Source organism: Colletotrichum gloeosporioides (assembly GCF_011800055.1).
Source record: "Colletotrichum gloeosporioides strain Lc1 chromosome Unknown consensus_54, whole genome shotgun sequence".
Classification (NCBI taxonomy): Eukaryota; Fungi; Ascomycota; class Sordariomycetes; order Glomerellales; family Glomerellaceae; genus Colletotrichum; species Colletotrichum gloeosporioides.
This window is the reverse complement of record NW_025544699.1, coordinates 731962-984370: the sequence shown is the minus strand read 5'-3', so window position 1 is coordinate 984370 and position 252409 is coordinate 731962. Positions and strand designations below refer to the sequence as shown.

The following is a 252409-nucleotide window of genomic DNA, read 5'->3' as shown; positions in this document are numbered from 1 at the left end:
CACTGAAGAGAGCCGCCGCCGCTAGGGCGAGTGGGCGCCGCGTGCTCCAGAACAGCGTGACCCGCGGCGGCGGGAGGGCTGCCATTGGGCGGCTGCCCGCCCGCCCCTGGCATGGTCCGTGTTTCAAAACGGGCGAGTCCAGAGTCTTTGACTTGTCCACCAACCCGGCACTGACATTCAAACGTCTTGCCATCCAACTCTCGTTGTTCTCCCTTCATGTCCCTAACAATCGCCCATTCGATTGGCCACGAGCTCTGGTTGCGTTTGTTTGGTACTCGCGCAGTGGAGGTCTCCGGTTTTCTTTTCTGCTCTTCTCCTTTTTTCCCTTCTGCTTTTTCGTCCCAACTGCAGTGACTCCCCCCCACTATGGGCAGGGTCCTTGAAGATCCCCTCCCGTCGCCGGATGTTGTGTGCCTATCCGCAGTGTACCTACATGCCTTTTTGTTTCTTCGCCCAGACTGCCATGCCAGACCGCAAAAAAGCACGCACAAACCCACTCAAAACATGTCGACAACCGGCAACATGGACCTCTTGGATCTCGTCTCGGGACCAAAAGACTCGCGTTGTGCAACCATACCGCCTCTCGGCACCCGGCCACCGAGGCGAATTTGAAGCCCCATGAGCCCCTATCATCCCGTCTTCGCTCCGTCGTCGTTCGGGGTTCCCCTTGTAAAGAAGTTGGCAAGCCTTGGCGGGTAAACAGATTGAAACGGGCCTGTCGTTCGTCGACTGCTCAACAACACCACCCCGTCCTATCCACCACACACCCCTCCCCGCATATGCGCACACATGTCTGCATCCCAAGATCAAGGCTCACAGGAGTTGGGCCGAGAAAAGGAGCAGGGGGGGAAAAGGCAAACGAGCGTTTACTTGCAGTAGAAAAAAAAAGTCTCACCATGGTTCCCAGATATGGCCCATGTCTTTGTGCGTCTACGTCCCCCCCGGTATAGGTCAGATACAACGGACGAGATTGGTCCCTCGGTCTCTGTCCCTCTGTCCCATGTTCTGGGCGCCTTGTCAAGCCAAGTCACAGTCACACTTCCTCAAGGCAACGCAAAGAATGTTCCCCAAGACTTGTCCGAAGGGGCCTGGCCTGGTCTTGGGCCTGGCGCTCCTCGTCCTCGCCTCGTCCCCACCTGCTCAAAGAGGACTGTATTTAGCTGGCTGCATTCCCCCATGTGGTTGAGGCTCATGATCTCCTCGTGTGCATCGGTTGCTTAGTATCCACGACGACGCAAAGGCCCCTCCTCAGCCTTCCTTCTTTTTTTTTCCATCTCTTCCTTCTCTCACACCCTTGGTGGTGCTTCACTTCTTCTTCTCTCAATCTTACCAAAGCCCAGCCCCCAGCAGGCACAGCCGTTTCAATCTCTCCGGCTGAAGTTATCGTCATCGACGGTCCCACTCCTTCTTTACACACCACAGCCCGTCCCATCTCGGACATCTCGCCAAGCCGGTCCAGGTCCTATTGAGTAGGCCAAACAGCAAACAGCTGACACATTTGCTCCTCCATCTCACCATCGCTCGCGAGTCGACGTAAGAGTTGAGAAGAGCCAAGCAACTATACCATAGCCTCCCAGCCTTTTTGTGCGTGCGTGTCGCTTTGGTGTTCCATTCTTTCGACATCAAGACAGAAGCAGAAACGAGAAGGAGGGCCTAGCTCTTGTTCGTGTGAACCAACCTCGAATCGCCAAGTACTCTCCCTTTTGGGACCCAGCAGGATCCAGAACAGGACGACGTAGCTGGCTCACGAGAACGTCGTCACCCAAGTGCCGCCAACCACCTCGTCATAGTCGGCTCACTTGAACCCCGAAAACATTCAAACATTCTCTTTCCTCGCTTTTCCATGACCTCTTTGACTCTCACTTCTCCCCTTTGATTCAAACCTTTCAGACACAATCGTTCTTCTCAACCTTTCCACACCCTTCATCCCAGTCGAAACCCGGCGAAAACCACGCAAGTCTCTTATTACCTAAGACTCTTTCCCTCTCTCCCTCTTCGACATAACACAGATCGCGATGCCTTCGCAAAAGATCAAGTGTGTCTTGGGCGCCGCCGCCCTACTCTGCTCCGGGCTGGCCCAGGCGCAGAAGTACGTCCTCCACGACAACTTCGACCAGACCAACTTCTTCCACGAGTTCAGCTTCTTCGACCAGGCCGACCCGACCAAGGGCTCGCAGACGTACACCAGCGCGCAGACGGCCAACGACAAGGGCCTCGCCGGCTTCGCGCAGAACGGCATCTACCTCGGCGTCGACGCCAAGACTACCGGTCAGGGCCGCCAGTCGGTGCGCGTCACGTCCAACAAGGCGTACGACTCTGGCCTGTTTGTTGCCGACATTGCGCACATGCCCACGAGCAGCTGCGGCGTCTGGCCTGCGTTCTGGATGTTTGGTCCCAACTGGTGAGTAACGACAGTCAGCAAACAGTGAGAATGGAAAGCTAACCGTGGCAGGCCCAATTCTGGCGAGATTGACATCATCGAGGGCGTCAACACCCAAGAGTCCAACGCCGTGACGCTGCACACCGGCCCCGGCTGTACCATCACCAACGACGGCACCGTCTCCTCGACGACCCTCAAGGAGAAGGACTGCAACGCGGGCAACGCCGGCACGGGGTGCGGGCAGTCGACCTCGAGCAACCAGAACTACGGCGACGGCTTCAACGCCATCGGCGGCGGCGTGTACGCGGTCGACTTCAACTCGCAGGCCATCTCCGTCTGGTTCTTCCCGCGCAGCGCCATCCCGGCCGACGTGACCTCGGGCAACCCGACGCCGTCGTCGTGGGGCCAGCCGCTCGCCAAGTTCAACGGCGGCCAGGGCTGCGACATCCCCTCGCACTTCAAGCAGCAGAACCTCGTCTTCAACACCGCGCTGTGCGGCGACTGGGCCGGCAAGGTGTGGTCGCAGAACGCCGAGTGCGCGGCCCTCGCGTCGACGTGCTCCGACTACGTCGCCGCCAACCCGCAGGCCTTCACCCAGGCGTACTGGCTCATCAACTCGGTCAAGGTCTACCAGAGCCAGTAAGCAGATGCTCTCCACTTGGTGGGCGGGTGCGTCTTTTTTTCTCCTTTTAGACACGACGACTGCAAAGACCTGGCATCGGTATGATAGACGACGATCCGGAACGGAGTTGGAGGCTGGTTTTCTTTCTTCACGGGTTCGGCTTTTCTTGACGACATTTACGACATTTGGCTTTGACTCTTCTTTTTAGAGATTCTCTTCGACGACCCCGGGATATCTACTGGTAGATACCATTTTTTTGTGAACCTTTTGGGACATGACATGACGGAAAGATGGCGTTACGGGAACGAAAGAAAGAGGTCTCCTTTGATGATTACCTAGACTAGGTTATGCTTTTTGGCTTGTGGGTATGTTAGCTCCAGATACCCTGAATTGGACTATTACCTCGTAAACTTGGAATATGACACAGCCCCTGGTCTTACGTGAGTCCAAAAGAAATAAACAGAGATCGTTTCGCCGAGCTGAGCACATAGAGCAGGCATCGTTTCGCCAAGTAAAGTATGAGGGAGATCAAACTTGAATGCTGGTCTGAGTCAGCACGCAGAGCTGTCAGGCGTCCTTGAGAGGTTTGTTTCGGCAAGAAGGACCGCTGAAGACTTGCTCTTCGTCATTCAAGCTCATGACACGTGCGGTGCTGCGGTGCTGGGAGAGACATCTCCGGTGCGCTGATTTCCACGACTCGAGTCGGCCGGCGAACATGTGTGCATCCTGTCACCCGGATCAAGATTCAGTTGACGTCCCGAGATGAGATGTCGTCCAACTTTGAGGGCTCAACAGCCACTAAGAACGAGTCTTCCTGCTATGCCGTCAGGGAACCGGGCTGTCGGGCGAGGGCTGCCGAAACTGAATTAGATTTCACCGGGAGGATGTGCGTCCGATCTCTAGTGCGGGTTGCATGAAGTGGTTCAAGTGGCAGAGCCAATGCAGGGCCAAGACTCGAAACACGCTCATCTTTTGCCGTCTAGATGGGCGGGCGCGACTTCACTACAGCTTTGTGAATCCAATAGGAGATAGGAGTGGGGCATTAGGATTGACGATCGCTGGACCTGAGTCGAACAGTCTGTTGATTATTCTGGAGATGAGGGTAACCATGATCGGTCGCATTCGGTCATCCCCGTTACCACTCGCGGATCTCGTCATCCGAAAGAATTTAAGAGTGGGGAAAGGAGTTGGAGATGATGGTGAGAAACGGGCTCAGGGGACAGGAGTTGGCCAAGACGGGAATGACTCCGGGATAGAGGCTGGGCGATGAGATGCAGGAGAGGAAAGAAGACGTGATGTGAAGCGCCAGGGCTCTCCCTCGACCCCGTGCTGCTGCTGCCCTGCCGTTAGTGCTCAGTTTTTAGTGCCCCTTCTCCCACGCGCAAACCTGCAGTGACAGCAAGGGGCCCCACACGCTTAAGACATGCAGCTAACAGGTCCCACCTGATCGGGCTTAGCTGCCAGGGGTATGAGGCAGATCCACCGTGATCTTCGACAGACTTCAAACTCGCAACAGGCACACAACCAAAACCTCCAGCTTTGCCCGGCCTCTGGAAATGGAGCAGCCGACGGGCGGCCCCCGAGCTCGTCAAGGTCGTAGAGACCTACCAAGACCTCTGATTGGACCCTGACCCGCTCAATGGAACAATTTACGCTCCTCGTAGATCGTGCGCTTGGCAAAGAAGCTTGTCTGCTCGTACCGAGTTGACCAGGGGACGACCCCGGCGTCGATGGCCCTTGGCACTTGTGATGCACCTGAACCAGTCCACATGTTGCATCAGGGCCTCGGATGAGACGCCGATGGGCAGTATTACTGCTGTTACCGCTCGTTCTCGTTCGGACGACTCAGGCCCATGGCCGCATACGGGGTGGTGTTTGTCGCGGAATCTGAGATGAGCCTTCTGTCAGACGGTCTACTGGCCCGATGAAGCAATGATGGGATGGGGCGAAGAGGGAAGCCGCGGGGTCCAGGGCGACAACCAGATGGAGCAACAGTACGGTTTGGCTATAGGAACTTGTGGTATAAGATCCTCCCGCTCGCCCCGACCATCATCTGTTTTGCCTCTTCTCATCATCAGCTTCATCTCATCCAATCTTCAATAATATCCATTCCCTTCATTACACAGCAGCGCTGTCCCATTCACTCTTTGCCGGTCAATAACCTTAAAACTGTAAATATTATACAATTCGTCAACACCTTTCGTCAACACACCGACATCAATCACCAACGACAAAATGTACTTCACCAAGGTCGCCGTTCTCTTCTCCCTTGCCGCCACCGGCTTCTCCGCCCCCGTCGAGAACCGCCAGGCCAAGCTCCTGTCCGTCCAGGACTACTCCCAGTTCCAGGTCTCTGACGGTGTTGGCGGAAATGCCCTCGCTGAGGTCGCCCAGAAGTTCCCCGTAAGTCACTTTCAACAGCCACACATCACCATCACCATCCACTAACATCAAACAGATCGACCAGATCAAGGCCAACCTCGCGGGCGTCAGCAAGGACGATCTCGCCATCCTCCAGGCTGCCCGTGTTGCCGCCGAGGGCGCCGAGACCGACGCCGGTGGCTTCAACGACGCCATCGCCAAGGCCTCTGGCGCTGACAAGGATGCCCTCTCGGTCGGCAAGATCAAGAACAAGGTTCTCAAGCTCCAGCTCGAGGTCCTCGCCCTGCAGGTCCAGCAGGCCCAGGGTGCCAGCAACCAGGCCAAGATCGACGCCGAGCAGAAGAAGCTCGACAACAACGTCAAGACCGACACCGCCTCCAAGGGCAAGACCAGCCAGGCCGTCAACTTCAAGGCCACCTCAACCCCCAAGGGCAAGAAGAACTAAGAAAGTTTCACCCTGGGATATCGCGGCCGTTGCCGTGAAAGGCATCTCGCGCGTGGGTTTTGGTGCAGGAGAGCAAAAGAGAAATGGCGTTAATCTCCTCTTGGCTATGCGTGGTGGGGGAAACTTGGGTCATGAAACATTGGCGAAGGGAGTTTACGCTCTGGGGAGCCTGAATTCCTGGTTTAATTCGTGGACATGATAATTCGGCTGAAGTTGGGGGAAATTTAGTAAAATACAATTGAGTTTTACTACTCGGACGCTCCCGATCGGTGAAGGTGTGACAGCGAAGAGATCCTTGAAACCCGTCTTCTGGTCGAAGTATCCGCATTGTTCTAGATGTCGTCGGTCATTATTGCTGGGTACGTACTCTCCACTGGCGCGGTCGCTTCTCGTCTGTTCCATTCTGACCAAGTCATGTGTATGTCTCGTAGTATTGACGTTCATCGTCTTGAACCTATCCTTCCGAAAGCTTCTCACCTTGACATTATTGCACCGAGTTTATACGATGGAGAACAACGGTTGCGCGACTTACACATTTAAGTTGGGAAGGATCCTGGGTCGCACTTGCCTTGTTCCGGCCGCCAATGCGCTGCACTGTACTAGGCGCTGCATCAGGTGCGGCAGACTGTGTGAGCGGTCGCCTCATTCACTGTGACTAGGCTTCCACTCGGAACCTTCACCTCACCTTCACACTTTCTTCCTCTTACACTGAAACGTCAGCGACGTACCTATTTTTTTGGCAGATCTATCCTCACCATCGACATTGGCCATACATATCAAATCAAATCGAGGCTATCACAACTTCGCAGCGGTAATTACGTGGCCTCCGGCGCATGACTTGCACCGCCTAATACCTCAGCGAACCGGGCGCCCCCCGGTGGCAACTCCCTTGCCCAATGTCGACGCCATTGAATTACCTCCCCATGGGATGCTTGGTCATCACCAGGGAGAATTCCGGTATTCAAAGCGATGCCTGGAAGCGATTGCGAGGCCGGTACAGAAACTGGGCGGACATTAGTCCAGCAGATCCGGTCCCCGACATCAGCACTACCCAGCTGGCGAACTTTGACGACATGGATGAGGCTCTTTTGAGGTCAAAACCCGTCACGGGGTTCAGGAATCTTGCGGCCGCCAGATGGATTCTGTTCCAAGTCTTGGTCTCTCAGGATGATGTTGCCATCATCAGAGTCTACACGCTGCCCGATGACGTTGACAGGCGCCTCGTCGATCGTGAGCGGAATAAGCTGAAGCACTCCCGTGGCCTGCTATTCGCAGCCCTCGACTTTTCACCAAAAACTTGGTCAGGCCGGCCTGCCGATGCACCCGTCACACTCAGTAATCACTTGAAGGAGGAGTTCGACGACGAAGATGAGTCTCGCACGCTTTTGGAGATGTTCAACAGCATGCCCTCGCCAGACCCCAATCCCAACGTCATCACCAACCACGGGGATCGTGAGGCGGCGTATGCAGTTCTGGAGAGCGACGTTCCTGGCCTTACCACGACACTCTACGACTATCAGCGACGATCAGCTGCTCTGATGATTGAGCGAGAAAGCGAGCCTGGCCAGGTCCTCGACCCCCGCCTTCTCAAGAGCGTTGACCAGAATGGCGCTACGTTCTACTTCGACCCCAGCCAGAGCGTGCTTCTCAAGGAGCCACGGTTTTATGATGGAGTCAGGGGTGGCATCCTTGCCGAACAGATGGGGGCAGGCAAGACGCTCATCTGCCTGTCTGTGATTCTAGCGACCAAGCACTCGGCTACCCAAACGCCAGAGATTTACCGTGGAAACGACGTTCCCGTGAGAAAGCGGGTAGCATCTCTCGCAGATATGGCGGCTTCATGCATCACTCGAAACGCGGCTCCCTGGAAGACGTACTTTAACACATACGGCACCGTGGAGGATCTGGAGTTCCCAAAATGCATTGCTGCTATTGACCGGAATCCTGGCTTTTACCATGTTCCACCTGCTCCGCCTAAGCGAAGCAGTCGATACCAGTCAACGGCCGAGCCGCCGCCGACAAAGATATTGCACAGTCACGCATCGTTGGTGGTTGTCCCAAACAACCTCATGAAACAATGGGAACAAGAGATTGCGAAGCACACCGCTCGCCAGGATCGAGCTGGTCTCAAGGTCCTCACCCTGGCCAGTCAGGTGGGAGAAATACCCGACGCCCCTTCGTTGGCAAAGTACGACATCGTCCTCATTTCTCAGTCCCGCCTCGGCAGGATATACAAGCAGACCATGCTACATGGGTGTCCCCTGACGGAAGTTCACTTCAAGCGCTGCATTGTTGACGAAGGCCACAAGCTTGGATATTCCAGGATTTCGAGCAAGAGCGACCTGCTGCTAGCTCTGGACTTGATGCAGATTACTTCTCGATGGATCGTCACCGGAACACCAACTCCAGGATTGTACGGCGTAGACGGCAAGAGCAAGGTAGCCAGTGCTGGAGACAAGATGGCTTCGGCGGACACGGAGAAGCAGGATCTTGAGAAGGTAGGAGCGATAGCATCGCTGTACCTGAACGCCCGGCCTTGGTCAAACACCTACCATGAAGCGGAAGATACACCTGCAGACTGGGCCGTCTATGTGATGCAGCCGCGGCACAGCTCGAGGAGTAGCGGACGCAAGGGGATTCTCAGGGCAACGTTGAACACGCTGCTCATCAGGCACCAGCTGTCTGAACTCAACAAGCTGCTTCCTGCCGTCGATGAGAATATTGTTGTTCTTGAAGGTTCCTACCAAGACAAACTATCGCTCAATATCTTCTCGATGATGGTTATTTTCAACGCAGTACAGTCACAACGGCAGGATGTAGACTACTTTTTCCATCCTCGACAGAAGAAGTCACTCCTCCAGCTACTGCACAACTTGAAGCAGGCTAGCTTCTTCGGTGGTTCCTTCTATGCGCCCGAAGACTTACAGAAGTCGCTCGATACCGCCGAAGAGTTTTTGAAGGAAAAGAAGGTACCGATCAGCCCGAGTGATAAGATTTTGCTCGAAAAGGCCATGACAGTGGCTCGCATTGCCCTCGGCAATCCGTTGAAACAGCTCAGCAACCAGTTCAATGAGATTCCCATCTTTGTTCAGGACTTTCTTCCGAATGGTGCTAGTAGAGCCTGGTCTATGGACGATCAGGACACCAACCCAACCTGTACCGATGCAGGTATGGTGATGGGTGTTCAGAAGGTCATCCGCTCTTCGCTGGGAGATGCAACCAAGTTGAACAGTCTGATGAATGGCCAGCTTAAGGAGGAAGGCTATAAGATGATGGCAGACGGCAGCATCACCAGTGCCCGATCCACTAAGGCGGAACGACGAGCAACCAAGCTTCCGGACACACTCGCAGGAAACACAAAGCTTGGAGGGGAAAGGACGCCTCGGCATCTGCGCGCCAACGCATTCCACGCCCCCGAAGAGGCTTTCTCTCAACAGGATCTGCCGGAGGACCTTTTGAAGGCAGAGCTAGTTTCGACGGTGTCAGCCAAGCTTTCGTACTTGCTCGATAGCATTGTGGAACATCAAGCGACGGAGAAGATCATTGTCTTCTATGAAAATGAGAATGTGGCATGGTACTTGGCCAGCATGCTCGACGTGGTAAGTAGGCACCTGCAGTCTATGCAACGAGAAGCTGACTTGACGAACACAGATTTCAGTGTCACACCTAATTTACGCCAAATCACTGGCATACGATCGAAAAATGCAGTATATTAATACATTCAACCATGAAGATAAGTTTCGGTCAGTATGCTACCTACCTGCTTCATCGAGTAGTCTCTTACACGCATAACAGCGTAATTCTCATGGACCTGTCCCAAGCAGCTGTTGGTCTGGATATGCGCGCGGCTTCGAGAATCTACTTTATCAACCCGGTCTTGAACCCCCAGATACAGGCACAAGCTGTCGGACGAGCTCGGCGTATCAGTCAGCAGAAGCCCGTTACAGTAGAGACGTTGATTCTCCGTGGCAGTATCGAGGAAGTGATTGTTGAGCGGAAGAAGAGCATGTCCCAGATTGAGCACTGGAAGTGCAAGACAATGTTGGACGACCGTCCGATCTACAACTGGATCCTGAACGCCGCCATTATACCGCTGCCCGAGGGCGAAATGGAGAAACTGGCTCAGGCAGTTCCGCTGAAACATCCCCAACCGGTATTCGGCAGCGGTTTCGGAAGAGAACACCACCCTGACCAGGACCTCATCATGGGTGACATTGGTCCCAGCTCACCCATCAAGAATCGACAACCGGCGAACGTCAACGGAAGAAAACGTTCTCGCAGTCCAGAACCAAGGAGTGCGCCTGCCCGCCCTGCGCGCAGAGCGCGATTTGCCGAAGACGATGCTGTCTCATCCGTCAACATCGCGATGAACGGCGAGTCGAGCACTGCAGAGACCCCGGTCAATGACCATCAGGAGAGCGTTCCACCTCAGGACTCGCACGAACTAGACACTAAGCCAGCTCGCCGAGTACAGTTTTCAGTGGCTTGATGACATGCCGACATATGGGTATCGTGTTTTGATCACGTTTTATAAATGATTGACTTGTATATAACATGAGAAAGGGTGCGGGCCCTCCTCAAGCGGCGGAGTGCCATGGTATGGTTTACCCACGGGTGGCAAGAACTGCCACCCGAGTCTGTATATAACGTTCATGATAGCAGCTTCATGGAGGCAGCCAGCTATACATACCTAATGACCAAAGATTTCGGACTTCACCCTTCTTCTCTCTTATGCAGACTGCGACGCCATCGGAGACGCATATGCAGAGCATGCGCGCATCGGGGATCCGATCTGAAGATGCAATGCAAGCCGTCGGTTGCCACAGGGATATCTGAGATCGCAGGACGAACTGCGTTGTTGTCTGTCCCTACACGCAGAGCCAAGCATGCGATGGCGTCCGAGGACCAGAGAGTCCTGAGCTATTCATAGTTGGATTTGGTGAGGTGTGAAGTCTGACCTCACGGACCATGTTGTTTTTCAGTCCTTGCGATGCTTGTTCCTGACCACGAGGCCTCGTTTATGAAGGGGACTAAGTTCGATGACAGCGGAACCCGGTTCACGGCAAGCACGTGTGGACGAACTGGGTCGTCCAAGGAACTGGGCCAAAAGAACGGACCGCCGGTGCATTTCTTTTGGCGAGATGGAGTTTGGACGTTTTTTTGCGCCCACGAACCTCACCTTAAATCCCGCGCGAGGGGCAGTGCGCGGCCCTCCGTCCGTTTTGGCGAAACCTCTGTGCACGAAGAAGCCCCTGCGAGCTGGGCATTGCTGAGATTTGTTTTTTCTTCTTCTGGGCAGAGAGATGATGGGATTATGGGTCTATTGGAAGAAGTGAACAAGGGTTTGCGGGCATTGGAAATAGTTTGATCATGGTGATTGGGGTTCTTGGACTTTTGTGCCGAGACGGCGGCGGCACGCCGTTGTGTTGTAGCTAGGAATATCACACGCGGGTGGGGAGGAACAAGCACCCACTCTCAAACCGAGATATCCGTTCAACGGGGGTGGTTCAGCCGGCAAGAAAGGCGATGATGCAATGCGGAGATGTCGGCAAGCCGCCGCGGCCCCCATTGCCCCGGAAAGAGAGGCTGGGAGTCAGGTCGTGTAGGTTTGCGGTGACAGGAAGATCCCCACTCTGGCTTCCGGTGACTGTCCGTCCCAGTTTCCGGGGGGCGGCGACTGAAGAGGAAGAAGAAGAAACGGAGGCGCATCATGACGCCTGTCTCGTTCAATCTGTGACTGTCAAGTCTCTGGGCTGTAGGGCGGGAGGCGTCTGGTCCACACCATCCACATCCAATCCTTCCAAGTTTCATGGATCCTTTCTCAAAAGTCGGCTGTTGAGAAAGCCTGGCCGGTGGCGCCCTTGCAGCAGCAGCAGCATCATTATCGCGCACTTTGACGCGCAAGCGGCGGCGCCGCCAGGAACAGACGCGGGTGCATTAGGCCGGCGCTCGCTACGAAGTATCTCGTCTGCGACACAGTTTAAGAATGACAGATGCATAGACAGAGCCATTGTCGTCGATAACATTCCTCGCCCTCAAAGGGCAGGAGGAAAAGTCCAGAGGTTGGGGCGTTTGCGCTAAGAGTTGGGCCTAGGGCAGGAAACAGCAGGGACGCCCGTTGAAACGAGTTTCTCACCAGGGCAACGATTTAGCCCAAACTAGTTACCTTGCTCCGATCTCTCGGGACTATCCCCTCCAGCATGTCTATTTGCATTCCACCTAAAAGTCCCATCACCTTCTCTCGGCTCGGCTTGGGACGAAGGGCAAGCAAGAGAAGATGGGATGGCCCGGGCGGGAGGGCTGCATACCATATCGACGGCACCGCTCTCGGGCTGTTATTGAGATGAGTCGTGAGATCGAAATTGCAATGATTACGATAACAGCCCTGGGCAAGATGGGTTGCTACGAGTGCGCGGGAAGTCAGCGGGAGGCGGATGCGAGTAAGCGCCTTTCAAGATTGACGAGGCGTCGTTGATGCGACCTCAGCACGCGCTACGGCGTCCAGGGTGCAAGCCGGGCCTCTCAGCTCTCAGCTGGGGAGGGGAAAAGGGAGCCCGGTGGGATTTGCCATGTCGTCCGTTGGAGTTCCCACTCCAAGCAGCATCGACGGCATCCTGTTCCTGGTGTGCTGGAGAGAGAGAGTGTGGTTTAGCCAATCCGCCAAGGCAGGAAAGCAGCGGCGTACCCGATGCTGCAGCCCTCGAGGTTCCAGCCCCGTCTGTGCCATGGATCGAAAGCTCGAAACACTCCAGACCGACAATCCCGTCATGGCCAGCTGCAGCAACAGCCCCAGTACGTACGTCCTATCCAATCTTGGTGGGCGAAGGTGTGTGTGTGTTTGACGCTGCAGGGCGGAACGGGATCTCCCCAACCTCTCGCCGATATGCTTCCCGGGTCACCTCATTCGTTGGTCTGAAGGTCCGGACGACGAGCCCTGGGCGAAAGTGAAAAAAGATGAGACCAGACGACGAGAGGGAGCGAGCTTAGGGCCGTTCCAGGGACTGGGCTCTATTTGCCCGAGACGACTACCAACGCACAATCACATCACCATTGCCTGTCCATGTCTCTGTTTCTCTGTCTCGCGTTCTCTGCCTAGGTGCTTCACATGAAAGGACCACGGAAGACGACGGCAACGTGCGCAGCTCTGTATGGGCTGTGTGCATGGCCTGCATTATCCAGAGGAGCCTATTGCTGGACGTCGATGGCGGTTCATCGCAACCCCGCGAAACGGGGGGGACAGGGAATCATGGCATGTGCCTTGGCCACCTCCAGACAGCCCATTGGCCGCGAGCAAACCCGGGAGTCGTCGTCGTCCGTCCCAGCCGCCTCCGCCACGCAAGGAATCGCCCGGCGGTCCAGAAACCTCGTGCAAACCCACTCTGTTAACCTTGATTTCTTACTTTGCACACACAAATGTCGTCTTGCGCTGAAATGGAATTGTGGGGAGACGTGGATGGATACAGCCTGCGACACATCGTCGATTTGATGGAAGAGGCGCGGGACTGGGCTAGACGAAGGGGGGGGGCACCGTGGAAGGTAGAGGGGTTAGATTGCCCACATTCCAATCATTCATGCCGACTAAAGCATGTCCCAGCCGCTGTGTTGCAGAAATGCTGCCTCCATATTGCGTTGCTTTGCGTAGAGATGCGGTAAAGGGCACAAGAAAAAAAAAAGTTCTCTGGACCAGGCCTGGTCCTTGTGTGTTCTGGGTCTTGCTGCTTCCTGGTCTGAGGGGGCGAGCGCCGACACATGGACATGTCTTACCGTGCCCACGACATGACGGATATTTCGAGCGTGCGTGGGTTGGGGGTGTTGGGTGAGGCGTGTGTGTGGTCGTCCTCGAGAGAGAGTGGGAGGAGCCTGATATAATGCGGTCAGCGCATGAGATTCCGCAATCTCGTCCTTTTGCCCTCGCTGCTCATTTCTCTGTGTGTTTCGAGTGCGCGCAACCGCCCCCCTTTCTCAGCATTGGTATATATTTGTCTCGACTCGTTCCTTGATTTTTTATTTTGGTTCTTCGAAATTGCTTGGGTATATGGGTCCCGGCCGGATTATCTGAGCTTGGCTTCCACTGTTTCCGACCCCTATCCTTTCAGCTCAGCTCGCTTCAGTCCCTGCTTGGTGATGACTTCAACTTGGTAACGGGCGGGTCGGCTACTGAATCGAGAACCCACACACGACAAGGCAACGACGGCAACTAGCCAAGCTCCCCACGTTGGAATATATTAAAAACACACACAAAATTACGGCACATCGACCTCATGAGGACCAAGGTTGCGGGCACCCTTTGGCGACAATAAAAAGGGCAGTCTCCCCCTCAGACGGCCCCGGCGAGCGGTGCGGCTGAAGTTTGAGTGAGAAAGAGAAGAGAATTGTGAGGAGCGAAAAAGAGTCGGTCAGCGCCCCAGCACGACGGAATCTTACCGAAGGCCAAGACGAGGAGGCAACGAGCCATTGAGACTCGGAAAACCCGAAATACACGGCGAAATGATTAGCGGACGGCAGTACTACGAGATCCCACCCGCTGGCGGCGGCGGGAGCGGCGGCGTCGTCATCGGCGGCGGCGGTGGTACCCGTGGTGGTGCGGGCAACCACGCGATGAACGGCCACGGCAGCATTCATCGATTCGACCCGACATACGTTCCCGGCTACGGCCACGGCGTGCATGGTTACAGTCGGGGCCACAGTCACGGTGGTGGTGGCTACTACGATCGCAACCGCGGGACGCGACTCCAGCAGTACGGCGACGACGACGACGATAGCAGCAATATGAGCATCAACCACGGCTTCAAGCCTGCCCCCGCGGCCAGGCAATCCCTCTCGGCGCTGGACGAGAAGCGTGCCAACGAGATCCGCCGGGGCGTCTACGCCCACGTCTTTCTCGATGTCAAAAATAGCAGCAAATCAGAAGTCTCGTAAGTCCCTCTTTCGTCCTACTCTTTGGTTTTCGCGCCTCCGTCTTTCATTGGCTGCCCCCGTCTCTTGGGTTCATCATCCACCTTTGTTTTCCATCGCAATTTGTTTCTCGTTTTCGCGCGCGCGCGCCAAAAAAGCCGTCCGTCAGGCTGTCAGTCTGTTTTCTGTCCTTCGCGCATGCACACTTCACTTTGCATGAGAATGCGTTCGTGTTCGTCTCTGCAGTCGGATTTACTAGTCATTGCCCGGATCTGCTAGTCATTTTGTACCCGCGTGCCTCATGCTGCAGCACTTTTTCTGCTGCTGCTGCGCCCTCTTCGACGCCTGTCCTGACTTTGAGGATGGTTTCATCCATTTGCGAGTTGGGACGGGGTTGTTTGGGCTTCAGGTTCATCCGATTATCCCGTTTTGTCAAAGTCAATCCCTGGTACCCACGTTGTTTGCGCATGCGCATGTTCATCCTGCGTTTTTCTGTTTTCCCACCGTTTCTTGCCCACATTTTAGAAAAAAATCTGGAAATCTGGACGACGACTTTGGATACAAGTCCGACTGTTGTCGCGTCGTTCGATCTCCCGAAAGAGTTTAATGGGGCGCTGCTCCACGCCTCATTTCATCGGCGCCCGATGTTTCCAAGCGGGACGTGGAGCTGAGCCGACGGGGTGCCTGCTTAGTGTTGGTTATTGGAAATGCTCTCTCCATTTGCACTTGCACTTGCTTTTCGGGGAGGCTTGGAAAGACAAGACACATGCAGCAGCAGCATGCGGGAAAAATCCCACAGACCAGCAAGCCGCTTCCTTCAATGCCGCAGCCGTTCCTCGAACCTGCTTGTTCTGAAATTGCGTCCCCACGAGATCTTCCGCCCAGCCTCGGCGCGGGCGGAGACGAGAGTCGCTCATCGCGAGCTGTCACTTCTGATGATGGGAACGCATCGTCATCCCCCCAACATGGATGGAGCTTTGGTTCCCCCGAGTTCGACTTCTGCTCCATGTCTCCCCCTTGCCCGAAAAGACACACAGCGCAACATACGACCCCCTTGCTCTTTCATCTCCAATCTCCAATCTGCAGCTCAAAGTTGGGCAGACCCATGATTTGAATCATCCTTCATCCTTGCCAGCAGCCGCAAATCACCCACCCTTCCGACCTGGAGCGGACGCTCTCAATCACTTGGTGCCAGGGAGCACGAGAACGGAGACTGCAGACGTTTTCTCGGAAGGAAACGATAAGCCCAACAGGAACCAGGGGACCAAAGGAGCTTCCTAATTTCCACCAGGAACAGTGGCGCGCGTCTCTGTCCAGTGGCCGGCTAGGACAAGACTCGCGCCGCTACCCGCCAAGCGGCACGATACGGCTCCAAGGCTGGCTGCTGCCAGAGACCAACAAGATTTTTTTCCTTCTCTTCCTCTTCTCGTCCCTTTTCGCGCCGCACATAGCGTAAGCCCTAGCGCAAGTGCTAGAGTAGGGAGTCGTCGTCGTTCGCCGCGCCCACGTTGCCGGGTTGCGCGACTCGACTACGGCGTTGCTTAGCCCGGCCGCCTTGCAACGCCTTCCCAAGACTCGACACGACACCCGCGACAACCCACGGCTGAGGTTCGCCGGTCCCAGGTGGCAGGGACCCCCTTCAAGCTCCAAGTGCGCCCCCAAGGGGGTTGTGGGAGGGGTGGGAGGGCCCTTGGTTCCACGGCCCATGGCAACCCCCCCCCCCCCCCCCCCCCCCCCCCCCCCGCNGGCCCCCCCCCCCCCCCCCCCCCCGCCGGTGGATGGTCGATGGGCGGGCACCCATCAGTGCCATCACGCTCCATTGGGATAGGATGATCAGAGCCATTGTCTGAGCACTGCCGATGCACCTGTCTGTCGTTGCGTTTTGTGTGTGTCTTCCACGAATGTGTTGGTGTCCGTAGTTACGGTACATAGTACCTTACCTTACGCAGCCTGCCTCCGCTGAAAGCCTAGGGTCCAGGCTACAGCCTCCCCGCCGGTGCCAGCGCTGGTGCGAGTGCCGGCCTCTGCGCTGTTTTCCTCCCGTCTTTTCGTATTAAACATGACTGAACCCCCCCTTCGTCACGTCATACTGGCGCTTGTTTAATCTTCTCTTTTTTCTCGCTTTCACTGTTTGCCGATTGCTTGTACTTTCTTGGCTTGGAGACTGGAACTGGGGCCGTTGCCGATTTCCGATTTCCGATTGCTCTTGTTGGATTTCACCTATTAACAAATCTTCTCCCACCACAGTAGCAACAACCCGAGAGTCCAACAACACAAGAGACGAGCCTCCGCCTCACCTGCTGCTTCCACTTACGTCGTACACGATGGTAACCGCCTGAGAGTCCCTGGCCGTTTCTCTTCACGTCCATCAGTCGCTACCGCAGTCACCCTGACCCCCGTCATGGCCGCCAGCCACGGACCGGCCCCAGCATACTTTGGAGCCCCTACGGAACTATACTCCAAGCGTGATTCCTCGATGAATGCGATGAATTCGATGGCACCCGCACGATCGAGCCCGCGGATAGCCCGCGTACCGTACGCCCTGCAAACAACACCCGCCGAATCCAAGGGTGTCGTCGAGGCCATGCCCGTCACCCCACTCAACAGACCGCGGAAGCTCTCGCAGGCTTCCACTGTCACCGTAACCAGCGTCAACAGCCCGAGGGACAGCTTCGACTCCAGGTCGAGGAGCTCGTCATGGAGCAGCAACAGGTCCAGTTTCGAATCGAGGGACTCGTGGAGACCTGACTACCTGTATCAGCGACCCAGCCAGCCAGTCGTCTTCAGGAAGAAGGCCCAGCCTGGGGAGATCTTTGCAAAGCTGCCTGGAGAGGTGCTGGAGCTCATTCTGGGCGAGCTTAAGAAACTACATCTTGACAAGGGTAGTGAAAGCTGTGCGACATGTTGGATGAGGGATTTGTGCTCCATCAGCCTGACTGCTCGAAAATGGTGCAAATACGCACGAGTGGCATTGTAAGGTGGTCTTCCCTACGACACCGTTCTGTTTGCTGACGACTTTAAGATACGAGGATATCCAACTGGTGGGACCAGACTCGACCGCGCAGAAGAAGAAGTACAAGCTCGCACTCGGCTCCCGAATGATGCTTCTTCGACGGACTCTGAGATCGAACGCGTACCTCGCCGCCATGGTTCACACCGTGAAGGTTCCCAGCCCGCCCGTCGGTGTCGCGCTGGAGGATTATCACAACCAGGTGGCCGCCCTCATCATGGCTTGTCCCAACTTTGAGCGCCTCATCGGCCTTCACCCTCAGTACAGCCACTCTTTCAGCAAGCTGTACCACGCCCTCTCGACCCGCAAGCGTCTTAAGCACATGGACTGGGTCGTCCAGCCCTCGCCGTTCCAGCGACAACACCGATTGGGCCGTTCGAACTCTTCTGATAATGTCCCAACATTAACCCAACGCCAGCGCGAGATGGTGACGCCTGGCGATCTGCAACCGCACCAGAGCGCGACTTTCCTCGAATACCACGTCGACTGGGCTCACCTCAGCACTCTGACGATTCACTGCCTCCCGGGCGCGACGCTTACCCCCGATAACCTCGTCAGCTCGGCGTTGATGCACCTGACGTCCTTGCAGCACCTATACCTGTCTCACATGCCGGTGACCGCCTTCAACGACAACGCCCTCCTTTCGCTCCCTCCCTTGCGCACACTATCTCTTTCCCACGTCCCCGGTGTCACTTGTGCCGGAATCTCGGCCTTGGCGACTTTGCCTACTAGCCAGGCGATTCAGAAACTGACTCTGCGCCACATCAACCTCGAATCCCTGCCCGCCCTGGCTCGCATCTTCTCCAACTTCACCTACCTCGAAGCTTTCACCCTCGTCCAGAGCTTCGCCCCTACTCTCCCCGAGGACACTTTCATCTGGCTCATGCCCTACCTCGCGTCTGGTTCCCTGCGCAAACTCCACTGGGACATCACAAGCAACACCACCCACGCAAACGCAGCGGATTCGATCCTCGCCCGTAGCATCGCAGCCTCCGGCTTTCCCTCCCTCCGCAGCCTCCGCACCCCCAACGATCCCGAGGGTATCTTCCAAGCCCTCTGCCGCCCCTATGAACGCGTCGACCTCGCCAGCGACCGATTCCGCCAGCCTGTTGCCCGGAGCGCCTCTTTCCCCGCCGCGGCGCCCGGTTCACCTACCAAGTCCAAATTCCCGACCAAGGCCGCCACATTGCCGCCCACCGAGACATTCCTGGAGTGCACCGATCTCCACCAGGCCCGTCTGGCAGCGCAGGCCCGCCTCGAGGCCGCGCGGCCGTTCCCGCGGTTCTTTGTCAATGTCATTGATGAAGACGGCACACTGTTGGAGAAGTACGGACTGGCAGGCTTCATGGGTACCATTGAGAGCCGCATCTCATACAACCTTCGTCCGGACTCTGGCGCGAAAGACGAGCGTGGCGGAATAGTAGAGATGTCAGACTTGATGGCCGGCAGCAACGGCGAGGACATCCCCAATGGCAAGGAAGGATGCACCGGCCGCTGGAACGTGTCCTCGTCGGCGGCGGAGAAGAAGGATAAGGAACGGTGGTGGCACACGGAAAGAGGCCGGTGGCACCAGCCCGAACTTGCGTGATGATGAAACGTAATCATGGAGGCAATACCCCTTGTGCTCTGGCTTTTTCTTTTTCTTTTTCTCTCTTGTTTCTCCATGACGACCTACTCATGATATCCAAATTGTCTTGGACGCGGAGATAGATACCAAACGAAATCTGGGATGGCGGAAACGGATGTGTATAGATGTACTTAATGTTTTATAACGGTATTTAAAGGGCCCAACGACAGACGGCGAGAGATACAAGATGAAGCCAAAAAGAAGTAGATAGGCCAGGAAAGAAATCAACAGCACCTCTTTGACAGGGGTTTCTTCACTATTGATTGATTCATACTTCTGCTATGTTGGCTGTCCTGTTTGTGGGGGTCTGTGAAACCTTGTCAGGAGACTTTCCAGAAAAAGGAAGTGTTTTGTCCTCCAAGTCCAGTTGCCATGGTGTTTCGTTTTGCGTGGAATTCTCTGGAAGACGGTCCGTCCGGCTTGTGCTTCAGATCATCCGTGGACGGTGACATGCATCTAGGTATCCAAAGAGCTTACATCAGCGCCCCCAGACGAGAGCAGGTCGCAAGCCGTGACACAGTGGGACCAGGAGATGAAGCAGGCACTGCCTCTCTGCTGTTGCCTGTGCTCACAGTCATTGTCAGTCATCGCGTGCTGAGGTGCCTGGCTGCCTTTTGAGCATCAGGTATGAAGTACCATACATAGGTATGTTCGGCTGGCTATTCGTACTTGGACATGACTGGCAGTGAGGGTGGGCGGGGGACCCCGGTGCGCTGCAGTAGCCTTAAAACCCGCCCAGGGGACTCCCCATCACAGGCGGTTCCCTTCCTCGCCATCCCTCCCCCCCTTCCACTGGACCCGTCCCCGCCCCCACCGTAGGTAGGTTCCCTGTCCGTCAATCCCGTGCGCGCAGTGACCACCCGACCGCTGCTGCCTCCCCACCTGACCTCAGTCACCTCCGTCAGCCTCAACGACCTCCGACATCTACAGTATCTCGACTTGCACCTCTCACGTACCAGCCGTTCATCTCAAGATAGATTTGAATATCCTTCACCGCCTGAATATCCTCTTGTGTCGTACCTCCGACGCTAACAGCCTTGCTTCATTTGCACCATCACCCGCCCTCGATTGCATCATTCAACCGGGTACCTCGCCACAAGCCTGGAAGTACATCGGCAGCAGCCTGGAGACAGCCTCCTGGGGACCACATTTCCGTCCGGAACAGACCGACAGACGACGAACAGGACGGGAGCCAGGAAAAGAAAAACTGCACATAAGCCACGGGAAGCGGTAAACCAAAATGGCCAAGGAGAAGACGCTCCGCATCTTTTGCTTCGGCGACTCGCTGACGGCCGGGTTCTCGGCGTACGGCTCAGTCTACCACCCGTACTCCATCGCTCTCACGCAGAAGCTATCCAAGGACTTGTCAAACACGCAAGTCATCGCCACCGACAACGGCATGCCGGGAGATGTCGTCACCCAGGGTGCTTTTGCACAGCGGTTCGCGAGCGAAGGTCCGTTGCCGCCGTCCACTTTCATCTCACACGATATCTCACTTCACGTCTCACTCATAGCTTCCCATGTATGATGCTGATTGAAGAAATGTAGTGAACTCGGTATCATTCGATCCGGCCGCCGGTAAATCGGTTCCAACGGTGTACGACTGGGTTATTATCCTGGGCGGCACAAAGTAAGTTCGAGCTCATTCATTGTGGCCGCGTCTCAAATAAGTGCTCATGTTCTGCAGTGACTTGGCATATAGCGTGCCTCCAGAGAAGATTTTCCAGTCTCTCTTAGCAGTTTATAACACAGCCCTTGAGAAGGGAAGCAAGGTTCTTGCGTTAACAGTACCCGAGACGGCCATTAAGCATACGAAGGTAGACGCCGCGCGGAGTCAACTCAACTCTGCCATACTCTCACATGAAGCGCCAAATTAGTACGTCAAGTCTACTTCTTCACAACCCAAGTCGTCACGCGAAAAGGAGAGAAACACTGACTGCAGCTAAGTTACGCCTTTGATCTCAACGCCAGAATCCCCTACCACGCCCTCCCAGACAGAGAGCGTAAGAAGTACTGGGACGACGGAGTGCACTTGACCCCGGCAGGCTACGACTGGATGGGCGGCCACATCGCCGAGGCGCTGGGCAACTTTATCGAACTAGAGCGCGACCCCAGCTCGCGCAGGTCACGACGCACGAAGCGGTACAAGGAAGAGGACATCTCCTTTGACGAGGAGTCGGGCGACCCACGATCACTAAGTGAGGGATACGTGGTCGTGCGGATGAGAGACTTGGATTAGATACCTTTTATGATGCACCCTTCTTCTTTTGCTGACATCTCTCTATTGTCGGCTGCCTGCCTTTTCGGCTGCCGAGGTGCCCTCTCTGATGGGTGGTCTTATGTGCTATGCTTGTTTTGTGTGATTCCCCTGAACGCCGGTGATCCCCCTTTACAACGCCAGATATGTTCATCATCCAGTCGTAGCCGTCATTTCATACAACCAAGTTGGCCTCCACGAATTCCTGAGTCGGACGATGATTAGCCGCGTTTGCACAGAGTATGTCGAAGAAACGGGTGGTACTCACGGGGAACTGCTTCTGTAAAGCGTTGGTCACGTTCTCGACCTCCTCGGCCATGCTCTGCACGTTGGCATCCCACTGCCTCATCTCCTTGCCGACGGTCACCTCCGCCCGCCCGCTGCCCTTCTGGCCCGAGGCCTCGCCGCCCTCGAACCAAATCACCTCCTCGAGCTGGTCGATCCGGCCGAGCAGCCGGCCCTGCTCAATCATGCGCGCCGTCGTCTCCTCCGCCTTCTCCCCGTCCAGGCCGAGCAGCGAGCCGAGCGCCTCGAAGCCGATGTTGCGGTACAGGCGCGAGGCACCTAGCAGATTGTGCTCCACGACGGCCTTGGCCAGGACGGTGGACCCGTCGGCCGTCGTCGCGAGCTGGTGCGGCTGCAGGCCCTGCGCGAACTTTTCCACCTCCGCGGGCGCGAGCAGCCTGTCAAAGAACATCTTCTCCAGCATGCCGAACTCGTCCAGCCCGGCGGACCGCTCGTCCTTGTACAGCTTGCCGAGCGCGCGGCTGCGCATCGGGCCGGCAGGGGCGAGGATGGCGCACTTGACGGCCATGCTGAGGGTGTGCAGGCGCTCCTCCTCGGCGATGGCCGGGCTCAGGCTGATCTCGTGGTAGCGGTTACTGGCGCCCAGAAAGTCACGCTTGGAATCCAGGATGCGGGCCTGGGAGAGCTTGAAGTGCAGGTCGAGGTCGCGGTCCTGGACGGTGTGCATGATATTCTTGAGCTTGTTGACGTACGTCTCGGCGGCGGTGGTATCGTCGACCTCGAGGTAGTTGCGGGCGATGCGGACCCAGACGCGGGCCTTGTCGTCGTTTGTGACTTTCCGCTGGGAGCCGTCGAGTGGGATCTCGGCGAGGGACTTTGCGGCGTCGAGGAAGTCCTCGTTGTTCTCGTGGGCCTCGGCGACGAGCTCGCGGACGGCGGCGGCCTGGTCGAGGAAGGAGGACGGCTGGGCGCTCAGCTGGGAGAGGGTATGCGTGCCGACGGCGATCCAGAGATCGTCGTTCTTGAGGTCGCGGAGGACCTTGACGAAGGTCGTGAGGACGGCGCGGGTGGACACAATGCCAAGCGAGGCGGCGAAAAAGGCATCGAGCACGGCGTTCAGGTCGGAGGTGATTGTCGGCGGGGAGGAGAGGTTCTTGATGTCGGTGATGATGGCCTCGTAGGCCGCTGCCTTGTCGCCTGCGGACTCCGCTTGGGCGAGCCGCTCGGCGACCTTTTGCGAGGGCGCCATCGTTCTTTGCTTTTTCGTCGTGTGTATGTTCTCTTCGTGGGATTGAGTGGTAGTAGTGAGGTTCTTGTCTTTGGCGTTATGGTGTTGAAGTCGTGGAGCTGGAGCTGAGCTGTCCGTTGGTCGTCATTGGTAAGGTTAGGCAGGCAAGGTGGAATGGTGTGGGGTAATAGCTTCGGAGAGGTTGTAGGGGTGCAAGGGCCCACCGTCAAAAGGCAAAGGCATTTATTTGTACGACGGGGGCTTGTACAACGAACGGAGCTCAACATTAGAACGATTTCATGTGCGATTCAGTGAGGCACTAGGATTAAGTGACCTACATTATCGGGGATTTTATAGAAAAATCGCTTCCATCGCTCATCACCAACTGTTTCATACTCTTATACTTCAGTCAGTAAACAACTTCATATACACAACAAACGATTTCGCCTTGAGCTAGAACGACTTCGAGATTCTGCGCTACTAGATTGAGTGCTCACAATTGGAGGAGCTGCTCTAATAAGGCACTGCCCAAGTATCTAAATAGACCGACCGCCTAATATGAGTACCCGACTACTCGTATAAGGACGAGAGTGACGACAACGACGATAGTATCAAGGACAATAATAGTAAAGCAGAGCAAGGTATATAACTACAGGAAAATACATCGCTTTAGCACAGGAAGAATAGACTCTTTTCAATTTACGAAGGCCAGTCTCATAGCTGTTGTGAGGATAGCAGTGTACGTCACTAGTTCCCAGTCGGGCCGGACCCGCACTGGCATCACAGGTAGCTGGAAGGGAAGCTCACAAACGGGGCAAGTTGCTCAAAACCGACTTGTTGATTCAGCCTCAAAATTTACCCCGTCGGTGAACAGTCGGAATCAAGGAGGCTGGTTTTGTCAACATTCGCTGTACTATTTTAAAGCGGTCGCGTGTCTGGGCTATCGGGATTTTTTGCCAAACACGACTCGCTCTCACCCCGTCAATTTTGACCACCCACGATCGCGCGGGACAGGGATCAGCCGGAATGCATGGGAGTTGTGAATGCATTAAATTATGAACGGTGCGCGGGTATCTTTCCACACATCGGCCCACCATCAGCCGATGATGACGAACGAACCCTTCCAGCTTAGATATACACTTTTTCTTTCCTCGGTGTCTTTTTCTCTACAAAACACCATGAAAATGGTTCGCTTCACCTCGTTTACCCTCGAGAGCTAGTGTTGCAAGACAATCGGCTTCCCCGCCTCCCAGTTGTGCAGGCTCTCCTGGATATTGACCCAGTACCGCAGCTTCACCGCCTCCCTCTTGGCCGTATCGATATCGTCGTGCCGGAACGCCTCCTCCAGCACCTCCTCGCTCTCGCGTATCCGGCCCTCGTTCGCCGCCCGCTGGCCCTCGAGCTCGCTCTCCGCCGCCGCCTCCTCAATCTCCTCGCGCGCCTCCAGCACCACCATCAGCAGCTCCGGGTCCTCGACCTTAAGCGTCTCGTCGTTGGCCACGTCCACGCCCCGCAGCTGGAGCAGGTACTGCGCCCGCAGCAGCGGGTTCGACAGCGTCTTGTACGCCTCGTTGATCCGCGCTGACGTCGCCTCCGCCCGGTTCTTGAGCTCCGCCGGGTGCATGTCCGGGTGCGCCTTGGCCTGCAGCCGGAGGAACTCGCGCCGGAGAGCGCGCTGGTCGATGGGGAAGTGGCCCTTGGGCGGCGGCCCGTCCGGGAGCGTGATGGGGAAGAAGTCATAGTGTGTTGCCGGCGGCTTGCTGCCGCTCTCCTGCGCGGAGGAGGCCGTCTGCTCGCTCGACGCCGCTGTCGCCGGTCGGGAGAGGGACGCCGTCGCTGACATCCACCTTGTCTGAGTGAGGCAGTTAGAGGGCTTCGGGCCCCATTGTGTTGTGCTTCTCGCGGCCAGCGGCGTGCTGGTCATTGCCCCCGTCCCGGCTACCCGGGATATGGTCGCTTGTCGCCGGCACCTCGCACAGAGGCGGGATACGTCGCGTGCGCTCGTCGTGATTGAAGTACGCATTCTGCAAGACTGGTACGATTGAACTCAAAAGCTTCTCCTTTTCGCAGCGCAAAATCGGTAAGTTGTTGGCAGCAATCGTGGGGAGTGTCTATGCGATTGGAAACGAAACACAGTGAATGGTCTCTGGTGTTGCTCATCCGCAAAAGTACGAAATTTGCGACGGCTGAAGGGCGAATGGATGACGTCCCCCCCTTCCAGTTAATTGCCCACACTGCCGCGCCAAAGCGAAGCGAAGCGGGTTGAGGTGGTCCTAGCGCCGAGAGCCGCGCCGACATGTCCGAAGTCGGCCGGGGGGCAAAGTCGGTGTTTTCGCGGGCTCGCGGCATTCTTTCCACGGGCGGGTCCTGCTCGACATTGCTCCCCATTCTAAAGGAGCCACAGCTTTTGACTAAAAAGTGCGGTGTGATTCGATGGTTGTCCGGTCACGAAGTGTTGTGCTGGAGCTGTCTGCATCCACACCCTTCCGAAGTCTGGGGTCGATTAACTGCATATTGATGATGCCAGCAGCCAGAGATGAACTTGGTGCCATCACAGGTTTGCGTCACTGAGTAAAACGTGCAAAAAGTGAAGCATCAAGATGCACTCTCGGACTTGGACCGGAAATACTTCCCGGTCGCTCCTTGTGAAGTTCAACCCCGTGTAAGGTCTTAGCAGAAAGATGTTCAATTCAAAAGACCAATCAGGGGATTCTTATTAATGCATGTGCACCTGTTTGGGCAGCTTTCTCCTACGCCTACCGTATACGTATCCAGAATTGTGTAAGCACCCGTATCAGGCTTGCTTTCACGGACGTGCTCCCCCAACCCCAGATCAAACCCCACGGGACTGGTTCCTAGGCCATACGTACGGGGTAATTACCGCCGAATGGCAGGCGACTTATTACGACGATGGTGCCCGCTTCGCTCGTCTCGTCGAGGTTCGTCCCAGTTTTTGTGTTGAAAGTCGAGACCGCCAACAGCTAAAACATCATGTCCAAGGTATTCACTGCTGAAGAAGGTCAGTCCATGATGGCTCTCTGCCCCAATTCCTCCTTGCTGACCCCGAAAACCATCAGTGCGAAAGCACAACACCCCAGACAGCTGCTGGGTCGTGCTCTACGGCAAGGTGTACGACGTGACCGAATTCCTCCCTTCCCACCCCGGCGGCTCCAAGATCATCGTGAAGCTGTCCGGCAAAGATGCGACCGACGAGTACGACCCTATCCACCCCCCAGGTATCCTCGAGGAGAACCTGAAGCCCGAAAACTGCCTCGGCACGATAGATCCTGAGTCGCTGGCTCTGCTGCAGCCCGCGCCGACCAAGGCAGCAGACGCGAAGCCCAAGGAGGGGCCGCCTCGCCTGGAGACGCTGCTCAACCTTGATGAGATTGAAGAGGCTGCTACGAAGCTGGTCCCCAAGAAGGCATGGGCATACTACTATTCCGCTGCGGATGACCTGTGGACGAAGAGCAACAACGGCCGCGCATACAGGCAGATTCTACTCAGGCCGCGCGTGTTTGTTGACTGTACTCAAGTTGATACCTCTACATCAATTCTGGGCCACAATGTTGGGCTCCCGCTGTTTGTGTCACCAGCTGCCATGGCCAGACTCGCCCATCCTGACGGCGAGCGTGGCATTGCAAAGGCGGCTGCAAAGTTCAGTGCGATGCAGTGCGTGTCGAACAACGCCTCAATGACCCCAGAACAAATCATTGAAGGTGCCGAGCCAGGCCAGGTCTTTGGATGGCAACTCTACGTTCAAAACGACAGGGCCAAGAGTGAGGCCATGCTGAAGCGCATCAATGCCATGAGAGATCACTACAAGTATGTCTGCTTGACGCTGGACGCCCCCTGGCCCGGCAAGCGTGAGCTCGACGAGAAGCAGCAGTTTGAGGGTGCCTTCGAGGTCGAGTCAGAGTCAAACTCCAAGACTGAGGAGGCTAAGCGGCCAGGTGGTGGTGGTGTCGGTCAGCAGCTGTTCTTTGGAACGGCAGCCGACTTGACATGGAAGACAACCCTTCCCTGGCTTGCGAAGCACACCGATCTGCCCATCGTGCTCAAGGGACTGCAGACGCATGAGGATGCCTACCTGGCTGCCATGTATGCGCCTCAAGTGAAGGCCATCATCTTGTCGAACCATGGAGGCCGTGCTCTCGACACGGCCCCGCCTGCGGTTCACACTTTGCTGGAGATCCGCAAGTACTGCCCCGAAGTGTTTGACAAGATCGAGGTCTGGGTCGACGGCGGCATCAAGCGTGGAACAGACGTTGTCAAGGCTCTGTGCCTGGGTGCGAAGGCTGTCGGAGTTGGTCGCGCCGCCCTCTTCGGTCTGGGTGCTGGTGGCCAGGCTGGTGTGGAGAGGACGTTCGAGAGTGAGTCTTGAGTGTGCAAAGACATGTCGTCGTTGACGAGTCGCTAACTTTTTTGTCTAGTCTTGAAGGCCGAGACGGAGACATGCATGAGGCTACTTGGTGCGAAGAACATCAGCGAGCTGGGCCCCAAGTTTGTAAGTGACACCACTACGATTCAAACGCAAGACCCTGATGAGACGTCGGTTGCTAATGTATGCGGCAGATCAACACTCGCCAAGTTGAGAGGGATATATACGACGGCGAGTCTGGGCTCGAGAACAGGGTTAGCCTGTGGGTGAAGTCGAAGCTGTAGATTGGCAGCGCCATGCTTGTGGACTAGCTGAAAAGAGGAGGCTCTTACAACGTTTGCAAAAGAAGGGGGCAAATTACTGGCATCGCGGGGTAGACGGTGGCATTTTGCCCGCGAAGCTGCGGTTGCATTATCCCTGACCTCACAAATGTCGGATGCGCCTCAGCTCAGTTCAGGGTCAGCCTGGACATCGTGAGCTGAGATGAAGGGTTGATAAGGAAGAGATGGTGGGTGATGGCGGAATGGGTTCTGAAACCAAGGCATACGACAGCGTCACAATTCCGCTGGCTCGCTCAGCCGTGTAGAGTCATTTATGAACGCAGAAGGACGCAGAGAGTTCTGGATTTTGAATAACAGGGTTAGGCTTCGGATGCCAATCATTGGCAACTATTGTCATCCTATCAGTGGTCGGTCCGACGTTTTGAAACGGAACCCTCAGTGATGTCTTTCGAATTTATTTCCGATCCGACGGCTTCGCTGTCATTGTTAGATCCGAGCGTTGCCCACCAAGGCAGCCGACGACAGAAATGTCCCGGCGTGGTGGGTTGGGTTCCACGATTCTCGGTCAGTTAACGTCAGGCGGTGCGGCGACTTGAGACGGAATTACGTCTGTTGGGAGGTTGAAAGGCCGGGAACCGTTGTCGGCGGCGACGGGATCGTGAAAGACGTCGCGTGAGGAGACCGAACCTTGGGCCAGGTTGTGAGAGGTACATTGCGCAGCATGATGGATGGATGTAGGATCCATACGTCTCTAACACGGTTAGTGATGCTATTGTGGCTCTGTGAGTAACCACGGATGATGGGATCGCGAAGGATGGTGAGTTTTTGGCAGAGTTTTGGACGAGGTTACTGCGTAATGTATTTGGAAAGGAAGAAGACGATGTCCCCTCGTGAAAACGTCTACTGCGCAGTAACGTATGTGCCTTCGTCCCTAACGTAGCACTCGGCCGATTGAATCGAGTCGAGTCGGTCCAAGTCGAGTCAGCCCCAGCCCACTCGGGCAGGAAGCTTGTGCAGGGGTGGTTGACGGCATCCCGCGTGGCACACGGTGAGGTCGGTGACGACGGGGAGAAAAGAAGAGACCGACAACGAGGACAACCCAAACAATTGCAAATGCTGTAGTACAGACGAGAAAGACTTCAAATGTCGAAGTGGGTGTGACACGGAGTGACAGCCTTCCCCGAGAGCTTCCCATGTTGAGAGACGAGAGAGGCGGCAACACTGTGAAGAGGGTGGACGCACAGAGCATCGAGCAGCTTCAGCTCCACTGGTCATCAGCGACGAGACGCATGTCGTTGGCCGCTCAGTTGCTGTTGTTGGTGTGTGATTTCCGGTGGAGATGCGCTAGGTAAGGCACCTGGTGCTTCTGGGTTGTGATTCTCCACTGCCCGGTGCCTTCCCCCCTCCTTTGCGCGCCCAGGTTCCCCGTCCAAAAAGAAAGTGCAGCAGCGGCCTCCGCTCCCCCGCCAGCACCCGTCGTGCCCAGGCCGGGGTATGCAGGGGTTGGAGTGGTTGAGGTGGGCACGCGATGGACAACTTCAATGTCGGCTGCCCTTCGCCGTCCTGCAGTCTGCAGGTGCCTCGTCCCAGAGTGAGAGCACCTTCTTCGTTTTCAGTTCTTTTAGTGGGCGCGCTGGCAAAAGGCCCCCTCCACTTCCCAATATTTTTTTCACTTTTTTGCCTTCGACTAGCTGGGCAGGGCAGGTACTTTGGGTGTCTCGTTCTCTCGTACTCGAAGCAAATCATTGGCTTCCTGCGTCAAATCTCCGAGGCTATTTCGTCGTGTCCAGCCAATCCGAACCCTTCTTCACCCCATTTTGGTCTGCTGCCGCTCCCTCTGTGCTGTCATTTCGACGCCGTTCTTTTCTCTGCATACGTACTTTGCTTGTATCCACGAACTGGTGCCCTTCCCCCGCCCATCTGTGCACGCCAGCAATCCCTCCCATCCGTGGTTCACTAGCACTTTGCCTGGTGCTTATTTGTCAGCTCTTTCCTGCAAAATCCGTCGTTTGATGCCTCTCGACGCCATGCGTTCATCGTGGCTTGGGCAGCCAAGATTCGGCGCGATCCAGAAGGCAGCCCTGGGGTTTTCGGGGCCAGAATGCTCATTGGCCCTTGGGCAGAGTCCGACGACTTCACCAGTGGCGCACGGCAACTTCGCGGGCACGACGAACAGCCGTCAGCCTCAGGGCCGTGATACTTTGATTGGACAGGCGAGGATTCCCTCTCCAGCGCTAGAAGCCAGCCGGACCTGCCTAGTGGCCATTGGGCCGCTGCTTGGAAAAGCTCAACGTCCACTGGATTCCTTGCCTCCACGATGAAGCTTGTCTCATCTCCAAAAAAAATGCAAACCGTCGCCCCCCAGCCGTTTATTCTTTTCACGCCGCACCCATCTTAGTTCTCAGACTTCTCCGGCTCTTCAAGCCAACCGACGACCCGAACGGCCTATCATGGGCTGGCAATTCAAAAAGACGGCATCATGGTCTCGAAATGCAATGGCCAACCCGCGTTCTCGCCTTGCTCCCCTGCCTCTTTTGGCGGCCAAGCCACCAGAGCCCGTATATTGCGCCGCAGACGCAAATCAGTGCTACCACACACGAGATCACTTTCATATGCTTGACCCAAGACCTCAATTCTCTTCACAAGATGCCGAGGGACCGCCAGCCGGTCGCCCAGCAGGATTGCAACTCTGCGTGTTACTAGGCACCGCGCAAGGGACCACCCCGGCTCTGCTCGACACACAATGCGGGGCGACCGCTTCGAGATGGTGTCGACCTTGTTCTCGGCATGCCACCCAATCTGGACGCTGCCCCGGCCTGCCCTTGCAAGTCTACCGCCGCCAGCCCATCCGTACCATCCATCCTGAACCCTCCCAAGCGCAGATTCGGACGTCAAATCTTGGTGACCTGACAGCTTTTTCATCTGCATCCAGTCACGCCGCGCCATCTGACTGGTCGATCCCGACTCCTTGTTACGCAGTCGGGCTAAGTATCCGTTGGATAGATAGCCCACGCACACAACGTACGGATACTATGGATGGTACACGCCCACTTCGTTTTCCCATGAACAGAGGTCAAAATGTACGCCGGGCACATATGTACTCAATATCGACTCACGCCCAGCCCAGGTATTTACCTGCGCCGCGACCCAACTTTAGACTACCCCGTTTACCTACCGAGTCGGGGCGTCTTAGTCGAATGGGTCGAGGCGAGCGAGAGGGTTACATGCTTGAACCATTGTGGACATGAAGATCTCGAGCTATCGCTACCGTGTGATGCTTTAAGGGTGCCCATTATTCCCCGGCATCCCCAGCCCTTACCCCAGAAAGCATCTCTCGATCTCTGTACTTAAACACCTTCGGTCCCACTCGACTGCTTGGTTCCTCGATACCCTGCCCGCCATCGTTCAGCTGTCATCGAGACATCCAAGCGGACTGTTTGCTCCTTCGCCTCCTTCGAGAGAAACATCGGCCTGTTACGGAAGCGAGCAACAACTCTACGACTATTGCATCCCACAACGCATAACACACACATAAGACGCACAGCACGACTCGGTCAAGATGAGGGACAAGCAAGATATCAACCATTCCGAAAACGCCTTGAACGGTGTCAATTCTGGAGGAAGCGGCAAGAACAAGTCCTGCATGAGGCATTGCAAGAAGCTGTGGTGGGCGTATCTACTCCTGCTGGTGGTCATCATCGCCATTGTCGTCCCAGTCATGTAAGTACACGCGATCAGACCCTTACTAACTACCGGGACGCTCCTCCAAGCATGATACTGACCTTTCCTACAGCATTTTAGTTGCCGTTCCAAAGATTGCCCAGCATAAGCTCGACGAGGCCGAGCTTGTTGTCGATGGAATTACCCTCTCCAACACAAAGTCCAACTCATACACCATGGCCATCAACTCGACTTTGAAATCGGACGGCAAGGTCAAGGCCACGATTGAGGGCTTTGAGGGAGTCATGTACCTCGAGGACTTGGAGCCGCACACCCCCTTTGTGACTATCAACTTCCCCGAGACCAAGTCCGTCAAGGAGCAGACCGTCAACATCAGCCAGCCTATCCAGATCCAGAACATGGCGGCCTTCACAACATTCAACACCTGGTTCCAAGCAAACGAATCCCTCAGAGTCACAGTCTACGGCGAGACCCACGTCAAGGTCTCTGGACTCCCCAAGAGATACCCCGTGACCTTCAAGAATACGGTCACCCTGCAGGGTACGATCTGAGTTCAGCCCCCAAGTTATCGCATGATAAGCTAACAAAACCTAGCCCTCAACGATTTCAAGGGACTCAATGTCACAGAGAGCGAGATCAGCCTGACCCCCGACGCCAATGGCGACAACTTCAAGGGCAAAGTGACGATCCCCAACCACTCCGTCATCACTCTCGAAATCGTAAGTTCATGCGGGTCAGCCAGGTTGCTGCTGTGACTGACACGAAGCTTTCCAGGGCAACGCCTCTTTCCGCAACCTCCTCAACAATAACGAAATCGGCACCGTCTACATTGACAACCTTGTTCTGCATCCGGGCGACAACAACGTCAACATGCGCGCCAACATCTCACAGGCCCCCGTCCTCACAGCCATCCAGGCGAAGCCCGCTTGCGAGAACGGCGTTATCCCCTTTGGCCTGAATGGGAAGGACGTCGTTAACGGCGGTCAGAGACTGTCGTACTTTGCTGATGCTCTGGCTGCTGGCACCGTCCTTACTGATATTAACGTCGGCGCCGCCCTCAAGAAGATCGGTCTCAATCTTACCTGCAGCTCTTAAGCAAGCGAGCCTTACGACTAGAGAACATAAACGCATAGGGAAACCGGGATATGGGGAGGCAAGGTGTCTGCTCGCTGGTTCGAAATAATGGTTTACTTCTACGTTCACGGGGGAGGATTTACGTGCTATGTGTGGAAGATTTCGATACCTTGACCTCTGTGAGATGACGATACACAGTGAAGCTGGGCGCTATATGGCTGCAATAGCTAAATTATGACACATGTTCCGCAATCATCGTCCCTTTCGATAGAGATTGGTATGCTCAGCAGGAAGGTTCTAAATGACAACCTCGCGATGCCAGTTGTTCACACAAGATTAAGCCTATTTCCGACGTCATGAAACTCACCCCATCTTCACCCCTACGGCTTCTCAACCTTCTTACTTGACGCACATTCCCGTCACCTGTCGTCCAAAATTCATCTTCGGTCCGTGTCCCAGACTTCTTCTGCTCTGACGACACGGATGACGGTGCACACCCACACATGGGAGACAAGAGGAACACACGGATGCCATCGTCCTAAGGGGGTATCACAATGCCTTTTCCCTCCTTCTCATCTCTCCTCGCTTACAATCAGACGCCGTCAACGCACATAAAAAGCACCGACTTCCCATCGCAAATCCACGTGCTAGAAGACCACTCGTGAAGCGCGCCTCGGCCCAAGACATCCTGAGACGCCTGCAGAAACCTTGCTCCTCTTTTTTTCTGCCTGTCCAACCCCATGCAGCGCGTAATGCAAGGCCATGTAACCCCAAACTGATCTTCGCGAGCGCTGACTATGCCCATATGCCGTATGCACTAAGAGCTGAGGGGGGGCGTGGGATCGACTTTTCACACTACCAGCCGCCGCCCGCCTTTCGCTTCCCCGCGCGGGAGAGGGCCCCCTGCTCGGACGAAGAAGCCGAAGCCGCCGCCGTCGTCGCCTCGTTCCCGGGAGACGCGACTTCGGATGCAGAAGGACCGCCGGCAGCCGCTGGAACGAACTCGACTGGCCCGCCGGCCTTTCTCAACCCAGCACGCTCGGCGCGGACGCGCTCCTGGCTCTGTCGCAGCGCGGTCCTGGTGGCCCACTCGGGGAGGGCTGCTTCAGACGTGGGGTCCCAGATGTCGTGGGGCAGCGTGGTGGCGTAGCCGCCGCGGCCGTCGATGTCGACGAAGTCCATGAGCTTGTCGGTCAGGCTTGGATTGCGTAGGGCGGAGGACTGGGCGAGCTTGGCGTTGAAGTGCACGCCCTTCTTCTTGAGTTCGATGAATTGGGTGAACTTGGCGGTTAGGGCTGGGGGAGGGGAGCCTGGAGGCGAGGGGGGGATGTCGAAGTTCGGGACCGGGGGGAGGGTGAGGTCGCGGAGGAGGGCGCGGGAGGCTGTGTAGGGCGAGTCTGCGCCGTCGGCTGCTTGTGACAACGACCCCTGGGGGAGCTGGGCTTCCATGGATGGTAGGGAAGGTCCTAGAGGAACAGAATGTTGTTGAACGGGGCCGATCGTTATGTTCTCTGACGGTGGTTGCGGCTCCTGAGCCTCTTGTTTTGGTGGCTGTGATGATGGTGGCTTGGCGTCTTCTAAAAGTTTCGTCAATATGAGATTCGCAAGAGCTAGATGAGTGCGCAAATCACGGCAGCTTACTTGAATCGGACTTCTGTGGGGGCGGTGCTGTTGTTTGTGAAGTTTCGGTCTGTGGATGATGAGTTAGTGAATTGCTTGGGAGAAAGGAGTAGTGAGTGAGTGGCGGCACCTTCTCCTGAGGAATAGTCTCTTGGACATCGTCATCCTCGTCACTGCTGTCATATGCGACCAGGCCAGCCATGATTGAAGTAAAATGAAACAAATAAAAGTAAAAAAACTGCCAAGGACTTCAGATGATCGTGAGGGGAAGTCAAGATGATCTCAGCTCTGTAGCGATGGTATTGATCAAGGTGAAGCGCCGGTGCGAGTTCCTTACAGGCTAGCTAAATTCCGGGGAATTAAATTGGAATTTTTCGATTGGTCTACCAGAGTGGGTCCTGGCCGCAAGGTCTGACCTCACGTTTGGGCGGCCTGGAGCAACCTAATTATCACGTCGCGACCTTTTTCCGCCCCTCTCAAACTTCTTCAGCCGCATGTCATCAGCGTCGCCATCCTAGCAGACCGATCTGTTGACGACGCTCCTTCTTCACCCCATCACTTTACCCCACGGAGCTGTCAGAGCTAAGCTCCAACAGTGGTGACACCCAGAGTGACAGAACCCTGCGAGAACAAGAAGCAAAAAAAAGTAGCTCTCACCAAACGTAGTGTCTTGCTGAGAGTTCGAGACCTACAACATGGCTCGGACCAGGGACTCGCGCTCACCATCGCCTGCAGGAAGCCAATACAACGCGAGACGCCACCGCAAAGATGATGACAGGCGCGATCGGGATCGCCGCGATGACGGCAGAGACTACCGTCGTCGCTCGCGGTCCAGGAGCCCTGGCGATGTGAGAAGACACCACCACTATGGGAGACGCGATGGGGAGCATTCTGACAAGTTCAACGAGCAGCGCCGATACCGAGATCGCGACCGTGATCGCGACTCCTACCGCCGCAGGGACCGCTCCATAGACCGACGAGACGATGATTCATATCGAGGAAGCCGACGAGACAACGACCGCCACAGAGACCGGAGGAGGTCGCGTGACCGTTACGCCGACCGAGATCGGTCGCTTGACAGACGGCGACATCGCGATAACGACAGAGATCATCGCCCGCGGCGGGACGATTCTCGGGATAGGTTGCGAGCCAGGCGCGAGGGAACGGCTGATTCCCACCCCCGTAGCAGGCGCGATGATAGCCGCCCGCGCGCCGCGGCGCCTTCAGACAGCACGCCAACTGCCGGTAATGAGGTATGAATATCCCCCATGTATACTTGGTGCGAACATCGCTAACAACGATTATAGGCTGCTAAGCCCAAGCCTACCCCAGCACAGACTGAAGCTGACAAGAAGGCTGAGCGACTCGCCAGACTTGAGGCGTGGAAGAAGAGCAGGGAGAACAAAGCGAGCAAAGAGAATGAGGTTAATCCAAGTCAGACTAGGAATCTCCTCGCTGAGATGGACAAGAAGTCCGTGCCTTCACCGGCCGCTGCTTCGCCCACCGTTGCCTCACCTGCCGTTGCCTCGCCTGCCGTTGCCTCGCCTGCCGTAGCCTCGCCTGCCGTAGCCTCGCCCGCTGTCGCGTCTCCTGGGGCAGCATCGCCAGCTCCGGCACAGGCGACATCTGGAGAAGCATCGCCGGCTGTGCCTTATTCAGGCAAATTTGACCCTAAGGCGATTGCCAAAAAGTCTGCGGCGTCACTCAAGCAATCCAACTCGAACGGTGTTCTGGGCTTGCTTGACGGCCGTCCTGAAAAGAGTACTGCTGCTGTTGCGCAGACCACCAAAGGTACGCCTGTTCTGCGATCTGCTACGCATTCGTTTGCTTACCAAGACATCTCAGCTTCCGCATTGCCCGCCAATCGAGGAAACCTGAGCGCCTTCGGCTTCCACAAGCAGGCCGACAGCGACAAGCTGCCCAGCAAACGCAAGCTGGACCTCGACGAAGAGGAGGGAACGAAGAGGAAACTTACGAAGTTGCCCGCCCTTCCCCTCGAGGCTGATGACACCCCCTATGCTGATCAAGACGAGGACGATGAGTCTGACGGCGGCAACTTTGCCGAGACTGAGGAAGAGGCTATTGCGGCCGCTCGGGCAGCACACGAACGCCGAGAGAAGGAAATGCAAGAAGCAAAAGACGACGAAAAGCCCGACGTCACAATGGATGACGCGGCTCCGGCTCAGACGAACGGCGCTACCGAAGAACCCTCCGCGGACAAGATGGATGTCGAAGAGGAAGATGAGGTTGATCCCTTGGATGCCTTCATGGCCGACTTGGACACCAAGCCCAAACCTGCTGCTCCCAAGGCAAGTACAACATCGAAGAAGGTCCAAGAACCCGAGGCGTACTTCAGTGACGATGACTACGCCTTCAAGGCAGAAGACAAAGACGCGAATGCAATCCTCGCCATGGCAGCCAAGCGCAAGAAGAAGGATATTCCCACCATCGACTACAGCAAGCTCGATCTGCAGCCAATTCGCAAGAACTTCTGGGTTGAACCAGCTGAGCTTGCAGCCTTGACCGAAGCTGAAGCCAATGACCTACGTCTGGAACTTGATGGCATCAAGGTTTCCGGGAAAGACGTCCCCAGGCCTGTCCAGAAATGGGCCCAATGTGGTCTCACACGGCAAACGCTGGATGTCGTCGCCGACTTGGGATACGAAAAGCCTACGTCCATTCAAATGCAGGCGTTGCCCGTCATCATGTCCGGGCGCGATGTGGTCGGCGTAGCCAAGACCGGATCCGGTAAAACGGTTGCTTTCCTCCTGCCCATGTTCCGTCACATTATGGACCAGCCTCCCATCAAGGACACCGATGGTCCCATCGGCCTCATCATGACCCCCACCCGCGAGTTGGCGGTTCAGATTCACCGTGACTGTAAGCCTTTCCTCAAGGCCATGGGTTTACGGGCTGTCTGCGCTTACGGCGGAGCGCCGATCAGAGATCAGATTGCCGAGCTCAAGCGAGGAGCCGAAATCGTTGTCTGTACGCCTGGCCGCATGATTGATCTGCTGGCAGCCAACCAAGGCCGTGTTACCAACCTGCGCCGCGTCTCATACGTCGTCCTTGATGAAGCGGATCGAATGTTTGACATGGGTTTCGAGCCTCAGGTCATGAAGATCTTTGCCAACATGCGACCTGACCGCCAGACCATCTTGTTCTCGGCGACGATGCCTCGCATCATTGACTCCCTTACCAAGAAGGTGCTGAAGTCTCCAGTAGAGATCACCGTCGGTGGCCGCAGCGTCGTAGCGCCAGACATTACGCAAAAGGTCGAGGTCATCCCTGAAGACGCCAAATTTGTTCACCTCCTAGGACTCCTTGGTGAGCTTTACGATGAGGACGAGGACGCCCGTACTCTCATCTTTGTTGAACGTCAAGAGAAGGCAGACGACTTGCTCAAGGAGCTCATGGTCAAGGGTTACCCATGCATGTCCATCCACGGCGGTAAAGACCAGATTGATCGAGACTCTACGATTGCTGATTTCAAGAAGGGCATCGTCCCTATTCTCATTGCTACCTCCGTTGCGGCCAGAGGTCTAGATGTCAAGCAGTTGAAGCTGGTTGTCAATTATGATGCCCCTAACCATCTGGAAGATTATGTCCACCGCGCCGGTCGAACTGGAAGAGCCGGTAACAAGGGTACTGCAGTGACTTTCATCACTGAAGAGCAAGAGAACTGCGCTCCTGGTATTGCCAAAGCATTGGAGCAGAGCGGTCAACCTATACCTGACCGTCTGAACGAGATGCGCAAGGCCCATAAGGACAAGGTTAAGGCTGGCAAAGCCAAGGACACTTCTGGTTTCGGTGGAAAGGGCTTGGATCGTCTCGATGCCGAGCGTGAAGCCGCCCGTCTTCGCGAGCGCAAGACTCACAAGGCCGAGGGCGAGGAAGACGACGTGAAGGAAGAGAAGACAGAGGAAGACAAGGGCAAGGATGCCGCGTCTGCCATCAAGTCAGCCGTCTCCGCAATTGTATCACGCAACGCCAACAAGCCTGAGGGAGAAGCCAAGCCCAAGGACGCGCCGGCGGCCGCGGGTGCCCCTGGTGGCAAGAAGCCTCTGGACGCTGTTAGTGCCGCGATCAGTGCTATCAACGAGCGCCTTGGCAAGGCCGGCCAGCTGCGTTCCGGACAGCCCATTGACAACAAGGGACCTGATGCCGGTGCTTACCACGCCACGCTGGAGATCAACGACTTCCCGCAGAAGGCCAGATGGGCAGTCACAAACAGAACCAACGTGGCCAAGATTCTGGAGGCGACTGGCGTGTCAATCACCACGAAGGGAACCTTCTATCCGGCAGGCAAGGAAGTTCCTCCTGGAGCAGACCCCAAGCTGTACATCCTTGTTGAGGGTGACACTGAGGTAGTGGTGGGGGCTGCTATTACAGAGCTCACTCGTCTCTTGAGCGAAGGTACGGTGGCCGCTGCCACGGCGGACAGCCGCGCGCCCGCCTCCGGACGTTATAACGTCGTCTAGAATCTCTTTGTCTTTCTTTGTCCATAGTAATCTCGTATTTAAGTCGGTTGTCGGAGTGGCGGCGTCTGGAAAGAGGGCGGTTCGCCTCGAAATATACATCAGGGCACACATAACGGAATGGGAGATCCGTCCTTATCGGGCTGTAGTATTAGGGAGAGGTTTCAATAAAAAACATGCTCTTCAGATTGGGTCAGTTCTCGGTGAACGGTGAATGAAACTAGGCAGCCATCGTCGGTCGCATCTTTCAACCTGCTGGTCTTCCTGGGACCGTCCGGCCGGAGAGACCACCAACTTATGCTGAGAAGCGCAGGACCGAAACACAGGAGGGCTAGTTGTCTCCGACAGAGAATAGGTCAATGTAATAAATCTGCTTTCCCATGCGCTAATAATGACAAAACCAAGAGGTATTATGGAAAAGACGCCCGCCAAAATCCCATATTATCTTGTAAAGAACACTGCCTTCTCTTTCTCGACGCCCGGTCTAGTTGTACGTCCTCGCCTCAGCTGCGGCATCAGCATCACGCTGGCGCAGTTGCTGGGTGCTGGCATCCTTCAATAAATCGGTCTGCGTCTGCTTCTTTTGCGCATTCAGTTGCGAGCCCAGCTTCCCCGTCGACTTATTCGCTGCTTTCGCGCGGGCCTGTTGCACTACATGTTAGCGACACTATCTCATAGCGTTCCAAGGGGGGTCCATCGGTCGCCTGGCTTAGGACGGTGAGGGGGCGCCTCTTACCTCTGCTGCCTCGGCGGCCCTGCGTCGCGCGTCGTCCGCGTCGGCGCTGGACCGCTCTCCGGATGCGCCGCCGCCGCCGCTGCCGTTACTGCCTCCCAGTGTCCTCGGAGGCCCTCCTACTCTCGCGGGGATGGGCGCGGTCTTGGGTTGGGGCGGGGGCGCGGTGCCGAGGGGGCGGCCCGGGGAGGAGAAGTTGTCATCGCCCTTCTCCTTGCCGCAGACGGAGCCCATTGTCGCAACAACGGTTCGGGGACGGGGTACGGATGGTCCTTTGTTTGATCGATGCGCGCGCGGCGGTGGCGAGATCGTTTCGGGGACGCGATTCAGGACGGAAGACGGAGCCAACGGTCGGGAGGAATGAGGTTCGGCGGGTTGGGAGTCCGGAGGGAGGAGGTCGGTGCGGATGTACGTAATTACGGTGTGTTCGCGGCGGCGGCCGGGATGCAGGGTCTAGGAAGTGTGGTTATCTGCTTTGTCGGTTGCGATCAGGGTTGCGACGGTCGTTCGGTGGGATATACTGTTGTCGCGGTAGGAACGGATGAATGAGATGAGCCGCTGGAAGAGGTTCGGAGAGGAAAACGTCAACATAAGGATCACTTGGCCCGGGGAAATTCAGGGCCGCGTAAGGTAACCTCGTCTATTGATATGAAGCCAAGACTGCGACGGGAGGTTCGACGACAGCTGCGCCGCCCTGCCACAATGGACGCCGCGCACACGGTACACCCGGCGAAGAGACGCTAACAATCAGCAGGCAAGGGTCCCGTGGTGCTTCGCTGGGTCCGTTTGTCTCTGTACGGGTAAACCGCCTTCCAGGGCTGTGCTACAGCGGGGGCGGGGTTCATTGGCCCGAGACAGGTCGCTCCGACCTCCCCTCCCTCCAGCCAGTGTCTCCAAAAAATGACGCTGCAGCGCCGGACCAATGGCCGAAACTCCAATTCTCATAGTGTTTTCGCAGAACGCTGCAAACTTTGGCGCTTCAGATTCACCAGGTGGGGGGCGGGGATTCACAAGCTGCGCGGCAAACGCGACAATGAATCCTCCGCTGGCTTGACTCAATATCTGTAATCGCCATGTCTGCCGGATAGGAGCGAATGGAGCTCTGGAAGAAGAAAGATCCTCTCTCGTGCTCAGTTTCCCCTCATCGCCGTCCCACTCGAAGGGGCCCCGGGAGGTTGGTTTGCAGTTGAGGTCAATCTTGTCGCATTGCACCAGGAGGGACGAGCATGCGACGTGGGGCAAAGTAACCTGTAAAGTACATCATGTAGCACTAAAACACCCCGCAATCCTGCGGTATCTGCCCCGTACTTTTGCCAACGTTTTATTTTTTTTTCGTAGCTGCCCCTCCCCCTCCTTGATCGGAAGCTGATTTTGCGCGCCTACCTCTCACACCCACAACGCATCATCGCGCAAGGGCAAATTTTTTGCTTTTCCAATCTTGCCGTTCCCCTACTCCTCTTCGTTTCCCAATTATCCTTTACTTTCATCCTTCATTCCCCGACACCAAGCCATTCCGTCGAGTTTTGAAGGCACCGAAGCAAAGATGTCGGGTCAGAAGATTGCCATCCTCTCTGTCTATGACAAGACGGGTCTGCTGGATCTGGCCAAGGGCCTCAACCAGCAGAATGTCCGTATCCTTGCCTCTGGCGGTACTGCCAAGATGATCCGGGAGTCTGGTTTCCCCGTTGAGTAAGTCTACCAATAAGCCATCATTACCTGGGCTTCCGTGACTTGAACATGACTGATTGGGCTGCTCCTCGTACAGGGACGTTTCCGCCATCACCAAGGCCCCTGAGATGCTAGGCGGTCGTGTCAAGACTCTTCACCCCTCCGTTCACGCCGGCATACTTGCGAGAAACCTCGAGTCCGACGAGAAGGACCTGGCCGACCAGAACATCAACAAGGTCGACTATGTCATTTGCAACCTGTACCCCTTCAAGGACACCGTTGCCAAGGTCAATGTCACCGTCCCCGAGGCTGTCGAGGAGATTGACATTGGTGGCGTCACCCTCCTCAGAGCTGCTGCCAAGAACCACAGCCGTGTTACCATCCTCAGCGACCCCAAGGACTACGCTGAGTTCCTCAAGGAGCTTGAGACCGGCGAGATCACCGAGGAGAGCCGCAAGCGCTATGCCCTGAAGGCCTTTGAGCACACTGCCGACTATGACACCGCCATCTCCGAGTTCTTCCGTAAGCAGTATGCTGCCGACGGCAAGCAGTACATGGCTCTCAGATACGGCGCCAACCCCCACCAGAAGCCCGCGGCTGCCTTCGTGCCTTCTGGCGAATTGCCCTACAAGGTTCTCGGAGGCTCCCCCGGTTACATCAACCTCCTGGACGCCCTCAACAGCTGGCCTCTGGTCAAGGAGCTCAAGCAAGCTCTGGGCAAGCCCGCTGCTGCAAGCTTCAAGCACGTCTCCCCTGCCGGTGCCGCCATTGGCACTCCTTTGACCGAGGACGAGCGCAAGGTCTACTTTGTCAACGACATTGAGGGTATTGAATCTTCTCCCCTGGCTCAGGCCTACGCTCGTGCCCGTGGTGCCGACCGCATGAGCAGTTTCGGTGATGTGATTGCTCTCAGTGACGTTGTCGATGTTCCCACTGCCAGCATCATCTCCAAGGAGGTGTCTGACGGTGTCATTGCTCCCGGTTTCGAGCCTGCCGCCCTTGAGATCCTCAAGAAGAAGAAGGGCGGAAAGTACCTGGTTCTGCAGATCGACCCCGACTACGTCCCCTCCAAGACGGAGACTAGGACCGTGTACGGCGTTACTCTGCAGCAGCACCGTAACGATATTGAGATTTCCCCGAAGTCTTTCAACAGAATCATCACGCCCAAGGACTCTGCCCCTCTGTCCGAATCCGCCCTGCGTGACTTGACTGTGGCTACTATTGCCCTGAAGTACACTCAGAGTAACTCTGTGTGCTACGCCTACAACGGACAGGTCATCGGCCTGGGCGCCGGACAGCAGTCCAGAATCCACTGCACTCGTCTCGCTGGCGACAAGGCAGACAACTGGTGGCTCCGCTTCCACCCCCGCGTGCTAGGCATCAAGTGGAAGAAGGGCACCAAGCGCCCCGACAAGAGCAACGCCATTGACCTGCTGGTCAGCGGCGAGCTCCCCAAGTCTGGCGCGGAGCGCGACATGTTCGAGGCGGTCTTCGAGGAGGTTCCTCCCGCCTTCACTGAGGCCGAGAAGGAGGAGTGGCTTGGCAAGCTGACCAACGTCGCCGTGTCAAGTGATGCGTTCGTAAGTTTCAGATGCTCCGATAATGCAAGCCACCTGCTGATCAAGTCTAGTTCCCCTTCGTCGACAATGTTTTCCGCGCATCTCGATCCGGTGTCAAGTATATCGCCGCCCCTGGCGGCAGCCAGAACGATGGAGCCGTGTTTGACACTGCGGAGAAGCTTGGCATCACTTTCGTCGAGCAGAACATCCGCCTCTTCCATCATTAAGATTTCGTGTTTTGACAAAAGCTATGGTGTTATGGGGAACCATTGGGAATGATTGGATCGGCTGGGATCCGGGAAAAATTGAGACTTAGGAGGCGTCCATTCAACTCCGAGAAATACCGGCCTCGGGCTGTGGAGCTCTCAACGATGATATGCATCACAGATTCAGAGCAGCAGCTGTAGCCGTGTGAGTGGGGAGGGGCGCCGGGGAGATACGCCACGTCGGAAGAGCACTGATATTCAACATATATCCGGAGTACTTGGGATTGACTTATTTAGGCAGATAGCGGAACATGCGGTGTGGCTTTTGCTACTTTTATGACCTCAAAGTCACTACGGAGGAAGTTCACTTCCGGTAAGCATTGTTTATCATATAACACTGGCGAACAGTACTCTTTCGCAAAACAAGATTTCACCACAAAAGCTCTACTCCCTTGGGCTAATGGCGTACACCCGCGCGCGATTTTGATTGACTGGACGTATCTCTATCGGATATGTCTGGCGGGAGTTTCTTAAAGCCACATGCAACGATATTTTCTGGTTGGGATGAGGAAGCCTTTTGCGTACTGAGAGTTTCTTCCGGCAGTCGGTGTTAGGCATGGCAGCAATGTGGTAATTAAGCTTTTGAAATTATAAGGCAACTAACTGGGCATCTGACCAGTCCGTTATGACTCACACGGATTCAACTCTGCGAGATCCACCCAGAGATTCGTTTAGTCGAATACGAATATGTTGAAATCGAAAATGCGGAAACATCATGTTCCTGAAAGCATGCATATGCGGTCATCGCGTGATTTGCGCAGCACTGGAGCAGAGGTGGTCTACTTATACTTTGTGGCGTGAACAGTTTGGAACTCAAGTGAAGGGCATGCAGCTGGTGGCTGGCTGCTCGCCTTGTTTTCTCATCCCATTGTTCTTGTGCCTGCGTTTAGATCAGGGAATTGGGTTTGGCAGTAGCCCCAAAGTTCCTATTCGCATGAGATTCATCATGGAGGCAACAAGGCAACCAGCTAGCTGGCCCTAACTCGGAGTTGAACGCCTCAACCGCCGCGGGAGATGTTCGAATGAAGATGAGATGTACAGATTGTGTTTAGGTCCCGTACACAGTGCTCCCTCCCATCTCAGCGAGGAGGCGCACAGGCGCAGGCGAAGACATGCGCACCATAGACGCAGGGTTGCGGTCATTGCTGCTTACATACGCGCAGAGCTGAACGCCCGAGCCAATCAGAGACCTCTTATCTGCTAAGAAAGGGACTGTAGTGGGTCCCAGCGCCAACCACAGGCGACTGATTACCTTCTTGAGATACGTATCCGAACCACTTGCTGAATCCCCCCTGTGACCCGTGTTCTCCACACACGCCCCCACGTTGTCAGCTTGTCAGCCTCTCAGAGGTCCAGCATTCCTGCTCGTGAGAGGCTTGCTTCGGTTCACACATCACGACGGCGGATGATGGCTTGACCAGCGGCGGCGCTCACTGAGCTCTGCCTAGAAAGAGGAAACCTTACGTCTTGTCTTGTCTGCGAGCACCGATAACGTTGTTGTTGGCAGCGCTCAAATTACATTATTTAAGACGGCAGGAACCCTGTGGTCAAGGGGGTTGGTGTGGCCGTCGACAATCAATCCAGAAAAAAACACACACAAGAGAAAGAGAGAGAGAGAGAGACCAAAACCTCGGAGCGCAAGCGCAATATTGCCTCGACTCCTTCAGACCCGAAGGTAAGTACTCATCGTCACAAGTGATCTTTTAGCATGGGTTTTTGACAGAAGCGACAGGGATTCCAGTGTTACGCTGCCCCTCCGTCGCCATACTGAAAGACCGCATTTTCGCGCCGGTGGCCATCAAGGTTCTCAAAGCGCACCGCACCTGGGCATCGTGCCTACTCCAGCAGTGAACACCGCCTTCCCACACCACGCGCAGCAAAAGGACTCCAGTCGCAGGAGCTGCCAGGGTGACGACGAACCACCGGCTCATTTCCCCTCAGTTCGATTCACCTTCCAATTTTTCTTGCCTCCGTCCTTGCCCAGAGCCCCAAACCCAAGCTTAAGCTCAAGCAAGCCATAGCACGAGCTGGCTTGTCAACGGCTGGACCTCCCTCCCTCTTCTTCAAGGTTGTCCCGCTAGGTTCTTTTTCCTCCCAACCCCAAGGGTGCTCCAGCCATACAAAGTCGGCGCCATTCCGTCTGCATCCCAAATTTCCTCCCAAACATAACTGGATCTTTTCCCACCAACCCCCAGACACTACGGCTACACCATCTGCTCTTCATACTTTATCCAGGGTCTTACCGTTGCGGCTCTGCGACCTTCCGAATCATTTCCACCTCGACAGTCTTCTCCTGCCAGCCCTCCTCGTGGCCGAAGTTACCTTGCCCATTGACGATCAACGTGGGGTGACCCAAGCGCGGAAACAACTTCGAAATCAACGTCACATCTCTCTCCATCATGGACGGCCTGGGCAACCATGGCATCCATGAGCATCTTGGCCTCAGAGGAGAAACACAGGAATATTTCCAACTGCAAATGGAGCAACATCAGCACGCCCAGCACTTCCAGGGCCACGCACACAACCACCTTCATGGTCTGGTGAATGATACTTTCCTACCCTCCTACCACGACGACACCTGTTTAGACTTGGCCCCAGGACATACACATACCCACGGTCCCACCAAGAGTCATCAACAAACGATGAATCAAGCCCATCACGGTCGCAGCATGAGCATGGCTGCTATATCAACCAACAATCTCTCTACTCCTCACACACCAGACATTAACGTTTTCGGCCCCTTCGTCTCCAACTTTCCCATGGGCCTGATGTCGGAAAGCAATATGACCTACGATCATCACAATGCAATGTCTGTGGATTGGACGTCGGCCTATCACGAGCAGCAACAGCAGCAGTTGATGGGCTATCAAGAGGAGCAGCAGCAGCAGTCAAGCCCCGCGATGCCTAGCAACCATTCTGATTGCGACGAGTCCGATTCCTGCGCAATGCAATGTCCCGACAGCCGCTGCGAGCAGGGCGTTGCCTGCAACAACAAGGATTGCGCCGAGTCTCCTTGTCTCTCTAGTTTCTCTGATTGCGACGACCCTGAGTGCGAGGGAGACGTCTGTAGCGAACCAGACTGTTTAGCGCTGGACGGGCCTTCACTGAAGGCTGCAGAGTCTCTCATTTCGTTGCCATCGAGGCCGGCGCAGTCTTTGTCCCAGCCGCCTTCTCAGCCCTTCTCAGGCCAAGGCACTCCCCATGGACTGTCGGCTCATTTAACGATGCAGTCAGTGAACCTCGGCGGCCTTTCAGAGACACCCAACTACAATATGGCGCATGGGGACTTCTCCTGTTCATCATCTGCTAGGTACGATATTCCATCCGACGGTCTCCCTATGCCAAATCTCTATGCTTCTCAAGTCTACACGAACGGATCCATCGACTTGAACGACTTGAACGACTTGAACAACAACATGGAAAACTTGAACCAGTTTATCATCCATGCACTGGAACACCACGCCCCTGGCCACCATCCTGATCGTTGTCCGGGACCTTGCTACGACACGGTCAACGGCTTGGTATTTGAAAAGTGCCCCCTCCCAATGGATTCGCACTTCCACCCAGGACAAAGAGGTTTTTGCACAGATATCTCCACGCAAGGGGAATGCAACGCACCTTTGCATTCCGAACCTGGAGCTTTCTTGGATCATATCAGGGAGATGCATCCCATGACTATTGAACAACACATGATGGAAGGAGTCTCGCAACAAACAGTTTGGCCAAGCTCCCGGGGTACTTTCCCAACACAGAAATCGATCTCGAGGCGATCACCTCTTGACATGTCGTCGCCAACACTGTCGTCGGCTTCCGGGACACCCATGTCGGCGGGGACTCCAGTCACGCCTGACACAGACATTGGACAAGCTTGCACTTGCAAATGGAAAGTCAGTGATGACCAGATCTGTGGCCTTAGGCTTCCCAACGACGAAGCTCTCCAGAAACATTGCAAAGAAATGCACCTGAGCGTAATGGCCAAGCAGGCAAAGGGGTTCCCCTGTCTATGGAGCACATGCCCTCGCGATACTACGTTCAACCAGAAGTCCAAGCTGGAACGCCATATGCAAACGCATACAGGATGTAAGAGACCCTATCCCAGTCCCCTTCAGGGAAGATAACTGACTGTACCGCAGACAAACCTGTCAAGTGTGAAGTCTGTCAAGCTGCACTTTCCGCCAAACAGTCGCTGGCACAACACATGCGTATACACACAGGAGAGAAGCCGTGGAAGTGCGATTTCCCGGGCTGCAAGCAAAGTTTCAAACAGCAGAGTGCACTCAGTAAGTTCTTATCGAAGTCTCAACATGATCTAGCTGACCTTCGTAGCCATGCACAAAAGAACCCACACTGGCGAAAAGCCACTCTCTTGCGAAATCTGCGGAAAGAAGTTTGGCGAGTCCAGCAACTTGTCCAAGCATCGCAAGACTCACAACGTTAAAGGTCAGTTCACCTGTGAAGTCTGTGGCAAGGACTTCCATCGACTGGACCAGATGCGAAGACATATGAGGGTCCACGACAACAAGGACAAGGATACGCAACATGGAAACGGCAGCACGGGCCGCGTCATCAGCGGCCGCGTTGAGAAGAACACAAAATGATGTTGCATCTTCTAGGTAGTGGCGTTTTGGTATGCTTTCGGTCTGTTTTTTTTGGTGTTGGTATGAAATTGGGTCTCCTTCTCACTTGGGCACGGCTTACGAAAAAGATACCCTGGGTCATGAACTGGCGTTATCGGTATACCCGGGAATCGGTGTTTGGGTAGCCCCTTTTACAGGAGGGCAAATATCTCAAAGGATGTCTCGTGCCGGCTGAAGGATTAGTTGTTTTCAAGTTTTTCGCGGTGGTGCAGTAGTAGTAGCAGTAGTAGTAACAGTTTGCTCGCCAGAGCCAAAGACAAGTGAACAATTTTTCACTGCCACAAGTCTGACTACCCACTGATTTGCGTTCGTGGCTTGCATGGTGACTTTGAACCTGGCTCATCCGGGTCTCTGTGTTGGTACTTCATCTTTTGGGATACTGAGATCAACCGAGATGTGTTGGGATTGGATGATTGCCGTCACGGTCTTGGTCGGGACGCTGACCTCGAGGTCAGGGAGAGGGTCTGCGAACCATAGCCAGACAGCCAGACTGGCTGCTCTCGAGGCAGAGGATTCACAGACGACTGAGAATTCTATGAAAACTCAGTGTATCGAACGCCCCACAAGAGCCCGAGGGAGACCACATTGAGCCAAACCTGCCTGCAGCATGGCTGTAAGCCGGGGAAAGGCCCGACGCTTCCTTGGGAATAAGATCTGACATCGGTTCCTCATCGTACGATTCTTGACGAGGGAAAGAAGATCCGTTCGCCACTATTGAGAAGAGTGTTTGCGCTGCTTTGGGCTTGGGTCTCGTGTGAGGGCCTTCCTGCCGCGACTGCGGGTGCTGCAACTGCGAAGAAGGTCAGTCTACAGTGCGGCATACTTTCGCCCTCCTTGGGGGTGAGTCATTTGAGGCGTCGGGGGAAGAACTCGGGAAGTCTGCGTCGAAGTTGCTCACCAGCCGACGCTGTTGGTACCCCTGAACAGCTGGGTGATTACGCCGCGGGCGTTGCACTCCACTCTGTCAAGCACATTGCCTAAGGCTCTCGTGGAGTGGCACGAAGATCTGATCTCGGTGGATATTGACGAAAATGGTTTCCATGTGTATCATCATCGCCGTCGTTCACCGAGAGGCTGAAGTTTAAATGCCCCGCAATCTGGCCAATGCAGGATGGAGCAGCGGATCTGACCGAAGACGGGGGAGTGGCGGGACACCAAGAACCCGGGGCGAGTTTAGAACTCGTATAGACACGAAGTTCCGCCAGGGTGGGGTTTGTTGCTGTCTCATGACTTTCGGAACTCGACCCGGGGCCAATCTAGGAAATGAAGGCTTTAGACTTTCAAATGCGACTGTTCTGGGCGTGGTTCGCCCTGGAAAGATCGCCTTGGAAAGAGTTGGGGGCCTTGAATGTGGAAATGAAGCTGTCTGCGGTGGAGTCTTCGTCTTGTGCGGATGACGTCTGTTGAAAGTCCTACAGAAGTAGCACGAAAGTCACCAAGTTGTACAATTGCGTTGAGAATGCCGCTTATCCTTCGTGTGAAGGAGATGGTGCAGATGATGCCTAAATTCTGCGAGTTGACGACGGAGTTTGAGGGAGAGCAAGTGGCTTTTCTCGGAGCAGATGGCGGCATCTGGAAGTTGAGGGGGGGGGATGTCGCGACAGGGTCTAGCAGACTCCCCGCGAGTTTGACCAGGGTTGGTCTTCTCTGTTGCTCTCGGCTTCTATTCGTGTGCTCCTTCTCAGTCCTGCCAAGGCCTGGATTGCATCGCTTCGTTTTCGAGAGAGCAGTCGATGAGACGGGATACGATACGCTGTCGATAATTGTCGTTGAAGAAGTCAACCTAGAGGTTTCCCCTCCCATTTCAGCAAGTCTGTGTTCCTGCCGCTTTTACGAATACTATATCGTTCCTATTGTCGTGGTCTTGTTGCCTGTGTTGTGGATCACATATGCTATCATCGCTCATGTTGCCAGGTTTGCGGCGGACGGAGCGATCACGTATTTTTCGGTCGATTCATATACTTGGACCAGCGAAGGGATACGGCAGTCTCTGGGCATTGGGCTTATCTAAATCGTGTATGCAGCAACGGTGCCTTTGAAATTGCTCGATTCGCTTGGAATCTGTGTCTGTTTGAGGCGAATGATCCTTAGGATACACTGTCTTCTTCGATGTCAGCTTATTCACTGACACAAGAGCATGGCTGCCCACAAGTCAGGAAATATGACGCCGTGATTAAGTGTGTCTGCGGCTATTTATACCCTAGGTAGGATTTGAATAGCTGGCGGTGAGTGGTTGTTTGAGGAATCTCACGATCAAGATAATATCTCAACGAAGTCATTTGACGATGTGCTTTTGTCAGGCAAAGCAGGTCTAATTTGGCCAACGTTTGAAAGTAGCAAATGCGTTTCATTTCGAATCATAGAGAAGAGTAGACGGTAGCTAGATACATGGAAAAGATTGCAGCGTATGGTACAGCTATCGTATCCTCGTTGAAGACTTCATCGGTTGATTTCATGAGTTGGAATCAAGAATTCAACGACCGGTAGCGCTTAATCAAAATACGACAACGCGCTTCTGAGAGATAATGCAATTAGCCAACTCGGGTTTTACGTAGTTGACAACCATACCTTGGTGAACACACCTTGATGAAACCATGACTAGACAAAGATCTAGTACCGAGTATCTGGCAGGGCCTAAATGTTTGTAGGGCATGAATCATTGCTCGAATCGCAAATGAACATGCTGAGGATAAGAGAAAGACCGAGAACATCGCGGGACAAGAAGGCGCAAAGGACGCAGCAAGAATGGATTGCCTGCGATGTCTACATGCACCCACACAAGAGCATGATCTGAAGGGCGGTCGCGGTCGTTGAAAACCTGTGTTACGTCCGACAAGCATCTAAAAGCTAGCCATAAGGGTGATTTTGAAGAACGACATTCGAAATATCACCAAGATGTCAGTGTCGACGATGGCCAGGAAACACATGCAGCTGAACGGGAATACGGACATCTGCGTTGTGACGATGAGCAGAGGAAGCACACTTTGGAAACGGAGGGATTATTTTGAAGTCGGGACATCTTTGGCCCCATTTGACATTTTTGTCGGCAGCTCTATGCTACCAACCACACTCGGAGGGAGCCTCTCATCATAGAGATGTGACAGAAGAGAGGGCAAAAACCTGCGAGCCAAGCTTTTTGGTTTGCCATGACCGGTTGAGAAAATCCATTTGTTTGCAGCACTGGGAAAATAACAAAGCGCAAAACCCTTTAATTTCCCTCCGTGACCATGCAATGCATCATCGAGTAATTCGGGATCCCCGTGTGCCAAAAACGTGTTACGCCTCCGTTTCCATTTTCGTAGTTCCTCATCCCCAACCCTAGATACCCAGGAGCGGTTGGCTAATTTAAGCGGCCTGCATCACAGTCAGTTACGGTGTCCTTCGCGCGGGAGGAACCGAGGGTGAGGTGGGAGAGCGTAGGGGACAACTCGTGGCAAGAGCAGGACGGTCTGTCGGTGACATGATATCCCACTCATCAAAGCACCGTTCCACTGTCCCGTGTCGCTCTCCCGTCCTCATCCTCATGGCTGATATCGAATTCGACTGACCTTCACGGCGAACTTGCGTTGAGGGAAGTGGACGGTGCGCTTCTTGGCCTTCTCGGTGACGAGGGCAGCGTCGGCGGCGGACAACCGGCGGCGGATAGCACGGGTCTGCTTCGCGCGGAGGTCGAGGGGAGCGTACTTCTTGTTCTTGTAGAAGAGGCGGAGCTGAGCGCGTTGCTTGGCGTTGATGACGGTCAGGACGCGGGCGATCGACTTGCGGATGTCGTGGCTGTAAGAAAAATTTCACCGGTCAGCCCTTCTGCCTTCCTTCTTTCGCGGATCCTCCGAGGCCTCCTCCTCCTGTCTGTCTCTCCTCCCAGACTCTGCGCCGGACCTCGATCGGGGATTGGAGTGGTAAACGCACATCTTGTTCAGCTTGGAGCCAGAAGAGGCGATCTTCTGGATGCGGAGCTGACCGAGCTCGGTCTTGAGCTCTCCGAGTTGCTTCGTCAACTCATCCTTGTTCTTGTTCCAGAGCTGGCTGGCCTTGACCTTTCCGGACGACTGCGACAATGAAGACTCTCGTCAGCGAAAGTTCTCTGTGTATGTCCCCTTTGGGAGGGGCGTGATGTATGGTGTTTTTTGCGTTCGTCGGTCGGGGACGCGCGGGGGGTCGTGATTATTTCGGGATAAAAATATCGTGCTGCTCTGGAATCGCGCATTCCATCGTGATCAAGGGGTCAACTCACCATCTTGACTGATATGGGGGGTGGCGCTGGATATCTGGGTTAGTATCAACACGTCGTGAAGCGTCAGGTCAATTCACAGATTGCAAAAATTCGAGGTTCGGGAAAAGAATGCCCTAGGGTTATGGGAAGTGGTGGTGTGCAATCGAAATTTAGCGGGGATCGATTTGATTGGAGGTCGAGCTGGCTTTTCAGTGGGGCACAGAGTCGGCCCTGCGCCACGGTGCCTGTTCAGCCACAGAGACCCTCGGACCCCGGTGATGCGCTCACCGAGCTCACCGAGGATGGCCTGAACGATTCATGCGGCACCATCCGACACTTACATAATCATTCTAGGTGCACGGGCCATGTGACGCCGAGCTCCCTCCATGCATCTGGTCCCTGCCGACAGCGTCCCAGACGCGCGGACATGGCTGAGCCCATCTGAAGACGACTTCTCGAACACAGGCAGCGAAGCGGACGAGCGTACACCCACCACCGCATACAACATCGCAGCGCCATGGCTGCGGCTTCTGGAAACACGGGCTGGGCCCAGCTACGGCAACAAGCGCGAAGTCTCGAGACGCAGGTATGAACTTCCACTGCTCGCAGCAAGCATCCTCTCTCCGCCGGGTTTCCCTGACATCCGAGTCGCCGCGCAGACAGAGACCTTGTTCCACACATACTCCCAGTTCTCGACAGTATCAGATATACCAGCAAAACCGACAGAAGATGAAAGGACAACAGAAGCAAAGCTCCAGGATCTCCTCGAGAGAGTAAGACCGCCGCTTTCGTCCCCGCCAACCTCGGCTCAGCTAACACCACGACCATCAGCGCGAGAGCGTCATCTCCCAACTAGCCCGCCTCCTCGACTCCGAAGCGACCCTCACATCTTCCGCCTTGAAGCAGAACAACCTTGCCCTCCTCCGCGAGAAGCTTGCCGAACACAAGCGCGACCTTGTGCGCATCCGCAACACAATCGCCCAGGCCCGCGACCGCGCCCACCTTCTCTCCAATGTCCGCTCCGACATTGACGAGTACCGAGCCAACAACCCCGAAGCCGCTGAGGCCGAATATATGCTCGCCGAGCGCAACCGCATCGATAACAGTCACAACATGGCCGACAGCGTCCTCTCTCAGGCTTACGCCGTGCAGGACAACTTCAACATCCAGCGCGAGACGCTCGCTAGCATCAACCGTCGCATCACCATGGCCGCCAGCCAGGTCCCAGGGCTAAACAGCCTCATCGGCCGAATTTCCGCGAAGAAACGCCGGGACGGCATAATCATGGGCGTCTTCATCGCCTTCTGCTTCCTCGTCTTCTGGTGGTTCCTATAACGATCCTGCTATTGAAAAGAGAATGTGTGGTTTAACGTCCTCGTTATGTCTGTTTTTGTCACAACAAGCCGTTACGACTGGGTGGGATTACCGGCATAAGGATTGCGACGGCGTTCTGGGATTGCTTGATGTTGTCTTTGTCTGGAATTGAGGGTATCCTGTTGGTGCATATTGTACACTAGAAAAACACGGGGTATCTATAGGCAGCAGGCTATGACCTGACTGCCGTATACTATTGCTTGTGAAGCCCCTGAATAAACCGTTTCATGTTTTGAATCGTCATGTTGACTTATCATCCCCGAAAGCCTTCTGTGCTGTGCTGGCCTCTTTCGTCGCCTGCTCGGCCTTGTTCCACTCGTGGAGGACAAGCTTCATGCTCTTCACCAAGCTATCCCTCTCATCCGGCCGACTGGGACCGCTCGCCGCCCAACGTATCCTGCACAGGTTGTCTACGAGGTACACATAGCCGACCTTGCTATTCAGGTATCCAATCGACTCGCTGATCTCGGTCGTGATGGCGCGGGGAACCAAGAAGTACTTACCCCAGTCGCTCTCCGGCATCTGCTTGCGCAAGTTGCTCTGGAACAGCTTGACGATCCACGCCTTGAACTTATTGTCCTCGATGTTGAGCTGCGCAATCTGCGCCCTGCCATTGATCTTGGACACAAGCTCGTGCAAATCCGGGTTCGCCTCGGGGGAAATGAAGGTCTTGGTCTGGTCCTCGGCCCACTTGCTGCTGTACATGGCCACCACCGTCACCTTATTCAGCAGCGCCCGCGTCGTGTCCCGCGCTTGGCTATCCTTCTTCGCCAGGGTGTCGCCGACGAAGTTGGGGAAGAAGAGGGAGTGTTCGGCCTTGAAAGGCAATGGGGGCGCGAGGAAGGATTTGCCCTCGTGCCATTGCATGTTGCGCCAGTCGCGGAAGTAAGGGCGGGCCATTTTGTCCTTGCTGGAGGGTTACCATTAGCATGCTTTCCCCCATAGAAGAAGGCATTGCGACTTACAGCTCCTTCCTGCGAACGAGATGCTTGTCGTAGTCGACAAAGTCGTCTCTCCTCTGTTGCAACGACCTCCTGTCGACGCCCGAGTTGTCCTCTGGGTGTGGCGGGTACGCCATGCCAACGGGCCGCGGCAGGGGCTGCGGCGTAAAGTTGGTGACCTTCTTGCCGTACGCTCTCGGGGCATGGATAGCGGCCGCGGGGAGGTCGGGCTTTGCCGACTCCGCGGGTGCGACGGCCGATTCCGGGGCCGAGTCCGGGGCGGGCTTTTTTGCGGCGGCGAAGGGACGGGCTGGGGGCTTTGGGGCGCCGGCGAGCCAGGGACGGGTGGTGCTCAGGTGCCGCCTCGACGCGCAGACGGCGCAGGACAAGGCCTTCCTCGAGGGGCCCATGGACAGCGCCATGGTGCGGAACGGGGCGATTGGGGCCATTGCAGCGGTCTAGCTTGGCCGCGGGGGTGTGAGTATTGTGAGATTGTTCGGCTCTCAGCGGGAGAAGAAGTTCCTATGCAAAGCGCAGCAAGACGAGCAGGAGCAGGTCACTGAGGAAAAAAACCGAACAGTCGCGCCACAAGTGTTCCTGATGCCGCGTCGTTCCGTCTAGCTGCCGCCACAGTTCCAGCCACAGCTAGGTGCAAGATAAGAGATTGTGGGACACTGCGGGGAGAACCGACTGAGGGGATGCAGTTGGCCGGTGGGAGTAGACTGGGGTCTCGGGCCACCATGGTGCTTTGCTCCGAGGGGCCCATTGTGTCATGGGGGACTTGGACGGCCGAACACCGCGAATAGCCGAGTTTCTGGGGGAGAGCGCGGTGCCGAGCAGTTCCTCCTACAGCAGTGTGTTCGCACATTCCTAGGTCTGCTTTCGGTTTCCTCCCTCTTGCGTTTTCGAGAGGTGTTGAACGGGCAATTCTTCTCTTGCTTCTCGTCAGGGTCCGTAAACCGCTTCAAAATGTTTTGGCAACGAGGTTCGCACGTCGTGAGGACGCAATGGCACGTCTCCAAGAGCATGGCCCGTCTGGCGACGGCAAGGGCCGTTGGCGTCTACCCCTCGAGACGGTTTCACGACACAGCGCACCTGCGGGTGGTCAAACCTGTGTTGCTGGCGGATATCGGTGAAGGTATGAATGAAATCCCAATATTTCTGCCACGTTCGAAGACGGCATCATCTAACAATGGATCTCGGGGAAACAGGCATCGTGGAGTGCGAAATCATACAGTGGTTCGTCGAGCCCGGCGCCAGAGTCGAGGAGTTCTCTCCGCTGTGCGAGGTCCAGAGCGACAAGGCCTCGGTCGAAATCACCAGCCGCTTCTCGGGCGTCGTCAAGAAGCTGCACTACGACGCCGGCGACATGGCCAAGGTCGGCAAGCCCTTTGTCGACATTGACATACAAGGCGGGGCCAAGCAGGAGGACCTAGATGCGTTGACGGCACCGACTGGGCCTGCAGACACGTCTACACCCAGCGCATCCGAGACTCCAGCAGCAGCACAAAAGGACCAATCACAAAAAGCAAGAGAAAACACACAAGCCGAGGCGGCGCCAGCCCCAGCAGCAGCAGCCGAAGCTCCGAAACAGAAGGGCAAGCACGCGGCGCTGGCAACGCCGGCCGTCCGCCACCTCTCCAAGACATTAAACGTCGACATCGCCGAGATAGACGGCACAGGCAGGGACGGGAGGGTTCTGAAGGAAGACATCCAGAACTTTGTCAAGCGCCGCGAATCCGGGGACCCCGCGGCGACCCAGCAAGCGGCGGCCCCGCCGTCCGGCGCCGAACCCACTGGGCCCGCACCGTCCGCCGGACCCCAGGTCGAGACCCGCGTCCCGCTCACCGTCACCCAGCAGCAAATGTTCAAGTCCATGACACGCTCCCTCAACATCCCGCACTTCCTCTACGCCGACGAGGTGGACTTCTCCAGCCTCGTCCAGCTGCGCACCCGCTTGAACCGCGTCCTCACCTCCGCCCCGGAGCTCGGCGCCGACGGCGTCGCGAAGCTCTCCTACCTCCCCTTCATCATCAAGGCCGTCTCGCTGGCTCTCTATCAGTACCCGATCCTCAACGCTCGCGTAGATCTCGACGCCTCCACCCCGGCCTCCAAGCCCTCCCTCGTAATGCGCAGCCAGCACAACATTGGCGTGGCCATGGACACCCCCTCGGGCCTCCTCGTGCCCGTGATCCGCAACGTCGGCGCCCTCAACATCCTCTCCATCGCCAAGGAGCTCACGCGCCTGCAGAAGGCCGCCTTTGCAGGCAAGCTCACCCCGCAGGACCTCGGCGGCGGCACCATCACCGTGTCCAACATTGGCAACATTGGCGGGACGTACCTGTCGCCCGTGATCGTGGACAAGGAGGTCGCGATCCTCGGCATCGGCCGCATGCGCGCCGTGCCGGCGTTCGAGTCGGATGATTCGGACCGCGTGGTACGGAAGCACGTCACCAACTTCAGCTGGAGCGCGGACCATCGCGTCGTCGACGGCGCGACCATGGCGCGGGCCGCGGAGGTGGTGCGGAGGGTGGTGGAAGAGCCTGATGTCATGGTTATGCACCTCAGATGATGGAGAGAGAGATACGTTGGCGCAGAATGGGGTTGAAGAGGGGGCTGGCTGAGGGCTACGTGTTGCATTCTGGTATACCTGGGCGAATGGTAAGACTGGCACGACGACGGGGGGCGTCAATTGACCGCGTGACTACACCAGAACCGGGGTCCGGGGGATGTAGTATGGTGTGGTGCTGCGGGTTAAATCTGACAATTAGACGTTTAATGATTTGTAGATGGGAGGATGGGGGGGCCTACAGGCCCGCATGTCCTCCGTGAACTTAGCATCGGGACAAAAGGAAAAAAGAAGAAATCAAGGGTTCATCACCAAAAACAAGAGATCACCTGTGAGATGCTTGCTGCCCGACGCATGTCTGACAAGCGCCTTTAATGCCAGTTCATGTATGTATATGCTGTGATGATACCTTGCCCGGAGCCACTTCCCCCTCTCGGTGTGTCGCTGAAGATATGTGACGGCCCAGTGAGGGTGGACGAAACGCTCTCCACAACCTCACCGAGTTGACGACAGCCAATGCTGCAGAGTGCCCGAATGGCCAGTCATTGATGTTCCCTGTCTCCTCCAGGCTGCAGGCAGCTCGATCGGGGGGTTGGTGGCAAGTTGGGGGAACCAGATGCGAACAGGGTTCCCGCCGCATCTGAGGCAGCCAGCACATACATAGTCGCATTCCGTCATGTCATCAGATTCTGTATTTCCAACTAAAGGCTAAGCAAGTGATGAACAACCAAGAAACCTTTGGCCATCTCAACCAGTAGGCATCCACCATTTTAAGCCTTGCATGAAGATGCGTGCGCCAGCTCAACATGCTGTTGTCTCGGCCTCTCAGACGGCCGCGCCCCTTTGAACTTCCCTTCGTCTGGGAATTGCGCTTGTGATACCCAACCACAACTTAGCCGTCCTGAGCAGCGGCGCATCTCCCCCTGACCTTCCATCGCGTATGCAAACCGACTGTATCGCAGTCGGCGGTATTGTAGACCAGACCCCAATGCTAGCGCCGTGTTAAGTTCCCAAATCAAAGTCAACGCTCATTATTCTATGCCCTTTGAACTCCGTAATCCCGTAGGATATGAACCCAGCCAAATATGCGCCTTGCAGTCAGACGGAGGTCTCACTGCTCATCCTCCTTCTCCATCATCGCCTTGACGCGGGCCAGAGCATCGATCTCAACCTCTTCAATGCTGCGGCTGACGTCGACGCTGATGACGTCCGTCTCGTCGGCCATGGGAGGCTCGAGGGACTGGAACTGGCTGCGGACCATGTTGGCGCCCATGTAGTGGTTGGTGGCAGCGCTGCGGGCCGTCACACGCTGGACGAGGACTTCTTCGGGTGCGGAGAGGTAGATGAAGTGGATGAGGATCGTGCGGTCGTAGTATCCGGCTACGCGGATGACGTCTCTGTACTTGCGCTTCAGCGCAGAGCAGGTCAGGACGACTCCGTCAGAGCCCGCGGACAGCTGGTTACGGGACTCCTCGCGGAGGGCAACAAGCCAGTCCCATCGGTCGGCGTCGGTCAGGGGGATTCCGTTGGCCATCTTCTCAATGTTTGCCTTGGGGTGGAACTTTGCGCACGCGAGTCAGACGGTACTATGGGAATACGAGGCAGAGCATTTGCGACTTACGCTGTCTCCCTCAATGTAAGGGAGGTTGAGATTTTGAGCCAAGTACTCGGCCACCGTTGTCTTTCCGCAGCCAGCAGGGCCAGTAACCAGCCAGATGTGGTGATACTTGGTGTTCAGGTTGCCGTTGACGTGGGCGCCGTTGGCAGCAGAGGTCGGAACCCCAGGCACTGAAGGCTGTGTCTTGGACGCGACGGCTTGTTGGATGCCATTGGTGAGGCTCGAGGACTTTTGTCCGTTGAGTTGTCCGTTGACAGGCATCGGGGAGTCGTATGAGAGCATTTTCTTCGAATGTGATTTGTGCGAATGGGGATCGGATGTGAGTATGTGGTGGTAGTCGGAGTATGACGCTATTGCATCGTATAAACCAAGGTCGACAGAGAAGACAAGGACGGAGAGGCAGAAGTGACGACAACACTAATGATGCAATGAAGCTGAGGGTATATAGGATACGGACGGTTCAAGTAGTAAAATAAGAGATTTGGGGTTTTCTATTTTCAGCGCAAGGACATCTCAGGAGCGAGATCGAAGAGGGAATGGGACGACGGCGCAAGGCGTTGTCTTATACTTTGTAAGTGACTCTGGCAGGGACTCTCACTCTGGGGGATCGATGAGGTAAAAAATTCCAACGGGGGAACACAAGGGGTGCTTGACGGCAGCTAAAACGCCTGGAGCGTCCAGCAAGTCCCAGTACTTCGTACCTGACCTTCACCTCAGCGGACTTCTTTCGGGGCCTGGTAGGGACAAGGGGCTTGTCACTGACCCGGGACCCAAAGAGCGGCGTTCCAGTGTCGTGCCGCCCAATGACCAGCCCGCAGCACCCCAGCGGGGAGAAATCCGTACTCCACAGATGACTGGGGGAGGGTGACTTGTCTCATAGCCGTAGGGGGTGCGCTCAAGACCATCGTGTGTGTGTGCGTGCGTCCAATGTTCCTGACTGCAGTTTTCCATAGTCCCAGTACGTACGCTACGTATGTACTGGCTCTCTCCACGGGGCCGGAGATGCTAAGGGGTTGCATCTGGGGACAGACGTAGGATCTGGGATCGTTCAACTGGACTGGACTGGACTGGAAACAACTCGTTCCTTTCGGTCGTGTGCCGTCCGGTATTGAGATCATCTTTGCTTATTCGTGCCGAGTTGAAAACCTTGGACACAGAGCAGACTGCAGACCACACTTGAGCTGAACAACCCTCTCATCAAAACCGACAGTGTGAAGGGCAGATCAAATACCGCAATGGCGGCACAGCAAGGGAGATCAACGGCAGTAGCAGCGTCAAAATCTGGCAAAGTGGTTGCGTCTATTGCCGAGTGCCCTGACCGAAGTCTTATCCTTACTGCGTAGTAGGTACAAAGCAGGTAGCGTAGCGCCGTTCGCCTGCACTGCGCGGCGCGGTGCGTGCGTGTGCAGCGGGATCTCAAGAGTTTGAGGACCCCGCGGGCCTGGTTCAGAGGGTTGGGTTGGTTGTCCCAGGAAAAGTGATTGTCCAGGAGGTCCCCGGGGAGGAGAGGGGTGTGGGAATACAAACATTCAATTTGACAGCGGCGGCGAGGGCGACGATGCCGACAGCAGGTGCGTCGCGGGCCCGGGGAGGACGGAGAACGGGGCTCGGTCAGGGAGAATGGAAGGATTTCGTTGGCCGAAGGGGAGAGGCATGACGATGCTATGGATGAATAGGGTCAAGAAGCCAAATTGGCGGGGAGTCGGTACTCTGAAGTCTGGGTACTCTGTACGCGAGCAGCGGTGCGCGGGCTGGGTGGATGGAAGGGGGGCGTAGGTAGTGTTGATGTTCCATTGCGGTCGTGGAGGAGGCAGCGTGGGGGGACACACTTTTCTAGAACACACACTAGGAGATAATTTCCTGAAGCGGGCAGGGGACTGCGACTGGAGCGAGGTCACTCGACACGCAAGAAAAAACTCGGCCCTCAACCAGGCTGGGAATGCTAGGTGGGGGAAATGTCTCCGATAGCCGGTTGGGAAGCACGGGAACCCAGGGAAACGGGGATTCTGGACGTTGACTGTGCATACCTAGGTAAGGTACGTTATGGCGGAGCAGAAGCCAAACAGCAGTCAGTGCCCGCGGGGAACTGGAGGGCATCACTTGGTGACGGGACACTGCGATGGCACGCAAACAAGCGACCGACTGGCTGGGGATGTTGCGTGGTGGACGGGGTAATAAATGGGGGACGGATGGGGGATGGCGGCATCATCGCGGAGTCAGGACGCGGGACATGATGTCGGGTTCGAAATAGAGACGATGCCCAACAAGAAAGGTCAGCTGGCGGGCAGGGAAAGAATGTGGTTTCGGTCAAGGCCCGAAGAGCTATAATTACATCATAAGGAAGGCACGGAAGGCTGATGGGTCAGGAATCCACGGCAAAAGCAAGCTAACTAGTGCCTGCTTTCTCAAATGTGCATCCCCAAAAAGCAGCAGGCTTTGGTTTGGTCGTACTTCGTATGGACCCTATGAACAACATCCACTCAGTCCTTGTTGCGAGACCGAAACACCTCTCTCAGGTTCTGCTGCATCTCAGTACCAAAGTAATAATAGGTCTTGCTGCAGCTAGGGAAGTTGCTAAATGAACACAAGCACGACTGCGAACGCAATGAACGCTCTTCTCTTAATGCGTAGGGCCTCCGCCTGCTTTTCGGCTCGGCTGGTGTTCCGAGTGGAACCCGACAGTAGCCCGGGACTTGGTGCATCCATCCCATCATTTGGGAAAATTTGTGGTGTTCTTTTTTGCCCACCCCAAGTCCCATCCATCACTGTCATTTCATTCTAGCCATTCGGATTGCGTCCTCAGTCGCAGCACTTCGTCTCTGCTCCAGTGCTTCTCCTCTTATCCACGGGCCACGACTCTCCTCCACTGTACTCGTTTTTGACACAGCGCAAACAAGCCAAACCCTCCGCAAGACTCCGCTAGATCCCAGTCCTTGCCCTGAGGTGCTGCGGGCAACCCACGCGCTGTTTGCTTGTCTTGCCTTGTCTTGCCGCTCCGACTCGTCGCTTTTTGCTCTCCTCCGATCCTTTTTCTTTTCGTCCGCCTTCTTCCCCCCTCCTCCACGCTGACGCTCCTCATCCTGCACCTTCGACCGCCTTCTCCAAGTGGACCAAACAAATCACTCCAGATCACTCCCCGCCAACAAGTACCCAACACTGAACCCAGCCCAACGGTCAAGGGGGACCGACACGCGAGCGGACAAGGATGGGGTCTCTTTTGTCACTCTGCCCTTAGGGGAGTCTTTTTTTTACAAGTACCTCTCAGTACTCGGTACCCTTCTGCCTCGCTTCACTTTGGCTTCGTCGGCCTCTCACCGCTCTCGTGATGAAGCAGCTGACTTGCTTCCTGGTGGGTCGCATTCTAATTGCGAATTGGCCCATTTGATCGGTATTGGACGTCTCCATTAACCGTCGGCTCGGCTTTTGATCGTGACGTTTCGCGACAACCATGTTGCCGCCGTCGCAACACGGGCCATTCACAGCACGCGATCCTCTGTCCGTCCCAGCTTCTGCCGTAATCCGGCCCAAGGTCTGTCAATCTGGCAACTTTGCGATGCTGATGACACGCCAGGTTGGCTTGACATGCTCTCGAGTTCACCAGAACAATACCGGTGCTTCTCGGATGCAGTCGCATGCACATTCAGTGTCAGTCCAAGTCATCGATCGCAATCGTCTGGCGGCCGATGGACACCTGCCTACCCCAGGCCGGTCTATGCGTAAGGCTCTACCAGGGCCAAACACGCTGCACAACATATCGAGCACTTTGCGAACTGCCTGCTCACGAGACACGGATACAAACCTACTGCAGGACGCAAGGTGAAACTACCCTTCGTCCAGACCCAAGCTCCAAATGCACGGCGGATGTTCCCCGGTGGCTTTTGGTCTAAGCAACCCCGGTCACCGAGTTCCTTTTTGAAAACGCTTGACCTGCCGCCCATTTGCCAAGCCAAATGGCCCCGAACAATCGGAAACTCCGGAACCGCAAGTTGCTTCCCCGGCCCAGAACTCGGCGAGATTCGACAGTGCTCGCAGGAGACGTCGGCTTCTCTACCCGGCCGAGTCGACGTCTTCAACGACAGGTCTGTTCACGCCACCATCGTGATACAGCAGTCGTCATTCTGCCGTATGCTCCATGCAAACCAGCACAGTAGGAACGGCCAAACACCTCGCACCGCACGCCTGACAAGTAGACCACACACTGCCACGTCCCAGTCGCCGTGCGGCGCAAACCTGTCCCTATTTGTTCCTTGTGGATGATGCGGGGGTGTTCTTGAAGCACAAGTGCTACCCCGACAAGGCGAGTGCGAGATATTGACCGCCTGTCTAGCTGAATGCGCACCACATAACTTGCCAATGCCTCCAACTCTGCTGCATACCACCATTCAACAAGTCACCAGACCGAGCTACAACCCCTGTGGATGGTCCTCTGCAGTCCGTCAGATTTCACCTGGAGGCTGAGTCTTTTTCTGCCAGTTCCCTCACAGCCAGTCAAGGCCGCCCATGTCATCTTCGCGTTGTCGCTTCTTCTTCGCTTGCCGTGGGGATGATGTTTTCGCGCCAAAGACCAGACGTGTTCGTACTGCTCGGGCGTGCGGCAGGGATAGCGGCGATCCAGGTCATATATCATCAATCTGGACCTGGCTGTGAACTAGCTGCAGGTCGGCCTTCATAGGGCGGTTTGCAGAGGACGTAGCATGGTACTGCATAGTACGGAGGCGAAATATCCCATTGGCTGCCGAACCCTGCATGCAAGGATACCTGACAGGCCCGGTCTGCGGGATGCACGCCGGACCCTCTCGGTGAGCAGACGGCATCGACAACGGGACGATACGTTGCCTTCCCCGGGGCCGGGAGGGGTAGCGGATGCCTGATTGATGGTGCGTCTGGTCAGATTCGGTAAAGCAACGCAGCGAAACATACCTGCCATCTTGGAAGGATTTCATGATGTCTGGGAACAAGACGGGCGACGTGGTGTCCCAGACACGGAAACCATTGAGCCACATCTCTTTCGTTACTTCTGTATCAATCTGGCGTTGTGCGGGGCGTTGGAGCCTCGGTGAGCTCGAGGGGGAAGGAAGCATTGATATGGAGCCGTGAGCCGACTCCTATCTCTTCTCACATATGATATGCATTTTTCCCCCCCAAAATGCTTCCGCTGTCAATGCTGTCAGTAGCTTTCTGCGTTTTCTGATCATAGTATGAACTGACTGCCTCAGAAGCCCTGGTCAAGCTTGGCTAGTTGTCTGTACAAGTTGGCTCACATAGCTAGCTGGCTCTCCTATGTCGAGGCGTGACCAGGCTTCACTCGACACAACGTTGCCGTATTAAGTTCGCTGATTAAGCCCGCCAAGCAGACCGAATTGGGACGAAGGGTGATATGGTACAAGATATCAGCATGGCGGAGGCAGCAATGATGACAGCCGTGAGAGGTTGAAGGACAAGCGCTGTGCAGCTTTCTAGCTACAACTCTAAAGAGACTACATCTCTCAGGAACCCCACCAAGTCCCCACGCAAGAGCGTTACCTAGGTTTGGGGGACAACAGTGTGACTAATTCGTATGGCGTACTGCCCAAGCTATCTTTGGCGTAGAACGTTCTCGCGCGAATATCTTCAGTGGCCTCTTTCCTTTGGTCCCCTCGCTTCACTGGCCCGCCTTCTCGTTCTGAACAAGTCAGGCCCATCCCATTTCCAAAGGTTCCCAAAAGTGCCAGTGCCCCTCACTGTGGTGGCTGAAGCTGTGCTCCCGCCTGCCGGTTTAGGAAGTCGTCTGTGGCTTGTTGCGGGGAACATCAAAGTGAACAGACTTGCGCGTTCGGGCGCCGCCAACTGCCTGCCTCATCCAGCGTGAGCCAATGACCAGCTGCGGCACCATCTCGACTCCTCATGCGGGTTTCATCCATTTCCGCCCTCCAAAGGCTGTCCTCTTTGCGAGCTGCTTCTCCTTCCATTCATACCTCGCTGAGGACTGTCAAACCCAAACCGCATCTTCCCTTTACACTCACACAAGCCTGCCGGCAGAGATTTTCCACAATGAACGCCGAGCAGCTCACTCACTACCTCGCTGATGCGCCACCGAGCGTGGTCAGACTCGAGATCGAGAAGCACTTTGAGCCCCTCACCGACAAACAGAAGCGTTATGCCCATTTCATCAGCAAGTAAGGATACCACCCAAATCTCGTGCGACATGCAACCCATCTGGGCCGATGTGTGCCAAGCTTTTCATGGGGGTCGGGTTCCGGGAAACTAAAGTGACATCCCAGAGCTTCATTCGCCGGCACCCGCATCGTGCTCAGACAGATCTCCCCGGAGTCGGAGCCCATCTACAACTACATCATTGCCCTCCACAAGGCCAGCGGTGGTGACTGGAACTCCCTCGCCAAGAAGGCCGGTGTCGACGAAGCCCAATTGACCCACTTCCTCGAGTATGCCGCTCAGTTCCTCGGAAACAATGGCAACTACAAGAGCTTCGGCGACTCCAAGTTCATCCCCAGAGCTGATGAGAAGACCTTCGCCGCTCTGGCTTCCACGTCTCCCGAGGCGGAGAAGTTCTATAAGGCTACCAACGGTGGCATCTTCAGCGCCGAAAAGCCCGGCCTGATGCATCTCGGCTTCCCGGACAAGGGTCACCTGACAACCTACTACCCCGATTCTCCCGACATCACCCAGGCTGAGATTGAGGCTGTATCTGGCTGGATGGAGAAGAAGGGTCTGCTGCCAGAGAACACCAGACTCCGCAAGACGAAGGAGGGCAACTTCGAGATGCTCATTGCGTCCGCTGTGACCAGCATTCCCGAGGAGGGAGGTGACATTGGAAAGGAGACTGAGTTCCAGATTGAGGATGGCTCTCTCAAGGGCAAGACGATCAAGCTGGTCTACGGCGACTACGCCGAGGAGATGAAGGCTGCTGCCGAGTACATCTCGAAGGCAGGCGAGAACGCCGACAACGAGACCCAGGCCAAGATGCATGCGGCCTACGCCAAGTCCTTCACTACGGGATCTCTGGAGGCCTTCAAGGACAGCCAGAGATATTGGATCAAGGACAAGGGTCCGATGGTCGAGGCCGATCTCGGTTTCGTCGAGACCTACAGAGACCCTGCTGGTATCCGTGGTGAGTGGGAGGGTTTCGCCTCCGTCGTCAACATGGAGCGCACCCGCGCCTTTGGCGGCCTCGTCTCAGCTGCTCCTAAGCTGATTCCTATTCTCCCTTGGGATAAGGAGTTCGAAAAGGACACCTTTTTGGCGCCGGACTTTACTTCTCTGGAGGTTCTTACGTTCGCTGGATCGGGCATTCCCGCTGGAATCAACATTCCCAACTACGACGACATCAGGCAGAACGAAGGATTCAAGAACGTCTCTCTCGGAAACGTCCTCAGCGCCAAGGCACCCAACGAGAAGATTCCTTTCATCTCCGATGCCGATCTGGAGCTGTACCAAAAGTACAGGGATCCTGCCTTCGAGGTGCAGGTCGGCCTCCACGAGCTGACGGGCCACGGCTGTGGTAAGCTGCTTCAGGAGACTTCTCCCGGAACCTACAACTTTGACGAGAAGAACCCGCCCGTCAGCCCTTTGACCAACAAGCCCGTCACTACGTGGTACAAGCCCGGCCAGACCTGGGGCTCAGTGTTCGGTAGTATTGCTGCCTCATATGAGGAGTGCCGTGCCGAACTGGTGGCCATGTATCTGGGATGCGAGTTCCCCGTGCTGCAGATCTTCGGCTTCGGCGATGGCACCACTGACATCAATAACGAGGCCGGCAACGTCCTGTACGCCGCCTACCTGCAAATGGCCCGCGCTGGTCTGGTCTCTCTTGAGATGTGGGATCCCACGAGCCAGAAGTGGGGACAGGCTCACTCTCAGGCCCGTTTCTCGATCCTTCAGGTCAGTATTCTCATCAGCTTTACCTAGGATCATTCACTGATGTTACGCAGTGCTTCTTGCAAGCCGGCGACGACTTCTGCAAGCTTGAGTACAAGAACGATGATCTGTCCGACCTGGAGATCAAGCTTGACCGCTCCAAGATCCTGACGACCGGTCGTGAGGGTAAGTTCACTGCTGCAACTGTCCAAAGACGTGTGTGCTAACAACAGACAGCCGTCGGAAAGTACCTCCAGAAGCTCCACGTCTACAAGTCCACGGCCGACGTCGAGAACGGCATCGCCTTCTACAAGGAGATGACCAACGTCGAGAAGGAATTTTGGGGCACCAAGGTCCGCAACATCGTTCTGAAGAACAAGCAGCCTCGCAAGGTCTTCGTACAGGCGAACACTTACCTCGACGAGGCCACCGGCAAGGTTAGCATCAAGCACTACGAGGCGTCTCCGGCCGGTTTGATCCAGAGCTGGGTCGACCGCGACTTGTGACTCCCCTCTTCATCGAAGCCGAGGACGATGGCGGCAGCAGCAGCGGCAGCCAAGTTGTGAGGGGCGTCTCGGCCAGGCAGACTTCACGACTGGGAAAAGGGGCATGACATCACGATGTAATTTTAAAAAATCAATCAACTTTTAATAACAATGCCTCCGAGCAGGGGGTTTTGAGAACACTGAAACGAGAGCCTAACGAATGGTAAACTTGTCCACCATGTACAGGCATGCACACTTTTGGCCTACAAAAGGAGAAAGAACCGCGGTTAGGCGTCATGTTCCGAACGTGTGTCCATTTGGTCTCTCCGAATCATCATTTGTCTCATAAAATCACAAGCCCATTCTGTTTCTCGCTAAGTGACTTTTTTGCTCTGCGTTTCTTCCGGTTGGGTTTCTTCTCCCCTTCGGTTGTGTGTGTGGACCAAGATTTTTATCTTTCTTTGTGTTGGATTTGAAGAACCTCATTACAGACGCCAAATGTGACCGATGCCGTCGACTTCCAAATGCAATTGGCAAAACCAGCCCAGCCCGTAGCCATAAGTTCTTCGTCGTCTACAACAACACAGTATCAACCCGAATTGATTTTTTCCCCCAACCGAAAAGGCGTAGTTGTTTTGATTTCGCCCCGCCGCCGCGCAGCGCAGAAATACAGAACATCATATCCCCCCGCACGTTGTTTTCCCCGACAAACTCCGGTCATGTAAGGAACCGTTTACCAGGTCATCTCGTGGGGCTTGTCACCCTTGCGCAGGCTGAAGGAGCTCGCCAGGTAGGAAGGCAGGAACTCGACCTTCTTGATGCTGGCGATCAGGGCCTTGTCGACGGCCTTCTGGTCAGCCGCACGGCTGCTGTTGACCTCCTTCTTCTGCAGACACACTCCAGTCAGTTTCTTGCTTTCCTTGGCATCACATACACAATGTGGATTTGCATATGTCGTCCTGAAACGTACCTGGGGCTTCTCTCCCTGCTTGAAGAAAGCCTCCTCACCAGCCTTCTGCTTGGTCTTGTCGGCGGTGAAGTACTTGGGTTGCGCGATCTCCTCAATCTTCTTCTCGTCGAGGCCGGAGACGTCGACCTTGTAGGATGTGGCGATGACGTAGCGGGAGTTGACGCGGCGGAGGGGGACGCCGTTGATCTTGAAGGGGCCGGTGACGAGGAGAACACCCTGCTCGAGGGTCTTCAGGAGGACGACGCGCTTGCCGCGGAAGCGACCGGCGAGGAGGATCAGGACAGTGCCGGGCTGGAGGGTCTTGCGGGGAGTCCAGGGGCGGACGGCCTTGCGGACCTATGGTGACATTCTCGTCAGTAATCATGTTCGCTCGGTGGTGGTTGTGTAATTCATGAATGTGTCATTCCCAGGTCACGAGCGGTTGTTCCTCCTCTTGATGTCTTGCGGTTGTTGCTTTCGTTCATCGAGCTGTGTGCACTCGTCGTTTTGTGTGTGTTGATTGCTTCTTCTCGGTGAGTCGCGGGATATGATGGCTTATTGTTCTGGCGATTTTGAAGATTGTCGATGTGCGCGCTTCCAGATTGTGGATTCCCATTTGTCCCCAAGACCTTTTTTTTGTGTTTTCTCTTGCTCGTGACCCGGTGTGTTCTCGATCCTCCGCACAGCCAACAACCAAGTCGACAACCCGCTCAAAAAAATCGCAAGGACGCTCGCTGTGTGCAGAAACTCACCTTCTTGGCCTCGGGCTCATCGTCGGCGTTGTACCACTTCTGCGCCTTCTGGGATGCGGCGGGGACGACCCGAGTGGACGAGCCGAACTTCTTGGTCGTGGATTCCGTCTTCGCCGACATGATTGCTTTCGGTCCTCGTTGAGGCGGCTGCTGGTGGTTAGCGGGAATAGGGAAACGAAAAAGAAGTTAAAGGTGGTTGTTCGCGTTCGGAGGAAGCGAGGGCTCAGATACGTCGAAATGGAAATGTGTGGTTGTGGGTTTACTCGAAAACCCTCACTGGACTAAGCCTGTTTTGGCTGGCAGAAACTTCGCGCGGAAGCGGTAAGGGCGGTCAGGCAGGGTACCCCACCTCGGTGGACTGCCAGGCGTGTACAGCCACCGGGGGCTGGTGCACGACTGCCAAAAAGACGGAAAAAAAATCATGCCGGGAGAACATCGGGCCTTGCCTTCGGCTGTCCGGGCCTTCAGGGCTGCAGTCACTGGACACCGAGCCCACGCCCGCCACTCAGTGCAGTCAGTCGTTGTTGGCTTCTGCGGCCTGGACCCGTCTGCAAGGCATGGCGGTGGGCCACGTGGTGATAAGATAAAGCTGTGTACTAGCACCCCTGGCCTCGCCGAATCTGCGAGAATGTGCCTGTGAAGTCTGCCTTCTTCGAGAGGTGACATCACGAAAGCATTGGATTTGGAGTATTTAGAGTTGCGTTTTCCTTCTTCCTGCCGGCCTGGGCGGTTTCATGACTTCTTTTCGACTGATTTGCTATTTTCCCGAGGATTTCAGCTACAATGCTTAGAAAACAACTCACCTCATCAGTCAGGCGTCTTGCTGGTTCGGCAACCCCAAGACCAGCAAGGCTGTTCACAAGAGCACTTCCAATTCTCAACGAAAGTGCCCTCAGAAGCACCAGAGTCTTACCAACGGTGGCCATTCGCACATACGCCAATGGCAGACCTCACCCCCCAGGTGGCACCCACACCATGAACATGGGTGGCGAGCCTGAGAAGCCTGCACTTGAGCAATACGGCATCGACCTCACCGCGAAGGCCAAGGAGGGAAAGTTAGACCCCGTTATTGGCCGTGATTCCGAGATCCAAAGAACAATTCAGATCCTGTCACGGAGGACGAAGAACAACCCCGTCGTGATCGGAAAGGCCGGTACCGGAAAGACGGCCATCCTCGAAGGCCTCGCCCTGAGAATTGTGCGAGGTGACGTTCCCGAGAGTATCAAAAACAAGCGTGTTATCGCCCTCGACCTTGGCTCACTCATTGCTGGTGCCAAGTTCAGAGGCGACTTTGAGGAGAGACTGAAGAAGGTCTTGACCGAAGTCCAGCAATCCGAGGGCGAAGTCATTCTCTTCATCGATGAGCTGCACACCCTGCTAGGCCTCGGCAAGGCCGAAGGTTCCATCGATGCGAGCAATCTGCTGAAGCCAGCGCTTGCTCGAGGCGAGCTTCAGTGCTGCGGTGCCACCACACTGGAGGAGTATCGCCTGATCGAGAAGGACGTCGCTCTTGCACGAAGATTCCAACCCATCATCGTCAACGAACCCACCGTCCAAGACACCATTAGTATTCTCCGCGGCATCAAGGACAAGTATGAGGTCCACCATGGTGTGCGCATCACCGACGGTGCCCTCGTCGCCGCCGCCACTTACTCAAACCGCTACATCACCGATCGCTTCCTGCCAGACAAGGCCATTGACCTGATGGACGAAGCTGCCAGTCACTTAAAGCTCCAGCACGAGTCCAAGCCCGAAGACATCATGGCTCTCGACCAAAAGATCATGACCATCCAAATCGAGCTCGAAAGTCTACGGAAAGAAAAGGACGTAGCCAGCCAAGAGCGCCGCGAGAAGCTGCAGGCCGACCTGAAAAAGTACGAAGAGGAAATCGCCGAGCTTACCAAGCGCTGGGATGCCGAGCGTGCCGAGATTGAAGGCGTCAAGAAGACCCAAGAAAACCTCGACAAGGCCAGAATCGAGCTCGACCAGGCCCAGAGAGAGGGCAACTTCGGGCGTGCTTCAGAGCTGAGATACAGCGTGATCCCATCTCTCGAGGCCAAGATCCCCAAGGAGGGCGAGAAGCAGAACGGAACTCTCATCCACGACGCGGTCACAGCCGACGACATTGCCGCGGTCGTGTCGAGGGTTACCGGAATTCCCGTCTCGAAGCTCACCTCTGGCCACATTGAGAAGCTGGTTCACATGGAGGACAGTCTCCGCCAAGCAGTCCGCGGACAGGACGAGGCCATCAAGGCCGTCTCCAACGCTGTTCGCCTCCAGCGCGCTGGCCTCAGCGGAGAGAACAGGCCGACGGCCTCGTTCTTCTTCCTCGGACCGACCGGCGTGGGTAAGACGGAGCTCTGCAAGAAGCTTGCAGGCTTCCTCTTCTCCACCGAGTCTGCCGTCGTCCGCTTCGATATGAGCGAGTTCCAAGAAAAGCATACCATCTCCCGTCTCATCGGCGCGCCTTCTGGATACGTCGGCTACGAGGACGCCGGCCAGCTTACTGAAGCTGTCCGCCGCAAACCCTACGCCGTCCTCCTCTTTGACGAGTTTGAGAAGGCGCATCGCGACATTTCCGCGCTCCTCCTCCAGGTTCTCGACGAGGGTTACCTCACCGACGCCCAGGGCCACAAGGTCGACTTCCGCAACACCATCATCGTTCTCACATCCAACCTCGGCGCAGACATCCTCGTAGGCGCGAACCCGCACCACCCGTACAAGGAGACGGCCGACGGCGAGATCGACCCTGATGTCCGCAAGGCCGTCATGGACGTCGTCGCCGCAAATTACCCGCCCGAGTTCCTCAACCGCATCGACTCCTTCATCGTCTTCAAGCGGCTGGCCCTCAACGCCATCCGCGACATCGTCGACATCCGCCTAAAGGAGCTGCAAGTCCGCCTCGACGATAAGCGCATCGTCCTCGACGTCCCCAACGACGTCCGTGACTGGCTCGCCGAGCGCGGCTACGATCCCAAGTTCGGAGCCCGCCCGCTGAACCGTCTCATCACCAACGAAATCGGCAACGGACTAGCTGACAAGATCATTCGTGGCGAGCTGCGGCATGGCGAGACGGCTGTCGTCTCGGTCAAGCAGGACGGCTCTGGTCTTGAGGTTGCGGCGCAGAACAAGGATTAAGCAAGCATGTATTTCTCACGACTTATGAACTTTTTTTTGTAATCAAGGGGTTTTCCCTCTTCAGGTGTCAGGAGTACCTTTGAGGATTCGGAAAAAAAGGCATGGATGGAATTCCCCTCTCACGATTTGTACCACAAACAGCATCTGCATCACCACTTAGAGCACATATGTCTGTACCTTAGACTGTACTTACACTGTTGAACATGAATAAGGATCAAACACCCGTACACCATCTGATAATGGTCGTGCGCTTATACCCACCTTTAGTGTTTAGACATTTGTCCTCTTCGAACCTTCTGCCATCATCCCTGTGACGTAGAGTACCCACAACACGAATGCGTTTACGGGAGTACATCCAGCGTCGAGAAGGCCCTAGTCGTAATGTATTTACACTTTGGATAGATCTAGATCGGTTCGTGAGCCGCCAAAGAACGTCAATTGGTCGTCACCAGGTAGATAGAATGAATCACGTCGTTCAGGACCGCCTATTTGTAAAGCGAATACAAGTCTATAACGATTTTGTCCCAACTCTGGCGTAAACTACCTAAAACCCTCCAAGCCCAACAACAAACAACAAGACCGGAAGACATATAACAGGCAAAATAACCCCTGAAAGGAGATCGACCAGTCGTGAAGAACCTTGCTAAGCCGTCGTATCGTAAAAACCCCCTTTCTCCCCATACCGAGAATGGCTTGGAGAACCAGTCAACACCGGAAAAGATATAAAAAGCAAACACCGATTTCATGAGATTCGCATCGAAAAAAGGCGAGAAAGCCAGGGTTCATGGTATGGCTTCTCCGTTGCATTTGGTCGGAGAACCCGTATAGAGTTGCTGCGTGTGCGTGTGTGGACTGTACAGATTTCCCAACCCAAGACGCCCCCTTTCTTCCAAAACGAAACTTGTCCTTTTGAGACCAGAATGTGTGTTTGCCGCGTCGAGAGAATGCCATTGTAGCGTGGCTCACGAGATGTCAGGGAGGACTACCACGTAAAAGGGGAAGGGGGGATGGATGGACGGAGGGAGAAAATGCGGTAAATGAGTTATGGACTATTCGATTGCCTTGTGACCGGTAGCTGCTCTGCGAATTACAACCGTACCAGAGGGATGACGTGAGAGAGTAGCAGAAGAGAGGGAGTCCGTCCGGCTTCTCTTCGCGTCTTTTACTGGTGGCCCGCCTTGCGCAGGGTGGTGGCAAGCCACTCAAGACCCTCGTAGAGACCATCACCGGAGGTAGCGCAGGTAGACTGGATGTACTATTGGGGAGGTCAGCGTGGCTGTCGTCGCGACAAGGCGCGGACAGGATACTTACCCAGGCGCGTTGTCTCAAGCTGTGGAGGCCAAGCTTGTCTGTGATCTCGGCAGCGTTCATGGCGTTCTGTAGTAGAGCAGGTCAGCCACATGCCCCAAAGTGAATCGGTTGGGACCAGGGGAAAAAGAACGTACGGGCAAATCCTGCTTGTTGGCGAAGACCAGGAGAATGGCATCGCGCAGCTCATCCTCGTTGAGCATGCGCTGAAGCTCCTCACGGGCCTCGACGATACGGTCACGATCGTTGCTGTCGACGACGAAGATGATACCCTGGGTGTTCTGGAAGTAATGTCTCCAGAGAGGACGGATCTTGTCCTGACCACCGACGTCCCACACGGTGAACTGAATGTTCTTGTACTCGACGGTCTCGACGTTGAAGCCTGGATGGAATTCGCGTCAGCGGGGGTTCTGGGAGATGTTTCCATTGAAGCACTGGGTTGGGGCTAGCGACGGCGGGCGGGGGCGCCACTTTCGTTGATGACACGGGGCAGGGCGACGGGACAATTGGGGGGGCAATTGTTGGGCATGCGTACCGATGGTGGGAATAGTCGTGACAATTTCACCGAGCTTGAGCTTGTAGAGAATCGTAGTCTTTCCGGCGGCGTCAAGACCGACCATCAGAATTCTCATCTCCTTCTTCCCCCAGAGCTTGTCGAAGATCTTGGAAAACGCGAGACCCATGGTTGCGATTCGGACTGTGATGTATGTCTAAGTGTCGGGTTTGAGTTGAGAGGAAGAAGTAATCTAAAGAAGAAGTAAGTGTAAGCGCAATGATCCAGAGCGTCGATAGAGCAAGCAATTAATTAAACAGTGGTGACGTCGAGAAAGGCGAGTGCAGGTGTGGGCGGCATATAAGGGTATGGAAAAAAAGATGTGCCTCCCGAAAGAGGACAGATCTTTTTCGGAGACGGGATCGGGTCACTGACGACAGTGTGCCTGATGGCGCTGCTGACACGGGCAAAAGGCGGATGGGATGGATGGCGAGGTCCAAGTTTCGATGTTGAGGTTCAGGCTGCCGCAATTCGCAAATGGAGGAGATAGCGGGATAGGAAGAAGTGGATGTAGACGACAGGCGACGTGGAGGGAGGGATAGGGATATTGGGTTGGGGGGCCCGTAGGGTGGGCTGCTCTCACTCAAGGCGGCGTAGGCCTAAGGTGGTGTATTCCTGAGGTGTCGTGTCCAGACCAGACCGATGCAGGCACGCAACGCACGCGCGCAAGAGCAACTTTGGCCGAGGGGGGTGGTAAAGGGGATTGGGAAACCGAGAGACGAAGAAACGAGACGATGCCGCCACCAACACTTGCAGAGGCGAAGCTCGCAGCAGACGACCAGGTCCGGTACAGACAACGGGCGCAGATGGATAAAAATTAGGAAATGGAAACCACTCACTCACTTCTTCGCGACGGGCTCCTCGACGACGGCGACGGGATGCTTCTTCGATGGGGGTGCGGTTGTGATTGTCGGTGAAGGGGGGAAACTGTCAAGTGTCGAGAGGTTAAGGTGGAATAGAGGGGTGGCCTTTGGTAACATAAGTTCGGCTCGGCGAGGTTGGTGGTGATTTGGGGGACCAGAAAGGCCATGTTTTTCAAACTCTGAGTCTCCACTCTTGACCACCGCTACGAACGGACGCCACCACTCTCTGGACCGCCAAGGTGTACCTCTGGCAGCTAAGGGGGCGCTGGAGGTACCTGTCACGCCTGCTTACCTCGCCTTCCTTGCGTGCTTGCTTCTGCTGAAGCCCAACCACGGGCCACTCAAAACCACTCAAACATGTCCCCTTTCCATCCCTTCCAGCGCTCGTCGACCACTGGAGACCCTTCTGAAGCACCGAGTATCCGCATCACGTGGGACCAGCGCTAGCCCCTTTTGGGGTCAGCCTCAATCCAACCAAACTTCGCCAAAGTGTCCAGACTCTTGTGACAGGGATAACCTCCAAGAACCGATCTGGAGAACAGCCTGGACACAACCAACGTCGCTCCTTTTTCCCCGTGGCCCTGCTTGCCTGCCTGCCCGCCTCTGCCTCACGACTACGGAATAGCTCGTGACTCTGCTGCCGTTGCAGTCTGACGTCTTTCTGGCCACCGACATCGTTGAGCTTCTCGCACCCCCCTAGCTCCTCCCGCAAAGCTCTCGCCGGCATGATCTTCCCTTCGGTCGCCAAGCTGCTCCTCGCAGCTGGCTTCGTCCACTCGGCTCTCGCCCACAACATCCAGCTGCCCGCCCACGGCCGCGAGTGCTTCCACGAGTCGCTGCACCGCGATGACAAGATGACCGTCACCTTCCAGGTCGGCGACCGTGAGTTTGGCAGCGCTGGCAACCTCGATATTGACTTTTGGGTATGAGCAACCACAACGTCGCATATGGGTCATGGAAACCGCGATTCTACGCGCCCAATGGTTTCATTAGTGGGATTGGGACGTCAAGAGCTAACTCTGTGGCTTGGTAGATCACGAACCCTATGGGCCAGTACGAGACCTTCGACAAGAGTGTCTCCAACGGCGACTTCTCCTTCGACGCGAAGCACGACGGCAAGTACACCTACTGCTTCGGAAACGAGCACTGGGGTGCCCACAGCAAGGAGGTGTCTTTCAACGTCCACGGTATTGTCTACGTCAGCGAGACCGATGTTCCTGCCGATCCTCTTGAGGTCGAAGGTAAGATGAGAAGGCTTTGAACATGCTCCCTGGGCCAATTGGTCTAACAAGATATCCCCCAGTCAAAAAACTCTCCGAACTGCTTGCTCAGGTCAAGGACGAACAATCCTACATTGTCATCCGTGAGCGCACCCACCGAAACACCGCCGAGAGCACCAACAGCAGAGTCAAGTGGTGGAACCTGTTCGTTATTGGCCTCGTTGTGGGAGAGTCCGTCTTCCAGGTGTGGTGGCTGCGTAGATTCTTCGAGGTCAAGAGGGTTGTGTAAGCTTGCGCAAGTTGTTATCGTTTGCGGGATACCCGTGCTGGGACGACTGGTTGGCGTATAAAAGGCGGTCCTCTGCGGGTTACAAGACAACAGGCTTAAAGCTTGGTCTTGGCTCTAGAGACCCAAAATGCATGTACAGTGTATCATAATCACACATGAATGGACGAAAGACGAATGGTTCTGAACATCCCTGTTTTCCAAAGACGTTGATCTCGACTGGGATGGTTGTGCAAAGTCTCGCCTGGGGAATCGCGCGACAAGAACCATGGCAGGCTCGTCGGGTGCGAGAACCACTTGACGGGGAACCAGAAGAAGCCAGAAAAGCCGTGAACGACATACATCGAGGGGTTTCCTCAACCAACCTGGTACGAGAAGACACATTGGACAAATGCGGCAAGAGCATATTGCGGCATTAGCCTTCAACGACATGGTGGAAACTAGTCATCATGTCCATGAAAGGATTCCGGTTTTCGTCAGACGGGATGACTCTTCTCATAGCGTCAGTGCGCCTTCCTAATGCCACCTGTAGTTCAGGACCAGCCGGTTCCTGGAACGGCACTAGACAGCAAGGCTTAGATCGTGTCCGAGCCAAGGAATGTCAAATGTCTTGACGGCCGCCTCTCCCAAGACTTCTGCCACCTGTCAGAACGAAGACTGAATTCCAGCTGCCTAGACATAGCTCCAACGGCGCAGCCCACCGACGTCTTTCAAAGAGGCATCTGATCACAAGACAAGGTAGGTGTCAGTCAGTTTGTCAGCACAAATTTTGCAAAATGCTGCATCGTTTGAAAGCTTGAATTGTAATTTGTTGTTGGTCATCGCTGTGGCCATGTATGACTCCCTCTAACCTGACAGTCATTATGTACATCATCCATCATGTATACGGCCAATGCATTATGCCTTTCCTACAATCGACACCAATTCGTATCGTGTGGCCTTGAAAAGAATCCAACAAGCCAACCCCAAGACGCCATACCATCTAAAAACAACCAAGGTGGCCTTTATAGTAAAATGAAAACAAAAACATCATCCGTCATGTAGCCAAAGAGGGCCCGCTAATTCATGCATTAGGATCAGACTCCGGAACGGCATTCTCCTTGTCTTCCTCGGGTATCGCCTCCACAGGCAACTCAACACCCTTGACGGGGTGGATGAGCATTGGCGGCAGGCACATGCGGCCCTCGCCGCCGCGCATCTGGCCGACGCTCGAGCCATCCTTGGTGGTGTCCTCGGTCTTCTCGAACTCCTCGCCACCGTCGTTGTTAACCCTGAGGCCAAGCCATCTGCGGTACAAGTTCGGGGCGAAACCAGAGTTGTAGAACCAGGACAAACCACGCAAGTTGTGCTCGCGCTGGCCAAACACAGCTGTGCGAGAACCACCACTAGCGCCGTTCTTGCCACCGTTGAGGACCTGGGCCATGTACTCTGTGGGCCACTCCCTGTCGACATACATGGGGTGAGGTGCGAAGACGGCCTTGTATCCGTGGTGGAAGGCAACCGTGGCAGGCCACATCTCGGGGAATGCGAAGTGCTTCTTAAAAGCCGTCTCGCGGTGCATCGTCATCAAGAGGCGACGGGACATGCGCGACGCGGTGATGATGTGCGCTCTTCTCGGAGGCATGCGCTCGTTGCGGTTGTTCTTGTTGTATCCGGTGATGTCTTCCGACAGGAGCCAAGTGGTGCCTTCAGGGTCAAAAATGGGGTTGAAGGAGATCAGATCAGCCTCTTCGCCGACTCCCCATTTGTACTTGTCCTTCTCGTAGCTGGTAGGGGGCTTGGGGTCCTTTTCGATCTCAAACCAATCCTCCTCATTCAGAGGTCGCTCCGGGCCCCAGATAGTCTTCTCTGCGCGAGAAACCTGAGTGGGATCCTTGCCGTCCTTGCTCTTTGCGCCGGGCATGTTCTTCCACATGTTGTCGGCTCCGTCAGTGCCCATCTCAGATTGAACGCGAGCCATCTGTCTAAAGTCCTCCCATGAGCCGTGAACACTCGGGAGGTAGAAACGGGAGTTGCGTTCCCAAAGGCCCTTTCGAGGCTGCTCCTTGGCCCAGTTCTCCATCTTGCTGAAGAGGTCGTAGTAGTGTCCAGTGTAGCGGATGTCCATCTCCCAAGACCAGTAGTAGTCGTATTCGGGGTGCTGGTATGCAAAATACTGCATAGCCATCGAAAGACCGCGATAAACACCATGAACTGGCAGGTCGGGACCACGGGTGAACAGGTCAAAGAGACCCTGGTAGAGGGAGAGCATCTGTGTCTCTGTCCACAGCGTCACAAGACCTCTGAACTCTTCTGGAATACGTTCCCTGATACGGCGCTCGTAAACTTCGTGGTCGGCGAAGACGGGGTGGGCGGCGTCATTCTTGATCTGAACGAGGAGGTGGATGTCGTAGCGTCCGCCAGAGGCCAGGGCCAACTCGGAAATGACGGATCGGACGTTCATAATATCATCCTCGCGCCAGTTGTACTCGTCCCAGACACGGATCACGACCGCAGTGCGAGCGCCCTTCTCTTCGTCCTTCTTTGGCTCTTCGCTGGCAGGCTTGCTCTCGCTCTTCTCCTCGGGCTTGCCATCTTGGACGGGTTTCGCGGTGGGCTCCAAGTTGTCCAGGGGATCGCGGGCAACCAAGGTAGCGTTTTGAATAGGCTCGTCAATGTAGAAACCACGCGCCATTGGGACCTTGGGCGGCATGGCCTTGAATCTTTGCGCATTGGACTGGTAGCATCGTTGCTGAGCATCCGCCCAGTTGACTTTGCGCCAATCCACCTTGGCAGCCTGTTCCCAGACGGCCTCGGAGCCCTCCTTCTCGCCGTGTTCACCGACGCCAAGACCACCGGCGGGGACGGAGTATCCGAAGCCATAAGGACCGTAGCGTCCGAAGCGCTCGTAGCAGATGTTCTCAGGAAGGTTCAGGAGCTCGTAGGATCCCTCGACGTGCTGGGGGAATCCTTGGGGTCGGCCGTCGAAGTAGCGAATCGGCGGCACACGAACCTTGTTCTCCTTGTCGACAAAGCACTCAGTAATCTTCTCGGGCTTGGTGTTGAAAATGGAGTCGGGGTGATCGAGGAACATCTTGCTCTTGGGCACCGATCGCCTCACGGCGTCGTCAATGCCATCTTCGCTGGTAGCAGTCGCCGTTGTGTTGATGTCGAGCTGATCCAGGGGAGTCTCATCCTCGGACCGAGGGTAAGAGGGAATATAGTTCGTGGGGGGAACAACTGATCTGATACCGCCATAGTATCTTTGGAGAAAGCCGAAGGATTCCCATACGGGGGGAGGGTCCGGCTTCTTCTCCACCTTTCCCTCCGAAATCATCTTGTTCTCAACATGACTGGCGCGCGCCAATGACATGATCATGACCAGCATAAAGGTGAGCAGACCAAAGCAGAGATATCTGATGATGCGGTTGGGCAACCTGTACATGTGGGTTCGCGGTCGGCGGGCAGTAGCGAGCGCTCGTTTCGGCAGCATCAAGGCGGCGCTGGAGAGGGAAGACGAGGTATTTCTTGAGCTCCTCGCACTTGGTGAGGATGTCGATGTGGTAGAGTAACCGTCCGTGTCTTCGTCGGAGTAGTAGTCGTCGTCGTCATTGGAGAGACGCTCCTTGGTTCGCAACGGACTCAGCTGCTCGTACTTGGGTAATCTGGCCCCGCGGTTCTCGCGAGACCGCAGAGGGTTTGAGAAGAGACCCATGGTGGCTGGTTACCGATGGGTTCGAGTCTGGAGGCTCTGGTGTTAGCCGCCAGAGAAGAGTAGACGAGCGCAAGCGGTTCTTACGACTGGAAACTTCAGGGCAAGTCCAGTTCGGTTGTCAAGCCCGTCTGTCGGGCAGTTGTCTGATGGTGTTGCTCAGTCGAGTAGAACGGAATCCGGCGTCGATGCGTTCGTTTAGGCGTTCGGTAGAGGAGAGTCGACCCAGGGGGGAGTGTGGGAACTGGACCTGGGGATCGTACGGAGACGGAGACAGACAGCGACTAAAAGGCTGTTTGTAAGTCGAGTCTGTACTGGGTAGGCGTTGGCGAAATAATGTACAGTACTGCAGGCCAAAAAATAATGGAGATGAGGATTGGAGACGCGATGCTAGGGCATCATATGGAAATGAAGCACAGCAGGGGGAAACGAGAGACGGAGGTCAGTTCGGGCCAGCAATGTCCACCTCGACTAATATGGATCTCTGGTCAAGGTCAGGTTGGATGGATATGAACGACCCAGCGACGGCGGGACAACGTGAGAAAAAAAGGCAGGAGAGAAAAATAGTACAAGTACCTACGTCAGGTACGTAACTCCTTTCGTCTGTCGTCTGTCTGTGTGTGGTGGGTGTCGGGTGTGTGTGCTTGCTTGCTTGGTGGTGGTGCCAATTGTGCGCCAGTGGGTGTGCCACTGGTTCGGCAGTCCGATGGGCGGTTGGCATGGCACACAGTGTGTACACTCGAGTGTGCATGTTCGACTTCCCGGTTCGGTGAGGTGGGGCGTGTTTTCCCCTATCCCACGCAATCGCCACTATAAAGACTGGATCTGATTGGGGAATCGGTGGAGAGCTCTGGACGATGACTGGCCAACAGGGGCAAGTTGCTCTGAGCAACCACCAACGACCAGGCTCGGCGGGCTTGAGACCTGGATGCAAGAGCACCATGCAATGGATGTAACTCGATGCATGCCGCAGTGCTAGTTTGCATTCTGCCCAGACTGACCGCTCACCACTCCCAGCCAGCACATGTGCTCGCCAAACGCTCCAGGGAACTTGAGATGTGCGCGCCAATGCGGGACCAGCAACGTCTTGCCAGGCCTTGCAGGCGCAGCAGGGGTCGCCGCCTTGGTCTCGACTGCTCGCTGGAGCCACCGACTGGGGTCTCCCTGACAACCATTTAGCGACCTCCGGGACTGCTTGCCCGCTACGGTTCGGCTCCCTGGTTCGCGCCGTTTCCACTTCCCGTCCTCTGGCAAATTCAGGACCGTCAAGCGCGCCTTTTCCTGGCACTGTCCAGGCCAGCCTGCTGAACCAAGCGATTCCTCCGGTCTCCTTTCCGAAGCAGGACGCTGGACCATGCAGTCCACTTCGTCTTTGGTCAAGACGCCGGCCGGGACCAGCCCAACAGACAAAGCCGCGCCATACGTCCAATACTGCACTGCGTACGGTCCACGTCCAAGTCGTCGAATGGACGCCGTCGAATCGTTTCCTGTCTTGTCACGACTCGTCGAACCGTCAAAGAGACTGGACGAAGCTGCAACATGGTCGGACGCGTTCTTCGGTTTCGTCTCAACATCCTTCTATTCTAATGCTCTTGGCCCTTCCATGAGACAGTCTCTCTTGTTGGCTAGAAATGCTAAGCCTCGCAACTACCGGCCACTGAGATATGTGCTAATCGACCCATCCCCGACACCAATTGCGAGTTCAGTCTGAAATTCCTGATCCATCCATGCACCCCGCAGTCTCCTCCAAAAGTCTCCGTCGCCGACGTCACGGTGCCAAGTTGGAGATTGTGTGGCCGGCGATTCCAACGAACAAGATGCCACCGCGACTCAGAACAGAGATTATCCCAATGAAGGCTCATACCGGAGCGCCAATCCATCAGTCCGGACCGTCAATCACAACTCCCGCATGTCGGCCATTCAGTCTCCAAATTCCAGAGAGAACAAATTTAGAACATGTCCGAGATTTCCCACCCGAATATCGATATGCATATCCATTTTTCATCTCCTCATGCGCGTGGCTGAGGCGGCAGAAATCAGGCCTATTCGCAGTGTCGCCCTCCGATGCAACCCCCCTATGTTCATCCCTGATTAACCCTATCAACATACCTTACCTACCAATCTACCCATCTCATTCTCCCGACCTCCTCGCCACCGCGCTTGACTCTTCCGCATTCTTTTCGGCTGCTTGTTGTCAAAGAGGGCAACGAGAGAGACACCACTAGTAAAAACAGCGCCGATAAGATCACTTTTTACGGGCCTTGACGCGTCCCGTCTCACCAACCACGGCCCGTCTCCGTCAAAAAGCTGCCTCCCGAGCAAAATCTGCTGCAGCCAGCCGAAAGCCACATTCCTCGATGGTCCATGCTGGCCGCCGTGTTGGTCCTTGGGTACACGTCAACACAGTTCGTATTGAGGCACAACAAATCAATAGGTGATTTGGCGCTTCTAGAGTTGGGCAAACTTCGTAAGCCACGGTCCCGGAGCGTTCCCCGGTAAAAATAGTCTTCACTACAGCGGTGCGAGCCCAACTTCAAGTGCGCGCGCTGCGACCGTGACGCAACTCTATCATAAGCTTCTCCTACTAGCGAGGATCGGAGAAAACTGGCACTGTGGCAGCCATGTAACCCCAAAAAAACATAAAATGCGTTCGCCAGACACGCCAGTGCAGTGCGGCTGCAACTCGAGCTCGCTGAGAGCTGTCAAGTCTTTTGAGACACAAACCGCAGCGACATCTGCAAAGGCCCGACTCCAAGTGCACCACACAGCAGCCGCCTGTGCCAATGCCAACCTCCCTCAACCAACAACCAGAAACCCAGCCCACTGTTGACTGAAGATCAAACTTATTTGCTCCTGAACATCCCACAAGACGACATCATGATACGGGGTGCAGCCAGCCTGAAGGGGGAACCCTCCGAAGGAACTTGACCGATCAGCTCCCGTCCAAACACCCAAGTGGCCCCCAAATGCGGGGAGGTAACAGTGTGGTGACTGGCCACCATTGAACCCGTCGTCGTACACAAGATAGTTGGCCCCAACCTCCTGTCTTCCCTTCCTGTCGGAGGATTTCCAGAGCACCCTCCGTCACCGGCCGTCTGGGTAACATTCACCCGATCCGGCGGTGGAACCCCAGCAACCTCAACCCAACGTCATGTAGGAGTTCTCTCCGCTGGGCCCAGCGGCCGTTGACCGTCCTTTCCGGGTGGGGTCTACTGCGCCGGCCGTCTGCTATTTCGCCGGAGCATGTCGCCCGATACCGTCTTCTTCGTGATAGGAGACGTCTCTTCAGCAGAAGGACGTTTGCTCCTACTGTTGCTGCCGCCACTCCGCCTTGGACCCTGAAAGACCGTTGAAAAGGCCAATTGGTGAGGGTGTCCTCCTGACCGGTAGTATCCATTATTAGCCCAAGCCTCCTGGGAATCCGGGGTAATCTGTCACGAGGGCTTCAACAACGAACTTGCATGCTACGGGGTCCCAGGACAAAGGTACTTGCTATGTCCTAGTCTGCTCGCCGAGGCGGGAACTCTGCCCATCTCTCGCCCTCGCACGAGCCCAATAGGTTGCAGGTCGCATGTCCTCAAGGGCTATATGCGGCGCCCAGCTGTGGTTCGAGCTTCCGCCCTCCGGCCCTAGCCACTCACGTTTGACCCTTTTGTCACTTGATCAGCCAGCAGGCCGTCGTCCACCGCCAGACTTCAGTGTTCCCCCCTCAGCTCCCGAACCCCGCATGCTGTAGACCTGCAACGAAAACGCTGCCGGCCCTAGGAAGTTTGAACCTCGTGTGTCTCGTGGCCACTCGTTTCTGGCTGTGTCAGGTCAGCTTTACCTCATACTGCCTCTGACCGATCTTGGCTCCCTTTCCGCCCTGCTCTCTCTCTTCTCTTTGTCCCAAGGTGCCTCCTCCTCCTCGTCTTCCTCCACACCCCGTCTTATAAGAAATCTATCCGTTCCATCTCTTTCCTGGGGAAACCGCTCGCGTGCTTCATTGCCCCTCAGTCTCGAGCCAGGCGTAGGCCGTGCATATTAGTGCCCATGCGTCTCTCGTAACAAGCACAGCAGCCATGTCTGTCTCCATCACGACCACCACGTCCTCACCCACCCGCCTCCACGAGGACCCTCTCGCCACTGCGGACGCCTGCGGCGTGGGCCTGGATCTCAACCAGGTTGCCGTCAACTGCGTCCTCAAGCAGCAGCCCATCTCCGTCACCCTCAATGGGCCCGCAATCTTCACCTTATCTATGAGCCTGGCCCTTATCATCCACTTCCTCGAGCCCAGGATCGCAGAGTTCCTCATCATCCTCGTGCCCATCCTTCTCCTCGTCCGCAATGACTATCAGAACTTCCTCGGCCTCGGGCCCGGAGGTACGCCGGCCACGTTCCAGGGCTACATAAGAATAGCCTGGCTCCGGTTGTGGGCTCTCCGGGATCCCTTCACCGCGCCGGACCCGAAGCCCAACAGCCTCCCCAAGAGGGGCATGCTCATCCAGCAAAACGACGACCAGAGCTTGAGCCGGCTGCCGTACCGCCCCGGGCCGCGTCCGCTCGTCGCCGGGATCGCTCCGCAACGTCAACTGGACCAACACGGAACAACTTCACACTACCACGCACTGAGGCAGACACTTGAGCGCCTCGCAGCCGAGAAGCCGCTCAAATTCGGCACAGCGAGGTCTTGTCTGGAAAAGCACGGCCTCGGCCTATTTGCCCGGCACCCAGTCAACGTGACCTGCAACGGGGAGGTGTGTCATGTTCACGACTCAGATCACTCGTTGCACATGAGCCTGCATCCCGAAGACATCCGAGAGGTTCTCGCCAAGGGATGGGGCCAGCGACATCCGCTTGCGTGGAAAGGAAGACTCGTACAGATGCCTGTGCCGGAGGAGTTCATCATGGTATACGCGCCGAGAGGTGAGTGAAATTATTAAAAGAAAAAGACGCACGAGTTTGGTTGCTTCTTATCGCTGAGAGCAACGAAAAAGTATGCGGTTTTAGCTAACATGATTTTTAGACGACCATGAATTAAAGATTGTATGCCGCATTATCGAGGCAGCTATCTGGTACGTCGTCTCCGAGAAGACTGAGATCAAAATCGAGAAGGCCATCTAAGATGGCTTCTCGTTGAAAACGCTCATATATATATAGCATCGTTTCTTTACACTAAAGGGGATACAACCTGGACGAGAAGGCGTTGGATGAAGCACGTAGATTACAAGTACAAGATAAAAGCTTTGGGAATATTGAGATTGATTTTGCCCCGAGGTCCTGAGCTTTGTGATGCTATGTCAAAAGGTTCTATCACTGAAAGTCCCCGCCCACGCCCACCAGATGCTGGTGTAAAGAAAAGCCCTGTCGTTTCGCCAATAAGAGACGTATCTCAGTCACTGTCGCTTGCCTGATCCTTCTTTGATTGTTTAAATTTCTCCCTGCCCGTCGACACAGACGCCTCAACCACCCGGCCATCGAAACTGCGCCCGTTCATAAGCTGTATGCATGCCTGCGCCGACTCTGGTTTGGAGAACTTGACCGACACCACACCATCCGGCTCCTCGTCGTAAAGCACCACATTAGTCACGGTACCCAGCTTGGAGCACTCGTCGCGAATATCCTCCTTGATCTCCAGCAACGCAGCCGGGTCCTCAGCCAACTCTTCGAGGGTGAACATGTGCTTCAAGATGACCGTTTTATCCCATTTGGAGTTGGTCTCAGTCGGCATCATAGACGGCTCGTCGTCGCTCCAGTCAGCAAGCTTGGCTGCCATCTTCTGCGTCTTGCGAATGATCTTTTGCCTGTCCTTGTCGTTGCGCTCTCTCTTCTGCTGTCCGTTTGACGACCCGCCACTCTCCTTCCCCTCAGCTCCCGCCCCGTCTTCGTATTGTGTCTTCTTGTAACTTGAGTCTGCCGCTTGAACACGCATCCTTGGCTGTCCCGCCGGGCCATCGAAGCGGAAGTCCGTGTCGTCAAGGAGCATGATGGCCATCTCGACGCTCTGCGGCTTGAAGAAGACAACCAGCGCGTCGCCCTTGAAGTTGCCGCTCTCACCCGTGTACATCTTGATTCGCGGGCGACCACTGTCAATCTCTTCGGCGATGACGCCTGCCTTACGCGAGAAGAGCTCGTGGACCTCGTCGGCTGTTGCGTCGGTGGGCAGACCGGTCACGTACACGGCCGTGTTCTGGCGCGGCTGCGGCGGCGCGCGCGCAGGTTTCGACTTCTTTGCCGGGCGGTTGTTGCCGTTGCCTCCATTTCCACCTCTGTCGTCCATCCCGCTCGGGGAATCTTTGCGTTTCCTGGAGTTCGCGTTTGGTGCTTCGCTACCTCCTGGGCCGACGCTGGCACTGGCGCTTCTCGAGAGATCTGCGAGCTGTGCGGTGTGGTCGTCGTCGAGAGGCTCGAGAGGTTCGTCTGCTGCCTCAGCCCATGTCGCGGTCGCGGGGTCGAACTCGAGCTCGGTGCCGTCGTCGAGTACAGCTAGGTACTTGTTGTCCAGCTTGGAGAAGGAGATGCGCTCGTCATTGCCGAAGTCGCCAATGGACGTCGGCAACGGATCCTTCAATTGATCTGCCATGCTGTTATGTAGTCGTAGTGTTGATGGGAGGTGTTCGGCTCACAAAGGTATCGAAATTAGCCAACGAATGGGCGAAGACTTTGGGTAACGGTTGTTGCCTATGTTTAAGCTTGGGTCTGGAATGCAAAGCGCATTCTTGGTGACGTTAGTGGAGCAACGGCAGTGAGCTGCAGGGAACATCAGTGCAGGACTTGGGGTCGTGTGGGGTCATCGGATCTAACGCGAGCTTACCGCGAGGATAAGCTGCGAGCTATCATGTCAACCATCCAATGCATTGCGCCAGTGAAATCCTCACATTGTTGCAATGCATGTATGTTCAAACAACTGATAGGTCTCTAACAAAACCTATCTCGTTGGGACGAATCATCTTGCGTTCTCCAGCGATGTGCATCACCCCTAAAAACAAAACGTTCGGCAGAGTGCATTTCTTCGTTATTCTTCAGTGTGCTCGAGAGTTCTCTATATTCATCCCCGTCTATCGTAGGATCGCCCCGCCCTTGCATGCCTTCAACCCGTTTCCACTTAGCCCTGCTTCTTCTCCTTGACCGTTGATTTGACTCCCTCCACGAACGCCTCCACAGCTTCACCGCCACCTAGAGGCATGGCACCGCCCCTCATGTAGCCACCGTTGGGGACCTTGACCTTCAGGGCCTCCGCAACAGTCGGAAGGCCACCATCACGAAGAGCCATCGTCAGGCTGCCCAGGGCCTGGTGGAACTGAGGACTTCTCAGGACTCTCTCCAGCAAACTCTTCTTCTCCGCCAGGCTCAAGGTGGCCATGGCGGCGGCTGCAGCATCTGCTGAAGGCTCCGAGTCACCCAGGTCGTCATTCTCCGTGGCCAGAACCACAATTGCTGGCGGCAAGAAGCCAAGCAGCGTGTCTATGTACTCCTCTGGGGCTGAGCGGAGCATGGGAATGGTAGTCTCGTTGGGGAGCAGGTGGTGCAAGTATGGAAACGGTTTGTCAGCTTGCTCTTGGCCGCGCTGTTGAGATCCCGCCAGGGAAGAATTGCCCTGTAATGAGGCCAAAAAATTGCGAACAGCAGCGTCCGCGTCGGTGTTACCAGAGCTACCCCCTGCGCTATCAATCAATTAGCCTGGGTTCATATCAACAGATCAAGCCGTGGGCACCACGAAACAATGGCAAACTCCGAACCCTCGTCTCTTTTGAAAGGCTCTAAAAGTACAGGTGGCGCCGTTTCGCGGGCCTCACGTCTTTCCCTGACCGTGCCAAAGCAGTCCGTATGATTCTAATGACCCTGGACTCCGACCGCAAGAGACATGCATTGGAAGGAAACCTACGCTCGAGCTCCATCGCTGCCACCCTCTCTAGCATTCTCGCCCTCTTCACGAACGTCGCCGCCTGTTGCGCCGGCACCAGCGCCGCCGCTGGCCGGGTGGTCTCCTTGGCCCTCGGCATCTTCCATTGTCTCGTCGTCGTCGTCGTCCCGTCTGTCGTCAGTGTTGCGGACCTGCGCCAGCTCTCTGTTGACGTTCACATCCTCGCCTTGAAGGAGTGCGTTGACGACCTCCCCAATCTTCTTGTCACGGGGGCTGAACCAGCTGGGGTCACCGGTGCGGGACTGAGGCTTCGACTGGAGCCAGAAGAAGTGTCGCTGGGAGGAGGAGCCAAACTTAAGCACAAAGACGCGGCCGTTGGTCTTTGCTGTGGGCTGGTCGGAAGGAGTATGGGGGAGGAATTCGCCGTCCATCGGAACCATGACGAGGTCGAGATCGGGAGAGTCCATGGCGGCGCTGCGCTCGCGCCAGCAGAAGTGGATCAGATCTGCCGCTGGTTAGATGCTGTCTATGGACTAATCCCTTGCAATTGACGTACCATCTTCGGAGTAGAGGTAGATGTAGCCGGGCGTAGCCTGGGGCTTGACCTTGTAAGGCTTGCTGGAGGTCTATGGTTAAGTCAGCGAACCGGGGTCTGGAGCGTAGAAGCCGAGTAGGTCACTGACGTCTGCCTCGCAGATACCGGCCTTGAAAGTAATTATAGGCACGATCGACATGTTGTGCCTTCGACCTTGTGGTATCTGAGAAAAAGAAGTGAGGTTGAGGAAGTCGAGGTTGAGATGGGTAGATGGCCGTTTGAGGTGCAGGTGTGGTTGGCGTCACGTTGAGCTCGTTTGGATTGGAGCTCTCTCGAATGCAATTGCGTAGGAGCTCCCTGCCTGCGTGCACCTCTGCCTGCCTCAGGTGGGCTGGCCGCCAATCCCACATGCGCCAGTGGCCACCCCTCCACCTCAGCCTGCAGGGCTCCCTGCGGGCCGTCCTTAGTCCGGCGAGGGGATGGATGGACCTTGAGAGCGGCGCTGGGCAACCAGAAAGTGGGGTCCGTGCAAACCCAGAAGCGCAGAAGCAGAGAGCACCGCACCGCAATCAAAGGGAACAGTCAAAAATTTCCCAAACCCCACCTCGACCTATTTGAACCTGAACCTCTACACTTCCTCACCATCTCCTGCTTCTTCCCTTCCAGATACCCCTTTTCTTCTCTCCAAACCTCTTCAAAACGCAAAAATGGGCTTCGCCGACCTTCTCACTGATGCTGGTGCTGCCAGTAAGTTTCTGCAGCGTTGAATTCTTTCTTTCTTTCATCGACTGACAGTGAGTCAGTGCTGAACAGCTGGCTCACCACCCGCTCCTACATCGTTGGGTATGTTGACACCTTCCTCTCTAATGAACCCCTCTCGAGCTACTCGGATTCCCTCCCTTCCCAATCCTCGCGGCAACAACATGATGAGAAACATTGGTCCGTGTTTCGGAGGCAGCTTAAGACCCTGCTAAACGACGAAACAACAAGCACTTCGGTGCAACTCTGAACCCCGCATTGCCCATTCACATTTTGATCCTCAGCATCGTTGGGCATGAACATTGTCGCTGACCATTAGCACAGCCACTCTCCTTCCCAGGCCGACGTTGCCGTCTACAAGGCTCTGTCCTCTGCTCCCGACGCTGAGAAGTACCCCAACGCCGCCAGATGGTACAAGCACATCTCCACCTACGAGAGCGAGTTCGCCACTCTCCCCGGTGATGCTTCCAAGGCCTACTCCGTCTACGGCCCTGAGGCCTCTGAGCTCCCCGTGAACCCCGCCAAGGCCCCCGCCGCCGAGGAGGACGAGGACGACGTCGACCTGTTCGGTTCCGACGACGAGGAGGAGGATGCTGAGGCTGCCCGTATCCGTGAGGAGCGTCTGGCCGAGTACAAGAAGAAGAAGGAGAACAAGCCCAAGACCATCGCCAAGTCCGTTGTCACTATGGATGTCAAGCCTTGGGGTATGTTTGCTCTCTGAACCCACAAGAAGTGACCTCGAAGACTAACCAAAACCCAGATGACGAGACCGACATGGTTGCCCTCGAGGCCTCCGTCCGTGGTATCGAGAAGGATGGTCTGGTTTGGGGTGCCTCCAAGCTTGTCCCCGTCGGCTTCGGTGTCAAGAAGCTCCAGATCAACCTTGTCGTCGAGGACGAGAAGGTCTCTCTGGACGACCTCCAGGAGGAGATTAGCGAGTTCGAGGACTACGTCCAGTCCTCTGATGTTGTTGCCATGCAGAAGCTGTAAAGTGCTTTATGATGGAATGGGAGGGATGATTCACGAGGCATGATGGTGGAGACATGACAATCCATAGAATCCTCAAAAAAAAAGGTCAACGTGGAGTTGCTCAGCACCAGCGCAGGTAACATCCTGTCGCCCAAGAAAGAGTGCGAGCCCAAGACTTTGATGAATACACATGAGGTTACGAAGACCTTTCAAGAAGTAAAACAAAATAATGTTCTCTCCCATTTCAATACGTGTGTGTCCCATGTGCTTGATGCCCGACTGAATGATAAAACCCCGCACCAGAAGGACCCTGATAGCATTCAGGCCACTGCAAATTTTGAGTCAGACCGGGACCATGAATTTGACGGTGGGCGGGCGGTGAGGTCAAGGTGGGGCACAATCAGCGCTAAGTGAGGGGCAATTTTCTTGCTTTCCCAAAGCGGTCAGACCAATGCAACGCGACCTGACTGGGCGGATGAGGTAGCTCGCGGCGAGTTCACATTCCCACTTCCTGACCGCGATCCAAACGCGACCTTGACAAGTTAATTCCTCACCTATCACTGCCTCAGGCGTACGAAGCTTGATCTTTGGATCGTGCAGAGAACTCTCGTATAGCAGGCTGCATAATGTACGGTGACTTAGGCAACAAACTGGTGCGTGTAGCTCTGACCCGGGAATCACCAAAGAAACTAACGCGTTCTTGTAGGTGCAACACGCCAAACGAACGCAGAACCTCGCCCATTTACCGCCCTACCAAGCCGAGATAGTACGAGCCGTGGCACGCGAAGTTAGAGATCTCGATAAGGACGTGTCGGAACTGCTGGAGCCCTTCCAAGGGTCTTTCGACCCAGCCGCAGACCAAGCAACTGCATGCACACTACTTGTCAATCACCTGTCGATGCGCAGAAACAAGCGATGTTTACTCGCATATCATCGAACTAGGACAGATAAGCTAGAAGAGCTGGCGTGGAAGGGAGTGGACGTCCTGGATCTTTCCGGGCAGCAAGTGCGCAGCAATTCGTCAACAGGAGCCAACGGGGGTGCTGATGGACCAACGAGCAGTCTGAGTCCGCAAGAGGAGGAATACGTGAGACAATACGGCGATCTTCTGGCCGCGTATAAGGGCCAGTGGACTGACATCGATCTGACGGGGAGCTTGGAGCCGCCTCGTGACCTGTTCATCGACGTGAGAGTCCTGAAGGACGCGGGTGAGATACAGACCGAATATGGGTAAGTTGGGACTGCCTGAGCCACAACATAATGATAGATTTATTTAACACCCGGGATTTAGCGCCATCAACCTTACGAAGAACAGCCAGTTCTACGTGAGGCAAGGAGATGTTGAGCGGCTCATAGCGCAGGGTTATCTCCAGAAGCTCAGCTGATGGCCAAGACTCGGCCTGATAACGCAGCACCAAACTCTGAAGAATTTGAGACTAAAAGAAATGTGTCTTCGCATCTCCTCAAATTGGAGATCAGCGGGGTGTGAGGGGTGCAGATGCAAGAAGCCCTGTCCAAACCCTTGCACGGAACATCTAAGTATACATACAACAGCATGCACGCCACGCGGTGCGCCATTCGCGGCGGGATATCGTAATACTCTGCGTCAAGATGATGCGAGAAATCCAACATCTGAGCATGCCTTGTTCGCGTCTCGCGCAGTGCGTGGGACACATGCATGCAGTTTCAAGGGGTTTGGGAGAACAGCAGCGGGATTCATGACGGAGGGAGGGCCAAAACGGCCCGGGGATTTGCTCCTGCATCGGATCTGGATGACGGGGACCACCACCAACAACAAAACAAGGCCCGGAGCAGAATGGGGCCAAGATCAGCGCGGATGGCTTCCGGAGCGGCCGACTCAGAAAAAAGTGGCTAACACGGCAACGAGGCAACGGCATGCGGGAGGCTCTGGTGGAGGGCGAGAGCGGGCGCTATGGACGGGCACAAAATCCAGACCAGGCACATGGCACGCAAAATATCTGCGTTGCTAGGCTCTTCAATGGGTCATTGCTTTTTCCTACACAACGAAATTAGCGAATAATGGAGGAGGAATGTCTCGCATGTGGTAGCAGTGGTGCACGTTTTGGGCACCTTGGATTCGACGGGCGCAGCTCGCATAGCTCGGACATGGAGAAATAGGTGCAGTTGCGCGTGGAATGGACATCAGATGTCGCGATATCGGCGGCGGATGAGCAGAACCGACAGCGATATTCAACATTCGAAGATCGGCCTGCATTGAAACCTCAGACACGTCCACGACTGTAGACGTCTCTTGAGCAGAATCTTTGCGGGCTGTTGTCCGTCAGTCAGCCAGCCCGCCAGCCAACCACCACAGACAATAGCTGTTGTTCGTGGAGCACAGCATGGCACAGGCATGGCAGAGCAGAGGAGGGGGAAACGTGGGCTGGCCTGGTGCGCAGCATTGCATCATGCGCTGCACAACGCCGTTGGCTGACCTGCCTAGGTGCCTGGGCCGCCGCCCTCCTGATCGTCACCCCAGCCCAGCAGAGGAGCCGGAGCCGGAAGTTGGCTGATGACGGTTAATTGGCTTGAGGTGTAGTGTTGGTGTCTGATGATTTGCCGCCGGACTGAATGTCCTCATCTCGCAAATACATCGGGTCATTGACAGCGACGATGAGGAGCAATCGACCGAAAATCCCCAATTGACAAGCCGTTACCCCACGAGAGACGTGAGGAGATGAAACTTTCAGCATTACATTGTCTGTTCAGACGTGAGCTCGGGCTGGGACAAGGCCGGTACAATGCACGGCGAGGGCGAGTCCACAGGCCGTTCCCCATCCGGTGTCCTGTCGCATCTCCACCGTGTGCCGCGGGCAGCAGAGCTCTCTCCAGGCTTCTCCAGTTTTGTCTGTCAACTTCCAATGGTGTTGGAGGATTGCAAGTGGTGCAGCAGTGCCTGGCTTCCGGAAAGCCAAAGGCAAAATCCTGGATCCGAAGTGGGCCCCAACGTGAGGTGAAAGGTGACACTGCGCCTGGTGCTGGCTCAGTGTCTGGTGCAGTCTTCCACTGGGACTGACATGCTGCCCACGTTGCCCACTGAGAGTGCCCGCAGCGGCTGTAAGTGGTCATCGACATGGATTCACTGCATGTTTTGGTATGATTACGTAGTGCGACGCGAGCACGCAGGCTTGGTTCGCACCTCACTCAACTCACTTCGAGCCTGCGGCAACAGAATGGGACTGGCTGCGGTAGATGTTTGGTAGATGAGACCTTCCGGTGGGCTCCTGTGGCCACGGAATGTCCGCTAGAAACTGCGAGGGTGTGCGCTAGGCTTCCCTTGTGCGGCCCAGATAGGCACGGTACAGAGTACATTGGCCTACAGCGATACCATGACTGTCAGGCCGCAGAAGAGACGCTAGTGAGGGGCGAAGAGCCACATGCAAAATGCAAATTTGACCTGGTTCAAGGTTCATCTAAATTCTCTGCAGTGCTTTGCATCGCTGCAGCTGCTGCTACGTAAGTCAAGTGAGCGCAAGTGAGTGCGAGTGTGTGTGTGTGTGTGAGTGAGGTGCGCGCGCGCCATGTTGACGACAGCTTCGACCACCACAGACCAGACTGATGACTGTCGCTCTCGCCGCTCGCTCGCTCGCTCTTCCGCCCATCCGTCCGTCCAGTCCCTTTCCTAGCTTCTCTCCTCCCACGGACACTCTACTCTCTCTTCTCCAATCTGCCCATCTCCGATTCCCCTCTTGTCGTCCACCCGCACGTTCCATCAAGCGGGTATTCCTATCTATCTAGCGTTTTGTTTTAGCCTCTGGCACTTCAGCTGCTCCTCAGCATATCGCACCCAGACCAACACCACAGAAAAAACTAGACGGGACATCCTTGTCTCTACTTTGTAGATCCAGTCCCGCCCACAGCCCGTCGTGTAATACACTTCCCCATCTCTTATCAGCGCCGACGCTGCCCACCCTTTTTACGCTCTTCCTTTCTTTGCGCCCACCCTAAGCATCGCGAGCTCGAGCTTCCCAGCTTTTCTCATGAAGTCCAGCTAAATCCTGCAACGACCGACCGCCCAGCCATTGGCCTGGTTCTCCGACAACTGGCACCCGTAGACTGGTGCTCCGGCGAACCTACGGCGCCTCCCGTTTCCGCCTTCTACCGCCGCCGAGAACTATAAACCCAGCCAGCCATGTCTTCTCCCAACTTTGGCTTCTCTCCGTGGAGGAGACGAGCTTCCTCGCTGAGCTCCCAGAGGAACAACGAGACCAGCCCCGAGAATCCGCTTCTTAGTCCTGGTCGCAACTCCCAGCTGGCCAGCACAGACAGACTGTCGTCCTCCGTTTCGAGTCACCGAGAGCCTATTCGCTCCTTCATCCACGGCACCTTGAGGGACCACCTAGGCAAGCAACCCTCGGCCGGCGCGATCTTCATACCAGACGCCACAGCTAACTCTTGATCGCCAGCTCCCGTCGACAGTGCCCAGTACGCCCGCAGCGTTCGCGAAGATACAGCAGAGCTCGCTTCGTACCTCCTATCGGACAAGAAGACGGGCCAGAGCCCGGCGTTCCTCTCCCGCCAGCGCTCTCAGAACTCCCAACTCGCGCGAGAGACGGCCATTTCAGATAACGAGGAGGATGATGTGGGAAGCGCGCACGTCACCAGCTCCGATACCATCCAAGAGGTTTCTGAGCCGGCATCGCCAGAGGAAGGGGAGGAGGAAATTCCCGAGGACGGTCCCTCAATCCTGACGAGCTTACTGAAGAGATCACCGCCGCAATCGCACCGCGAACCCTCTCCCGACGCTCGACCTCACTTCCAGCAGTCTCACTCGGAAGTCGATGAACCGAAGCCGAAGCGATCACCGTCCAGAGAAAGACCGGAGCCGGAGGTGCAGCGTTCGTACGAGGCTGTTGTGGAGGAACCGACCGAGCGCACCCCGTTGATACCGAGGCTATCCTCCGACAGCTTCAGCACAGATGGCAGCACCAATGGGGTCGACGTTGAGGGACAGAAGCAAACTCCCAAAAAGCATTGGTTCCGTGGCTTGAAGGACCTGACGGTCAACGTCGAAGATCACATCGTCCATGGCGTCCAAGTCGCGACCAGCCCCAAAATTTGGGACCGCAAAGTTCTGTGGCAGAATGCCGTGGTTGCGCCGGTGTCGTGTTTGCCCGCTGTCATTGTGGGATTGCTGCTTAATGTACTCGATGCTTTGTCTTACGGTAAGTCTGGTGTAAGTCGAGTTGGAGTACAAACATAACTAACTGTTACAGGCATGATTCTCTTCCCTCTTGGCAAGCCTATTTTTGCCGGTCTCGGCTCGGCTGGCATTTCGATCTTTTATGTCAGCACCATTGTCTCGCAATTAACGTTTTCATTTGGTAGTATTTTCAAGGGTGGTGTCGGCTCTGAACTTGTAAGTAGAATCACTTCAACCAGGTGCCAAGACTTGACTAACAGGACCTCAGATCGAAGTCGTGCCATTCTTCCACAACATGGCCGAAACGATCACCAACCACATTGGTCAGGACCAGCCCGATGCTGTGATTGCGACGACTATCGTCTCCTATGCGATTAGCTCAATGATGACAGGAACTGTCTTCTACCTCATGGGCAAGTTCAACTTCGGGTATATGGTTGGCTTCATCCCGCGGCACATTCTGATTGGCTGCATCGGCGGTGTTGGCTGGTTCCTGGTTGCTACAGGCTTCGAGGTGTCAGCCCGCATGGACGGTAGCCTCGAATACGACCTCGATACCCTCCACAAGCTCTTTCAGACCGATACAATCCCTCTTTGGGTAACCCCCCTCATTCTGGCCATTATCCTCTTCTACAGCCAGGCCAAGGGAGCGTCAAAGTACTTCTTGCCACTGTACATCATTTCCATTCCGATTGTCTTCTACTTCTTTGTATTTTCTTTGGACGCGCTCGAGCCTGATTCCCTCCGTGATCATGGCTGGATCTTTGAAGGCCCCCCGGCTGATGAGCCGTGGTGGTTCTTCTATACGCTGTACAGTACGTTTGGTCCGCCCTCTCTGATCCGGACGGTCGCTGACAAAATCCTGCAGAATTTCACCTTGTCGAATGGGACGCTGTGCTGGAGTGTATTCCCGCTATGCTTGCCCTTACTTTCTTCGGCATTCTACATGTCCCAATCAACGTCCCAGCTCTTGCGCTGCAGACAGGCGAAGATAACGCTGATCTCGATCGTGAGCTGAAGCTTCATGGCGCCTCCAACTTCATCTCTGGCCTCGCTGGTAGCATCCAAAACTATCTCGTCTATGCCAACACTGTTTTCTTTATGCGTTCTGGAGGAGACAGCAGGCTCGCCGGTATCATGCTGGCTGCTTTGACCTTTGGTGTGATGATTGTCGGGCCGAAGATCATAGGCTTTATTCCCATCATGATGGTCGGCACTCTGATTTTTGACCTGGGATTTGAGCTACTTCTCGAAGCCGTTTGGCTTCCGAGGAAGAAGCTGAAGCTGGCAGAGTATCTCACGGTAAGCTACCACTTGATCTAGTTTCAAGACACAAGCTGATGGTTTTCAGGTGATTGTAATCGTCCTCGTCATGGGCATCTACGACTTTGTCATCGGTATCGGTGTGGGTATAATACTAGCGTTTGTCTCCTTAATCTTTCAGACATCGAGGGTTCCTGCGGTGCGAGCAAGCTACACAGGCGAGATCGTCGGCTCCACCGTGCGCAGAAACCCCTCGCAGCACCATTATCTGCAGGAAGTTCGTCGACAAATATACATCGTCAAGCTTACGGGCTTCCTCTTCTTCGGCACTGTGGTCAGCGTTGAAGAGAAGATTCGAGCTCTTATCGACGACGGAGCCTTTGCCGAGAGGCCCATCAAATATCTCATCCTCGACCTGTACCATGTTACAGGCCTGGACTACTCTGCTGGTGAGGCTTTTAATACCATCAGCAGATTGCTTGACAACAAGGGCATCATTCTTGTTATCAGCGGGAAGGATGCAGAGAGTGAGGTTGGCAGAAACTTAAGGCAGGTGGGACTACTAGGAGATGATGATATCGAAGTCACGCTGCTGCCAGACCTCAACTCGGCCCTCGAGAGCTGCGAGAATGAGCTGCTCAAGACGCTGTACGCAAGCCAGCAAGAGCTTCGCAAGAACAACCGCCACGCACCAACGGCCAACCTCGACGTACCAGCGGCGAAGTCAGATGGAGGATCCTTCGACATCGTCATCAACTCGCCGAGACGTAACCAGCTCCACGAGGCGGCGAGAAACGCATTGGCGAACACAGAGCCTTTGGGGACGACTAGGTGGCAGAGCTTTAAGGAACCACTGCGACTGATGTTGCAAATCTTCCAGGGCTTGAGTGAGAAGAACGAAGACTTCTGGTTCAGAGCTGTCGGGTACTTTGTCAAGAAGGAGTACAGGGCAGGCACCGTCCTGTTCAAGAGAGGCGAGGTCGCAAAGGGCTTTTACCTGGTTGAGCACGGCATCCTTCGCTGCGATTACGACCTGCCCCAAGGCTCGCTGACGGAGAGTATCGTCGCCGGTACAACGTGCGGCGAGCTTCCCTTCTTCTCGGAGACGGACCGTACAGCTACGGTCACCGTGGACAGAGATTGTGTTGTGTGGAGAATGGATAAGGAGGGTTGGGAGCGGCTGCAGAAAGACCAGCCAGACGTCGCGCAGGAGTTGCTCAGAATGTCGCTGAAGCTGACGAGCGAGCGTATGACGTCTATTACGTCGTACATCCTGACCATGGCGGGATAAGGGAACATGTGCTCACACATAATTTCATTGACTACTACTATCGACTGGAGTTCGTATGGATACAAAAAAAACCAGGATGTCAAAAAGGGGGTTGAACTTGGGAAGTCATCATAAGCGAGGCGCTCTTTTTTTTTCAAAAGTAGCACAAAAAGTACCTATCTATCTTAGACATGAGAGGTGGCAATCCTCTCCGAGAGCGGGTGAAGTTTGGAAAATGACAAGCTTAAAGTCTGCTTTGTTAGCTTCGAATATGTGAAGTGTTTGACAACATGCTCTCAATTAGTACTCAGCGCTAATGTTCCCTGTTCTTGTGGTGACTGAATTTATCGTCCGCGCGGGTATTTGGGCTTAGCAGACAGGAGGATTAGACCCGGTGGCTATTCTATTGTCCTTGTCGTCGTCTCTGTCGTCCTTAACGGTATCTCTACTATCCATGATCGACCCTGTTGTCCCTCTCTGTCCGAAAAGCAAAGGTCTTCCGGTATGTGTGAGTGTTTGTGCATGTTGTCTAGCACAAAAGACACCCAGAAGTCATGAACCTAGTCTGCAACAACGGAAAAATTCGTGTTATGTATTAAGTGCTTACACAGGTATTTCAACCACCCTGTTCCGGCTCCAGATCGGATCGTGGACCCGTCGTGTTCATGAATTCAGCCAGGTGAGATACCCAGAACCGGCCAGCCTGCTACAGTCGATAGGGGGAAATTTGGGCGAGACATCGAATGTACAGCATGCTAGCTTTTCTCGAAGACGTACTGAGAGAATACGATGATTTGAATATTCGTTGAAAAGCTACAGCGAAATTTCAGCGCTCTTCCACCTTGAGAGGTTGAGGCTTTGTGGGCGAAAAACATCTCATGGTAGTGAATTCCATATGACTCTACGCCGTTCATCAAGCTGAGGGAAAAACTTTATTCACTGCTGCACCAAAAATCTCCGATCTCCAGTTCAAACACAATATAGGACGCGCAAGAAGCAGGGCTTCCTACTTCAGCCACCTGCACATCTCACCATCATCTCAGGCCCTGGATACGACGACGTTTTTACTGATCAGAATTCAGGAATATCATTCAGAAGAAACCGTACACGATGGAGCCTGGAGATATACCCAAGATTGAAGAGCGTAATGCTGATGACTCCTCTTCGAGCACCAGGCTTACGTCTCGGGGGTCTACTGTACCGAGGACCAACGGAACGAGGGAGTATACGACCGCAGGCAGCCAACACCCCTTCGCTGATTATTGGAACAAATGTGGTAAAGATCCAGGAGACGCGCTGTCCCAGATCATTGGCACGCTCAAAGGACTGCAGTGGTCCGGTATTCATGTTTTTCGAGTGGGCCCACGCAGCTGTGAAACCAAAGACCTGGTCCTCGTCGTGTCCATTTGGGTCGAAGGGGGCTCGTTTGATTGGGAGCAGGGAAATGCCGTTGTTCTTCGCTGCCAGGAGATACTGAACCAGCATGGCTTTCCTGACGTGTACTGCGAATTGGCCGAGGTAGCTCCCCGAAGACTGGAAGACTATCGCAGATGGGTACTCAAAGATCGGGGAAGGCATTACTACGAAGGTTTGCCATCGAACCCGACGTTCTTGGCCAGATCTCCCGATCCTACTTGGAACCCGCCAATCAACAACATGGACTCGGGATACCCTCCATCAGTAGAACACAAGTTTCTGATGCCGATCGGCCGCCACCCCATTCTCGAGAAATGGAACAGTGACGACAACGCCTCCTCTCTGAGGTCTCAGGTTGTGAGCAATCTGAAAGGGGCCAACTGGACTTCAGTGGATATACTCCGATGCGGATACGAGGGGAAACGAGATGCCCCCGCGATTCTCTTCGTCTCCGTCGAGCCTGGCAGCACGACGCCAGAAGAGGCACGACAGTTTGCTGATAGATGTGCGGCCACACTTTTCAATCATGGAATTACCGACATGTCTTGCGAGGTGAAAGAGTCACAAGTGGTTCCACTAAGCAAGCTACAGCCACCTTCAACCGTTGTCGACACAGGCAACTTGTGGAAGGCGAGCTACAACCTGACTGACCTGGTCGGTGCCACTATAGCCAAATCTGATCAGCAGGGAAAGCAAGGCACCAAAGGCCCTTATCTCCGAGTCAAGACTGTCGAGAACGGCATAGAAACATTTTCAATCTGCGCCCTGACTTGCCGGCATGTAGTCTCGTCTTCAACCCAAGAACTGGAGCACTCTGGCTCGAATAAGGTCTGGCAAGGTTGTGAAGCTATTATACAACCGGGGATCGACCATGAAACCGAGGTGAAATGTCTCACACATCGTCTAGCAAGCGAACAAAAATCCCATTGGGATGATCCCGCAGCCGACGAAGGGATGCTTAGATCTTACAACGCCCGAAGCACCGTCGAGTCCAGGACATTCGGCCATCTTGCTTACACAAGACAAGGCTCAAGCGGCAGAGCGACGGATTGGGCGCTCATCAAGCTCGACGTCGACAAGCATGAAAGACCTTTGGATACGATCAAGAACCAAGTGCCAATCGGTTATGGCGTGGAACGCGGGTACAGTCATAAGTACCAAAACCAACAATGGGACAGCGCGAGCGGGAACTTCTCTTTCGAGCCGCGTCCGGACCATGGTATTTACACCTTGCGGGGCATCACGCCGGTTGCAAGCATACAGGAGCCAGAAAAATGGACAGATCCCACGCGCGATGGCGCGATTTGCCTCGCCAAAGTCGGCCACGGCTCGGGCCTAAGTTTTGGTATCGCGAACCAGGCTCTGTCGATTCTTCGCCGCTCGAAGTCTCACCAAGGAACAACAGGAGATGAAACTGAGCTCGATGAAGACGATGATCTGATATCCCTGACGATCTGCGTCTTGAGCCGAGATGGAGAGTTATTCGGCCTTTCTCCCACGTCGAGCTTCGGCATCGCGGGTGACTCTGGTGCTTGCGCTTGGGATCTCAACGGGCGCGTCGCCGGGATGGTGACGGCAGGGTCTATGTGGCACTCGGAGGATCGTTGGACGAACATGACTTATGTTACGCCGATGGAATGGATTCTGGAGGATATGAGGGAGTGTGGTTTGGAGGCTACGCTTTGCGAGTAATACTCAGGACCATGGTTTATGAACGCCCGAATGTCCCAACATATACCATAGATCTCACGAGAAACAACGCTTCAAGAAGTATAGCTATAGTCGATATCATGAATCCGGCTTCCACTTGCCGGCGGGAGCCTGCAGAGTCCCCAGATTATCAGTGTTGTCGAGGGCGCATCATGTTATTATGTGATATTACCTCCTTTCCATGCCTCGGCTGCGACCTGAGATCCGGCCTCTATAGCATTTCGAGGAGAAGACAGTATCGGCCCGAACACTTTTTCCATCTTACCGGCGCCGCAAATTTATCAGGCCCTGGTGTTTCCTAGTTTGATACGCCATCTTGCCGACATGAGATGATGCGCTTTCGCCAACCACTGCACTCGTAATTTTATACCTTCGTTCAAATTACCAAGCCAACTGTCATGAAGTATCAAAAAAGCCAAATAGCCTCGATAATCTCCGTTCACGTGCTCTTGTTGACAAACGCCCAGAGTTTCGTTTGATGTTCGTCCCAAGGTTTTCCAGCAAGCGCCCGTACCGTGTTCTTCCTTCGTCCCAACTCTTTCCTGTATTACCAAGAATAACAATTTAGCCAACGTGACAGTCATGAAAACTTTAATCCGGTAGCAGACACCGCCCGAAAAAAAAAAAAAAAGCTGTCATCTTTTCGTTCAGTGATACCCAAATATAACAGCCGATGCCTTCGATCCTACATCAATTTGGAGCCGCGAATCTTGTTCGGTCCTCGCTGATTAATGGTCCATCCAATCACAGCCCAACGCCCGGACCAAAAAGGACGTGTCGTCGGATTTGCCACCCCATCCCAAAGATCCACCCGAATCGACATCCGGAAAGGCGCAGGCGGGCGGGCGTGCGTTGCGTTGCGGCGGCGTCAGACGCAACCCGCCCTTTTAAAGCGGAAGTGGAACCCCCCGCCGGACTGCGTCCCGGATATCCTCACCTCATCCTCCTACCTTTCTAACTTTTTGTCCATTTTTATCTTGCTTTTTTCTCGATCCATCCCATCTTATCCCATCCTGACCGGATCGCGGCGCAGCATCTGGGAGAGAGAAGAGACAGAGACATGAGTCTGCGGTCTATATTAGGCGGCGGCCGGGTAAAGAAGGCAAAGCCAAAACCGTCGGCCTCGTCACCTCGCAAGAACGGTGGCACCAGCAGTCCGAGGGCTGGGAGCAAGAGCAAGAAGCAGCCGCCTGACGCAGACTCTGACGACGGTGGCAATGATTACTTCAATGACAGGCTGGACGACGCCGGGTTGGTCGCGGCGCTTGCGACGGACATGTCGCTCCGCGATGTCGTGCAGGCCATCAGGTACACCCGCAACAATATGTTCGGCCCGGTCCCCGCAGATGCGGCGGGCATGAACTCTACGCGCATCGCCGAGGTGCTTAATTACCGTAAAGCCATGCCGGGGCTGGTGACCGTCTCCCATCTCCACGCGTTGCTGGCCTCTCCCACCGCGGTGGAGCGCGAGGTCGCAGAGTTGCAGCGTGGCGGAGTGGTTCGCAAGATCTACGTGCAACGTCGCGGCGGGCTCGGCGAGGCGCTTATACAGTCTTCCGAGTTGGAGGAGATGATCACGCAGTCCGCCGAGATCGACGGGGAGACGCAGGCCATGCTCCTGAGCTTTTTGAAGGAGAATCCGCAGGCGCAGACGATGCCGCGGGCTGCCTGCAGTTATAAGCAGGCTGATGCCATGGTGCGGGCGGGGTTCCTTACGGCGAAGATACACTCGCAGGACGTGAACACGCCACTGATGAATCTTCACTTGCGCCCGGAGGTGCGCGCCAGCCTGACGAGTATCGAGGCGGTGTCCCGCGCAGCGTCCGGCACCTTTGACGCCGTGGGCGGGCAAGGAGCAATACATGCTGCGGGTGGTGGGGGAGGGGCACCACGGCTGTCCCGCGCCGACACGTCATCTCCCGACTACACCATCGCGGTCCCCGGGAACGGTTCTTTTCTCAAGCTAACTGCCGCCGCGGTGGAACATCTTAGCAAACTGCTGTCTAAATCGCAATTTAGGGAGATGCCCGTGTCTATGCTAAGAGAGAGATGGGAAGGTGGCGTGGCTCGTGACGAGGCACGCCTGGCAAGGAGGGCCAGGGGAGAGTTTGCTGGAGTTTTGCCGGGACGGACGAAGAGGTGGAAGGAGTTTTACGGATTGGAATTCAACTGGGTCTTGGAAGAAGCCATGGGGGCCGGTCTGGTTGAAGTCTTCGAGACACGGAGCGTAGGTAGGGGAGTCCGTTTGTTGTAGCCCCGGGAGCCCAAGTGTGTTAACGGCGAGCGGGGTACCTTAAGCTTGATACCATGAAGATCGCGGATAGCCTTCAAATCTCGAACGGTCCATAGACGGCGGCAAGCAGGAGCTGCGGATGAAACTTGTCTGCAAAAGCCCTGTTGTATCGCCTAGAATACCACGACATCATCACTCGGGGATGCTGTGGCCGCCTTCCGGCATGTTCATCCGAGTCCGATGTCTGCAAGAGTAAAATGAAATCATGAACACATTTGAAGCACGCAGATCGAGTCAGGGCAACATTTGTGTGTGTTTCCCGATTTAGGACCGACATGTTCCCTGCCAATGTGTGTGTGTGTGTGTGTGTGTGTGCGCTCGAACTGCGGCAAATCCGTGATGATTACGTGGGAAAGGGGAAAGGGGGAAGAAGCCTGTTCGAGAGGTTTTCCCCAAAGCCCTGGTTCCCTGTTTTTCATCTGTCGCCAAGCACGGGAATGTGGTGAGGGCCATGAGGGGTCACACTTACAGCGTGCAGTAAGAGCGAAGTGGCGATGCGGCTCCAGGGTGATCTAGGTAAATCCCAGGTGTTTGCGGTTTGATCTCCCACGCTTCGCCCAGTCGCAGCGTCTTTCGTGGAGGGCACAAAATTTAGGCGAGAACGGCTTTGTTTTTAATGTGACTTCGAGGGTCGAGAGTTTCGAGTCATGGAGCACTCCAAAGCATGAGCAGAGCATGAACGTCAATCACCTCTCATCTGTTCTTTCCACTGATTCGCGTGGTCCTGTCAAGATCACAGACCTCGAGCCTTATCGTGCGGGTTACGGGGCTCTCTCTGCAGGACGCGATACACGCCGTCGTTTTCTAGTTGCATGAGTTTAGCTGGTTCTCATTACGAATGAATCGTACAAACACGCAACTGGTCTTGCTGCAATATCGAAGTTCTCGTAAGATGGAACCCGAAGCGTAGTGGAGATGTTGTCGACGGCAGATGCTTGCACGTCTGCAACTAGTGCTGCATGTTGAGGTAGTCGTTTTGGGTAGTCGATGAGTTGACATTGAAAGCTTTGACATTCAAAGATCAGACACTTCTCGAACGAAGTGCTGAGGACAAAGGCGCAGCGATTCGACGTCGGGGTTCGGGGTGGCTGATTGCTGGGGAGGAGTTTGACGTTGGGTGTAACGCAAAACGCTTGTATGCCGGGATTAACAAACAGAGATCAAGCTCAGGGGCTTAATCGACCAGCTCGAGGTCAACGACGCGATGACCAAACCACGCGGGGGCTGCTCCGAAGCTTCCTGACCGTTGCAAAACGGCGGGCTATGCAGCTTGTCTGCGCGTTGAAACCCCGAATTGGAAAGGGAAAAAAGCAACTTGAACTGCAATGCAAAGGGCGGATACGTTTAACCCCCGTCAGAAGTTGAGGTAAAGTGAGCTTTGGGCACGGCCTGGCCTTTCGAGAGACGGCCTAGTAGAAGACAATTTTCCCGAGGGCTTTGTGTGAGGCGACCAAGGTGCTAACAACCATGGTGAGGCACTTGCGCTACTGTCCTGCGACGTGGGATTGCGGAGAATGCAGCAACTCCAAGTGCCAGGTTCGTCGGATGACGGAATCGCGAAGGCACGGGATGGATCATAGACAAACAGCAGCTGGCAACCGTCGCAACGAGACATGGACACACGGTACAGAGCACGGCTCGGCGAGACTGTCCCGGTGTCGGGGTTGCTGTCTCTTGTTCTCGCTTGTCCACCCGTCCTGTCACCGGTTATCTCTTGCGCTGCGATCAGGCGGCAAGACAGATGAGTCTGCGGAGAGATCTTCAAGTGGCCAGAGAGCAATTGGTCAATTCGAACGAGGGGCCTGGCAGGATTGGTGTGACGGCCGAGGCCCTAGAGACTGTTGGAGCCGGGTCACATCGAGAGGTTGTGTCTCGACGAATGGGAACTGGCGGGGAGTGGGCGAGGCTGCAGCTAGCACGCTCGTCGTCACACAGACTCGGACGCCAGTGTGTGTCTTCTCTTGACTTCTGGGACCACTGGGTGGTGCTAGGAAGCTTGCCGGAGCCGGCTCCTGGTGCGGGTGCAGGAAAGGTGACGGATGCTAACGAGCGTGTGCCTGGGCGATATGCTGGGCGATTTTGTGCACGGGCACGCCACACATGGGACTTGTAGAGTTGATGGGAGCGCGCGTTGGCTGGATGAGGTAGTGATATGATGGCGTCGGAAATTACAGCGTGGTCCGTCCATATGGGGGTAGGAAGCATGTTGCTGCCAATTCGCAGGCCTGGTTTGATTGCGACCACGATTGGCACTTTGAGTGCGAAACCCAGCCTTTCCATTTGGCGCGCTCTGTCCAGTTGCCGGGTCGAGCCATCGTTGATGATCCAGACGACTGGCTTTCCCTAATCGACATCGAGGGTCTTGTGTGGGTAGATTCATGGATGCGTTAGGTCGAGGGTCGGAGAGAGCACCGAGGGTGGATGTCGAAGCCAAGCATTCGGGGCATGAGGCAGGCCGCAGCTGCTGGCGATGTGCAAGGCGGGCTTCCGTGCTGTCAAGACCCATAGAGATGGACGAAAGACATGTGGCGGTATTGTTTCTCGGCGTGGGACGAGGCAGTAAGCAAGCTGGGCTGATGAGAGACGTCGACGACAATTCCATTTCACGACAGCTGAGCCACGCTTGCTGGCTGCGCGGCACCTCGCACCTGCATACGCGTGCGACACTGTACGAGCCTGGCACATGTGCGTGCTGCCCTGTCCTTCTCATTGTTGATCCGATGATGGATTTGAAGTGCCGTCCGTAGCAACGAGCGACATGCTCGCAGCTCACAAGCGTTGGACCAGGAGTGAGCCAGTTCGGATTTGACAGCAGGGGTCCTGGGGATGCAGGTATCTCGGGACCTGGACGTCAAGTAGCGGCAGGGAGTCAGGCCGCACGGCGAAGCGGGCTATCTTCTGGCAGAAAGGGGAGACGTTGGCTGGTAGCTTGATCCAAGCGACTGCGTGGCTTTCGCGATTAAAGGGGCGTCGCGACTTGCCGGCTACCTGGGATGCTTGTATCGCACGGCGACGAGGCGCGTATATGGGGGCTAGTCCGCATAGAGACTGACCCCCTGCTGTGCCTGAGTTGAGAGCTGGTCCTTGCAGGGGATATTGACAGGGGTACAATCTCCAAAGTCTGGGTACCAATTTGACGATGGGCGGGCTAGCAAGGGAAACTTTCTGGGGTGGGAGTGACGATGAGTGGTGCACTGGACGGACCCCATTAGCCCTGGCTAGTCATTATTGAGGGAGCAGTGGATGAGAGGCGACGAGCACAAGAGAGAACAGAGATTTCGCCGTCGATAATTGCGGTAATGGAAAGGTACCCCCTGGCCTGTGAAGAAGGCGCCAACCGTGTTGGTCGAAGATGCTGACCGACTTGGATGACTTTTTAATCGACGTTGCACTTGCAATCGCAAAGTGGAGGGTGCATACGGATGCAGAGTAGGAGCAACACAATCTAAGGTAATTGACCAACAGTGGCTCGGCGAATCGACGAATACTAGCCGGGGGAAAGCAGAAGGAAGAGAGACACATCAATGGAGGGAATGACACGAGCAGAGAGATGAGCAACGCAAGTCTCGCCCAAAGTGCGTTGGTATTGGCAACTGGCATGGCAGCGAGAGAGCAGGGGACGGCGAGCAGAAGGGAAAAATCTCCCCCAATTATCCCTCTGATCCCCTTTTTGGCCTGTCTCTCTCTTAACACAAACATCATCTCCTCTCTTTTTTTTTTTTTCCCCTTCCCTCCTGCGCTGCGCTCCCTTCGCTTCTCGGAACGCTTGCTGTGCTCTGGTTGCTGCTGCCCCTCCAAACGCGGCGGCTCTTCCTGCTCCAGCCTGATCCAGCCTGATCTTTTGTTTCTCTCCATCAATGTACCTCGTTGATGCCCGTCCTTAATCGGCGCTGCTACCAAGGATCGCCAGTTTCATTCATCGGGTTGATTGATAGCTTGTATTGCGCAATTCAGTGCCTCTTCCGCACCCGTTGTCGGCATATCCCACGCACAACTTTTAGTGGGGTCTCACAAGCTCCCGTCCTGAAAAAGCAAAGCGAAGAAAACGGTACGTACCCACACCACTTGCATTTGCGCTGCAGTGTGCATGCCGGGCCACAATCCACAGTCCACAGTCCACAGCCCGCAGCCCACCCACGTCCGCTGTTACCTCCCTCTTCTAGACTGCAGCCAGTCCCGTGAAAGGAAAGGAGCAGCGCTGGGGAGACGAGGAGGAGAGAGAAAGAGGGACGTGGAGAGTGGCATGCGCACCACACTACGGAGTACCTTACCTTACCTACCTACCTTACCTATCCGTACCTCACACTTTGTACTTGCTACTGCTCCTCGGCTTCCCCCCATCCATGCTCCCAAAGTCTGAACAACCAACAACGCGCCTAACACGGAAAAGACCTGCTGCCAACAGGAACAGGAATAGGAAAAGGAACAGCCCAGGCCTCGATCCCGAACCTAACGTCGGGGTCCCATATCGCTTCCAACTCCCCCGACGAATCTAATAATCAGCCACCCAGCTTTGCTCTTCACCTCTTAGACACCAAGCAACCCTTTTCCCGCTACGCGGCCTTACCGTCGACGACACTAATCGCACCGAAACGCACTTTTCATCACCACATTCTCTCTCAGTTTCTCCATTTCGCCAACCCAACACTCCTTTTCATCTCGCCTGTCATACGCATACTCAAAACGCGCCTGGAAAAAACAAGAAAGGCGCACGCTCTTGATCTATCTTTCTTCGTCTTTGCACACACGGTTCCCGGTCTCAGTCGCCGACATTCAGAACCTTCGCCACGCTATTCTCTCGCCCGTCGGATTTCCTGGCTCGTTTCTCCCATTCTTCGCTTCCGTCGGCAACTCTTGCTCTCTCCGCCAAGCCCAAACATTCCCGTCGCTCGAGACCCGGATCTTGCCTTTCCACAAAGCATCGGATCGCATCGCCTCGTACCGAAATTTTCACATCTCAAGGATCAGACTTCCCGCAAATTCAATTCCCGCCCAGCCGTCCCGGCCGAATTCCATACCGTGTCTCCCCCAACTCTTTAACTCTATACCGCACGCAAACGTGTTTCTCGCTTTCTCGAAGCTCAGACTCCACGGCTCCCAGCGAATCCGCGCTCGTCTATCCCAAGCCCAGCGCTGCCGTCGAAACATTTCCACTGGACGAAACTGCCCCCTCCCTCCCTCCCGCGTCCAATTTTTGAGTTTCCCCGACCTGCCGCCCAATCTGAGTACCCGTCGCCATCCCAGTCCTGCGACTCTAGCTGCGCGAGGCACTAGAGGCACCGTGCTCGCAAGCCGGACGAAAAAGAAAGCCCACGCTGTACGCCGCCCGCTAGCGCAAGGAATACAGCTCGACCAAGAACCCACCAGAGTCAGACCTTCGTTTTCCCTCAGTACCGCTGCCGCGTAGAGGCGACAGGCTCGGCACTGCAGCAAGGAATACTCCGCAAGACATACACGAGCTGGCTCCTATCCAGGGACAACCCCCAAAAAGTCTCGTCGTTGGCATCTCTTCCTCCTCCTCATCCTCTTCGGCCCACAAACAAACAACACGAGAAATACCGCTCAACCAGCCACCCACTAGGATCTCGTAAGTTTGCTTTTCTCCCCCCTTCCCTGCCACCACCCGCCTCATGGGATCGCCCTCGTCGCTGGTCAATCTGCATGTCATGCTTGACTCCCGTGCCCGCCGCTATGATTGTCATTATCCCGGTGCACTGACAAGTTTACCTACCAGCAATAACCTCGAAATCCGATGAAAAGCTCCCACGTCACCCAGCACACCCTCAACGCATAATAACGTTTCATACGTCCCTGGTTCTCGAAAGTGTCCAACGTGCCGGGATACCAGCCACTCGCAGGCCAGCCCCCCCGTCGACGCTTTCGGCCTTGGGACGAATTCAACCCACGCGAAGAGGTCCCTCGTTATCGACGTAATCGGCCTCCCGACGACCAGTCCCCCCTTTACGCTCCCGTGTTCATGGACCGACCAACTTCCTGCTTGTTTCCGACAAACTAGAAGGCGTCTCGCCCAACTTCGGGTCTATTGTTGTTTTGCAGGACAACTAGCTCCCACTCTCGTTTTCTGTACGGAATGGCGACGACGCTCCCGAGGCCAGCGAGGCCTTCAAACGGCCCGCCGACCATGGCTCTACCAGCTCTCCCAGTCCCAAAGACTAGGAAAAGCACTGGAAATCTTCCGACGCCGGCATCAAAATCTAGCCCGTCGACACCCAACCCGAAAAGCGGTCTTCGCGCCCCTTCTTCCTCTTCGGCATTCCTCCCTCCCACGACCCCCGCTCCCACATCAGCACTCCCGCAACCGCGTGCGGTCTCTGCCATGAGCAATTCTTCAATAAAGACATTGCGCAAGACAGTGAGCATTAACTCGTTCCCCCAGCCACCACGAGGCGACAATCGCGTCAACAGCCTTCCCCCGAGTCCACTTGGTGCTGACTCCTCGCGGAATTCAACACGCAAATCAAAGGGCTCTATCGCGTCAAACTACTCCCATTTGAGCAACGGCGCCCCGAGCCTGCTGAACAACAATGCCGAGGGGAAATCGATATCAAGCGCAAGTGTGCGCATGTCGGACGGCCTCATCAGTGTATCATCACCGCCTCAAAGCAGGAGCTCCTCAGCACAGGATTCTTACTCAACCTCCGCGACGACGTATGATGACCCTATTGATGGAGCAACGGCCAAGTCCTCATCTGACGCCTTCAGTGACAAAAGAGGCTCTAAGCTGGACGGCAAAGGTAATGTTGTAGTCAGCGTAAGAGTGCGTCCAGACGCCGGCGGCAATGAAAACAGCAAGACAGAGGGCGAGTGGATGGTTGATGGACGCAAGTCTCTCGTTGCGTATCGAGGAAAAGAGGGCGGTGATTATTTCTACGGTAAGGTTCTCTCATTTGATATATAGAGCCGGTTCTGACAGTGTTTGAAAGATAATGTATTCACGACACACGACGACAACAGCCGCGTGTACGACTGTATTGCTAAGCGCTTGGTACGCCGAGTAATGGAAGGCTATCACGGAACTGTTTTTGCATATGGTATGACTGGTACCGGAAAGACCTTCTCGATGCAAGGAACAGCCTCTTCGCCTGGTGTCATTCCGCTTGCGATTACCGACATTTTCTCCTACATCAGGGAAACACCGTCCCGCGAATTCCTTCTTCGCGTCAGCTATCTGGAAATCTACAACGAGAAAATCCACGACCTCCTCAGCATGTCCACTGGACCCGGCGCTGGGGCCAACGGTGGGCAAGAAGAAATCAAGTTGCGCGAGGACAGCAAACGCGGAGTCTACGCCAGCCCTTTGAAGGAGGAAATCGTTCAGAGCCCAACCCAGCTTCTGAGAGTGATCGCTCGTGGAGACCAAGCCCGGCGGACGGCTAGTACCCAATTCAATGCGCGCAGCTCTCGAAGTCATGCGGTGGTCCAGATTGTGGTGGAGAGCCGAGAGCGGATACCAGGGAATCCTGGAGGTGGCGACAGTAAAAGATCTGGAATGCTGCCCGGGGGCGTGCGTGTCTCGACTCTTAGCTTGATCGATCTTGCAGGATCCGAAAAGGCTGCCGAGTCCAAGGAACGACGGACTGAAGGTTCGCATATCAACAAGAGTTTGCTGACGTTGGGCACCGTCATCTCGAAACTCTCCGAGCACAAGGACAAGGACGGAAAGGCTGCCGACAAGGATGGGAAGCACTTGCCATACCGAGACAGCAAGCTGACCAGACTTCTGCAAGGGGCTTTGTCGGGCGGGTCTCTGGTGAGTATCCTCTGCACGATCCAGATTGGCGCAGCCGGCAGCGCAGCATCCTCCAACTCCCATACCTCGGAAACCATCAACACACTGAAGTTCGCCTCAAGAGCGAAGAACAACATTGTGAGCCACGCGAAGAAAGCTGAGGAAGCGCTCGGCGCAGGGGGTGACGGCGGCGCCAGAGTTTTGCTGGAGCGGTATCGCATGGAGATCCTAGAGCTGAGGCAACAATTGGACACGCAAGCCAAGGAGAAAAACGCGAAACACGCCGAGGCAGAAAAGGAACGCGACGCTGAGGAAGAGAAGGCCCGGGAATTGGAGGCTGAGCATCGGCATGAAGAGCAAATGCTCGAAATGCAACTGGCCCGTACAGCATTGAAAGAACGGATCGATCACCTTAACCGTCTGATCTTGAGTTCCAAATCAATTGGCGTCAACGCGAGCGGGTCCTACAGCGCCTTGGGCATCCACACGAGATCGTCCATGGCATCCGTCCGGTCGTCATTGGCCACTTCAGTCAGCGGCAGACCGATACTCGAGAGAACCGCATCAATGACATCGGCATCGTCAACTATCGGCCGTCGATCAAGCGGACGGTCGAGCGGAGGCCAGCGGCTGTCCAGCGGTGAAGGAGGCGGAGTAATGACAGATGACGACAGTGTTGGCGAGTACGGTGATGGTAGTGCCTCGTTGACAGCACAGAACCGCGCCTTGCAGGCCGATCTTGCGGACAAGACGAGGTACATCCAGACGCTCGAGAAGAGGTTGATGCAGGCACGACGGGCCAGCTCATCTAGGACGTCGGTTGGCTTCTCTACTCCTAACAAGGGTATCATGGTGGGCGAAGACCATAGTGTGTCGACGTTGCTGAGAGAGAAGGACGCCGAAATTGCTGAGCTGAGAGCTCGGCTAGATGACAAGGATCGCATGCTAGCAGCGTTACGCTCTGCCGCTCGATCTCGAGAGGTGGCAGAGGGTGCCATGGATGGACGAACATCTGCTCTGTACGAGCACAGCCCACCACCAACGATCAACCCGCCCCCAGCACCTTCGAATGCCTTGGCCGGCCGCTCGAACTCCCTCACAGCTCGCTCAAACTCTCTGACAAACCCTCGCACCCGCACAAAAAGCGTTGATGAGGTAAATCAGATCCTCGACGAGATGATCCAGGACCGTGTGGAGACTGGTCACCTTGTCAGAGGCGTGAGAGGCAGTGTTCGAGTCGCCAGTGATCGCAAACTCGAAACTCACCCGGAGAACTCTCTGAAGATGGAGCCGCTCAGGAAGACGGCGTCATTCGATGATGGCAACAGGGCATCAGCAGTGCAGGCGTGAGGAAACACTGTGGGACATTGCTGGTTAAGTCTTTTATGTTGTGAGGAGGGGGTGGTTTTGGGCCTCATATAGGGAGCCTCACGAAGGCAAGGAAAGGCGTTCAGGATGGGTTTATCACTGACTCAATTTTGGTTTTCTTCTTATACCCGACAACTTTCTTTCGCCATGGTCAATGGTTGAAGAGGCGGATTATGCCTCGTTCTTTTTTTTTCGGAACCAGCCTTACCCATCGGCCTGTTTTATTAGCGTATTGATATGGGCAGGAGGAAGGACTGATGAATTTCTTGTCACGATCGAACCGTGCGACATCGGAGCATCGGGATCAGGTTATCATTTGGACGGAAGAGTTTTACGGGCGGCAGAAAAAGCGACGAGGTCTGTCAATGGCTTTTAATATTGGGCAGATGATTGTGATGGATCATGTACATCAGAAAGCAGGCCTGGTCAGCTAGCTAATTACGGGACGAGGAGCGACGAAAAAAGAGAAGACTATGATCTATCACACGCAGCTTCCCTTTGTATTGACGGCAATTTGAAGTGTGTCTCTGATCTACACGGCTGGATACGCGTAGGATACTCGGGTCGCCAGGTCAGTGACGAATTGTTGTCCAGATGGGAATATGCCGAGTCTTCAGCTCGGGATCTTGCATCCCATAGTTTCCACGGCATGGAGTGGTGTTCAGCCCGTCGTTTGCTTACTTTTGTTTGTTTGTAACCATGATCCCGTTCGGAGGCACGCGAATCGGCTGACGAGACACCACACCCCCTCGGTTCGAATCCCACCACCAATCCATGACCGCATCGGAAGGAACAGCCGCTCACTCAGCTCTCTCCCGGGCCAGTTCGTGATGGGAGTTCAAGAGAAAAGGGGGCTGATGCTCTGAGATGACAGTCTGGTGCAGATCAAGATTGTGGCGGCGGTTGGACCTGACTAAACTGAACCACGGACGGCAATCATAATTCAAGGGCGAGGAAAGAAGCTTTGGGCGGAACAAACAGACTTTGGGACCGTTCCCAGGACCGCGGTTTGGAACGAAGTGAGGAGGAGACAGCCTAAGCCGAAGTTCGAACGGCCTTTTTAGGGGGGCAGCGTGAGAGCCAAGGTTGCGTCTCAAGTGGTGGCGGGCGAGGCGTGCGCGCCGCCGTGTTAGATCTCGGGAGTCGCAAAAGGGGATATAGCTTATTTTTAGTCCCCGCGGCCGAGGTCGATTTGAATCGAGTGAGTGAGACGAAATGGCAAAGGGGAAGGGGGCAGGCTGGGGACCGTGGGATTTCGTGGCTTACGGTTTGCACCAGAGTCCTCTTCTTGCTCTCATCCTCTCTTTTCGCGCCCTCTTTGCGGGATATCAGGAGAAGGCTTGTGCACGGTCGTGCCCTCAGCACGGGTCGCATTTGCTTGGTGTGATGATGTCCGGGTCCAGTGACAGATCACATTTGGTCCCCTTCTACCCCTGGTTGATCCCCGTGTCGTGTTGGGATGATCATGATAATTGGGAGGTTGAGCTTGCTGATTGTTCATGGGAGGATCTATTCGCGCATCTCGTGTCGGGAAACAAGTTTAGTTGTGATTTGAGTTTGTGATGCTCGTGAGACGCCTCGGATGAAATGTGAAATGCGAACCGCCCCCCGTCCCATGCTTCCGAGTATTTCATTTTCACAGCGAAGCAGGCCTCCCACACATTGAATGCGGCTGGGGGCCTCGAAGTGTATCCTCCGTGGAAGAGGTATTTCATTTTCACGTTTGGGCGTCTTGTTTGCGATTGCGTTTGTCACGGAGAATGGCGATAATGCCTCGGTTCTTGTTGGCTGATGCCCGTCCGGCGTCGAGCGAAAACGGGAGGCCGCAGGCTGGCAGACGACGACGACGACGACGATGAGGAGTCGTTTCGTTGGTTGCCGCGCGATGGACGACGACAGATCGCAATGCCAAAATTTCGTGTATGACGAAATAAATTGTATTGGACCCCGTTTGCAATAGGGATCTGCAGAAAACGGGAAAAAGTCAAAAAGACGACCCAACGAGCTTGGGCCTCTTTTCTCCTGCCTCGCTGCTCGCACATGACTCTTGCGTCGCCATCGTGAGGCCGACAATTGTAGCGGGAGACGTCGAAACTTGGTGTTTGCCTGTCGTGCCACCATTGTACGTTGTTATCGATTTTTCCCGCCCCTCTCTCTTCCCGTCTCACGATGTTGAGCCCCCCCCCCCCTTCACCTGCTTGTCCTGCTCTCCTTTCCCGAATCCTTCGCTTCCGTTCGGATCTTTTCAAACGAAACCAAGTTGAATTAGGACCGGATCCCGTGCCGCGCGCTCACATGTGGTACTTTTATGAGCAGATTCTCTCTACTGCCCGCACATGCAAGCTGCAGGAAAGGAAAGCTCTCGTCAAAATTCAGTCTCGGCAGCGGCCTACCTAAATTGAAGGGACCCAGAAAGGGGTCGGGGCAGGGGCTGTAATTCCCCATATTGCTGTCCACGTGCGGCCTTCTGAATTGGGATTCTCTAATCATGACATCGTCGCCCTCTGGAGCCCTGCCGGAGGGAGGGGAGACGGACGCGCCGCCGTTGGCCAACGAGGGGACCGACGGACGGACCGACTCCGCGATGATCGCAAGAGGGATTTTCGAAAGGGAGACGACTCGACGAGAGGGAAAAATGCGGTCGGGCACTCTGGTTAACTTTTTGCGGATGGATTGACTTTTTTTCTCCCTCTCGACGGGACCGCTTTGGCTCGGTGATGAGCGTTTTGACATGGAACTGGCGCGGTTGATTGATGAGTTGACAACTGGGTCACTTACAGAGAGGGAAGTGATTCCCATCTCTGGAGGAGGTCCGGGAAGCCACAAATGGAGATGCGGCGACGTATGAAGCCAATCAGCCGCGCAGAGACGGCCTGCAGTGAGCGCACTAAGAGGCTAACCGCACACTTTGTCAGGCCCTGCAGGACAATGGACAAGGCGGGAAGTGTCGTGATTGGCCGAGAGGCCGTGAGGGGCGGATCTCTTCCGAGAACCCCTGCTGCATTTGGTAGCTTCCTTCCCAGCAGCGAGGACGGTGAGTGGCTGCTTCATCGACTGCCTTCCAAGCGGCCCCCCGGAGATTCTGAAACGTCCTAAATCGTGACTGGCGACGACGAGAGGTGGGGGAGAGGCATCATCCTTGAACCACCGGCTTCCTTTTTGGGCTTCCTCTGTCAGCGCCTACCGGCCCTGGACCCCTGGCCGCTTCGCTCGCTGTGTGTTGCAGATGCTCAATGGTTTTTTTTCCCGCCTCTCTCTGGCTGTCCTTCGCTTTGTCTGCCTTGCTACGGCGGAGCTGACAACGGTTCGCTAGGTCCAATATTGTGGTTCTCATGTCAGGAACGCCTGTCTGCCCAGGTCCCAACGCCGCTCGCTCATATGTATGCACAACGGCGCAAAGTTGCAACGGCGCAACAGCGGATACACCCACCCGAGGCCCATCCTCATCCATGACTCTGGATTGGGGCTTCTTTGGTGGTAACACTCGCTTCTCTCGGTTTGGGGCTGCTCGGGCTCAGAGAGTCAAGCGTCACCGAGGACGGGAGTGGGAAAAGACGGCAGCGAGCCGGCGCAGGGCTCTGACTTCCTTCATCACCAATGGATCGGCTTGGGTATGACGATCCCGTGAGGATCTCCCTGGCTTCTTCCTTCTTCGGGCCTCAGCAGTGGACAAAATGCTACGCAACGCTACGCCAGCCGTTAGCTGACAGTAGAGAGGGGAGCTGAAGATGAGGGGAAACCCTGAACCAAGAGTTTCTACTCGGGGGTCGATCACGAAGCCCTCTCCAGCTCGAGGAAACCCGACGAGCCTGATCCACGCCTGGTTGCTGGCCGTCAAGCCCTGCGTTGAGTGAGGTGACCGACAAGCCGGACGGCACTCCCGCTGTCGCAAACCCAGTCCCGGTCCCACGAGTCGTCGTCGGCCGCACCGCCACGCGGGAGCTTCGGTTCCTCGTTTTGGTGCTCCCTCTGCTCCATGTCCGGTCCGCCTTGCCCATCGTCATATTTCGAGCACTCGTTTCGCTTTTGCCGGTTTCGTTGGTTGGTCCAACGCGCGCTGCCTGTTGCAGTTGCACTGAGTAGCGTACAGTACGCGGGAGAGTCCAAGACAATATAGCACCAACTGCCCTCAGCTAAGAGCGCAGCTTTGTCCTTTGTTACAAACGCAACGCCCCGACGCCCGTGGGTTTCTTTTAGACAGGCGAAACACGTCAATCAAGTCAAGCCAGCCAGAGACGATCCAACGCCTGACATACACTTTATCCCACGGACGCTGGCGCTGCAGCTTCGCACGAGACTTGACACGAACCCGAAAGCACCAAGACACAAGACACGACACGACTGGTTGATCTGGCACACTGGAAGCTCTGACGCCGATACTTCTTGTTCACCCATCTCCCGTCTTCCGCGTCTCCCCACCATCTCTGCTGCTGGTCAAACTGCGGCACCACCCCCCCTTCCCCCCACCCGTGCTCTCTCGTCTCGTCCGTTATTCCAGGTATCAAGGTCAGAGAGCCCGGACGAACAAGCCCTCTCGTCCCATCTCCTCCTTCGCTTCTACCCAATTGATTTGCAGCACCGCACTCCCTTCTATTCTGACTGTCACTGGCCTGGCATCGGATAGAGTTTGCAGGACAGCAAAAAGGGGACCACGAGGGCCGAGAACAGGCACCGCAATCGTAAGCCGGTCGGTGCATTGCTGTAAACAATATACCACAGACTGGACGAGACAGACGAACCGCGTCAACATACATCACCATCACATGCGGCCCGGCATACAAAGCCGTCTCGTCTCGGTGAACCAGTCTTCAGGCTCCTCTCTCCAGTTTCTGGTCTCCAAAAAAAAAAATCTCCAGTCTTCTGGTCTTCTTCCGTCTTCAGCCCGGCCGAAGGAGCGATCCCAACGCAGACGCAGGCAACAGGGAACCGTCTCCTCCCACTCTTTCTCTTCCCACCTGCTCCAACAACCTCGACCCCGGTCTTGATGATCGCCGCCAAGACCCACCATCGGTCATTTACTTCACGCAGTTGATCGCACTTTTCGTCCTCTTTGGTCTTCCCCTTGGGTCCTGTTCACTGCGTTTTCTGCCAAATCTCGGACAAGGGCCCATTTCCTTTTCTGTTGCCGCTGGATCCCTTTAAGCTGCTGCAGCTGCAACCCTGAGCTGCAAACGAGCAGAAAAAAAAAGTAGAGTCCATCCAGAACGAGGGCAAGCTTCCGGCCGAGTCTTACCACTACTGTACTTTACCCCCGCCATCCCCAGTTTCTTCAGCTTCTTTATTCCTTCCTCTCCCTCGACCGACCGCGCCACCGGCCTCGGTCTCGTGCTGTACGGATACGCAGAAGCTGCTTTGCACGTCTTCCACCGCGCTGACCACCGCATTGCCGCCTGCACTCCTCGGCTTCCTTTCTGTACGACTGTCACCGGAACCGTTTACTATCATGAACGCTTCCTAGAAGGAAGACCACCATCTCCCGTCCATGACCTACAACCAGGCTCGACGCCCACCGACGCTCCTTAACTAAACCGCCAAAAGCACTCGAAATTCTCTTCTCAAAAGTTTCAGCTTCTTTTATTCCGTTGAAGCTCCCAAATTTCCAAGATACCCAGTGGTTCGTTCCGTGTTAGTGGACGAAAACGACCAGAACGACTCTACGACCTTTTTTACTTCTTCTGGAGATACCAACATTTCTTCACCAACCGTTGCATATAATGCGAGCAAAGATGCCAGCCCCTCTAGACCTCAGCAAATCGAAGCTGTCGGTGTCTGATCCGCGGATGAACCTCCGACGGTCTGCCTCACACACCGGCTCTTCAAAGTGGGAAAAGGTGCCTCTATCCGCCACCTCTTCCCGCTTCAGCTTCAACCACCTACTCTTCTCCTCTCCACCACCATCACCAAGCCTACCAGCGCTTATCCCGCCACCCCGGAAGTCACCCATCCACCCCCGACCTACTCGTGTATTCAGATTCACATTTTGGCTCGCATTCACGGTGCTGCTGCTCTACTTTGCGACTTTCCCATTCCGAACAAGCTTTGGCGTCCCATCCATCAACCTACCATTTTCGGCCCACGATGATTTCGAGATGGTTGGACAAGACGATCTACCCGACTTTCCCACGCCAATCGTCATGTCCGACCACGGTGGCAAATCCAAGTGGACCGTTTCAATCCCTCCAAGCTACGACTTCCCGTTGTCAGTGAAAGAGTACGGGGACATGTGCAAGAAGTGCAAGGAGGTTGCCGCGCGCGTTAGGGACATGCGCCACCGAACTCAGATCCTTGATCAGAACCTTTTGAGTCAAGATGCCCCCAATGATCCGTACTTTATCGACGTTGCAGAAGCTCAAAAGACCGGTCTTCTCCCGGACGTCGCCGCCAAATGGCCAAGCAAGGGTCAAGGTCACGATGGAGACTTGGTTGGGGAGAACAAGGACTCGCTGGTTGAAAAGCCCGTGTGCGAAAGCTCCATGACCTTCATCATGGAGACTGCAGACGCCGGCATTGGGCACACCATCATGCAGCTCTGGACATTTTACGGGCTCGCTAAGAGGCAAGGTAGAGCCTTCTTCATCGATGATTCTCGCTGGGCGTACGGCAAGTACACCGATATCTTCCAAGCGCCTCCTGTGCCCCTCTGCCGCCCTCCTCCCCGCCACGAAATGATTCCCTGTCCTCCCAGAGCTCGCCACTTGGTTGTCACATCCGAGACGGCGAAGGAGATGTGGGCGGGATCCATCAGCAAGCCACACTCCGACTTCCGAGCACAGGATGAGCAGGGGCTGCGGGAGCTGTTCGAGCTGGCACACGAGGGATACCGCGCTCTTTGGGACCTCAATAAGGACGACGCTCAGTACGTCAGCAAGCGTGTCAAGGAAATCAGGGACAAGACTACCGTTGGCAACGGCAACCCGAACAACGGCGTCGTTGTCGGCGTTCATGTCCGACATGGCGACTGCCACCCTACCGAGTACCAGTATCACGGCACTTACATCCCGATGGAGATCATTGCGAACGCTGCTCAGGAGGTCATTGACGGCAAGCACAACGGCACCGGTGTCGATGGGGGTGACGACGAGCTCGCCAAGCGCAAGTCCTTCATTGTCCTTGCCTCCGACGACCCGACAGTTTACGATGCGGAGGATTTCAAGGGCTCTATGCGCGCACAGGAGCAGATTCGCCTGGCGTCCAAGCAGGAAGTCCACAAGGCCACCCCCGACAGGCACGTCATGCACCACTTTGAGGATGAGGCTTTCGGCTGGGAGGGCGGCTTCTTCGCCGCCATGTTCTGGAACCTTGGCCTGTCCTCCATGAGTGCTTCCAACGCTGCGACGGCCAAGAACAAGCAATTAGCCCCCTCGGCCGAAGCGCTCCGTCTCCGGAGCTACGTTGGCCGCGCCTACTTGATGGATCTTGCCGTGCTGGCCGATGCTAGTGACACGGTAATCTGCACCGTCAGTGCCATGGGCTGCCGTCTGCTGGCCGTCATGATGGGTTGGGAGCGCGCAATGGAACATCACAACTGGATCAATGTCGACGGCCCGTACGGGTGGACTGGTCTTACTTTCTAAGAGGACTCGTCAGGAGGGCATGTATGGCTCGCTCAGCCGAGCCATGAGGACAGCATTCAACATCTACTTCATCTGCATGGTTCCAGGTGTACGGCGTCAAAAGCGAAGGCACATGCGGTCTTTATTTTCCTTTTTCTTTACAACACTTCGACATGGTTTTTTGTTTTTCAAGGTCCCCGGGATTCATCAAGAGATACCTCTGCAAACGTGCTTCGAGAAGTAGCGTTTTGCATGCATTGAGGCTGAGAACAGAGAAACAGCCGACGGTCGTTACTGCCACATCTAATCATATTACACGCAAAAAAAAACCAAAACAAACATAACACTATACCACGATACCGAAGCGGTGTGTGTTCGTTCGAGGCACAGCTGCATTCGAGACAATAGCTAGCTAGCAAGCAAAACAAAATAAAAGAAACAGTAAAATTAGACTTGTGTGCAATTTCTCGCTGCCGTGAAAGAAACTAATGCGCAAACCCCAGAACCGCATATGTTTTGGATCACGCGGGGAGGGGGCATGTCTGGGCTTCAGCTAAATGATTTGTTCTGTCACCATCGTACGCTGCCCGGATGCATGTTCCTACCCGCTGGTGATGTAGCGCAGCCGGCTGCTTGGTGTTGTTTCTCGCTTGGAGGCAGGTGCCCCTTTCCTGCGTAATACGGAGGATCGTCGACCTCACCCGTTTGTTTGCTACCACGTCAAGACTGAGGCTCAGATAGACCCCGGACGATTGATCTGTTTTGCATTGCGTTGGTCTCGCAGATCATGCACATGGTCATATATATATCATGTCGATGATCTACGGTTTAGGGTAGACGATGTTGCATCACACATGTAGCGGTTGCCTTGCTACATACGCAGAGTGCCGGATGAAATGCCGTGAGACTAAATACATATACAACCGGCTGGAGCTGATTTCTCAGAGAGGAAATAAGCCACATGGAAAGGACTTTCTTGTTGCTCTTCCCTCACGTTTCCTGCGGTGTGTTTGTTGTGGGCGATGGCGAGCATGTGCGATGTGCGTAGTCGACTGAGCCAACCCAACTCTCACAGCCAACGGCAGGCGGGCAGTCACCATGGACGTACCTCTAGCTCTTGCCTGGTGAGCTTCCTTCCCAGCGTCGAAGCTAGTTAGCCGAACTTCGTCCCGTGGTCTTTCAACAGTTTAGCTGGGACCAAGTGGCCCAGTTGGTAAAAGCAGATAGCTAAAATAAATTCTCCTCTAGAGATGCAAACTGAGTTTGAGGGGGGCGCTCGTTCGAAACACGTCGAGGGCCATGAAAAGGGTGATTCCTTTTTTTTTTGGGTCCTCGTTCTTTTCGTCTTTGTTGTCGACACCATTCGGCCATCAATACTATTCTCTGCTTCACGTGAAGCACTAGCAGAGCTTGTATTAAATAGCCCGAGGTAGAACATGACCTCTGTTGAAATTCTGCAGCTAACTTTCCTCGCCTCTCCTTTTTGTCGCTGGCGTTCGCCGTGGTTACGCTGGCCAGCCCACTGAGCCTCGGAATAGCACGAGGTAAACGGAACGAAGTGAATGCACCACTTGTATCCAATTCTCTCCAAACGACAAAACAGACACAATGTTAGTTCTGTACTCCTTTAATGATGACTAGTGTGGTCTTTACGGGTCGTGTTCGACTTTTGGGGGGTGCCCTCCGGTGAGGCTCTTGTGAGTGCATACCTAGTCTGGCAGGTGCGCTCCAGAGAGCAAGATACGATCTCTGACAAAGGTAACGATTTAGCAAGCAGCTTCACACTCAATCTTACATGAGAAATGGATACGGAATTGGATTGAATTCCTATGGCCCAGTACAGCGGGTTCAACCTAGCCGCGCTCCGAACTGAAGCTAGATAAAAGGAATGAGGTGTTTAAATAGTAGTTGGCGCAAACTTGATGTCCTCAAATCTGTCATCACCGCCCGCCTCGACAGCAGGCATCATGATCATTCGGAAGTCGCAGTCTCTCACTTTCATGTGAGGGAAAGCGCTGCTGACTGCCATCCACTCCTCTATAGTAGACCCTTTGGTAGAAAGTCCCATAGTCCATTTCAACGCAACATGTCAGGCTAGAAGACGCAAACTCCCGTTATGACATGAGAATCCCCAGTTCTGTAGGAAACCACACAGAAAGCGAGCGAGTCAAAAGAGACTGTGGCATACCTACGAAGTTGCACGCGATGAATTTCAACCCAATAGCCTGTGCTAAGGTCGTGACTTGTACCGAGCCGAGTAAGCTACATCTCTTCAGAACAGTGTGTTAGCCAAAATGACCTTTGTTTGACTTTCTGTCAGAAACAAATAGCTAGGTGATGTCAATCCAAAGGGAAAAGATTCACCAGCTGCATATAAAAAAAAAGGAGACAGCAGCCAAAAGTGTAGACGCGAATTGTCAATATACCCATCGTGGAACCCGAGTTACGTGAGCTTGGCGAGTTGTCCTCAGCAGGCTTGTACCCGCACCTCGTATTCGGCTTCTGTGGCCCTCGGGGTCCTTTGAGTCCCAACTTGCCGCAACGCAACTGCCGACTGAGGGCTATCCGAGGTGCTGCAGCTCATTATCTTACCTAAGGAGTGTGAGATGTAGTCAGTCCCCAATAAGTTGTACGTTGGAAAGCGTAGTACGTTGTAGCGACAGGGGCATTATATCGGCTACGTGCTCTCGATTGAAGGTGGCCAAACAATATTGTCGGAACCTGCGAATGATGTGGTGATCCAGACGCTGCAGGGATGTCAAAGAGAATGGTAAGAGCCTGGTTCATGCTGCAGAGGAACCTCAAGAGCTTAAGCTCCATCCTAGACTAGTGACAGATTCACGAAGAACAATCGTGATGAGTAACCCGAGTTTGGTCTGATGACGTTTGGTTGTGGCTGACGCAAGAACAACGATTAGCTAATCGTTGTCTCTCCAGCAAGTGTCAAGAATGGAGGGGCAACTGTCAGCCCCTCGTCCAGTTTGGATATCGGACGCACGCTCTGGAAGAAGTGATGACAACGGATATAATGACAGAGTTGACGTTGACAGAACCTTGCGAAGCTGAAGACATGGCAAAAGCTGGAGTCACATCGGAAATACAGGATATGTGCGATAGTGAGGCGCAGATGGAGATGGTGGTGAGGTTGGCCCTCGGATTCTTATTCGGGTTCCAGGTTGGCAATTGCGCGCATGTGAGTGGCCACAGACCACCTCAGGATTCCACCGCTGGACGCTGTATTATCCGTACCTGCCTCGGGCAGATTCGCAGATTTCCGCCAACAGGGACGGGGTTCGGCTGGGGTAGTCTCTAGCGAATCGAAAGCAGAGGACACCAGAAGCCCTTGACGACAACAGTGTTTCAAAGGTGGAAAAGTGCGTCGATTGGCGACTGGACGGGGGCAGTTCGAAAGTGGCTTCATCGCATTGAAAGACTTGCTTCTAGAGTTCTCGGTGTTGGCCTTCTATCGAATCATTCCCTTCTCCCACTGCTCGATTAGGCAGTGAGGGTCTCTTTATACGAATACGAACGGCCCGTCATTGGTCGGTAGCCGGAGCCAACTCATTGGCCCATCCGACACCCTTGCTCCTGAGTTTCTGGCGCAACATGCAAGCTGAAGCAGCAGTCTCCAAAGCACTTAGGGGCAAGCCGCAAAGGTCTGGCAGGAAAGGTAGGCCAAATTTTTTTTTTTTTAGAAGAATTCAAGCCATGCAACCTGTTTCCTGGCAGGTGCACTGAGCTGCTCAGGCCTTCTAGGCACTAGAGACGATCTAGGGACAGCCTAGGGGCCCTGTGACAGACGCCCCCAAAATGCGTTGCGGGTGGCTACCGTGTCACTGGCCAGATGTCACAGCTTCTGGGCTCCATGGATATGCGAGATGCGCTTGACCGCCGGGAGCTTTCCCATATGGACCACGCATTGGCTCGCTCATCGCGCAGGTTGCTTGCGCAAAAATGTGGGACCCAACAAAACGCGGCAGATATCTAATCTCACTATGTGATAATTTAAAACCACCTCTGTAGCCCCCCCTTCTCGATAACCTACGCCTTCTGCTCTTTCTCGCGCCACTGCTGCTCGTGTGCTACCTCCGGTCAAGAACGTTGCGATCGCAGTCAAACTCGAAGACATCGCCAGTCCGCGTTCAATTGGCCCTCTTCTTTGCTTCCCTTCACACTACCAGCGACCCCTTTTCGTGCCCTCGAGGATGGGTCTCCTGCAGGAGGTCGCAGGACCGTTGTCGGACCAGTTCCAGAATCTGGGAACTGGTCTGCAGGTCACCGTCGGCTTTTTTGCCGTCATCGTCCTCTCCGTCGTCCTCAATGTCCTGTCCCAGGCCCTCTTCAAGAACGCCAACGAGCCTCCTCTGGTCTTCCACTGGTTCCCCTTCGTCGGCAGCACCATCACATATGGCATGGACCCCCCGACCTTCTTCAAGGTCAACCGTGAAAAGGTACGCGCACCCCAAAACTCCCAGTGTCGCAATAAACTTCCGGAACAAGCCTCCCGTACTGACAAGCATCACCCTGACAGTATGGTGATATCTTCACTTTCGTCCTCCTTGGCAAGAGAACCACCGTCGCCGTCGGCCCCCAGGGCAACGACTTCATTCTCAACGGCAAGCTCAAGGATGTGAACGCCGAGGAAATCTACACCGTCTTGACCACTCCTGTCTTTGGGCGCGACGTCGTCTACGACTGCCCCAACGCCAAGCTCATGGAGCAGAAGAAGGTACATTGCCGCGGAAACTCTCCCGCCGGAAGCTTTGTTGCTGACAGCTCCCGCCCCTCCAGTTCATGAAGATCGCCCTGACCACCGAGGCCTTCCGTTCCTACGTCCCTATCATCGCCGACGAGGTTTCCAATTACTTCAAGCGCAACCCTGACTTCAAGGCCAACTCCGGCGTTGTTAACCTGCCTCCGAAGATGGCCGAGATCACCATTTTCACCGCTTCCCACGCGCTCCAGGGTGCCGAGATCCGCAACAAGTTCGACGAGACCCTCGCTGCTCTGTACCACGACCTTGATATGGGCTTCACCCCCATCAATTTCACCCTGCACTGGGCGCCTCTCCCCTGGAACAAGAAGCGCGATCACGCCCAGCGCACCGTTGCTCAGATCTACATGGACACCATCAAGGACCGCCGCGACAACGGCCGCACTGACGGTCTTGACATCATGTCCCACCTTATGAACTCCACCTACAAGAACGGCACCAAGGTCCCCGATCACGAGATCGCCCACATGATGATCGCCCTCCTCATGGCCGGCCAGCACTCTTCGTCTTCCACTAGCTCCTGGATCATGCTCCGTCTCGCTCAGTACCCCCAGATCATGGAGGAGCTCTACCAGGAGCAAGTCCGCGTTCTCGGCGCCGATCTGCCTCCCCTGAAGTACGAGGACCTTGCGAAGCTACCCCTCAACCAGGCCATCATCAAGGAGACCCTCCGCCTGCACGCTCCTATCCACTCCATTATGCGCGCCGTCAAGTCTCCCATGCCCGTCCCCGGTACCAAGTACGTTATTCCCACCAGCCACACCCTTCTCGCCGCCCCCGGAGTCTCTGGAACCGATCCCGCCTACTTCCCCAACCCCGAGGTCTGGGACCCCCACCGCTGGGAGGCCGACTCTCCCAACGCCCCGAAGATTGGCGGCAAGGATGCCGAGGACGAGGAGAAGGTCGACTACGGTTACGGTCTGGTCAGCAAGGGTGCCGCATCGCCCTACCTGCCCTTCGGCGCCGGCCGTCACCGGTGCATCGGCGAGCAGTTTGCCAACGTGCAGCTGCAGACCATTACTGCCATGATCGTCAGAGAATTCAAGTTCCGCAACGCCGACGGCAGCGACAAGCTCATCGGCACAGACTATGCCTCTCTCTTCTCACGGCCTCTGGAGCCTGCCAACATTTACTGGGAGAAGCGTGAGGCGTAAGTTTTTGTGGGAGCGGGATTTGGTCAGATTTTGGGTTTTGGGGAATGTATATTGTAAGCCATTATGACTATATCACATGGCCGGAGACAAGAAAAAAGACATAGACATGAGAGCGCTACGGCGCAGATGGCAGACTAAAGATGGTCGCTGTCGAATAATATTAATACAAAAGAAGTTATGACATCACGAACAACATCCATCAATCCCACCAAAGAAAGAAAAAACTGCCGATCCCCATGGCGCAAACCGTAACCGCGCTGATGAATTTGACGTATATTGTCAATCAGAAGTTTAAGGTCACAGGCCGTACTGTGTCCCCGTGCAGGCGCATGTCAAGGGTGCGGGGCCCAGCCGGATGGTGATGTTGACGACTTCCCCATGCTGGGACTTGTTCGGTCGGTCGGCATAGCGTTTTGTTTCAAAGCCAGTGCGGTAACCGGGGTGGTCTGGACGACGTCTCAGACCGGGACATCCCCCCTTCTCAACCTTCGCCTCATCCCAATCCTACACCTTAGGCTCACTCATACCCAAAGCCGTCACTCACGCAATCGCCTTACGAACAGCCGCGTACAACTGGCGTGGGGGGTTTTGAGTTTATCCCTTGACGTCGCATCCAACGTCAATTGCATCCCGAACCGTCCGTCGTCGCTCGATATATATCGAGGTTATCGCGTGACGAAAATCAGCCCTACCACCTGCCCTGCGACAGCAATTACGTGCGGTCGCATTACTCGTCAAAAAAATCCAGGATCTACGCCCAACGCCGACAGTCGGAATGAGTGCGGAGGACGAGAACCTGGGGCCCCTGGTCCGGCTATGGGGCCTCCGGACGGAGCAGCTCCCGGCGCCGAGCGCCACTACCGCCGACTTGGCGCCGTTTCTCATCGCCGTGCTGCAGGAAGCCGTCCCTTTCATTGATGCCGTTGCGCCCAAGGATGGTACTGCAAGGCCAAGTGAGTGGAAGGCGAAGGGCAATAAGTCCTATCCTGAATCGACGGCGCAGGTTGAGCTGTACGAGCGCGTTATCCCCGCCGCAGAACTCGAAAAGGAGGCGGCGAGGAACTGTCTGTCAAATGGCGTGGATGCTCCTGAGACGTGGGCTTGTCGGAGGAGCATTCACAAGGACAGGCCATCGAAGGGGACTGCGGCTTGGGAGGAGTTTGTAAAGTGCTTCAAGGACGACCATGTTGAGGCTGAGAAGGCTTTTACTCCGAATGTCATGGAGGCGAGAGAGGCGTTGGCCTGGGATTGCGCCGGGATCGCTGTTGAAGAGGGCGGCTCGACGTGGGACGACTTCAGGGTTGGCGTATTCGAGATCAAGCACAAACTCGGAATGCCGCTGAAGAACCGCGTGTTTCCCGAGTTGATCATTACGGCAAAGGCGAGGGAAGCCGACGAGTTCATCGTTGTGTCCATCCCCATGGCAGATCTCGACAAGGCGGACTACGGCGGACTGGTCAAGGAGAAAGGGATCGTCATGGCAGCCTATGTGAGCGTCGAGAGAGTGAGGAAGACGCCAACGGGCGCAATCGAATGGATCATGGCAACGGCATCGGACGCAAAGGGGGTCTTGCCTGCTTGGATACAGGCCAGAGCTGTGCTTGGTGTGGTTGCCAAAGACGTGGCGCTCTTTCTGGGATGGATCGCTGAGGAGCGCGAAAAGGGAACGAGCGTGGGCAAGTGGACTGCCGTCAAGGGGAACAGAACCGATCCCAACCGCAGAGCATCGACTACCCTTGAGGATGGCGAGTCCTCCTCGCAGGGAAGGAACTCAAGACAGGGGGTGTCGTCGAGACATGGGAAGGAACCGGCTGCTAGTTTGAACGGGACGAGGGCAGGGACGAATGGGCAAGCACACGTTTGAAGGGCGCGTTCTGGTATATTGGACGGAAGTAATGGAAAGCGACTAACTATCCTACCCTAATTTGCAACTTATGGAATTCGCTCAATTGCATTGTTTCGTTGCCGGGCCACGTCGAAGATGCATACTTTGATCGGTACTCAGCCGTCCGGTTTCTGTGTCTTTAGACACCTTGAATGGGAGGTGAATACAACATGACAATTCAGAAAGGCCAAGAAGTTGCGTGTCAACGGAGTTGCTGAAGAGGGGCTTCCTTCCTCGTCACCGCACCCGAGGAAGGTGCTAAGGGGAGACTCCTGCCGCCGGGGGGTAAAGGCAAGGACTCTAGGTCTTTCCCAAAACAAGGTGCTTATATGACCTAGGTAAAAGGCAGTCCTTGGCCCGCGCCGGCGCTTGCTTTGGAGCCCCTCACCTGCCATTGTACCTTACGTGACTGCCTTCCTTCCCACCTTCCCCTCTCCCATTGCCAGAACCCGTCGCTTGATTTCCGACACAAACCGGCTCGCGGTATCGGCCATATCCCCTCCCCGCGTCTTTTTACTGCTGAATAGGCTTCTTCTCACACTCGTTTCCGACTTCTGTTTTCCAATCTAGCCCGGGCCCCCTTAATCTTTGTTATCCAGAAGCTGCTTTGTAGTATATTCCCGTCGCGAACCCGAGATTCGTTCAACAATTCAGCCAGAATGAGCGTGACCTTTCCCGCCAGACCAATGGCAACGGACCACATGACATCCTCCACCACGCCGGTAAATGCAGTCCCTTCCAATCTTTCGTTGATCTGGTCAGAAGAGGGTCTGTGGAATCATGGTAACCATTATACGCAGGCTCTTGGCAATGGTCCGATCGTACCAGACACGCTGCTGTACTACAATCTCTATGATCAGCTCTGGAAGCAGCGCCAGAAGCAAGAGGACTTCGAGAAACGGCTCGACACCAGTGAGAAGGAGAAAGAGGAATTTCGCACCACTTTTCAAGCAGAGCTCAGCGCCCTAGAAAAGCAGCTCAAAGGTCAGACATCGGCGTTCATGAAGAAGCTCCGCCAGTCAGAGGAGCGATTGGAAGCCAGGCTAGACGCAATGCAGCGCCAACTTGATACACAAAAGGCCACACAAAACGCAAATGCGGAAACAGTGCAACACGACATCCGTAATCTTCAAAGGAACCTAGATCTGAGATCGGGCCAACAGACTGCGCCAGCGCCAGCGTTGCCTGTGGTTCGCGACCTCAAACGACCTATCACGACAGGTGAGTCGACAAGCAATCTGTTTTCGCAGATGAGCTGACCGCTGTAAGATGAGGCAGTAGCAATCAAGCGAAGAAAAGAGGATGAACGTTCGCCAGTGGTCGACTTAGATACGCGCGGGCACCCACGGTCTAGCTCCCCGAAGCCGACGCAAACTCGATCGAAAACCAGGCCAAAGCAGTCAGTCTCCGGCAACAGTCGCGAGAAGGCGTCCAAGACTCGGATGGAAGAGTTTCGCCAGCACCAGAAGGATGTCCATGACGCATATCTGCAGCTGAAATCCACAAACTTCAATGCAGTGCGAGCATTCGTGTACAAGTTCATCGAGAACATATCCGACTTCGAAATTTCGCAGAAGTTCCAACTGGGATTACTCACAATGATGCCGGATTATTTTAGAGAGGGGAAGAAAAGCAAATACGGTTGGCGACATGTTGTTGCTGTGGGAGGTACTTTGAATTGGGAGGATGTCTCGCGAGTCGCCAGTTCCATTGAAGTTGGCGAGGACTAGAACTGAAGGATGGGGAGAGAAGTTTTTCGCTGGGTGCTGGGTGATTAAAGTGCTTTGGGCCTGTGAGTATTTGCTTTGCGAAAATTAGGAGATTGGGAGACCTGACGTAAATGATGTTCCGTAGCAGAGTTCCCGGCTTGATCGTTATCCTAGATATGAATAGAGTCTCTTAAGTCATGGAATGGAAAATGGTTCGAAGAGACGAGGAACGTCAGTGCGCCCCCTACCTTGTCAGTGGAGTTTGGCGCGAATGGTGTGTTTGTCACGCTAAAACTTACCACGCGTGTCCTGCAAGGCTGCAGCACTAGGTACCCCAGATACCTCGCCCAGGTACCTTTCCCGCGCTGCAACAGTCCATTGAAGCTGGAAGACCAGGGACGGTGCGCCACACCTCCAAGCCAACAGGAAGGTCCGGACCCAGAGAACTTTCCGCGACGACTCCAGGTTTTCCATTCCAAACAGCCTCTCACGGTCGACAAATGCCATCGTTAGCAAGTATTTTGTCGCGGCACTCTACTTCATACGCTACCTACCACCTCCGAATGCGATCCGCCTAGTCACGAAGGAGGCTCCGACCGGCGCCTGCCACTCCTGGCGCGACAGCTTCACCCATCGCCACATCTCGTGAATCTCGCAGCGCATCCGAAATCGATATATCCAAGCTTTTCCCTACTACATCTTCCTCAATATGCCTGATATAAGCGCTCCACCGCCGCCGCCGCGACCCAAGTTGAAGCTCAAGGCATCATTCAGCGAACCGAACGGGGCGCCCGCGACGCCGTCAGTGTCGACTCCTCTCTCGACAACGAAGATCAAGCTCAAACCCTCACAACCGCCAACGCCCGCCAGCACCGACACACCGAAACCTGTGAAGACGAAGGCAGGACGTCAACCGAAGCCAACGAGCAAGCTCATCGAATCGAAGAAGCGTGAACAAGACGAGATCGACGACGATGGCTTAAGCCGGTCTGCGAAGAAGATTAAGCTCCTCAAAACGCCTACTGTGTCGACTCCAGGCAACCGTCACATTGTGGTTAAGGCTAAAGGCAAACCACCAGTTCATCCCCCCGGCGATGGCTACGATTCGGAAGCTAGCGACCAAGAGAAGGACCCCGTCATCGAGGAACAGTTCATATTGCGTATGATGCCCGGCGAACACTGCGAATATGTCAGGAAATGTATAGAGGAAGGAAAGGTCGGTGTGGCGCGAAAAGACGGCGGCGCGGATATTGCCATCAAGTTTATCGACGACGAAAGTCGACGCGCTTTGGTTATTGTCAAAGGTCAGCATTACGCGGCGGTCATGGTGGAGTTGCCAACCATCACAGAGGGCATGAAGTCTTGGGACAGGAAAACCTTCATGAAGTCGGCCGACATTTGCCACATGCTCCTTGTCTTTCAACAAGTAAAGAGTGAGGAGGAGGCGAGGAAGGTACCGCTACCGCCGATGATCCAACCCGGATTCAAATGGCCTCACGGTCTGACACCGCCTATGCACGACGCTGCCAATCAGAGATTTGCAAAGGTCATTAGTCGGTCGGAGATCGAACTCAAGGAAAATGAGGTTAAGAAACTTTTAGCGGCCGACGCGGCTGCTGTATCCTCCAAGTACGAACTCATCGATGAGAACAAACCCACGTACGAGGAGTACTCCGAAGACGAACAAGATGCCGATGGCGAGGCAGACGACAGTGGCTACTTCCCGGCCGAGGGTTACGCTAACGGCGAACTGTTCGACGATGACCTTGAGGCTGAGCTGGAGGCTGCCTTTGAGGAGGAGATGAATCAACCAGCAACAGAGGTTGGAACGCCGGCAACACAGTTTGAGGCAGCTACGCCGATGACAATGAACACGGGCACACCAGCGGCCAACGCGCAAGACAGTGGCGATGGAGAGGAATCCGCTGTGAGCGAAGAAGATGAGGACGATGACGACGACGACGATGATGACGACGACGACAGAGCCCGTCTGGATGAAGTCAAGGCCGTCCGTGAAGACATTACACAACTCAAGAATGAAATCAGCAAGAAGGAGGCTGAGATGGCTACAATTAGCAACAAGATCTTGCGTGGCCGCGTGGAGTCTCGTCTCAAGGATCTCAAGGCAGAGCTTCATCTCAAGATGACCTCAATAGGAGAAGAGGAAGAGGATGAGGACTAGTTGGTGTTATCGAAGCACTGGGAATAGCGTGGGGCATTCTTCAAAATGGGTTGACCTCTGTCGTGGGTCACATACAGTTCTACAGCTATGTATGCCTAGAGCAGAATCATAGGCACATAAGCATAATATTGAAAAGCAAAAGTGCTTCGTAACGTCCTGTCCCCTCTAGTTGAGTCATTGAAGTGATGATATAAGAGCCGGCGATGCCGACAGTAGATATTTTACAAGAGCCAAACCACCTTTTTTCATGCTCTCTATGGTACATGACCCAAGCCCGCGACCGCCGCAATCCCGTGAATGCCCACACCTGCACCACAGACCATGTTTACATAGACTTGAGGTAGTTAGTCTCCTTGATCTTGGCCTTGCGCTCCTTGCGCATCGCCTTGCGCAGGTCTTCTCTCTTCTCCAGGGCTTGCAGGTTATGCGCAGCATCCTTGCCCTTTTCTCCAGGCAAGTTGATGGACTGCTGCGGCATGGGGATCTTGGGAGCGAGGGCCTCCGTATCACCGGAGGCGAGAAGCTTGGCTTCGATGGCCTTTTGGCGCTTGGCGGCAAGCTTACGTTGCTTCTTGGATTTGGCTGGTGGGCGCATAGGAATGTTAGCAAAAGAACCAGATCACACGAGCGGTTTCCTAGGTCTGCTCGGCGGGCACACGTACAGAACATCTCGGCGGCGAGATCATCCGCAGACTCTGTAGTCTCCTTCTTGGTCTCGAGGCACGTCCACAGCCAGTCGGGGTACTCCTCATCGGGGAGGGCAACGGGATCCGTCTTGCCCTTCGTGTAGTTCAGGCCGTTGAGGACGGTGCCGGCGGGGCAGGAGGACACTGGCTTCGCGGGCGTCTTAACGGTGTCGTCTTTGATGTTGGACAGCTTCGGGGGGGCCTCCGGGTTGGCGGGGGGTGCTGGCGCAGCATCGGGCGCGGCAGAGGTGCCGGCGGCAGCGTTTCTTGTCCGCGCTGAGAGGGAGAAAGGTCTGACGAGGAGGGCGCCGGCGCTGGGTTGAAGACGCGGCAGAGCCGTGGCTCGCCGCATACATGTTCTGCAAATCATGCTGGTTCTCTGATGTGTTTACGCGACAGGACGGGACGGCGCGCCTGGTGTTGGTCGTCGACGGAGGAGGGGTCCTAGTCGTGGTGTTGCGGGATGCGTGAGCTTGAGCTTGGGGTGCGGTGGAAAAATTCTGGGGCGGGCTGGACGGGCCTGTTGCGCACCCGGCGTCGGAGGCCCACGTCAAGTGAGGTGCACCGAAGCTACAGACACGCTGCAATACACTCCTCGAGGGTTTGGAGAGCCCATTGAACAATCAATTGAGTGCGTTTTCAAGTTTTGAACCACTTCTCGAGTAATGGCAACTGATCCAGACATTTTCGTCTGTAAATCGATATCCGTGTCGGATAAATGCATAACTTCAAAAAGCCTTGATTGATTCGTTTGTACATATAGCGCGAGGAATATCTCCATCACGCGGCCAATTGCCATGATATTGAAATGGCCCAGATCCTCCGTTTCCCTTCCAGTTGTCAACGGGAACCTCTATCAAAGCGACGCCGTATTCCGCATCGGAACGCTCATTAACCATCACGCCTAGACAAAGTTCATTCATGCCTGCTTGGTGATGTAGTTCTGCTGCTGGAACAGTGTGCCCTTGACCTTCTTCTCCTTCAACAGCTCAAGGTACTTTTCTGTATTCATGCGTCAGCAGTCCGACCTCCTGAACGAATTGAGTCTGCCTGTTGCTGTCCAACAAGCCCTCGCGCCGGATGAGACTAACCCCTCAAGTGCCCGCACTTCTCCAAGTGGTTGACACCCTCCTTCTTGTAGCACTTGCCCAACTCCTCTCCGACGAGACGCAACATCATGGCGCCGACCCATTGCTCGCGGATGATGGCGTCTTGTGCCTGCTTGAACGCCTTGGTGTCGTCGTAGTCGACGCCGTCGAACGTCGGCGGGACCTTGGGCTTCTGGGCCAGGAACATCTCGGACTCGGGGGTCGGCATCTTGGCTGGTGGTGGGATCGAGTCGTCTCGGGTGGAACGGAGTCGAATTGGTCAATGGGGCACCGGAGGTCGAGGGGTGCGTCGCGGCGAGACGTTGAGCTTTGGTGGTGATCGATTTCGGGACCGGGTTGGTTGGCTGGCCTGGGCTGCACTGGGACTGGAGGAGCAAGCTAAAGGTCAGCAGAATGTGGCGGCCTGAATTCGCAGGCTACAGGCCCGAAGCCTCCCCCAGGCACACGACTCGGCTACGGCTTTCGGTACGTACCCACTGCTCATGCAGCCCCTCGCTCACCGCCCGCGCCAGTCGCGGGCGCCCCGCTAAAAAGTTGGCAAATCGCAAAAAAAAATCTCTGTCGCAGGACCCTTCGCCCCAACCACCGGACCCTGGCCTTATAAGTCAAGCTACCACCTCGATACACCTCAGAAATTTTCCTCGAGCATCCTCCCATCTCTGGAAAAAAGCCTTTCTGCTGCTCTTTTCCATTCTTCTATCCTTACTTCCCCCTCTCTATACCCTTAATCCTTTATACCCACACACATCACAATGGGCAAGACCAAGTCTACCACCAAGGGCAGCAAGGCCGCTGACCCTCTCACCAAGGTGAAGAACGCCGGCGTCTCTAAGGCTTCTGAGAGCCCCAAGGCCAAGTCCAAGGCCATCGCCAAGGACCTCGCCACCAAGGAGAAGAAGAAGGCCAAGAAGGTCGTCGAGCCTGAGTCCGAGTCTGAGTCTTCCGACAGCAGCGAGTCCGAGGAGGAGGAGGAGTCAGACTCTTCCGACTCTTCCGACTCTGAGGAGGAGAAGCCCGCCGCCAAGAAGGCCGCTCCCAAGGCCGCTGCCAAGAAGGCTGCCGAGTCCTCCGACAGCGAGTCTGAGGCTTCCGACTCTGACTCCGACTCGTCCGAGTCTGAGGAGGAGGCTCCCAAGGCCAAGGCCAAGGCCAACGGTGTCGCTAAGACCAACGGCGCCGCCAAGAAGGACGAGTCTTCCGACAGCGACTCCAGCGAGGAGGACTCTGACGACTCCGAGGACGAGAAGACCGACAAGAAGGCTGAGAAGAAGGCCGAGGTAAGCACCATCCACGTCGCCTGCTGTGTCAACATCCACTAATAGCTCCCGACAGTCTTCCGACTCTGACTCTGACTCTTCCGACTCCGATGAGGAGGAGGACTCCTCCGACTCTAAGGAAGCCTCGGAGGCTGAGACCAAGACCGAGGAGCCCTCCAAGAAGCGCAAGGCCCTGGACGACCCCGTCATCCCCGGCAAGAAGGCCCGCACCGACATCTCTGACAAGAGCTCTACCCTCTTCGTTGGCTCCCTTGCCTGGGCTGTCGATGACAACACCCTCTACGAGGCCTTCCAGGAGTTCCCCGACCTGACCGGTGCCCGCGTCGTCACCGACAAGCAGACCGGCCGCAGCCGTGGCTTCGGCTACGTCGACTTCGGCAACCCTGAGGCTGCTGCCGCTGCCCTCGAGGCCTCCCAAGGAAAGGACCTCGCTGGCCGCGCCATGAACATTGACTTCTCTGGCCAGAAGCCCGCCGGTGACGGCAACCACCAGGCTCGTGCCCAGGACCGCGCCCAGAAGCACGGTGACACCGTTAGCCCCGAGTCCGAGACTCTGTTCGTCGGTAATCTGCCTTTCGACACCGACCAGGACACTGTCCACGCTTTCTTCAGCGAGGTTGCCGAGGTTGCCAGCGTTCGCCTGCCTACCGACCCGTAAGTCATACCACATCATGGTGTTAAAGATCCACAAGACTAACAACGTCAACAGTGACAGCGGCAACCTGAAGGGTTTCGGCTACGTCTCTTTCAACAGCATCGAGGACGCCAAGTCCGCCTTCTCTCAGCTCAACGGTCAGTACCTCGGTGAGGGCCGTAGCGGCCGTGCCGTCCGTCTGGACTATGCTGGCCAGAAGCCTAACCGTGACGGTGGTGGCCGTGGTGGTGGCCGCGGTGGCTTCGGAGGCCGTGGCGGCGGTCGTGGTGGTGGCCGTGGTAACTTCGGTGGACGTGGCGGTGGTCGCGGCGGTGGCCGTGGTGGATTCTCCTCCACCAACCGTGGTGGCTTCGGTGACTTCAAGGGCTCCAAGATCACCTTCTAAGTAGTGACACAAGCCACACGATGATGATGATACTTCAGAGGGCATATATCGCGGGTACACACTGTGGGCTTCGTGGGCTGTCGGTTCGAGACAAGTTTCTTCCCTGCGGGGATTGTGGGCTTTGAGAGCAGTCTCCTTAGAGACATGATGGACCTGAGGGCATTTCACTTTGACCGTGGGCTTGTGGCGTCTCTTGTATATCACAGAGGCATATTGTGGGATCTGTACGCTATTGTGGGTTGACCAAGAGGGCATATGTTGCATAGGCAACATCTTCACAGTGGGCAGACGGCTTATTATCCAAAAGTTGGGAAGAATCTTGTGTGTCTGTATACTCAGACATGTCCGCGAGGGGATCAACTTTGACGATGACGACGGCTTCTGTGGGCTCTGGGGGTTGCTCTCGGCAGTCTACCTACGGGTATGCTGTTGATGTGGCTGGTCAGGCGTTTTCTCTCCTTCGGTTACTCTTTGAACTTGGAACGATACCATGCTTTGCGACGCAGAATGGAGTAAGTATACCTTCTCCCCGTGAATGTCATTATTCGGCAGGGCAAAATATTGGCCATGAGGACTTCGGCGTTTAGGGATCGGCTCCTAGTGTAATAAAAGTTTTGATGTTTATCCATGAACACGTTCTTGCAGTTCCATTCCGTGCTTCTTGTGATGATGTTGTGAACAATACACGTATCTAGTGAGGTTGGCGTGGCTGGCAGTAATTAACATTTCATGCAGTTTATGGTTGGCTGTCTCACAGCAGGGAAGTGCCCGACTTCGCTCCCATTCGCCAGCAACCTCGTGGCTCAGCTTCCCGCGCGACGGTGCGTCATTGGGCGGCACGAGGTATAGTTCCAGCCACCCCCGTGATGACGGGTAATCTACAACTCTCCCATCAGTCTAGAACAGCGACTGAAGACATTGGTCACTTCGCCATCCGCGCCCTCCAGCAGCAACGTCACGGGTGAACACCCTTCGCCGTTGGATGGGCTGAGACGCCCCGGGTGGAAGCGCCGCAAACTTGCTCAGCCGTTGCAGTTCGTAAGGAGCGCATGCGGACATAGTATGCGTTGCTGCGCTTAAAGCAACGAAACGGACGAATCTGTTGGGGAACGGAACGGTGGAGCGGCGGGGAGAGGAGATGGTCACGTCAGTGGAATCTGGCATGACTTAGGGGACGATTATAAGACGACAATCGCGGCGTGTCACGGCCTGTCTTGGGATCGTCCTTGTCGCGGGATGCAAGTCGCAGACCACTCATTGACGCCAGACGACGGTTCTGCAGGTTCACAGCTGCTTTTGTAGCACCGGGTCGCAACTTTAAGGCCCAACGTCGAAGGCCGGTGTCGGTGCTGCTCCGGTGTAGCTTGACAACGATGACATGAGGGTGGAATGCTAATGCCGGTCTGGCGCTGATACTGATGCTGGTGCTGATGGTAAAGCAGGCGCAGCTCGCGCTTCCCACTGTTTTCCCACGGTACGGTTTCTCCACTGACGTGCACCTGACCCCGCTACCTCGCAGCACTTGGCGGCCCGGAAGACGTGTGCGGGTGGGATGTTTGGGGGCCGGCAGACGGTACGGGATTCGAGGCACGGTACCGATCATTATGCCTGGCTGCAGCACAACCCAGGTTCTGCGCAGTCTGGCGAACAGTATTGCAGCACGCCGCTATAATAGCGTCATGGACCTGCGACTATCCGCACTGTCCTTATCTGGGCTGTTCGCAGCTGGAATGCCTCAGAATCACCTCGGGCGCACCGTCTGATGTCGACGGGATGGCCCAAGCACCTGACACGGTGCGATGGCCGGAATCTACAAGCGCCGGCCCAAAGCAGCAGGTCACTCTGCACCATACGGGGGCTGCAGGTGTACATCATCTTCCTGGTCCGCTCCGTTATCCATTTCTCCAAGACTCCAGTCTCCAAGTCTCCGCCGTATCGCATGCCTGTTGGATGGAGACTGGTCCCCTTCCCCCCTCAACCACCACCCCCTACCTACCTAACCTCCTACGTTTACGTGCTGCAACAAAGAGCAAGCCAGCCAGCCAACGGGCAGGGCCTCAACACCATCTCACCGACCCTGCGTGCCTTGGTGAGCTAAGCCAAAGTCGAAGCGGTCTGCTGCATCTTTCCTCCTAACTTTCCAACTTCTCCCTTTCCTCCGCTCCTCTGACCTTTGTACACCACGTTTTCTCGAACCATCGTCGGCGTCGCGCGAACAGACATCTCGGACCGCGAGCTAAGCATCTCCAGCGTATACTTCTTATCTCGCTCAAAACGCGGGGTTTCGGACGGAGGAAGCGCCTCCCCCCCACACTCGTCCAGCCACATCCCCCGGCGTCGACGACGACTTCATCCCTTACGAACCAAGGCCACGCACGAACTTGTTGCTTTTTCATTTTGTTCTGTTTCAACGGCGTCGTAAAAATAAGGCATAGCATCATGGATGGACAGCAGCAGCAGCGCGACGACCGCGCTGGTCAGAACAATAGAGTCCCGGTAAACGGAGCGCAGTCCGCCGCAGGGCCGCGCAGGAGAAATGACGGTCAGTGGCTTGCGTTCCAGGGGCTCGGTGCAGCTGACGATGAAATACTGACACGACGTCCCTCAGAATCTTGGGTCGAAATCGCGTCGCAGCCGTCTTCGTCTTCGCTTTCGTCCATCGGAGACGAGATCGTCACGACCGGTCTCCGAGTCGGCGGGTCTATGGCCGCTCGCCGACGTCGCTTACATCACCCACCCGCCCCTCGGTCTTTCCATGTCGACCAGACAGCTATTCACGCTGGCACAAGCAGTCAGGAAGAATATGAAGAGAGCGAGAGCGAGGAGGACCGATGTCTGACGAGCTCGACCGAGAATGTGCAACCTTCTGTTCGGCCGCCGTTCCAACAGCAGCAGTCGGCCCAGGCAGAGTCAGAGGACTCGGATGACGACGATGAGATCGCGACTGCCCTAGGAGCACGCGTTCCCGACGACCCCATCTTCAGGCCTCACCCAAATGCGTTCTCTCATCCGCCGTCGGGCTTGCACAGGAGCCAGTCTGCCGGCTCGGCCATCCACCAGCACCCGCACAGTGGCGTAAGACCGTCACTCTCCCATCGGTCCCAGACGAGAGTGCACCGCAGCCCGCCAAACTTCATGTCGCCGGCGTACCAAGCCGACAATGATGCCGCTCTCCGTGCTTCCCTCACCACCCTCCTCTCGTGTGCTGCTGCCGCTCGTGGTCTGCCCAAGTACAAGGACAGTGAGCAGCAGGGCGCACCAGCAGCTACCGGAGTCGGACCTAGTTCTCAGCCTGTAGAACTGAGACTCATGCCTGAATCTGAACTCATGACTGATAGACAACCACAACCTCAAGGGCCATCACCAGCAAAGACACCTGCTCGGTCACGGACCGCCACGTCTTCTACGCCTTCATCACCCAAGAGCGAAGGCGTTGATAAGCACAAGAGGACTTCCTCTTCACAAACTCGCTCGTCGAGGGCGACGAAGAAGAAGAAGGTGGCCGCCAGCGAGGACGCGCTCATCAGCCCAACTTTGCTAACCTGGGTTGTGAGTGCTGGCGTCGTGGTGCTTGTTTCCGTGGTCGGGTTTGGCGCGGGCTATGTGATCGGCCGCGAGGTTGGACGTCAAGAAGTGCTCTCGGCGGCGGGAGCGGGCGTCAACGCCTCGACCGTAGCAGACTCTTCGTCGTGCGGTAGGGAAGTTATTCGTTCTTCCGGCGGTGGCCTTCGTCGCCTCAGGTGGGGTGCGGGGGTTGGCCGAAGCGTTGTTGCTTGATTCAGATTCGATGATCTCGTCTGAATCATGAGGCGTCGGATACTATTTACGTCCCTATCTCTACCCTTAGTCCGGGGGAATCCGGGGTACGGGGTGGGATGTGATGGGTGTGAAGGGGTCCGACATTTTTTCTTGTTCACCTTTTTTTTTTTTTTTTTTTTTCCGGGNCCTTTTTTTTTTTTTTTTTTTTTTGCCGGTCTCCATCTCTTTTTCGTCACCAACGGGTTTGAATGCGGGCTACGACGAATATAGACGATCATCAATCATGGATACCTCTTGCTTCCTATCTTGGGGAAATCGCGGAACATGCCTGACAAACGAAAACGGGGATAGGCGTGGGCGTGTGTTTATGTGTTGTGTGTTTTGCCTGGGTGCGGACACACTCACAAGTCATTATTATTCTTCAGCTTCATCTGAAATGATCAACGATCGGGGGTTTGGAAAGCCAAGGGGGCTGGGCAGCATTGGCGCGAAAGCTTTTTTACCCCCTCGTTCTTTCCTTTGCTATTGCTTGTTTTTTTCCGTCTCTCTCTCTGGTCATCATGGGTCTTGGTTTGAAATTCCGCTGCAATCGCACCCGGAGGATTATCTGCGAAAGGGGGTTGAGGCTTGGCTTCTGGGTTGTCTGTACACCCTTTACCTTGCCCTCAAGCTCTTGGCAAAGATGGGCTCTGCGACGCCGGCATACGTGAAACCAACTTCATCTTGCGGGTTAGCTTTAACACGGTTAGTCTAATACAATCGAAGGGCATGGTACGCGGCAGACAACTTCGCTACAAGCACACACATGTGAAAGTGAAAAGGGGGGGCATGGGTGAGTGGGTAAAAGAGTTTCGCCCGAACAATCTGATTAGATTTGTTGGCTGTGTTTACGTGATTGTTGCTTGCGTACGTCTGTCTTGTCCCCACTGCAAGTCAGCAAGCCAAAAATGTAAGAGAGTTGAGTCCATTCTCTGACACACAGCTGTGGCTGCAAGGCCAGAGTCACCCGAAACCAGCAACAGGCAAAACCCACATGTGGTGTCGTGTGTCGTTCGCGCAGTCCGGACACTCCGCAAATTCTGCTTGCTGGCCAGCTGGCCTTGGGATGCGGGAGGGAAGAACGGGCAAAAAGTTTCGTTGACAACTCCGTTGACACACGTTCGAAGTTGCTACTCGAAACGAGTTGCCCTTTTGCGAAACTGGCCCGGACGGTTGTGCGGACTCTGCGCGGCCCAGCAGCAGCCTCTGCAGAGCACGTGAAGGGCAGGCGGGCAGCAGACAGGGCTGTCAAGTTTTGTCACAGAACTTTTTCGAGACGAGGCGAGGCTTAGACGTCGTCTATCGCAGGAGATGGATCCTTGAGTGATTCCGGAAGGGGCAGATTTCGAAGACAAAACTTGGACCAACAAGGGCAGTCAGTGAAGACGCAATTGTCTGCCAAGACCAACAGGAACCTCATCTCATCGTCGGCGTGATACTGAGAAACTTCGTCTCATTTTCGGCGCAAATCTCGTAAAAGCCAGAAATCCGGGATGCGCGAGGCTACAGACACACATCTCACACATACGGATTCTTTGCTAGTCAATCTCAGGTATTTTTGGATCCTAAAGTCTTTTGAAAATGTCTAGATGGACTCCGCCGATCACAAGTGAACAGATGCCAGGAACCCGTTCGAACCACGATGGTACCATACCCTCCGCATCGCTCGTATGCCTGTAAGCCGTCCTTGATTCCTCCACGCCCCCCGAGACCAATCCTTATGCTGTAGAGTTTCCCCCATAGGATCCATCTGGGACCCATGGCACCATGTCACAAGTGAACCGTCGTCCTGACCTTGAGAAAGTCACCGATGCCAAGAACCAAGAGATCTAGATGTCGTCTCGGCGATCGTTTCGTTACAACGACGCCCTGCGGACTTTCGGAACATTGAAAGGCTACTCCGCTATGATTTGATGCAAGGTACTCGCTTTGTGAAGCTACTATTCACAAGATGATCGCTTGCCTAAATACAGTCATCCTCCCTAACGCCAAGAGGGAATAGTGCTGGAAGAGCGTGGGATGGTCCATGAATGCGTTTCCCCATGCTCGTTGCATGTTCCCTCGGTAGAGTGCAGTGTGCGTAGAGACTCCATCGCAGTTGTTGGGCCCTCGTAGTCACTGTGAGATGTTGCAGGCCGAACACATCTGATCCCCATTATCATAAACCTCCTTACAATGCGCTTAGGTCGAGCGGAACACTGCTGCCTCTGCCAGCCCTGTAGCGTCTGGGACCACCGAGGAATTCCCTAGGTTTTGGGAGCATAGCCTCGTCCTGGAACCTCCAACGTGAGTCTTGGACAATGTAACGTCCGCCGCTACCACCACCACCAACAGTACTCAGGCTCGTGGTTGTGTTGGTACGTGAAGGAGGTGGGCTCTTTGCTCCATTAGGGGCAAGAGTAAAGGCGCTAGGGTCGAGCATAGATGAGCGAAGTCCAGACCCGGACCGGGCCCGCGAAGGGGCGGCCGGCGGGGGAGGTGCGGCCGCGGGAGGCGAAGGCGCCGTGGATGGAGGTGGCGGGGGTGCGGCACTGGGTGATGCCTGTCCAGCTGCTCGTAGGGCAGCTTGCATTGCCAGAGGCGAAGGCCCGTTTGATGCGGGTGGAGGAGGTGGAGGCGCTGGAGATCGAGAAGGAGGTGAAGGCGCTGGGGCTCTGGGTGCAGCAGCGGCGGGGGGTGGTGGCGGCGCCGAGGGAGGTGCCGATGGGGGAGGTGCTGGAGCAGCTGATGGAGGAGGCGGGGGAGGGGCTCCAGGAGCTGGAGCACCAGGCAGAGGAGGTGGATTGTTCGATGGAGCTGTAGAGGGCTTTCGAGATGCAGGCAATGGTGGTGGCTTCTTGCCAATGGGAGGCGGGGGCCCCTTCATGGATGCCGAGGAGCTCGGCCTGGGAACATCGCTGGGTGTCTTTCGCAAATGGGCGATCGACGGTGGTAGTGCTGGAGCACCGCCTGGAGGTGGGAGAGGAGGTCTTCCAGGAATAGCTGGCGCCGCACCAGCAGGTGGCTTGGGCGCACCGAAGGCAGGCACCTTTGGCGCGGAAGACGATCGTACGTTGTTCTCGGGATCCGACAGGTATGATGAATCGGCAGCCGCACCGGTGTCGACAGCACCGCGAGTCTTGCGCAGCTTCGGCATGCCCCCAGCAAATAGTCCAGCTAGTTGCGGTGCGGGTTCCGCAGCTGCCGGTGCCGGAGCACTACCACTTTGATCACTGTTGCTTCTAGCTCTGTTCCCAGGTACCGGAGGCGCGAGACCTCCTGGAGGTTTGGGTGCACCGCCAAATCCAGGAACTGGGGGCGCACCTCCTATGGGCGGTCCTCCTCCTCCTCCACCGCCTGACACCTTTCCGACAACTGGAGCAGATCTATCGTTCGTGACGGTTTTCTTGAGAGCTTTGCCTTTGGAAATATCGGAGAGAAGGGCACCCTGAAGACCACATTAGCAGGCTGTTGTCTGAGCAAAGGAATATCGTCTTGATAAGGGCCATACTCTGTTCGCTCCTCCTCCTGCCGGCCTCGACGGCAGACTGCCTAGTCCTGGAGGTCCCCCGGGCGGAGGCGGAGGCGGAGGACCGCCCATTCCAGGCATCGGAGGCGGCGGGGGAGGTGGAGGAGGCATGTTGAGTTCGGTTCGGTCGACTCGGCCGTGTGTGTTCCTTTATTTCGATGGAGCGATAAGTGATTTCAAAGGATGAGGGCGGTAGATGGATGTCGCCGATGGTTGGCGGCGGTGAGTGCGTTGTCGATGTCAATAAATGTCGTTGTCGTTTCGTTGTAGTGGACCGGGTTGAACGGAGGCTGGAGCAAAGCAGTCGTGTCAAGAACAACGGCGATGGAAGAGATGTCGTCGAGATACAGTGCTGTCAGATGACAGGGTATCGTTTCAATAGACGACAAGAGAGGCTCTCGAGGGTCGATCAGTGCATTCCCAGGGGCGATTAGATGATGTTACTCTGGGGTAGCTTTTCAGCCGCGTGGTGTTTCGTCATCCTCGGGCAGTTCTTGGACGTACGCTCGAGATGCGGCGCTGTTGGGCGCTGGCAGTGCTACCGTTACAGCATGAGTGGGCTGAGCACCGCTGCCTGGTTCGAGCTACTTCCATCTTTGCGGGTGGACACCGCCGAAGCAAAAGTATCGCACAAGCCCCATCAGCCCGGAGAGTATATGCAAGTAGCTGTGGCTGGAGAGTACGAATACTTGACGCAATTGCAGAAAAAGAAAAGATGCCCCGAGAAAAAGAGCCGGAATAGCGCCAAGAAGCTTGATATACACTATGTTTATCTAATCAAACCTAATGCAGTGCTACAGAAAGATCTACAGTCCCAAAGTCTTGGAAAAGAACGGTGTTGAGAAACATGCAGAGTGAAATGAAGTTTGGTGAGGCGTGAGGTGCAAGTTCATGGTTGGCGCAGCGGCTGTGGCTGTACCCGAACCACGTTTCTTCGATGACCTGTAGGTACTCAGCCTGCTGTGCGCTAACTGCTGCAGCGCTGACGGACCCGCTTGGAGGGGCAAGTGCCGGCCTCATTGGTGCGGCGAGCGCTGCCGAAGAGCCTCTCCGAACCTGGAGTGATCGCCTGTGAGATAGGGCCAGGGGGGTCGATTAGAGCTCCTGCTATTGGATGGATGGGGGCTACGGGTGGAAATTTTGCAGGAGCTCCCAGCTTGCCCCGGAACGTCCGTCTCCTCGAAAGCTTCACTCTCCTTCGCATTGCACCTGTTACACCAGCCAGGTTACTCGTCGGTCTCCGCGTCGGCCTCCCACTCCTTTGTCCCAAGACCCCAAGACGGCCTCTCCCGGGATCTCGCCCAGAGGACGGCTGTTGCCTCACCCGCCCGACGGCCCCTTTGCTTGATTCTCTTGGCTTCGTTTCCACGATTCACAACCCACGACCAACCGCCGTGCCACTTCGAACTACAGCAGCCCTCAGAGACCAGTCGACGACGCGTCCTTTCCCGCTCGCTCGCGCGCTCGACTTCATAGCGTTCGATTCGGTCCGTCGCAGGTCCCTTCTGCTACGCCAACGCCCGAATCCTCAGCCTTCTTCGTCACGAACATGATGCGGACCGCCATCATCCGGCCAGCGGCCGCTCAACCACGATCCCTCTGTCGGTTATGCGTGACCCTATCACGCGCTGAGCAACAGACTCGATTCCTTCATACCGCCAAGCCAAACGTATCTGCGATCGTCTCCTCGCGATCTGCCAAGCTTCACGAGAATACCACATTGAGACGATTTGCTGGGGAAAGCCGCTTCACGAGCACGGTATCTACGTCGGGTCTGAGGAGCGATGGTCACGAGAGGCCTGTCGGCACAAGGGCTGTGTCCAAGGAGCTCCCTGACCTCAACAAGCTGGCTGCGATTGTTCAGCAGAGCAAGCAGCGCTTCATGTCGACGGACGGAATTCCTACTCCACAGCTCGTCATCGCAGCCTTGAAAACGTGCCAAGGCGCCGCAAATGCGATTCAACCATATCTATCCAAGTCGGAGATTCGTCCGGCCTCTGCGCTCACGGCGTCGACCGCGTCAAACCTGCTATCCCTGGACTCGAACTCGACTGCAGCTAATTCTGGTAGCACGTCGATCCCGTCAGTCTCCGTCAAGGATACAGTCGATACAATCTCCGAGTCAGCATACCAAATTATCGCACACCCCACCGTTTCCATTGGTCCCCAGGTCTTGGAGCTGTACGTAAACATCCAAGCTAGGCTTGGCAGGCCCGAGACACTACCCCAAGTTTTCGAATTGTATGCATCAAAGCCCAAACCCAAGGCAGTCGAGGGTTCAATCACCTACGTACAGCAGAACCCAAAGCGAGCAGACAAGGCCATCGAGGCAGCTGTCGCCGAAACAGCTTTGGGGGCCGCCATCAACGCCAAGAATCTGGACGCTGCAGTTGGCATCGTTGAGGCCTGCTATGCGACACAAGCATTCTACCGGCAGAAGCTTCTGCGGAAAGCGCTTCTGCCCGCCTCGGCCGTGGTTGCGGCCCCAATTGGGGTCTACGCTCTAGCCACCAATCTCTCGGCATTCCAGAACACAATGGAGCCCGTGACAGCCACCAAATTCGCCTTTGTCGCTATCCTGGCTTATCTGGGCTTCACTGGCACAATCGGTGTGGTTGCGAGGACCACTGTCAACGATCACATGCGACGTGTTACCTGGGCTCCAGGTATCCCGTTGCACCAGCGCTGGATTCGCGAGGAGGAGCGCGCTGCCATGGATGACATTGCGTGCGCGTGGGGTTACAAGGAGAAATGGAGGCACGGTGAAGAGGGTGGCATCGAGTGGGACTCTCTAAGAGAGTATCTTGGTCTGAAGGGTATGATGCTCGACAGAGTTGAGCTGATGGAGGGAATGAGTTGAGTTGAGAATGTGTTGAGGGTTCGTTCATGAGACGTGCGGGGTGGCTTTTCGCACCGACGGCGGCCTCGGGCGCCATTGGACGGAGTCAGTTAGTGGACCAGGGAAGCTCGACTTGTCGTCGAGCTCAGAGAACCATGGGCGGTTTTCTGAGCGTCGAGTCTGAACGTCGTTGCTAAGCCCCCCCTAGTCCGGAGAATAATGCGACCTCCGACCAATCCAAATCCACAATCGGCCGTCACCAGGGCCCGCCTACAGATCGGCAATCTACGTCTTATCCCGCGCATCTTGCCAAGAGACTGCCCAGACATCGCCCAGACAGCATCGCCATCCACATGCGGATCACCGCAAGCCCAGGTCGACAACGCTGTCACTGTCATCTTGTTTCAAGCGCTATTCCTAGCCTTCCTCCGCACTCGACTCAGCATCAGTGCATCATTGGTGACAAGATGAGTTTGACGATGGATCCACCGGTTGGTGCAGGTGGTCGTCGACTGAAAAAATGGAGGCGGGTCTAGAGATGACGGCGCAGAGTAGAGTTGCAGTAGCGTCTGGCAGCTCGTGAGCGTTCTTCTTGTGCCCATGTCAACTCTGAGCCAATCTTGCAATCGCAATCTACTTGACAAGCCTCTCTGGAGCTTTGTCTTTCTATCCCCACCCGTCCGTCCCCAAGCCTCTGTAGGAGCATACACCGGGGTGGCCCTTCGGTAGTTGTAGGACCACGACGACCCCTGCCCGCCATCAGATTGTGAAAGCACCCCCCTGCCGCACACACGCAAGCCTGGGCAAGTCCGCCCCATGCTAGAATAACCCTGCGNACCCCCCTGCCGCACACACGCAAGCCTGGGCAAGTCCGCCCCATGCTAGAATAACCCTGCGGATCGGTGACTTTACAAAACGAGTCCTTCCTACTTGTTATAAAGAAGCAGAGCCTCTTGCATCACCATCTGTCAAAGTGTCAGTACCATCAGCCTTCTGTCATCCGGAACCACCAGACGACATCGAAAGAAGACATTCACATACAACTCGAACACCAGCATCAACAGCGACACACAGCACAGTTGGACTACGCTCAACCTAAACAACAACGACACAACTAGCCGCCAGACCGTTGCCCAAGATGGTTGCCAACGAAGAAGACTTCACGCCTTATGACCCTATTCGATGCGCACACTACGCCCGTTTTGCTTCACATCTTGACAGATGGCAATTCGATCTCCTTTACTGGCTGCTCTTCGTCTTCAACTTGTTCATCCTGTTTCTGGCAGCATGGGGATACACTCGGTAAGTTCTCCGCAATGCCGTTGTAATCACGGTCTTTTCTCAAACAGTCTCACTGACCAACTGTTCAGGACATTAGACGCCGTTGCGGACCTGCCACCGACAGACTCAAAACGAAAACAGGCAATTAGACGGTGTATCTGGTTCAGCTTGGGATGCGTGTGTGTCTCTTTAGTAACGGTCATCATGGAGGTTTTCACTTTGATGGCCTTGCAATTCTGCGATGGAGAGGATCTCATGTCACTTTACTGGTCGACTTTCACCATGATCCAAGTCGGATCTCTCATTGCCGTGTGCGGAGTCATCTTGGCTCTGGTGCATTCGTTGAGACAACGAAGGAACCCGTATGTCACTTCTTTGGTTACTTTCTGCACCACTCATTTACTAACGACTTACAGACCTTGGGCCCTGGCTCTCGGCACACCGGTTCTCGTCATCGCGGGCCTGTTCCACTACCTTCACGGCTGCATCACTAGGAGGGTGAAGAGGGCTGCCAATGCTAGGAAGAGGAAGATGAGCGACGCCAACACGTTGCCAATGAGCCAAGTGTAAGTGCAATCTCAAAAATTTTCAACTGGCAGGCATTGTGGCTGCCCGGTGATACCTGCCAAGGTAAAAAAAAAAAAAAAGGATCCGTGCTAACACGCCTTTCAGAAACACCATTCAAGCTGAGGCCTCTGATGAGGACGAGGGTATTCAGGGAGCCGAGATTATCGGGCTCACAATGGACGGCGGCCCAATCATCCACTTCAAGGACGCCGTTCCGTACAGCATGCCCGACTCGAGCGAGATCATTGGGCGCTGCTCCAACGACAAGCCCATTGTTGTCTGCCGGCGCGATGGCTTCCAGCTAATCTACAACGGCACGGACTCGAGGGCGCCATCCCCTAATCCGGCTACCAAGCCTGGTGCCAGTGGTTGAGGCGGCGACGACGGGTCCGTTACATCCCGCGGCGGCAGGCCCCACCCTTGCATCGGTGCGGCGAAGTCAAAGGCAAAATAGGTCACAGTCTAGATCCCGCCAGATCGACCAGCATATGGCGACCCCCACGTCATAACACCAGGCACGAACGAGCAGAGTCCCTGCAATCGGGACTACCAGAACGCCTCTACTACAGCACGCTGCACTTTCAGCTACGCATACACTGGAGAACTATGACTCTACAGACTACGAGACGCCCGTTTCCGCCCGGAGCGGCATAGCCCTCATTCCCCACCCGCTTTTTGCAGCCACCTCTACCTGTCCCTTTTGGGTCTATGGGATTCTCCCTTTCTCGGCGCCTTGGCAGGAACATCCCTGTCGTTTAACTTTCTTGAGCGGGCGGCCCTACGAATACAGAACTACCAGCAACGGAGAAGCGCCAGCCTCTACCACCGGCTACTAAGTCGGCTGGGCAGCGAACCCAGCTACTACCGTACGGGCCGCCCAGCCTCTTAGCCCGGACACGTCCTCCCGCACTAGCTGGCAAAGCCACTACCACCTGACTACCGGGCGGGCGCCGGAATGACGGTCTCCAGAAGACGGACTCTTGGTGGCAACAGTAAGCGGAGCACAAGGCCGATCATTGACGGCTGCGAAGGGAACTTCGTCTCCTTGCGGATTCCGGCCGAGGCGGGATGACGATGTCCGTCTTTCCCATCACCCCGACCGGTTCCACCCTTCTTCACTTTTTTCCTTTTGCACGCCTGTCCTCTTTTTTGGCTTTTCTTGGCGGATACTCTCTTCTGTATGTCTTTTTTCGCCGCCTTTCTTGGCACCCCTTTTCTCCTCTCATTCTTGTGTATGTTTTGTTATGCTCCTGAATCCACATTGCGGGCTTGGCGTTTTGGGAGATGCACTGGTGGGCTATGGACGGGAGTCAGAGTGTGAGTGGAGAGGGAAAAAGGCTGGAGAAGGAAGGGAAAAGACGGGAGGGAATGGCCCTTCGGCGACGGTTAGAGTAGGGGTGTGCACGCATGTGTCGAAGTGTGCTGTGCGCACCATTATCCGTGCTCCTGTAATGATCCCTGTGGCACGGGCGAGTGGGTTGAAATTGAATAAAAAAAGTTTACTTCCCACACGGGTTCCTGTCTAAGTGCATCAGGCCGCTACACGAGCCAAGACTTTCTGGCGCGTCAGTTGGTTATCACAAAAGTCGAACCCCTGACTCTGATCACCTTTCCTTTTCGTTTTTCGTTACATTCGACGGGGAGGTTCTCCGTCAGCCAGTCTCCAGGGGTGTTGTCACTAGCGTCGGCATTAGTTCTTCTTGGGCCCTACGAGAATTGAAAACGGGACGGGTTGGGCAGAGAATAACGGACTCCGGGTGTCTCCTGTTGTGGTAACCTTCTCACATGCCATCACTTCTCAACGGAGTTTTCTTTCTGGACATGGGTCATTGACAGATTGAGACTAGGCTTGGACGATGAGAAGACGGAAATCAGATAAGCCGCGAGTTCACATTTCTCGGCACTCATTTGCAACGGAAAGGAATGTTGAAGCGCAGTGGTAGCGTGCGTTGTGCGTTGTCATGTGGCTAAGAGGAAACCGTCACCGCGCAAAAGCCAATGGTTCGAATGCCAAGTCTTTTGGGTCGTGATCATCGTCATCTCAACAACCGTCATGATGCTGAGAGTAGTGTGAGAGACAGAAGGAGTAAAGAGAGGCTGGAGAGGACGAGCGCGCGCACGGAAGGAGGGCTTGCCTGTGTGGTCCTTTCAGGGTCCGTGGCTTTTGCTCCTGTTCTTGGCATCACATATCACCGCTCAGGGCCACAGAGCCTGGATTGCGTGGGTCATCACAGAATCTGCAGTGTTCGAGCTGGCCGCAATCAGTCTTGTTGGTTCAATGAAGTTTTCCAAAACATGTTTCTCCCGCTAGCCCCAAAAAGATCGAGTCGATGGACGAGGCCGCGCAACGTGTTGCGGGCACATGTTCTTGGCCAAGAGTGAAGTGAAACACACAGAGATAGGACAAACGCAGATCACATACACAGCCCGCCATCGTAGCGGTAGAATGTTTTTTCAGTTATCTCGGATTTTTCTTCCTTGTTTTACAGTTTCTTGGATTCCCGCAGACACCGCGTCCTTCCCGTGGGCGGGACACCATGTCTCACATGCCTATCTAAAGGTATCTTGCGTGCTTTTCCTTTTTCTTTATGCCAAATGATGACGGGATAATGTATGCTGAACACCCCTTTATCTCTCCCGCCTCTTATCCTTCTCGCTGACAGTGTTTTCCCCACCCCTTTTGTTTTTTGTCTGACACATCCGTATGAATGCTATTCCGGGTCTGATATGGCAGGAAACGGTCAAGTCTGTAGCAGGTCATGTGCTATAACGGCTATTGCAAGCGCCCCGCCTTGCCGATTTGTAATATCTCACCAGTGAGACGGTCGTCACTGCGCAGGACCGGCCACGACTCGCCGCCGGCCTTGGCGAGAGTCACCTCGAGCTTAGTGCCGAGGACCTTGAAGGTGGACTTTTCCGCATCAATAGGCGCGAACAGAGGCACCTCGGCCGTGTAACGCTTAGGCGGTGAGTCGGAAGTAGGCAAGTCGAGCGCGATGGACTGCGACTTGAACTCAATCTTGGCAGAGTCCTTGACGATCTTCTTCAGGAAGAAAGAGGCGATAACAGTAGAGGGGGTCTGGTAAAAGTCGTTGCGAACGGTGTCAAGCTTCTCCTCCCCCCCGTCGGCGGCGGCTCCCTTCTTCTTGCCGCTGCCGATGAACAAGTGACGGTTCTTGGTCTTGCAACCCTCAATCTTCATGAACTGATCAAACTCAAGCACGCGGCGCTTGCAGCAGCTGTAGCCCTTGGAGCCCTCGTGGAAGATAGGAACGCCAGGGTGATGGACGCAGGACTCTGCATCACGGGAGGAGCCCTTGCGGTAGGTGGCCGAGCAGGCTTTGCGGCGGCAGGTCGCGCCATCGGCAATCTCGAGGGAGGCGTCATCGGACTCGGACTCCGGGGGTGGTGGAGGAGGAGAGGGAGCGGCCTGGGCCTGGGTCTGGGAGAGGGGCTTGCGCGCCGGGGCCGGTGCCGATGCGAGCTTGTCGAGGAGGGCGGCCGCAGCGGCGTCTTCCTTCTTCTTCTCGATCTGGGGCGGCAGGTCGGTTGTAGAGTGCTTGCCAGTTGTGCAGGGGGGGATGGTCATAAACTCCTCAAAGGTAAGGACGCGGGGCTTGCAGCATTTCCAACCTGGCAGTGATTTGCAGTTAGCTTGTGTGTTGCAATCGACGACATTATGGGGAGGAAGGAGGCTAAGCAAGGGATGCCAATTGGGCAGGAGGACGGGGGGGAAGAGGGTGATCCCTATCCCAGTCCACGGGACAAGAACGGGAGCGATGGGAATCTCCATTGAAATGACGAAGTGTAAAATAAAGGTAAGATGAAATCGGCAGTGCGGTGTTGCATGGTAAGCGGAAAGTGAGTACCTTTCTGGCCTTCGTGGAAGATGGGAGGGCCGGGGTGGTAGACGCATGGCTCCTCTGCATCGGTGTAGACCTTGCCGCAGCCTTGGTGGACGCACTTCTCCGCCATGGTGTGGGATGGCTCGCTGTCGTTTTCGCGTGTTTGTTTGGGATTTGATGATGTTGCGATCGGGAGTCCGTAAGTCAGCCTGAAGGAGGGAGCTGTATCGCGAAAGGAAAACAAGAAAGAAAGGTAAATCTAGAAGCGATAAGTGGTGACGTTTGAGGGAAGGAAGGGCACGCTGGCGGCGGGCGGGTCCTGCTTGTTTGTAAATTGCTCGAAAGGAGCCCCCGTAAAGTGGTAGGTGAGGGGCAGTCGTGGCCGACGTCGATGTCGTCGCTTCGGTGGAGGGGTTGCTATGTTCTCCAGGATTCCAGAATTTCCCAGGGGTCCCGGCCGCCATTTACTTGCGCCGTAGCGGCTCAAAATTATGCATGTTAGGCACAAGCTCCGTCATATGCCCCCTCTGATTCGTCCGCCGCGCTCGCTGCGTCTGTCCCAATTGGTTCACCGCCTTCCTCGATAAGATTCCCTGCTGTGAGCTGACATTGGAAGAATCGACCGAAGGCCTACCAGCCAGCACCTTGCACAATATCGGCGCGAAGGCCGGGGTGGGAGTTCAGTTGGAAACATACCTCCGTACGACCAGACCAACCAGCCCACACATTTGCCTTTTGCTGTCTCTTTCCTCAAGGACATTGTCAATTACAACGCTCTCTTTACTCTTCACCCTGGGCTGTCTACAACAAGTCTACCGCCCACCCCCAATCATTCATCGGACATTTTGAAACCAACACAACGGGCGCTCTTCTCGCACCCTCCATGCTGCCTGCCAGCACCGTCATCCCACCTCTGAGAGTCTCCCACGCCACTCAGACCCTTGTCCTTGGCCCCCTAACCTTCAGCTCGACAGCTCACATTCCCATTCTTCCATTCTCAGCTGACAGCGAAAACGAGGCTGTTTCACAGCCCTTCGAGCCTCTTTCCCATCCCGCCATCCTGGCGTCTCACAGCAATACGTACTCGTAGCCGATACATCTGCACCAAGGGCGTGGTTGCCGGCGAACACGTCACTTATAGAGGCAATCGCGAATCTGTCGATTATTTGAATTTCTTAGCTTGGTTCATCGTCAAACATGTTTACTCCAACACGGCGGCTCTTTCAACAAGCCCTGGCATGCCGGATCACACTCTTCACTCGCGATGGGTGTGGCTTGTGTGTAAGGGGAAAATCGGCCCTCTCCGCCGTGTGGGATAAGAGACCCTTTGACTTCAAAGAGGTTGAAATCACGAAGCCAGAATTTAAACGCTGGAAAGACCTTTACGATTTCGACGTGCCTGTGGTAAGTTTACCTGAGCGACAACGAGGGAGGCAGACGTCCGATGTTGGCAGCTCGAGTGCACTTTACACCAAACTCACATTCACTTCTTCCCCAGATCCACATCAGCAAAGCCGAGGCCCCTGAGGAGGACCCAGACCCCAGAGTTGTGGGCAAGGCCGTCAAGCTCATGCATCGCTTCGATCCCGACCAGATCGAAGCCAAGATGGACCAGGTTGAGGGCAAATAAACGGATACTTTGAACGCGGCCGCAAAGGTCTTGGCCCGGAGCCGAAGCAAGAACATAGCCTACATAATCGCTTAATTCTTCATTTCAACCGCCCAGGTCAGTCGTTCAGTATGATCCACCCTTGGCTGGCTTCGCCGCACCGCGGGCTATGCTCAAAGATTCTGCCAAGGTGTACTGCAATGCCGTGTAGTCCGTCGCTACGCTAATCATATCGAACCCCTTGTCTCCAAAGAACTTCGACTGCTCTCCCGAGGTGCAGAAGATACCAGCCTTCTTGCCTGCCTTGTGGGTGGCCTCGAGGATACGGTCAATGGCATCGCTCAACTCCTTCTTGATGACGCCGTTGATCACTGGGTGACCAATGTTGTTTCCTGCAACTCGGTTAGACTCATCTCGTGACTGGTACCCGTGACGTTCTGACTGACCAAGATCAAAGGGCCCAATGAACAGTACATCGATGCCCTCAACCGCAGCAATGTCCTCGACCGAGTTTAAAGCCTCCCGGGTCTCAATCTGTACCATCGTCAACAGACTGTCGTTGGCCTGCTGCAAGTACTCGGTCATTGTCGGCGCCGGATTGAACCTCTCCATGGCGAGGGGCGACCCGAAACCTCGTCGTCCCCAAGGGGGAAACTTGGCGGACTGTACGAGCTCCTTCGCCTCCTGCGGCGTGCGGAGCAGCGGGACGAGGATCTGTCTTCCATGTTAGTGATACCTCCGTGTTCTTTTGCGTGTTCGTGATGTTACCCCGTGAGCGCCACAGTCCAAGGCCCCTGCGTCACGTTGTCAGCAATACGTTCTTCAAGTCGCCGCACATGGGAGTCCTCACGCTTGACCATCCAACCCTGCATGTCCGGCAATCTCACAATTGGCGATACGCCCGCGGCGGCGATGGCGGGGACGGCATCGTGCATAGCCCCGTCTGGAAGAAGTCACGCCGTCAGCTCGGTGTCCTTGGCAAAACCCGAAAGGGTCCCACGTTACCGTCAATGTTTCCGTGTTCGCAGTCGACCAAGACCCAGTCGATGCCCGGGCTCTTTGCGAGAACCCGGGAAACGTTGGCGCCGGGAATCATCTGCCACAGGCCCAAGCTGGGCCCGACTCCCTTGGTGAAGGCCGTCCTGAGCCTGTTGGCTGCCTGCATTGCGGACATGATTGCTCAAACTATCAACGTGGAAAAAAGGTACGATGTATTAGAGATTGAAAATGAAACCTCGACCGCAATGGTGTTTATTATGTACGTCTCAATGTCACGATGTTCTCTCCCGGAATCGGCTCACTGAACCAAACACGTTCCTGTCTTCCGCGCCTTATGTCAGAAGTCTCAGTGCGGGGGTCACCACCTGCGCGGGGTGAAGGCCGCCGCGGGAAGCTGGAGCCCTGCCAAAAGGACCAAAAAAAAAATGCACTACGTACTGGGCAGTCGGATAGCCTCTCCCGCGGCGAACCGGATAGTGGCTGCGAAACCTGGGCCCGTACAAAACCCATGAGACAGAGCTTCGGGCGGAATGGGGTAGAGTTCAGTGTGATTGGGGTTTGTTGCGGAGGCGTGGGGAAAGCTGCGTGGGAGCGGGGTGGCTCTGGCGTCTGTGGAAGTAAAACGTTGGTTCATGTCGTCGATGGCTGTTCCGTGTATTAAATATCATAACAACTGCTTCAACCTGATAATCGATCTGAAGCATTTCTCACCATTTCATCAGGGATCGTAGGGGTCACAGGATATAGCTTATCTGAGGATTAGGAAAGTCCAGTATATGCTTGGGTTTTCCGCCATGCAATTGCTGGCAGACTCGTTCAACACCCGTAATATAACAAGAGGCATCGTAGATCAGGCTAATAAAACATTGAGTTGAAAGACACTCCTAGTGAAGACATAAAGTAGTACCTAGTCATGTCCAGGGAGGAAGACAATGGTGCCACTCCAAGCAAATGTTCAGTGGAAGTACTACTATTGGAGACAAGAGTAACAACAATAAGGTCCACATTCGAGAAATAGTTTTATGTGAAGTAGTAAGATCAAATTTGCAATTCCTAGCTAGCCCCCAATTTTGTAGTTTACAAAGTACAGCACATGAATGTAGCTCCATGGTGCGAAAGCCACGCTAAGTCGCGTGTAAGACTGTTGCTGCAAATAACGCCTGCCGCAGTCAAAGCCCCAAGGTTTTCTTGATCTCGGCCTTCAGACGGCCAAGACGGCTGGCGTGTTGTTTACCCTAATAATTCAATTCTCCACCACCGCCGCCAGCAACATGATCGAGATCTTCGTAGCTCTTGAGACTACGGCCTTGGGTGGCCTCACGAGGCCCAACTGCCGCTCCTCCAGCAGCACCATCTCCCCACTTTCCGGCGCCCCCACGGCCTCTTCCACCCATGCCGCCGTCCCAGCGCGGGTTGGGGCGACGGTCATAGGGGCCGCTTCGGTAGTTGCCACGGCCACCTCCCATGCCTCCGCGGCGGATCGGACCAGGCCCACTGCGCTCGTCACCGCCGCCATTCCAGCCAGACTGCACGCCCGGATGTCCCCCGCCCAAGAATGGAGGGAAGCCGCCAGGAGGCATAGGGAATCCGGGAATCGGCATCATACCATTCATGGTGAAGTTTTGCAAATTGAAACCCCTGGGAGTTCCGGTTGCAGGCTGACCATTCGAAGGCGGGAAGTGGCCATTTGAGTTGGCATCAGTTCTTGACGGAGCGATATGAGATGGATCCATAACATAAGCATTAATGAGATGGAACTGCAACATGTTAGCCAAGGAAGCATGCGTTAAGTGGGAAATAGCGGTGCTTACCTCTTGCTCAATGCTCTCCAGCCACTCGGCGTGACGCTTTTCGACGTGCTTCCGCCAGAAGTGCTCCTCCTTGAACAGCTTGACACACTCTGGAACCTTGCATCTCCACTTGTGCTCGTCCTCCTGCTTGACGTACTTGAGCGTCTCGTCACTGACGGCTTCCTCAACTGAGCGGCCCCCAAGTTTGCGAAGGTCTACGGTATCAGGCTCCAAAATCTGCATGATCTTGTCCTCGAAGGTCTTGACCCAGTTGTAGGCGCGCAGAAGCTGTTGTTCCGCCTTGCCAGTGGCGCTGCGGAACTTCTTGTCACCGTCGGCAGCCTCGCCTTCTTCTTCAATCTCACTACGCTTCTTGCCGGGGAAAGGCTCGCCATTGGCGCTAGCACGAGCAACGGCCTTCGCGGCAGAGCCGAGAGTGCTTCTAGGGCGGCGCAAGTGGCCACCGGGACACTTGCGGGTAAGCTCGTGGATGGAGTCACTCTCAAACACGCAGAAGAAGCAAAAGTTGAAGACGCGTCTGAGATACTCAATCATGAGATCCAATTGCTTCTTCTTGACGAGCAGCTCTTCATCGTCCGTCTCGTCCTCGTCGACGGCGCCTTCGTCCTCATCGTCGTCGATGGCACCGTCTTCACCGTCTTCCATGCCGTCATCAACATCAAGGTCGCGCTCCCGCTTGGCCTTGGGCTTCTTGGCGGTGACGGTCGGCTGAAGGCGGCCAGCGTTTTTAAGATCGTCAACCCTCTCCTCAATCTTCAAAACAGCGTTGAAGTCGGAGCCAAAGTCCTCTTCGAACTTGTTGACCAATCGCTGAACAAGACCCAAATCCTTTTCGACCCGTTCCGGGGCAGAGAAGAGGTCCCAAAGTGCCTTCTTTCTAGGGTGAGTGGGTGGGTTGTGTACGCCGACGTGGCAAACGAAGTCGCCTCTGACTTCGTCCTTCACAGTCTTGCCATTGATAGCGTCCAAAGCTTTCTCAGCGGTGGATACTACGGCAGGTGACTTCAACGGCATGTCCTCATCCTCATCCTTGGGGTCCACACGGTCAACCACAGCAGGCGCGACTTCTGATGACGGGTGAAGCATGACCCATCCAATGCGGTGATACCGTTTGCTGGGGTTGGGATCGGAGAGTGAGAGCCACTTGAAGCCGCCCTCGTCCTCTCCAAGATGCTCCTTGCAGAAGGTCTCGAGGTTCTGGCGACTGACATGAGGCGCGATGGTCTTGATAAGCAAGGTCGGCTGGTAAAGGTTCTCATCCCGGATATCGGCGCCATTGGCGGGAACAAGATCTCCGACACCCAGAATCTCGTTGGCAGCTGTCGCCTCACCCTCTTCCTTCTCAACGACGCCGCCGAGTCCATTACTTTCACTCTTAGGCAGACCCTCGAGAGAAAACTCGTCGAAAGTGCCAGACTCAAGGTCCTGCTCCCACTGACCATAAGCGCCCCGGCGGAACTCGTTAAGTTGTGACCTGAAGCCGTCGCGAATCTCAGGGACGTAGCGCTCGCGGAACCATTGCTCCTTTTTGTGCTCGGCAACAAACGTACGTGCCATCTTGGCCTGAAGCTCCTCTTTGTAGGCATCGTACGCCGCTTGAATCTTGGACTTCTCTTTCTCGCGTTCCTCTTGAGCCTCGCGAGGGCCGCGAACCCGTTCCGGCTCGCGTCGACGTCCACTTCGTTGGCGCTCCTTCTCTTCCTTGATCTTCTCGTTCATGCGCCACCACTCGCCAAAATATGAGAATCCAACTTGGTAAGGGAGCTTGACCGGGTCCGCGAGGGGGTTGACAGTCATTGGTGCAGGACCGCTATCTTGTCCTGGGACGTATCGATCAATATTGGATGGCGGGGAGCTGATGCGTCTGTCTCCACGGTCGTCTCTGTTCCCCCTGCGATCGTCATCTCTCCGCCCGCCGGCATAGTCATCGCGGCCGCGGCCTCTGGGCTCGTATCGGTCGACAGCAGCTGGTGATCGTGAACGACGTCTATCGCGACGATCGTGGCCTACAAGATGAGGTAAGCATTGAACACTTATTGCCGGTGGCGACGCCATTGATGGGAGGCCCTGAATCTACATAGATTCGATTGATGGGGTGTAGGAAGTACGCACCAGGAGACCTGCCGCGGTAGAAAGAATCGCCTCGATCGTCCTTGCGCGTGTCGTCGCGACTGCTCCACGTCCTGTCGCCCGGCGAGCGCGCGGAGGTGTCTCGGTGAGAAGAGTACGAGTCCATCTTTGCCTTGTTGTTGCTGAGTCGCGGTAAACAAAACCAGAATGGATGGTCTCTGTTGCTCTTTGTTGATGTGCGGAAATGGGCGGCCGTTCAGCCTAGATTAAGTATCGCGTCGGGTAGCCGCGTTCTCGCTTCTCATATGGTATCGGCCGCTTGCTTGATCGGAAGTAAGGAAAGCAAGGAAAGAGGGCGCCTGTTGTTTGGCAACGCGATTGCTGTTAGAGAAATCATTCTTGCAGGAAGGAGCGGCTTTCTGTGGAAAAATGGGAACAAGAGAAAGAGAATTGAGAATTCGGAGGGTAGCAGCAGCAGAAAAGTGGTGCAATTGCCGTCTGGCAAAGATGGAATAAAAACGGCTCGTCTCTAATAAGAGCGACGGAGCAAACGGAAGAAGAAGAAGTATTGGTGCCAAATGAGGCCGGCTTGATAATGTGGATTGACAAACGGAGGATGGGTGACTTTTTTCTTTTGGACAGGGAGCCGGGCGGGAGAGTAGAGAATGTGTTTGGGGAGGAGGGAAGACAGGAGTAAATTGTATCTTGGGGCAACCGGATCAAGGGGATGAAGGGACAATGGGTGCGCCGAGTAAAGATGCTGCAGAAATAGAAAGGGAGAACGAACTATTTCAGTTGCGAGGGCGACTGCCTCGACGATGAAGTGCAGAGTCGTTGTGGTCCAAAGTGGAGGACTCTGAGATGGACGAAGCTGAGTTGAGAACTGGGAGGCTGACCTAGCTGCTGCCGAAGGGCGACGAGACACGAACAAAGGTTCGGCTGGGGAGACCCACACATACCAAAAGAGGACTAGCGTATCCATAAGCTCCTCTTTGGTGCATATATCCTATTGTGGCATATTATCCGCTGTGGCTGAGACTTGTGGTACCACCTTTGGTTTTGTGAATATGTGGAGTTTGGGTCGTTAAGAGAAGCAATTGTTACCTACCAACTCGACCAAAGGGAATCAACGTGGTTTGTCTACTCAAGTGCCAGGAAGGAAGCCACGATGTTGCAAGGCTATCGGCAGTTGCGCAGTAAGCGGCGTAGCTCCCAGCTGTTCGCAGCCGCGACAAACTGACCGTGGGTCACGTCAAATATTCCCGTCAAGCTAGAGGTGCCCTGGGCTGCAGAACAGTGGCCGATCCCCAGCGATCTCCAAAGCTTCACCCCTGTAGCGACAGGAACATGTCCATCTAAGGAATGGAGTCCCCATCTGTCAGTTTAAAAAGGGTGACAACGCGACGATTTGTGACAGTTGTCGTTAGCCAGTCCTTTCTCAAGAATTGCTAATCACCTGTTGAATCGTAAGTTCATCACCCACTTCCGGCACTTCTGTTCCCCATTTCCCTTTTCGTTACAAACGGTCGTGAAGAAGTGCCAGTTACCCGTGAAATTCAATACATTGCGTCATAGCTCTGTAGCTATCTCGCATGTCGGAGCAGGACCCGCCCCGAGGCATACCATCGCATGTTCCAGACGAACATAGACCTCGACGCACCTCTCCTATATTATAACTAACATCGCCAACTCTTCCCAACTACACCTGCTGACGTTGTATCGTGCAAGTTGATACGGTTTCCATAATCTACAGAGCCGCAAACATGACGACCTTCATCCCCGCCCTGACTTTACCCCACCAGGTATTCGAGAATGCCGCGGCCTCGATCCTGCTTCCCATTGCTCTGGGAACGGCCGTAGGCTACTCGTCTCGACGTGAGCCTTTCTGTCTTTGCGCGCGACATTCAGTTCGCTGACCCAAACCTCCGCAGCCAAGGAGACCCAAAAGACCTACGCTGCCATCAAGAACCCTCCCCTGCGCCCGCCGCCATACGTCTTCGGTCCCGTATGGACTCTTCTCTATGGGTATTTCTCCCTTCGATGCCCACGTTCATGCATGAGCTGACATGGTTTAACAGCATGATGGGCTACGCCGCCTACCGCGCCGTCCACAATGGGCTCTCCCCCTTCTCTACGATTGAGCAAATCAACATGACCAAGCAGGGCGCGACCCTCTACACCATCCAGCTCGGCCTCAACCTCATCTGGATGCCCCTCTTCTTCGTTTGGAAGCGCCCCATTGAGGCCACCGTCGATATCGTCGCCCTGCTCGGAGTGAACTCCTACCTCACCTACCTGTGGGGCTCCGTTGACCGCATCGCCGGAGGTCTCCTTGTCCCCTACCTCGGCTGGCTCGGCTTCGCCACCTACCTCTGCGCCGGCGCTGGATACCTCAACAACTGGGATCTCAAGGGCGCCGAGGAGAGGGCCGCCGCTGGCAAGAAGGAGTAGTGCTACTTGGGTCAAGATTGCGCTGGCACCGTAAAAGCTGGAGAAGAACGAAAACAAGAGTGAAACCAGATGTGACTTTTGTAGGCGTTCAACTTGTCTTCTGAGAAAGTCTCCCCTAGGTTTTCTAAAACCAATAAATGGCAGAAAAAAAGTTGATATCCATGTTCACGTCTACCTCTTCTAGTCTCATGTGAATACCATTTGACATCTGTTTGTGTATATACCAGCCGTCCCGCTACGCCCTCCAAAATGCCATTTTATGGACCAAAGCAAAACCCATCTACCCGCCCAAGTCTAGGATATCAAAAACGAAGAAATGGAAAGTCTACTGCATGGGGAATTGTCGCTTGAGGCCGTCAAAAACCATGAAAATGAAGGCCGAGCTGGGCGCGGAGCGCAGGCAAGTGATGCCGCATCCCCGGTACAACCCCCTCAACCCATGTTGCTGCCATACAACAGCACCCTCCTGCCAGAACGTCCGGCCCCGCGTCGCATCGCCGATGGCTGCCGTCTGCATGCGCGACTTGATCGTGTCAGCGGGGAAGAAGAGGAAGTTGTACGAGACACCACCAGAGGCACCCGCAAGAGCCTGCTGCCACAGCGGCAACGGCTTCGCAGCGAGCGCCTCCTTCTCCGACTGGCTCTTCGCCGCCCTGCCGTTGAGGTGGTAGAATAGCTTGGTCACCGTCTCCTTACTGCCGAACCACGCTGCGCAACCGCCCGATTCGCGGATCAGCGTGCCCATCTGGCCCACCCAGAAACCCTTGATGCCATTGTGTCGGTAGATGTCGCGCACGACAGCCAGCGGACGCAGCTGTGGCGGCGCAGAGCCGTCTGCCCTCGCAGGCACCTGGATCTTGCACTTGACGAGCTCGACCGGTGTCAGGACGTAGGATGTGAAGAAGCCGGAGAAGGCGCCTGTGAACCAGAGCGCGCCCAGAGAAAGGTCCTGGCCTTGGGGTGTTATGCCGGAGGAGTAGACCGCGGCGCGACCGATGCGTTCGAAGAAGAACAAGCTGCTGTTCTCGAGAGCGGCGCCAACGAGCGGGGCGCTGATGCCGCGGTAAAGACCGAGGACACCCTCGGCCTTGATAGACTGGCGGAAGCAGTCAAGCGGGCCCTTGTAGCGGAGGGGTTGGTTGTCGGGCTGAGATTGGAGTCGGACCTTTACCGTGTCGAAAGGGTATTCGATGTATTTGCCGACAACGCCAGCGACCTGTGCGACATGCACTCGTTAGAAGACTTATCCTACAGCTCCAGAGACGGGGCGCGCGACTTACAGATCCATATACAATGTCCTCGATCGCCTCCAAAGCCGCGGTGCGGCTCTTCTTCAATGAGACCGGAGCATCATGGTGGGGGATGTCCATGGCGGCGCCTGCAGTGTCCATCATGTTGATAGCTGGAACAAATTTGTTGCAAAATATGCCTCTGCTTTATTTCGTCGTCGTAGGTAGGACAGAGGGCGGACGAAGGGCCAAAACCCCCCTCGCAGTAATGCCGCAGCAAAGGTCGGTGAAAAAGAGGGGAATGAATTGGTTGTTTGCTGGCTGATCCTATATGCTTGCTTGGTGCTTGTTGGCCGTTTTGCCGCACAAGACGCAATATCGCTCAGCAGCAGCTGCGGCCGCAGGCAGCAAAATGTAACAGATGCGCCAGAAAGGAGCAAGTGCAGGACGGATGAATAGAAGTCTATTCAGCACTGTCCTCACTGCTCCCCCTCGTGCTGAGTTGAATCAGGGAGGTGGGATGACCATAGGACGGTGGGCGCGGGGCAACTGCGAAAAGTAGCCGTACAGAGTGTCGGTCACTCGGAGCGCGTTCCCAAGAGACCGTTTTTTCTTGTCGGTTTTTCTTTGCTGTCGCAGGCTGGGCGAATGAGAAAAGTCTACCGATACCGGGGCGGGCTTAGTGGCTCCGAATCACAGTGTCGATCGAGCTAGCCAGCAGTGACCAAGTGCCTCCTCTGTTCAACAAGAGGAACAAAAAAAACCGCGCGCGCTAACACGTGCAGGTCGAAGAGGACGAGAGGGAGCCCAAGAGCAGAGAGGGACGGAAAGAGAGGGGAACGGGGGAGTAATTGCCAACCCTCTCAAGTCATGACTTGGCCGGCGACCCCTCAGGGTTAATACTTATACAAAAACCATGTGAAATGGGAAACGGTGAAGATCCGAAAATTGTGGAGTGTTTAGGCGCAGCAGAAGCAGTAAACTGTGAAGCTAGCAATACCGTACCCAGTAGCCTTCGGGCTCCGTGGATGCGGAACAAGGGAAGGGAAGATGTCAAAAATTTTCTCTTCAAAGTCTTGGGTTCAATCTGATTCCGCACTCTTTTGCAGCAAGTTGCAGGCGCCTCGCGCAGCCCAGGCCCAGAACGCCCCGGGGCCCTGACATCAGACCGAGAAAAAAGTGACCCGTGGTGGGGTTGACTTGGCTTGGTCGGCGGGAGCTAGCCTTGGAAACCCCGAATCCTTCCCCGCTGTCAGGCACACTTTGGCAGGGAGCAGCATCTGCCCCGCCACCAGCCCCGAGGCGCCGAACGCTTTTGGCTCGGACATAGTAGATTATCACGATAATCGCGGCAGGAGGTCCATCGTGTGGTGGGGTCGTCATCTATTTGGGTGGTACTGCAGTTCGATGGTTTCAGTGCGCCCGTGGCTTGTGGGCTTCAAAAGTGCGCAAGCGACCCCCGACCCCGTCCCAAGAATGGGGTTGTTCCGATCTGAACTGTTTCCCGCTGAAGATTATTCACCAAAGCCTTTTGTTGGAACTTTTTTTTTGAAAGCAAAACGTGCGATGGCGAGGATGATGTATGCAGATACACTGGTTGAATAGAGGCGATACAGAAACCCGGCGTCAAGAACGAAACATGGTATGTGTGCACCGATATTACTTTTTTGGACTACAGGACACAACGGCTGCCCTCCCGAGAAACCCCGTTCCGAGTACGCCATTCCATTATTCATAACAACCTAGTCTACAGGCCCCGCTAGGCCATTTTGTGTCTCTTGACAGGTCTTGACTGCGCGGCTTCATGCCGACGAAGCTCCTCAGGTACCCTAGAAAGTGAGCTCTTGGAGAGCATCTGCTTGAGGTCGTAGTACAGATCGGTATCTTCGTTGCCGAGGAATGTAATGGCGACACCGCTCTTGCCCGCACGACCCGTACGACCGATACGATGGGTGTACGCCTCTATGCTGGACGGCATGTTGAAGTTGATGACCAGGGACACGTCCGGCACATCGATACCTCTTCCAGCCAAGTCTGTGGCGACAAGTACATCTGTCTGACCAGCTCGGACGGAGGCAAGGGCTGCCTCTCTCTGTTCCTGGGTCTTGCTTCCGTGAAGGGTGACCGCAGAGTAACCCATATGTTTGACGTCTCTCGCAACAGCGTCGCAATTGCGCTTGATGTTGACGAATACGATGATGGGTGGAGCATACTCGTTGGACGCAAGGATTTCCTGCAGACGCTTCTTGCGCTTGTCCTCGCCGGATACAAACTCCACCCGCTGCTCGACCGTGTCAACAGCCTCGCCAGCGTTACCGATTGTGACGATTGCTGGTCTTCGTAGGTACTTTTTCGCGATTTTCTCAACGAGCGGTGGCATCGTGGCCGTGTACATCATCGTCTGTCTGTACCGGTCCTTTCCACCAAGATACCTCTTCATAATCGCGGCATTCTCTGCTTCTTCCGTGTCTGGCTTCTCGTTCGTCACGGGCAAGGCATCGAGAATCTTATTTACCGACTCCTCAAAGCCCAAGTCGATCATACGATCAGCTTCATCCATGATGATGTAGCAGCACTGCGAGAGGACCAAGAGACGTCTCTCGATGCAGTCTACCAAACGACCGGGGGTTGCGACGATAATCTCGGCACCGTTGCGCAGCGCGAATGCCTGTTCTTCCAGAGAGTGACCACCGACGATACTGACTACTCTAAAGCCAAGAGGGCCGGCGAACTTCTTCGCCTCGGTCTCGATCTGCTGGACCAGTTCACGCGTCGGTGCCAAAATGAGTGCGTACGGGCCGTCGTTGCGGTTGACCTCGGTGAGTGGCGGTAAGTCTGAGATGTAGACAAGCAGCGGTAGCAAGAACGCGGCAGTTTTACCGGAACCTGTGACGGCAACACCGATAAGATCTCTGGCTTGCAGCGCGATGGGGATGGCGGCTCGCTGAATGGGCGACGGCTCCGTGTACCCAACCTGATCGATGATATTGAGCAATCGTCGGGGTAGACCCGACTCTTGCCAGCTGCGCATCGGGTTGGGGATGAGACCGCCCTTCGTGGCGATGCCGAAATCCTCCTTGAAAATTCTCCAGTCTCGCTCGCGCATCTCGTCGAGGGCCTTCTTGGACCAGTGCTTCGTAAGACCTGTCCGATCTGCGCGTTCCTTAGCTCGGTCTCGAGCCTTGTAAAAGTCGTCCATAAACTCCTGAGCGCGTCTCTTGCCGTTCTCAGCGTCCGTCTGCTCAATCCTCTTGGCTCTGGCAAGTGCAATACTTTCAGCCTCTGCGTTGAACTCGCCTGCGAGACTGCCAAATGTATATGACTTGAGCGCCAAGCTCGACTCGTATAAAGGATCATCATCTCGCGTGGTGTCTTCCTCGGCGTCCCAATCGAACTTGAACTCGGCTGCTCTCTTCCGCTTTTTCTTGACGGAAAATTTCGACTCCTTATTGACTTCAGGGCCGAGATATCGGTTGCGCAGCAGCTCTGCTTCAATCGTGTCGGCCGATTTCTTCTCTTTTCCGTCTTTCGTTGTCGCCTTCTTCGGTTCGGGCTTGTCCCGTCCTCGTCGTCGTCCGCCATCGTCGTGCTGGTTCATAGCCTTTGGGCCGGTTGGGACTCGATCGCCGGCGCCGATGCCATTTGTGCCGTTTGTGACATTCGTGCCATTTCTTCCATTGCTGGTGTTCGCCTTTGCCAGCCACTTCGCCTCCCGTTCGGCCTTTTCGCGCGCCTCAGCTTCGGCCTTTCGTTTTTGCTCCTCTTGCTCTGCTGCTGCCTTTTCCGCCGCCCGTCTCTCGCGCTCTTTCTTTGGGATGAAACGAGGCTTCGCTGCCTCGGCGGCGGCGGCCTTCTTTTGGCGAAGGATCTCCTCCAAATCTAAAGGGGCGCGTTTGCTCATCTTGGGCTTGATGGTAATGATGGGTTGGTGTTTAAAGACGGCGAAGGTCGGCTGGGTTGTAGCCTTACACAATCTATCGTGGCGCGTCTAATAAGTGCACGGGCCATCAAGGTCGCTCATGAAAAGCTTCCACACGTTGCTTGAGCCTATAACTTTTTCCCGTTGTGTAACACACGCGGGAAGATATCGAAATCCACCGGGTAAAGATTGAAACTGCAGTTGTGGTTGCGGCGACAAGTATCGAGCTGACGGATATCATTCCTCAGATGGAGAAGGCTGCGACATGCGCCACAGCTTAGCTGCCACAGTTGAAGAGGCCAATCATATAGCGTCGCGATCGGCAATACCTGCCCCTCCCTCGCACTGAGCTTCCCTCCCCTGCACCTGCATGTACAGGGGTGGATAAGGCTGGCCAAATTTGTCTGGCAGCCAACATCGTCGCCAGCATCGAATCGAACAGAGAAGCCCGTGTCGACCAGCGAAACCCCTCCAATTCCTCCCCGAATCTGCGAACGGCACACGATCCTCACGACGTCCAGGGAGGGTGCTCAATCGTCCGGCACATCTTTTCAATCGACCAACGGAGGTCACCTAAGAGGAGGATACCACGAAAAAAAATGTCAGCGCAAAAGCACATCGCGCTGGCTAAGGCCTTGCCGGAGCAACTACAGCGTTTCTTCGCTCGTTGGCCACCCGCCTCTATTGCTCCCGCCGGCAATCCCAAGACTGGCTTCCAAGAGCTCACGCCGAATCCGTTCGCCGCCCACAAGCACCCCGATACCGGCAAGTGGCATGACCCGGTCTACTCGTTGCGTCGACAAGCCGAGCTCGTCAAGCTCGCGCGCCAAAATGGTGTCGAGGAGCTTCTGCCACCCACGGTCAAGGGTACCGAGGCTCGCATCGCCAAGCGTGTTGAGTTTGGTCTGAGGGTCAAGGGTACGGGTGTGGGACAAAAGGTCAAGGGAAAGATTCACGAGAGAATGGTCATGCCCAGGTATATCGTCATGCCACGTCGTCTTGGAGGACCAGTAACTGACCAAGTGCTTCAGGATGGAGAAGAGGAGAGAGGCTATGCTTGCGATGCCCAAGCTTATCAAGGAGTGGAAGAAGGTAAGTCGACTGTTACGCATGGTATTTTCGGAGCATGCATACTGACGATGTGCATAGGTTGGAAAGAGGAACTGGAAGAGGTTCCCCAAATAAACGATTTCTTTCCCTGTTCAACTTACGAGGCGTCAATGGTCATAGACGCTGTACATATACCATGTATTATCATGTACAAGAAACGAATCAGACAACTCCCAAAACTGTTCGCCCGTGTCATGCTGCGACTCGTCGCTCACACCGACCATACGAGCCAGTACTATGACGGCGAGTCGATGACATTTACAGTGACTTTGGCCAAGTGTGTCCAGCAACTCACCGGATTTTGTATTGCGCATCATTTCTCCCATGATCACTTTGGATGTACAAGTTGAGTTGGGCCATCCAATCCTCACCCCTCACGTGACCCATATTCATCGTCCCCCCAAGCTCTAATTCGCCAGAAAATTTCACTTACAAAATCGCCCAGCATCAACTACAAGGGGAATTTCCCTCCCCTCCACGCTCAACATGAGTTCCTCCCCTGCAGCACCGGGCGGCCACACCCACTACACAGTCCTCGGTCTCACCCGCAAACTGCTGCAGGAACAAGCGGCAGATCAGTCGCAACAAGTCATCAAGCGGGCCTACCACAGGGCTCTTCTACAGAACCACCCGGATAAATACCCACAACTAAAGGGTGACGGATCTACAGCCTCAGATTTGACAAGCTCAAGGTCGCCAGCGAAATCTGACGTCTTGACAATCGACCAAATTTCCACGGCATACAAGGTCCTTTCCAATACCAAGCTTAAGGCAGACTACGACAGGTCTCTCGATCTCGCACCCAACAACCAAGGCTTAAAGCGGGAGGAGGCGTTCCAGACGGGTATCGAGAACGTGGACCTTGACGATTTGGAATTCGACGAAGGACAGGAGTGTTGGTACCGCAGCTGTAGGTGCGGAAACTCCCGAGGCTTCTTGTTCACGGAGGGAGATCTGGAGGAGGCGGGCGAGAACGGGGAATTGCTTGTTGGATGTCAAGATTGCAGTCTGTGGATGAAGGTCCATTTCGCTATAGTGGATGAGTGAGATGAATTATAAAGAGAGATCGAGCCCATGCTGCAGATAAGGGAGTTGCCGTGTCAAATTCTTGTGGTCAATCTCTCCAGTGCAAGCATCACATTCTGCCAATGCTCAAAAGTTGCCGGGTGTGCTTTTTTGAAAGCAATTTTAGTCTTTTTTTGTTGTTGTCCAGACGGTCTTGCATTAGAGTCTAAGAAAGCAAACCTGGGTACGACCTCCAAAATGCTCTTCTTTAGCCTCAGCTAGTCCCGTAGGAAAAATCAACCCCTTCACGATTCTTGTGTATTGCCTAAACGATGCCTTTCGCAAAATGAAATCTCCAGTCCACACTCCGTAGACACCAGTCCACCCAAATTCCGGCGAATAACGCAGGTTTGCAGAGAATGAATGCTACGAAACCAACCCCTTACTCAGCCTTGGGCTCCTCAGAGGTAGCAGCCGGTGCCTCGGCGGCACCCTCCTCCTTGGCCGCAGCGGGAGCCTCAGCGGCGCCTGACGCCGCGGGCTCAGCCTCAGAAGAGGTCCAGAGGGTCTAAAACGAGTCAGCTCGACTATCTTTGACAAAAACGTCGGTTTGTCTTACCAGGTTGTCACGGAGCAGCTGCATGATGAGGGTAGAGTCCTTGTAGGACTCCTCGCTAAGAGTGTCCAACTCTGATAGCATAGTTAGCAAATTGATCATAGCATAGACATCGGTGGTACTAACCGGCAATGGCATCATCGAAAGCCTGTTTGGCCAGGTGGCAGGCCTGGTCGGGAGCGTTAAGGATCTCGTAGTAGAAGACGGAGAAGTTGAGGGCGAGACCAAGACGAATGGGGTGGGTAGGGGGAAGCTCGGTCTGGGCAACCTCGGTGGCAGCCTTGTAGGCCTCGAGAGACTTGTCGGCGGAGTCCTTGCGGCGATCACCAACGGCGAACTCGGCGAGGTAGCGGTGGTAGTCACCCTTCCTGTTCACGTAATCAGTATTGCTTTCGAATAGCCAATTTGGACGTCCATCCTTACATCTTGTGGTAGAACACCTTGGACTCGCCAGACTTGGCGGAGGGAATGAGGTGCTTGTCGAGAACGTCAAGGATGTCGTCGCAGATCTTGGCGAGCTCGGCCTCGATCTTCTGACGGTACTCCTTGATCAGGCCGACCTGAGAAGAGTTGCCCTTAGACTCCTCCTTCTGCTCGATGGAGGTGACGATTCTCCAGGAGGCACGGCGGGCGCCGATGACGTTCTTGTAAGCAACGGAGAGCAGGTTGCGCTCCTCGACGGTCAGGTCACGGTCCTCAGAGGCCACGATCTTCATGTTCTCGACCATCTCTGAAAGCCCGTTCATCAGTATAATCCATCGTACATGAGCGACGGAAACCACGTACCCTCGTAGCGCTCAGCCTGCTCAGCAAGCTTGGCCAAGTACACAGCATCTTCGTGACCCATTTTGGCGGTTATGATCTGTGGCGGTCGAGACGGATTAGCACGTGTAGGCGGCGGCGACGATGATTGTGCGCTCAAAATGGAGAATCAGGAAGAACTCGATACGAGAGGCGCCGAAGGAGGCAAATTGAGGGTGGCAGGGCGGGCATGGCGATTGAGGACGGATAGGGCGAATCGCGGCGTATGCGCCTCGCTGACTTCATCACTTGAATGAGGCTCCCCGCTCCTGGTGGGGTTTCGCGCCTGACCGATCTTGATAGGGCGCGCGAACTTGTTGAGTCGTTCAATCGGGAAGAGATCAAGGCATGAACGGCATCGTCTCGGAGCGGTCGCCCGGTCTTTGGCGAGGGCGGTTGTTGGGAATCGGTGGAAGGAGATTGCGGCGAGGGATGCGATGACGACAGAGGGGGCACGGGGGGATGGGGGAGGGGACCACGTACCTTGGTGCGATGTTTTGAAGACGGCGGGGATGTTCTGGTGGAACGATGGATAGTTGGCAATGGATAAATCCCGTGTCGAAACTCGAAAGATCCGGAGCAGGGGAAGGGGATGCGTCGAAGGGTGAAGAGAGGCGGGTGTGTTGACGTTTGCTAATGTAGTGCGAGAGTTTTGAAGTTGGGAAAGTTGATGAGACGAAAAGGTGATGGATGGAAATTGAGGAAGGGGCTCTGGACACTGCACCGGGCAAGACAAGGCGGCGACTGACCAGTGAGTGACTGGGCCTGGGAGTGACTGGACGTGGTGGACTGGCCGGGGACTGGACTGGACGTGGACTGGGACCTACTGGGAACGGGGTCCCGACTTTCACTAGACAGTACCTTACTGGCTGGCTTGGACGAGCAAGCACGCTGGCCAATCCCCTTTTTCGCATCCACTGTAGCAGGTGCCCTTGTGTTTTGGTACTGCTAGCCCTGGAATGGCTGGCTCACGTGAATTGCATTAGGTACCTAGGCGGCCTGGAGCAGCCCAGACGGCGGGACGGACTGGACAGAGATGCCTTCCTTTCCTCACCTCTACCGCGCATGCGTAGTACTGCTAGTTGCCCAGCCCAAGTGAGGTAAGGTACCGCGAGGTAGCATAAGGTGTGGCGGCTGTGCGCTGCGGCTGAGACTGCGTATGCCTTTTGAGGGTCTGAGGAGGGGAAAGTGCTATCGAATCTCCCCCTCAGCGCCGCCAAAGTCTGTTTGAATCGTGCCTTCCTCGCGGTCAACTGCTGGGTTTCCATCCCCCTTTATTGCAAACCTGACTCTGCGACACACGGTGGGGGGACAGAGAGGTACAAAGTGGTACCTGACGTCGGATGCTCTTTATTTGCGTGGATCGACTTCCCCAGCACGCGGCGCCCCTTCCCCAGGGCCGTCGGCCTTGGTCGGTGGACTCTGGCACGAATGCCTCTGCTGCCGCCGGCTGACAAGCAGTACCTGGCATCAGGCAGTTCAAGTGCACCAGCGGGAGCAAGTCTTGATGACCTCAGCAAGTGCGAATACCTGTCTCTTGCTGCAGCCATGTACTTTATTGATAAGCCATGCTGCATTTCTTCGTGCCACTGTTCAGCGCGTTGATGCTGATGCTGATGCTCATGCCCATGCTTCCTCCTAACCCACGGTGATAGGAGGCATGCTCAGACATTGAGCTACCGCAGGCTTCTCCAGCTCTGCAGTCCGCGAGGTGGCCTGCCACACGCACATCAGGGACCCCAAATGCCAAAAACCGAAGCCGAACCCCTCCTTCCCGTCTCCCCATCCCACTTCGTCTCTTCTTTTCATGCAATCGCCGTCCTCCGTGCCCATCGGTGTCGTCCTTTGAGTTCAGGCACTTGTGCAGTCCCGCTGCCTTGCCTGTAGTTGGGTAGCGGCAGTCCCGTTTGAACCATAATTAGGTGCTTTCTCGGTGGCCCCTGCCTGTCTGGGTTCTAGACCAGAAACCATGTGCCCTTTTTGTACATTTCCAATGCATCGAGACGGAGCGAAATCGCAGCCATCGTCATAAGAACTAGGCTCAGCAAGACGGAGACATGCTCGTCGAGGCAGCACTTACACCCGCGGCCGACATACAGCGCGTAGTAGCCGCCTCGCTCTCTCCGCTAAGGGCACTTCACCTTGCAAGACAAAGACGGAGAACGTCGCACCACTCGTGCGCGACAAACCCCGTCAGCCGCGCCATCTTGCAAGAGACAGATCGCACAAGCCATCTCCCCCCATCTTTCCCATCTCAAGCTACCAGAGGGACATCCCAGTCGTGAACCAGATTCAGCCTTGCCGGAGATGACATGACCTCAAGGCTACGCTACTGCTCTCGGACGGCACTTCGTAGATCTGGAGACCGGCTAGCCTATCCGAATCTGTTTTGTGGTCTGTCGTCCATCACCACACGAGCCGGGCAGAGAAAGTCACGAGCTTGATGACTCTTACAGGAGCCCGAATGAGATACAATCATGCACGGGTTCTAGCAGAAAGGTAGTCAGTAGCATTGGTCGTGGTCGTCCATGCTGCAGGGACAAGGCCGCCATCTATCGCGGGAATATGCGGGCTTGGTACATGGACGAAATGCTTACTCGTCCAGCTGCCAGTCCCAACAGTCTGGACAAGGCAAAGCGCCCTTCCGCTGGCCGAAAGCGGGCGACATCAGTGGCCTGAGTAAATATGGTCTTATTCAATTATTCTGCCCACCAAGCATCGAAGCCGAGAAATGCCGGCGGGTTCCTTGTTAGCAAAGTACCTCAACCTACAGTCAAAATGACGTATCACTTCCCGTACTCGGGTAAAGAAGTTGACCGAAAGCTCCCTCGCCCTCCTACGCCTTCCAAGGCCAGGTTTGTTCCAAGGATCAGATCATGGCAGGCAGAAGGGCAGAGGAGCGTAGCCACACAAAATCACAGCCGCAGCTCCCCTCTATTCGGTCCCTCCTGCCAATAGGCATTTAACCAGCACCGAGATCTCCCTTTCCCCCGTTCTAGCGCTCGTCAGCACCGACCACCCACCTCCACAATCCAACCTATCACAAAAAGCGAAGGTCCCAGCACCATCGTCATCGGCCATCTTGACAACCCAAACTTCAACTGCAATTGTTTTGCTATTGCACATCCTCCTCTTCCAAATCACTCCTCCAAACACCGCCAAAATGCTTCGCGTCGCTGCCACCAAGGCCGCTGCCCGCCCTCTGACCCTTGCTTCCAGAGCTGCCTTCACCACCACCAGCAGAGCTATGTCCGAGGGCGACACTGGAGCTCCCCCCAAGATGGGTGGTCAAGGGTGAGTACTTTTCCGCTCAATCGCATCGTACGATGGTTTGGCAACTGCCGCCGATCGTTCATGTGTTCTCCTGAAGCTTCTCAAATGCTGACCATTCGCAGTGACGCTTTCCAGCGCCGTGAGAAGGCTGCTGAGGATATGGCCATCCGCCAACGTGAGCGCGAGAAGCTCCTCGAGCTCAAGAAGAAGCTCGCCGAGCAGCAGGCTCACCTGCAGCAGCTCTCTGATCACATGTATGTCTCGCAAAACATGTCTTCTCGCCAGCTTCAGTTCCACTAACTAGGTTTCAACAGCGACGAGATCACCAAGAACCAGGGTGGAGAACACAACTAAGCAACGTCATTGCCATAGTACCCGACAGAGCCGGTCAAAAAACCACAAATGAAACGCCCGGAATTGACGCATACGCATGAAGATTGATATCCACAGGAATTGGCGCATTTTTGTAGCTGCTTCCCAAACAAATCATCGAAAGCATCGAAATCGAAAGCTGTCTTGTCAACACCTGGTATTCACCACATTCTAGGCTAGTGTACATGTACATATGGGATGCACCCGCCCCACGTGCCGACCATCCCACTCAATGCGAGCGAGTTCAAAAGTCCAGGCTTGAGCCATTAACGTCCCTCCGTCTTGGAGTCATCGTGTCGATTCCCAATCTCTCGTGTGCTACCGTGAAAAATTAAATGATCTATCCCGTTCCTTTCAACGCCGACCCATGTAAGACCGGTAGAAGCTCTCCGCCGCATCCGTTTCAGGAGCTCCGTATTGACTTCCCAGGTTATTGTTTGCCTTCTGAGCAGCAGACACCTTGGCTTGTAGAGACGCGGCATTGGTGTCGATCCACTGCAGCTGCGACAGGTGGCCGTTGAGAACACGGACAATCTGGCTCAACTATGAGGTTGTTAGCGTTTGCATGTTTGAGCGAGTTTCGTGGGCAACTTACAGGATCCTCGGGCTTGGTGCCCTTGCTCAGAGTGCCGGAAATATCATTAATCTCCTTAACCATCTTGGACAGATCTCTGCTCTTCTCATCAAGGCTCTGCGTGAGCTTTTCAGCCAGCTTGTAAGTGCGCTCGCGCTCCTGATCAGGTCCGGCGAGAGTCTCGCCCTGGCCCATCTGCTTGGAAAACATCTCCTTCACCTCCGTCTCGTAACGGTTCAGCCACTCCTCCAGCTCATCCTGCTGGCTCTCGACAGCCTGAAGTTGGCGCTCAATCTCGTGGCTCGCCTTCTCAGCCTCAAATGTGTTGAGGTAGAGCTTTTGAATCTTCTCACCGTTGTCGACGAGTCCCAGGTCCCAGTCGGCAACCTGGTTGGCGTAATGCTTGAAGTCCTTCTGGTACTTGGACAAGTCTGAGGCCCAGCGAGTGATGATGTCGTCCATGGACTTGTTCTTCAGGCGAGGCAGCTGGGAGGTTGGGCCAGTGGTAGAGGCACCAAGCGTAGCATTTGAAGTACCGGCAGCGGCCGTGCTTGCAGCGGGCGCGGTGCTGGTCTGAGTTGTAGTAGCAGCGGGAGTAGATGGCTTCGCGCCAAAGAGACCGCCGGCAGCGGCAGGGGTGGCAGTGGTAGCCGACGTTGTGGTTGCTGTGGGAGTCGCGGTGGTGGCGGTAGCAGGCTGAGAAGTGCCAGCTGGGGCAGCTCCGAAGAGGCCACCGGCAGGCTTGGACGCGGGAGCGGCGGCGGCGGCGGACGACGCGCCGCCGAAAAGAGATGAAGGAGCAGCAGCAGCAGTAGTAGCCGGGGTGGCGGCCGTGGTGGCAGCGGGCTTGGCACCGAACAAACCTCCGGCGCTGGCCGCCGGCTGGGCTGTGGAAGCTGCGGGTGTGGAAGCTGCGTTACCGAAGAGGCCACCTGCAGCAGCGGGCGCGGCAGCAGTTGCAGGAGTAGCAGGCTTAGCAGCGGCGGCTCCAAAGAGCCCACCGGCAGCAGGAGCTGCTGTAGCTGTGGAAGCGGGCTGAGCGGATGTGGTGGCAGCAGCTTGGCCGAACAACCCACCAGCGCTGGGGGCAGGAGAGGCAGCGGGCTTTGCGGCGCCAAAGAGACCACCGGCGGCAGGCGCTTGTGTTGTCTGACCTCCACCACCAAAAAGGCCTCCTGTGCTTGCAGGCTGCGCGGTTGAAGCAGCCTTGGACTGGGCAGCACCGCCAAAGAGACCGCCGGCGTTGCTCTCTGCCGGCTTAGCCGCGGCCGCAGCACCGAAAGGAGAGGGGGCAGCTGAGCCTGAGCCAGATGCCGCGGCGCCGCCAAAGAGACCGCCAGCGGCAGGCTTAGCCGCACCAGTCGGGGGAGCTCCAGCAGGTGTAGTTGATCCTCCGAGGGAGAACGCAGGCTTCGCGGGCGTCGCTGTTGTTGCCGGGGCGGTTGGTGTTCCAGACGTCGCAGGCTTCATACCCCCGAAGAGTCCTCCAGCCGCAGGTGCAGGGGCTGATGAAGGAGTTGATGAGGCATTCTGTCCAAAGAGACCGCCAGCAGCGGGAGCAGGGCTTGCCGTGTTTCCACCGCCGAAGAGGTTCGAGGTTGGTTTAGACGCCGCAGCTCCTCCGAAGAGACCTCCCGATGCAGCAGCGGGAGTGCCGCTCGCGGCTCCGCCAAAGAGACCTCCTGATGCCGGAGCGGATGTACTGGGTGTGCTCGAGCTTGTGTTTCCGAAAAGACCTCCAGAAGCGGCCGGGGTGGATGCGCCTGCCGCAGGCTTCGCTCCAAAGAGACCACCGCCAGTCGATGCCGGTGTTCCAGTCGATGCTGGTGTCGTACTGCCGAAGAGGCCACCGCCTGCGGGCTTCTGACCGGTACTCGCACCAAACAGACCTCCACTGGCAGCAGGAGTGCCGCTGCTTGAGCCTGCTGCAGCTCCTCCAGGCGTGTTGCTGCCCAGGTTGCCAAAGGAAAAGCCACCGCCCGCTCCTCCAGCAGCCGCGCCGCCGAAGAGACCTCCGGATGCTGGCGCAGAAGTCGTTGGGTTCGTGCCGCTGCCTGACGTGGGCGTGCCGCTTGTGTTTCCGAAGCTGAAGGACATCGTGCTCGGAGCTTCGTATGTCGATCGGTTGATGTTGTCTAGGTGATGGTTGACGATTTCTCGCAGGATGCAAGTCGCAAGTCGCTTCTGTCAGGGGCTTTGAGCTGTTGCTGTTCACTATCCTCGCATTGGGTTGCGAATCGAACCCCCAAAAGTGTTCTCGCCGTCTAATCGCAGTCGGTGGCCGTGTGTCGAGCTGCGCAGGGAAGTTACGATGGGGTATAAAGACTGCTTGTCGGAGGAAGGATGGCTGTTGACGACGACCGACAGCTTTTTTTTTTTTGTGATGCTCCAGCCTTTCAGGTCTGCCTCCACGCGACGGACGCACTGGCGCGCTGGGCTTGACTGGTACCTGCTGCGCCGGGACCAGGGACTTATGGTGACCTTCAGACTCACTGATAGGTACTAGCGCGATTTAGCCGGATCTAGCCCCACGTGATGCTTGGTGAGCTGACCTACCTGTAGAGCTGCGCAGTTCCTGTTGGCCATCTTCGGGCCTGCTCGGTGCCCTGCCTCCCTGCCCAAGAAGTCTATTCTTTCTGGTCTTCTCAGGGGCCGAAAGCCTTCTTCACCTCTGGTTCTCAAAGAGTTGCGGGCTAGAACTTTGACCCTGGGGATACCATCGTGCAACGTCCCTCCCTTGGCCCACACCTGACGTATCCGCTAATCGACAGGTTACCCCCTCCACATCCACTCCTATTCCTCATCACCGATAACTCTCAAACTGCCTTGAGTGTTTGCAACTTCCCAAATCACTTCCTGACAGCCCGCAATTAGCGCCAGTTTAAAAACCATGAAAGAAGACGAGACCCTTTCGCCGCCCAAGCGGTCTAGCATCAGCGATCCTGGAGCGCACGATCTGGGTAAGACCCCCCTTGTCACCCCTCGCTCCCTAGATGATCGTCTTGGTTTGTCTAACAATCCGTTAGCTGAGTCCGACTCAGAAGATCACTTCTCCGATGCGCAGTCCGCCCCTCTCAGCCCCGGAACGTCGCCTATCCCCAAGACCCGTGTAGAGAAGGTCGACGACGAGCCGTCATACGGCGAGGTTCCCGGCACGGAGGCTTACCGCATGAGAGAGGGCGACGCCGAACCGGACGAGATTGCTATCCAGGAGAACAAAAGCGAAGAAGAGACCTCCTCAGATGCCGCTCCGCCACCCTCACCAGGCGGGCAACCCATCCCCAAGACGGTTGTCGAGGAGGTGCCGGGCACGTCAGGGCCGCACTCAGAGGAATACGCAGAGAAGCGTAAGGCAGATGCACCGGCCGACTTGGTCCTCAAGGCGGAGGACGATGTCAAGGATGACGGCAGCAACACCGGTACGATGTAGAGATCCCTGAAATTTAAAGAGCATTCGTCGTTGACCTGGCGTCCTTCGTAGATGTCCCACCTGTATCACCTGCGCTTTCCGCTCCTCCAGGCTCCCCTCGTATGAGACGGAAACCGTCAAAGAATACCCTGTCCTCTGCTCCTTCAAGTGCTGGGCTTGCACCGCCGCCCACCGGGGAAGACGGAGAAGGCGATGGCGATGACGACGATTTTGGTGACGATTTTGACGACTTCGAGGAGGGAGAGGAAGGGGACGGTGACTTTGACGACTTTGAAGATGGATTCCAACAACCAGAATTCGATGCGCCTACCCCGGCACCTGCGCCTGCGCCTGCTTTGCCGCAAGCTCCGTCATTACCATTCGTAAGTATCTAGATAAACTACGCGCTCGACAAAGCTGACGTCCCTATTTCAGTCCATACCCGACTTTGATGGCCTAGACGGCGAAGACGTGCTCCAAGCAGTCGACCCATACCTTAACACACTCTTCCCTCCAGAATCGCTCGACGTTTCACCGCCCCCGCCATTAACGAAGGAGAACCCCATCTTCCTCACCCCACGGAGCGCATCGCTATGGTCTCAACTAGTGGCTCCCCCACCGCTCGCACCGCCAGACTGGATCCGTTCTCGCATCAGGCGCCTCTTCCTCGTCTCTCTCGGCGTGCCAGTTGACTTGGACGAGATTCTCCCTGCATCTAAGCAGAAGAAGCTTGTACTTCCTTCATTGCAGGTCAACTCGTCAGGCTCACCACGAACTTCCTCAGACTCTCGTTCAGTATCGAGGGTACGGCAAGAAGCAAATGCATCCACAACGTCAGTTGACTCCAAAGGGAAACCATCGGTGTCCAAGAGAAAAGGCGCGCCGACTGCACCGGATCTGGACCTTGTGTCCGCAAAGCAACTCTGCACCACGACGGAGGAGGCTTTGAACGGCATGACGGACGAGGAGCTCAAGGCCCACGTCGCGAAACTACAGGCAATGGAAGGCACCGCCAAGGAGGTGCTGGAATACTGGACGAAAAAGACGGACGAAAAGATAGGCGACAGAGAAGCCTTCGAAGGCGTGATAGAAAACCTGGTCAAGCATGCACGCAAGGTCAGGAAATAATAATAGAAGAGGCTTGTTCATCTTCCGGGCCTATCTATCAGCATACACCGTCTAGTATCCTTTTGCAATTCCCTGTGAAATCGTGACACTACGCCGTCTTGAGTTGCCAGAGCTCCTAATGCCCCGGCTACATCAAGTCTAACGCGGTGGTGTGTCCTGTCATAAGCATTCATTACCCGCCTGGTACTCAAAAAATGCCGTCAAACCCCTACTCCCCGTCGGCTCTACCAGACTGGTTCTTTTTTAGACTCCTGTGATGCTGAAGAAGGGGCTTTTGAGATTTGTTTTTTTTTAAACTCAGTGTCCGGCCCGACTTTAGGCGGTGCTGGGCTCAAGAGTGACACCACTATTTCACGGTCAGTATATGTCAATTTCACATTCAGCACTGATCTGGGTTGACTTACGCAGCAATGGTGGCCCAGCCAATAAGACGCCAATGCTTCTCGATACGACGAGACAGGGCAACCTTCTCGCCAATGTTTGTGCAAGCAGGGCTGGTCAGGACAAGCTTAGCGGCATCGTTCTTGATAGCGGCAACCTTGGCACCAGTGGAAGTAGAGCCGATGTTGACCATGATGACCTCGTTCTTGGTAAGCTTAGCGACCTTGGCCTGCTTTCCGTCGGCGGTTCTGACACCGAGAAGACGGCGCAGGAGGTAGAAGTTGACCTCGATCTCGCTGTAGATTTCGGGCAGCTGGCCCTTGAGACCCAGGACGAAACCGACCAGACGATCGGCTCTGCAGAGGGTGGGGTCGATACGGGTACCGACACCGATAAGACCACCAGGAACGGCATACTTGAGGTCGTTGAACTCGGAGTTGAGGGAGACGATTCTGCTGAAAATGGGCGTGCACTTGAGGGCACCCTTGTCGTCTCTCGTGACGATACCGGGGCGGATCTCAATCTCGTCGCCAAGCTTCAGGACACCGTGCAGAATAGAACCACCAGCAACACCACCCTTCAGGTCGTCGATCTCGGCACCAGGCTTGTTGACGTCGAAAGATCGAATGACAATCATGTGGGGAGCCTGGGTGAAGTCACGAATGGGGACGGGAATGGTGTTGACGATGGCCTCGTTGACGGCATCGATGTTGAACTTCAGCTGGGCAGAGATGGGAATGACGGGAGACTTTCCGGCAACAGTTCCTCTGATGAACTTCAAGATCGACTGGTAGTGTTGCTGAGCGGCCTCCTCGCGCATAAGGTCGACCTTGTTCTGCAGGATAATGATCTTGTCCAGCTTCATGATCTCAATAGCAGCCAAATGCTCGGAGGTCTGGGGCTGGGGGCAGGTTTCATTGCCGGCAATGAGCAGCAGGGCGGCGTCCATGACGGCGGCACCTGACAACATGGTGCTCATGAGAATGTCGTGACCGGGGCAGTCGACGAAGCTAAGTGGAGCACTATTAGCCACCTTGCATTTCACGATTCCGGGGTAAGCTCGTTCTGTAGACAACTCACGAGACATGGCGCAGTAATCTGTAGGTACCGCTGCATCCTTCGCGCTCGCAGGGAGGGTCGACCTCCTTCTCACTCTTGTAACTCCTGAAGCATCCCGGGCGAGGGCACTCGGCGTTGTCGCACTGGTAGATCTTGGCGTTGGCGTAACCAAGCTTGATGGTAATGTTACGGATCAGCTCGTTCTTGAAACGGACGGTCTGAACTCCGGAGATGGCCTTGACGACGGTGGACTTTCCGTGAGCGACGTGACCGATGGTGCCGATGTTGATTGTTGCTTGGCGGGCGATGATCTCGGGGGTCAGAGGGGTGAGGGTCTTGACGTCGAGGTCTTTGGGGTCGGTTTGCGGGGGGAGAGGGGGGCGCTGGACTGTGGTGTCGGCGGTAACGGGGTTCGAAGACTTCTTGAGCGCAGGCTTGAGGCCCTTCTCCTCGTTGAGCTCGGTCTGCTCCTCCACAGACTCGCCGGAGTCAGACTCGGAGTCGATATCGTCGTACTTGGGATCGCCGTTGGCAGACATTGTCGCGACAAGTTTGGTGGTTTTGATGGCGGGGTAGTTTGTCGAGGCGGCTTTGTCGAGGGGATTTTGCGACGGGCGGAGGGCGTCGAAAAATTTGGACTTTGTGTTCGCCTGTTGACTCAGGTATTGGCCTTAACGGTTTCGACGGTACCGGGGGAAAGATGACGCTTCAGTTCGTGGGCTTCGTGACGTCGGGTCGGTTGATTTTTCCTCGCCGACGAGCGTCTCTTGAAATTCTAGGTTGTGGAAAGAGGTGACTCGACGCTAGTCCCGTTCTGGACTGATAAGATAAGGGTGCCCCTCCGGGCAATTCTCATGTGGAGGAGGTGAGTGCCCAAAGAGCGAACCCTTTCTCCCCAACTCTAAATCCCATCTCAGCATGATGCGAATGACAGCATTACTAGAGACTTCTGAGGAGCTTGGAGAGGCAGGCAATATCTGTGCTTCCTTCATCGCAGGCATATTTTTCTCTAGCTACCACCATGCCGAGGCGGGACAAACCCGTCACCATTTCTCCACCAGCGTGTCGTCTCTGAGTCAATTTCAACACAGCACAGTTGGAACTTCGGCTGATGTCTCTGATAAACACCTTGAGAGACGTCTGAGGCTTGGATCCTCCTCACATTGACGACGTCCTCATATGGACGAGCCAACAATCCATCCAATGTAGCTTGGCACTCGTAGAACGAGTACAAAAACCAATTAGCATTCTCCATTCCACGGCCCCGAGCATGGTGCCACTTGATTCGCTTCTGAGTCACCTATGAACAAAGAAAAACCATGCTTCCGAGTCTCCTCGAAAGCTTCGAGAAAGACTTGCGCGACTTGAGAAACATCGTCGCCAGTGGTTTCGACGAGCAGCTCTTATTACTACGTAGATTTGTCACTCACCGGCGTCGGCCCGTGGCCCTTAGCTTCGGCGAGCGACAGACATGACACCCTTGAAACCAGTGCCGGGGCGAAGGAACATTTTGCTCCTTCCAGAATAGAAGAGAGAAAGGACGATAGGTTCGGGATGAGATGGCATTAGGAGGTCAGCCATCCCGTCAACCGGCGTTGAAACTGGGCCATGGGATCACGGCACAGTCCCAGACGAGTAGGATAGACACCACACCATCGGCCACGTACAAGAAAAAGGCTACAGCAGCTCGTCTCCCATCACGTCTCTCTGATTGGTCGAAATTCCTAAAAATAGGTTCGGACGAGATGGAAAACCACGGGACACGGGCCAAGTCTTACCTACCTTGAACCTGCCTACCACCATCTGCAGTACAAGGGCGATCGCTGACGGTTGACAGATAGCCCGGACGGCGCCTAGCTCATTCCTCAACATCAGGTGGAGGGCGACACGCCTGGGAAGAGGTGGTGATATCCATTTCTATTCTTTGTCGGCGCGTCTCACGGATCGACGGCAGTCGACCCCAAACACCCAGGCTCGACGCAATTAGTCGCACCAGCACACGCAACATCATCTTCGAGGCTCGAAAGCATGCTGTTGCCAGGCTTCCGGGCGCCCGGACTGCGACTGCGATTGTCGGTTACCCCAAATCCCAGCATGGCCAACGTGAGATTTTGGTGCCTCCGTTGAGGGTGGTAGACGTGGAGGGGCAAATGCTATCCATGGCTATACCTATATCACACATTGTGTATCTTACAGCCAGCCTGCATGCAAACACCACCACGCTACGGTCAGTCGCCAACTCGCCTGTCATTCTGCGGCTTTGCCTACTCTGCGAGCCAAGGACGGGCAGACCTTGATTGATGGTCTGTAGACCCACAGCAAAGAGCACGTTTCTGTGCCGCTTGGAGCAAGTTCAGCGGGATGAGATGACTCGAGTGAGTGAGGAGCAGAGTCGCAAGAGACAAAACGACCGCGCAGGCGTTGTGGCCATCCTGTGTTTGCCATTCACCCAATTCTTCCCCCAACTTTTGCTTACCGCCGGAGCTGCATGTGGCTGGACATTCATCACGCACCTCTACTCGCTGATTGGCCGGGTGTTCTTGTGCCAACGTGCAAGCATGTGGCATCCGGAGCGCCTGTACGATTTGAGCCTATCATGACTGCAGTTGACGGACAGGGGAGGCGGGCGGTAGCAAGGGTCGACTTATCGATTTGGAAGAGTTGGCGCCCGTGGGTGATCAGGAGCAAGGGTTCCGCAAGCCTCCTCTTCCATCCTCCGTCCAACCACATCATTGTTCACCTAGCCTGCCTCCTCTCAATTTGAACGTCAACGTCCAATCACCATCCTTACGTCCATCGTCGAACCATGCGGATGCAACTGCAACTGCCGCCAAGCTCCAGTGAGCTTTGTCGAGGACGCTCTCTCTCTCTCTCTCTCTCTCTCTCTCTCGCTCTCTGTATCAGTGTACAGTTAGAGTACGTACATGGCCATCCAGGTAGAAGCTGCAAGTTGGGTAGGGGAGGTCGGTTACTCTGAGAGATGACCGAGGGTGCATCCTCTCCTCATCCGTGCCTCTTTTCCCCTCTCTAGATGCCTTTTGGGGTTGCTTTGGATATTCTATATTCGTCCAGCGAGTTGGAAAAACTGCGCAACCCTTGGCTTTATTGAAAGTTCCTCCGCCTTGGTTTGCCTCTTCCTGCGCCTGCTCCTCTCTCTCGTCTTCTCTGCTTAACAAGCCGAACCGCTCCTCGTCTGCTGCAATCTTCTCGAAACTAAAGAGACTACCCGTTCATTGTGTCAGTAGTCGCTGCCCACAAAAACGAGCTCGCTCGATTTAGTACCCGCCAGCTAGGAACAGGCGAGTTTCCACGACAGCTCTCAGAGCATCGGGCCAACCACAGCTCGGCACCACCCCGTCCACTCTCGTGGGCGTCTATTTCCATCACGACCGAATCGCCGGCCTGGAACCTGGCGGTTCACCTATCAGAGCCCTGCTCAATTCGCGCCATCCTACCCTTCCGCTCTGCAGGTAGAAGTCCCCATCCCGCTTCGTCCCACTTACACCATGCTGATCTCCCTCCTGCAGTAAAAGAGGCATTGCCTTCGACCTACTCTGTGGCGGCGCCAATTCAAAACCACCTTCATCCCCAAGGAACCGGCCTGCTGGACCTCTCTCTCCTCCCTTCCGACAGCTGGTCTCGCCAAATCTGATTCCTATCGTGCCTCATTACTGCTTTGATCTTCGCTATCTGTCGCATGTCCTGAGTTCATCCTTCCTGTTGGCGACCCAAGTTCTAGGTTGCCTTTCCAATATACTAGACTCGTTTCTCTTGTTCTCTGTGATCTCTGGAGACACAGACAAAAACCTCCACAATCATGAACCCTCAAGGTACGTCTCTAACAACAAAGACATATTGTTCAGCAACAATCTAACATCTTTGCCAGATGACAAGAGGCGGCCTGCCGCACTAAACCTCGCGCCGACTCGATCAGCATCCACAGACTCGTCTTCATCCGACTCATCGTTGAAGCCCCCTCGTACTCCCCGTTTCGCGGAAGCAACGTCAGTACACTCCCCTGTCGAGGGGACTCGATCGCCATTTGCCGACCCTCCCGCGAGATCAGAAGTTCCTCAATCCCAGCCTGGCGACATTGGCTTCGGCTACATCAGCAACAACGGCAACCGCGAGTCTGTCGCCGTCCCCATGACACCGAGATCACCACTCAAGAGCGCCATGAGGGTGCCAGGGACACCGGCACGCAAGATTGATAACCCCCTCAGCCCGACCTTCAGAGAGGAGGAAATTCTCGAGAAGCGCGAAGCTGCAACCGACAAGGAGCAGGCCCGTGATCTCGTATGTTGTCCGGTCATCACCCAATCGTGATCTTGGCTTACACCTTTACAGAAAATCAAGACACGCGTTCGCATGGCCAAGTTCGCTCTTCGTGGCGTCAACTTTAGCTGCAGTCTGATCATCATTTCTATGATCGCCGCGACCCTACAGATCTTCAACGCTACTAGGAAGCTTCCCGCCCAGAGTGGTCTGCCACCATGGGCTGAAGGCACCGCTATCTGGCCTCAAGTCCTTGTTATTACTAGTCAGTAGCTAACTTTTGTCAACCCGACATCTCTTGCTAACGGTCCCCACAGTGTCTTCCATCTCTCTCGCCGTCTGCCTCGGAGTCTTCATCGCATACTGCCGTGGTGGGCACCACCGAGCCGAGAAAGTCGCAACCTACTACACGCTCTTCGCCATCGGCTGGTTCATCCTCTCCATGGTTCTCTGGGCTGTCGCCGCCGGTATCTTCCAGTCAAGTCGCAACAACGGCGGAGGCAAGGACATGTGGGGGTGGAGTTGCAAGGAGAACAAGCGTGCCGAGGTCTTCAGCGAGAAGGTCGACTACGCTCTGCTTTGCCGTCTCCAGAACTGGGCCCTCATCTGCATGGTCATCGAGATCGTCATCGACGTCATCTGCGTTCTCCTCTACAGCATCGTCTTCTACCGCTACTACACCAAGCGCCGTCTGCACAAGTCCATGGACATGCGCGACCGTGCTCGTTCCGACCTCTACCTCGCCCAGCTGCGTTCCCAGTCCGCCCCCAATACTCCGGGCCTCAAGTCTCCCGGTCTCTACTCTCAGTACACCATGTCCCCTCGCCACCCGGAGGCGACCTTCGAAAACCTGTCCCGGATCGAGGAGGCCTCTCCCTTCACTCCCGGAACCCGATTCGTCGAGCCAGAGTCCAGCTTCGCCAAGCCCAAGTCTACCTTCAAGCTCCAGGCTCCCCCAACGAAGGCCCCGTCTGCGACACCAAAGACCAACGCGACCGGCTTCACGCCGACCTCTGCCACCGGCCCCGAGCCGAACTTCCCGCCAGTCCAGCAGCGGTCCGAGTCGCCTCAGGGCCACGCGCCGATGGCGGCTGATGAGCCCGTCTACGAGGCTGTGCCTATTCCGGGTGCCTACGCCGATGCTCCCGTAAAGAGCCCGCCACCACACCAGTTCAACTTTGGCACCAGATAAGACGGGGAAAAGATTGATATGATGTACGAGACGGATGAGGATGAAATTGACGTGCCACCAAAAAAGGAGACTGTTTATATTTCTTTTGTATCAGCTGAGCTGGATTTTTTTTACACGTCTCCTTTTTCTTACAATTCGACACGAGTCGATCTATATACCATTCAGGCGTTGGGAAAGGCAAGACGAAGATGGGAAACATCCATTTTCATTTCGTCCACAGGTCATGAGGATTGGCTCTTTGGACATACGTTAGCGAACAGGCAGTAATTACAACCCTTGTATAATTTTTTTAACCCCTCGTTTCTTGTTCCTATTCCTGGTCCTCTTCTTAATGATGCGGCGACCTAGTTGAGTCATGGTTACTTACTAGTTGGTCCCCCGGCGAGGTCCCCGGAAGGATGGCCCCAGTTTACCGGCTCCTCCGTGCCCTTACCCTTTTTCCACTTCTCCCACCAACGACAACACTACCGACAACGGAATTCCACTTTGATTGTCTCCATCGCGTGCTGAACTCAACAAGATCAGCTGGGTTCTAATCGCCCGGCTAGCTCAATCGGTAGAGCGTGAGACTCTTAATCTCAAGGTTGTGGGTTCGACCCCCACGTCGGGCTCAATTCCCGTCCGCGATTGACCAGCGTTCAATTTTTGGACTTTTTTTGCTTTGCTTATATCGCTGGTCCTCTCCGTCTTTCCTTCTTTTTCCTCTCCCCCTCTCTCAAAATTACACGTCTGTAGGCTTTTTCCTGCTTCTTGAAGTGCCTTATATATTCTTTGCTATCTAGTGTCCACGAGACATTAATTCATCCCAAACACTTATACAATTAGACGCTCTTCAATAGCGAGGCCTCTATAAGGACCTGCTGTTCAAAAGTGTTGTGACAAGCCCAAATCGCAGAAAAACCAAGACGTTTCTTCATAGTTCATTGAACATCTCCGATGCTCCTGCCTAATCTCTCATGCCCTCCCACGCCGTATATGCCGATGTCATAATTCATCTATGTCGTCAAGAACCCAGCCATACCCCTACCACACTCCTCAGCCTAGACCATCGACAAACCCCTATGATAACGAAGCTGACAGGAACATACAAGATAGAAAGACCGTCAACTGAACTCTTCAGTCAGCCAATGAACTCCGTACACAAGAGTGGTTCCCATGGCTGTCCTGTCATCCAGACCCTTTCCATCAGTCGTCTCGCCTTGTGGACCTATGCCGGGACATTAGCCTTCAACAAGTAGAACGCAAGTGAGGACAGCGTCGTACCTGTGTCATTCCGTTTCCCTCCACACTCCTAAACCTCTCAAGAATCCTCGACCTCTGATCCTCGTTAAGCGTATTACACCCGGCCGTGAACATGGGAAACAGAAACCCCGTCTCCGCGGTGCCTCCGGCCCTGACGTACTCCATGCAAGAGAAGATTCTCTGCACAGGCCCTTGGACGTCCGCGTGGCCTGACAACTTGCCGAACACACGCCGATGTATGTGGACCAGCCCAGCCCAGTGAAAGGCCTCGTTCATCAGCACCATTTCCTGCCTATCCCTAGCCTCGACATTCTGCACATGTCTGCAAGGATGTGACGGCTGTGTCATACTCTCCATCAACTCCCGCTCAAGCTGCTGGGCACGGCGGACGCAGTCAGTGTCTGGAATCCATTCCGGTCGAGCTTGGCCATCAGATCTGATGCGCTGCATATCGCAATGGCGGGCGAGCTCAGATACCTTTGCAAGCAGCTGGACGCAATTTGTAGTGAAGCCCATGATACAGTCAATTTTATACTTGTCGTCAACGTTGTTGTACATTGTGTACTCGAGGACCCATGACCTAGATGGTTCGGAACCCGTACCGCCGCTGAGGCTTCCCAAGACGTCTAGGTAGGCTAACCAGCTCCATAAGAAGGAACAGACGCGGTCCTCTTCAAGACTGTAAGAGGTTTTTCGAAGATCGGCTAGACGTCTTCGCATGAGATCGCGAGCAAGGTTCAAGTGCGTCTGCCAAGGAATTTCGTAGCCGAATGCCGTGGGGGATATGATCTCCAGAGACGCAAGCATGATGGCGGTTGCGAGGCTTGTGTTGGAGATGATTTGTTCCCTGTCACCCAACGCTAGGCGGAGGACGGGAAAAATATCTTGGACCCAAAGGGCGATTCTCATCTCGGGTTCCCTTTGACGAAGAAGCTTGGCCCGGTGGGACGCTACTGAGGAATTAGTTTGTGATGTCCCTGGAGCATGAACATGTTTCTTGCCTGAATATGCCAAAAGCAAACTCAAGAGGTGGTCGTTTCGAGTGGCCATTTGCGGCAGGACTGTGCGGAATGGATTGGAACTTGGGTCATCGTAGGGCACAAGAACTTTATGTGTAAGCGCCGTGCTTGAATCTCTGAGCAGAAATCTTACTCTTTGCTGTATGATTAAGAAAATGATGCTTTGTGTGAAAGTTAGTCGGAGCCTCTAGAGACGAGATTGGAGCTCACGAACAAAATACTATTTCAGTTAGTAGGTTCATCCACAAACGCGGTGCCACGCAGACCACGGATTGACTTACCAAGAGATTCATTGGGTTGTCTCGAAGCCTACCAAGTGTTAGAATCTCCAAAAGGCTCGCGACTTGCTACTTACTTTGAAGGAAGGGGCTCGAGATTACGAGGAATTCGAATCAAGATGGGCCTGTCATAGTAGCCCCCTGTCATTCGAGGTAGGATACTGCTCTGCAAACTAATGCCCCTGGGTTGAAGAGGCGGGAAGCCACCACGTCCACCACTCATGACAGTCATAGAACTCTCACCGTCCGAGGTTGTCTTGGAGATAGCGCCTAAATCGTTGTTCTGATTGATATCGGCGTCTCGAAACCCGAGGTCATAGCCATAGAAAATGGCATCTTCCGATACGTCCTCTTTAGGCCGTAGGTCTGGCAGAGGTGGTCCGAAGTTGTACTGAGCGTGCCTCTTTGGTCGATGAGCTAAGTCCGGGGACCCCGATAATAGGTAGTCTACCGACAATCTGCTGTTTTCAGGGGACGCTGGTGACGGGAGGGTAAGCAATGGAGTTGCTGCGTCATCTTCAGGATTCAATCCTGAGGACACTGGCGTTAAAGGCAATGCCCGAACTTTGGGGCCAGGATTGGAACGCATCCGACAAATTGGAGGACTCGCTCCTACAAGTGATGCCGGAGAAGCTAGCAGGCTAGGTTGGCGATGGAACTCAGAGTCACTTGGTTCGGCAAACGATTTGGATCGTTTGTGGGGCCGCTGTGATGACGGGCTTACAGTCCCAGATGAACTGCGACGGAGAGAGGCAAAACTGTCAACGACATGTTTGGGAATGATAGGCGATGGGACACTCGCTTGGATTTCTTGCGGTGGTGTGGAATAAAAGGAGCTCGTTCCGGCTTCGTTGATACCAAAGACACGCATATCCGTGGGTTCTTGTTTCCTCCTTGTGGGCTCGATACTACTCGGAGCCGTCTGTATGCGTTGTACCATCGGCTTTGGTTGTATATTGGTGGATGTGGCATTGACGGAGAATGTGTGGGTGAACGATGGCGGTTGGTTCTGCGAAGCCGTGGCCTCCTGAAATGGCTGACTGGCATGGTTTGGGGTCCCAAACGATGAAGACCTCTTCGTCCGACGACCTTCCCAATTTAATCGGACGCTATAATCACAGATCTCTCCTGTCCTTTGACAACTAGTTGCTGTTTGTTAGTCAGATCTTGCCTGAAGTTTTGTGTTAAGTATCTGGTGTTTGATGGGGGACAAAGTCTCAAGGATCGGGAGAAACAATGATTCGATTCCATGTTCATGGACGCCGTCAATAGAGTCTACCCGAAACTTGCAGCATCCTGCTTCAACTAGGAGTTTCTCCATCAGGGCGGAATGAGATATTTTGAACTATGCTAGGCGCAAAACGATCAAACCTCTCTTCAGCCAGTGCTGTTGGTCCGACCAAGGAAGTCTGTTTTTGGGATGTGTTTCGAGGAAAGAAATGCGAACTTACTTGAGACATGTTGGATGTTCCTCACCGCACTTTACCTTGCGACCTTTGCATGGCCTGCACCTGAGTGAGTGACATGTCACAACAAGAATATAGGGCCCTGAAGTAGATTCTTGCACTCCTTCTCGGAACTTACCAACATCCATTTCGACTTCGCCTTTTCGGTTCTGGAGCCCCCGGCTTCTTTGGGCGCGGCATGCTACAACCCGAGGTTCATGCCCAGTCTCAAGGCGCCTTCTGGACGAGCTGGGACAAAAGGGCGGGGTCGAGGGTGAATGATTGGTTCGTTAGGTATGATACGCAGATATGCAGCGCAGGTACGCGGTGCGGTGCAAGTGTCTACGCAAACTTGCTTGCAGTGGAATCGTGAGCCGACTTCACTTTTCACGATATCCACCGACTGGAAATTGATAAGAGTTTTTGGAAACAATGTCAGTTTCATGCGACGGCGAAAACGAAAGAATAGAAGCATTGCGTCCCGACCTCATCCTTAAGTAAAGTCATTGGCCGACGAGATCAGGCCCGAATTGGGTTGCGGTGATGCAGCGCCGATTGCGGGAATGTAAGCGGCCCAATGCTGGCCTCTTTCGTCCACGTGAGCAGCAACAGCCTCACTCAGTTGGGTGGACTTGAATCGGCATGCGGCTGCATCGTGAAGCTCATTTGACTAGCCGCCGCCTCATCGGACTTGCGGGGATGCTGCATCGTCGCATTGCTTTTTCACTCAGCCCTTACGTGGGGGCGTGCGGGATCATTGGGCTCTCGTCTCATTAGTTGCCGTCTGGCGGCTCTTTGCTGCTTTGCCGCTCTACCGGCTACACGATGTCGATGTTCAGGATCTTGATGTCCTCCTCAGGCTTTTCCTTATACGTCCGGACATTCTCGATTTTGTGAATGACGTCCAGGCCCTGCGTGGCACGTCCAAAGATTGTATGCTTGCCATCCAGCCAAGGCTTCATCACACCCACACGTTAGCGAAAGCACATTTAAGGGGGCTGGGCCGCCACTCACCGTCTTTTCTGTGGTGATAAAGAACTGACTGCCATTGGTGTTCGGGCCTGCATTAGCCATGCTGACAGTGTATGGCTTGTCGTGCTTCAAGCTGCTGAATTCATCTTCGAACTCTTTGCCCCAAATACTCTCGCCGCCGGTACCATCACCCAGGGGGTCACCACACTGAATCATGAATTTTCGAATCACACGATGGAAGATGGTGTTATTGTAGTATCCCTTCTTCGAGTGAGTGACGAAGTTCTCGACGGCTTTCGGTGCCGCATCAGGGAAGAGGCGAATATGGATGTCGCCGTATGTCGTGTGGATCACCGCTGCGGTTCCAGTCTCTGCCTTCTTAGCCTCGGCAGCCTTCTTCTGTCCAAGCATAGTCGGTTTCTCGTTCTGCACATCTCTGACCGACTTGGATATGTCCTCGTCATTGGTGAACATGTAGAACCGCACTTTGTTCACGCCTGTGGCAATCAGAATCGGATCTCTCGACTCTGACTCCTGAAGTAGGGGGTTGCTCGAGGCACCCATCTCTACGGTGGTAATGCCCTTCTTCTGCGGTTGACCTTGGTATATCGCCAAGTTGACGGCTCTGAAGTTTTCTTCCTTGCCGTATACCTTGACTACTTGGTTAGTATAAGTGTTGAGCACTTTGACGCCAACAATGGAGCCGTAGAGGATGAAATTCCCAGATTCGTCGAAAATGACATTGGCCTTGTGCTTGTATGCTGGGGAGTCAATCTCGCGCTCCACCGCGAATCGGCGCCCGAACTCAACGGGATCCAGCTTCTGAAGTCCAGATCCTGCTTGCTGCATCTCCTCAATAACTTGCAGGGACTCGTCGTAAGTCCTGTAAAGTTTGCCCGACGCAAAGTCAAATATGCGGATTTTTCTGTCGGGTTGGGAGAAGGTTGCGAAATGTTTGCCCGTCGGTGAGATGGTGATGGACGTGGGAATGGACTTTGCCTTCTTGAATTCGAAGAGATTCGTAGAGGCCTTGAACTCGAAGACGTTGTCGGGCTTCTCGTAGTCTTCACTTGGCCGCCAATACTCCAACATACCCTTGTCGTCGGCCGAGATCACACAGTCGTAGACGCTGTTGAAGGCCATTATCGATACAGGGCTTCTGTGAAGCGACTTAATTGTGTGAATGGGATCCTGTCTTTCTCCCCTCCCGTCGAAAATGTGGACGTTTGAATTCGCGTCCTCGGAGACAGCGAGCAGCGGTAGCGAGGCGCCCCTGTTATGGACCCAGCAGATGCACCGAGGCACAAAAGCGAGCTTCAGCATGGCTAGCAGATCGAAAGTGATAACATCAAAGATCTTGATGGTCTCGTCCTCTCCAGCTGTTGCGAAGCTTCTTCCATCCTGACTGGCTGAGACTGACTTAATCTCGCCGTTGTGTGCTTTGAACTCCTTGACGAACTCAATACCCTCTGCCACCTTTTTCCAAAACTTTACAACACCGTCGGTCGAGGAAGTTATGATGAAGTCGGTCAAGGGCGTAACGGTCACGAAGGAAAGCTGCTCCTTGTGCATCAGGGACTTCGAGTATCGGGAGGACTTGGGTAGGGCGGCGATATAAAGCTTTTCGTACGGGAGGACTCGACGCTTCTTCTTCGGGGCCTCGCTGGGCAGCTGAGGGCCCATATCATCGTCGGAGGAGCTGTCTGATGAAGCATTGTCAGTACCGAAGCGCATCGTCGCGCAACATTTTCACATACCATCATCTTGTCCCGCGAAGTCCTCGTGTGTTCGTTTGTTTGACTTGGAGTCTTCGTCGGCCATTGTGTCGGTGAACTTGTAGTTCGGTCAATGTCTGAGAAAAGCTGCCGTCCGAAAGTAGCCTGACGGGGTCCCGAGCTCCTGATTCAAAAGATGTAAGGCTGAAGATTGAGTGCGCGAAGCTTAGATGATGGTTTTCGGGAAGCTTTCCTTGCGCCCAATCAGACTTGTCGTTGGCGTGAGCTAGTGCAGCCTTGTTGCTTCCTCGACGCCGTTACTCTGTCCGGCTCCACAAGAAGCTTAGCCCACCCTGGCTGCCCCTGGAGCACATGCCCGATTGGACTTTCAAGGGTGGCTCTTCGGGGGACCCAGCCTGCGTGGGTCTGCCTGGGACTTCAGATCAGGGGCCACTCTGGCGGACTCTGCTCCATCAGTGACCTCATGACGAAGCCCAGCCTGCCGAAGGCGCCGGGAAGTTGCAACATGCCGCGGCCCCGTCACTTTGACGATGCCTCCCATTGTCCCTTGATTGGCCCCAAAACGCTCCGTCGGGACAATGTCTAAAAAGGATTCGAAGATTATGTCTTCGATAATCTTCTCCTCTTAACAAAGTTCGTCTCAAATACCTACAAAAGCCAGTGGCTCGGACGTGATCCTCCCTTGCGCCCGCCGGCATCCCTCTACATTCATCTCTTAGAAGACCCGCCATCGTGGCCTTGGACCTGTCATCCCTTCACCCAACAACTTAGACCATAACAAACACGAATCGCGCGAGATCAACACCAATTGCCAGTTCACCAAGATGGCTCGACACCGATTGCAGCGGCTTGAGTCCCCGTCGAGGACATTGTCGCTTTTGCTTCATGTTGCCGGCCTTTGCTCCTTCTTCGCTTCGTTCCAGTTCTTGAGCACTCTCACGCACGAGATCTCCATGGGCTTTGGAGGCAACTATCAGCATCTCACAAACATCGGCTTGATTTTGTCTGCAACCACCTTTGGTATTGGTCTGCTAGCCGACATTACTCTGATCCCTCAGTTGTTCACCGTCAAGAACGCTCTCTCGACTACGGCCGCTCCCCTCGAAGTCCTCATCAGCATCTTGTACTGGGGAATCCGTTCAATCGACGAACGTCTTTTGATTCCCGAGGGCTTCGAGCTTCACTGGCTTCCAGATGTCGGCTTTCACCTTGTGCCGGCAGTGGTCCTGACCCTCGACTTGATCCTGTTCAGCCCTCCATGGACTATCCGCGCGTACTCAGCCATGACTATTAGCATGGTGTTTGCTTTCTTGTACTGGGGCTGGGTTGAGTTGTGCTTCAGCAAGAACGGAGCGTAAGCACGGAGATGTCCGAATTGAAGACTTAGTAGGCTAACGCGTCCCAGCTACCCGTACCCAATCTTCGCAGTCTTGAATACGGCACAGAGAGTAGGATTGTTCACCTTCTCGGCCGTGTTAATGACATTGAGCACGAGCTTTCTCAAGTTCGTTTACGGGCGATTGAACGGCGTTGAACGTATGGAGAAGGAGGCTTACAAGCCCCTTAAAAAGAATTTGTAGGCGGGGTGTTGGTGCTTGCGTTGGTCTTGTACTGGGTAAGGCAGACGTTATCCTCTGCTTCTTGTTTGAACGAAAATGCCAGCGAGATCGGCCAGGGTAGACTTGAGATGTTACTAGTAGAATGTGCCGCTAGAGTTAGATTGAGAATGAAACGACATGTGCTTTTAGTATGCCTCCCCGATAGGTCAGATGCATGGGATGAATTGAAGGTGTGTCGCCATCCCAAGTCGCCCTGCACCTTCACCTGCAAAGGCACACAACGTCGTTACTCACCCGACTGCCGTCCCCTCCAGGCCTCGCATCGCCTGCAAAGGCCCGGTGTCCGGTGCTTTTGGGGATGTCCTCCAGGCGGTGAGACCCAGTGTGTGGCGCCATGTGTAGTGCTCAGTGCAGTCGGACAGTCCCACAGTGGCACGTCACAGCTAAAGACGGCGAAAAAAGGACAGCAAGGATGCCCCTCAATAGTGGCAAGTTGCATGTCGACCAACTTTTTTTTTTTTCTTTCTCGAGCGATCCTCGGCGGGGTACTGCCGGCCGGGGGGGTCGCAAGTGTGGGCGACGGGGCGACAGGCACAGGCACAGGGCAGGGGGGGAACGAATGAGTCTTTGCTCATTGCTGATATTCTTCGAAGCTCCGACCTTTGCGCTGCTGTGACTCTCTTCTCGACACAACCTCCCAGCAGAGAGAAAAAGTTTATTTTCTTCCTTTTCACTTGTCTACGTCCAGAGCCTTTCGTTGCAGACTCGGCTTCACCCAAGTCTACCATTTCACTCAAGCGTATTTGTTGCTTTCCTTCCCCGCATTCACCATGTCTGTAAGTCAGCGCCCCTCGACACCCTGTCCGCGCCTACCTCTGACTCACCTTCACCATAGAGCTTCTACATCGAGAACAAGAACGTTGGCAACAAGGCCGAGAGTGAAGACTGGAGAAGTATGTTTCCAATTGGCAACCTCAAAATAACTTTCAAGGCTAATTGGCTTCCTAGTTCGCGGTTACAACCCTCTGACTCCTCCCGACCTGCTCCAGCACGAGATTGCCCAAACTCCCAAATCGAAGCAAACCGTTATCGAGGGCCGTGAGGAGGCTGCAGCCGTAGTAAATGGCACCGACGAGAAGGGCAGACTTCTGGTCATTATTGGCCCTTGCTCGATCCACGACCCCAAGGCCGCTCTCGAGTACTGCGACCTTCTTCTCGCTGCGAAGGAGAAGCACAAGGATGAGCTGCTCATTGTGATGCGCTCCTACTTGGAGAAGCCGCGCACAACTGTTGGATGGAAGGGTCTGATTAACGACCCCGATATCGACAACAGCTTCAAGATCAACAAGGGTCTCCGCCTATCGAGACAGCTCTTCGTCGATCTTACGGACAAGGGTATGCCTATTGCCAGCGAGATGCTCGACACCATTTCCCCCCAGTTCCTCGCCGATTTGCTGTCCGTTGGCGCCGTCGGCGCGAGAACCACGGAGAGCCAGCTGCACCGCGAGTTGGCCAGCGGTCTCAGTTTCCCCGTCGGCTTCAAGAACGGTACCGATGGCTCGCTCGGAGTCGCAATCGACGCCATTGGCGCCGTCAGACATCCCCATCACTTCCTCTCTGTTACCAAGCCCGGTGTCGTCGCTATTGTCGGCACGGTAGGCAATGAGGACTGCTTCGTCATCCTGAGAGGCGGCACCAAGGGTACCAACTACGACGCCAAGAGCATCGCCGAAGCCAAGGCGGCGCTGGAGAAGGCTGGCCTGCCCCAGAGGCTCATGGTCGACTGCAGTCACGGTAACTCTTTGAAGAACCACAAGAACCAGCCCAAGGTCGCCAGCGAGCTCGCAGCCCAAATCTCCAAGGGTGAGACCGCCGTAATGGGTGTCATGATTGAGAGCAACATCAACGAGGGTTAGTACTTTGCGCAGCGCTGAGAATGATTGAAGCATATGCTAACGAGTTGCAGGCAACCAGAAGGTTCCCAAGGAGGGCCCCAGTGCTTTGAAGTACGGTGTCAGCATCACCGACGCGTGCATCCACTGGGACGATACCGTCTCCGTTCTGGATGAACTCGCCAGCGCAGTAAAGCAACGCCGCGAAATTCTCAGCAGAAATGGCCACGCCTGAGAGTGGAAGGCTATTGATTTCGGAGCATTGAGTTTGGATCGGGAAAGGGAATTGTGCATAATACCATCAGCTTGCCTGCCGTCAACGTAGGTATGAGCTACATAAGCCTGCGGGCTCAGATAAAAGTTGCGTGTTTTCTTAAAAAAAAAAAAAAAAAAAAAGGAAAATGCCCATTGATACCCGATCACTGTCGTCAATTGCGTTATCGTGAGATGTTTGTCGCACGTTTCAAGAGAATAGCGTGTGCTAAGCTGTAAATTGAGATTGACCATGGAAAAGCCAATACCGCCAAACGCTGCTGGTTTCTGTCTTTTGCATACTTACAGTGAACGTCAAAAAGGAAAGAATGTTCGTCCAATGTTGTATCGTGATGCAGGTCAAGTTGGCTGGCTGCATGGGTCCAGGCCAATCAAGCGAGGCATATTTCTCAGGTCGGTGCATGACGACACGACGGCGCTGGGTGCGACGGGCGATCGGAAATACTTCTGGTCGACGGGCAACACCGGGTGGGAGGAAAGCAAGCGAAAAACGACCGGACCGGAACATGTTGCTGGCCGAAGCCATTAGCCAATCAGAGACGTCCCATACCTAAGGCACTCGAAAACTGCCTCACAGCGATTTTCTCCTGCCTCGACTACTGTACCGTAGAAACGACCTCCGTCACGAGAGGACCTACCACCCATTGCCCCATCATTTTGTTCGCGGCTGTCTCTGTAGCTGCGGATACAGCTCGCCCATCATGTTGGCAAGGTCCTGCTTGCGCTCGGCGCGCACCTTCACAAATGGCGCCGTCACCATTTCCAAGGTACGCACATGAGCTGATCAAGAAGCCAATTTCCCGAGGCAATCCGACCTACCGCCACACGACACCCCCGGAACCGCCTCAGTGGCCATCGAGAGATATCAATGATTTGGGGACCGAACACTGACAGTGATCCATGCAGCGTGCGGCGTCCACTTCCACCGGCGCTGGTGCCGAAGCTTCCCACTCCCGATTGAACATCTCCGCCGTTGCGTCGACATCTCTCGCTCTGGGCTCTATGGCCTGGTACTACCACCTCTACGGACCTTCGGCGAACGCTGCCACGCCCGCTGAGGAGGGGTGAGTTCTCCCCATCCGAGAAAGGTTGCTGCGGGTCAATTTGTTCGGATTCCGAGATCCCTTGCTGGGTTGAGGCATAATCCACAAATGCACCGGAGGCACCGAAACAAAGGCATATTGAGCTGACATTCGATACCAGTCTGCACCCTACCAACTACCCTTGGGTTCACGAGCAATGGTTCAAGACCTTCGACCACCAGGCGTAAGCAATCCCCCCACGCTACCTGGTAAATGACGCTCACACAATTGCAGTCTCCGCCGTGGTTTCCAGGTCTACCGCGAGGTCTGCGCCTCTTGCCACTCCCTCAGCCGTGTTCCCTACCGTGCCCTGGTCGGTACCGTCCTGACCGTCGACGAGGCCAAGGCGATGGCCGAGGAGAACGAGTACCCCGGTGAGCCCAACGAGCAGGGCGACATCGAGATGCGCCCCGGCAAGCTGTCCGACTACATCCCCGACCCTTACAAGAACGAGGAGGCTGCCCGCTTTGCCAACAACGGTGCCCTCCCCCCCGATCTGTCTCTCATTATCAAGGCCCGCCACGGTGGCTGCAACTACATCTTCAGCTTGCTTACTGGTTACCCCGACGAGCCCCCCGCCGGCGCTGTCGTCGCCCCCGGCATGAACTTCAACCCCTACTTCCCCGGTACCGGTATCGCCATGGCCCGTGTCCTCTACGACGGCCTCGTCGAGTACGAGGACGAGACCCCCGCTTCAACCTCTCAGATGGCCAAGGACGTCGTCGAGTTCCTCAACTGGGCCGCCGAACCCGAGATGGATGACCGCAAGCGCATGGGTATGAAGGTTCTTGTCGTTTCGGCCACGCTCTGGGCTATCAGCGTCTGGGTTAAGAAGTACAAGTGGGCTTGGCTCAAGTCGAGGAAGCTCGCGTACGAACCTCCCAAGGAGACCAAGGTTCGCCATTAAATTACGCAAACTTTCGGTTGTCTCTGTGTATGTTATACTAGGCTCTCTAAAACAGCTCCTTTGTTCGTGGAGGCGGCAGAGACGAGATTCATCGTTGGGAGCAAACGGGGGAGCGATAGAGTGTAAATCAGATGGTCTTTTTTCAATACCTGATTTCTTGATAATGACAAGTCTTCTATGTCTATGCTTACTTCTTTCACATACCTGACAATGACTTCTGTGAATTGCTCATTCATCGTCTTGCTGACCACGCACGCACAAGCGACAAAAGAAAGACAAATTGGGCACATGGAATGGTAGTCAATGCCCTCATGTTGTAGACTGTCATTTAATATATGATTGCAGAGAGAAAGGGCTTCTGAGCAGACAGCGACACCAACCAACTATGCATCCTTGGAGGCACCTCGGCGAATCCATGACCGAGACAGAGTCAACCAACAAAGGGTCAAAAGCAACATCGGAGGCAACTTCACAGTGGCTTCTTATCGGGTCTTTGACATGTTTCGTCCGAATTGCTTCCAAGACCCCTAATTTGTAGAAAGTTCTAGGGCTTGCATGTCCAGATGTTGTGTAGCCACGGCACTTGAGACCGTGAGAGGACATTGGAAGTACAAATAACTCACGTTGGATGAGGAACGGTGGTCATGTAGGTTGTATGAGGCACCTTTAGAGTCAATTGCGGGTGCGATATACGAATCAGTGGGTCCCAGTCAGTCCCGACTTCCCGTCCATAACACTGTGAAAGCTGCGCAGCACCTGCTCGGTTGAGCAAGTTGGGAAAGCGCTGGACAGAACGACCAGCGGATTTTCCAGCGGCCGGCGCGGTTTCCGAGCAGCTAGACGAAGCGCTGTTGAGTCTGCTGACAGTGGTGGGAATACAAGCACGCAGCTCTCGAGCGAATCTGGCTGCCGCGCCGCCCGCTGGCTGAACCCACCAGAGGCACCCCACACAGGCAAATCAGGCGTGAAAGCTCCGCGCCGTGCCAGTCCACCCTCATAAACGCACGGCGGCATGTCCACCTAAAACGGAACTTACCTGCAGGAGCAATCAACCCGACTCAAGGAGAGCGCTGAGTGGGAGGCAGACACACCCTTCCACCATCATCACACTTTCTGTCTCTCCTCTTCTAACGGCCTCTCCTCTTCTCTCCTCTCCCTCTTCAGATCTCCAAACCAGGTCTTCTTTCTACCTCTCTCCCTCCCCCATACCTTCTCCATATTCCATCATCGGCCTGCGGAGTTTATCTGGAATTCACGAATCTGTGCAAGGAGCGAGCGATATACCACCACCTCTGCAGTTCGCCTCCCATCTCAACAACACCCGATACCCACCCAAAACCATACCAAATGCCGTCCATCGCCGAGGAGCATCCTCGGCTGATGCTACCAGGCCGAAAGCGAAGACGAGACAACGAAACCGACCTGCAGATACAGGGGCCTTTGTACGAGAAACTCGCCCAGTACTCAGCCATCGCCTCGACGAACTGGAAAGCTGACGGCCCTTTTGGCAGGCCCATTCAGCAGCAGCTGCAGCAGCAACAACTGCAGCAGCAGCATCCAGACTTCTCCCCCCAATTTCCCAGTAATGGAATCGTCTTCCAACACGGCAGCCTCGGCGACCAACAATACCACAGCCTCGACGCCATTCCTAGAAAGATAGCGCCGCTGCCTGGTTCCAAGAGACAGCGCATGTTCGACGAGGAAGACGATAGCGCCGAGACGGCTGCATGGGACACAGCAACATCATCGCATAGGCAACGACGGAGCAAGTCGCCCTCATCTCAACAAGCTGCCCGGGGGCACCAGGACCAGGCCGACACGGCCAACAAATCAAGAACCCCGGCTTCGCTAAGCCCGTGCCACATCTGCCATCGACGGCCAACCAAGAAGTCGGACCTGGACTCCTTTGCGGACTGCGAGGGTTGTGGTCAACGGACGTGCTACGTGTGCATCAGACAATGCCAAGGCTGGAAGAAGGACGGCCGGCCTAGTGATGGCGACGAAGTTGAGCAGGAGGATATGTCGAGGTCATTCCACATGGACGACGTTGACGACACACGACAACGACAGAGAAACGAGAGCGAGACTCGAAATGGACAGGAGAAACGACATGACGGCTGGACGGGCGGCGGGCACAGGACCATGGTCTGCAGTCGGTGCTGTATAGAGAAGGGCGCCGAGGGTGACGTCGCTTGTCTGGGTTGTCTGTCCCGGATGGAATCTGTTTAAAAGCGAGGGACCGTTCCTCGAAAGCTGCAATGGGGAGACTGCGGGGGATTCTATTCATGTTCACATGATTCCAACAGGTTTCTTATGAGGATGGACGTAACAACAGCGGTGGTCGAACCGGACTGGCGCACTGGTGAGTGCGAGGCGCTGCTAATGAAGGCATGCATTATCATAACTTGGCATTGGAAACTTTTTTGGGCACCGCTGAGGCAGCATTATGGGATTTTACTGTGGTGGAGGAGCCAACATCAGGCATGGGAAAGGGGCCGGTGAACAGCAAGGCTCTATGCATAGAATGGAAGGCTATAGAGCCCCATTGGTAAATGTAATTCTACAAATCAATACCACAATCGAGTAAGAGACAGCGGTTCTGCATGTCTGACCTATAATTTGATCTCCAATCTTTGAGGTGTTGTCAACGATACTTCCGCGTCAAATATGTCAGCGTCGTGGGGTGCCTCATCCAGAAACTACTTGAAAGGCCATAGGATACTTGTCATTTCGAAGCTGTAAGAACGAGGATGCGTGTGTCGTCCATGTTTTCATGCGCAAGCAAGGCCAAACGAGTAGGCCGAGACGAAGGCTTACAGGCGCCAGCACGCTTCATCGTCTCAATGTCTGCCGCAAGAAACGTAGATGAGGCCAGCAATAGGGCCTCTCTCTCGGCTTGGACGTGCAGATGCTGGAACTATTAAGCAAGTCCTTCAAGTTGCGTGGTGGCTCCAAGCAACGCCTCGTCTCCCTGAGAGTTTGGCGGGACTCTGCTGGATAATACTCTTTGGCGCTGCAACTGATGCAATACGCCCATCAAGCTCAATCTCATATTTCTCAACGTCACTGTTTAGTTTGGCCACATCTTCCTACTGGCGCATGGAAAAGCCTGGTCTATTTCTCTCGAGCGAGGTATCCCGCCCTCTAGACCTTCCCTAACCCCAAGCCTATTCTTACAGCCTGAAACGATATCATCAACTCCGTGCCTCTTCCCCTTGGTTTCCTTAGTTGTATTGCATGTAGCTGGCCGTAGAGTTGAACTTGAGGTTGGCCTTGATGACCTTGTCGACAGCACTGAGGAAGTCCTTCTCCGTGGCCACCTTTCTGCGGGCACGAATGGCGAACATACCAGCTTCTGTGCACACACTGCGAAGTTCGGCACCCGTAGCGTTGGGGCAAAGACGGGAAATAAGCTCCCATCTGATATCGCGCTCGACGGACATGCTCTTCGCGTGAATGCGCAAGATGTTGGCGCGACCCTCGAGGTCTGGGAGGGAGAACTCGATCTTACGATCAATACGACCGGGTCTCATAAGCGCAGGGTCGAGGGTAGAAGGTCTGTTCGTTGCGAACATGACCTTGATGTTACCACGAGCGTCGAAACCATCAAGCTGCGTAATCAGCTCCAGCATAGTTCTCTGGACCTCGTTATCTCCACCAGCACCATCATCGAAACGAGCACCACCAATGGCATCGATTTCGTCGAAGAAAATGATGCAGGCCTTCTTCGTCCGCGCCATCTCGAACAGCTCACGGACCATTCTCGCACCCTCACCGACGTACTTCTGCACCAACTCAGAACCAATGACACGGATGAAGGTAGCATCCGTTCTGTTGGCGACGGCACGCGCGCAGAGAGTCTTTCCCGTTCCGGGAGGTCCGTACAGCAGGGCACCCTTCGGGGGATCGATACCGAGGTTGACGAAGCGTTCCGGCGACAGGAGGGGCATCTCGACTACCTCACGCAGCTTCTCAACCTGCTCCTTTGATCCACCAACATCTCCGTATGTCACATCGGGCTTCTCCTCGACCGTCATCATCGTAACGCTGGCGTCGATCTTGGGAGGAAGAGGAAGAAGGATCTGGTACTTGTTTCTGTCAACACCGACTCGCATTCCCTCCTCGATATCCGTCGGAGACACTCTCTCGCCGAGCTGGACGACGAACTTCGCAATTTGCTTGACGTTAATGACATATTTGCTCTTGGAGTCGTCCTTCTCGTCGGGAATGATCTTGGTACACCGGGCGACCTGGAGCGGTTGTTCTTCTGACATTCGTTGACGGTCGGCGGCAACGTCCCAGAGATGAGGAGGGGCAAGACCCGTGTCGGATTCCTGGCCGAGTCAGTCATTGACCAATGTGCCAATCAAAGAAGAGAGCTACCTTGACACCAATCTTCTCGTCTACACTTGTTTGCTTCTCCTTGATCTGTTGCTCGAGCTTCTTGATGGCGGCACCGTAGGGCGCAGCGCCATAGGTCTTCAGCACCTGAATATCTCTGGGTATCGTTAGTCGACGTGATATGGATTACGAAGGCTTTCGGAAATGCGCACTCATCAGTCAGTGGCGTGATCTTCTTCTCCTCGATCTCGTCGTCTGCGTAGGTCTTCTGGTACTTCTCCCAGTTCTGGCCGGTAGCGGAAGGCTAATTGACTGGTTAGCATCTGTCACCGGGATGCACACGCAAGGGTCATCAATACCATGATGCAGAATGAGGACTGGGCGTCCTGCTGCCGGAAATTCTTGTGAAGTGAGGTCTGGAAGCTCAGAGATTAAGGCAGGATTTTTGCGTTTATTCGTGAGGTTCTCGAGTGGTAGGTATGGTCGTCAAGATGGTAATGCTGGGGTGGATTGGAGATGGTGATGGAAGACGGTTCCGTAATCCCAGGTTGCCTTGAGCTCCCCAAGCACGGGCCACAGCTGCGAGGCTGCTGTGGAGCTAGGCCGGTTGGGGCAAAATGCAAACAGAGGTACCGGGGAAGGAACAACCTGCCGCCCGCTAAAAAATATCCCACCGCTGGGGGGTTGCTACCTGAGAGAAAGTGGGCGATCGCAAAAGAAGGCGACAGCGGGACACGACCAAGACGATACCCATATCTCTCCCCGCCGACTTTATCTTGCCATTCCGACCTTGAATTCTCAGAAACAACCCAGGAAACCAGCAAAACATCCAAAATGGCCACAGCTGCACCTGCCCCCGCCGGGGGTAACCAAGCTGCCTTCAAGGTATGGCGGGGAGTGCCGGTGACGAAGCTCTGGTAGAAGAGCTGTTGCTGACAATTTTCTAGGACAAGGAGAAGCCCGTCGCGGTCCGCTCTTCCAACATTGTTGCTGCCAGAGGTAAGCAACGCGACTTCTTCATGAGCTCCACAGAGCAGAAGCTGACTTTCAGCTAGCTGTCGCCGATGCCATCAGAACGTCCTTGGGCCCCCGAGGCATGGACAAGATGATCCGAAGCGGGAAGGGCGAGACGATCATTACCAACGACGGAAACACGATGCTCAAGAGCATGTCGGTCATGCACCCTACAGCGAAGATGTTAGTCAACCTCTCGGCAGCGCAGGATGTGGAGGCGGGAGATGGTACTACGTCAGTCGTTGTTATCTGCGGTAGCTTGCTGGGTGCTGCGGACCGCCTTCTGTCAAAAGGAATTCATCCCTCCGTAATCTCGGAGTCCTTCCAAAGAGCTGCGGCCGCCGCTGTCGAGGTTCTTCACGACATGTCACAACCTATCTCCCTCACCGATACCGCTTCCCTGCTCCAGGCAGCCAATACCTCCCTTTCCTCCAAGATTGTATCGCAATACTCAAACATTCTGGGTCCCATGGCTGTCAACTCTGTTGTCAAGACCATCGACCTGAAGACGGCCGACAACGTCGATCTTAAGAACATCAGAATTATCAAGAAGGTTGGCGGAACTATCGAGGACAGTGAGCTTGTGGACGGTCTGGTCTTGACCCAGCCCGTTCTCAAGGGCGCCGGAGGACCCGCGAGGATTGAGAAGGCCAAGATTGGTCTTATTCAGTTCCAGCTCAGCCCTCCCAAGCCTGATGTATGTTTGCCCCTGAAATACCCCTATTCGACCTTCGCTGACCAATCAAGATGGAAAACACCATTCAGGTGAACGACTACAGACAGATGGACAAGATCGTTAAGGAAGAGCGTCTTTACCTTCTGAACATGGTCAAGAAGATTAAGAAGGCGAAGTGCAATGTTCTCTTCATCCAGAAGTCTATTCTTCGCGACGCCGTCAACGATCTTTCCCTGCACTTCTTGGCTAAGCTGGGCATCCTTGCTGTCAAGGATATTGAGCGTGACGAGGTCGAGTTCATCTGCAAGTCTACTGGCTGCAAGCCTATCGCCGACATCGACTCCTTCACCGAGGACAAGCTCGGTACGGCCGACCTTGTTGAGGAGGCTCAGTCCAACGGTGCCCGCATGGTTAAGGTCAGCGGTGCCAAGGCCACTGGCAAGACGGTCTCGGTCGTTGTTCGTGGCGCCAACTCCCTCATTCTTGATGAGGCCGAGCGCAGTCTGCACGATGCCCACTGCGTTGTCCGTTGCTTGGTGAAGAAGAAGGCTCTTATCGCCGGTGGTGGTGCCGCCGAGATCGAGATCGCTTCTCAGCTGGCCAAACAGGCTCGTGCTCTGACGGGCACCGAGGCCATCTGCTGGAAGGCTTTCGCGGATGCTATGGAGGTGGTTCCTACGACACTGGCCGAGAACGCCGGTCTCAACAGCATCAAGGTCGTCACCGAGCTCCGCCACAGGCACGAGCTGGGCGAGAAGAACGCTGGTGTCAGTATCAAGTCCGGCGGCGTCAACACCAACATCTCCAAGGAGAACGTCCTGCAACCGTTGTTGGTGAGCACTAGCGCCATCGAGCTGGCTGCCGAGACGGTCAAGATGATTCTCAGAATAGACGACATTGCTCTCACCCGATAAATGGGGAGATATGAGTCACGAAATGAAAAGTAAAAAGCAAAAGGGGATATCCGGGCTTGGTGATCATGTACATTACGGCTGCCCTGGCTTAATCACGGTATAGACGTGGGCCTGGGATTAAGGCGTCAGAACTATTAGAAGCTAAGAGCAATTGATCACAACAGATACCTTGATGACACTTGAGGGTAGCCCATGTAATTGATCAAGATTATGCATAACTAGGCGATTACCCGAGTTCCAGCTTTTCAGCTTTTCGGCCACTGTGCATCTCACCTTGACTGGTATATACGAATGGGGGACATGATGTGTCACTCCACAAATGAACATCACTCAGCTACGATTCAGTTCAAAATCCCGTCTCGGCAAGTCAAAGTATCTTTATTCAGTAAACCGAAGCGGATGAATATGATTCACATAGAATTATGCTGGGAAACTGAGGCAATCGGCTGCCCGGATATGAAAAAGTGAAAAGAAGTATTAGATAAAGTATGTACCACGCTCCCAGGCCTCCCCTTCGGAACTTTTGCTCAAAGAGTTTAGTGGTAAGAAGCGTCGCCGACCTCGACGATTCCAACGCCAGCAATGGTGTTCTCGTCCGACACCTTGGCGGCGGTACCATCGGCGGTGCTGAGAACAACGTAGACCTGACCCTCGGCGCCATCGGGGATCTCGTTGGCAACGTACTGCATCGCTTGTCAGTCCATGAACAACACGCAAAGTCAGAAAGGGGGCAAACTCACGTCATTGCCGCTGACAGTAACCTCAACATAATAGATATCCAGACCACTGTAGAAGACGGCATACACCTTGGCACCAGCGGGGACGAGTCCCGCGGCGGAGGCAGCAGCGTACGCCCCGTCAAAGACGACCATGTTGTGTCCCTTAACGAAGCTCGTCTGGATCTTGGGGAAGGCCTTGAAAGGCAGGGCGGGTGTGTTCGGGGCCAACGCCACAACGAACGGCACGGCGAGGCTGTGGACCTGGTTGAAGTCGAGAGGAGTGTCAAAGGCCTTGGGGAAGGGCTTAGCGCCGAGGGCAGCGCGGATGTAGGCCGAGTGCCGGGCCTCGACGGTCAAGATGGAGCCGGCGGGTGTGACGTAGGCCTTGTCCGCAATGACAGCGGCGGCGCCGAGGTAGGCCGACACACCAACACCCTCGAGGACAGAGGCAAGAGCGATGAAGTCGTGGGCCTTTGTGGTAGGGAACTTGAAGGTGGGTGCGTCAAAGACGGAAGTTCCGAGAGCCGTCTTGAGGAAGTCCACGTGGGTCTGCAGGTTTATTAGTATACTTGTTTGGGAAACTTCACTCATCAAGATGAGACTGACCTTCTCGTCCTCGTAGATGTTCTTCAGGTTCTTGTAGAATCTGCTGCCATCATCGGCGCCGGCGAACTCGCAGAAGTCTGCCTCGGTGTAGTTGGCGAGACCTTGTCCGTAGAACTCGCGCTCCAGATACTCGAGGACCAAGGCATATCTTCGCGGGTGGTTAGTTCAGGTATCAAGAAGAGAGTTACCTGCAACATGGACTTACTGGAGAATGGCTACATCGCCGCCCGGAAGAGGGTCGTAGTTAGCCCTCTTCTCCAACGGAGCACCGAGGACTGAAGCCGCCGAGGCAGCAGCAATGAGGATTGACGATGCGCGCATCTTGATTAATATTAACAAGGATACAAACGAAGATTATGAGATTGGATTTAAGAGAATGTAGTAGAGTTGGAAAGTGGATAGAGGGCTGCTGCTATACTTCTTTCGTTACTCTCTTTCTCTTGGGAGCAGTCATCGTATTTATTCACCCCGGCTGTAAGCATGTGGGCTGTGATGATGCTCAGTCGTAGAATTCACAGTGAGATTACTCAGAAACATCGCATACAGATCTCCGCGGCTTGAAAGCGTTCCGTGAGGCTATTGGGCTCACTGGATGCATGCTAACAATAGTCAATCTCGTGGAGACTAGTTGTTGCATTCCAAGCAGAAAGGATCGACCTCATCACTTGGCGCGTTGCCATCAAGCAATATCGTGTCGCCCCAGGAAGAAGAGGGCCAGCCAGGTGGTCCGATGGGCCCGAAGCAGCGTGAGACATTGTCCATGAATTCAAGTGTGTTAGTGACTGAGGGGCTTTTACCCCAGGGATGGGCAGAAATGACTACCGAAGCTTGGGTCAACGAAGGAGTTCGGTCGGATGAATGCCCGGAATGCTCAGAGAGTGGGGAGCAGATCTGGAATGTTTTTGGTGCACGATGAGATTGGTGCTTGCATTAGAGTATGTTAGCCCGAGGCAACGCCAGCAGCCGACGGGTTAGCCTGGTGGCATCTCTCATTCCCGTCCTCAATATCACCGGATGATATGCATTCCGAGACTGGTCGCCATCCGCACCACGACGTTGTCAACGCTGGGCTTGGATGGGGACCGCTTGCGATCGACGCTTTCCAATTAAGCTTACATGTCGGCCTAACGATGGGTTTTCTATTCCAAAGAGGGATGCTTTCATCCATTTGCCGCGATCCACATTCAAAGGTTAGCCTTAACGTCGCCGCCATAACGAACCTGGCGCAAGATGGACGGCTTCAACTCCGACACGCTCTTGAAGCCAGACAATCCCATAGTCAGATCCAGGTCAGCCATCAAGCCAGCAATAACGGCTTTCGCCCCCTCCTTGCCGGCGATGCCCAGGCCGTATATGGCAGGCCGACCAATGAAGACAGCTTTAGACCCCAATGCGAGCGCCTTCGCGATATCCGCTCCAGTGCGGATGCCCGAGTCGAACATGACGGTAAGCTTGTCGCCTACGGCACCCACAATCTCAGGGAGCATCTCCAGCGAGGCGACGCCGCCGTCGAGTTGTCTTCCGCCATGGTTGCTGACGATGATGCCGTCCATGCCATGCTCAACAGCCAACTTGGCGTCCTCTACGCTTAGCACGCCCTTCAGAACAATGGGCCCATCCCAGTTCTTCTTGAGAAGAGCCAAGTCTTTCCAAGCGTGATGGTCACCCGGAAAAGCTTGGCTGATCCAGTACCGGGATGCGCTAATCACGTTATCCTCGACCGCCTCACCGTCGTTCTCCGCCGCGAACTTCTTTCGGAAGACAGGATCGCTGAAGCCGACCGCGTTGCCCGTGCCGGTTATGAACGGCAGGTAGGCGGAATCGAGATCGGCAGGCCTCCAACTCAATGTCACGGTGTCAAGAGTCACCACGAGAACCTTGTACCCTGCAGACCTTGCTCTTCGCAGCAGAGAGCCAGTTATATCGTCGTCCATGGGCCAGTAGAGTTGGAACCAACGATGACTGTCGCCCATAACGGACGCCACGTCTTCAATTGTAGAGGTCGCAGCTGTACTGAGGGTGTAGGGCACGCCAAGCTCTGCGCAGGCGGAGGCGAGTCCGGTCTCCTTATCTTCATGGAAGATACCCTGGACACCGATGGGAGCCATAAGGACCGGTGATTCTGGGCATGTCTTAGCCTTGAACAGCCACTTCCCCTGGGGATTCAGACGTACCGTAGGTCACGCCAAAGAGCTCAGTCTTCAAGTCTCGTGGATTGGTTGGCTTCAAGAAACGAGGAATGATCTTCCACTGCCTGAAAGCGAGGCGATTGGCGTCCATGGTAGAGAGCTCGCCGGCACCTCCAAAGACGTAGCCGAAGCACTCCTTGCCCATGGCCTTTCTGGCCTGTTCCTCCAACTTGTTGGGGTCTGTCGTCACGATGGGCAATTGACCCGTCATGATGCCCTGTTGGTAGATGCTGACGGCATAGGAGGAATAGGGAGGGCGGCCTTCGCCTTCGTCGCCCATTGTGAAAAGTGAATTAGTCTACGGTTGTGATAGGAATTTGATGAGTCTACCGGAATTGATAGCTTTGCCGATTTTGTAAGAGTTGTTGAACAAGCGGGGAACATGCAAGATGATAGCTGATCTGTGAATCGAGTCCGAGAGCTGTTAAAGTGAGATTGGATTTGTTTAGCAATTTATGAACACTTCGGGGACCGCGGAGTTGGGGTCGAGTGAGATGCCTCGGCATAAGCTTTCCGTGCAGCTTCGTCATAGTAACATCAAAAGGCACTGCCTGTGTTCCAGCTGTGATGCCAGTTCCCCACTGAGAGCATGGAGCTGCGGAACAGATCCCGATGCAGCTTTGTTCACTCGAACCGCTATGCAAATCATGGTAGCAGAGAACTCTGAAGAAAAAGTCGAAAGGGGGGACATATTAAACAGTGAATAGCTGAACTCTCGACCATGAAGATACAGAGTTACTCTTTCCCCACAGTCTCTTCCCGATACCCCCAAATGTACCCCTTAAGACCCTTGCAGTGAGCTGCATCCACAGTGCAAGCGCGACGTGTGACCCCACCATCGAATTGTGAATTGCCTTACACCCCGCGATTCTCATTCTTCCAATCCCACACTACCGAGTCTTCGACTCCCGTCGCGTTCTACACTGAACCTCACACAATGCCATAGCGCACCCCGGCCAAACCAGCACCATCGCCACAAATGGATATCGACGACATCCTTCGGGAGGTCGACCCCGTTTTCTACTCGATCCCCGCAGAGACACGCGACCTGCAAGCCTTGACGCGCGCCTGGGTGGCAGAACGCTCCGCCCCAGAGCTCCTCGAGTAAAAACCCCCTCAACCTGAACCAAATGAAGAAAGACGCTGGCGAAGGAGAGACGAAACTGACTTGTTATCGTGAAACAATACAGATGGCCCCCAGACAACCTCTTCGAACGCGTCAATGCCCGCATCAAGACCCAAATCGAAAAAGTGGAAGACCTGACGGGCGACATGGACCCAAAGACGAACTTCGCCCTGATCGTGATCCAGACCGAGCTCGAGCGCTTCAAGTACCTCGTCCGCAGCTTCCTCCGCGCACGCATCGCCAAGATCGACAAGCACGCCCTACACTACCTCTCCTCCCCGCTCCTTCGCGGCCGTCTGTCTGAGACGGAGCTGGCCTACGCGACGCGCCATCAGGCCCTTCTGCATAACCACTACCTCTCGTCCTTCCTGTCGTCCTTCCCGCCCGCACTGCAGAATCTGAACGACACGGCGGGGAACATCAGCATGATTGACGGTCCAGACCTGGACACGGCCGTATTCATCCGACTCCTGCGGGACGTGGCTGTGGAAGGAAAGGGCACTGATTCAGATGGTGTTGTGGACGGCAAGACAGGTGATATTTTGATCCTGAGGTGGTCTAGCGCCAAGACCGTGGTTGATTCGGGCGACGCGGAGCTCGTCTGAGCGGTTGGATCGCGGAATGGACATACAATACGGGCTACGAAGCATGCATTCGCCGACGCGGATACCGGGGTCACGGCAGACGCGGTGACTGCATGGTCGGGTCAAGCCGGAGAGTTGGCGACAACCCTTCCCTTCGTGGCGCTTACCTGCCTTGCGCAGGGTGGCCTGACATTCTCTCGCTAAGCCCACGTGGTGATGTCAATCCAGGTCAAGGATCCTGGGTCAGTCGACTATTCTGGGGAACTTCAGCCTTGAAGGGGACGAACGCCCGGGGATGGCCCCCCGCGTGTTCGGAAATGACAGTCGTACGTCTGCCCCGCGTCGGGCCTCTCCGGCGTCAGGCTGAGCATCTCCGCGTTGCCGAGCTACAAGATCAACGTCAATCAATGGTGGTCAGACAGGAAAAAGTGGCCAGATTCCGTCAAGGAGGCCGGGAAGGAGGGGCAAATCGACACAGCTCCTTCATGTAGGGTGCTGTTGTAGTTTGGATGAAAACCATACTCGCCGTGGTGCTTGCAAATTGGAGATAGATCACGAGAATCATGAGGTATGATGGCAAGAAATTCGATACATTTTCCAATACTCGTGCATGTCTAGCACTGCTGCTGCGGCCGGCCTCTGCGGGTGTCCAGCTGCTGCCCTCTTTCTCTAAATGAACTGTGCCCGCCATGCATCGCTTGCGAGATGAATTGGAATCTTTCCAAATTCTAGAAAATGCCCCCAAAACGCCAAATCGCAAAGAGTCAACGGAATCCCATCCGGACAACGTCTCCAAACCCCTAACCCAAGATTCCCAGTTTCCAGTCATCCTATGTGCCGTCCAATCCCTCCCAATGCCAGTTGCGATCCTCCCAAAGTCAACGACCCCATCCGCGTACAGATTTGTGTGTGTTCAAAACGCATAAGCGTTACCAAGTCCTAGTACACCGGCACCCCCAATTCCTCTCGCCTCGCTGTTGCGGCGACTGCTTGGATTGCTGTGACTGCCTGGCACAATGACCATGCCTTTATCGTTCTCGAGCTTCAACAAAACCTGCGACCTCTTTCTCTCCAATCCACCCTGCTTCTTCAACGAGGCTAGACCAAAGAGGGCGCCGCGGAGACCCAGATCAAGACGACTTGATTCGTGAATACCAAAGATACCCGCTGTTGGCAATGAAACTTTACGGCCGTGGCCCAAAGACATTGTGCTCGTATTCTTCAGTGTGTACAACGGATTTGGCCGTGGATACAATGCACGCGGGATCGACATCTTGCGGTGATGTCCGAAATAATTGTCGATAAAGTCGTCGGCAGTGAAAGAAGCTCTCGGGAGTGTCCAATGGGACAGTGACTTTGACTTTGCGTCGTCGGGACCTGGTTTATCATCGACCGCAAATTCGGGAAACGGCACAGTTGGTTCGGAAGGCTCTGAGTAGTCCGAGTCTTCAGTCTCTGTCATCAGCGGAGGGGTGGAGGGTTCATGGGGCTCATCGTCCTTGTCACTGAACGAGGCGGAGTCTGACGTCGGCGTACGCGGGGCCTCCGACGATACAGACGGTGACTCGTTCAGAACAAGGAAGGACGGGTCCCGGTGAATCTCGGCGGCAGGGTCAAGTCTCGGCTCGCGGGGTTCTGTGGGAACCGGGGAAGGCTTCTCGGCTTCGGGTACAGGAGAGGGTTCGATAGTCTCGAGAACGAGAGGGATTGGAGTAGGCTCGGTGGTGTCATGTGAAGACGTACAGGCATCGACCTGAGAAGTCGAGGCGGGCTTCGGCTCCGCGTCCTCGACAACTGGATCGGTCTTTGTCACCTCGAGGAAGTCAGGCGCGCTCGTGGTGTTATCAGCGTTGAACTTAGAGGACATCGCAAAATCCAGGCTGATGGGAGAGTTGAGGCTAGTCTCAGCCGCGGTGGCAAAGCTAGAGGGACTAGACATGAATGCTGCCGGTGCGATAGAGTCTGCATCGTGATATTCGCCGTCTGAATCGTCTTCGTCTTCCTCAATAATTGGTTCAGTCGCATACTCCAAGTAACCCTCCAAGGGCAAAGATGGCAATGCCGGTGGCGTCGGCTCTTCTTCCGGGGTAATGGCAATCATAGGCTCTGTTGTCGACTCTTCATCGGGAGTGATGACAATCGCAGGCTCTGATGTTGACTCCTCGACAGGAGTGACGACAATCACAGGATCTGTCGTCGGCTCCTCGGCTGCAGTAGTCACCTCTTCGACCGGGACCTCAGGCGCGGTAACCTCTTCTTCCTCGATGGGCACACAGCAGTACTCCAACCAACCCTCGAAAACAGGCTCTTGGGTGGCCATTTCCTGCTGATGCTCGAGTGAGTCGGCCACAGGTGCTGATCGAGGCTCAACCAAACTCAATCCGGACTTGAATTCTGGCACCTGGACATCTTCGGGCTCGGGAGTGCGCTGCGAATCAGCCAGCGAGCGCTTGTCGGCATCGGAGTCAATCGATGTCAAAGACTGCCGGGAGATGGAGCGAGGTCCCTTGCCAAATAAGTTGAACTGTCGTGGTCCATTAAAACGCGCCATTGTTGGAGTCGACGGTCCTACGGCTGAATCTTCAATTAGCTCGCTGTCGGAGGTCTCGGAATCCGCAATATTCGGGTTCGCATCAAACGGCTGAGGACGGCCTGATAGCGTTCGCAAAAAGGTGGGCGTAATCAACAAGCTCTCGCGGGGCGTACCAATGTCGCTGTCAACAAGACTAGGAGTTGACGACGAAGACTGATAAATAGAAGTAGCATCGTCGGTCGACGAAAAGGACAGACTCTTCGTTGTTGCTTTGGCAGGAGTTTCAGGCTGTTGCGAACGCCCCACGGTGCCTATGACGCCGTCGGCCATCGTTTCAACCCCACCATCACTCTGAAGCGTTTCATCTCGTGCCAAAGGTTCGGACGGTTCGTTGGAACTCTCATCGAAGGAGTCCGGCACGGGCCCATGCGGCGTCGGGATCGGGAGCGGGCTGCTTGACGGCAAAGCTTCCATCTCAGCAGGGTCATTCGCTGCAGAAACTGGGCGCTCGACCACACGGATATTCTGGGGTTCGGCATCGGACAGCGAGCACGTGTCTTTCACCACCATGGAAATGTCGGATCGGATTCGGTCCTTGAGTCTCATCAAGAACATCTCCTTGATTGTCTCAGGATCTTCGCCTTGGCGTTGTCCCGTCGCGTAGTATGGCGAACGGGCCACAAGAGTCTTGTCCAGAACCAAATGGCCACGCTTGTGGACCATGAGAGTGATGCTCATGTCGTGGCCACCGAGGATATCTGCAACACCTGTCTGTACTCGATCGAGGACGGCTTTAACAGTCCTCCTAGAATAACAAGCAGTCGAGTCGAGACAGACGGCAAACGGTTTCTCTGCCTTCCAACCGCGGCCAGAGAGTTCATAAACTGTCAGTCGGAGGTCATCCATCTCGTTCAGCTCCTTGTCGGTGTCATCTCGTACCGCAGTAAATGCGTGCTCGAGTTGATTTACAAACTGTTCACAGTCAAGACCGTTGGGATCTTGAAACAGCAGCAAGTTGCTGTCGAGCTCACGGCGGAGATGTCTGTGATCCAAGCCCAGCTGGTTTCGGATTTGGAAGTTGACGTGAACGGCGTTCTGTTCTGAGTGGTGACACTCTTCCAGGTAATCGAACCTGTTGCAGGACCGATGTTGCCTATCGAAGGCCATCTTTCTAGAATCCAGAGAGCGTTGCATAGCTGTCGACAAGACCCAGGCCATATCCTCGCCATGAGACAGCGTTAGTGGAGAGCTCTGAGTGCTCTTGAGAGTGATGGTCCGTTCCCATTCCCTTTGTCTACGGGACTTGCATCGACTTCGGAAATGCAGGGTGATTTCGTAGCCAGGGACAAACTCCCAGTCTTGGGTGGTATCAATGAAACGTGACTGTGGAATGTGAAGGAGAGATACGGGGTTGCTCAGGGGCTTGAGGATCTCAAGCTCGCTTCCTGATCTCTCGCGTATCTTGCCATGCATCCATCTGAAGGACCGGTCGTGGAGCTTGAGGAAGGAACCGATGATGCGGTCGGTAGAGCGGGCGACTTCCATGGCCGTTGACTTGTCGAGAGGGAACTTCTGATATGACTTGAAGGACTTGGTAGCCCATGGCTCCGGTCCTCCTCTGTAAATTTGGTAGATTAGCTCGAAGCGCAGCGGCTTGCCATCTCCAATTTGAGGAATGGAACGCTCGAGAGCGGTTGAGTCTCTGCGGGTGAGCAGCTCAGTTGAGCAATGTGTAAGACGTCGGATGAGGGCGTGGCATAGTTGGTCCGTCGGCTGGAAGCCGTGGGAGGCCTGATACTGCCTTTCGTAGGTGAGATCGAGGGACGGCTGAAACTTGATTGTAACTTTCACAGATAAGGCAGTCGATGGCGTCTTTTCGAATTTAGGATCGCCGAGTCCGGAGGCAGTTCGAGGTCGCCCCGGGCTGGAGAGAAGGAACCTCCTCTGAATACCCGAGGCGCCTGAATACGACGTTGCAGGGCGAACGAGATCGGCCTCGGCCATGACCGTCAGATGATTTGAGGTTGAAGCAACACCAATAGGTTGGTTGGTGGTGGTGGTGAAGTCGAGGTCGGTTGCCAGTTTCCACCAGGCTCAAACCGAATCTACTTCAGATGGCGTCCGGGGGAGGAAGGGGGACGCCGGGGGTTTAAAAAAGCGGTTTCGAATCGGAGAAGGACAAAGTATGGAGCCCTAGTGCAGGAAGGCTCCATCGAATCATCCATTCAAGTGCAGTAGTACGATAGGGAAAGCAAGGTCCAAGAGTTCCAAGGCTAAGGTATTAGCGACAGGACCAAGGAAGACTCAAAGTGACGAAAAAGGGTAGGAGGCGGAAGGCTTGGGGAAGCGCATATGTCAAGCACGAACAAGGCGCAAGAGGCTTGCAAGACAAAGAAAACAGCCAAATGCGCGGGAGAGGGTCACGCGAGGAATAAGTATGAGATGTTATGGCAATGATGGTGGTGTGGTCGTGACGCGCCGCCGCAAGAGGTTGGGCGACCTTTGGGAACCCATGGCATGATTATGCCCATTATGGTCCAGGACAGGGAATTGCCGGCCAACCGGGGAAGCCTCTGCTGAGGAAGCTTTCCGGCGCAGGACAACCTCTGATTGCGATTCTTTGGGGCCCTTCTCCCCGTAGGAGATTAAGGTCAGGATCTCAGTTCCACGCTCGTGGGGATAAGGCTGAAAATGGAAGGGAAACAAGCAGCAGGTCGTGGAATAACACCCGCATTGCTTGGGTCGAGAACACGACCTGAAGGCCCAAGAAGAAGCCGTAGTGTCGCAGTGATTGCCGTGGTGATTGATTGACTGCCACACGGCCGGACGGCTGCTGTGTTGTACCGTCGCAGCGAATGACGGCAAGACAACACAACATGACAACAAAAGCAGCTTCAATCCCAGCAGCTTCAATCCCAACCGTGTTCAACTTCCGTCTCGGCCTTTGCTTATCTCAGGTCCGAATTCAGCAACCCGAAGGACAACCCAACACGACGTTCCGTTGCGCTCGAAAGAGTGCGGCGAAGCGCTGTGCTGCGCTGCGCTGCGCTGCGTGACTGCATGAGATATTTGCGACGACTATCAGGAAAAAAGGCAGGCCAAACGTGCCGCTTGGCCATGTGCCGAGTCTTCCTCGTTTTGCTGCGGCTGCTGCTAACTGCTGCACCTCATTCTGGAGCTGCTCCTCCTTCGTGCGTCTGCATGCTGTGCGGTGTTTTTTGCTGTGTTTAGCATGTGCCTCGCATTGCAGTGTCCTGCCTCTTTGCAACGCATAACACCGCTGGATACCACTAACTGCAGTGACAAGGGTAGCGAAAGCGGGCACAGGTGGGCGGCAAACCGCACCGTTTGGGTCGACGGGGCCTTTTTTCCTCCCTGAGTCGGTCGTCGGCGTCAGCGATTTGACCACTCGATCGACGACTCAGCGATGGCGCTGTGTGATTGACCAGACTCGCAGAGGCCCATGGGTCAGACGCACGACAGGCGGACGAGAGACCAGGTCGCGCGCGAGACGGCCGGACTGGACGGGGTGACGGCCTGGGCTGAACCTGGGCGTCGGGAACTCTCGCTAAAGCGCCTGAAGAAACCCGCATCCGTCACCAGATCCTGGCATGATCTCCGTCAGAACCAGCTGCCAGATACCGCCCAAGGGTGAGGAGAAGCGCGGCACAGATCGGAGAGAGGGGCGGCCACAGCAGGCAGGCCGTGACTGCGGGCTCGCGGGCCTGGCTGACGGTCTGACCTCAATCTCTTCTCGGTCACGTTTTTCGCAGTAGCAGCACCAGCGGGCGGGCGAGGGAAGTATTTTCTCTGCTGCTGCATGTTGAAGAGCCGTTGGAACTTGTCTGACGGTGATAGGTAGGGCGTCCTGCAAGACGGAACCTGGAACCCAGGAAACAACAGCCAACACCCTGTCTCCGAGCCGTTGCTTGACCCAGTTGCGGCTTGCCCAAGACTTGTCGCAGAGTCAGGGAAGCGAAGACGGGTAGCAGAAAAAAGGAAAGGAAAAATCTTGACGTTCAACTCGCTTTGGAGAAACACCCCGCAATAACATTGCATTGGCCAATGAAAGTCCTTGCATGAAGATGAAGCGACACTTGGGAGCACAAAAACCCACAATGCGCGCCAATCGGGGCTCTGTATTACATAAGTGAGGGCTCTCCGCAAACGCAACTGCACGCCAACACGGAAGGCGAGGAGGAGCACCGGCGCTGCACCGCACCCCAGAGTGTCAAGGGGTCGGTCAGCCCCGGGGCCGCCAACGCCACCATCCTTGTCGAACCCACGCCTGCGATGCGTGGTCAGTCCACTCTGTCCACTCCGATGGGATGGGACAACCCACCCAGAATGCGCCAAAGTGGGAACCGTGTGGAACGAAAGACACTGAGTTTCCCAGGGACCAAGCAAGACAACGACGACGTCGTTTTTTCCTCCTCTCTACTCTAGCAATCAAAGAGTCATTCTTGCGCGGTCATCTTTCCAGCCACGCACATTCTCTCTCAGCCGCCGCCTTACTGTTTGACTGTCTCGTGCCCACTGCCGCAACCCCTCCGCCCCGAGCCGATGGCAGAGTGGGCTTTATTCCAAGCAACATGCAGGCCGTTTACGTGCTCTGCAGTAGTTCCGAGACATGTGCACGCCAACCGTCGCCCGCGCAGTCCCTCTGCAGCCCCGTCATGCAAAAGCCCTCACCGACGATTGGCGACTGTGGGGGAAATGGTTGTGAATTTTCACCCTTATCAGACCTGAGGTATATCAAGACTCCGCGGCGGCGTCCAGAGTCGCAAAGTCGCAGATTCGCGCATCTGGCGGTCTGCTAGTCGATATTTCGAAACATCGATCACCGCTGGGAGAGAAGCCATCCTACGAAAAGAGTCATTGATCAACCCTAAACTCTAAGTGCGCGCGCACAGATCAGTTCGTCTCGATCGAGTCGCGGAAATGCATCGAGGTCAAGGCTCAAGCTCCTTGCTGCTTCCAGAGCTCTAGGGAAGTCCGTCCTGCAGCCAAGAGATGTCACGACGTCAAGCCTCTGGACGTTACTGGCGTCACCACTTTGAGATAGCGTTCATCCGGCCCGCAAACGGTTGAAGAGCTGGTGAACTCTAATCACCAGACTTGTGTCCTGTAAGTCGTCATCGATGCCAGCTTGCCAGCCTCAAAGCGTTCTCGTCCCACTTTATCACTTTATTTGAGGGGTCCCCGGTGGCTTCAAGACACTGAGATTTTTCATCTGTTCGTTCCGTACCATTTGGAAACGATGATGCCTGTCATCTTCGGATGGGCTGCTCAGCTGGCCCGAGACATGAGACGGTTTTCGTTTCTCAGCTACTTTCAAGGTAGCCACAGCCGAGCCACAACGTTAAGTACTTGCATGGCGTCCATTCGAGGAATGGAATGGGAGCTCTGATGAAGCTAGAAGGCACGAACATATCGGCTCGTCTTCGCTGACTCGGCTCGATGACTGTTTTCAGCCTCTCATGGCCGGTCATTGTCAGCTGGATTGTAGCTAAATGGTAGAGGTGATGAGAGGATGAGCATTCAACTGATTTTTTCCTATCTGATCGGCCTCCGCCTTGCCTGGCTGTCTCGACTTCAACAACATGACTAGGCTTCTGGCCACATTGTGTGAATCACGCACGTCAGAGATCAATCAAAAGCTGTACTACTCAATCCTGAAGTCCTCTCCAATTGCTATGTTATCATCATCATGACCAACGAAGCTGCTCATGTTCATTCTGTAGTGAATGTACTGGGATCACCCATTGCTTCAAGGCAAAGGCTACCCTTCGATATTGAATCTTGCTTACCGTTCAGGGTTGATAGAGCTCTGACAGGGGAGCACATGCTTACTCGGTGGCAGGGGGCGCTTTCCTCTGAAACTACTTCATTGGTCCTTCACCCTTCATGCCCAATGCTGCTCATTCACGAGGGTCTGCCAGTTACATCTCAGGAAGGCTATGTATGAGAGCCGTGGAGAGGACTTAGTCTCAAGTAGGCACTCAGGTCATATAGTCCTCATCCCAAGAAGCGATTCAGGCTCATTAGCTTCTGCTGTAACCTCACACAAGATGAGATGCATCAAGTTGTAAGTGAGAATAAAAGAATGAACTAGCTCTTAAAGCTTAGCAAGGATGCGCAAGACAGTCCTTTTCGCAGAGTATCACAAAGACCACAGTTATCATATCTGATCTGTCGCAAAAGCTAAACATGATAGCTCCATGAATCATTCTGGCAGGACTTTCCAGTTGCTGTAGGCTCAACTCATCTCACTTACTTATATGACTGGCTGTGATCTGTCTGTTATATCGGTGAATATTCTATTTCAAACCCTGGTATCAGTTTTCAGACACACTGTGTCAGTTGTGATGAAGATAAAACTCATCGTTCGTCTAAAGACTCAAAAGCAGAGAAATGAATTTGTTAATTCAAATCTCCTGAGTCTTTGAGTCTTTTGGTCAGGCCATCTTTGCGAGCTTTGATCTCAATCATTTCCCTGGCACTTTAGCATCCGTGTCAGTGAGGTTCCCCAGCAAAGACAGACGGAACTACCATGCCGCCGTACATTCCAGTACGTTGTCGTGGTTCTGATATGAGTTTTGCGCAGTTCTTTGGGTTCACCTGTTGCCGTTGCAGCCCGCTTCTTTGGCCATGCATTACTTTCTTTGGCAGGCCTTATGTCGAAGGCCATCAAACGGTATCCTTCAAGTCGAACGGGACCTTGCAGCTCTTTTCTTCATTTGTGACCTCTTGATTTAAATCTCACCTTGACCTTTCCCTGTATTTTGCTTCCGATTTCTTCTCTGAAGTTTTCACCACACATCATCACAACCCAACAACACAGGTTGGCAGCCTATCTGGCTCTCCCCCCGACACGTCCCTAGGAACGAACCTCCATCTAATCAGCCTCTTCTTGCTCAGAGGAACCACCTTACTGAGGTGGAATTGCACAGACAGCTCTTCGGATTGACAGCTTGGCTTCACAAATAATTGCACCCACAACAACACAATGGCTACCGATAAGGTTAATCAAGAGAACACCGGCGGCCTTGTTCCAGAGGTCGATCAGCCCGGCTCTGATGTCGAGGACTGGGAGTTCGTCCACGAGTACTCCTTCAAGTACCAGTCTGACAAAAAGTCTGTCGACGAGAAGTCCGTCCGCGATGCTGTTGCCAACGGCGTCACCGAGAGCCCCACCGTCGACGATAAGCAGGCCGACGGGGAGGTTACCGACCAAAAAGAGGAGGACATGACCACGGATATCGACGAGAAGCTGGCCGCCAAGAGAGAGAAGAAGAGAGAGAAGAGACGTGCCTACAAGAAGCGTGTCCAGGAGAGACGCGCCCAGGAGAAGGAGCAGGAGAAGGACGCCGACACTGATGTCGCCAACCAGAACGAGCAGATCTCCGACCAGAACCAGCAGAAGCTGGCCGAGACCCTGGCCGAGGTCACCTTCGCCAAGAAGCAGATCGACGATGAGATCCGCAGTCTCCAAAACGCCCAGAAGGTTGCGCAGAACATGGTCGACAAGCTCAACGAAGAGATGACCCAGAAGATGTCTGGTCTTGGAATCGCCGACAAGGAGACCGACAAGAAGACCCAGAAGGAGGCCTTCTTGGCTGAGCTAATCTCGGACTGGGATGAGTACTTTGGAGATGGTGACCTCGACGACTGGCAGCGCCTCTGCGGTGACTTGGGTCTGCCCGCCGACCTGCCCAGCAAGACAAAGTGTCGCAAGGTAAGTGCCTGAGACTTCATTACCTTCGAATATTTGCTAACTCCACGGGTTTCATCTCTTAGGCTATCAGAACTGTTGATGTCAACATCCGTCAGTTCCTCGACGCCATCCGCAAGCCCGAGGACGTCATCTTCTTCAAGAACGTCTACAAGCTTGCCCACTGGTCGCGCAAGAGCAAGAAGTTGGTTCCCAAGGATCTCATTACCCGCGGAACTCCCATGCGCGCCCTCATGCGTGAGCTCAGTCGCTGCTACTAAGTATGGAAACGAACTTGGGCCATTTGTCTTGGGTTGGGATTGGAATCAGAGATGGATAGGAATCGATGGAGGGGTATGGAGGGATTCTGGTATTCATGGAAACAGTAATTACCCAGCAGCCAACTTTTAATACGCCAGCCGTCTATACAAACTTCCTGCCCGCACTCTCTGCTCTAGGACCGTATCTCCCACAGTCTAATCTTGCCCGTGTCATTACCAACCGCCAGCAGATCGCTCTGCCTTCCAAACGCAACAGCAGTGACTCTGCCCAAAGGCGTCTGCGCCGTGGGCCAATTCCTGTAGACGGTGCAAGTAGGCAGGTGCACCAAGCGCAGCGCGTCCTTCTTTTCATAACTACCAAAAGCCATCAGCTGGCCATCCGGAGAGAATGTCAGCGTCGTGATGGGCGTGACGAGCTGCTCAAAGGTGCGCGTCGGCTCGGGGCGCTCCACAACCTTGACTTCGCCCGCCTTGGACTTCGTGACGAGCGCCTCGCGGTCGTAAATGTTGGTAATACCGCTGCTGGAACCAATAGCCACCCATCTGTCCTCGCCCAAAAACTCAGGGCCCTGGTGGCCTCCCAACGCGATGACGATGCCGCCCACGCAGCCCTCGTCATGCCATACGGCGCGGAACTTGCGGTCATCCACGCAGTACTCGCCGACGGAGCCGTCCTTGCCGAGAATACTGAGACCCTCACCGTTGCTCCACCAAACAAAATCCGCGATACCGTGCCTGCTGTCAAGGCGCGCCGAGGCGATCCACTGCCTGGACTCGGTGCTGATGATGTTGACTATACCACCGCCCTTTTTGGTGGACGCAACGAGACCCATGTAACGGCCGCAAGGGCTGAGCTTGAAGCGCTCCATGGTCTTGTGCTCGTGTTGGTGACCCTGGACCCGGGCGGTCTTCTGCACCTGGCCGGTCTCGAGGTCCCAGCTGTGGTAAAACTTGCGACGACCGGCAAAGAAGATCTGGTTGCCTGACGGGTAGAGGAACTCGGCGCGGCGGACGTCGACGCCCTTCGCTTGCACGGAGGTGAGCATTGGGTTCGGGGTGGGGTGTGCCGTCGGGTTGATGTGGTGCAGGTACAGAACGGACGAGACGCTGGAGGAGAGCAGGACGGGGTATTTCGGGTGGAAGGAAAGGTTGTTGACAGAGGCCTTGTGAGCGTCGGGAATCTCGCGCGTGCGCTGGATGTCGATGGTCTCTGGCCTGAGGCGGGTTCTGCCGTTCGAGTCCTTGCCAGCAAGGCGGTGGACGTCGCGGAGGAATTTCTCCAGGGGCGCGGCGGAGAGGTCATCGTCGCCGCCCTCCTCGTCGGAGCTGATTGAGGAGTCGGAGGCGGCGCCTGACGATCTCCTCCTTCTCTTCGAGGGGCGCTCTTCGGATTCTTGAGCCCATTTCGGCAGGGGGTTCAGTCGGAGAAACTGCTGGCGCAATCTTCTGCTGTACTCGGCGCCGCTAACGACATCCTCGCCTTCGCTGATTCTCAGCTTCCGTAACCTTGTCGCGGTCGCCAAGGAAACCGTCAATCGCTCGTCATCACTGTCCTCCCAAGCCGGTGCATTGGGATCAGCGGCAGCAGGCTGCTGCTTGCCAGCTTGCGGGCCCTTGGCAGAGGGGACACCGGTGTCGAGCATGAAGAAGTCATGGTCGGCAGCATCCTCTAGTGTGGTCTTGTCTTGCGCGACAAGTTGTTGATTCCTCTCCCTCTCCAATCGTTCGATATCGCCCAGAACATCGTTGCGGAAGAGCTGTTCGCGGAAGTCGGCCTTTCCCCCCAGGACGAGCCGCTCAAGTTCCTCTTCGTCCGAATCCTTCTCGTCAAAGACAGTCTGCGGGTTGCGCTGGCGGGTGGTTTCTTCGAGCTCGGACTGCTCAGATTCTGAGGAGGAAGTGACCTCCTCCTCGTCGGGAAACTCTTCGAAGGGCTGCTCGTTGGCCATTGTCGCAATCGTGGGGTTTCGACGAGGATTTTGAGGTCTTCGGCGCACCAGCGATCGAGGTGGGAGCAGGTTGGCGACTGTAAAGACGTCCAGAATTTTTTTACTGGGGGCGCGCAGCCTTGCAGACACAAGCAGAGTCTGATTGGCAGGTCATTTCAGCCACTAGTGGCTGGTAGCCAATGAGACGAAGCTCTTTCCTCAGGCTGAAAGTGGGACACTGCCCCTCATCCCAGCTAGGAAGCCAGGGATTGGATAGCATTCTTACCACAGACCGAGCTACTACACATTCTATCACCCAAGGTGCGTACTTAGGTGGGTAGGGTGTGCTAAGTGAACAATTATACTCCCTTGGTTCAGTATAGTAAGCAATTGGAAATGCCGATATATCGAGAGACCTGACTAACGCCATTGTTGGGGACAGGAGTTTGCCGACCATGACGGGAGTCTGTACTCTTTTTCTTAGTTCATTGCGGGGCATCGACCTTGGCAGAGGATAGCATTTTAAGGTATTCAGGTCAGAGTGTATTTCTATACCTAAAACCATGTCTGAAAATAACCAGAAAGTTGCCGTTGAAACGAATCTGAGGCTATTGCTGGTGTTGTTCCTCTATAACGAGCCTGGCTTCTGTCCGGGCATCAGGGCGCCAACGCTTCTGAAATTTGGAGCAAGCTAATGCAGGATCGCGGATGATCATGAAGTCCTTCGGTTAGGGTACCCAGTGTGGAATTTTTTAGGATGTCTCTGTAATTTTAACCACTTTAGAGATTTACTACAGCATGAATGCCCAGTGACAAAAGGCCATGCTGCACCTTGGTCAGGAATCCCATCAGTTACCGTACCCTCAGTCACATCGTCTCTTTACCCTTCCTTCCACTGCAATTTTAACCACCCTGGAGGCAGTACTGCAGCATGAATACACGATGCCGAGAAACCGTCCTTCAAAGCCTCCCGATCCTGAGATTCGCATTTTTGCTGCACTTGGAATTTGCCCAGACCTTTGGCTGATTTCCACAGTGAAGTCCTAATCCTGAAAGTTCCGCCTTCAAGACCTCGCGGCAGCCTTCAACGCCTCATCCAAACGACCCAAATCCGGGCTCACACTCTCATGGCTCTTCAATGTCAAGACCGCCGCTTTCTGCGCAACATCAATCAGGTTCTGGACCTTGCCTCCCTTTGCCAAGCCCGCAATCATGACACCCAGGAAGGTATCTCCAACACCATTGACTGACACAATATCCTCCATCGGGACCTTCTCCGCCGGCGGGAACAGACGCATGTAGACGCCTCCGACAGTAGGATGATCAACAGGCGCTCTCGTCAGAAGCCACCTCTCCTCGTTCCTGTCCTTGAGACGGGGATCGTCCCGTCCCAGGATCGTAGTCAACAGCACTCCCTTTGATCCCAGCTTCGTCACGAGCGTGGGGATGTACGGCAGAAGATGAATAGTCTGCACCGGAATACCGGCATCCGTCATCTCCGCGGACGTAAGCTGCACGAAGCGATCCCTCGCGCCGCGCATGTTGAACGCATCAATGACCTCAAACCACTCCGGCGTGTCGAAGAAGCCGTTCTCCTTGGCAGCCGTGTACATGGCCGTAAGCTCAAAGTTGTTCGGCGACGCAATGTCGATGCCCGGGTTGGGGAAGACGCCCAGGTGCGGATGCTCTTTAGGGAAGAGGCCGATTGACTTGGCGGTTGACACGGGCTCGAAGGCGACGCCACAGGCCTGCTCGCGGCCGGCCTGGATCCAGGCGCGAATGTCCTTGGGGCTCCAGTTGCCGTCGACGACAAGCCAGCCCGGCTTGGCGCCGGAGACGGCGGACTTCCAGTACTCGGGGAAGGAGTGGTTGGCAAAGATTCCCATGTCGGCCATGGCGACCACGAGGTTTTTCTCGGCGTCGTTGACGGCGACGTATTGGGCGGTGCGGTTCGAGTGGTGGTACTCGGACCCAAGTTGGCGGATGTAGGTCGTGTCGAGGCCGGATGACTCGAGAGAGGACAGGACCGTCTTTCCGGCGCTGCGGGGAATTCAGTCATGTAAGATGCGAATAGGGGAAGGGAGATAGCTTACACGTCGTCTCCAATCATGCTGCAAAGGCGGACGCTCACATCCTTGCTCACTCTGTGTGCGGCGAGGGCAACATTGTGACCGACACCGCCGATGGACTGGTTGATACAAGCGGGGTTGGAAGTGTGCATGTGAGGCGAGACCTCCTTCACGCCGCCTAGAGGATGGTAGTCACAGCTTAGATCGATAGCTACCGAGCCTGCCACGAGGACATCCGCCTTGCTCGACTTAGGGGCTTCGACTCTCGTCGCAGGCTTTGCAGCAGTGTCATATCCGGTAAATAATTTGCTTGGAGAGCTATCTACGCAGTCAGAACCTATCTTCTGGCTGGGCTATATACACACGGAGCAGCTCACTTACACGGACTCCGTGCCCTCGTTCAGCATCTTGGACAACTCGACGGCGATCTTGGTGGCCCGCGCCACATTGTTCCTCACCAGCGCCACGTTAGCCAGCGTGCTCCTCTCCTCTGTCAGCGCCCTAATCCTGCCGAGGACGTAAGGGGTGTTTCTGGCTCCCGTGAAGCCCTTCTCCAGAGCCTCGTTGACTGCCGTCTCGATGACGACGTCCATCTCCTCACGAGGGATCGCGTGTTCTTCGGGGATGGGGTTGGCGAAGAGCATGCCGGACTCAATGTTGAGCCTCTCCTGGGCAAGGATCATGGCGGCGGCTTCGCGCTCGGTCTCGACGACGAGGGGGCTCTTCGTGCCGCTCTCGCGGACCCAGAAGGCGGGGAAATCAACCTTGCCGGTGCGGCCGTCGGCGAAGGTGGCGACGAAGGCGCCGTGGGTCTCGAGGAACTCGAGAGTGCGGGGGATGTCGAGGAAGCCCTTGCAGCCGGCGCTGATGACGGCTACGCGGGTGCGGCCGAGCTCAGTGAGGTCTGCGGAGACGTCCATGCTGTTTTCGCCGCCGCGGTGGACGCCGCCGAGGCCGCCGGTGCCGAAGATGCGGATGCCGGCGAGGCGGGCGAGGAGCATCGTGCCGGCGATGGTTGTGCCGCCGTGAACTTTACGACCGGTCATGCCCTGTATAGTGTTAGTGAACGTGCTTTTCACGTAGGCATGGGATTCAGTGGGCGTGAGGACAGCTCAAATAGCGAGTCAAATGCAATGAACAGACCACATGTGACGGGACTTACCAAGCCGACCAAGTGAGCAACATCTCGCCTGGAAACTTTGCTGGCAGTTCCAGAGTTGACCATGAAAGCAACTTCTTCCTCGTTCAAACCCACGACAGGTTGCCCATTGAGGATACCGCAAACAGCAGGCACACCACCGCCTTGACGGACGACGTCCTCAAGACCGAGGTCATTGCCTAGCGCACCATGAGTGTAGATGGTAGACTCCAAAGCCACAACGGGCTTGTTCGTTGCAACGGCGTCAGCGACTTCGTCCGATACGCGCAGAAGATCCTTCAAGCCGGCGGGGGTCTGGTAAGCGGCGGCACTCATGTACCGCTGTGTCTGGCGCCCGAGGATCGTGCCGGCGGGGGCGATGCGATTTGACCTCCGGCACAGCTGAAGCTGTGAGAGTGATTGCCTCGCCAGCCGGCAAGAGGAGCGCGGGACGATCATGTTTGCTGGCTGGAGCGTGCCTCGGCACTCGGCGTGCAGGCAACGAACAGGTAGCTAACGGCGCGGATTTCGGAGGTGGCAAGACCGTTCAAAGAATCGAAAGGGACTGGTAATGTATGAGTGAGTCCAAGATAGTTCAGACGCGGCCAATTGATGCTATCGCGATGCGTATGAGCCGAATGCTGTACAAGCAAGGCCGGGATGCTTTTATATGAATTGAGGATGAGGTCGGAACCGGCCGAAGTGCACACGCCCTCCCGAAGACAATGTAATCGGGAGGGCGATCCACTGAAGAACACGGTTTGATCCACTGAACCACACTGTCCGGCCTATCAGATCAAGCTCGATCGACCTAACCTAGACTTTCAGCGCCGTAAGTCTTATTATTATCCTCAACTATTACCTCACCGCAGTGCATCATAAGGACATACTTTTGACTGCGATCGACTTGTCCTCTGAAATACAGGAGAAAGTGTCCTCATCTTATGGGATCAGGGACTTGTTCTCAACCAGTGCAAGAGCGGCGAGTCTCGTCACGCTCTGCCCCAGGCATAGGCCGTACAAAGGCCGTGCAACTTGAAAATTTTGTGGGATTCAACGCTGAAGAAATGAGATAACGGCAGCAAGTCAGAATAAACGTTCACGTGTTCTTCGCCTCAGACGCGCTACTCAGCCATCAAGAATGATAGAAACAGGAACATGTCTCACTCGGGTGAGTGAAGTATCAAGGAATTTGTGGGTTCAATCAATGGATATGAACTGTGATGAAATGGGTGAATGGAAACAAGAGAGGAAGAGGTTTAGGTGAGGGCCCTTGGCAGCGGAACAGCGAACCGAAGAGACCGAGGGGGCCAAATGCTCCACTGGTTTGGCGTAAAGCGTGTGCTGTGGGTTTAATTAGGCGTTGGCTCGTGCGTCGCAGCGTCTCATTTCCATCCAACGGGGGCCACCATTCGACTTCATGGACATTGCAGGAATCCGTCCTCCACCGTCTCTACGCCTGTTCAATCTGAAACCTGCCCTGCATCAAGAGGGCGTCGCACCCTTTGACATCCGCGGGGCTGCCATCTTAATTCCCAGCTGTTATATGGCTTCTCTGTCGTGTTCCATTCGCTCTGCCCTTGCCCACGTCATGCACAGACGAAGGGCAGATCGTGTATCGTGAGCCTGCCAGCCTGAGCCTGTCGCGATGGAACGCCTGGCCCGCTGCTGTCATCCGGGAGGAACACGGCATGACTTTAATGCTCTTAAGTTCAAGGTTATCTGCCGTTCGCCGTGTCGGATCGCCGCTGTCAACGGGCGAGGAGGTGTTCATGGAACAGATGGGAGGTTCCAGGCTTTTGCCCTCTGAGAGAATCGGCTCCTCTGGTAGAGTCAAGACCTGCTGACGTCCCAGTCTCTTGGGATCTTGTTCTGGTCTTGTTTTTCCGTCCTCCCACCCTCTTCATCCAAACCATCCCAGCAGCCATCCCGCGGGTGCCAAATGCTCATTTCCTGAGAGTGAGCCCGCATCTAAATACCCTCTGGTTTAGGGCCGGTTCCCACTTTTCCCTTCGTTTTGCTGAATCCAGGACCCTGTCATTCCCAGAGTCTTGGATGCTTCAGGCGGCCTAAATACTCATTGTTGCCGTCCTTCCGAGGACTTGCAGCTCTGGTCCTCTTCACCCGTTTTTCGCGTGTCTCGATTCACCTCTCGCCGTCTAGCTGCAACGCAGCGTCCCTCTCCCGCCCATGATGGTTTCTTCCTTTTCGTACGCGGCGACGCTGCTGTCTCTGTTCGCGGCCTCCAGCTCGGCCCAGAACCTGAACTTTACGATTGCCAACGGCCAGATCTTTACGCCCGGTCTGGTCATTCTCGACGCCCCACAGCCCGGCACACCGCTTGGAGGAGGTAAGCATCTGAGGTATCAGTAATGGCGAGCTCTTTGGTGTTGACCGATGCAGACAATCTCCATGTTGCGCTGGACGTATCCACGAACGGCAAGATGCCATTGCCGCCTTATGCCTCGAACAGCCCTACCAAGATCTTCAACGTCACAATGTTCCTATCCAGCTACACGACCGGCCGCAATTTTACCATCACCAACGGCACGGCATCAGCCAACAACGCTAGCTTGGGCGACATCATGTTCCAAGAGCCCGGCAGCACGGTCAAGCATGTCAACTGGATCTGGCCCGACTGTCTGGTCGGCGATGGCCAGCCGTCTTCGACCGGCAGCGACCGTGGCGCTTACAATGTGCGCCACCCGCCCATCAAGCATCCCCCTCACGCTAACAAGCTTTCCAGATTTCAATCCGCCAAAACTACCGCCTAAACGGCGAAGACCACTACACAATCTTTGACGTGCCGATTTCCGTCACAAACAGCATCTCACAAAAGAACGGGCGGCCTTCCTGCGATGCGCTAAACAACCCGCTGCTCAGTGACCAAGAACTCAACGCCACAGCGGCAAACGCCATCGGCGTACTCTTCGCGCCGGGAGACTCGACGCAGATTGAAGTCAAGGCCGGCAACGGCAACGACGACGGGCTAGGCGACACCAAGCCGGAGGCGACGCCCGGCGACGGCCTCGGAGCCGGTAGCACGCTCAGCTGGAGAGACGGGGCGCATTGGCTGTGCCTGCTGAGCATCGGCGCCGCACTGATGCTGTAAGTGAGACGGCGGATCAGATGTAATCATCTTATTTTCGTGATACCCGGGACGATGTGCTGTACATAATAGGACACGGCTGCTTAATCGAGCCGAGGGACTCGCTCGTATTCGTTGGCGGGACGGATGACACCAGCAGCGACCTGGTAGTGAGGTCGTGCACGCTTTAACGGCCGAACAATATTCCCCTTCTAGAAAAACCACAATTTAAACTCTGGCGAATCCAGCCAGGGGTTCTTTACAAGAAAAGAAAGAATCCATTCAGACTCAATGTTTCTCAGGCGATCTGGTCGGCCAGTCTATTACGCACACAGCTGGAAACCCATTCCGGGGCCCCACTCCTCCTCTCAGAGCCCCCGGGTCGGTGGCCATCCGCGACGTCCATGCCATCCGGTGGCCCCCCTTCCACTCATTCGCCGACGAACTGCTCTCCAGAAATGGCAACGCCCATCGCCCGATAACCGCCTCACATGCGCAAAGTGCAAAACCATCCCCACCGACCTTCTAGCTCTCCCGTCGTACAACGGTGAATGGCTCGCCCTATCAGAACGCGCTCTAGGCGGACTTCGCATCCGAATCAGCAGTCCTAGGCCCTGGTCCCGTCTACTGCAACGGTGCCTCCCCCAGATTCCCCGCACTTTCGTTCGGCTGCACCAAACCTCGGCTGCGCATTACCTGCCGCTACCGCTGCTCAAGCTGCAATAGACTGGGAAACGGTCAGAAACAGCACATGGATGGCGGCAGCTGTTCTCGCCAAGCAACGGCAACACCTACACTATGAAGGCACTCAGCATCGAGGAGCTTGGAGCTCCAACGACCCTTGCTCGTCTATTTCCCGGACGCCCTCTTTCCCCCCAGCCGTTGAAACTCCTTTAAGTATGGGGGTCGCTTGCCGGAAACGCGGTGGTGTGATGTTAGACATTGCCTGCTTTCTTTTTTTTCCCACCTTCGCATCTCACCCTCGATAGTGTTGATGACGTTGTGAGAGCACCCGCAGAAGCTTTTTGGAAAAGGTTGAGCCCGCGCCCAGAAGTTGGGTCGATTTACGGTTGTTCTGTAACCCACAGCCAGGCTTCGCTCCGACCCTGAGCTGCCATCTGATTTTCTGATTCCAATCGTGCTGGTTGCCATCAACCACACCTCGCTTTCGGTCCTGCCCTCCTAGGTATAAGAGCCTCTGGTTCCACAAACTCACCTGGCCCAATACATCACCGCCAACCTCCTCTCGTGGAACGGCCCACGCGTAACAACCGCGTCGAACCTCAGAATGCCGATGCACCAGGGCTTCCTCCCTCGCGAGGGCCTCGTCGCCGATCCCATCTTCCGCCTCATCGGACGCACTGCCCTCAACCCAGCCCTCGTGCTACCGCTGCTCCTGCTCGCCCGCTACACCAAGAAAGGCGGCGACCTTTCCATTCTACACCCGACAGCGTTCTCGGGCCTCAAGAAGTTGGCATGGCTTTCGGTGCTGCGAATGGCCGATCAGTGGCTCTCGTCGCGCTCGCTGAACAACTGGGTCTCTGACCGGTACAACTGGTCCAAAGAGATCGTCCTCGTGACCGGTGGCGCTGGTGGTATCGGAGGTCAAGTAGTTCAACTGTTCGCTGAGCGTGGCACCACCGTCGTGGTACTAGACATCCAGGAGTTGACCTACACTGCGGGTAAAGCGTTCCCCCCTATTGCCCCAGGGCTTCCTGACCTCTCACTTCAAGTCATTTACTAACACAATCAACAGCCTCCAACGTCCACTACTTCAACTGCGACATCACTTCCACCGAAAAGCTCGCCGCCGTGGCGCGGGAGATCCGCGCTCGCATCGGCCACCCGACGGTCCTCATCAACAACGCCGGCGTCGCCCGCGGCAAGACGATCCTCAACTCCACCGAGCGCGATGTCAAGTTCACCTTCGACGTGAACACCTTTGCCCACTTCTGGACCGTCAAGGAATTCCTCCCGAACATGATCGCCACCAACCACGGCATGGTCGTCACCATCGCATCCTACGCCGCGTGGTTGACAGTCCCCAATATGGTCGACTACGGCGCCTCGAAGGCCGCCGCCATGGCCTTCCACGAAGGTCTCTCTGCCGAGCTCGTGACCAAGTATAACGCCCCCCGTGTGCGGACGGTCCTGATCAATCAGGGATACACCAAGACGCCGCTTTTCACCGGCTACGAGCAGGGTCTGCAGTTCTTGATACCCGCCCTGGAGCCCGAGACCGTGGCAGAAGCAATCGTCAAGAAGGTTCTCGAGGGTACCAGCGGACAAGTCATCCTGCCCGCCGTTGGGTCTCTGCTGGGATCATTCAGGGGAATGCCCCACTGGTACCAGCACCACATGCGGTGTGACGGGCAGAAGCTGATGAAGAACTTTGCCGGAAGGCAGGTTGTGAAGGATGTTGAGAAGTACTACGAGGAAAAGGACCAGCAGGACAGGCCAGAGGAAAGCACCGTGCTCGTAGGAGAGCAGCAGGCTGCGAGTGGGATCGAATGAGGCGGAACACATGAAGGATTCAGTGGGATATAAAAATGAGTGAGTGTTATACTCGGATAGGTGGTGTAACTCTAATTGTCCCCGTCGTGGGTATTTCACAGCGCTTCCCGGGAGGTATTGATAGGACAATTTCCATTGATCAGCTACTGAAGGAGCATCCAAAGGGGGAAAAAGTTCAAAAAGTGGCTCGAACCCATGGACTCCAGCGCCGGATAAACGTAATCTCTGTGTTCAGCTGGCATACTAGTTCTACCATACTGGGCAGATTCACGGCCACTTATTCCGGGCGCTGTTGCTCAGTCCTGACGCAGACCTCCTTAAATATCTTCTGGGCCGACTCACTCTTCAGGTGACTCCTGCTCACCTTTACGATGAAAGCATTTTCATCATCGTCTTGGGCCTTGGAAGCTACTACACAGTCAAATTACCTTCTCGAGACTCGTACGCTGGGTAATTTCTTCGCCAAAATTGTTGACTCAAGCGACTGGTAAGCGACAGGCGGGATGACAACGGTAGACTAATACTGCATCCAGTCTTGACTGCACTTCAATCGAAAGACTTTTATTCATCATCCATATCACGAGCATTGCGACACTCCATACGGAAATCGCATGGGTAGCTGCTGCCTGGAGCTTCCCTGCAAGCTTGTTGGTCCACACGCACCTTCTTCCATTTGGCATTCCAACAGTACTTAACCGACGGTCCAAGTAGCGCCTTTCCATTTTCCACTTCTCAAACACATCCCATTCTGTCTGCAATACCGACAAGATGCCCAGAGTTTGTGGAAATCGCAACCTTTTCTCCGCGAAAGCCGCCTCTTTACCACTACCAGGACCGCCAACCCTACCGGACTCATTTACGGGATCTCCATCTGTCGTTGAGTCCATAGCCCAGCTACCTACCGAGCTAGCTGATGAAATCTTCTCACACCTCTCCAATCGCGATCTCAAAAGCCTACGTCTAGCTTGCGTCAAGTTCTCCGAGATTGTGCGTCCATACTTCCGTTTCGAGCGAGTCTTCATCTCGGCCAATCCTCGCAACATTGAAGTTTTCCGAGCGGTCGCAGAACACGAAACGTTCCGCCATGCCGTTCGTGAGATTGTATGGGACGATGCTCGCTTGCTCGAGGCGGAGGATTACCAAGATAGATTCGAAGACATTCGTCTCGACGGCGAGGAGTTTTATGACGAAGAAGCGGACAACTATGTAGAAGGCGTGCCGTGGTTTTACGTGCGAGCGTGCGAAAAGAATATCGAGGATCTACAGACACTAGGCCACGCCGATGTTGAAACCCTGCCGCAACACATCGAAACCGCGAAGCAGGTTCACGCGCCGCTCCCCGTGGATGTCGCATACGCCTACTATCAAGGGCTCCTCCAGCAGCAGAGGGATGTCCTAGCTTCAGGAGCCGATATCGCCGCTTTACGATGGGCACTAGACGGCAATATGTTTCCCAACCTAAAAAAGATCACCTTAAGCCCCCTCGCGCATGGAGTCCTCTTCACGCCTCTATACCCGACACCTATGATTCGGGAATTTCCATACGGCTTCAACTACCCGATCCCCCGCGGCTGGCCCGCATCGCCCGATCCTTGGACGATGGGCGCCGAGAACTGGGACTGCGAGGAGGTCAAGAACAGGTGGCGTGGCTTCCGCCTCGTGACTGCACTCCTGGCGCAACAGACGCGCGCTAATGCCCCAGAACTCGTCATCGAGGGCAACCAGATTGGGTCAGGCCTGACAGCTGACATCTTCTCGAGAGACGAAACGTGCAAAGAGTACGACGATCTCCTCGCGTTGGTCCACAGGCCGGGGTTCTCCGCGCTCACATTGCATCTAATGACCGGCGGCCAGGAATTGCAAAGCTATCGTGCCTTCCGCAACGGTCGTCTCCGGAAGCTGTTGTCTGCGAATCTTCAAAAGGTCACATTGAAGTTGGATCAAGACCGAAATTACGATTTCCAAGAAGATTGGGGCAACGCAGGTCGCCCGGATCTTTGCGTTCCGCTGCGCTCCGTCTTCCCGGTGGAGTCGTGGACGCAATTGACGCACTTTGGACTATTAGCCTTCCTCGTCAAACAACAGGATCTCCTCGATTTACTGGGGGCGCTTCCGGAAACACTTCAATCTGTCGAGCTGAGTTCCCTCTGGTTTATGAGTAATTCCGGAAGCTTTAGGGGTCTGCTTGAGGGTATCCGAGACGAGCTTGACTGGCGTGGGAGATCTGTTCGACCGCGTGTCTCCGTCCGAGTCAACTCGGATGCCCAAGTTGCGGCACGAAAAGTGTGGCTTGACAACGAGGTACAGGATTTTATCTATGGCAACGGCGAGAACCCCTTTCCAAGAGATTTCACGGGTTACGGGCTTCAAAGAGGCGTCGGTATAGAGAAAGATGCGTTTGAGCCGAGATTTGAGCGGCCGTATGCCTCCCGTGACAAAATGGTGGCTTTGGGGCACTGGCGATCCAATGTGTAGGGGTGGTAATTCTCTTTTCAATAACATCTAAATCGATAAGAGATTTTGAGCCACGCGTCTAAGCATATCTCTATAATAGACTGAAATGAATAGGGGGTCTTGAATTAACAATGATAGTATACAGCAATACTTTTAGCTTTGTGAGATTAGTGTTCAAATGATTATAACTTGCCCTTGGGGTTAAAGATGCCAGACCCTGGAAAATGAAACGATTGGAATCAGATGTGAGAAAGAGACAGATTAGTGATTCTGTTCCCAAGCGACTCTCCAGATCTTCAGCAGATCGAGCTGAAAATACGTAGTTGCACTCAATGCCCATGCATCTCGTATACTGCCGTCATCGTAGCACTGACCGAGCCTCACGTAAATCCAGCGAGTTATAGATCATGGTATAATCTCACAGGTGTTACTGTAACAAAGCCCAATGATTAGTGATTCAAACTACTTGAAATATGCATGCGCCTTTTTTTTACTTGCGTGTATGTGGTGGCTGCATCTCGTTGGACAGCCGAAATAATCGCATACATCACCTCCATTTGCTCTAGCGCCTGCGTAAATTCCATGTTTCTCTGTTCTTATTACTTATCAAACTTTCTACGGAACTCTTAGTCAACGTCTTGGAAAACCTCTCCAATCCCAAGATAAGCATCTACATGCAAATCAATGGCGTCTCCGACATGGAATGGCCATGAAGCCTCATCCGAGCCGCTGTCGCCCTCCTCATCGCCACCATACGTCAACGAAAGCACCTGCAATGTTCCAGAAGAGCTGGATACAGACGTGGAAATGAGCCAATGGCAGAGTCTCACGGCCAACATCAGCCCAGTCCAGCCAAGCAGGCGGTCCGAGGTCGAAGGTTTCGATGCGAGAAGCAGAACCAGCAGTACGACATCATTTTCTCTCGGGGAGTACCATTGGACCATTGAGGCTTCAGCAATTATTCTCAGCATCTCTTCCATGGTAGTAATTCTCATTCTACTACCGGTGTATGAGAATGAGCCCCTGTCTTCCTGGACGCTGCCAGTGTCCTTTAACGTCATCATCTCTGTCCTTGGTTCTACGTCACGAGCAGCACTGGCTTTCGCCATCAGTGCTTGCGTAAGCCAGGGAAAATGGAATTGGTACAGAAAGAGGAGCGATAACGTCATGATATTTGATCGCTTTGAGGAAGCAAGTCGCGGTCCTTGGGGCAGTCTTCGCCTACTTTGGTGGACAAAAGTCAGGTACGTCTTTTCGTGCTACCATATACCCAGATTTTCATACTCACAAACGTGTAAAGACACTGGACAGCTCTGGGAGCTTTATCCGCAGTTTTTCTTGTCGTGTTTGAGCCATTCTTGCAAGCGGTCGTTACCTTTTCAGGCGAAGAACTCGTGCTTGTCGGGACTGCGAACACCACTGGTATCGGAAGAACACAAAACTTGAGATCTGGATCTTGGATTAAAACCAATTTCAGAGGAATTCTCAGCGATGAGGGGTCGACTATGGGGGCCATTGAATTCGACTCTGTCCGCCCGAACTACGATTTCGACGCCCTTTCAGCCATATGTGAAGGCTTCTCCAATCTGAGCACTACAGACAACCACAAGCCAGCATTCACATGCTCCACAGTAAATTGCACATGGCCAGTCTATGCATCTTTGGCTGTTTGCAGGGGCTGTGACGACGTTTCGAGTCATATAACGAGGTTCAGCGGTAATGCGCCACTCGACAATGACACGATCTTCTCGACAAGCTATGGCTTCTCGGGCCGCAGCAGTGGTCTAGCCAGCTACACTGGATACGAGATAAAAAGTCAGAATCTGGAAATGACTAAACCTAACGGCTTGATATCTGAATGGCTGCCTTATGGTGAAACACGCAGGGCGGAATTGGCAACACAATCAACCTGTAATCCGGGAAAAACCGTCTCATTTCATCATCTAAAAACTCTCATTATATCTTTCTCCATGTTAAAAGTAAGTCCATCGTACCTCAACAACAGCCAAAGATGGGAGAGCACTGCTGTCACAGCAAAGGAGTGCGCCCTATACTTCTGCACTAATATATACCGGTCAGTCGTTGAGCAAACTGTGCTCAAAGAGGCGGTTCTGGGTTCCTACTCAAACAGGAATTTAGATTCCTATAACATCGGTGCGGACCTTACGCGAAGCAGAGTCTTAAACCACGTCTTGAATCATTCCTTGTATGTCGAAGACGAGGACTTGATGGCATCCGGATGGGATAGGAAATGGCGAGGTCTGATTTCCAGCGAAGAGATCCCGGCTGCAACTCCGATGTTATGGGATACGGATTTACAACTTCTGATTTCAGGCGAAGAATACCTTGCTGCGACTGGAGTCAATCAGAAGGGTGACTTGCGATTCAACATCACCCGCGAAACCACTTATACGTTGCTGCGTTGGTTTCGGGATGAGTTTTCACGACGCAGGAACCTGGCAACTAAACAACTGATATACCCCATCCCTTATTCCGACGTAACTCAGCCACCGGTGATCAACGCCCTTGGCACGTCACCAAATCTCACGAGAACATTCGATAACGTGGCTGCAAGCCTCACCAAATGGATACGCAACCGGTCACTACAAACCGAACCGTTCATAGGTGAAAGCACGGAGTGGGTAGTTCGAATCCGAGTCAACTGGGAGTTTTTGATTCTGCCCATTGGCGTACTTTTAGGAGGTTGCGTCTTCTGTGTCTTATCAATCTGGGAGACTCGGGATCTTGGGTTGCCAGCATGGCGGGGAAGCTCACTGGCGACCTTGGCGCATGGCCTTGACATGGACTCGAGATCGCTATTGAGGGAAGCCGGTGATGGTGCAAATATTACGGATCGCGCCAGAAGCCTTCGGGTTCGGTTTGTTGACTCGGAAGGGGGACCGGAACTGGCCCATGGCCCGGAGAAGACGCGCGTGGATTAAGGACGAGATTTCATCGTCTCCAGCGCACGATTCTCGTGTTGTCGTTGTCAAATCTGTTCCCATTCTTGGGATTGGCGCTGTATTTTCGATTTGATCGTGAATAGGCAATGGTGCTGAGAATATTGTTTCTGTCACTTTTCATAACCAATGGCCACTTTTACCCGTACTATCTCTTAAGAGCTGCTCCGGCCAGGCTGCACTTGGAAGATCATTTGTGCCGACTTCCCACCCGTCAATAGCTTGTAACCACATGGAAAGATTCAAAGTGAATCAAATGGTTTTGGAAGGCTTGAATTCGTGAAGTCTGAATAAATCGAAAGCGATTCTCATAGCCTGCATGCTAGCTCTTCATCTCAGGGGCATACTTCTCAAAATCCAGGGCGATGGCGCACTAACACCTCCCAAGTGGACTGAGCTAAAGGACCCTGAAAAGTCCTAAAAATGGAAACAAACCGATGATGTTCAATCATCTCTCCCAAATCCAATCACGACGGACCACAAAACAGCCCAGGGCAAAACGTGGTGGAATGTCGTCGGTGGCGTGCAGGTTGCAACTCCAGGAGGGGAGGATCCAAATCCGGGTTCTCGCCCGTTGGGCCCCACAGCGATCGGCCTGCAGATCTCGGCCAGGGCCTGGCCAAGTCCTGCTCACAGCACGGAGCCGCGGAGCCAACCAGTGCAACCCGACCCCATACATGATTTCATTGAGCGTTCTGGGAGGTGAGCCTCAATCCTGCTTGTGTGCCAAGATTTTGTCGATGGTCGTCAGATGCTGATAAAATGAGTGTGGCCTCCTCGAGCCCCTTGGGCTCTCCTTTATGATGGAAAGGCTCTCCACCCCGTGTTTGGGAAGAAGACCACTGCCATGTTCCATCATCTCTCGCTTTCTTGATCATCTTTTTTACCATATTTTATCCCCTCACACTCGCTCAACATACACTCGCTACAAGCAACGAAGATGACGTCGAGAGATAGTATCGTATGGCTCCCAAAAGAGCTGTACAGTTCCGTCGAGAGATTCGCCGACCCAGAACATTTCATCTGGTGCCCCATGCCCTTCGACGACTCATTACCACTGGAACAAACGTCGTTTATCCATATGAAGGAGGAAGAAGAAGCAGAAGAGATCGACATCCATGAGCCTGTAGTGGAACCCGTTTCGAAGAACTATGATCGTAATCGAGATTCCGGCATCGATCTCAGTATGGACTATGAGATGTCCCCGTCCCCGAGCGTACATATACCAGACGAACCGACAGATCCATCAAGCTCAGAAAGCGACTCCGATAAAGATGTTCCTTTCAGGGAGCCCAAACAGGGTGTCAACCGAGGGAAGCGAAGGCAACGAAAACGGCCGCCGATGAGGCAAAGTAGTCCCAAGCCAGAAGAACCCAGGGCTCCAACAGCTCGAGAGAGTCGAAGCTTTGCGGTACATCTGGGGTTGAATCTTGATGTTGAGGTGTCCCTGAAAGCAAGGATCTACGGCGGATTGGAGCTAAGCATGCTGGTAAGTTGTCTCGTAGCTCTATCAACTGTGAGAAGCACCGCAGCTAATACCTGTGAAGTAACGAGTTATGAAATCAAAGGAATGAACGAGACGACAAATGAAAAGAGAAGAAAAAGAAAAAGGAAAAGGCATAGAAGAACGAAGCCCGGAGGCATGACACCCGGCTACGTTGCGGCCATGATCAATGTTAACTGGGCATCAACAATACCATAAGTTTCCACTTGGAAAAGGGAAAACAGCATCTTTGGAATCTCTGGAAATGGTATGGAGTGTATGGCAAAAGGGAGATTGGCCAAGCGATGTCGCTGAAGAGGTCACGATGCTCGCAAGTAGCCGTCATGGTTACGTTTCCAGACAGAAGTCAGTCTGCGAACCGGACAGAACGAAAATACCAACAAGCATGTCGTAGACTTGCTAAGTTGAAGTCTGAATGTCTCTTGATGAACCAACGAAGATCGTTCGGAGAAATTTGCAATGGAACCGAGAATCCGGCGTCGTGGCTGCTGGCTGGCTTGCCTGCTGCTGCAGCCACAGACCGAGGAAACAATGATAGACAAATACAAGTCATCATATCGCAAACGCAGGGTCGAGTCACCGGTTCCGTGGAACGTTATTGTACAACACGCAGATCGCGTCGGCGTGGTGAAAAGAAACGTGTTGTCGCAGCCAAGGATGGGTGGTTGTTCCAATCAAGGTTTGCACCTCGCGGCGATGTTCCCAGCAGAACCTAAAGGCCCCCCAGGAACACTGCCGGGGCGCACAGACCGCCCGGCGAGTTCCCTCCTTCCCCGTCCCGTTCGGGCCTAGACCGCCGCCACATCTCAGCTGTGGTGGGGTCTCGACGGGCTCCAACAGGCCCAGTCCCTGAGACGCCAGCGGCAGGCCTACAGCGGGCTCACAGGCTTGCATCCCGCTAGGCCCGTTCCTCTCGTTTATCAAGACGCCCGAAGGGCCTGGTGCGCATGGCTAAACCACCTCAGGCGCGCCATCGCGGCGCAGTGGTCGGGTGCATAATCTCCTTTTGGCGTCTCTGCTTTGCTGGCCGGCCGCTGCGTCCGACGCAAAGAAAAATTATTATTACTCCAATGGGCCGGCCGGCGGCTTTGCTAAGGTAGCTGAGCGAGCGAGCTGCGACCTCAGCTTCTTCTCACCTTCTCCCGTCCAGCCTCAGCTTGTTCCCTCCCTCTCTTCTCCTGAAGCAGCCCGACTTCTGCCACCGATATGCTCCCGTTATGAGAACGCGCCTTGCTTGCCGTGAGATTCCAGCCTGATCCCTTGAATCATCCGCCGTCAGCAACGTTGCGACCCCCGATTACGCCAGCGAAGCTTCGGTACCCAATCTCGCGATCTTCATCTTCACGATTGGGCGACACTTCCAATTGCGATCCCGAGTCTTGAACGCCGGCCTTCTCACCAACCATTGCCTCACAACTCGTGTTTTTCGTCGACAGACTTGCGATCGAACTCAAGATGGCTCGCAGCATGCTTATCCAGCTCATCGCCTCCTTCATCCTCCTCGCCCTCCTCTCCCCGCTGGCATCCGCGCAGTCCCTCTCAATCTACCAGGACTCCGACAAGTACAAGTACCAGGGCTGCTTCAACGAGACCGTCGACCTCGCGGACACGGCCAAGGTGCGCGCCCTCGCCGATGGCGCGAGCAAGACATACCCCGTCGACGGCAACATGACGGTACCGACATGTCTCAGCTTCTGCAACAGCGGAACCGATACCCAGTACAAGTACGCGGGTGTTGAGTATTCTCGGTGAGACTGCGACATTCGATTCCCTAAAAGGAATCATCTCGAACCTTTCGTGCACATTGCTGACGTGAGTTTGTCGCAGCGAGTGCTGGTGCTCCCAGAGGCTCTCCAGTCTGGCGACGAAGCTCGATGACACGGCGTGTAATACCCCTTGCGACGGAAACCGAGACGTCGCTTGTGGAGGCGCGTTGAAGTTGAGTGTCTACATGATGCAGAGCGGCAGCGCTCGGGTTGCGGCGACGGCCTGGGGTTTGGTGCTTGCTGGTACACTGGCGGTCATGTCTTTTTAAGAGTTTGACTGATTTTTTTGCTAAGCGCGTCTGATTTTTGGAAAGGCTTCTTAGGAGATACCCCTAAGTTTGGACGGCAATGATCTTTGATCTTTCTCAAGCAGCCGTGAATAGAACAACGATCACATTTGAACGATAGTATCTTTAAAGGTCGTGCCTCCCAAACGCCACCCAATGGTATCCTGGCATCAATCGTGAATCATACAACTTCATAGCTTGAGGGGCCCCAAGCCCCTACGCTCTACGGCCTTCTGGACCGCCGCCTTGATATCCGAGACCGTCCTCCTCCAAGCCCGCTTTCCTCGCCCTTCGCTGCCGTCCTCCTGCACCAACCACTCGAGCCACTGGACCAGTTTCGATGCCTTGTGCATGTCGCGCTCCTCCGTTACGACCTTGGCCAGATACTTCTCAAACATGACGACATCCTCCTGGTGGGGGCCCTCCGCCCGGGTCCCGTCGTGCCAGGCCTCGATCATGTCCTTGATCTCCTGCACCGACTTCACCGCAGATCCCATGAAATTGACCTTTGGCGGCGGTGCTGGGAACTGAAGCTTGGTCTGTCCGCCGGGTAGAAAGTCGCTGGCCTCGGCTGGGAGATGCTTCCGGGGCGCATTGAAGTTGAGACCGGATTTCTGAGCGAGGCGTTTTCTCCGGTGGTCTTCGATGACTTCCCGGCGGACGTCCTCCGGCAACTCGGCCAGAAACTCCGCATCAAGTTCCTCTGGCTCATCGTTCTGCGCAGCGGGGACAGCCCCTTTGTTCGGCAGGAAACTTGTTTGCAGACGGTTTGCTGCTGCATCCTGCTGTCTTTCCCTTGCATTATTGAACAAGTTCCTCCCTCTCTTTGTTGGCGTGATTGCTTTCTTTGGCTGAATTATCCTGTCTTTTCGGGGTGATTGTGGTAACCGGGTTTGCGCACTCTTCCGTCCGTACTGTGCCAGGACCTCTGCCTTCATATCCTCCGGCAGGGCATTGAAGACCTCTGGGTCAACCTGAGATGGGATATCGTTTGGTACCGCAGGGCTCTGACTCCTTGACTTGGCTTTCGGCGATGCTGGTCTAGCTGCAGGCGGTGGCTTCTGGCCCCTCTGCAGCTTGGATCGGATGTCGCTGGGTAGCTCAGCCAGCACGGCGGGGTCGACTTGTGATGGCAGGATGAACTGCGTACCCATGATGTTCAGTGGTGTGTTTGCTTTCTCATCCCTCTCACCAGCTCGCGCCAGTGCCAGTGCTGGGTGCACTTTGGGTTTCCTTGGTGTCAAAGGATCGTCTGCAATAGGATCTTTTGCAACACTCCCACGCGCCTGGGTCGTCTTAGGCTTCGAAGGGCTCTTTGAGTCTTCGATGGGATCAGCAGCACCCTTTTTAGACGAGTTGGCGCTATTGAAAGTTGGAAATGCAAGTCTGCGTTGGCTGCTTTCAGGGCCGGCTGGACCAGTCTTGATAGGTTCGAGTTTCGTCAACTGTACACCAAGACCTCGAAGGTCTCCAGGACTGAACCTGTAAGATCGGAGGACCGAAACAGCTTCTTTCGCAATGGTATCCGCATTATGGGTGGCGACACCAAACATCACACTCTTGCTGAAGCTGTCACACTTGCCGTGTCCTAGATGCTTTGCTGGGTCCAGGGGGGCATCTTGGGCCCGGCGCATGATCTTCATAGTGAACTGCTTCCCCTTGACCTGCTCGTTGAGCAGACGACGCTCAAGCTCCTTGCAAAGATTCAAGACGAATTCTTCAGCTTCCTGCTGATTGATGAAGCGGATGCCCCAGTTGACCTCCGCTGACACGGATTTTCTGGGAGGATGCTCTCCGACTTCAGCTCGATCGATGCCACGGGCATACTCCCACAGCCTTTCGCCGGTCTTGGGTCCCAAGGAGGAAGACAGACGCTCCTTTGACACGTTTCGGATATCTTTGACGTACTTGACTCCGATCTCCTCGAGCTTGCCGCTAAGACTGTACGCAACACCGGGCAGATCCTTCGCTTCGATCTCTCCGATAATCTCAAGCATTTCCTCAGGCTTCATCAGGAATTGCCCAGCGGGTTTTGCTCGGCGCAGGGCGACCTTTGCTTGTAGGATATTTCCTCCTATGCCGACCGAGACAGCACATCCAGTAGATGCTTTGATCTTGTTGCGCAGGTCGAGAGCAATTTGCTCCGCCTTGTCTTGCTCCCTCCAGATACTACCCTCATCCACACCGGCACCTTCTGAACCGACGCTGGAGAGGACGATGGACGTGATATCAACGAGTGCTTCATCAATACTGACGCTCTGAACGACTCCGCCAATGTCGAGGATCGCTTCGTAGAAGTGACGGCTGGCCTCTTCGTAGGCAGGGAAATCATATGGCAGAACCTTGATATCTGGGCACAAATCCAGAGCTCGCTTCATCCACATCCCGTTCTTCACGCCGAATTTGCGCGCCACATAGTTGCAACTTGCAATTTCTGAGGCAGATCCACTGCTGTGAGCGACCACAGTCGGCTTGTCGACGTATTCCGGGTTGCGTTTCAAGGAAACGGCGCAGAAGAAACTGTCAAAGTCGACGTGCATGATGTACCGTCGAGATCCGGCCTTCCTCTTGATGGTTGAGGTGCCCTTTTCCTTTGCAAGCTTCTGCATCTTTGATTTCAATTCGGCTTTCCAGGTCGAAAGATGATGGAGCCGACTCTCGGAGTAGAACTGCTTCAAAAAGTCCGGGTTCGCCGTTGAAGACTTCCACATTTTTGGGTCTGAGAGAAGCCAGGCATTGTGTTCTTCGGAGGTCATGTTCTCCGGCATTTTGGAATTGCGTTTCATCTCCTCCTCGATCAACGCAGGTGTGACCGTGTCTCTACCGTAGTCGATCTTGGGGGCTTCGGGGCTGGGCTGCTCGATTTTGGGTTCCGCCACAGCCTTGAGCTGCTCGCTAAGTTTCTGTTCCTTCGCGACCTGCGGCTGCTTCGTATTGTGCTTTTCGGGCTTTGACAGCTCGGACTTGGGTGCTGGGCCCTCAGGAAGAATATCGACCATCAACTCGTCAATTTCCATGTCATCAAACTCTTCCACTTCTTCCTTCAGCTTAACCTTCTGAGCAGAGGGGAAAGGAATGGTTCCCGGGCTGTCAGAACTGCGAGCATGCTTGCGGGCAAGCGGCGATTCGGCGCGCTCAACAAATCGACTTAGTGAGGGAGTGACAGGACTGGCAGCAGATGCTTTGAATTGACTTGTGTAGAAGCTGTTGTCCGTCTGCTCCCTGTACCCTTTCCTGGACTGAGGTGTTGCCTGACTGAGCTTGTTGGATTCATCAAACTTCAGAACTTTCTGACGAGGACCGTCGTTGTCCACTCGGTAATCGGACCATGGCAGAAGTCGTCCGGCTTGAATCGAATCAGTGACCCAGGCGGGCTTCACCAGTCGGTATCTGCTGTAGTCCACAGACTTCTTGGGCGGCACAGAGGATGCGATGATGTGAGTGGCCATGGTCTTCGCGTCCAAGTACTGCAGGAAGCCCGCGCCATGCTGAACAAGCTCACGGTGAAGGCTACAAAACCTCGGTCAGCTGCGGGCAGTCGCGTCTCATCAGTGGGACTTACACGTGAAGAGGAGGCTGCGTATAGCCCGTAACATGCGCAACGACGCCCTTGAAAATTTGAGGTTTGTCGCTTGAAGAGGCTCTCATATCCGCATCCAGATTCTGTAGCTTGATCTTCTTTCTTCTGAAGTAGTCGCCAAAGCCGCCAAAGGCGCTTGGCTCATACTCCTCGCCTCCTTCGTCGGTAAACTCATGACTTTCGATTCTTTTCCTCACTTGAGAGGAATTTTTCTCCAGACGGCTCCCCATCTTGTTTGGTGGTCACGGTGCTTTCGTATAGATGACGGATGTCTGGGAGCACGGCCGATGACCCAGATGCTAGCGTTGCGATGAATCCCTCACACGAAATCCTGTCCAAATTATCGATCGCATGATATCGAACATCTTAATCAAAGGGTGAGGATAGCGCCCGCGGGGTCAACGGCGAACGAGGCCAGGGCGCATAAGTGAGTTGGCGATGAGATGCTCTTCACGGAGCACCGACGGCCTGGATGCCTGCGACGCGGATGACCGCGTAAAGTGGAGTGGGGCCGCCTCCACGCGTAAGGTGCCTTAGTGCACGGACTCATCTGTCTGTCAAGATGACTAATCCGTTCCCTTCCAAAGTACTGGTAGGTTTTTTCGGCGTTAAGCACTTCGACTTACAAGAGCTCACTGTTTTGCATGTTTGCGACAATCTGCCGGACCCAACAACCATCGAGGAACCGCGATCATGAACAACGAGCAGTTTCGGAAGCTGCTAGGCGCGAACTCAACCAAGTCATCATCACCAAGTAATGGAGCCACGCCAAGTAGCGCCACGCCATCTGGCGCTGGTGCTCTGGGATCGCGACAACGATCAAGCATCCCAATGACGCCGTAAGCTTCCTTGACACGCATCACTTCAAGTATCTGACTAACTCGCGTGTTTCAGCCGATCTGTTGGTGGCATGAACCCTAGAAACGAGTTTGCGCGACAACTTGCCGCTAGAAATCAAGCAGCTCAGCCCCAAAAGAAGTTCCGATCGTCAGCGCCCAAAGGATCCCGACTCGCCGAAGGCTACGTGGACCGATCGAAAGAGCGGTACGATGAAGAGGAAGATGACCGCGCGAAAAGGATCAAGGCGTTGGAGGAGTCACTCAAGAACGAGGAGATTGACAAGGAGACGTTTGAGAAGCTCCGCAACGAGATTGCGGGAGGCGACATCTCCAGCACGCATCTGGTAAAGGGGTTGGACTTCAAGCTCCTGGCGAGGATACGAAGGGGTGAAGACGTTTGGAATGACGAAAAGGACAAAGAAGAGAAGGAGGAGGCACCCCCCGAAGAGGACATCGACGAGGCATTCGACGAATTGGAGGAGTCAGAAGTGCAAGCTATCGAGAAGGAGACCGTCAAGAAGAAAGGCCAGATGGCGTCTATCGCGCTTGCGCCTGGAAAAAAGAGAACACGCGACCAGATTTTGGCAGAGATGAAGGCTGCAAGAGCGGCTGCAAAGGCAGCGCAAGACAATTTGGGCGACAAATTCAGGAAGATTGGAGCGAAGCAAAAACCCGGGACTCGCATTGAGCGAGACAGCAAGGGCCGTGAGGTCCTAATCATCGTCGATGAAGACGGTCACGAGAAGAGAAAGGTCCGGAAAGTGCAACCAGGAGTCGAAGAAGAGCAGAGGAAGGAGTTCATTCCAGATAAGGACGCGAAGCCGCTTGGCATGGAAGTTCCTGAATTCTACAAAAAGCAGCAGCAGCAGGAAGCCGAAGAAGATGATAACGATGACATTTTCGCCGACGCAGGAGATGATTACGATCCACTTGCTGGCATGGACAGCGACTCAGATGAGGACGACGAAGGCGAGGTAAAAGACAAGGAGGCGAAGGAGGACGCCAAGGCAGAATCCAAATCCGACTCGACATCAATGGCACCGCCTCCCAGGCCAGCCGCCCCGCGCAATTACTTCAAGGACTCCAAGACGGAGCTTATTTCATCACAATCCATCAAGGCACCCTCTATGGAAGACCCCGCAATCATGGCAGCGTTCAAGAGGGCCGCACAACTTAGAGCAGCAAACAAGGAAGAGGATAATGATGAGGATGAAGATGACGAAGAGGCCAAGGCCCGCGCGGCACGTCGCAGGAAGATGCTGGAGTCGGTCGATCGCGATGCCGAAGATCTGGACATGGGCTTCGGCACCAGCAGATTTGAGGATGAGGCCGACTTTGACGACCAACCAATTAAGTTGTCTCAATGGGGCAACGACGATGACGAAGAGGGTGGTCATGGTGGCAAGACGAAGAGAAAGAGAGGTCCCAAGAAGAGAAAAGGCGACGGTAACAACGCAGCAGATGTGTTGAGGGTTATGGAGCAGCGAAAGGCGGCGGAAAAGTCCTGAACAGCTAAGGAAGCACAGTGAGTAAAACCGCAACTTCAGGCAAGTGGTGTCTACACTTGCAAGGCGACCGGCAGTATCATCGTCATAGTCACACCCTCTGCATTGCCTCGTCTTGGCCTCTCAACGCCGCCTGGACGACATCCATATCGCATGCCTTCATCACTGCCTCAGGCCTGTTGCTTAGAGGCAACATGGACCTAACCTGGCTTCAGAGGAAAAAATGACGTTGAAGATATCAGAGTTCGATGACTCAGCAGCAGATGACCTGCTGCGAGACCCGGCAAACACGGAAAGTGTTTTCGGTGGTGGTGCTGGGTCTGCTGGACCTTCCGAAACGGGCGCATGTCGAGTGCTCGGAGGACACCGCCTCATTATCAACAGCCGCGCACCTCCGCTTGAAGCTTCGTCTCGCAGTGTTTCTCTGAGGTAATCGCCCGTGGGGTCCACCGCCCCAAGATCTCGGCACTCCGGGTGTCTGTAGGGCGTTGGCACCAGTGAGGGCGACAGGAGAGACCGTTCATAGGGTTTCGTCTAATCAGAATCAAAATAAAACACCGCAGACATGATTATCATGTGATGGGATTGGCCCAATCTTTTTTTTTTTTTCTCCCCGTTGGGGCACCCGCCCAGGTGCCCATCCACACGTCCTCCGCCTGTCTCCGTCTGTTTTCCTAGGCCAACGGCTCCCCCGCCCCCGTATCGAAAGCCCCAGAGGAGGGGCCCCCGTGCCCGTTTGGTTGGTGTTATCCACTGTGAGTGGGAACGCTTCCAACGAAGCGCACGGCGACCAGTCCGTGGCTGTTTACCTGCCGCGGCGGCCAACCCTCGCATACCTGGTTGTCCGCCGCCCTCATCTCTGTCCGACATCCTCAGCGTTGCCGTGGAATTCAATATCCCTCAATTTTGAATAATACGAATTTTTTGGAGCTACCATGGTCGACCTCAAACTGACGGAACCCACAGTCCCAGTCTGGCTGGACTGCGACCCAGGCCACGATGTGAGTTGCCGCCGCCATCATGTTGTGTGGTGTGAGGGGGCCATGATGAACCTGCATGCCTCATGAGTCTCACATTCACACGCCGCATGCCAAAAAAGTCATGCACGACACTGCACTTAGCCACTATAGGCCTGTACGGAAACCAAATTCACGCTGACCGAACCTCACCAGGACACATTCGCCATCCTCCTGGCCGCCTACCACCCCACAATCAAGCTACTGGGCCTCTCAACGGTCTTCGGAAACGCCCCCCTAGAGTGAGCCATACACACGATGCCACCCCTCTCGTACTTACGCATGAGTGCTTCATTCTAACAACATCCCAGAAAGACAACCGCCAACGCTTCGTCCATCCTCACGGCGATCGGCAAGCACAATGACATCCCCGTCTACGTCGGCGCCGCCAAGCCCATGGCCCGGCCGCCCATGCAAGCCGCCACCGATATCCACGGCGAATCCGGCCTCGACGGAACCGACCTCCTCCCGCAGCCCCTGAAGGCTGCCGACCGCACCACCCCGGCCATCGACGCCATGGCCGCCGCCCTCTCCGCCCAGGCGCCCGGCACCGCCTGGCTCGTCGCCACGGGCTCCCTGACCAACGTCGCGCAGCTCTTCGCAAAGTACCCGGACCTCGTCGCCCACATCAGGGGGCTGAGCATCATGGGCGGCGCCATCGGCGACGGCTTCACGGACATCGTCATGGGCAAGGTCGACGGCGTCGCGCGCGTCGGCAACTGGACGCCCTGGGCCGAGTTCAACATCATCATCGACCCGGAGGCCGCCGCCGCCGTGTTCCACAACAAGGCCCTCGCGGCCAAGACGACTCTCGTCCCGCTCGACCTGTCGCACCAGGTCCTCGCCACGGAGGAGGTGAGGGAGCTGCTGCTGTACGGGAAGGACGCTGCCGGCGAGAAGACGGGCAAGGGCAAGACCACGCTGCGGCAGATGCTGGTCGAGCTTCTCATGTTCTTTGCCAAGACGTATAGGTATGTATGATGATATGCTTGTGTATGTGTATGGAAACCTGATTGGCGGTACAGCGACGTCTTCGGCATCACCGCCGGCCCGCCCCTCCACGACCCCCTTGCCGTGGCCGCCGTCCTCACGGGTACCAAGCACGAGATACCCTTCTACGACTTCGACACCAAGAAGGGCAACTGCGTAAAGTACCACGAGCGCTTCGACCTGACCGTCATCACGGAGGGGTCTCTCGAGGATGCGAAGGAGGGCAAGGCGCAGCTGGGCAGGACGGTTGCGAAGCTGCTGGAGCCGGGCAGCGAGGGCGTCAGGATACCCCGCGGTCTCGACATTCCCATGTTCTGGAAGGTCATCGAGGAGTGTACGGAGCGGGCGGATCGGGTCAATGCCGGTGAGGTGACGGGGTTGAAGGAGAATGGTCTTCTGGAGAACTAAAAGGCTGTCTGCTGGTGCGAGGTCTGGGTAGCATACGCCGTGTCAAGTCGCGATTGTCTAGCGAGTCTGCGTTCAGCATTGATAGACCAACAAGTTTCAGCGCTTTACCAAGAACTCTCACTCACGGTGCGACGAGAAGTTTGTGAGGGTGAAAAGAGCTCCGACTCCGAACGCTGAGCATCAGTCTCAGCAGCGCAATTTGCTTCACGCTCATGTTTTCCTACTCCGTCAACATGAACCCAATTGGATATGTATTAGGTCTAGATGTGACTCTATTTTGGAAACTTCGTGGTTTCCGTTACTGCTCTGCTCAAACAGAGCCGCCGCTTTTCAACGAAGCCCGAACCTGTGTTCTATAATTGGGTATCATATGCCCTTCTATGTTCCATTTTCCCAAGTCAAAATCGCTTCTCATCAGAATTTTCTAATCTCATCAACACTCTTAGGACCCTCTCATAAGTCCACACCGTAACCGCGCTTCCTGGAGCGGCTTTGATAAGGCTGACCGTCAAACCGCGGTACAATCCCCGTATGCCTTCACTTGCAAAGATCATTCGCATGGCACGCACCGCCCCGGGATACTCGGGAATGTTCTTGTGCACGTATCGGGATCGCGTGGGGCCTTGCACCTGAATACGTTTCCGAACCAGATCAAGGGGGAAAACGGCTGTCTTGGACATGACGCTGGCCATAACACCAGCCGTGGCGTCGCCACCGCCCCATGGTAGATGCAAATCCCCTAGCGGCAAGCGCAGACCTTCATACAATGCAAAGAATATGCCCATGTACGGTACGATCTGCGCCACACCGGGCCCAAGCCCTCGGAAGAAGCCGCGGGGTCCTTCGTCACGGTAGATGTCGGTGACGGCGTGCCGAAGTCCAGTATACACCCGTTCGTTCCCCTGCGCGGCAAAGCGAGTCCGCAGTAGGTCGAGGGGATATGTGGTCGTCGTGGCGGCAGCTCCGGCAGTAGCTCCGGCGATGAAAGACTGGGCGGCGTTGGGTAGTCGGTTATCGGAGGCACTCTGGAGCAATTGGGCCGTTGTGCGGTAGGTCGTAAACTGGACTGCCGAGTAGCAGACGTACATCAGTTCTGCTGGTACGTTGCCCTTCCACAAGCCTGTAAATCCCTCGTTCGCGATGATCAGCTTCATGGTATTCAGAGTGCCCTTGTACACGGGCCCGCCCCTGGCGGTCTGGATCGACAGAGGGTCGGAGAGCGAGTGTGACTGCAGCTGGAGGCGGATCTTGACGACATCGAGGGGAGCGATTACAAAGCTTTCCCATTCAAGTCAGCTTTGGGTCACAAGTTTTTGACTTCCCGTCTGGCAGATGATGGACGGCATACCGTGCAAACAGACCGGCGGTGGCGCCGGCCGTTACAACCTGCAGGCGGGAGCCCTGGGCGGACAGTGTGTAAGCATCGTGACGTTTCGACAGCACATGTAGACATGACAGCAGCGAAATCGGAGAGGCCGTTCCTGGGGGCAGTGCCGCCTTACCTCATCTTTGAGGCGTTCGCCGCTGGGCGACATGCATCCGGCTGTGTCCTCGTGGGGACCTGCGTAGAAGGCGTGTGAAGGGAGGGCGAGACTGGCAGGGCAGCTCGTGGTGGTCGTCGGAGATGCGCGACTTGTTTTCGGGACCGTAGGACGAGGTTTATCAGGGTCAGATGAGTCGCGTGTCTGTGGGAGTTCGTCCAAGCGGTGCGGTCCGAGATCTCAACGACGGGGCGTCTTCCCGCAGTTCTATCGGCGTGGCACTGCTCGGCAAGTCGAAACAACCAGATGGCGGCTCCAGCGAGTGAGGCTGAGGGGTCTCAATTGAGTAGAAACTTGTTTGAGGATTGTCCCGGTGATGGCTAGAAACCGAATGTCGAGGGTCTGTCCGCTGTTCGTTTCGATGTTGTTCTTTTTGGCTAATCTCAATTCTGTTGGACGTCTGTTCGTCGCTCGCGTGGGAATTTTTCTGGTTACCTAAGATGGACATCTTGGGTGAGATAGCTCCCGTCCACCACGCCCGGGACCCCCCAAGCACTGTGACGCAATGCTGATGGTAGCGCGCTGTCAGGGAGATTTACCACTGCATCTTGGGAGAGATAGCGCGCTGGAACCCCACTGCGGGCGTCACTGTAGCAAGGGCACCCGCCTTCTCCATGCAAATTTAGTGGGCATAGCCACGCAGGGTCTGGTCCCTTTCACCCGTGCGGGCCATGCGAAGGAGATCAAAGACGTAGAGAGAGCGGATGCAAGATGCAAATGCAAGTCTTATTTGGACTGATGGTCGACGAGAGCAGGTTGCCATCTCACGGGACTCGTTGCGAGACGTGCAAGAATTGGGAGGAATTTTTTGATCTCATCAGAACCACGAGGCTGCGTGCTTGTCCATGCTCTCGTGACTGCTTTGGTCCTGTGACCACCGCCAGCTCTGACGACACTGATTGGCAACCTACCCATCTGGATTAGCATCTGAAAGAGATGAGAGGGGAACGCCTCAGTCAGGAGGAGTTGCCGAGAAGAAACAATTTTATCAGGACTCGGAAAGAAGGACGATGTCGGTAGGTAGACAATCACCAAGACATGTTTGAATGTTTGGAAAAAGTATCGTAATGTGAATATCCCATGGAAGCGTCCTGACAAATGTCTTTGTCTCATCAATGCCCGGCAACTGGCTGTTTCGAGGGGCACTCGAGTAGTGTAGGCAGCAAGGTACCTTGAACTTGCAGCGAAGGACCAGGTGTACGGCAGCGAGGGACGGCAACAGATGGACATGGAGGGTACTCTCGAGGTCCAGCATGGCCACAATGTACTTCCCTGTCGTCGGGGTAAGAAACCAGCGAAGTTGAGACGAATGGAAGACGACCCAAAAAAGGGCAAGTCGAGGCAAGTGGGCAGCTTCACCCGGATTCTGATTCTGGGGGCTCCAGTAACACGTGCCAAAGTTGGCTCGTCTCTGCGCTCGAGCGGCCTGCTCCTAAGCAAGATGCGGCAAGGTCATTGGCTCATCGCTAGTGGTTCCCTCCGTCCGAGACGACTCCCCTAGGCGGAGTCGCAATTGCCTTTGAGGTGCCTCCGCATTGGCTGGAACCGCCAGTCTTGGCGTCCCGGCCGCCCCTCAGTGTGGGGAGCAGCCCCCCGACCGAACGCTGAACTCGATGCGCGACCAGCGGGAAAACCCAGTCCAGCCCTGGATGGGGCAGGAGCCACACGGAGCCTACGACACGACACTGGACACTACACTGCAACTGGACACTGCACCTCAAGCTCGCCCATGGCACCGCCGACTGCCGTTCCGCCTGCGTAACAGCCCCGTCGACTCGACCGAGTTAGACTTTCTGCCCGCCTTCCTCTCCTCCTCTTTTCCGTTTTCTTTATTATAGACGCGACTTCCCCTTGTGTCGTCACGATCCTATCCTTCTGCTCTCTCAATACCTACTTTGCAACTCAACCAACTTCGATACGCCAAGGCAGAGATTTCCGAGTCAGGCTGACCAGCAAGACACCCATCTACCCCCAGCAGTGGCTGCATGTGATATCGTTACCTACCTTACCTTACCGTACACCTGGCCATCCGCACTACTACTACTACTACTACTACTACTACTACTACTACTACTACTACTACTACTACTACTACTACTACTACTACTACTACTACTACTACTACTACTACTACCGCCGCCTCTGTGACTTGGCCACCGCCCCTTGCCTCCCATATAACACTCTACGTATCCCCCGCGAGGAGTGTTGACGAGGAGCCCCAAACCACCAACCTTTACATCCAACATCATAACCACAATGGCGACGACAACATCACCGCCCATGCCCAACATCGGCGGTTTGCTGGCCCCCATCTTGCCCGCCCTGCCTCCTGCCTCTATCTCCACACAGCCGGCCATCGGCGTCTTGCCGCTGCTTAGCCCAATCCTGAGGCAAAGAGTCCAGCTCCTTTCAGAGTCTAGCACTGAGCCTTGGATTCGCTTGCTTGCCTACGACACAGACAAGGCCGCAAGACTGGCCGAGATCGTTCAGAGCGGTAGATTAGAACCCCATCCTGTATCAGGCGAGGTCGAGGTGGACTGGGAGTACGATGCGAAGACGCGATACAGGCGACTCGACTTGGAGACGCTGCAAGCACTCGTTGTACTCGAGGAGCTCGAACTGTCTTTTCGTCTTATCTACTGCGTTGGCGACAAGGACGGCGGCGGTGACGGCTGGAGGGTCGGCGAGGTTAGCGTTGTCGACAAGAACGCTCCGTTCGGCGATTTTGGTGGCTACTCGACCATCGCCGAGGCTGAGAAGGCCCATGCAGACGACAAGGCATCGAAGACGAGCATCTCCAAAACCCCGGCTGCAAGCTTTGACGCCGCCGAGGCCGACGAGGATGAGGATGATGGCTACTGGGACCGATACGACGCGACGCCTGCTCGTACGCCCGCCAACCGAACGCCAGCAGTCAAGCGCTCCCCCGCACCACACGCATCACAGGCGTCGCAGCTCGGTGCGTTCCGGACAGACTCGGCAGAGGATGCCTACTATGCGCAATACGATTCTGTGCAGCCGGCGATGGATGCTCACGATCCCGACGAGGAGGTCGAGGGCTTCGATGTCGCACCGCCTTTGGGTCTGGGTACCGTCGTCAGCCAAGACATCTCAGAGGCGGGACTCACCGAAACCAACGGCTCTTGGACGATGGCTGAGCCGCCGCGTTCGCCCTCCATCCACAGCCAAGACGAGGACCGGGCGGCCGTACTTCTCCACCCCCGCCCGGCATCAAGCGCCAGCAGCAACGGAAGCCGCATGGTTGAGAAGCTTGAGGAGACCGCCGAGAAGCAAGGCGCGAATGAGTTCGGTGTAAAGCAGCACGTGTCCAGAAGCCTTCGCAGCCTCTTCCTGCTGGCACGCTCGTCTGGCATTGACAGGGAGGAGTTTGAGCGGCTCGTGAAGACCGAGCTGGACGTCCTCGGCATGATTGAGGATGAGGAGGAGTGATTTTGAGGCTGACGGCCTTTTGTATATAAGGAGTTCTTCTGCTTGGTGGTGTTCCGTGGGGATATCCGTTGGGTCAGGATGATCATTTGGCATAGGTCGGCTGCATGTGTATCGGCGTTAAACATTGGCCATATATCAACAATTCAAAGCGAGAGC

At 55.1% G+C, this 252409-nt stretch overlaps 79 protein-coding genes and 1 pseudogene across 80 annotated transcripts; 51 read left to right on the top strand and 29 right to left on the bottom strand.

Annotated features, from left to right (window-relative positions):
• Nucleotides 1-2015: 2015 nt before the first annotated feature.
• On the top strand, nt 2016-3023 carry GCG54_00004783 (putative endo-1 3(4)-beta-glucanase; the record flags this gene model as incomplete). Its single annotated transcript, XM_045404827.1, has 2 exons — nt 2016-2401; nt 2453-3023. 2 exons carry the CDS (start codon nt 2016-2018, stop codon nt 3021-3023), a joined length of 957 nt encoding a protein of 318 aa, XP_045262770.1.
• A 2214-nt stretch (nt 3024-5237) lies between these two features.
• GCG54_00004782 (uncharacterized protein) lies at nt 5238-5829 on the top strand (the record flags this gene model as incomplete). The annotated part of the gene is made up of 2 exons (XM_045404826.1): nt 5238-5405; nt 5461-5829. 2 exons carry the CDS (start codon nt 5238-5240, stop codon nt 5827-5829), a joined length of 537 nt encoding a protein of 178 aa, XP_045262769.1.
• Nucleotides 5830-6725: 896 nt separating this feature from the next.
• On the top strand, nt 6726-10318 carry GCG54_00004781 (putative ATP-dependent helicase C23E6.02; the record flags this gene model as incomplete). Its single annotated transcript, XM_045404825.1, has 3 exons — nt 6726-9428; nt 9481-9572; nt 9625-10318. The coding sequence occupies 3 exons, from the start codon at nt 6726-6728 to the stop codon at nt 10316-10318; spliced, it is 3489 nt and encodes a 1162-aa protein (XP_045262768.1).
• A 3998-nt stretch (nt 10319-14316) lies between these two features.
• Nucleotides 14317-14748, top strand: GCG54_00004780 (uncharacterized protein; the record flags this gene model as incomplete). Its single annotated transcript, XM_045404824.1, has 1 exon — nt 14317-14748. The coding sequence occupies one exon, from the start codon at nt 14317-14319 to the stop codon at nt 14746-14748; it is 432 nt and encodes a 143-aa protein (XP_045262767.1).
• Nucleotides 14749-17125: 2377 nt separating this feature from the next.
• On the top strand, nt 17126-19322 carry GCG54_00004779 (uncharacterized protein; the record flags this gene model as incomplete). Its single annotated transcript, XM_045404823.1, has 2 exons — nt 17126-17697; nt 17747-19322. 2 exons carry the CDS (start codon nt 17126-17128, stop codon nt 19320-19322), a joined length of 2148 nt encoding a protein of 715 aa, XP_045262766.1.
• Nucleotides 19323-20601: 1279 nt separating this feature from the next.
• On the top strand, nt 20602-21600 carry GCG54_00004778 (uncharacterized protein; the record flags this gene model as incomplete). The annotated part of the gene is made up of 4 exons (XM_045404822.1): nt 20602-20815; nt 20910-20991; nt 21049-21237; nt 21309-21600. 4 exons carry the CDS (start codon nt 20602-20604, stop codon nt 21598-21600), a joined length of 777 nt encoding a protein of 258 aa, XP_045262765.1.
• Nucleotides 21601-21793: 193 nt separating this feature from the next.
• On the bottom strand, nt 21794-23113 carry GCG54_00004777 (COP9 signalosome complex subunit 4; the record flags this gene model as incomplete). Its single annotated transcript, XM_045404821.1, has 1 exon — nt 21794-23113. One exon carries the CDS (start codon nt 23111-23113, stop codon nt 21794-21796), a length of 1320 nt encoding a protein of 439 aa, XP_045262764.1.
• A 1195-nt stretch (nt 23114-24308) lies between these two features.
• GCG54_00004776 (J-type co-chaperone jac1) lies at nt 24309-25016 on the bottom strand (the record flags this gene model as incomplete). The annotated part of the gene is made up of 1 exon (XM_045404820.1): nt 24309-25016. The coding sequence occupies one exon, from the start codon at nt 25014-25016 to the stop codon at nt 24309-24311; it is 708 nt and encodes a 235-aa protein (XP_045262763.1).
• Nucleotides 25017-25926: 910 nt separating this feature from the next.
• Nucleotides 25927-27757, top strand: GCG54_00004775 (Cytochrome b2; the record flags this gene model as incomplete). The annotated part of the gene is made up of 4 exons (XM_045404819.1): nt 25927-26092; nt 26170-27465; nt 27526-27599; nt 27668-27757. Coding segments are annotated over 4 exons (1626 nt in total), but the record flags the coding sequence as incomplete, so codon positions are not given.
• A 3556-nt stretch (nt 27758-31313) lies between these two features.
• On the top strand, nt 31314-32530 carry GCG54_00004774 (uncharacterized protein; the record flags this gene model as incomplete). The annotated part of the gene is made up of 4 exons (XM_045404818.1): nt 31314-31474; nt 31548-31975; nt 32030-32154; nt 32210-32530. 4 exons carry the CDS (start codon nt 31314-31316, stop codon nt 32528-32530), a joined length of 1035 nt encoding a protein of 344 aa, XP_045262761.1.
• Nucleotides 32531-33364: 834 nt separating this feature from the next.
• On the bottom strand, nt 33365-34331 carry GCG54_00004773 (uncharacterized protein; the record flags this gene model as incomplete). The annotated part of the gene is made up of 3 exons (XM_045404817.1): nt 33365-34086; nt 34151-34199; nt 34260-34331. The coding sequence occupies 3 exons, from the start codon at nt 34329-34331 to the stop codon at nt 33365-33367; spliced, it is 843 nt and encodes a 280-aa protein (XP_045262760.1).
• A 493-nt stretch (nt 34332-34824) lies between these two features.
• GCG54_00004772 (Pre-mRNA-processing ATP-dependent RNA helicase PRP5) lies at nt 34825-38610 on the top strand (the record flags this gene model as incomplete). Its single annotated transcript, XM_045404816.1, has 3 exons — nt 34825-35382; nt 35437-35920; nt 35975-38610. 3 exons carry the CDS (start codon nt 34825-34827, stop codon nt 38608-38610), a joined length of 3678 nt encoding a protein of 1225 aa, XP_045262759.1.
• A 481-nt stretch (nt 38611-39091) lies between these two features.
• On the bottom strand, nt 39092-39574 carry GCG54_00004771 (uncharacterized protein; the record flags this gene model as incomplete). Its single annotated transcript, XM_045404815.1, has 2 exons — nt 39092-39250; nt 39344-39574. 2 exons carry the CDS (start codon nt 39572-39574, stop codon nt 39092-39094), a joined length of 390 nt encoding a protein of 129 aa, XP_045262758.1.
• A 1309-nt stretch (nt 39575-40883) lies between these two features.
• On the top strand, nt 40884-42794 carry GCG54_00004770 (Bifunctional purine biosynthesis protein ADE17; the record flags this gene model as incomplete). Its single annotated transcript, XM_045404814.1, has 3 exons — nt 40884-41029; nt 41106-42588; nt 42639-42794. The coding sequence occupies 3 exons, from the start codon at nt 40884-40886 to the stop codon at nt 42792-42794; spliced, it is 1785 nt and encodes a 594-aa protein (XP_045262757.1).
• Nucleotides 42795-45232: 2438 nt separating this feature from the next.
• Nucleotides 45233-47431, top strand: GCG54_00004769 (uncharacterized protein; the record flags this gene model as incomplete). The annotated part of the gene is made up of 4 exons (XM_045404813.1): nt 45233-46354; nt 46874-46913; nt 46967-47113; nt 47160-47431. The coding sequence occupies 4 exons, from the start codon at nt 45233-45235 to the stop codon at nt 47429-47431; spliced, it is 1581 nt and encodes a 526-aa protein (XP_045262756.1).
• A 3560-nt stretch (nt 47432-50991) lies between these two features.
• GCG54_00004768 (60S ribosomal protein L35) lies at nt 50992-52032 on the bottom strand (the record flags this gene model as incomplete). The annotated part of the gene is given in 4 exon segments (XM_045404812.1): nt 50992-51244; nt 51263-51519; nt 51705-51738; nt 52025-52032. 4 exon segments carry the CDS (start codon nt 52030-52032, stop codon nt 50992-50994), a joined length of 552 nt encoding a protein of 183 aa, XP_045262755.1.
• Nucleotides 52033-52069: 37 nt separating this feature from the next.
• GCG54_00004767 (Golgi SNAP receptor complex member 1) lies at nt 52070-53018 on the top strand (the record flags this gene model as incomplete). The annotated part of the gene is made up of 2 exons (XM_045404811.1): nt 52070-52456; nt 52515-53018. The coding sequence occupies 2 exons, from the start codon at nt 52070-52072 to the stop codon at nt 53016-53018; spliced, it is 891 nt and encodes a 296-aa protein (XP_045262754.1).
• Nucleotides 53019-53297: 279 nt separating this feature from the next.
• GCG54_00004766 (Mitochondrial ATPase complex subunit ATP10) lies at nt 53298-54447 on the bottom strand (the record flags this gene model as incomplete). The annotated part of the gene is made up of 2 exons (XM_045404810.1): nt 53298-53967; nt 54023-54447. 2 exons carry the CDS (start codon nt 54445-54447, stop codon nt 53298-53300), a joined length of 1095 nt encoding a protein of 364 aa, XP_045262753.1.
• Nucleotides 54448-54967: 520 nt separating this feature from the next.
• On the top strand, nt 54968-56570 carry GCG54_00004765 (Lipoamide acyltransferase; the record flags this gene model as incomplete). Its single annotated transcript, XM_045404809.1, has 2 exons — nt 54968-55136; nt 55210-56570. The coding sequence occupies 2 exons, from the start codon at nt 54968-54970 to the stop codon at nt 56568-56570; spliced, it is 1530 nt and encodes a 509-aa protein (XP_045262752.1).
• Nucleotides 56571-57678: 1108 nt separating this feature from the next.
• GCG54_00004764 (putative gluconokinase) lies at nt 57679-58467 on the bottom strand (the record flags this gene model as incomplete). Its single annotated transcript, XM_045404808.1, has 2 exons — nt 57679-58128; nt 58189-58467. The coding sequence occupies 2 exons, from the start codon at nt 58465-58467 to the stop codon at nt 57679-57681; spliced, it is 729 nt and encodes a 242-aa protein (XP_045262751.1).
• A 5748-nt stretch (nt 58468-64215) lies between these two features.
• Nucleotides 64216-66545, top strand: GCG54_00004763 (putative dipeptidyl peptidase 3; the record flags this gene model as incomplete). Its single annotated transcript, XM_045404807.1, has 4 exons — nt 64216-64340; nt 64446-66063; nt 66114-66225; nt 66277-66545. The coding sequence occupies 4 exons, from the start codon at nt 64216-64218 to the stop codon at nt 66543-66545; spliced, it is 2124 nt and encodes a 707-aa protein (XP_045262750.1).
• A 712-nt stretch (nt 66546-67257) lies between these two features.
• GCG54_00004762 (60S ribosomal protein L6-A) lies at nt 67258-68345 on the bottom strand (the record flags this gene model as incomplete). Its single annotated transcript, XM_045404806.1, has 3 exons — nt 67258-67443; nt 67495-67830; nt 68226-68345. 3 exons carry the CDS (start codon nt 68343-68345, stop codon nt 67258-67260), a joined length of 642 nt encoding a protein of 213 aa, XP_045262749.1.
• An 855-nt stretch (nt 68346-69200) lies between these two features.
• Nucleotides 69201-71363, top strand: GCG54_00004761 (Heat shock protein 78; the record flags this gene model as incomplete). The annotated part of the gene is made up of 1 exon (XM_045404805.1): nt 69201-71363. One exon carries the CDS (start codon nt 69201-69203, stop codon nt 71361-71363), a length of 2163 nt encoding a protein of 720 aa, XP_045262748.1.
• A 1162-nt stretch (nt 71364-72525) lies between these two features.
• GCG54_00004760 (ADP-ribosylation factor) lies at nt 72526-73381 on the bottom strand (the record flags this gene model as incomplete). Its single annotated transcript, XM_045404804.1, has 4 exons — nt 72526-72618; nt 72675-72740; nt 72809-73053; nt 73207-73381. Coding segments are annotated over 4 exons (579 nt in total), but the record flags the coding sequence as incomplete, so codon positions are not given.
• Nucleotides 73382-74812: 1431 nt separating this feature from the next.
• On the top strand, nt 74813-75596 carry GCG54_00004759 (Endosomal protein P24B; the record flags this gene model as incomplete). Its single annotated transcript, XM_045404803.1, has 3 exons — nt 74813-75010; nt 75121-75328; nt 75391-75596. 3 exons carry the CDS (start codon nt 74813-74815, stop codon nt 75594-75596), a joined length of 612 nt encoding a protein of 203 aa, XP_045262746.1.
• A 1060-nt stretch (nt 75597-76656) lies between these two features.
• On the bottom strand, nt 76657-79287 carry GCG54_00004758 (uncharacterized protein; the record flags this gene model as incomplete). The annotated part of the gene is made up of 1 exon (XM_045404802.1): nt 76657-79287. One exon carries the CDS (start codon nt 79285-79287, stop codon nt 76657-76659), a length of 2631 nt encoding a protein of 876 aa, XP_045262745.1.
• A 4058-nt stretch (nt 79288-83345) lies between these two features.
• On the top strand, nt 83346-84387 carry GCG54_00004757 (uncharacterized protein; the record flags this gene model as incomplete). Its single annotated transcript, XM_045404801.1, has 2 exons — nt 83346-84189; nt 84290-84387. The coding sequence occupies 2 exons, from the start codon at nt 83346-83348 to the stop codon at nt 84385-84387; spliced, it is 942 nt and encodes a 313-aa protein (XP_045262744.1).
• A 268-nt stretch (nt 84388-84655) lies between these two features.
• Nucleotides 84656-87861, bottom strand: GCG54_00004756 (Splicing factor U2AF-associated protein 2; the record flags this gene model as incomplete). Its single annotated transcript, XM_045404800.1, has 5 exons — nt 84656-85828; nt 86393-86927; nt 87149-87632; nt 87684-87753; nt 87811-87861. The coding sequence occupies 5 exons, from the start codon at nt 87859-87861 to the stop codon at nt 84656-84658; spliced, it is 2313 nt and encodes a 770-aa protein (XP_045262743.1).
• Nucleotides 87862-88369: 508 nt separating this feature from the next.
• GCG54_00004755 (Elongation factor 1-beta) lies at nt 88370-90775 on the top strand (the record flags this gene model as incomplete). The annotated part of the gene is made up of 6 exons (XM_045404799.1): nt 88370-88409; nt 88466-88505; nt 88746-89125; nt 89182-89407; nt 90453-90620; nt 90682-90775. The coding sequence occupies 6 exons, from the start codon at nt 88370-88372 to the stop codon at nt 90773-90775; spliced, it is 948 nt and encodes a 315-aa protein (XP_045262742.1).
• A 2768-nt stretch (nt 90776-93543) lies between these two features.
• Nucleotides 93544-102467, top strand: GCG54_00004754 (uncharacterized protein; the record flags this gene model as incomplete). Its single annotated transcript, XM_045404798.1, has 7 exons — nt 93544-93700; nt 93818-94576; nt 94628-94770; nt 94823-95369; nt 95423-95856; nt 95906-97083; nt 101270-102467. 7 exons carry the CDS (start codon nt 93544-93546, stop codon nt 102465-102467), a joined length of 4416 nt encoding a protein of 1471 aa, XP_045262741.1.
• Nucleotides 102468-108648: 6181 nt separating this feature from the next.
• GCG54_00004753 (Kinesin-related protein 11) lies at nt 108649-111606 on the top strand (the record flags this gene model as incomplete). The annotated part of the gene is made up of 2 exons (XM_045404797.1): nt 108649-109399; nt 109451-111606. The coding sequence occupies 2 exons, from the start codon at nt 108649-108651 to the stop codon at nt 111604-111606; spliced, it is 2907 nt and encodes a 968-aa protein (XP_045262740.1).
• A 5744-nt stretch (nt 111607-117350) lies between these two features.
• Nucleotides 117351-119198, top strand: GCG54_00004752 (uncharacterized protein; the record flags this gene model as incomplete). The annotated part of the gene is made up of 1 exon (XM_045404796.1): nt 117351-119198. The coding sequence occupies one exon, from the start codon at nt 117351-117353 to the stop codon at nt 119196-119198; it is 1848 nt and encodes a 615-aa protein (XP_045262739.1).
• A 4184-nt stretch (nt 119199-123382) lies between these two features.
• On the top strand, nt 123383-125105 carry GCG54_00004751 (Eburicol 14-alpha-demethylase; the record flags this gene model as incomplete). Its single annotated transcript, XM_045404795.1, has 3 exons — nt 123383-123628; nt 123709-123906; nt 123969-125105. The coding sequence occupies 3 exons, from the start codon at nt 123383-123385 to the stop codon at nt 125103-125105; spliced, it is 1581 nt and encodes a 526-aa protein (XP_045262738.1).
• Nucleotides 125106-125880: 775 nt separating this feature from the next.
• GCG54_00004750 (uncharacterized protein) lies at nt 125881-126969 on the top strand (the record flags this gene model as incomplete). Its single annotated transcript, XM_045404794.1, has 1 exon — nt 125881-126969. One exon carries the CDS (start codon nt 125881-125883, stop codon nt 126967-126969), a length of 1089 nt encoding a protein of 362 aa, XP_045262737.1.
• Nucleotides 126970-127649: 680 nt separating this feature from the next.
• Nucleotides 127650-128720, top strand: GCG54_00004749 (uncharacterized protein; the record flags this gene model as incomplete). Its single annotated transcript, XM_045404793.1, has 2 exons — nt 127650-128211; nt 128260-128720. The coding sequence occupies 2 exons, from the start codon at nt 127650-127652 to the stop codon at nt 128718-128720; spliced, it is 1023 nt and encodes a 340-aa protein (XP_045262736.1).
• A 688-nt stretch (nt 128721-129408) lies between these two features.
• GCG54_00004748 (Transcription initiation factor TFIID subunit 7) lies at nt 129409-130881 on the top strand (the record flags this gene model as incomplete). Its single annotated transcript, XM_045404792.1, has 1 exon — nt 129409-130881. The coding sequence occupies one exon, from the start codon at nt 129409-129411 to the stop codon at nt 130879-130881; it is 1473 nt and encodes a 490-aa protein (XP_045262735.1).
• A 325-nt stretch (nt 130882-131206) lies between these two features.
• Nucleotides 131207-131937, bottom strand: GCG54_00004747 (54S ribosomal protein L37; the record flags this gene model as incomplete). Its single annotated transcript, XM_045404791.1, has 2 exons — nt 131207-131463; nt 131544-131937. 2 exons carry the CDS (start codon nt 131935-131937, stop codon nt 131207-131209), a joined length of 651 nt encoding a protein of 216 aa, XP_045262734.1.
• A 549-nt stretch (nt 131938-132486) lies between these two features.
• On the bottom strand, nt 132487-132884 carry GCG54_00004746 (NADH-ubiquinone oxidoreductase 12 kDa subunit; the record flags this gene model as incomplete). The annotated part of the gene is made up of 2 exons (XM_045404790.1): nt 132487-132569; nt 132659-132884. The coding sequence occupies 2 exons, from the start codon at nt 132882-132884 to the stop codon at nt 132487-132489; spliced, it is 309 nt and encodes a 102-aa protein (XP_045262733.1).
• A 544-nt stretch (nt 132885-133428) lies between these two features.
• On the top strand, nt 133429-134993 carry GCG54_00004745 (Nuclear localization sequence-binding protein; the record flags this gene model as incomplete). Its single annotated transcript, XM_045404789.1, has 3 exons — nt 133429-133953; nt 134009-134607; nt 134663-134993. 3 exons carry the CDS (start codon nt 133429-133431, stop codon nt 134991-134993), a joined length of 1455 nt encoding a protein of 484 aa, XP_045262732.1.
• A 2439-nt stretch (nt 134994-137432) lies between these two features.
• Nucleotides 137433-138770, top strand: GCG54_00004744 (uncharacterized protein; the record flags this gene model as incomplete). Its single annotated transcript, XM_045404788.1, has 2 exons — nt 137433-137535; nt 137602-138770. 2 exons carry the CDS (start codon nt 137433-137435, stop codon nt 138768-138770), a joined length of 1272 nt encoding a protein of 423 aa, XP_045262731.1.
• Nucleotides 138771-140961: 2191 nt separating this feature from the next.
• Nucleotides 140962-142410, bottom strand: GCG54_00004743 (uncharacterized protein; the record flags this gene model as incomplete). Its single annotated transcript, XM_045404787.1, has 2 exons — nt 140962-142218; nt 142282-142410. The coding sequence occupies 2 exons, from the start codon at nt 142408-142410 to the stop codon at nt 140962-140964; spliced, it is 1386 nt and encodes a 461-aa protein (XP_045262730.1).
• A 1438-nt stretch (nt 142411-143848) lies between these two features.
• GCG54_00004742 (uncharacterized protein) lies at nt 143849-145159 on the top strand (the record flags this gene model as incomplete). Its single annotated transcript, XM_045404786.1, has 1 exon — nt 143849-145159. The coding sequence occupies one exon, from the start codon at nt 143849-143851 to the stop codon at nt 145157-145159; it is 1311 nt and encodes a 436-aa protein (XP_045262729.1).
• Nucleotides 145160-146276: 1117 nt separating this feature from the next.
• On the top strand, nt 146277-147596 carry GCG54_00004741 (annotated as a pseudogene). Its single transcript has 5 exons — nt 146277-146440; nt 146509-146781; nt 146836-146985; nt 147092-147414; nt 147453-147596. Coding segments are annotated over exons 1-5 (1054 nt in total).
• A 2163-nt stretch (nt 147597-149759) lies between these two features.
• Nucleotides 149760-153614, bottom strand: GCG54_00004739 (Cysteine and histidine-rich domain-containing protein 1; the record flags this gene model as incomplete). Its single annotated transcript, XM_045404784.1, has 6 exons — nt 149760-150619; nt 150856-151040; nt 152637-152832; nt 152887-153154; nt 153277-153383; nt 153446-153614. 6 exons carry the CDS (start codon nt 153612-153614, stop codon nt 149760-149762), a joined length of 1785 nt encoding a protein of 594 aa, XP_045262727.1.
• GCG54_00004740 (uncharacterized protein) lies at nt 152029-152461 on the top strand (the record flags this gene model as incomplete). Its single annotated transcript, XM_045404785.1, has 2 exons — nt 152029-152235; nt 152330-152461. The coding sequence occupies 2 exons, from the start codon at nt 152029-152031 to the stop codon at nt 152459-152461; spliced, it is 339 nt and encodes a 112-aa protein (XP_045262728.1).
• A 1060-nt stretch (nt 153615-154674) lies between the features above and the next one.
• GCG54_00004738 (Zinc finger protein) lies at nt 154675-157537 on the bottom strand (the record flags this gene model as incomplete). The annotated part of the gene is made up of 3 exons (XM_045404783.1): nt 154675-155196; nt 155251-157256; nt 157363-157537. Coding segments are annotated over 3 exons (2703 nt in total), but the record flags the coding sequence as incomplete, so codon positions are not given.
• Nucleotides 157538-159083: 1546 nt separating this feature from the next.
• Nucleotides 159084-159771, top strand: GCG54_00004737 (Tryptophan-rich protein TspO; the record flags this gene model as incomplete). The annotated part of the gene is made up of 3 exons (XM_045404782.1): nt 159084-159195; nt 159252-159345; nt 159399-159771. The coding sequence occupies 3 exons, from the start codon at nt 159084-159086 to the stop codon at nt 159769-159771; spliced, it is 579 nt and encodes a 192-aa protein (XP_045262725.1).
• Nucleotides 159772-160096: 325 nt separating this feature from the next.
• GCG54_00004736 (Amino-acid transporter arg-13) lies at nt 160097-161165 on the bottom strand (the record flags this gene model as incomplete). Its single annotated transcript, XM_045404781.1, has 2 exons — nt 160097-160987; nt 161052-161165. 2 exons carry the CDS (start codon nt 161163-161165, stop codon nt 160097-160099), a joined length of 1005 nt encoding a protein of 334 aa, XP_045262724.1.
• Nucleotides 161166-162759: 1594 nt separating this feature from the next.
• GCG54_00004735 (Pre-mRNA-splicing ATP-dependent RNA helicase PRP28) lies at nt 162760-164901 on the bottom strand (the record flags this gene model as incomplete). Its single annotated transcript, XM_045404780.1, has 1 exon — nt 162760-164901. The coding sequence occupies one exon, from the start codon at nt 164899-164901 to the stop codon at nt 162760-162762; it is 2142 nt and encodes a 713-aa protein (XP_045262723.1).
• A 398-nt stretch (nt 164902-165299) lies between these two features.
• GCG54_00004734 (Diphthamide biosynthesis protein 4) lies at nt 165300-167076 on the top strand (the record flags this gene model as incomplete). Its single annotated transcript, XM_045404779.1, has 5 exons — nt 165300-165434; nt 165534-165895; nt 165951-166011; nt 166069-166091; nt 166449-167076. Coding segments are annotated over 5 exons (1209 nt in total), but the record flags the coding sequence as incomplete, so codon positions are not given.
• A 400-nt stretch (nt 167077-167476) lies between these two features.
• On the bottom strand, nt 167477-168497 carry GCG54_00004733 (14-3-3 protein-like; the record flags this gene model as incomplete). The annotated part of the gene is made up of 5 exons (XM_045404778.1): nt 167477-167602; nt 167654-167724; nt 167777-168018; nt 168074-168380; nt 168437-168497. 5 exons carry the CDS (start codon nt 168495-168497, stop codon nt 167477-167479), a joined length of 807 nt encoding a protein of 268 aa, XP_045262721.1.
• Nucleotides 168498-171614: 3117 nt separating this feature from the next.
• On the top strand, nt 171615-172078 carry GCG54_00004732 (uncharacterized protein; the record flags this gene model as incomplete). Its single annotated transcript, XM_045404777.1, has 3 exons — nt 171615-171745; nt 171847-171978; nt 172039-172078. The coding sequence occupies 3 exons, from the start codon at nt 171615-171617 to the stop codon at nt 172076-172078; spliced, it is 303 nt and encodes a 100-aa protein (XP_045262720.1).
• A 372-nt stretch (nt 172079-172450) lies between these two features.
• Nucleotides 172451-174767, bottom strand: GCG54_00004731 (Nucleoporin NSP1; the record flags this gene model as incomplete). The annotated part of the gene is made up of 2 exons (XM_045404776.1): nt 172451-172639; nt 172692-174767. 2 exons carry the CDS (start codon nt 174765-174767, stop codon nt 172451-172453), a joined length of 2265 nt encoding a protein of 754 aa, XP_045262719.1.
• A 793-nt stretch (nt 174768-175560) lies between these two features.
• On the top strand, nt 175561-177207 carry GCG54_00004730 (uncharacterized protein; the record flags this gene model as incomplete). The annotated part of the gene is made up of 4 exons (XM_045404775.1): nt 175561-175630; nt 175697-176089; nt 176152-176462; nt 176515-177207. 4 exons carry the CDS (start codon nt 175561-175563, stop codon nt 177205-177207), a joined length of 1467 nt encoding a protein of 488 aa, XP_045262718.1.
• A 315-nt stretch (nt 177208-177522) lies between these two features.
• Nucleotides 177523-179186, bottom strand: GCG54_00004729 (Eukaryotic translation initiation factor 2 subunit gamma; the record flags this gene model as incomplete). The annotated part of the gene is made up of 3 exons (XM_045404774.1): nt 177523-177553; nt 177612-178610; nt 178669-179186. 3 exons carry the CDS (start codon nt 179184-179186, stop codon nt 177523-177525), a joined length of 1548 nt encoding a protein of 515 aa, XP_045262717.1.
• A 1827-nt stretch (nt 179187-181013) lies between these two features.
• GCG54_00004728 (uncharacterized protein) lies at nt 181014-181247 on the top strand (the record flags this gene model as incomplete). Its single annotated transcript, XM_045404773.1, has 1 exon — nt 181014-181247. One exon carries the CDS (start codon nt 181014-181016, stop codon nt 181245-181247), a length of 234 nt encoding a protein of 77 aa, XP_045262716.1.
• Nucleotides 181248-182464: 1217 nt separating this feature from the next.
• On the top strand, nt 182465-184114 carry GCG54_00004727 (uncharacterized protein; the record flags this gene model as incomplete). The annotated part of the gene is made up of 4 exons (XM_045404772.1): nt 182465-182477; nt 182534-182943; nt 182995-183187; nt 183240-184114. The coding sequence occupies 4 exons, from the start codon at nt 182465-182467 to the stop codon at nt 184112-184114; spliced, it is 1491 nt and encodes a 496-aa protein (XP_045262715.1).
• Nucleotides 184115-185234: 1120 nt separating this feature from the next.
• GCG54_00004726 (Peptidyl-prolyl cis-trans isomerase cyp15) lies at nt 185235-190891 on the bottom strand (the record flags this gene model as incomplete). The annotated part of the gene is made up of 9 exons (XM_045404771.1): nt 185235-185321; nt 185378-186514; nt 186657-186684; nt 186731-187795; nt 188130-188164; nt 188238-188300; nt 188923-189054; nt 189113-190773; nt 190828-190891. The coding sequence occupies 9 exons, from the start codon at nt 190889-190891 to the stop codon at nt 185235-185237; spliced, it is 4272 nt and encodes a 1423-aa protein (XP_045262714.1).
• A 739-nt stretch (nt 190892-191630) lies between these two features.
• GCG54_00004725 (uncharacterized protein) lies at nt 191631-192386 on the top strand (the record flags this gene model as incomplete). Its single annotated transcript, XM_045404770.1, has 2 exons — nt 191631-192160; nt 192212-192386. The coding sequence occupies 2 exons, from the start codon at nt 191631-191633 to the stop codon at nt 192384-192386; spliced, it is 705 nt and encodes a 234-aa protein (XP_045262713.1).
• An 809-nt stretch (nt 192387-193195) lies between these two features.
• Nucleotides 193196-194492, top strand: GCG54_00004724 (Phospho-2-dehydro-3-deoxyheptonate aldolase phenylalanine-inhibited; the record flags this gene model as incomplete). Its single annotated transcript, XM_045404769.1, has 4 exons — nt 193196-193201; nt 193261-193318; nt 193374-194276; nt 194332-194492. 4 exons carry the CDS (start codon nt 193196-193198, stop codon nt 194490-194492), a joined length of 1128 nt encoding a protein of 375 aa, XP_045262712.1.
• A 739-nt stretch (nt 194493-195231) lies between these two features.
• On the top strand, nt 195232-196519 carry GCG54_00004723 (Cytochrome c1 heme protein; the record flags this gene model as incomplete). The annotated part of the gene is made up of 4 exons (XM_045404768.1): nt 195232-195297; nt 195437-195594; nt 195734-195796; nt 195847-196519. 4 exons carry the CDS (start codon nt 195232-195234, stop codon nt 196517-196519), a joined length of 960 nt encoding a protein of 319 aa, XP_045262711.1.
• Nucleotides 196520-197866: 1347 nt separating this feature from the next.
• GCG54_00004722 (uncharacterized protein) lies at nt 197867-198748 on the top strand (the record flags this gene model as incomplete). The annotated part of the gene is made up of 1 exon (XM_045404767.1): nt 197867-198748. The coding sequence occupies one exon, from the start codon at nt 197867-197869 to the stop codon at nt 198746-198748; it is 882 nt and encodes a 293-aa protein (XP_045262710.1).
• Nucleotides 198749-199743: 995 nt separating this feature from the next.
• Nucleotides 199744-201164, bottom strand: GCG54_00004721 (26S proteasome regulatory subunit 7-like; the record flags this gene model as incomplete). Its single annotated transcript, XM_045404766.1, has 3 exons — nt 199744-200853; nt 200903-201017; nt 201073-201164. Coding segments are annotated over 3 exons (1317 nt in total), but the record flags the coding sequence as incomplete, so codon positions are not given.
• Nucleotides 201165-201694: 530 nt separating this feature from the next.
• GCG54_00004720 (T-complex protein 1 subunit delta) lies at nt 201695-203464 on the top strand (the record flags this gene model as incomplete). The annotated part of the gene is made up of 4 exons (XM_045404765.1): nt 201695-201745; nt 201808-201859; nt 201916-202571; nt 202622-203464. 4 exons carry the CDS (start codon nt 201695-201697, stop codon nt 203462-203464), a joined length of 1602 nt encoding a protein of 533 aa, XP_045262708.1.
• Nucleotides 203465-204000: 536 nt separating this feature from the next.
• On the bottom strand, nt 204001-205110 carry GCG54_00004719 (uncharacterized protein; the record flags this gene model as incomplete). The annotated part of the gene is made up of 4 exons (XM_045404764.1): nt 204001-204147; nt 204205-204732; nt 204790-204937; nt 204995-205110. 4 exons carry the CDS (start codon nt 205108-205110, stop codon nt 204001-204003), a joined length of 939 nt encoding a protein of 312 aa, XP_045262707.1.
• Nucleotides 205111-205973: 863 nt separating this feature from the next.
• GCG54_00004718 (putative lactate 2-monooxygenase) lies at nt 205974-207258 on the bottom strand (the record flags this gene model as incomplete). The annotated part of the gene is made up of 2 exons (XM_045404763.1): nt 205974-206911; nt 206964-207258. The coding sequence occupies 2 exons, from the start codon at nt 207256-207258 to the stop codon at nt 205974-205976; spliced, it is 1233 nt and encodes a 410-aa protein (XP_045262706.1).
• A 699-nt stretch (nt 207259-207957) lies between these two features.
• Nucleotides 207958-208709, top strand: GCG54_00004717 (DNA replication complex GINS protein SLD5; the record flags this gene model as incomplete). The annotated part of the gene is made up of 2 exons (XM_045404762.1): nt 207958-208082; nt 208169-208709. 2 exons carry the CDS (start codon nt 207958-207960, stop codon nt 208707-208709), a joined length of 666 nt encoding a protein of 221 aa, XP_045262705.1.
• Nucleotides 208710-209601: 892 nt separating this feature from the next.
• On the bottom strand, nt 209602-213225 carry GCG54_00004716 (uncharacterized protein; the record flags this gene model as incomplete). Its single annotated transcript, XM_045404761.1, has 1 exon — nt 209602-213225. The coding sequence occupies one exon, from the start codon at nt 213223-213225 to the stop codon at nt 209602-209604; it is 3624 nt and encodes a 1207-aa protein (XP_045262704.1).
• Nucleotides 213226-218230: 5005 nt separating this feature from the next.
• Nucleotides 218231-219216, top strand: GCG54_00004715 (uncharacterized protein; the record flags this gene model as incomplete). The annotated part of the gene is made up of 2 exons (XM_045404760.1): nt 218231-218959; nt 219022-219216. 2 exons carry the CDS (start codon nt 218231-218233, stop codon nt 219214-219216), a joined length of 924 nt encoding a protein of 307 aa, XP_045262703.1.
• A 173-nt stretch (nt 219217-219389) lies between these two features.
• Nucleotides 219390-224810, bottom strand: GCG54_00004714 (Pseudouridine-metabolizing bifunctional protein C1861.05; the record flags this gene model as incomplete). Its single annotated transcript, XM_045404759.1, has 5 exons — nt 219390-221268; nt 222216-223184; nt 223238-223531; nt 223595-224262; nt 224376-224810. The coding sequence occupies 5 exons, from the start codon at nt 224808-224810 to the stop codon at nt 219390-219392; spliced, it is 4245 nt and encodes a 1414-aa protein (XP_045262702.1).
• Nucleotides 224811-226544: 1734 nt separating this feature from the next.
• On the top strand, nt 226545-227463 carry GCG54_00004713 (uncharacterized protein; the record flags this gene model as incomplete). Its single annotated transcript, XM_045404758.1, has 3 exons — nt 226545-226701; nt 226722-227047; nt 227098-227463. 3 exons carry the CDS (start codon nt 226545-226547, stop codon nt 227461-227463), a joined length of 849 nt encoding a protein of 282 aa, XP_045262701.1.
• A 1264-nt stretch (nt 227464-228727) lies between these two features.
• Nucleotides 228728-229953, top strand: GCG54_00004712 (Short-chain dehydrogenase/reductase 3; the record flags this gene model as incomplete). The annotated part of the gene is made up of 2 exons (XM_045404757.1): nt 228728-229121; nt 229196-229953. 2 exons carry the CDS (start codon nt 228728-228730, stop codon nt 229951-229953), a joined length of 1152 nt encoding a protein of 383 aa, XP_045262700.1.
• Nucleotides 229954-230721: 768 nt separating this feature from the next.
• Nucleotides 230722-232428, top strand: GCG54_00004711 (uncharacterized protein; the record flags this gene model as incomplete). Its single annotated transcript, XM_045404756.1, has 1 exon — nt 230722-232428. The coding sequence occupies one exon, from the start codon at nt 230722-230724 to the stop codon at nt 232426-232428; it is 1707 nt and encodes a 568-aa protein (XP_045262699.1).
• A 786-nt stretch (nt 232429-233214) lies between these two features.
• Nucleotides 233215-235349, top strand: GCG54_00004710 (uncharacterized protein; the record flags this gene model as incomplete). The annotated part of the gene is made up of 2 exons (XM_045404755.1): nt 233215-233651; nt 233708-235349. The coding sequence occupies 2 exons, from the start codon at nt 233215-233217 to the stop codon at nt 235347-235349; spliced, it is 2079 nt and encodes a 692-aa protein (XP_045262698.1).
• Nucleotides 235350-236307: 958 nt separating this feature from the next.
• Nucleotides 236308-236917, top strand: GCG54_00004709 (uncharacterized protein; the record flags this gene model as incomplete). Its single annotated transcript, XM_045404754.1, has 2 exons — nt 236308-236856; nt 236915-236917. The coding sequence occupies 2 exons, from the start codon at nt 236308-236310 to the stop codon at nt 236915-236917; spliced, it is 552 nt and encodes a 183-aa protein (XP_045262697.1).
• A 1409-nt stretch (nt 236918-238326) lies between these two features.
• On the top strand, nt 238327-238906 carry GCG54_00004708 (uncharacterized protein; the record flags this gene model as incomplete). The annotated part of the gene is made up of 2 exons (XM_045404753.1): nt 238327-238619; nt 238699-238906. The coding sequence occupies 2 exons, from the start codon at nt 238327-238329 to the stop codon at nt 238904-238906; spliced, it is 501 nt and encodes a 166-aa protein (XP_045262696.1).
• Nucleotides 238907-239115: 209 nt separating this feature from the next.
• GCG54_00004707 (DNA repair protein rev1) lies at nt 239116-242734 on the bottom strand (the record flags this gene model as incomplete). The annotated part of the gene is made up of 2 exons (XM_045404752.1): nt 239116-242434; nt 242487-242734. 2 exons carry the CDS (start codon nt 242732-242734, stop codon nt 239116-239118), a joined length of 3567 nt encoding a protein of 1188 aa, XP_045262695.1.
• Nucleotides 242735-243197: 463 nt separating this feature from the next.
• Nucleotides 243198-247262, top strand: GCG54_00004706 (Uridine nucleosidase; the record flags this gene model as incomplete). Its single annotated transcript, XM_045404751.1, has 6 exons — nt 243198-243343; nt 243399-244789; nt 245779-245849; nt 246021-246106; nt 246176-246835; nt 246890-247262. The coding sequence occupies 6 exons, from the start codon at nt 243198-243200 to the stop codon at nt 247260-247262; spliced, it is 2727 nt and encodes a 908-aa protein (XP_045262694.1).
• Nucleotides 247263-247660: 398 nt separating this feature from the next.
• Nucleotides 247661-248797, bottom strand: GCG54_00004705 (Mitochondrial thiamine pyrophosphate carrier 1; the record flags this gene model as incomplete). The annotated part of the gene is made up of 3 exons (XM_045404750.1): nt 247661-248540; nt 248611-248663; nt 248765-248797. The coding sequence occupies 3 exons, from the start codon at nt 248795-248797 to the stop codon at nt 247661-247663; spliced, it is 966 nt and encodes a 321-aa protein (XP_045262693.1).
• Nucleotides 248798-251059: 2262 nt separating this feature from the next.
• Nucleotides 251060-252253, top strand: GCG54_00004704 (uncharacterized protein; the record flags this gene model as incomplete). The annotated part of the gene is made up of 1 exon (XM_045404749.1): nt 251060-252253. The coding sequence occupies one exon, from the start codon at nt 251060-251062 to the stop codon at nt 252251-252253; it is 1194 nt and encodes a 397-aa protein (XP_045262692.1).
• Between the last annotated feature and the right edge of the window lie 156 nt (nt 252254-252409).